General features: G+C 41.1%; 15 protein-coding genes across 33 annotated transcripts; 5 read left to right on the plus strand and 10 right to left on the minus strand.

The window, feature by feature from the left end:
* Positions 1 to 14,692: 14,692 nt before the first annotated feature.
* Positions 14,693 to 17,143, plus strand: LOC117607107 (uncharacterized). 2 transcript variants are annotated; one of them, XM_034330376.2, is made up of 2 exons: positions 14,693 to 15,147; positions 16,021 to 17,143. In XM_034330376.2, exons 1-2 carry the CDS (start codon positions 15,032 to 15,034, stop codon positions 16,706 to 16,708), a joined length of 804 nt encoding a protein of 267 aa, XP_034186267.1. In that variant the 5' UTR covers positions 14,693 to 15,031; the 3' UTR covers positions 16,709 to 17,143. The 2 variants fall into 2 exon arrangements, with proteins under 2 accessions (XP_034186267.1, XP_034186268.1); XM_034330377.2 differs by lacking the exon at positions 14,693 to 15,147 and adding an exon at positions 15,330 to 15,471.
* Positions 17,144 to 19,636: 2,493 nt separating this feature from the next.
* Positions 19,637 to 54,312, minus strand: Src64B (Tyrosine-protein kinase Src64B). Of its 2 annotated transcripts, none has more exons than XM_034330371.2 (7): positions 54,082 to 54,312; positions 24,486 to 24,712; positions 24,092 to 24,223; positions 23,325 to 23,535; positions 22,841 to 23,094; positions 22,037 to 22,747; positions 19,637 to 21,930 (listed from the first exon to the last, which is right to left on the minus strand). In XM_034330371.2, exons 2-7 carry the CDS (start codon positions 24,526 to 24,528, stop codon positions 21,716 to 21,718), a joined length of 1,566 nt encoding a protein of 521 aa, XP_034186262.1. In that variant the 5' UTR covers positions 24,529 to 24,712; positions 54,082 to 54,312; the 3' UTR covers positions 19,637 to 21,715. The 2 variants fall into 2 exon arrangements, with proteins under 2 accessions (XP_034186262.1, XP_034186261.1); XM_034330370.2 differs by having other exon boundaries at positions 24,032 to 24,223.
* Positions 54,313 to 54,745: 433 nt separating this feature from the next.
* On the plus strand, positions 54,746 to 56,216 carry Uev1A (Ubiquitin-conjugating enzyme variant 1A). The gene is made up of 4 exons (XM_034330378.2): positions 54,746 to 55,009; positions 55,439 to 55,581; positions 55,857 to 55,982; positions 56,049 to 56,216. Exons 1-4 carry the CDS (start codon positions 54,985 to 54,987, stop codon positions 56,187 to 56,189), a joined length of 435 nt encoding a protein of 144 aa, XP_034186269.1. The 5' UTR covers positions 54,746 to 54,984; the 3' UTR covers positions 56,190 to 56,216.
* A 1,616-nt stretch (positions 56,217 to 57,832) lies between these two features.
* Positions 57,833 to 60,474, minus strand: Cyt-c1 (Cytochrome c1). 3 transcript variants are annotated; one of them, XM_034330372.2, is made up of 9 exons: positions 60,338 to 60,474; positions 60,090 to 60,207; positions 59,456 to 59,506; positions 59,111 to 59,259; positions 58,912 to 59,044; positions 58,665 to 58,829; positions 58,450 to 58,563; positions 58,254 to 58,388; positions 57,833 to 58,169 (listed from the first exon to the last, which is right to left on the minus strand). In XM_034330372.2, the coding sequence occupies exons 2-9, from the start codon at positions 60,159 to 60,161 to the stop codon at positions 58,059 to 58,061; spliced, it is 930 nt and encodes a 309-aa protein (XP_034186263.1). In that variant the 5' UTR covers positions 60,162 to 60,207; positions 60,338 to 60,474; the 3' UTR covers positions 57,833 to 58,058. The 3 variants fall into 3 exon arrangements, with proteins under 3 accessions (XP_034186263.1, XP_034186264.1, XP_034186266.1); XM_034330373.2 differs by having other exon boundaries at positions 60,285 to 60,349; XM_034330375.2 differs by lacking the exons at positions 60,090 to 60,207; positions 60,338 to 60,474 and having other exon boundaries at positions 59,341 to 59,481.
* A 1,802-nt stretch (positions 60,475 to 62,276) lies between these two features.
* tral (LSM14 family protein trailer hitch) lies at positions 62,277 to 67,735 on the plus strand. Of its 2 annotated transcripts, none has more exons than XM_034330131.2 (7): positions 62,277 to 62,500; positions 63,461 to 63,615; positions 63,728 to 64,019; positions 64,858 to 65,059; positions 65,138 to 65,413; positions 65,654 to 65,833; positions 65,912 to 67,735. In XM_034330131.2, exons 1-7 carry the CDS (start codon positions 62,380 to 62,382, stop codon positions 66,216 to 66,218), a joined length of 1,533 nt encoding a protein of 510 aa, XP_034186022.1. In that variant the 5' UTR covers positions 62,277 to 62,379; the 3' UTR covers positions 66,219 to 67,735. The 2 variants fall into 2 exon arrangements, with proteins under 2 accessions (XP_034186022.1, XP_034186023.1); XM_034330132.2 differs by having other exon boundaries at positions 63,728 to 63,914.
* LOC117607060 (uncharacterized) lies at positions 67,551 to 81,819 on the minus strand. Its single transcript, XM_076690947.1, has 18 exons — positions 81,678 to 81,819; positions 81,451 to 81,577; positions 80,571 to 80,677; positions 80,317 to 80,490; positions 79,963 to 80,120; positions 79,404 to 79,550; positions 76,213 to 76,324; positions 76,018 to 76,144; positions 75,712 to 75,818; positions 75,463 to 75,636; positions 75,189 to 75,319; positions 74,962 to 75,122; positions 69,980 to 70,140; positions 69,772 to 69,895; positions 69,457 to 69,563; positions 69,214 to 69,387; positions 68,809 to 68,963; positions 67,551 to 68,729 (listed from the first exon to the last, which is right to left on the minus strand). Exons 1-18 carry the CDS (start codon positions 81,768 to 81,770, stop codon positions 68,495 to 68,497), a joined length of 2,574 nt encoding a protein of 857 aa, XP_076547062.1. The 5' UTR covers positions 81,771 to 81,819; the 3' UTR covers positions 67,551 to 68,494.
* Positions 77,035 to 78,996, minus strand: LOC117607001 (15-hydroxyprostaglandin dehydrogenase [NAD(+)]-like). Its single transcript, XM_034330137.2, has 7 exons — positions 78,837 to 78,996; positions 78,646 to 78,744; positions 78,461 to 78,587; positions 78,285 to 78,391; positions 77,983 to 78,156; positions 77,680 to 77,828; positions 77,035 to 77,574 (listed from the first exon to the last, which is right to left on the minus strand). The coding sequence occupies exons 2-7, from the start codon at positions 78,742 to 78,744 to the stop codon at positions 77,439 to 77,441; spliced, it is 792 nt and encodes a 263-aa protein (XP_034186028.1). The 5' UTR covers positions 78,837 to 78,996; the 3' UTR covers positions 77,035 to 77,438.
* A 384-nt stretch (positions 81,820 to 82,203) lies between the features above and the next one.
* Positions 82,204 to 84,290, minus strand: LOC117606999 (development-specific 25 kDa protein). 2 transcript variants are annotated; one of them, XM_034330134.2, is made up of 10 exons: positions 84,157 to 84,290; positions 83,941 to 83,997; positions 83,714 to 83,821; positions 83,532 to 83,646; positions 83,295 to 83,421; positions 83,111 to 83,217; positions 82,860 to 83,036; positions 82,637 to 82,782; positions 82,420 to 82,569; positions 82,204 to 82,348 (listed from the first exon to the last, which is right to left on the minus strand). In XM_034330134.2, the coding sequence occupies exons 1-10, from the start codon at positions 84,180 to 84,182 to the stop codon at positions 82,330 to 82,332; spliced, it is 1,032 nt and encodes a 343-aa protein (XP_034186025.2). In that variant the 5' UTR covers positions 84,183 to 84,290; the 3' UTR covers positions 82,204 to 82,329. The 2 variants fall into 2 exon arrangements, with proteins under 2 accessions (XP_034186025.2, XP_034186024.2); XM_034330133.2 differs by having other exon boundaries at positions 82,407 to 82,569.
* On the minus strand, positions 84,256 to 89,712 carry LOC117607002 (15-hydroxyprostaglandin dehydrogenase [NAD(+)]-like). 4 transcript variants are annotated; one of them, XM_034330140.2, is made up of 7 exons: positions 89,530 to 89,712; positions 87,268 to 87,388; positions 86,615 to 86,738; positions 86,442 to 86,548; positions 86,200 to 86,373; positions 85,957 to 86,111; positions 84,256 to 85,836 (listed from the first exon to the last, which is right to left on the minus strand). In XM_034330140.2, exons 2-7 carry the CDS (start codon positions 87,358 to 87,360, stop codon positions 85,722 to 85,724), a joined length of 768 nt encoding a protein of 255 aa, XP_034186031.1. In that variant the 5' UTR covers positions 87,361 to 87,388; positions 89,530 to 89,712; the 3' UTR covers positions 84,256 to 85,721. The 4 variants fall into 4 exon arrangements, with proteins under 4 accessions (XP_034186031.1, XP_034186032.1, XP_034186030.1 ...); XM_034330141.2 differs by lacking the exon at positions 89,530 to 89,712 and adding an exon at positions 89,330 to 89,348; XM_034330139.2 differs by lacking the exon at positions 89,530 to 89,712 and adding an exon at positions 87,546 to 87,915.
* Positions 89,713 to 90,218: 506 nt separating this feature from the next.
* LOC117606997 (kelch-like protein 10) lies at positions 90,219 to 94,526 on the plus strand. Its single transcript, XM_034330129.2, has 9 exons — positions 90,219 to 90,700; positions 90,883 to 91,220; positions 91,283 to 91,614; positions 91,707 to 91,891; positions 92,011 to 92,222; positions 92,467 to 92,802; positions 93,068 to 93,190; positions 93,300 to 93,467; positions 93,585 to 94,526. Exons 1-9 carry the CDS (start codon positions 90,519 to 90,521, stop codon positions 93,713 to 93,715), a joined length of 2,007 nt encoding a protein of 668 aa, XP_034186020.1. The 5' UTR covers positions 90,219 to 90,518; the 3' UTR covers positions 93,716 to 94,526.
* Positions 94,527 to 95,675: 1,149 nt separating this feature from the next.
* Positions 95,676 to 120,102, minus strand: LOC117606995 (protein FAM135A). 3 transcript variants are annotated; one of them, XM_034330123.2, is made up of 22 exons: positions 119,623 to 120,102; positions 119,053 to 119,259; positions 117,808 to 118,965; positions 106,523 to 106,584; positions 105,780 to 106,049; positions 105,639 to 105,700; positions 105,202 to 105,490; positions 105,050 to 105,126; positions 104,229 to 104,442; positions 103,751 to 103,885; positions 103,597 to 103,626; positions 103,265 to 103,346; positions 102,990 to 103,184; positions 102,790 to 102,924; positions 102,373 to 102,637; positions 101,638 to 102,300; positions 100,396 to 101,357; positions 99,543 to 100,342; positions 98,953 to 99,265; positions 98,635 to 98,884; positions 98,327 to 98,554; positions 95,676 to 98,061 (listed from the first exon to the last, which is right to left on the minus strand). In XM_034330123.2, the coding sequence occupies exons 7-22, from the start codon at positions 105,276 to 105,278 to the stop codon at positions 97,856 to 97,858; spliced, it is 4,632 nt and encodes a 1,543-aa protein (XP_034186014.2). In that variant the 5' UTR covers positions 105,279 to 105,490; positions 105,639 to 105,700; positions 105,780 to 106,049; positions 106,523 to 106,584; positions 117,808 to 118,965; positions 119,053 to 119,259; positions 119,623 to 120,102; the 3' UTR covers positions 95,676 to 97,855. The 3 variants fall into 3 exon arrangements, with proteins under 3 accessions (XP_034186014.2, XP_034186016.2, XP_034186010.2); XM_034330125.2 differs by lacking the exons at positions 105,639 to 105,700; positions 105,780 to 106,049; positions 106,523 to 106,584 and having other exon boundaries at positions 117,815 to 118,965; XM_034330119.2 differs by lacking the exons at positions 105,639 to 105,700; positions 105,780 to 106,049; positions 106,523 to 106,584.
* On the plus strand, positions 120,073 to 123,174 carry GlcAT-I (Glucuronyltransferase I). The gene is made up of 5 exons (XM_034330136.2): positions 120,073 to 120,143; positions 120,349 to 120,629; positions 121,033 to 121,553; positions 121,623 to 121,919; positions 121,996 to 123,174. The coding sequence occupies exons 2-5, from the start codon at positions 120,503 to 120,505 to the stop codon at positions 122,092 to 122,094; spliced, it is 1,044 nt and encodes a 347-aa protein (XP_034186027.1). The 5' UTR covers positions 120,073 to 120,143; positions 120,349 to 120,502; the 3' UTR covers positions 122,095 to 123,174.
* A 1,444-nt stretch (positions 123,175 to 124,618) lies between these two features.
* Positions 124,619 to 206,148, minus strand: Fas2 (neural cell adhesion molecule fasciclin 2). Of its 7 annotated transcripts, none has more exons than XM_034330208.2 (11): positions 205,846 to 206,148; positions 145,302 to 145,467; positions 144,188 to 144,211; positions 141,636 to 141,805; positions 141,221 to 141,486; positions 139,934 to 140,993; positions 139,301 to 139,747; positions 129,847 to 129,975; positions 129,196 to 129,265; positions 128,209 to 128,334; positions 124,619 to 127,124 (listed from the first exon to the last, which is right to left on the minus strand). In XM_034330208.2, the coding sequence occupies exons 1-11, from the start codon at positions 205,910 to 205,912 to the stop codon at positions 126,983 to 126,985; spliced, it is 2,667 nt and encodes an 888-aa protein (XP_034186099.1). In that variant the 5' UTR covers positions 205,913 to 206,148; the 3' UTR covers positions 124,619 to 126,982. The 7 variants fall into 7 exon arrangements, 6 of the variants coding, with proteins under 6 accessions (XP_034186099.1, XP_034186097.1, XP_034186098.1 ...); XM_034330206.2 differs by lacking the exon at positions 205,846 to 206,148 and adding an exon at positions 145,963 to 146,118; XM_034330207.2 differs by lacking the exons at positions 144,188 to 144,211; positions 205,846 to 206,148 and adding an exon at positions 145,963 to 146,117.
* Positions 206,149 to 249,481: 43,333 nt separating this feature from the next.
* Positions 249,482 to 251,244, minus strand: Prdm13 (PR/SET domain 13). The gene is made up of 4 exons (XM_034330274.2): positions 251,026 to 251,244; positions 250,684 to 250,933; positions 249,937 to 250,597; positions 249,482 to 249,815 (listed from the first exon to the last, which is right to left on the minus strand). The coding sequence occupies exons 1-4, from the start codon at positions 251,242 to 251,244 to the stop codon at positions 249,581 to 249,583; spliced, it is 1,365 nt and encodes a 454-aa protein (XP_034186165.1). The 3' UTR covers positions 249,482 to 249,580.
* Positions 251,245 to 257,191: 5,947 nt separating this feature from the next.
* Positions 257,192 to 261,574, minus strand: Rsph3 (Radial spoke head protein 3). 2 transcript variants are annotated; one of them, XM_034329946.2, is made up of 9 exons: positions 260,050 to 261,569; positions 259,672 to 259,753; positions 259,443 to 259,616; positions 259,253 to 259,381; positions 258,994 to 259,197; positions 258,771 to 258,933; positions 258,514 to 258,600; positions 257,875 to 258,054; positions 257,192 to 257,363 (listed from the first exon to the last, which is right to left on the minus strand). In XM_034329946.2, exons 1-8 carry the CDS (start codon positions 260,817 to 260,819, stop codon positions 257,885 to 257,887), a joined length of 1,779 nt encoding a protein of 592 aa, XP_034185837.1. In that variant the 5' UTR covers positions 260,820 to 261,569; the 3' UTR covers positions 257,192 to 257,363; positions 257,875 to 257,884. The 2 variants fall into 2 exon arrangements, 1 of the variants encoding a protein (XP_034185837.1); XR_004582096.2 differs by lacking the exon at positions 257,192 to 257,363 and having other exon boundaries at positions 258,014 to 258,054; positions 258,717 to 258,933; positions 260,050 to 261,574.
* Positions 261,575 to 268,487: the final 6,913 nt, after the last annotated feature.

Consider the following 268,487-nt stretch of genomic DNA (forward strand, 5'->3'; position numbering starts at 1 on the left):
AATTCGTAGAGAGTAACAGTTTAAATGTTACTTTACAAGATAAAGTCTATATTGAATGCTGTGATGAAAACAGGTAACGAAGGCACCAGGAAGTACGAAGGTGCTATTGATTTTCAACAGGGAAGATCGATCGATCGGAAGTCGTAAACGGGGACAAACGCGACCGAAGTTTGTTTTCTCGAGGCCGGCGTTCAGTTCGAATTTATGCATTCGTATAATTGGCCAGATGGCTGCGAGTTTTATTTCGGCGACACTAAAATATTACGGTATCCGCTTCCCCGTGTCATTCCACGTCTATTTTTGACCGGCAGAAGCTTCTAGGGGCGTTCGAATCCTTCTACATTCCATCCATTAAGAAATTCACTTTCTTCTTTATCGCAATTCACTACGGCTTATATCGTCTAAATTAATGATATTTCCTAACAAGAGACTGAGCGGCAAAACTTGCTCGCTTGTTATTAACCCACTTCCCTTATAATACGGTGTGACACGCTAGGAAAATTACAGGCAAACGTTCGTTTTTCAACCCCATTCGCTTGGACTGCGGAGTCGCACGAAGACGTTGAGATATGAAGTTAGCGAACCTTAGTATTTCGACTTCACGAAATTGCGGTTACATCTGATTAATTCCCACGTTTTCTGCAAGTCGTGAAATTCTGCACGACGAGCTGCTACGCCAGAACGTACTATTAATCAACGACGATACTTCTTGGCATCCTTCATTTTCTGCCGTACAAAAGTTTAGTATTGTTCCAATGGATTTGCTCGCGAACTACATTAAATTAAATTACAACTATCGGACAATAATTTTCAAACTTTAATTTATTTAATTTCACTAGTGTTATCATCCCCTAATTGAAAAACGAACGAATCTTTGACGCTAATTGAAACGCAGTTCGGTTCATTTTCTTTCGTGACAGGATCATAATTGTCGCGGTGCTTGCCTATTAATATCGCGGGATATATTTCTATTAATTGAAATAAATCGGTAACTCGAAGCAAGGACCGCGTTGCACGCGCGTATGTTTCTACATACATATGGCTGAAAGTGGGAGAAAGAGAAAAAAAGAATACCACCGTGGTGGGCGCTTGCGCGAAGGGCGTCGCGACGACCGCCGACGCCTTCTTGAATGAAAGCGTCGGCAGTCAGTTCGCATCAAGGCGTCCACCCTCGCTTCGACTTTCATGGATTTTGTAATCGACCACTGAACTCGACACGGCCAGTGACACGGTGATAAATCATTTAATCACGTTCTTTCCAATTCTCTCATTCTTATTTTTCCTTTTTCATCGACGAATAATCCAGGTATGATTTTGCATGTTTTCGTTCGCCATACGAAGCAATGGTTTGTTTTTGTTTTATCAACATTGTTGGCGCGTCGTTTCGCTTGAGATCTTACAATTAATTGCAATTTATTTCAATAGAACGTTAATTGGAGTGATGAATTTGTTTTCTAAAATACGTTTTAAGTAACACGGTAATTGGATACTTTTGTAATTCTTCGACTTTCATTTTCGTTGCTATGATTCAAACTTAAAAATATAACTCTTTCACTGCGTACGAGAATCGAGAACCCAAAGAGACACTGAAAATTTTCTTTGAGAATTTTAAAAATGAATTATTATTATTTTCTAATATCATTTATCAAGTCTGCGATTATTATTCAATAAAGGGTGCAGTGAAAGGGTTGAAGAGTAGAAGAAACACACACGATGACCTTTTGCTTTTCTGATTATAAAATAACCCCATGTGTACCTTCTAATGACATCCTAAATATCATTAATCCATTAACTGCCAAATTTTTATTTTTGATATTTTTATTTAACATTTTATTTAATATAATCCTATTGCAAGTGATAAAAAAATATATATACATATTCAAATCCCCATGGTAGCAAATGGGTTAAGTTGCATTGTAAAAAAAAAAGTTACAAATTCCTTTAATTTTCACTGCACGAGTGTTCTAATTCGTAAATCTAGAATGTGCGAATTTCAATGTGTTTGAAGAATATTTTCTAAGTGACGTTTGTAAATTAAAATTAAGATTGTTCCTTAATTTTCATACAAATGATGGTTAGAATTTATAGAAATATTCTAATGAAAAATCGTGGTGCCCGATAGATCCTCCGCCGCCGTCGCAACGATCTAATATCGGACTGATAGATGTAGCTCAATTTTTCAATTTTAATTTTACCAATGAAGTAATTAATATTTTCTAAGCAACTTCTAAAAGCTTGTTTCTTTGAAATATTTCATTTAACTTAATTTGTATGGTCGGTCACCAGTGATCACCGTGGTAGTCAACGTGCTTTAATGTTCTTTCAAGTTTTGAGATTTATATACGATCTTAAGAGAGCTAATTTGTCCGCTTAAGTGAGTTATGGATGGCAGTCATTTGAAATATTAAGCTTATTAGAGCAGACAAAAAGAGTGAAAGGAGTAGTAATAGTCTAGAGTCTAGATGGCTCAATTGGTTAGCACGTTAACTGTCGTTCTATGTTCAACAATTCTAATTCCTCTTGGCTACAAATATTTAGCTGTCAGACAAAATAGAAAAAAAAAATGATAAAGTCCCGTAGAAATTAATTATTTGATTACAAATATTTTTGAAATTCTTTATTTAATAATAACAAAAATCTTATATTAATATTTCTGTCTTAATTTTCAAAATTTCTGCTACGATGTTTAAAAAGAATACCAAAAAAAAGATTTTTATAGGAATGATTATTTGGTTAGCAGGATCATGATCTCTTTGATCAAAAATTACTTTGCCTACATAGCACCATGAAAATGTACGTAGCGCAAAGTCTGCCAATTCAATTTAAACGTGCAAACATCTGTTAAAACGAAAAGAAAAAATAATGATAGAAGATTGTATAAGCAACGAGATGCGTGGTATAGTTATTGCGTAAACTAATCGTTTAAACTCGTTTCATTTTCGTCGGTTATTATAAGAGCCACGTGTCAGTTTACACATTCTAACCGAACTACGAATCTTTCTGTATAAGTGATGTGTTAACATACAAAAAAATTCGTATCGAAATGAAACTTAATTTTAGAAAAGGAATTGAAAAAATCGACACAACTTCCAAACTAATGCCGAAGCTGTTTTCGATGAATTATTTCTTTCTTTTTTATTTTACTAAAAATTCGGGTTCCGAAAGATATCAGAGCGTCGAAGATCGTTAGGTTGGTGCCGTTTGGATATTTTCTTTCCGGACGATCGCGTGGCTGGTCGAATGTATTTGCGATTTCCGTGGCGCCAACTCAAACAAACCGTGGTAGCAAGGAGACGAGCAGACGGGAATCGGGAAAGAACAAACAATCCAGGGTTCGAGGAAAGCCAGAGAGTAGAATCCTTTGACCTCGCCAATTCCCCTACCAGTAGTGTATTTACCAAGAGAAAAAGAATAAAGAACCGTATCAGGATTTAAGGAAGATTCTTATCGTTTCAGATTCACTCTACTATCATCTTTCTCCAATCAACGAATTCTTTCGTTGAATTGCAAAATGACGAGTCTATTTCTTGCTTCTACTTCTACGTCCACTTGCATTTTCATCAGTGAAGCTTTCTAACGAGGACGGTCACGGAACGTTCTACACCCACGGGAACAATCGAATGATTAGATTAGATCGGATAGCTTGGTAACTCATGGTGTCACACTGGACGCGCAAATTAGCAGACTCTGTTCACTGCTAATTGGCCTGGACATTTGCTTGCCACCAAGAGAATAGTTGAGTTAAAATACGAGCCGCTCCCTGGAGCCATCTCGTATTAGACGACGATTACTTTCCTCTCGTTATCGCATCAAACCACTTTGCTTTCATCCATTAAGTTTTCCAAACTTCTCAGCTCGAGTATCTTTCAAATTTCCGCAGAATTCATTCATTAGAAAACTGTTTGATTAAAACAAATCTCATGTCTGACTATACACAAACGTTTCTACTGTGAGAGTGAAACTTGCAAAGGATATAATAAATTCAGATAATCACGTAAAATGAAATTTCCATTCGAACCAAATTTCATCTCTCTGCACCCTTTGCTAATTTCCAATGGAAAATCAACGCGTTAATCACGTTAACCCTATAAATGTTTCCTGGTCATTCTTCATACTTCCTGCTATTCCCTTTTCCCTATCCAATTGACGCGTAACCAAGAATGCATTACGGCGAAGCGTCCCGTTTTCACGGTGGAGATCAGCTGTCTCCCCCGCGACAGCTATCTTTGACAGGGCAACCGGAAGTCGGCCTCGCGATCCGTAGCCGGGTGGATCCGCTCGACAGGGGGTTTCTCGGAAAATCTAATTAAGCGACGTGGAACGGCCGTCGTCTTTAGTGGGCGAGCGTCGCGAACTACGCGGGCAGGAAGTCGCGAGCATATTAAAGGTTCATACAGATAGCCGCTCGGATATGACTGAACGTTATATAAGGCTGTCTTAATATAGCGGCAACGTTTCTCTGGATCTTAGCCATGTAGCTGGTAGAAAAGCGAGCGGGAGAAGAGAAAATCAAGGGACAGAGGGATAGTAGCGAGTATGAACGTTGCCGAGAATCGTATTAACCCTTTCAGAGGCTTACTTTGTACGAAATCTCTTCGTTATATTTAGTTCAACTCGACACTTTGATGGATAATCCCGTATTTCGTGGAAGCAATTCGGCTCTTGTAACTTCACGTCGAAACAGAGATCATTGAAATAATTGTATTCGCTAATTTTTATGTCGAGTCATTTTTCTCCCCTATTCGATTACTTTCAGAAGCAGCCATTTTCAGTACTAATCGAGCACAGTTTAAGTTATATCGGTAACACAAAGTTGCATTTAGGCCAAGTATTTAGCTGAAATTTTAAGCTTCCTATAAATCAGGCTTTGGCGAAATCGAGTTTCCAACTTTTGCCCCTAAATTCTTCGAGTCTTAATCACTGCCCGAAATACCACTTCGACATTGCGAGTAACTTCTTCGTTTATAATTGAGAATTTCGCAGCTAACATAATTGTATCGCGATACAAAAGCTCGACAAGAAGAATCTCGAGTGTTAAAGTAGGAGTAAAACTACGAAGAAAAATTATACCCCACCGTTATCGGCCATCGATAGAAGAAATCTCAAAGATAAACGATTCTTCAACTTTTTTATCCAACGGTGGAAAAACTTTCGAAAGAATCCGTCTTTCGAGCAGAGGCGAAGAAAAATCATCGTTCCTCGAGTTTTTCACTTGGAAAGCATAAAGAAAAGCTATCCCTCAAGCTACCCGTTTTGTTGACGCAAGAAATCATGAGTGAAAGCTGGTCTGCGTGTTCTCGACGTCTAATTCTCACGTGTCTTAAGGGGAGAAAAGTTGTTTCAACAGGGGAAGAAAGTCGGCGCGCTTTGGTAAACTCGATTTTCACGCAACATCACACGAGGCAAAGGGTTAACCGCATTTACCATACTCAAACACGTTAATCCACGGGTGTACCGGAGGGTTGACCCTTCGTGTAAACTCGCCTTGACACGATGGGAATGTAAATTTATCATCACAACCCTCTGAAAACGTTCTGATGGCCTTTCCATCTCGCACATTGTTGAATGGAAATTTTGATAAATGAAAATCGACGTCACCAAGGAAAAATCTATTTTACACAAACTCGAGGAAAATTGTTGGAAGAAAAAGATGAGCAACGGTGAAAATTTCGTTTGGTTTAATAAACAAACAGAGAGAAGAACGTCTCCACCGTGTATTTTAGACATAATGAATGTGCCAAGATTCCAAACACGATGCAAGGGTCTGTAAAGTCGTCGTCGTTGAATTGGTGCTCGATGTGGGAGGCAGTTAAAAGCAACAGGTATTCCATTTGCGCCGGCCGTCGAGACGCCACTGATTGTTTTAAGTGACCCCGCTTCGAGCGCAAATTTAAGTACCGTCCGCAAACTTAATGGCAATCTAAACGTTTCCATGGAGCTAAGAGCTTTAATTAAACATCTCCCATCAAATTCGGATCGTTTCAAACACTCCTCTCTGTTTATTAACAAATTATAACGAGCTTTAAATTTTCTCCTACGTTAATTGAAAGCTGATCGACATTCTTATTAATTAAAACAAACAGAAGGAGAAAATAGATTTTCCTCCAAACCCTCTTTCAAAACACAATTTCCATATGATTTCTTTCGAGGAAAAAAGGGGTGGCTATGGATCTAAATAAAGAAGCTAAATCAGAAATTCTGACCGAAGCCGAATGGATAAATATACAGGGCTGCAAAGAGCTTAACGCAGGAAGTATCCGAGGAACAAGTGAGAAAAATCATTCTCTTCGAGATTCACGGTGCTGCTTTTTTCCAAGAGGCGAACATCGTAAATGTTTGGAATTTAAATTTAGCAGCATTCGTTTCGACGGCCATGGGCCACGTCTGTTACGATTTTAGCGATGAAATCCAGCCTGGCCCTCGCTTGATCGCATCGTTTCGATTATAAATGTGCCTCGCGCGACGTACATCTCCTTAATTGCATCGAATAATTTGTACGTAATTAACCACCACCCTTAATTTACCAAGATCTACGGTCCAACTACAAGCTCTACAGATGAAATATATTCCTCGAGTACTTTTCCTTCGAAATAAGAAATATTATAAATTAAGAGGATTTATTTGAAAACAAGAATATTTTAACAATAACTCGTGAGACATAAAGATACGATGAAATATTACATTAGAACGTATAAATACGACACTGTAAAGGAATGTATTATTATTCAGAAGTTTCCTGTTAAACGTATAAACACGTCGACTGTCACAGTGAAAATAGACATCATAAGTCAGACGTGCACCAACGTTATACAGTATTTGTCTCCTGTTATTTTAATCATTTGAAAATTGAAATTTTCAGAGTTCCGCTGGTACATCCTATCATTATGTTTACCAACGGAGAGAAGAGAAGAGGAGAGAAATGATTTCCAGCAACGTAGAGTTGTTCGTTTTAGAGGAGGATAGTTCGACTGGCAGGAGTGTTGGCCGAGGGTGTGTCTTTTTCCGCTTTGCTGCCGCTAAGATGGAGTCCGCCAGCAAAGGGGAACAGGCCGACCCTCCCGCACCGAGTAAATAATATTCGACGACAGTGATTTATAGGGAACATCGTTGGCGAAACTGCTGCAATTTTCCATCCCCCGATAAATCTCGATCCGGTAAGTCGCTTTCAACTTTTCCTCCTCCAACTCTCCCTGCCAGCCGCATCATTGGTCAAACTAACGTTGTTTTTGTTAGAAAATTAACAAATTCACTTTAATCGATAATTAATCTTGAAATGATGGAATTATCGAGATAGGGTGAGAAAAGGGAAAATTGATAATCGCAGGTGTTCTTCAGGGATTCGATCTTATTTTCTATTGTAATTCATAACGATCGCGTATTTTTGTCGCAAAATCTGTTGTTAAGAATATTCTCGTCATGTTTAATTTAAAACAATGCTAACGCAATAGCGCGATGTTGAAACACGAGGGAAGCGTCGGATAGAAGGAAGAGAGGCATTAATATGCCAAATTATGAAAATTTATCAAGGTTGATGTATGGTTTCTTTTGGATCATTCCGAAGGTTTCGATGGTTAGATTATACTCGACTTTCCTCTTTTCGAAATTCCACGTCGCAACAGAAGCACGAAAGCTTGCAATATTTTTGCTCGCTTGTTTTTGACTTTTTTTTTTCACGCTTTTCCTTCTCGTAACCTACATCTAATTTCAGCATCTGCGTCCTGGTTGTTTATCATTCTATTAATAAACTCGCCTTCCTATATCGGTCCTTCGTCACGCTCGTTAAACCGACGAAAGATCGCGTGAAATCATTTCCATCGACGCGACGTTGTGTATTCAACTGCAAATTTCGTGCTTTTCTATGATATATTCAAAGTGGAAATTAGCCGGAAGTCGGGATAAAAAGAATAATAAGGTGGCTTCGATGGTGTTAAAGCAACGACACACTTCGAAGAAGCATAAAATCGGGATGGTATTGAAACAATTTTCGAAATCGTTCGAACACGTTTCTAAACGGTCGCTCGTAAGTCAGAAATTATGGGACACGTTTCCCGTTCATATGTTACGTACCTCGAAATATGACGTCCCCATGTTTGCCACCGCCTATCAGAAACGTTCGGGTACGTGAAATTTATGGAAACACTTGATCCAAATGACGACATGCAAATCTGTGATGGGCGTCGTTCACGCGTGTAAACGAGAACGATAAAGAGCCTCCTTCTTGTCGGTTTAGCGAAGAGATTAACGCGAACTGTCCGGTACTTTGAGATGTATTTTTGTCCACGCATCAAAAGGCAAGTAGCTCTTCCTCAACACGTGTTTACTCTTTCGCTGTCCGGTTATCGTATTCAAGAATTTTTCTTTTCATACACGACTCTTGATCGATCTGATGTTCGAGATAAGCTTTACAGAAGATTCCACTTACTTTCACTTAAATACTTTTAATTACTAATAGCTTTCGCTTCAATTCTTGTCCCTTTCATTTTTCAAGAAATTCAATCTAAATTAATAAAATTGAAATATTCCAACACGAAGCATCCATGGATAACATTTTTCAATGTTATATTTACTCTTTGTAGAGGCATTAAACGAACGTTTTATACACGGCGAACGCCTCGACAAGAATTTAATGGTCGCTCGTTTCGGGTTTGATGTCGTCCAATATACCACTTTGATTAATAATCCGAAAACAGAGTCTTTAATGTCCCGGAACCGCAAGGAATGTGTTCTATCGCGAGGCTGACAGGGAATGCTAGTTCACGAGCATCGAATCGCGAACCTGGCATAAAGATATTACAGGGCTAACATGTGTTTAGCTAAACAGATTGCAGATACCATTTGCCATTCGTTCGATTGCCTGGAAAGACGAAAACCATCACGGTTCGATTGATAAGAAAGAAAAGAAATTTCCTTAATTGCATTTCTTTAAAATCAAATCGTGTTTGAGGATTAAATTTTACCTCCGCAATCGAATGCTTCATTTTTCTAATTAATCTGTCAATCGGAAAATCATCGTTACAATACGCAAGTTTGCGAAGTTAAGGCTAGCCAAAGTTGTACGGTTATTTTCACCGGATGGTCAGCTCCGAAATTCGTATTTCAAATGAAACGACACGTAGAACGTGTGAATAATGAAGTTACTCATGGCTGTCTTCGTTACATTTGAACCTAGACAACGGCAGACTGATTTTCGACGACCAGTTGGGCGTAGTGACAAGTTAACCACTCGGTAAAACCGTCGACGTTTGATTGGCAAGGCAAACACGCTCGAACGACTCGCGTGAAAATGAACGGATTGAAATCTTCAATTTTCGTCGTGTAAAATCGAAAACCATCGCCCGATGCTTGGTACAATTGAAATTTTCTATAATTAAACATTAGAATTCAATTTTTCGCTTAGCACTCATCAACGCTTTATTAAAAATCCCCAATGTTTCTCATTGTTTACGTGTAAATCGAATGAACGTATTAAGGGCAGCCGCGTGTTTTCCTATCATTTTCCAGTCAATTTGGCTAGTTGCAGGAACGTTGTCGATTTAGTCACTGGATTCGTCGTTTTCTCGTCCATCTCGCGGACAGAGCGTGCTCGTTATCCGCGCGGAAAGCGATAGTCATACACCCTCGCTTGACAGAGAGCGATGTCGGTGCAAAGCGTTTTGCTTCTATCCGTTCTGCCTCTAGCTTTCACTTTCCTCGTGGTGTTTGCGACTGCTCGTAAATTACCAGATCCAGACCCGTTGACGGCTAGAAACATCGCCACCGTGAAACCATGAAAAATTCTATCGCGAACGCCATTAACCGTAACCCGATGTTTACGAGTGAACCGCGGAAAAATTTCCCCCTGGAAAAGTCCGCGCCGTTGCGGACGGGATCGTTAAAGCCACGTGTTTGGCACGAGGATCTGCTGGCGTGGAATCGCATATCGCCTGCAATTTACAATCACTAAAATTAGATATTTAATCCTGCTCCGGCTATAGATTCGAACCGCCAGTAATACTCTGCTTCCCGAGATTATCTGGTAATTTTAGTTCGATCCGTAATTCGATGGCGGATCCTTCGGTGATTGATCGAAAAATCGATCCCTATTGATGGTTCTTGCGATATCAAGATGTGAAATTTATAGCTAACACTCGATTACATTCACCGGATTCGTCATTGTCAATGGAATTTCAATCATTTATTATACCAACACGTATCCACCGAAGCAATAACTTCAGGATAGTTTAAGCCTCAGCTGTTAGTCAGCATCGCATAACTGCTGTCATATAATTCACCATACGAGACAGAAACAAAGAGAAAGGACACTTTGAGCGAAGAGAGTAACCTTTGTTACGTGTCTCCTCTTATCCACCTTCGCTTTTATTCCTTATGTTTCATCATTAGTACTTTTTGATAAATAAGAACAGCTGGGATCGTTCGTCTTCGAACGACGTTAATTCGAAATATCCGATTCCATTTAAAAAAAGAATAAGAATCACCTTCAGAAGTCCGATTTTAAACGTCGTTCACAATAAGAGGCCCTCGAAAGGATCAAGTACGGGTAGGAATTATCAATCACTCCGAGGGTGCAATTAGAGCCAGACGAGGCTCTCCTGCTCGGTTCTTTCTGCGTCTCGCACATGCTAGCAATTTACTTTGTCGCAAGTGCGAGGCATACATTGTTGGAAAGCACGCGTGTGAGCGTGCATCATTCCGCCCTCTTGTTCCTCTTTTCAACCCCTTCCACGTGTATGAGGTGCCGAACGAAATGGCGCGAATCGCGTCATTCTCGCCCGGTCTATTACAATGTCGTCGAGCAATGCGTTGCCAAGCGGACGCGTTGGAGAATTATTTCCGACTACGTTGCTCCATCGAGCACCGCGTTATTAACGAAACATGGCCGGCTCGCGAGCTGCTTCTACCTTGGCCACCTCTCGCTCGCAAGATTTACGAGCAACCAGCGACTGCTTCGAGAAGAAACTCTCGAGCGGAACAGGTGAACGCTGCCTCGCCTGCGAACAGCCTGTTTATCCCCCGCCCGGTTTCAGACTTGATTTGTGCCGGTTACTTGCGATTACTCAGTACCAAAGCCGTTTCGTGCTCTCAAGATCGTTCGTTTAATCCTAGAGTGCTCGAGCGGATGCTGTTAGTCATCCACCGTAGAAGATCCGTATTTCTTTATTTCTTATCTAGCAAGAAATCGCTTGCATATGCCCGCTACAACTATAACATTAATCAACCCTTTTATCAAGTTCAAGAAACAAATCGTCCAAGACGAGACGTTTACTACGATCGCGTATCGTCGAACGATTTTTAACACCTGTCTAGTAATTCGTGCGTTGATGCACCTACGCGACTGGTACTACTGATTTATGAACCTTAAACGTCGTTTATCCTTTGCTCTTCTAGACAGATATTACACCATTGTGCTTCGAGACGAATCGTTGTGTTATATCTTTTTCTTGACACCGCGTTGATTCATGTACCATCTCCTTTGCCCAATGCGCCCTAAGGAACAGTAGAAACGAATTTCTATTCCTACCGTTTCGTTCGATCTTCTCCGATTTTCAATCCCGGAGCATAGAATCGCGAAAATGATTCAACGAACCTTGATACGAGTTTTTATTTTTACCCTCCATCGACTTTCATGTAGCAAAGCGGTGATTTTGTAGGCGTCGCCTTCGAATAGAATCGTCCGATTCCAAATGAATCATTCTACTTGATCTAATTTTACGTGGACCGTTAGAGCGAGGAAAAATAAGGTGACGAAAAATAAAGCGCGTCTCTTAGGAAGAGGAAGGTTGAAATTTAAAGGTACAACGAGAGGGCGAAACATTTGATCTACAAAATGGGAAGGATCCTCTCGGCCTGCGCTCGGAACATGGTTGCAGCGGACCTATTTTTGTAGAACAAGATTCTGTGCTTAACACACCCGGCAGGAAATAGCCCGGGGGAATTGCTCAAACAAACGATTCGTTTGTCTGGGAACAAAACGGAGTTGCTTGAATCGAGGAAGCTAAGGGTTTCGTGTTTGGAACCCGGTTAAATTGAAATCGATGAATGGATTGAATCGATCTTCTGTTGAAACTTGATAAGGAAAGTATTCATTTTCATATTCTTAGAAAATATTTCATTGTTTCTTTTCTATTAAGAGCATATTGTTAACAGGAGATTACAAGCTGGAGTGCTACCAAGATGATCAAGAAAATGTCTGAGACTAATACAACCAAATGGAAAATTAATGTTGCTTTCAAAAGTGGAAAATACTCTTCAGCAATTCGTGGTAAACTGGTACACGAAATCGACTTTTCCAGTCGATATAACAGCATCGCGCGGTCATAAAGTAAGGTAATCAAAGAAGGGGCGATTTACGAGTGTCTAAAATTGTAAGTAACCATGTACCACTAGTCGTTAGAAACGTACGTTTGTATCGCCTAGATTCGAACAGAAGACGATGTGCCTTGCAAAACTTTTCGATTCCAAGAATTCCAGTTGCGTTAAACTATTGATCGGAAATTTATAGCTAAATTGTGCTACTTTCGGTTAATGGTAAGCGATGAGGTATGTTTTCTTTTTATCGATGCAGAATTTAGATAGCAGCCAAAGTGCGTACAGTTTATAACACGTTCCTATGGATTTGTGAATTTTAAGAGGTATTTTCGTGCCAAACCCGTGCCTCTTCTTCGAGATACGTTATATTCTCGTAAACGTTTACATTCGCACTGTGTAACAACCGTTGGTCTCGGCTCGGAAAATATACCACGCGCGAAGGATTTTTTTTTTTTTACGGATTTCGAAGAGAAACTTTCGCAAATATTCTAACAAACGTTGATTATTAAAATAAATCTCTATTCTTAAAATCTAGCAATAAGATGAAATTCTTTCAATCATCAGTGCCACGTTTTTAACTTATTTTCTTCCCTTCTTTTACAGTACAAATATAGTATTAAACTTAAGTCAAACAATTTAATGCTAGACAGAAATTGAAACGAAATTACGATCCTACCGTAAGAAAAAAGCAGGAGCGAAACATTTCAAAGGGTCCTCCAGCAAATTACGCGAAAGTAGTCGTGGAATGTGTCGAAAGTACGTGTCGCCCCAACGAGAAATCCTGTGCGCAGTTATTTCCGTCTAGGTGGCCCCGACTTTCCCGTCTAAACACCCTCGCTGTAAGTCGTGGCGACACGTTCTACCATAAGGGCCCTCATAAATATCATACGATGCGTTTGGCCACGGTTGTCAACGCTCCGCGCCAACCAGTCTCCTCGATTTTCTAGATGGAACCACAGTTACAGTGGACGAGCCATTAAGTTTGATTAGAGTGCCGGAAAATAAAACAGGGAAATGGTGGATAAATAGACAAAATAAAATTCAATTAAATCGCGCCCGAAGAATGTTAAGTTGCGCCGTGCTAATCGAACAGAAACGCGAAAATATCATCGAACTATGTTTCCCGTTGTTTCAGTCTAACGTGTTTCGAGGCTCCTGAGTGCCTTTCAGCACGAGGAATTCGTAAATATTTCGCTCACACGCTAAAATAAAGTTCATGGCAGACCGAGTCAGCTCCTGTAAGTTTTCTTGGCTGATTCATCGGTTCAGCACTCTGTTCGATGAAACAATGTTCCTCATATATTTTTTTTTTTTTTCATAATTCTCTTTAAAATTCACCCAAGATTTCGTAGAGATTTACAAACATCAGAGAATTTGTTACCTGAATTTGACATTATTACAATTTATCACCCTTACGAAATCTTTCACTGTTTATTTCGGTAAACCAGTTTACCGAGGAATGTTGGTATCGGTGTTGAAATATTTTAAGCAACATTTAACATTTCCATGATATATCCTAGAAGGAATGAAAACAAAGCGCGGCACGAGGCACGATAAGGAATATTTCCATAAATTACGACAATAAATTTGCTTCCCGTTCCGTTTTATCTTGGATTTTGCAAAGCGAGCCGCGCTTGCACGCGAACGTGCATGGTAAACGCAAGACGTGACTTTCTGGTCGTAGTAAGAAATCGTTTCACGATATTAATCGTGGTATAGATTGATCCCCGAGGACTCGGTTTCGAGGTTTGCGAAAATTACGGCACCGTTAATGACGTAAAGATACGTTTGATCAATATTATGCTCGTATATTCGTCCTATTTAAATCTTGGCAGCTTGTGTAGCGAGCAGATTTGTTAGGCGAGAATTGCACGCGATTCAGTTATATTACCTTTATTACTTTATAAAGTTATCTATACCTATTTGGTAGCATGCATCTTAAGAATTATATGGCCTATCATATCATAAGTCCAAAGGACTCAATTAAATTTATTCCTTGTTTATTTAAAATTTGTATCATTGTAAAAGTTATCATAAACCCATAAATAAACTCTTGTTAAACTAAGGCTAAGAATTAAATTAAGACTCGCGAAAAGGCCCAATGCGAAAGGAAACCGTCGCCATTTTAAAACTTAACCTGATCGACAGGCCCTTCCGCTTTTAGCTCATCCAGTTTATTTATCCCACTTTATTCTATCCGTGTAGTTCATTTACATAGAAAATATTTAGACTTATCCATACCTTGATCGAAGAGAAAAGTTTCGTAAGAAAGTAGGTTCGGTCTCGTGTTGCTAAATCCTCTTTGTACGTATGTGCGTCCACAAAAGTTTCGAAAGTTTAAATGGCGTCGGGCGCGAGATCGGGATACACTTGTAGCGCCATCTAGAGTTGTCGCTTCCGGTATTGAGCAGCAGTGGTATAGCAGTTGCGCGCAAAAGTCTGTTTATTTACGTGCTGTCGATGATTAATTGATCGCGAACCCGCGTCCACGAGCGATATTCGATGAGTGTGTGCCGTAATAACGTAATCGCGATGGTGCACGAGTGATACACAAGGAACAATTCGCCGAGGATACAAAACGAAACACAGTGAATGTCGTCGTCGAAGAATTCCGCCTGTCGTCATCGTCGTTCTAACCTATTTCTCGAAACGTTGTACTCTTCATTCTGGAATTTTCCGACACGCTGTCAATGGTTGTTTGCCAACATTGATTCAACATGATGCCATGTTCCCACAAACGTTGAACGGAGAACCGCGCAAAATTGTGAGCATGGCTGACGAAGTGTTGCCGGCGAGTTTGGAGAAACTCGAAATTGATCGTCTATCCTCGAGTTGTCCTCAGTAAGCATTTACCGCCCAAAAGCTCATTTAAAGCGCCTGCTCCTAACGCAACCGTACCCTTTCCATTCCCTCGAACATTCTCTATCCGCCGGTGTAGTCGTTCAATGTATCGTATCGTGGACGTTTTTGCGATTCAATCCCTTTTCACAAGCGGTCAAGGTCTTCGATTAACGTTACCTCATTTTCCAACCGTACGTGACGATCACTGTTTACATTGCACGTGTTTTTGATTTTATTAACGATGCAAGCCCTCGTGAACATGCATTTCAACGACCGTCATTTCTTATTCTCGACGGTGCGAAATAACATCGTTGACTGTCATGTGTAAGGAAATCTGTAATGTTTACAAGTTTATACAACGGCTTGCAAGAAATGTTATGATATCGTATTGCGATTCGTGAGACCGTTTCTTCGTGATTAGTTGCATCGAGGTGAATAACGCATCGATGATATCGTGAAACGACGATAAAATGCAAGTGTAGTGGAAAAATTGATGTTATTAGTTGCTGTGTATTAACGTGAATTCAGATTCTCTTTAAATATTCTGATGATTCTAATATCGGAATTGATACATATACCTTCAATAGGAGTTATATTTGTTCGCGTTCCGTTATCTCATGAACGGGAAAGAAATGTTTACCAATAGTTGATTCAAGGTTATGTGTTCAGAATGATGATTCATCATTGGATGACTTTAAATAATCGTTTGTTCCAAGTTTGAATAATATTACAACATATGTTTTCAATCCACATTCAAAAATAGTTCCATTCATAATGCTGCAATTCTTGAAATAATTTCTTTATACTTTTGATAATTACGTTTATTTAAAGTATTTAGATATTAATTGTCAACATTGCTTTCTACTGTTTCAGTATTACACCTACTGACAAAACGAAATCTCCAAACCCGTTTAGAACAGCAAGTAAAAGCATCGGTTCTGACTGCAGTTATTTATTTCAAAAAAGGTCAATGCCTGTTAGGCCAACGTTATCCACAATCAGCCCTAGAGGTGTAAAAAGCACAACGAACTTCAAACCATCAAAAAATGAAAGAGCACTTGATAAAAACAAGAAAAACTCAATAATCAAAGAGGCTGTTTTAAAATTAAATGATACTGGTACTAATTGTCTTAGTGATAATCTAGCAAGTACATTGCTTAAAGATACATGTAAATTTAGTATTTGTGGTAAGAACTCGAAGATTTTTGGCCACGGTTCGGTTGCTAAAGATTTTAAAGAACTGAATATTAGCCAAGAGTCTAGACAAGCTAAGGACGATACCAGCATTCAAGATAATTATCAAGCTAGTAGTTTTCAACGAGCACGTAGTAATACGATGCCGAGTTTAAAAAGAGGGCCTGGTCCAGGTGGAGGTAGTAATAGTCAATCAGAAACAAATGGTTCAACCGGTCAACCTTCGAGTTCAAACACATGCTCAGTACAAGCAAGAATATCTCCACCTTCATGCGATGTCACGATTGATGAGCTTGCCAGCTACTTCGAGGAGTTTGTTCATATTCCAAAGAAGATGTCACATATGGCAGAAATGATGTATATTTAACTATAATACGTTGAATTAAAATTGAAAGATTTCTGATACAGTTTTTCTAAGACTACCATGCGATGTTTGTGCATGATCTCAAGTCTAAAATGCTGTATGTTTGCTACGAATCTAATTTAATTTGGTACCTAAATTATACATAATATGTAATAAAAAGGAAAAAAACAAAAAAAAAAGAAATCTGCGTTTTTGTAGAGAAAAAAAAGTATTAGAAGTGACGAAATTTAAACGTCGCTTCAGTAACAAGGACTAAAAAAGGGTAAAAAGGAACATAATGATAAACGGAAAAAAAATGGAACCGCGTGATATTTGTTTTCAAAAATTGTTTGTGTTCAATGTCATTTAGTTTCGAATGGAAGAAGGAATACGTTTCTTTATAAAATTTTTGTATTGCAATGATGAAATATTGGTACTAGAATAAATTTCTTGGACTTACTTCTCTGTATTATTGAAATTCCTGATCTTCTGCTACACGCTATGACCGTTGAGAAAATGATAAATATTGCTCATAGAGTAGGAGTAGATCATATGAATATCGTTTAACACTTTTCTGTTAATATGATACATAATATATTTATCTGCATAGGCTTATGATACTTAATACAATGATACAAAGTAACTGTTAAATTACTTAATGATAATAAGCTTTGGTACGTAAACAATGACGATATATTGATCCATTTCTTTTGTTTCTTTTACTTTAGGTACGAGTGAACCATGTTGACGCGCGGTGTACTGTGAAAAACCTCGACGAAAGCCTAAATGCATTAAAAAATATCCATCTATTTGGTGTGCGCATCACGTGACGACTCTCGTTTTCATTTCTTTTCGACACCTACGAACGAACGGTTCGTTGAAGAAAAATTTTTGGGTACGATGATTTCGTAGTAGCCCCGCGCAATACTCAAACTCTGTATCAAAACATGAGGTCTGTCGCTATATCACAGATTTATTAAAAATTTTACATGAACGGAGCCACAACGAAAACGGAATTCCAAGACAGAGAAACGAAGCTTTTTCATTTTACTTCACAATTGGACACTATCAATCATACAGAAACAAATCATTTGTGTCATACTCGAAACTTGTGTCCAAGCCGAGAGACGCGGTACAAGAATAACTTATTCGACAGCACTGCAGCAGTTTTCGAATGAAAAAGAAATTGAGAAAACGCTAACGATAAGATTTACAAGTGCTAAAAATTGTCCATGCGACTTAATGAATTATGAAATTGATTAAAGTTGCAAAAACAATTGCTTCAGAAGAGTAGTAAAAATAGAATCGAAGTTATAAAGTACTACTCGATCGATAACTACGACGGCACACGTTTAATTTAATTTTAACGTTCTGCTATATAATTTGTTGATAGCACGGTCGAGAAATCTTAACGGAAAGAAATCGATAGCTGTTATATTGTCGGGTAAATCAGCCAGCACACGTTTAAGTGATGCTTCGCTTTGGACAACAGGACGTACGAAGAACGATAGTATTATTGCATTCGTGTATTCAATTCTTTTGAAAATTGGAACACCTATGAACACCTTGTACACGCGATAATCAATTCGGAACACGTAGCGTCTCCCGACCAGAATTTCATTTCGAACCTATCGCGAAACACGCCAATCAGAATTTTTCATTATTCTTATCTTGTAGAAAAACCCTTCTGTAGAATAATAATCGAAACAGTTTCGAACTGCCAAATTTTTCATCTTGTACTAACTTTGTAAGAAAATTTGTATTTTATGTTACGTACATAATGAATGAGACACGTAATTGGAACCAGTTTGATTTTAGCAACAATTGGTTCTAAATTTTCGCAAAGGTGAAAATTATCAAAATTTCATTTTAAGACTTCGATCGTTCTAAAATTTTGAATTTCGAATTTTTGATTGTCTTACATTTTTATGTAGTATTAGAAATATTTTTTGATCGCCCAGAACAGATGGTCATTTTTTCCTGAGGCTATCTAAACGATTTCAATTACCTGTCTCATCGGTCTAATTAATTTTGTCGAACACAGTCGTCATATATATTCGAATGTTAATCTGTTCTGTTCTTCGTCTAAACAATATCAGTCTCTAGGTCCAGTGGAAAGGCCACATGATGCCCTTTACCAGTATATTAACATTTAAATATACTACTCTCTTTCTTCTTGCTCGGATGAAATGATGTATGCGAACAGGTGACATTCAAACGTGGAGAAAATCAGGACACTGACAAATCGAATTCGTGCATGATCGTATCCATTTTCCCTTTTTACGTATCTTCTACGAAACTATGGCGACAACATGATCGCTAGCGAAACCCTTAAAAAGTGATCATTCCCCTTGAATAAACACAACAACGTCGTTTTGATCGGTATAAAACGCTCATAGAAAAGTTTACTTGGACGTAATACAGCTACCTTCTAAATCTCTACGTAAACATGATGCCTTTTTTTCCACGTGCATCGTCATTCTATATTAATAATAAATTAGTCAACTCACACAACGAACGTATGGTGTTTGCCTCGCTAATTATAGTAGAAAACATTATATTATCAGTATACTATGTATATATGTATAAAGGGGCAATAGAATGTCGGTGTTCCAATACATGCGTAAACCGTAAATTATTTCATTGAAATCGATGATTATGAAAATGATCGTTGATTAAGAAATACAGAAAATGGTGATTCAAAGTTCCTATAATATATTTCCTCGACGGAAATGTTGCATGATGTTATCATTTGACCTTTCCATACTCAAAGTTCATATTACAATCTATTATTGATTGCAAGTACTATAGTAGTATTGCTTTCATAGTTTTTGCTATAAATAGAAATCAATTTCCAATAGAGTGTCTCGAATATTTATCGCTAGTTACGGGGTGTAAGAAGAACACGACATTTTATTGCTCGTTTTTTAACATCACGGCAAGATGCGCGTGAAAAAAAGAAAATAGAATAATGAAATGATACCCCACAGACACAGGTGTGTAACAATTCACTACACTCACGCATAATCTCTCGTTTCATTCATTCCTCGTAATTCCATTCTGTCGTTCACTTACGCTCTTTATATTCTCTGTCTCTCGTTACTTTTTATTTCCCTTCTTATCGACTTAAACGTTTAATATCTAAAGTGTCATAATGGCTCATCGTGTTTATCGTGACATAGTTCGGTGTACACCTAGGGACTTAACGTCTAACGATACGTTCCGTGGAGGACGACCACGACGACGACAACGATAGATCCTCGGGATCGAAACCCTCTGATCCCCGTATTTATTCTTGTGTACAATGAAAAATTTACGAAAAGGAAAGAAATTCGCGTTTCGTCGTTTCACACCCCGAGGACACTTTACAATACCTACCCTCACGACCTACTGCCTAGAATCTACCCTAACTTGTCGTTTTTTTTGTTTTTGTATGTTTAGTAGAAAATTTACAATTTCTCAGACACTTTGTACGAGCAACATCGATGACTTAATCTTTACCTCAATTAATATTTCTAACTTCCTTTCTCTTCGATAGATCCCCAAGACGTGTCGCTTTTTTTAGCGACCTGCAATCGTATAACGTACGTTTTATTCGCCGTTACTAGTAACTCTTATTAATCATTATTTTTCACTTCGGTGAAATTAAAAAAAGAAAAAGATTATCGTAACGATGAGATTGCTTAATTACGTAACTATATTACCGACGCATCGTCGAACAGGTAGTTTTCTGTTTCCTTCTTTACAGAGTGCAATCACAGTAAAAAATAACAAGACGTGTATAGAAAAGAAAAAATTAAGGCGTGCTTTTGAACCCTTTTGTAGACTGTTGAAAGGGTTAAAATACACTGTTCATAGAACAAAAATTATACCCAAGAGGTATTCTTCCTTTTTTCACGTGTAAAGCGTATTAATCTCTTGTACAAAATATTGTCCTACTCGACGTATCGTTCGAAATCAAACGAAATCTCGTTTACCCCTATTTTGTCGTAGAATGTGATCGTGTTCTAATACATATCAAAAGATCATTAGACGCATAAACGATGCATCTAGATTTTTAAGAGTTGTATTAAAAAAAAAGAAAGAAGAATTTGGATCATAGGAAAGATCAGTTACGATCGTTTCGAGATCAATGAGAAGTGATCGCGCTAATTACACGTACAGCGCGAATGCTTCCCTTTCTGCACTGTAATCTGTACGTTGACGGACTAATATAATCGGTTACATCGTCTACCATTTAAAACTCTACAGTTTTTTAGCTTTCAACTGGTTCCGTTCCTATTTTCTAAACACTTTTCTTAGATAATCGATACCTTCGTCAGTTATTTTTAATATACTCTCCAAATTGTGAAAATTCCTATTAAATAGTTTCGAACGATGAACGATTCTCCTGTTTAAATTCTATAATAGATACTGGATACGTTAGCGGGCAGAGATATTTCTATACTCTTCTTTTTTTTTAAATCTTCAGTCGTAACGTTTGACTTGATATTTTAATCGGCAGTTATTCACGATTGGTCACAAAGATTCAAAGTCTTGTAAATACTTTTCAAAGTACAATACAATACTTGTTTCTTTTTTTTCTTTTTTTTTTCTAAAGTTCCATGGCACACAAGATCATTGTCCTTGAGATGCTTACTCGATGACGATGAAATGAAAGAAATGAAAAAAGTACACTTCTTCAATTTTGGCAGCATTTAACGATTGCTTTGAGATATTCGGTAACGTTTATAAAATTCTCGCCACCATAGTTTCTTTGTAAAATATCCGTTTGTTTCCTTCCTGTATGAATTTTCTCTTTCTTCTCCTTCTTTTCTCTCTGGAATACATTTCTTCGCGCAGAAATTCTGCGATGTGTGAACAAAGAAAGAAAAAAGAAAACAAAAAAAAAAGGGAACACGGTAACAGCTTCTCCAGATGTTCGCCAGAGATCTAGCAATAAATACCATAAAATTCCATGGCACAGTTGATGTGCGCTGGGTGAAAATGACCATGCGGTACCAGGTACTGACTCTGCATGTGAGCTGTGTATCAGTCTGTTGGCGGTTCGAGATACGGTATTTCGCTAGTGACGTTAAATGACTCGAAATAGTGATTAAGGAACTCGAACGTGGGTCGCTTCTCGGGGCTAGCATCCCAGCACTGCAACATTAATCGATAAATGCTGTCCGGCAGCGGGTGATTCAATGGCTTAGGCATTCGATAGCCTTTGTTAATCTGCTCGATTACTTCACGACTCTGCATACCTGGAAGATCAAAATGAATTTTTAAAACGACGATTTCACCCTCCAATGGTCTATAAATATTACCTATCAAAAATTCAAAAAATGGAAAAGCTATAAAAGAACATACCAGGATAAGGAACTTGGCCATAAGTAAAGAGCTCCATTAACAAGATACCATAAGACCAAACATCGCTTTTGATGCTGAATCTCCCATATACAATTGCCTCTGGCGCCGTCCACCTAACAGGGAACCTACTCCCCTGTTTCGGACAGTATTCGTCGTTCTCGATCGCCCTCGCCAAGCCGAAATCGCATATCTTCGCTTTATTCTTTTCACCGATAAGCACGTTCCTCGCCGCCAAATCTCTGTGTATCAGCTGTTTGCTCTCAAGGTGTTCCATGCCAGAGGCGACCTGTGCCGCGATGTAGATCAGGTCCTCGAACTGCATGTACTTGCCGTCCCCTGTTCTAAGGAAATCCAACAGACTTCCGTTACACATGTACTCCTGGACGATATAGATCGGTTCTTCTTTCGAGCAGATCGCGTACAACGCGACCAGGTGTCTATGCCGGAACTGTTTCATTATCGCAGCCTCTTGAAGGAATGCTTCGGTCGACATGGTCCCGGGTCGCAACGTCTTCACAGCCACCTCGATCTTGTTCCTCCATTTCCCGTAATACACCTCGCCGAAATTACCGTGACCTAATTTCCGTATCAACTGTATCTCGTTCCTGTTGATCTCCCATTTGTCACGCAATTCAGGCCCGAGATCCCACATGTCTGGCTGTGGTTTTGGACACGGCTTCGATAACACGTGACAGAGACCCAACGCGTTCTCTGCAACATCGAGTTGAATTGTCATGAAGGAATAGGATTTCAATGAAAATCTACAATGGTGAACAGAATCAGTCAGTTAAATTGGAGACTTACTGCTGTAAGCCATAACAAGGGCCGGCAGAGTGGGGAATGTCTGGTTGGTGGCGATAAAGAAGCCCCCATTGTCGAGCGGTTTAATTTTATAGTGTTTTACGTGATGACCCCTGCCTTCCTCCCAGTCCTTCACGGACAGACTGTATCCTCTGGGATTATGCTCGCTGGGTCTAACCAGGAACGTTCCACGTGGATTCTCGTCCACAAGGAGCAACTTACCCGCTTCTTTACGCGAGACGTTTTCGAAGAACCAACTGGAAGAGAACAACGTCGACGATGTACATAGAGCAGTTTTAAGGAAGCGAGGATTAATGGTAGAAAGATTAAGCCGTCGCGAACTAAAGAAGGAAAGAGGATCTTTATTCTACGAAGCATTATAATTAACAACAGAAACTATGATTATAAATCACGGAAATCCCTGTTTACTGACAACCAGTATATTCGCCTGTAATTACTTCTGAGGATTAAAGTAACTGGTACTCACTCTTCGCTCTCCACCGAACGTTCAACGGCGACAAAGTTCCAAGGAATAAGACCCTCTTGTAAAGTCGTCAAGTGTAAAACTTTCCACCAGTCAGGCTCCGAGTCGTCCAATACTTCCATTCGATCACCCTTCACGAAACTGACATCGGTACTCTCGCGGGCAGTGTAATTGTAGAGAGCTACCACGATCTTGTTCGATCTCTGTGAATGCGCTGTATCGGGAACAATAGAATTTACACGAAACGCCAAATGGAAGCTATTTAAGCAAGATGAATCGTAATTTTGTCGGACTCCGGTGTATCGGTTGCGATCGAACCGCAAACATTGATAGAATATCGGTCGAAACGTTGGAAGTAGCCACGACACAGTTGTTCACGGTACTTATTCAATTTACACGAGCGAAAATGGGAATATGCAACTGAATTAGTTACAGTTTTTAGTTACGGTTAAAATAAAAAACATAGAAGCTAATTGTAATTCATGGTCTTCGATATGTTAATGATAACATAAAAAAAAAAGGAACATATAAATTGATTTCTTCACAGCCATAAGTTTCATGGAAATTAATATTTCTTGCAAGCCTCGATTAAGCAACGAAATTAATTAAGAAAAAGAAATGAAATATTTCTTATAAATAAATTTAATTTGGTAAACTTAAGATACACTATGCTAGGAAATAAAATAAAAAATGTAACATAAAATACACACATGCAGGCTTAACGACAGGCGAGCTTGTTTTACGGGGTTGATGCGGAATCTGTAGCTTACAAGGTGTTGGCCTCGGTCGAATAATATCCGCTCTTGCTTGCACACCCCTTTGATTTGGGTCAGCGGTGTACCGGTCCAAGGAACCTCCATTGCTATGCTTTGAGCTTAGTCCTGTGTCTGCTTTCTTGTAACCTGGATAATGGAACCAACATTTGTTACCCGAAAGTGTGATGAATGTTCTTCCTTAGGTCACTGACTTTGGGTTTTGCCGGACGATTTAACCGATTTCAATCGTCCTCGTTTATGAACACTAAATTTCAGATGACTTTACGAATGAATGTAAATGACCGAACATTAATATTAGGACATTGTTTAGTTTAGAGAAAGATGATAAAAGATTGAAAGCAGAGAAGAGTAGTTGTAGAAGAGAATAATTGGGGTGCGTGTTACTCACCAAGGGGTTGCGGCTCTTGCCGTTTGCTGCAACACTTGCCCATTTTGGACCCCGTGCTCGATGTTCCCCTTTAGATCCAGAGATTCTAAGCGCCTTCTATTTCGATACGTGCCCCGAGGAAAGTCTCCATCTCCGATGGTGAACACGATTTCGAAAGACGGAGGCTTCCGTTTCGATTTTCAGCATCACTTTCTTCTCTCCATCGCGTGTTTATTAAACCCTCACACCTGAAATCAAATTAGTATATATCTATTTAAACAATAGCGTACTATTAATAAATCCCTGTTAAAAATTCATTTAAATTCCTATATTTAAAAAACCGCTAAAACATGTGGCGCCATCTACTTGATGCTAAAAATGAGCTTTTTTGTTTCGCTGATAGGGAGCGCAAAAAATACATCGATTCGTAGTTCTCCTTTTTCTCATTAGAGGGCGCTTTTAAAATATATTTTTTGCGCTCCCTATCGGTGGAACAAAAAAGCTTCTTTCTAGCACCAGACAGAAGATGACGCCACTTGTTTTAGCGGTCTTTTTAAAATATAAGAATTTTGATTCAGAAATGAAACCTCGCAGGAAGAAATATCACTCTATATTTCTGACTCATTTTTCCATTTAGATTCATTCTCCCTTCTGGTTAGACTATCAGATCAGAAATACCTTGTATAAACAAGAAAAGTTCTTTGTACATAGGTAGCTCCATACATAAAGTCTGATTAAGATTAAAGGCGGACAGGTTTTATTATCTCCATCCACGACGGCTACAATAAACGAGCAAAGTTTCTGGACACAGACCTAATATTTCGAACGATTTTATGAAACTGTTTTCACTAAACACTGAGACCCCTCCGTTTGGATCATCGATCACGTTGTATTTAAAGAAGACTTTAGGGCGTTCTCTCGTTTCCCTTTTTTTCTACCCCATGCATCTTCTTTACCGTGTTCCTTCCAGTGTTGCGAGACAAATCAGGCATGCAAGCAGCGTTTCCGAGTAACATGCTAAATTAGAATGAGCGTAACAGGGGGCAGCAATAGGAACGTTAACTAGGCGATTGTTCTCATTCGAAAACGCTTAATACCACCGAAAGAAAAGCATTTTTCTCTAATTAACACGGTCACGGAAAAATGTAAATTAGTTTCTATTATCCTTTGTTAGCATTTGAAGGAACAGAATTATGTAACTTTAAATCATTTTAAAGAGGTACACATAGACTCCAAGGAATATAAAATTTTTTTTTCTGAAAATAAGAAACCATCTCGGAAAATTGTGTTGGATCATATTCCTGATTTAAATTGGTTTTTCAAATAAACAGATGCGACGATTTTAATGTGTACACGAAACGATAATAAGAATAAATAAACTTAGACCGTGTCTAGAGACCTCGTTTAGTGGAATACGATGATGCTTTCTGTCGTCTATGACACACCATTACACTGTACGTAATTACGAACTGGAGAATTTCAAGTTTCCACAGGAGAGCTTGTTATTTCAGAAGCGACCGGTGGAAATATTTTCAACTTTTCGCGTTAACCGAGACAGTGGAATTCCTCGCGAAACGATCGTAATTTCTCTCGGTTTTAATTGTTCGCGATAAAACAATCGTTTTTCGATAGAAATAATTTTGTAGAAGTTGAAAAAAAAAAAACAGATAATTTTAAGCGAATTTATTAAGGACTTCTAGGAATGGAGAAAATCCTTAATGGATCTCGAAGGGATTCAAACAAAGGTTCTTATTCATAGAATCGAGTATGCAAATGGAGTTCGAAAGTGACATCAATGAATTTTGGATGAGATATTCGCGAACAGGGACACTTAATATAGACGCGACACTTAATCTTGCCACACGCTCGAGCGTGTAATTTCTCCGACTGTAATTCAGGATGCGGTTCTCTTCGATATTTCTCGTTAATAACGCGCGAGAGGGACCGTGGCAATTGCTTTCCGCCCTGAATCGAGCTGGATGGAGAGAAAAAATAAAAAAAAGGAGGCTCGAGTTGGCCGTGGTATTTATGTTTTCTCTCCTGGCCGGTGTATCAGTGTGGATTTAACTAAAACCGCGAAAGCAGCCTCGTGGCTGTGATTTATACGTGTGTTTAAATCGCGTTCAACCGATTCAAAGATAACTCAATTAATCAGCAATTCAGATTTTTCGTGGACGCTTTTAAATGGTCGCACGAATTCAATCCGGTGATATATTTGTACGTTCATTAAAGGAATTAATTATTCCGTCGTCGTGAAAACGTGAAACGTAATCAGACCTCGATGCGAACAAAAATGTCCAAAGCAACAACTGCTAAGCTTCCAATAAGTATCCGAGAAAGCACCACCATCATTTACTTCCCCTAAAGCAAGTCCATCGTGTTCAGCAACCCTCGGCAACGACCCCAAACGTTATCGATGCGATGGAAAATGCTTGCCAACAGTGTTTCCCTCGTGGACAAAGGAACCCGCAGAAACGTCCCTCGGACGAGCAGGAAAACTTGACGGGCCAAAAAATGTTTCCTTTAATCAAAATATGCCATATCGCAGTGGCACAAGTTTTTAATTAAACAGCCCGAAGGGTTGTCTTGGATATTCAACATAACACGATGGCCACTGCAAGGTTCCTCGATTTGGATATCGCAAGCTTAAAGCTCACCCTACGACGAACCCCATGGAGGACACCATGGCGCGAGTAAAGTAACGTTTTCATAGGACACCAGCATTGGGACGATATCCTTTCCTCTCTGTTGGCCCTGTCGTACACAGACACCATGGAAACACATGTACAGACCGAGTAGACGGTCGATATCCCACGATGGTGGTCCGTATATACTCGCTATCTGATGGGGCTTTTATGTGACGAACAATGGCGACGTTTCGTTGCACCATTGACAAAGACGAATTAAAACATCCTACTAACGCACTTTGCCGCTATTTTCAGGGGCACCGGAGGTCCTCCCGACAATACGCAAGGATTAAAACGAGGGAAAGTGCATCCAATGGGAGGGAACAGTGAAGTTTTTCATGGTGAAAAGAAAAGTGAACAATGCCGAGCGTTAAACGAGCCGCTTGCCAAAGCTCGGAACCTTTTGCTTAATCGGTGGATGGCTGGGTTACGATGTCACGGCTATGGTGTGCTGTCGCTGCATGATTAACAGCTTCGTATGGTGAGGCAATTCGCGTGTACGGAATGTTAAACAATATTCCTGGCTCGAACGGGTGATTCTTTACATATTGCATGGACATTTAACGTAAAAAATTTATTTTAACCCTATATTGCATGAATTTTTATGACGAGTTGAAAAAAAGATATATGACTGTTAGTCTACTTAAAAATGAGTGTGGTTATGAAATAAATAATGAAATTTTATTAGAAAATTGCGCAATGTTCCCACTTGGAACCAACTCAGAGTCTTCAGTATTGTCTACTTAATTTACTATAGAACATTTGAAATTTAAATTCCCAATTAGGAACAGAATGCAATACATAGAGGGTTAAAATCGGTCGAGTTACTTTAACTAACAACAATTTCAAAGATTTATTTCAATTTCCTGAAACATAATCTGAATCTTTCCCTCGCATCATTTTTCTCCCTAATATCATTCCTTCCTTCTGAAATATTACCCCCGTCCGAACAATCACCCCGTATTTCATCCCCGCGACGAATATCAAAACAAGAATCTAAATTGTTGAAAAAGAAAAGAAGGAACCACTTACGGAGTTCGCAAACAAGCCAAGAAAATGTGGAAACATTCCCGTTTGTTTTCTTTACCGAGGAATGTATACTTTTACCGAGAGTTTTCAATGCAATACACACACACCCCCGCAACGGACGGATAATCCGGCCAGTTTTATCGCGGGCACAACAGTTACGTAGACCGTTCGTTCGCGAGAGTCTAACAAACCCCCCGCAGATTTGTCGGGCTTATTTTCGAACCCTCGAATATCGTCTTCTCGAATGGATATATAGAAGCACGTGATTTCGGGACTACGCCCTTCCACCCTTCTACTCGGGGCTCTTGCAACCGCTCGCGCTCGTTTCAGGGGTGGCCGATCGGACGTTATTGCGTTGCAGGGGCGTACACCTAGACGAATCACCCTCTGTTCGATGCACAAATGAATTCTCTACATTCAGAACTCGTGCACGAAACACGATTACACGATGATGAATCGTACCGAGCAAATAATTTACTCGCGTGACCATTAGACCGACGTTCGTTAAAAGAAACCCAGTTACGATGGAATTGGTAACCCTTTTGATAATAACTGGATAATATTCAATTGTTAAAGACAAATAAAAACTCATTAAATTTCACGATGTTGACGCGATAAAAGTTTGAAGAACCGACGAGCACCGGAGGGTAATCGATCGTAAACGATACGAGTTTCCGATTCGATTCAATGGGTGCACCTTTAATAAATTCACCGATTTATCTCGCGCGAGACATAAATTCAGGTTAACATTTCACTTTACGACTCGAGCAGGGACTGCACTGTCTGCATTCAGGTTAAAGGGGTTTAAGGTAAGAGGGAAAACTAGTTCATCGATTCTTTTCCTTCGTTTCTCGTTTACATTAATCAAATTAAGTAAAGGATATCTCGATGAAACTCTGATTTAAAGTAATAAAATGTACAGAATGTCTGCACATATAATCCTTTACGAGGATGAATCATTCGACGAGGGAAGCAGCCGGATTTACATGAATTATCGATCAGCAAAAGAAACAGATACGTATTACCAGAAGAAGACGCATGATCGAAACACGCAGCCATTTCGATAACCAACGAGACGAAGTCAACGATACAGAAAGCAACGGGCCATCTACGAAGGCGTTGCAAATTACGTTTCTGTCCCCTTCTCGAAACCAAGTCAAGGGGAGAGACTGTCTTTCTTGCAACCCCTAATTTTCCTCGACGCTAGGGGTATCTCTGAATTCGATGCCGTTGGAAGCGACCCTTGTCGCTACTGTTCACGAGCTCTTTTACCTTTCAGCTTTAGCCGAGCGAAAAAATATGAAATTCTTTTCGCGAGGGTATCATTTTAACGGCGAATGAATAATAACCAGCGTTGTATTTTACAATGGAGAAAAATGTTGAAAAAAATATATGAGAGAATGTCGTATTTCGAGCGGAAGGGTTAATGAATCATCGTCCAGACGCTCGTTACTTTGCGTACGACGTGATTACAAGTAAAAGTAGAACACCAGAAGATGATCCGTCGACTGTCGGAAACGATGTCACAAGTTGATGAATAATAGCCGGTCTATTGGTCTGCAGACGTTGGCCAGTGATTCGTTAAGCGGGCAGAAACAAAAATACTCGGTTCCAAGCGATTGTACACTTCCTGTCGCGGATAATTAGTTACGCTGGTTCAAGCTGCACTGACTAAGGAGCGTGGTTTCGTGGAAATTTTCATGGTCTCTTTGCTAGACGGATAAAATTTGCCGGGTATAAAAATTCACCGCTTTTTCCTCGACCAACTTGTTTTCGAGTAAACCGTATTCACGCAGCATTCTACCGGTAAGCGTGGCAAGAAAGTTGCAGAAGGATTTTTCAAAGTTTCACTTATCCAGATTTATTCAGCTATATTTTTCGTTTAACTTCGCTCTACTTTTTCTTCGTTTCAACTGTGCTAATTAACGGTGGGGTTCGAAATGGAAATGAAATTACAAAATAAGTATCCCGGAACGAAGCGGAATGGAAAAAGAGTTTCATCGACGATTCGTGCATTATAAAAATGTTCACGTGAACTTGCACGATAAAGGTTAAACGTGATTCAAACGATCCAACAGAAACGTGTGGCACTCAAAGTGCTGAAAGAGGGTCGTGAAAGGAAAAAGGTCCGTTTGAATATTCCACCTTCGTCCAGGTAATTTACATTGCTCGACAAACGAGTCGAAATTCATCGCGCTCTCTTCCTTGAATGGGCCCTTGGACCTTCGAAACGAGCCCTGACGCAAATCCACCGGTGACGTCAACCTCGAACGGGGTCAAAGATCTTCGTAAGAAGATGCATCGCGTTCATCCACGTGCTTTTTCTGAATCCATCGCGAGATCTCTCGATCGATCGTTTCTCGTTTCGCGTGGAAACACAAGGAGATACGAGAGAGAGAAGGAAATTATTTTACGCTTCGTTCCGTAACGACTGTCGACGTCGCTCGACCGAATCCTCGACTCTCATCCGGGTCGAGAAGATATGCTACCATGTTCGATTTAACCCTTTGAATCGTGACATCCCCGGTAGACGTTTTGATATACATTTTTATTTTAAAAGAATTCGGAACGAGCTTAGACAGATTTCTAAAAATCGTCTTTTATATATAATAGTATCCTGGTGAGCCGATATTTCAGCCGAAGGTACACGTATCGTAGAATCCTGAATTTCAGCAGAAATTTACACGGCTCGTTTCTGGCACACTCGCATTCTGAATGAATAAGCATCGGAGGTGATTCACTCCCAAAGAGGAGCCCAGCTGAGCGAAGTCTCTTCCTTTGGGATTCTTTGTTCCGCATCGTTGAATAAAATCTATGTTTCTCTAAGTTTATCGGTCGTACAAAATCCATTGTATTTAAACTCTGATGAACTTCGATCATATTCAATTTCTCGATCCCTCTGCCCTAGAATTTGAGGAAGTTGAAAAATTACACTGCTCTCTAATTAGACACCAAATCATTATCTTCAATTTAATGTAATCCAGGAAGATTAATGAAGACACGTGTAAAAATTCACGGTTCGACGATTAGGATTTCAGGTGATTTCAACGCCTCCAACTATTTATCTGCGGAGTTTCCGAGTTGCAATTAATTTCAACACGCGGTGAAAAAGCGTGTTACGATCTTAGAGAACGAATTCATTAATTCCATCCGTAACTATACGGACAGATAAAAAACCGCCGTCGTCAATTAGTATTCGGCAGTTCGTCTAATGAAACTCAATGTCCACACCAGCTTTCTACTTCGCGTCAATCTAACGGCTCGGTAATTAATTCTGCATCGAACGAATAAATTTGTTATTTCGAAAATTGCTTCGTTACCGTGAAACTTTAAATATTGCGTTCATTAGAGAGGGAAATTCCAACGATTTCCTTCAATTTTTAATTCGACAAATTTCAGGACGAACCTTACTTTTGCGCGGCTAAGTAAATTGGAATTTTTCAGAGGCTCGCGGAAAGTATTCGAGAACGAATTTGCAAAAGAAGTTTGCGTTCTACTCGGAGGAAAGATCTAGGATAAATTTTAAATGATACAGGATTAAAGTATGACGAGGAGAAAATGCAAAAGTTTCTTTCTGAGAAATCAGTACTTTCAGGATTAATAAGAGTTGCATTATTTTGACATTTGAATAATTTAGATGATGATTGACAGACAGCTTTCACGGAAAGCAAAGCTTGTTCTCCTTTACTCTCTAATTGTTGCAAAGTTCGAGGATGAAATTTACAAGGGTACCGGGGTATGCAACTAACTTTGGGTTAATATTGTAAAAGCAACTCAATTATATCCTCAAAGCGGCTGATTAAGCCCGTTGGCGAATTTCCTAGCATAGATATCGACACGAGGCTTATAAATAGGAGAAAGCGTTAGGGCCTTTTTATCGATTATGAAATGGAAGGGCTTCCCTCGTGCTTGGAACACCTCTACCAACCATTCGTGGGAGTTATGCTCGTAAGGAAAAAGTCAATAGTAACTCGAGACTCCTAGTCGACTGTATAAAATCAATAAATCACTTTTTTACTTTCCTCCATGCTCGCCCATTTCCGACGAGCCAAGCTTTACGCGTTCTTTATGGAAATCATTTTCATATCGCGCGATATACGACGATTTGAAAATTTTATTTATTAAAAATAATAATGGATAATAGGACTGTGGATATGTTGGGTCATTCTATTTTTTTATCATGCTTAAAATAATGCGTTTTATGTTCCATTCAAAGTGTAATTTTTATTTTCTTTGTTTCGAAATACATCTTGTTCTTGATTAAGTTGAAATACATCGGGCTCAAATGAAAAATGAAATAATATACAATATAATTTTCGTCACCTGCTGTTGTAAAATTTTATAATATTCATTTATGTATCCCGGGACTTGTCTCGTCAATTAAAATAAAATAAAATAATTGCTATTACTGATATTTGACGTGCTGAAAACTGTCCCAGTTGGAAGAACGAAAGAATTCCAGCACCAAGATCAGCATCAAGCATCTCCTACAAATCAAACCTTCCTGTCCAGGCATCAAAGAATACTCGCAGCTCTCCTTATCCCGAAGATCTTTATCGCCGTTCAGCGGCCGATCCAAAGCGATTCACAAGAGACGCGACGAGCGTTACGTTCACCTAATGATAGACTACAGTGTACATTGTCGGTACGTTTCTCTAGGGGAGAGGGATTTACCATCTCGATTGTGCGGACTCGATCCATCGAGGCAGATAACGGATCAAGCCCGAGGTAGATCCGATCGCGACAGATCGATGGCCGATTTGTGTTTCCGAGGCGAACGTCGACCTCGTTCAGCATCGTAGCAGGTACCCAAAGCGTACCGTCGACTCTGTGACTAAGTCACGGAACATCCGTGAGTCACGAGAAACAGCCGGGTCAACGTGGCCATCGCTTCTCAGGGGCCGAAGAATAGGCGTCGTTAGCCGCGAGAACGGCTCGATCCGTGCCTCTGCCTTTAACCCTTTTCCCCATGCTAATGTTCCGTTCGAAAAAAAAAAAAGAGAGAGAGAGAGAAAGGTTCGCGCCATATGGGCGTAACCATAAGGCACGCTACCGAATAAATAAAGGATATTTGATTTTGTCGTCTATTTAAAAGTTTAAGTCGACGACGCATCTGGTGCGTCGTTGAAAGAGATTGATATTAGAAAAAGAAACGATGCATTATAAATGCATCAGGCATATAATCTCTATTAATTCCATTCAAGTAGTCGGCCATAAATCACAGTCTGGTGGAAAAATATATCGAGCCGGCCAAGAGGTCGGCTTCTCGCTCGAGACTCTCATCGTTCAGCCGTCGACACAACAAGTTCCCAATCGAATCGAGGAGACTTCTTTCGGCTTTCCTCTTTTCCACCAGTTTTCCTCGCGAACGTTTCCCGTCTTCTCTTCGGCCGAGAGATTTTCATCATAGAAAAATCGTGGCACGGACAAGCTGAGAAGTGGGACCGGTGTTTCGGACGCGGGAACTATGTTCCGCACTTTGGAGAGATTCGATACGACGATTTATTAGTCGCTATACAAGTCGATACACTTATTTCAAATAATATTAAAACAAGAATTACACCTGCCGAAGATGCACCACATGAACTTATGAAAATCTCCTTTGCGCCATGTACGACAAGCCGCGAGATAAGGGGTTAAATACCTCTAATCAGAGGATCCATCGAACACAAACTGTTCAGTAATAACAGTGCTCGAGGATCTCGTTGCAAACTGTAAGACACGAAATCTGAACGAGCACTCGAGGGTCACATTTCCTCGCCAACGATGTTCTCGCATCGTCCCATCGAGGAGCTAGAGATAAAGTTTAATTCCTTGTTTCCACGCAGCGATTTCATTCTCAACGCGACTAACTGAACTCTCTCTCTTTCTAGAAACGCAACGACTCCCGTTTTCCCACGGGACGCTCTATTAATCCCCAAAGAGCGGAAAGTTGGAAGCAGAATCGCGGAAAGCTCTTGACCCTGTTCCGCGGTTAAATGGCCCGCCCTTTTCGTCGTCTTTTTTCCCCTATTCTTTTCTTTCCCGTTTGCCAACCGACCGAGAGAAACGTCTACGGCTTGGAAAATCGTTCGTCTGAACGAGATCCCGATCCTGACCAACGAATCGGTGACCTATCCCGAAGGAGTTGACCGAAGGTCACCAACGATTTCTTAACGAGCAAGGAACCCTTTTAATCAGCTGCCTCGTAGCTTCGATTCCAATTTTTCGGCGTTCGAACAACGGGTGCAATGTACCGTTGAAAATTTATTGCGACGTCCTGTTGATGGAGATTCTATTTTCTTTTCTCTGCTTTGAGAGTGAGCAATTGAAACGTCCGAGGCAGATATTAAGAGCTATTCGTCGATTTAAGGGGATAGAGAATGGTACCGTAACGTGGTACGAAAGAAAATGTCACGTTGATTCGAATTTGATGAATTTTAGTAGATGGAAAATCTTCTAAAGAATCTATAAATTCTTCGATTTCATGATAAACAATTACCCTTTGAAAAGGGAGGTCGATAACTGAATTATTCTATTCTGGCCTGTGCCACGGTTTCCATCGCTTCGCTTCGTTCATCCTCCACAGAAGCCACAGGAAATCGACCGTTCCGCGATTACTTTTAATTTACCGCCTATTCCACCATTAAGTCGCGGCGATTACCGATCTCCTTTCCTCCCCGTGCTTCGCCTCTATCTCTATCGTTTCCTTCGACAACGTCCCGTTCGATTCGGGCGTTAAGAACGTCCGGTGCACGGAACTCACCCTCCAGCCGTTCCAAGAGTTATATCCTCCGAGGATTATAACCGATGGCGGGCACAGCCTCCCATAGGATATTAGGAGACCAGTAGCAAGCTTTGCTCTCGGTCGGTGCACGTGTGCCGAGGTGTCAAAGCTTTTCCTTTTTGCGGTATCGGGCCACGATGAAGAATACACACCCGGGAGAATTATCGGTTTTCCTTTCCGGAAACTCGATGCAACTGTGATTCGTTATTCCTCCTGTTTCCTTTATTTTTCCAAGTTCTTCTCTCTGGGCGTATGATCAGATTTTCTTTTGATATTCAGAACAAGACGAGTATCTCCGTAAAAATGATCGTTTGCTTTGAGTAACGATCAATCATTGTGTATTAAGAATATTGATGAAAACTTTATACAGTTATTTTTGTGAAATTCAAGCTTCAAATTGATGCGACACAAGTACCATTTTGCAAAACTTTTAAGTCATCATTCTTCAGTCAAAGATACGCACGTTTCCGTAGAGTTGATGACAAACAACGTTCCAACATCAATTTTTCTAACATTACGATTCAGCAGACAGGCATCGTGTTTTCAAGAAAAAAAAAATCCCCCGATCCTGGCTCACCTTACCGGTCACGAGCACCGCTTCTTGCCTATTCTTCTTCGTGTAGAACATCGGGTATGCGAGCCGCGTGCGTAAGGGACTTCCTTCGTGCGCTGACAATCATCGAGGACGTCGCAGTCATCGTCTGCGTTCGAAGACGTCCGAGTACGTGACGATTCACGTGAACACCGGAAGCTGCTTGAACGTGAGATCGAACCGAGAACGATATCGATCCTGAACGATGGAACGTATTGTTTCTCACGTATGTCACGAAAGTTTTTCGTCAAGCATGAATTTAACGATCTATCCTCCGGCTACGAAAAGATGTAACGATCGTCACGCGAGAATTTTTCACACTCGGACGATGGAAATTCTTCCGGAAAATAATATCCTCGAGAGACTCGAGAATTACGATCGTTTTGATAAAAACTCATTAAAGTTTCAAATTGGCCGAGGCAACTTCTTTGAGGTCCGCCGTAAGCGAAGTTTCCCGACCAGAGTCCAACTTCTCCTTGGAAATTCTGCGGTGCAACGAAAATGCCAGTCTAACGCTATAACTTCAGTTTCCTTCGAGTGTTTCGAACTTGAAATGCGACGACTGGTGTCTCAGTGAAATGCGATTATCAATATTCTCGGTTAAATTGAACGGAGTTACCGAGCACCATGACTGAAGGAAATTAAGAGGAAACTTCTTTAAGTTATAATTCGAAATGGGCTGTTAACGAAGTTCATACTGTGTTATGCAGTCACTAAATAGTCGCGCAATTAAGCTCTTATAATCAATAATTATTCTTATTTAACACATCGACTGTCGCGACACCTACGTCATTCTACTGATATTCTCAATTCCGTTTCCATTTATTACCCTGTCTAAAGTAGCTCTCCCTCAATTTAATTCATCCTCACGCAACACCGGAATCCTCTTTCACCCCTCGCTACGTAACAATTTAATTAAATTAATCTCCTAGCATCGGTTAGCGCTAACCAATAATCATTCCACTGGGGTTAACGCCACGATCTTACGGTTCGTCCCGAAGCAACCGGAAGCCATCGATATTTTTCTACTATCGCTTCCCAGTTTTTCCGCTTCTCCGATCGAGGGGGAGAAAAAAAGGTGTATCCGCCACGAGGATCGAACAATGCCCCGCACAGATAGTAATTTACCGGGTCGAGAAAAACAAAGGGCATATCTCAAACGGTTTTCTTCCGCCTATCGTAAGAAATATATATATATATATATATATCGTCGTCGACGACCACCCTGGAAGGCTTGGGGGAGGGTTGTAAGCGTTGGTCGCGTGGCTTCGCGTATACCTCGAAGAGGATCGATAGCCTCTCTCTTTCTCTATCCTGCACCGATAAGGGTAGAACGATTAACGTGGTAATGACGTAGCCGAGGAGTGCAAAGGCCCTCGAGGAAGACTCGATGGCGCCTGGAAAAGGGAAAGGTAGGATTCGAGCGGCTGCTCTTCGGGGGATGGAAACGTCGAGCCGTCTCTCTCCGTTCCATCGGGCCGTGCTAATTTCGAATCTGCTCGTTGTTCCGGCCAACGCGCCGACAAAGCTTTGATGCCTCGGTACAGTGCAAAAAACGAAGGTGAAAGACACAAAAAAATATCGACGAGGAAGAGCGAGAGAGAACTAGGAAGAAAGGGCAGAAGGAAATCGAAGCGGAGAACAGGAAAACAGGTGGAAGGACGCGGTGGCGGAGAAATGAAACTATCCGAGTAAAAAAATGATTCCTCGCTGTAAATCATTTAAGTTAATGGATCCTTATTTTTATATAAACTTCTCAATCGGCCGGTCATTTTAATTCGTGAATCTGAATTCAATCTCGACCCAGATACCCCCGGCTTCCGTGCCGTTGCATCATAAGGAAAGTTCGCGTCGAGCTAAGAAAATTGGCAATAAATTTTCGCACGCCTAGCTACCTCGCGGAGTTATTGTTATTAATTCGGTCGTTGTACCCGACGCTTTTGCTAACCGTTCGTCGATCGATCCGTTTTCGCGAGGAACGGTTGCGCGAATCGCGACGGACGCGACGAGCCTGCAAATTCGTTTCGTCCATTCGCGAATCGATCGAAATTACACGAAACCTCCCCTCGCGTTTCATCCCGTCTGCTCTTTCTGTTGCTATCTCTTTTTTCATCTCTTCGATAGAAGAATTCGTACATCTAAAATGCATTGGTTGCAATTTTAACGCGCTTTTCCGTTTTGCAAATTAAGTAGGAATTGGTAGCGGAAGTCGCGAAGAATTCTTATCGTCGCCGATTCGCTCGGCGAATTTTCTATTTTCCCGAAATAAATTTGCAAGGAAACGGTCGGACAGGCGATTTAACGATCAGTCGAGCGGAACGAGCAGAACGAGCGGATTTGATCGGGTAACAGATCGATTGCGAGATTTCGCTTGGGGATTCGAGGTTTTCGGAACAGTCGGCCAGCATTTGAAAGGTCACTCGTTCTGGTCCGTTCGCGGGAACGTGCTCGTAACGAAAATTCAACGACGTGTGTTGAAACACCTGGCGATTCGCAAACCGGCTCGCGAAAAGGTGCTCGAATCGAATTCTTCTCGGACGAATCGCGAGCCCGATCCGAATTTAATTCCGTCCCGTTCTCCTTTTGCCCCGCTGTAATTGCCGATTCGTTGCGCCGGAAACTCTGTTCGTAACGAACTGTTCGAAAGAGGATCGGTGAAGTGTAAAAAAGCTTTTTAATCGTTTCAAATCGAACGAATTTTCTAGTTAATTATTGGAAACAAATTACCAGTTTTTCAAATCAAAAACACTTGAAAAATCAAACGTTAGATAATTAAATCGCACAGAGTTCGATATACCCAATTAAACAGCTGTAATAAAACATTCATTGTACAATGTGTCTGAAGAATGAAAAAAGTCCTGGTCGAAACTATTGACGATAAAAGCAAGGTAACTCGTTCTCCCGTAAATAGAATCCGTCTGGGGATGCCTGATCGTAGGAGGGGAACGGAAAATTCGATCGAAAAATAATCCAGGGTGCAACGAATCCTCGCGGTCGAATTCGAGGTTTCTAGAGCACTCGGACACGGGTTTTAAAGTTCGACGACCTTCTGCACCCCGCTTGCTAGTGACGCAAGTTAACGCGAGTCCGCTCGATATCGCTAAAATGCTATTACGTCGTCTCTCGAAACGACTTCCTGGCGCTGGAGTTACTTCCAACTTCCTTGCCGTCTGGTCCACGAAAATTTACGTGACTTTCCACGGGACAAACTCGCGAAACACCTTTCGCGAAATAAAATATCCATTCGGAAGTTGAGCTAGGAACAGACACCCTCACCTTCCGTCGCACGCTTTGCACCGTTCCGTAGTTCCGCTCGATTTTACTTGACAAACGACGCCAACTTTCATCGACCGTAAATCTATGGATCGCAGGAGAAAAACGACTCGGGTCATATTTTCATAAAACACGCGTCGCGTGAATGCTCTTTTGGCTCGTTTTAAAACCTTCCCCCTGACCTTTCGCCGTTGTTCCAATAACGTCGCTACTTTATTTCCGTTCGACGCGTAAAATCGTGACACCGGGAAGCCTTCCGGTATGGTTGTTACCTCGATCTTTCCCAACGCTAAGCTGACAAAGAAACACGACTCGAGTAGAACGGTGTGCGTCCCTTTTGTCTGAACGTCGACATTATGCCTGACCCTACTACTTTTCCCTACGTCACTGTGTGTAAAAGGTTGGAGGGTAAAGCAGTAGGTACTTGAACGAACTATTGATAGCACTACCCAACCTGGCCTTTCAAAGATTCGTCTCGGCTCTTGCACGCTCACCGCTCGGACCCGCTTCGAGCCGCAACGCGTTACACGCGTGTCCACCGCGCACACTATCTTTACGCGAGTGTTATTTTCATTACCAGCCAGCCAGAGACAATCTACTATTAGGCTTTTATTTCATTCGATGGTTAGAATAATCATTGCCGAGGAATGTATCCAAGATTCTCTTGCTAATTGAAGGAGTATCGATTTATTTTTAGAAAGGATGTTACGGGTTGGGAAAAATTGATTACACGCTGATGAAAGATACAAGGAATACTTAAACGAGAGCACAAGCGTTATCGGATTCTTTCATAAATCTTTATGTTTTTTCTGCTCCCCGATAAATTTACTTTTATAGAACTGATATATGAAATCTTCTACGACGGATTTATTAGAAATTTTTAGATATTGCGTTCTCTAATGAATTCACCGAACAAAGAAACTCTCTTTATTTATTAAATATTTCGATAAAACAATTGATAAATATCGGCAACACGTTCCCATTCCCAGCCACGTATCAGTAATCAAGAAACGATCTTTCGTTTCTAATTACCCACTTGATTCACAAAGAAAGAATTACAGCCATTCATTAACCAGTTCACACTCGACCGTGCTTTTTACATGGTCGTTTATCAAACAATATATCCCTTCAAAGGTTATCGTTTCCCCTTCGAAAGTGTAACGATCACGGTACATTAAAAATTCGTTCTCCCAACGCTTTTCCAGCTGTAACCAACGTTCAACAGAAAAACACACAATTCCATTATATAAAAGATCGGTGAACAATCGTTTGCTGGGACGGTTCGATCGATTAAAATTGCATTTCAATGCCGATAGAAAGCGATATTAGTTAATTTCCAAAAGACGTAATTACGATTCGAGAGCAACATTCCGCGATCACGGTATTTAGAATATTTCCCAATGCAACAGCGATTGTTATTTCTATCGCGTGGAGAAAATGTGCGCGGGATACGAGCAGAGGTAACAAAACCACCAAGTTCGATAACGAATAACCTGCCATACGCAGAATGTTCGCACACGGTTCGTCGTAATTACGATTCGCGATATTGTTTTCGGTCGCATTATTAGTTCGAATTCCGGCGAAAACCGCCGACCATGGCGAGAACGATAAATCGATGCGATCCTGACGTTCTACGCTCCGGTTTGACGCACACTACCTCCGTATGCGATATGAATTCAAACATGAACACCGCGGGGAAAGTTGCATTTACAGCTTGCAACTTTTACGAGCGAAACGAAAATACACTCGATCTTATCGAATGGATTCTGAGCTACATTTACCCGAATTCGATCGAGGATGCACAAGTATATCGAACCCTGAAAATTTCGGGTGTGAAAGGCTATCGATCGTATTGAAACGCGAATTCGTTTAAAGATTTTTCGGTCATATTTGCATTCGTTTAAAGGATTTAGGAGTTGGATGATTACTTCGATTCTCTGTTACACAGAATGACTTGGAAATTCTAGGGATTGTATTTCCTTTTGTTCCATTCAATTGACACTGGAAATTATAGGAATCCTATTTCCTGATACCTGTTCGTTAAAAGATACAACAATTCTCCGGTGTCAAATAGAGAAAATGATAGCCCATCGCGAATACAAAGGGGCACAATCGCAATTTATCAACGATTTCAGCCCGTCAGTCAATGAAATCCGAATTGGTAGCATCGTTCCTCGTGAGGTACCGTGAATTCCCGACGGAAAAACGGGGATGAATTGTTCTAATGGAATGTACGGCCCTGGAAAATGATCATACCGCAAGAGCGACGGAATGAGAAAGGTGTTACCACGTTGCCGGTGTCTATTAATGTCGCGGGCCTATTTCCGGATATATCTTGTTGCCGTGCGAAAATTTACCTCCCTCTGGGGAATGGGTATCGATCGATCGTGTCCCACAGTCGAAAGCTGCGGGACAGACGAGGAACGACGTAGAGGAAGGCAACGAATCGAACAGAGAGAAAGAGGGTGAGAAAGGGGTGATTCTCGCTTTTACCCTGGAAACGAGACAGCAGGGGTAAGAAAAAGGAGGGGAACGAACGACTGGATGGCTCGTTTATTAAACTTTTCGAGCAGCAACCCTTTCGAACGGCAACCAGTTGAATACACGTTTTAAAAAAAAATGTTTAACACTGAAAAGCAACAAGGAGAAAGAAAATAAAGATAGACCGGATAATAAACGACGAAGACGGGGAAACTCGGTCGTCCAGGAGTTTTTCAACTTCGCCTTGTTCGGTATGCATCGCGAGAGAAATTCGGCCAGAAAATAGGCGAAGAATAGACGATGAGATAGGAAGGAACTATAGGAAAGTGTCTGGAAACTGGATCTTTCGCTCGAACACCCATCGTTCGCTCATGGTTCTGCTTGTTTACGAAAAACAACGGATCAACTTCGAGTGAAATTCGGCGATGAGAAAGTTCCTCTTCGAACAAGCAGAGAAGCTGCGTTAAAATATATATATATGTATATAATCCATGAACGCGAACAATTCGAGCTTCCGTTCCAGATTTTCAGCGTCGATGAATTTTCACGGACGATGGTTCGACGGTGAAACTTTGCTTTCGGAGAAATAAAAATGACTAGCAAAAAATTAAAATACATCGGTTCGTCGTAAAGTTTCCGTTTAATTTTCGCATTACGGCTGATCCTGGAGGAAATCCTTTAATTTATTTCCCTTTTTCTCGCCAGTCCCACGTAGCAGAACGAGAAAAGAAAAAGAAACGAATGGAGCGTATATTTTTAAGTGGTCGCAGCTGGAGTATGCTCCAAGATTAGATAACAACCGTTCTGTTTCATCTAAATCCTACGAATTCCCTCGTTTCTATCGCGCACCGTGATACTAGAGGAAAATAGCAACGCGAAGAACACGAAAATACGATTTCAATACATTGCGCGAAATTTTCTTCGGTCCTTTCGGTAATATAAAAAATTAAACAAACAACGAGAAAGAACCAATGTAATTCTCACAATTGGAAATATCTTTCCGACTTCCCAGATAAAAATCGAACTTTCGAAAATCCTATCGCTGGTTTTGCAATGGATTCTCTACTTTCGCGTATACGTTTCGCGAAGCAATAAGCAAGTTATATAATTTGCTACTGTTTTCTATTTCTGTTCTAGAAAACTATTGGTTTCAATTGTTGCGAGTAAATGTTAATGCGCTTTTTAGATCAGCGTTTCTGGTTTGATGAGCGTTCAATTTGGAGAATTATTAAAGGAAAAATTCTACCATGTAATCATTGAATCTGTAATTAAACCAGCTAATTATTTAACCCTGGAACAAGCAAACGTTTGTCGTTAAGCACATAATTCTAACAAATCTCTCGAGTGTAACGATTTCAACCCCGAAAATTCTTTCGACGATAGCGTTTCGCGAAAGAGAGGCACCCATGAGAGGAGTATTAGAAGGATCAGCGAATTCGAGGCACGTTTCGTGCAATGGCCCCGATAAACACGTGCTGGCCAGCTCGTCGATCAGAAAAGGAAGAAATCTGAACTACGTGGCACGATATGTACGCTCTGTCATTAACGAACTGCCCCGTTCAACCGAACGAGCACGTTGGCCAGGGGTAAGAGTCTTAAGCACGTGGTAGCCAGATGCGACCCGGTTGGTCCCAAGAATTATCGGACCCACTTTGTACGCTCCATTCCGCGCGTGAGGGCTCACTGTTTACTGTTCGCATGAATAATCCATTGGGCCACCCGGTGTACACCGGGGGCCGATCACCTTACAATAGAATCGAATCGTTCAGTCAGACTCGTAGCTAGTTCCTTAGAACCCTGTCATTTTGGTCGCAAACCAAGCTTCTTCTTCGTTGAAATAAGTTGGCCGCCGTTCGAACGGAACGTACATGCAAATCACGCGATTGCAAAACGGTTGAAAAATGAAGCAACGAGCGTATAACGATGCACGTAATAAAGTAACTCGGCGCAGATACTGCGGGAAATAATAATCTACGGTACAGGTAAATGTACGAGGGCGGTTTCGAAAGCGTGTCGCCGACACGTGTTGCACGATACGGGCTTACCTCGTAAAATTATCGGGCAACCCTGCGAAAACTCGTGAAAAACTCGTGGAAACGACCTCGACCGCGAACGATCGGCCTTTAAACGTCGAAAATGCGAGATGCTTATAGTCAACTACCATTGCACGTTCAACGTTTAATGGAAGCTTAAGAAGGACGCGATAAGAAACGTTTTAATTAAGAATTATAAAAGACGAGTTCGATTACTCTTGCAAAAAACTTTAATGAGAAATGTCGAATGATATCCATGCGAGAGATTATGCGAATTTTTGTAAAAGCGGATACCACGTGATTCTTGATGAAAAATTATAGAATTTATTTTTGAAAGAGGTACAATAACTTCTATAATCTCTATTACAAAATTCTGCTCTTCGTCTTTAAATACGCCTCTTAATTGGAAGTTTCGTGGTTTTTCATTCGGAGGCAATTCGAAACTTTTAATAGTTCCATTTAACGAGCAAGTACCATTAAGGAAGAAAGAAAAACATCTATCGCGAGAAAGAAAGCGGTAATGTACTGTGAAAAACAAAGAAAACTGGGTAAAAAGATTTAACGACCTCATGAAGTAGCAATTAACCGTATCGTTTACAATTCCTTTCGTTCTTCTCTTTTTCTTATCGAACGATGTACACTGTCACACGACGCGGAGTTCCCATCATTCTTACGCATTGGAAATATTAATTTCCTACAAATTTCTTCCATACCTCCAATAATTTCTCTGATTAAAATATTTCTCACAAACTATGCTATAAATTATCCTTTTCAATCGCCTGATTATACGAGGAAACCTCTCGAACAATGTCTCCCAACAGCATCGACATCAAATAACATTAACAATGACAAGAGGAGAATAGAAAGCAGCAATAAAACCGAGTGTTTTACATTTTCTTATCCTTCCAGCACGTTTTAATCCCGCTAAACAAGCTTCTTCCCGTACAAGTCAGCTAATAGCGTTTGTCCCTTCGAATATACTTCATGTTTTATTTATTTCCATCGTTCTTCCGGTGCTCACCCTCCACCGCTTTGTCTATTCCGGTCGTTTTTGATTGTCAGCACGGCGACGATATCATGAATATCAACGGTACAGCCGAAAGAAAACGGCGATCGTAGTTTCGACACTGACCGAGCGTACGAGATTTCTGCCACGGGTAATTAGGGCAAAAGGTTAATTAACTCGCACGATTCGCTGGCTATTCCCTTCGTCCTTTTGTCTCTTCTCCCGATTCGTTCGCGTTACGATTCCATTAAGAGATATTGCATCTACAAACACTGGCATTTCCCTTCGACCTTATTTCGTTTTTCCTTCATCTCTTTTACCCTTTCAATCTTTTGTCGGCACGCGAATCGAGCTGTTTTCCTCGTTCGTTTGCAACTAGGTCACAGCACGGTGGATAGATAATTATCGCGTTTAAGGAAATATGCAAAGTCAGGTCTGGCACGAGGTAAGCTATTAAAGTGCTCATGATTTTTCATCGAGCTTATCGTTTCGTTCACCTTTTAAACACCCAAGAGAAACGATAACAGCATACACGAAAATTTCCTTTGACCCGACTCCATTTAACGAATATCGAACAGCTCGATCGTTACCCCATCGATTCCTGATACTTCCTTTAAACGATAAAAGTATAGTTTTATAAGGTGATTTCATGGATAGAGTGCAAAGTAAATAGGAAACTTTGGAAACGCATCAAATGCTAGAAACTTCGATGTTCAACAGTGTAAAATGTTTACTGATTACTCAGTTTGCATAGCGTGAATAGCTTTCGAATAATTGGCTATCTCATTTCATTAGGTAATCCTCTAATTGCTTCGAAGCGTGCGTGTATTTACCAGAGGCTACTCCTCCGTTATCATAGTAACGAGCCTCGTTACAGCCTTTCAAATAATTGCGGTCTATGAGAATAAAAATATATAATTATCCTATGGCGTTGAAACAAACAGATTCTAATCGTTCCAATTTGTCGTCGATTCGCTCGACAAACTTTGATAACCTCTCCGGTATATAACACTTGCCAAATATTAGTAATCTCAATCGACTAGACGGATCACTCGAAGCACCGTACGGTCGATAGGTATCCGCGATAAATATTCAGGAGGCCATTATACGAAGCGGACGAGCGTAATTTCCGCGGGACCAGGCGGCGAGACGAGGCCAAACATCGGAACGTGCCAGCGACCTATCGAAAATCTCTCCTCGTCGTTCGAGTGTACGATCAGAAATCCTTCGTGTTCGCTCGTCAGTCAGCCGGTGCGCACCCAGGGAGCCAGCAGGACACGAGACAATGGCCGTATACTCGAGGCAACATGTGTTACCAGCCGTGTAAAGAGAGGGAGACCGGACTCTTGGTGCGTGGCCAGGGTGCACCAAGGTGTGCTAAACGAGCGGTAAAAACCATAGGGCCAGCTGGGCCTGTCCCTCTCCGCGTCACGCAGACCCATTGTTACGGGCCTCTATTACGATCGTCCATTGGCGTAATTAAGATTTTTCTTCGAAACTGATCCGCGTGTACCGTTTTCGATACATTTGTCAAAGATACGCGCAGCGTACTTTCAGTCGGAAGGTTGATAAAACGAAGCGTTGCCGCGTGTCAAAGAGAATCAGAGGTGTCATCAGCCTGGAAATGCTTCAAGCTTCGCGAGTTTCACCGTGGCTTGTTTTCTATGGAGTTTAACCGAGCGACGGTAGAGCGTTCCGAAGGGGAGAGACCGAGCTTTGAACGTGGAACAGCGAATGAAAAGTTCAACTGCGGAATGATGAAATTTTATGTAGAGCGAGATTGCGAGAGAAACGCGTTTTATTAACCCTTTGTGTTCTCCGATCACTCCAGACAAGAATACTTTTCGTTGAAATTCTTCGTTCGTCTCTCGCCTGATAATTACACATTTTTATAACTCTTGGAATCTTCATGATTGTAATTACGAAAGCTCCGGTAGGATAAATAAATCCGAGAGCAACGAGGAGGTATATAACTAGTTGAAATTGAGCAACGTTTACGTTCATAGCCTTAATAGAGAACGACCGGGCAACGTCGGCTTTAAAATTCTAATGAGTTGTTGTCCCCGCCTGTATTATACTTTAATCGCGTGTCGTTAACTCCGCGACTCGTACGTGCAACCACGAAAATCATCGCCGTACTGGCAAGAGAAATCGACACGATTCATTTTTCACGAATGCCTTTTTTATTTCAGTGAAATTTTTCTGCGACAAAGAGACGATCCGTAATGGTCGACGTTGACTAGCGGCTCGAGAACGGATCGAAGACGCCAGCTGACTCGCTTCTGAGCCGCATTGTCGACGAGATTATTGGCCGACCCGCCGATGAAATTGTACCGTTCGCTCGAGTTTGTCGAGCACCACTCGTAAAGCACAGGATCACGGTTCGACCCTCGCCCCTTTGAAGGTCTCCCTTTCCTGATATTTCTCGGTTGTTGCGAGCCTGATCGCAGAGTCGATCCACTTGTAAAAATGCATTTAGAAGAACGTCGAGCGAGACGCGCGAAGAAAGCAAAGACGTGTAGAGCGAACATCAAGTAAGATACGAAGAGTTGAGAAGCATGTTTTTTGAGACAAATTTTCGAGCAACAAAGTTTCGTAGGACGGATACGGAGATTCGAACGAGGGGAGAAAGCAAACTTTCTTCAAAATTTTAAGGGTAGTTTTATGCTTATTTCTTCCTCCCTTTGCAGTGGTTTAAATTTGGCTCAGTCGAGTGGGGGACATCTTGCACGGTACACGCGTGGCCCCTTTCAGAGAGCCCCAGAAACAGAGTAAGAGAGGAAAAAAAAATGATAGAGGCAGGTGAGAAATGCTTAACGTGCCATACGCCACACGTGGGCGACTCACTCGATTAATCTAACGCCGTGCTACACCTCCGTCCGTTATTACGGCTAAACTGCACTCTGGCTGGATGTAATACCATACAGTGGTGCAGGAGACTGGAAAGCGACAAGGGTGGTGGCGTCGTGTCCTCGTCTCGACAGCTCTGATACCAACGCACAGACTCGCTGTTTCAGCGTCAGACAGACGGTTTAATATTCGTCTCTAACAATTACACCTAATATTCGGTAGGATTTATTAATAGTTCACGAGTACTTAAACAAATTAAATGGCACCGTATAATAGTGCCGATCGAAACCTGGATTCCCAGGTATACATATTTGAACTTGATTCCATTCCTACGCTCGTGTCTTGAACGGGGGTGTAGTTTCAACGAATACCGCGACAGCTCTCAATCAATAATCGTAATTGGTATCGAAAATAGGGACGAAACGTTCGTTAATTTTCTGCGCGCGGTCGCCACTTGATCGGTCGACAATCTAATTGGAAGTATCGCGTCGTACCATTATGGAAACGGATCGAGTGCAAATGAAAGCCCCTGTGGATTATACTTGAATATGGGATCCGAAGAGAGAGAGAGTATGCTCGAATAAACGAGCCATTCGCATTGGATCGGATCGGTTCGGATCGACCGCCAACGACAAACGTTATCGTTCTCGCGGACGTTATCGTCGCCTCCCTTTATCGCCTCTGTTCTTCTTAACGCCCGTTCACGCTCTCGGCCCTCGCGAGGACAGCACAATGTGCCAGCAGGATCGTCCACGCGAGAGAGAGAAGAGAAAGCCTCCTCTCGATAATTCAACGGGACAGGGCGAAAAAAATCAATAGTACAACCACCCTGACGAGGGGGGGTCCCCTAACTCTAACCGTGCACACACGGACGAACCGACAGAGAACCACCAACCATTTTCTACCTCGTATACTTAATGAGCATGCCAACTTATTTTGCGTATGTACCTACGAGACTACGATTTAACGCTCGACGATACGAAACCGGAGGTCAAACGACCCTGTGCCTTGTTTTCAACACCCTTTTTCCCGTCCTGGCGGGGAGGAAGAATGAAATTTTTCAAGACGACTTCGAGTCTGGGAGATAGAACCATTAGGGGTAGATAAGAAATTTAATATTCTTTGGAAATTTTGAATAAGAATTAAATGAAGATATATCCAGTTACGAAAAATCTCAAGCACAATGTTTACGCTCGTTCGAAGGGAACGATAATAATTCCTTGAAAAGTGGTGAGAAACGTTCTCTCGTTTCCCGTCACAGTCAAAGGCTCCTCCGGCGAATTTTCCAAGTAAACACAGAAAGCGCGAGCTTTTACAGGAACACGGGAAATGAATATCGAGCGACAGGATCGACGTTCCTGGCTAAACTTCACGGCAACAGCCTGTCGCGTTTGCTTCGACGGGAAGCTCAAAGGAATTTCCCGTGCAAATTGTTCCCGTGGTGAAAAGCGAATCAGCGGTGTTCAACGAGTCGAAGGAGCATTATTTCTAACCAGGTGGAAGGAACAGAACGGAACACGAATATATGTACGTTCCGAAATTAGCCCGAACCCGGACCCTGTGACTCGCAAACATTCTCTCGGCTGCGTGGCGAGAGTATCGATTAGTGAAAGCGAGAGTAAAGTCGATGCCACGAGGTTTACATGGTACTTTTTTTTTTTTCCTTCTTCGAGAAGGAACCACGCGAACGCACTCTTCTTCGTCGACGAACGCGATGAATCTCGTTAACTATTTCGAGGGTGAGCGGGCCTAAAATAAGGACGGTCTCGAAGGACGCTTCAGAGGGTTCCGTACAACCCCTGGAGACAGGCTACGAGGGAGAAAAGAAGGGCTACGATCGATTTTTCCAGCAGGTTTTTCATCGGCAATCGTCCAGGACGCATTGTTCCACCCGGCTACCACCCTCGTTGCATCGGTGAAACGGTTTAATCTTCGAGCAGGCTACATCTGTCGCGCGATTCTGCGTTACGTGGATCGTTTAATAATGTAGAAAAAAAGGTTCGCGTTGATAGGGAATTACAAATTGGATATTACTTCGCGCGAAACGAATCGATTACGTTCGATCGATCCTGCGGTGATTAACCCTTTCGCTACGGTCGCCTCTGCTCGGTAACTGTAACGTTTTTTCCTATCAAATTACCTAACTCGATAAATTTCTTATCCTCTGAAACAGGTATACAAGGCGGGATTTTGAAACTTATCTTCTTAGATAGCTCAACTTCGTATAAAAGAACGAATCTATTCCTCTTTCAATTTCAGTTTTTCACCACTCACTTTATTACGCGAACATCTAGCACTTAATGGGAATGGAAATTAATTTTCCATTTCTGAAATGAAGGAAGAAACGAAGGAACGTAGATATGTACCACTGGTTCAGAAGGAGGACTCGTTTGAACCTTATTATTACTTTTCAAATCTTTGCAGAAGCAGAATCCTTTTACTTTGAACAAAATTCCGTAAAAGCAAATGAAATTTAAACGAGTTTAAATAAAAGATTTAATAAAAAATTCTAAAACAAATATTCCAATCGCAAAGTTAATTCGTTTTGAAATTCGAAAAATCAATGAAAGGGTAAATAACTCGTCCATTAGTTCTTCGAAATCAAAATAAATTGATGAAATATGTGGTTAGTTTTATTTCAACCATCGAAAGGTACCTTCACCTTTGAATATCCAGCCTCAATTTCCAAAATCAACAAGAATTTAGCAGCAAGTCGCAATAGAAAGATTCTAAATCAATACTCTGTGTAACTTTGCTTGAAAAATACCAGGGACGAGCATCGTGACCACGCGAAACACGTGAAATTGGCCGTTTCCGGGTCTCGAAAGTCGTGGCAACCGGGTCGACCAAGTCTCCCAAGGGCACAAAAGACCCTTAGACAGAAAGGAAAACTCGAGGCCGCGTCTCCGCCCTGTAAATCGCGGACTCTCGACGGATAACTGGCACGAATCCAACGGAAACGTTTCTACGATCCGCGATACCGATCCCGTCTACCGATGCAACAACCATAAATAAAGTTACGAAGCAACAAAAATTGTATTTATAACGGAGACTCAATGAAATACGAGCTCCATCGTACAATTTCTAGAACAGCAAGAAATTTTGGTTGATTTTGTACAACTTGTGATTCTTGTTAAATCTGTAACGCGCTTTCCACGAGATTAAAAGCGCTTCAATGTTTTATGAACGTTGGTAAATAACGACGAATATGTGTTTTTTAAAAGTGGTACGAGAAAAAAGATTTTATATTTAAAAAATAGTACAGAGTGGATCGTGAAAGTGGGTTTCGTCACAAAGTTGCACCGTTTGATGGCAAAATGCGTCGGTAAAAAATTCATTTAATAAAAATAAAATGATTGAAACGTGGAAAACGTGTAGGTAAAGTTTCTTTCAACTTCATTGTAACGAGTGTTTCCTCGAAATTCCGGGGAACAACGAAGCTGAAAGAGTAGTTAATTGGGAAAAGCGACGTCGCATAAATTTTTAATAGCGTACACCTCCGGCCAAGTAAGTAGCCCGCCTCGTTGTTACCTGTACGCTTTACGAGGTCAGTGATTACATTAATTAGGCGCGACGATGTATTTTCACGAGGAGAACGAGCCTCGAGCGGATTTGATGACGGTAAGGCTCTTTGAGATTGTTTTCGTGGGTACTTAAAAAGTTTTCTTACGCCTACCACCGCTGTCTCTTCGTCGGCCGCATTGTAAAGGGAACAAGACCGAAAGTTTTCTAGATAAAATGGAGCCGGCCAAGCCGGGAAGAATTTCTTTATTACGATTTCTCGAAATACCCTCTCCAGCTTTGCATTCTTTTCGAGCGTGTTTTAAATGCAAAACACTTCTCCCGGAAACGGAGTCTCGACGCCCGTTAACGGGGATTTTATGCTATCTCTCGCTGTCCCACGATTATGCTGACAATTTTCCAAAATTTATTTTGACGTTTCAATTTTTCAAACTCCAATCTAACATAAAATAATCAAACAAATTATATTCTTTTACAAATTCTAATAACACCAACTGCGATATTCCTTGTTCAAATTATCAGAAATAATGTAGAGTGATTCATAGATCTCTCTAAACGTATCAAGGCATTAAATTTGATTCAGTTTTGCTGGCAATTTTTTCCAACATCTGACTATGCAACGAAGAATTTCAAACGTTAGATGTCTAACACCGATATCGAGCTAGAAATTTTTTTTAAATTTGTTGAATAAATTAGAGGATATTTCTTGCAAATGGTTCATTGAAATCAATCGATACGATATCGTTTATACGTGTACGATCGCGTTACGACTAATAGACTCTGCTTCCAAAAGTGAAAGTATCATTGCATTTCACAATGCCTGACTGGTTTTGCTACTCCAAAAATAAAAAGTTTCTTTTGTAACGTTGCTGATACGTACTCAAGGATTTAACAATGTTATCCAAGATAATTAATCAATTTCATGCTTAATCAATACATGGAATTAGAAATGGCTACGGCTAGAGGATTAAGATTCGAAATTTGAAACAGATCCGCGTCACGGAATTCCATTAAAGCGTTATTTCATCTCTAAGCTGCTTCTAATGCCACGTTTGACGCAAGTCTATCCAGAACACAGACAGATCCAGTAGTATTTAAAGACACATTGACGCAGACGGTTTCGTATCTTTGAAACGACGTCGGTGGGCGGAGGATGCTAAGTGTCCGGAAGACAGAAAATGGTTTTCGGCACCTACTTTTAATACATTAACATTTCTTCCTTGTTCTTCGTAATTTTTTTTTTCTCTCCTTCTTACGCCCGTGTGAACACGTGAAATCGTACGTACGTGCATACAAACAGGCTCCTCTATCTTTCTTCCTTTTTTTCCCCGCTCATTTTCTAAAGCGTGTCGTTGTCTGTTTCACGAGACACAATACACAGACTGTTCCGTGAATCTCACAAAGATAAAACAACCTCTTGAACCACCGCTTATCGCGTCGCATCCAAAGACGCCTTAACACACGCGGTTACACGCGCCTGCTCGTTTCCTCGTTTTGTTTGATGAAACGATAAAAAAAAAAAAAAAAAGAGGAAGAAAGACGCCCCCGTTAAATTTCGAAGCTACGTGAATCCTTTATTGTCAGAAACACGCTGCGGTTTCAATGACCTTAATCGTGAACGGTAACGAAACAATGATTATGCCGAGATGGAAAACGCTGCGAGATTCCATTTTAATATTTCGATTAGCCTATTTTCTCACTTTTACACCGCGATATTTTAAAATTGAAAACTTGGAGTTGCTGCTTTCCTGCGATAAAAGGTCACCTGGTTTCGTACGACCCACCCTGTATTATTGAAACACCCTGTACAATCGCGAACTCGAATGTTCCCTGGCATTAAATGTTATCGAACGTGAACGATAACGGCCAATCCACGTTGCAAAGTGGGCGCGTGCGGTGAAAGCTCGCGAACGCAATGTCGCGCGCGCGTGCCGGGGTCACCACGCAACGAGAGATTTACAATTAAAGAAAGCCAGGACGATGGTACGCGTTATGGCGCGCCATCACTTTTCCCCTCTTTCCTGCCTCCTGCACGCCCAGACGATACGATACAATCGAATATTACCGATGTTAATCGCGCTCCTAAGTAACGGTATACACCTGAACCGAAGCTGCCGATTGTTCGGTGTAACTCGAACGAAAGGAATTCGTTTATTGTTCTTTTACTTTCCTCCTCATTGCCTGCCCTTCATTTTCCTGCTTTCTTACGAGATAACGCATGGTCACCAATATTTGATCATATAGATAAAAAGTAGACCCGATTAGTTATATTGATTCCGTGAAGAAGAGTAATTGGATTAATCGCCGGTTCATGAAATTTTCTAAGTATTTTTGTTTTTTACTAAAATGGTATTTAATACGTATTTATATTACAAAGATCTTTTAAATGACAGAAATATTGTCTAAGATAAAATATTACGTAAAATACAGCTTAAATTGATAAAAAGAAACTTGTTTCGTTTATCTGAAACATTCAAAATTAGCAGCGACGCGAGACTATCGAAACTCGATCGTAGTTGCATTGATAGCGATTATCGTTTCGTTCGATTCTCGCGGACGTTTACGACTGCCTTCATAATTTGACCAGTAGGACGTCCGTACTAACACGATAATAGTGTTCGTTTACGAATGATTTATTTAAAATGCGTGCTGTTAAACATGTTAAACATTTTCACATGTTTTTATCAACACGTAATGTACAGTGAACGATTCTGCTGTTTATTTTATGCTTTGATAAAAAGAAAGTTTGACAGCTGCTTTGGGTGCTTTAAAAGCGAATGTTTCAAGGCGCCACCTTTACGCATTTGCGATAAAAAGAAGATAGAAACAATTTTTATAATGCCGTTGTAATAAACTGTGATTTGAGAAAAAAGTATAAAATAATGATAGTGCGTACTTTATTTAGGAATCAATTTTATTATCATAAAATACCAGAAACTGATATACGTGCAATTAATCGTTGTAAACAAATACTATTCAATTGCACGATAGCATAGTGAAGCAATGAAACATTTAACTCTATGTGAAGTAAATATTTTTTTAACAAAAAACATTTATTTCCAGTTAAATTTACCGATACATTTTGTTTACTACTTTTTCCTCAACAATTTTTGAAGTGACACAAACTTCGTTTAAAACAAATAATTATATAAAATACGGCTCAAACTGACACAAAAAAGTTGATTTTATTTGTATAAAACATCATTTTTGCAACTATTTCGAAATTAGCAACAATGCGCAGCTAAAGGTCAATGGCGTTCGTTTGTTTATTATGGTGAGCACCCCGATAGGTGTATCTGTTCGCATGTCAAACAGTATGCACGGCTCTCAGGGCAGCCCCTTTATGTATGAAAAATACAAATTCTTTTTTTCACATACCTGTCTTGTAGCAGGATTCCCGGTGTTCTTCGAGTAATCCGCGTTCAGGGGAGTATTCAATTAATCGTACAGCACATTTTAACACACGCCGGAACACACTGTGCGCAGCAAGAGTCAACGAATGCACCACGAGCGAACTGACAGTTACCACGGGCTGTTCATTATTGGAAAATCAGTCTTGCGGGCTGCTCTTGCGCAGCCGGTCTGACACTACCAACTTCCTCCCTACTACTGTCCGCCGCCATTTGTACCAACTTTCCTTCGTTCTAATATTCGTGTTATTCATGAGAGCATCGAAAACATAAAGAACCCCATTCTAACATAAAAGATTCAATACATATTCAGTTGTAAATACCACAAATAAAATGAACCCACAATTAACATTATTGATTTACAGGATTCGATGTTTTAAAATAACATATTTATAATACTTGCGCGAATACCTTTTTTTTTTCAAAAATCTTATTTTTTTCACAACTTAATGTTGAAATCTATATTAAGATAATTGAAATTTATATAAAAGAATTCACAATTCTCATAGTTATAGTCGCGAATCTGATGGAAATGTAAAATATCAATTTATAGAGACTACAAGCTTATTTATCTAAAATTTTTAAAACAGCAGCTGGTAGCTACAAGATTAGAAACTCACGATGCAGTAAACCCGTCTAGAAAGCAAGTAGTTTGTGGAAACAGACAACCTCACGGAGGTTGGCTGAATTTTCGCAAAGTGAATTTCACTTGAATATTAGATATTATTTTCCGTCTCCCAGCTGTAGGTGATGAAAGTTTCGCGTTATAGTTAAGTCGCATATTCTGAAGTGGATTAGTTTGAGGTATATTATTTGGTGTTATTCGGTATTCTTTAGAAAAATATACAGCGTATCATAAAAATAAGATATCATGGCGGTACCCACTACCGGTGTAGGTAAGTATTTTATATCTGTTTTATGGATAAAAGATACGAACAACAAATAGACTTTCCAGAAATTAAAAAGTTTTACGGAACATTTAAAACGAATCGTATATAAAATTTCATGATAAAAATTATCTTCACAAAATTCCTGGTCGAAATGCAAGATGTATCCTATCATTTTCTAATAAGTTATCATACACAGTAAACGTATTTAAAACTGATGGTTAATTTGTCAACTTTTAAAATATATTATTGATATTTTGCTCTTATCTTGTAACTAATTAATATGAATCTAAGAGGAAATTATAAAAATAATAACGAATGGCAGGTTATACTTTACCCTAAAGTATATAGTCATAACCTGTACTCCCTATATCTTTTTGGTTAATCACATTTTATTTGCAGTTTTATAGATGGTAACTGTAATTTTATATTTTTTAGTTGTGCCTCGAAATTTTCGTTTATTAGAGGAATTAGAACAAGGTCAGAAAGGTGTAGGAGATGGTACAATCAGTTGGGGCTTGGAAAACGATGATGACATGACTCTTACACATTGGACTGGAATGATAATTGGACCACCTAGAGTAATTTTCTAATTTAATGTGCCAATTAGATTGTTTATAAATATTTTTGTATCATAATTACTGATATTTATATATTAATCTTTATATGATTTGATATTGTATAAATTTAAATAAAAGTAGAATGAGTTATAGTTATGTGTATGGAAATTGAAACAATATAAATAATATTTATAATCTTGGTCATTAACAGCAGGAACAGAATATTAAAATATTAGGTGCTTACAAATATTATTAGTAAGTAAACAAATTACTTGAACATTATATAATATTTTTAGACACCATATGAAAATAGGATGTACAGTTTGAAAATTGATTGTGGCCAGAGATATCCAGATGATGCACCAAATGTAAGATTTTTAAGCAGGATTAATATGAATTGTATCAATAGTACTACTGGAGCAGTAAGTATCTAGTTTCTTTTAAATTAATAATAAGGAAACAAACATTTTATGTATCAAACTCTGCAGGTTGATAACCGTAGTGTACCAGTACTTGCAAAGTGGCAACGAGAATACACAATTAAGACAGTTCTTCAAGAGCTACGTCGCTTGATGACATTGAAGGAAAATATGAAATTGTCTCAGCCTCCAGAGGGTAGTACCTTTTAGCCTAACCACATCTAAACACAACACCTCTTCCTTTTTGTGGTAGCATGGGGCGAGATCCAATGAAGGTACCAAACAATATTAAATGGGTGCCGAATAAAGACATATAATAAGAAATAACACCTGTGTAAAAAGAAAAGAAGGTGATGATGACTATGAAAGTTGAATCAGTGTTTTCAATTTACAGAAATATTTACTTACAAAATTCATAAAGTATATTATTATCTATCATTTTTTTATTTTAGAGCACATTTCATATATTATATATTATATATATATATAATTACTATATTAATTTTAATATCTTATTTAAAAATATGCACTCACATTTAATTAAGAAAATACTGTTTCAGCTTTTTAAGTTAATACAATCTAAAGCAAAAGTCATATTTTGATTCTTAAAACTGGAAACACAGACTGTGTAATAAAATTAATAATCAGTAAGAACAACTTATGCCTTCAAAGTTTTTTAAATGAAAAACAAAAAACGCCTGAATAAGTAAATTAGTAACATTTCAGTTTGTGCATAAGTGCCATTTCATAATCTGTGGAGGTGTCTCAGTAATTACTATTGTAGACCATTCTAAATTTTAATAATTTATATCTTTGTGTGCTCATTTTTATCAAGTCTTACTTTACATTATCTCTGTTAGTTGTTATTAAGATTTTAGCAAACAGGTTGTTGAGATCAATCTTTGATGTAATAATGTGCCTTTTTGTGCAAGTAGCATAAAAGTGAGCATGTATCGAGCGTGTTTGGTTGAGACATCATCCAAGAACGGCCTCTTATTCTATATATATATGAAAAAAAAGAATAGAGTTATGTTACAATTGAATCGTACCAAGTAGTAATTTGATTTATAATAACATATATGGTAAATGGTATAGTGTTGCATCAACGGGTACATCAATATATGAAGCATTAGATTACATCTTCAGTTCTCCATTCCACTATTTATGTACTAGAAATATATTTTAAGTTTATTTGGTCATTATAGTGCAGGTAATAGTACATATGTATTATTTACTCTTCAATTTAAGCTTCATAATTGATGTATTAATGAAGTCATACTTAATTTTTAATAAACATCCAAAGTACCATAAATAGCTTTGCAATCATTAGGGAATGAGGTCTGTTAGGCTAGTGCAATTCTTCCGTGAATTGCTACTAACTATACTTTTCTCATTAAGTTGTATACAGAGTGGAAACTTTTCACAATTATGTTACATTATAGAAAAAGAAATATAACCATAAATTATTTCAAACATAATATAATTTCTTGAAATTTTGTCATTCAAACTGTAGTGATATTTGTCCTTATTTTTAAAGTAAATCCAAACCAAAGTACGAGATTTTTAACACATTTTCACATTTATCATATAATATTATAAAATTCTCAACTACCTGAAATATTATACATACCTGTTCATCAGCTTAGCACTTCAGTATTACACTATAAATCATGTAATAGTGTAATCTAATTCATATTACTAAAAATATTAAATAATTATTATTCCATGTCGATGAAGTCAAGCTTGAAAAAATAAACAAATTTCTTTAGAAATTATCTTTATATTATTACTCGCTACTCCTTGTAATGTTAATATTTTGGGAAACTTTTTCTTCACAATGAATATACAATTAATTGAGTTTAACAATTTATTTAAACCAGACGACGATGTCATTGGTTGTAGTTATATGTACAAGGCGATTGATGTGTTTAGAGAATGTCTATCAGTTTGCGTGCAATTACGCTTTGAAAATGCCGCAACTTCCAAACAAAGTAAAAAACTACATTCCAATGTAAGAGCCTAACATCGTCAAATCACTTTCTTTGAGCTAATCGCTGAAGTAATTGTACGTAGAAAGGTTTACTGCTTTTTCGTTGGCGTGAAAAGTAGTTTGGTATGTTTTATAGTTGTCCACTTCTGTCTCTTCCAATAGTATGATAACATTGTTAGTGTCGAGAAGATAATTATAGCCTGTAAAAAAATAATAACGATATAAGATTAATTATAATTACATACATTTAAAAAAATATGTTTCTAACAATAATAAATAATTACCTTAATAGTTAATCGCTTTCTTTCATCAAATTCAGAATTTGATGTCCACATAAGGAATGTGGTGATATCTTTTGCTATTTGAGAAGCAGTTGCTGGAGTACCATCTTCAAATTCTAAGACTTCGTCGAAAATGACCTAGAATATTTATATAAATCAGAAATCAAATCAGAATATTTTATTAACTACATCAACTTACTTGTGCCATGCCAATAGCTCCACCAGGGAAATAAGGATTGAAGTATTGTCCTTCTCCTATTTGAACTCCGGCTGGTGCATCACAGTATCCAGTTAATAATGAAAATATGTAATTCTAAAATGTAAAATATATTTCAATTTAAAAAAAAAATTAGTTTCTTTAACTAATACTTTTTTTCTACGAAATATTAAATAACACATGATATTAGAATTTACCTCTCCATTGTGCCTTGCATTAAGAATGAAGGATAAATCCGGTGGGGAAGAACCATTATTGGCTGCCCTTGCAGCTTCCTCATTTGGATATGGGGATGGAATATAATCAGATAATTTGCCAGGGCGCATAAAATAAGCTCCTGTATCATCAGGACCATCTTGTACCTACATTCACATAATTTTTTTAAAACATTTTTTAAACATTTTATTTCGCGTTATTTGACCTTAATTTTTTGTAAATATTTACCTGAATTTCTTCTGCAATAGCTTTTGCTTGATCTTCGGTATGTGTAACACCAACAAGTTCTCTATAAGCTACATATTTCAAGCCATGACAGGCTGAGCATACATTTTTATATACTTCCCAACCTCGTCGCATACTAAATAATGAAACATAATACATGTATAATTATTTGTTATATCATTTCTATTATGCTTTTAATTACCTTTTATGATCTAATGAATTAAACAGTCCATAGAAGTCCCACTTAAAAGTAGGTGCATGAGCTATTAAATCTGAAGCTGTTACAGAACGATCCAAAGCATAGATTAATGCACTGATACCACCTGCAGTAACTCCCAGACATGTTAATAACTGTAATTGTTTAAATTATATAAAACTTTAGTCTTACAAATATCATATAGTAATATAATACTTAAAATAACTCAAACTTACAATTAATGTGCATATATATATATACATGTATTTAATGAGAAATAAGCTTTATTGGTTGCACATTAGGAATAGGATTGGGAAGGACATCTTCAATTCATTAGAAAAATACACATACCACTTTTCTACCCTTAGACCATTGGTTTGCGGTAGAAAAATTATGCACCTGCTAAATAAAAATTCAAATATTAGATAAAAAGAAATATAAAGCATCAGTTTATTTTAAATTGTATCAATAAAGTTGATTAAATCTAATACATTCACTACAATGACAGATGTAATTATTTTTTAGTGTTGAAATAACCAGTTTATTTGAAGGCATAAAGTATTAACAATTATTTTATATTAATTCTATCATTATCTTTAAAAATTATGAACACTCCCAGTTATAAATTTGGTATTTTACTTTTATCCACATAGATCTCATATTTGCTTGACCATGGCAGCATCACAATTTTCTGTCCTGATAACTATTACATAACATGAAATAAAATGTCTTCAAATTCTGATTTAATTTACTGTTTTGTTATATCATATATCTAATTTGATTAGAGACAATAACAGATAATATAAAACTAAACTATCTTTGGGAAAAAATGTCATAGCAGCCGACAAGTTCAGTAGTTCAGCAAGAACATTACATTAACTTTAAAACATCAATATTATGAATTTAAGATCTCGACAAAGAATACTATTTTTATAATAGACAATTTGATATATTTATAAATGAATTATATGTTTAAAGTACATACCTGATTGAATAATGTTCCATAATTTGATTTTAAAAGACCAGATTTACAAACTCGACCCAATGAAGCCGCCATGTTGGCCGAAGGTGTAATGTATAATGACTATTAGTCAGTTGCACGCCTATACAATAAATTTTTATCAAATAGTGAAACAATTACTATTTATATTAATTAAATTTTTCTATTTATTATATGTACATTTTTATGGCACAAGACCCTAAGGAGGTAAGACTAGGAGAACGAGTACTTACACAACTTTGAAGTCTCTAAGTCTACAGTGACTCCAGATCTAACAAGACCTTTGTTCTCGAGTGGTTATGATTTTAGGGGTTCCAGACATCCCAAGTCCAGTTAGATCTACAGGTACTGAACACACAGTCGGTATAACAATCTTGCATGTTTCACCAATCCCTCTTTTACCGCACCTCACACAGGCTACTGAAAAGACACTATTTTAACTCCCTCAGACCCTTATTTTATCCTTCTTTATGGGCCAAACCCACATTTCCTAATTATTTATTATTTTATTTCTCTCTACGGGCTTCGCGGGAACCGCCCTTCCCAGTTATTTATTATCCTTTTCCTCTTTATCGACCATGGCTTCCCTTCGCAGTTACATATCTTTCCATTCTTTACATCGGCCTCGCCGATATTACCCCTGTAGCACTTCATCCCTCACATCGTTGCCTCCCTCACATCTCTGTATCCCTTACATCACTGCAGCCCTCATATCACTGCAACCCTTATAATAAATATATTATAAATATAATAATACATTATAAAAACTGATTCGAGTAAGAGTAAATACAGGTAAGTAAAGGTAAGGAAAGAAAAGTAAAGGTAAGTAAAGTCTCGCGAGATCACAACATCGTTGCAAAACACGTAATCCCGATCTCGCGGGCGGCGTTTTTGTGCTTTGCAACATTATCGCCAACACCTAACCGCGGCCTCACGTTTTGCAACATTGTTGCGCGCGAAAGTTCAAGTGCTTCACAGAATTTTCGCATCTTGTGAGGCACTTGATCCTTCGAGAGCAACAATGTTGCAAAACGTGAGGTCGGGAGTGCGCGCCTGCAACATTCCTGCACTCTCGGCGGGGAGTTTTGGTGCTTTGCAACATTATCGCCAGCGCCTAATAGCGGCCTCACGTTTTGCAACATTGTTGCGGCCTCATGAGAGGCTCAAATTCTCTGGCTACTTACCTTTACTTACCTTTACTTACCTTTACTCGAATCAGTGGATGTAACTATGTTTTTTTTTTTAACTTGGGGAAATCTTGCATAAGACCCCCCACCGTCCACTGGGTGGAGTGGGCGGTGGGGGAGTGTCAGATTCCTACTGACTAAAACCCCACGGCGATCGACACTGGCACTAAAGGAGGGTTCCGGGACCTTATGTATAGTACTCCGGAGCCCTCCAAGCCTGGCACGCAGGGTTCCCATCTCGGGGGAGATCTAAATTGAGACCCTCCCCTGGTGCCTACTTTATGACCGACACCGGGGATCGCACCCGGTACCGGCCTCAGGCCCCGTACTAGGGTGCCCCTGTGACTATAGATCCTGCAAGACTGGACATGCTTTTTTTATTGAGATATGGTAACGCAGAACTCGAGACACTGAGTGATGAGTTATAGTGGTTGATATGGAAACAATCTGCTTATCGTCAACGTGCATTAGATTGGTTGCACTGCGATGTGTTTCACATTTTTGTTATACTAGATTATATTAGATGGCGCTTGTTTACGAGGCACGAATTCAACATCCCCGAAATAAAGGCATGGCCGTCTTGTTGAATATGTAGTTACTGAAGTCTACTTTGCCAATGATGCCAATGTTGTACGATTAAATTTTAAAAGGGTTGAATTTTATTCACATGTTATCCATACTGTACATGTTTTCGATCGCATAAATATTAATAAATCATCTGTAACTTTTATCCTGAGATAATAACATTATTTGGTTTATATTTATATATTATCTAAAATAGAAATTTCAAACTGATACGGTGTATAACATTTTGTTAAGAAAGATGTAATTCACAAAATTAGATGTTTTCTTTTTAGCATCTTGTTCCTATACATATTGAATACTGTTTTTATTTTTATTCTCAACTTTATTACATTGTAAATTTATATACTATTCTGAATATGTAGCGGGTGTGACGCATGCGCAACTTCTGTTGGTAGTCTTGGCAGTTTGCTGTCGACCATTGGTGTCAGCTGGTGGTTTCGTCAGATGATATCGTGAATCCTATAATATCACATCGATCACCGTGCAGAAGAAATAGATTCAAGATGAGCGGAGGAATGCCGGAGTTGGGTTCGAAGATTAGCTTAATATCGAAGGCGGATATTCGTTACGAAGGCCGACTTTTTACTGTTGATCCTCAAGAATGCACGATTGCTCTGGCTAATGGTGAGTCTCAAATCAAGATGGATACCGAAATCAGTTTTGCCGCTGCTCAGTTTCCCGGTTATTTTGTTGTAATAACCGCTACTTTTCATTATCGATTACCTTCTTGCATTTGTTTTGTATATCTGGTTCGTGCATTTTTTAAAAGCGAATTTGACAATTCCTTTATATTCTATTCAAAAATACTTTTGAAATAATCGGTACTTGGATTCGTCCGGTAAAGCTTCGATACAAAACAACGGGGGTCACCCGTCAGCTATAACGGATATATTATACATTATTCTTAATTTAAATCTGTTTCCGAAGTCTGTATTTAGATTTAACGTATTTTTAATTCCAATAAACTTATTAAATATATTATTTAGTATCTCTGTATTTATAACATTCTATATATGAATGTAAAAATTATGAAAACAGATGTATGCAAGTTAATATTTAATTAGACGATTTTATATTTTAATTTTACAGTTCTTATAATTACAGTAATAAACTGAATTCTATGTGATATAATAATTATTTTTTTAAATATTTTCTTTGTAACATAATATTATATTTAACTGCTTCAAACAATTTAGAACCAAAGTGAAACAAACAGAGTCTGAAGTATGAAAAACTTATGAAATTAAAATTTAAATATTTCCAGTGATAATGTAATCCATTGTTTGTGCAAAGTCAGGTTGTTTGAAAGCCAATGCTTATATCCACCATTGTGTCAAATGTTTGTGTATCATACTTATCATGTTTATATCCCTTGTCCTTTTTTTTTTTTTGAGACATATTATGAAACTGTTATAATAAATCGTTAAATTTGAATTTTATGTCATTGCATATTAACTTTATTTATGTTATTAAAGTTTTAATTTTATATTTTATTAATTATTTCATTAATTTATTTGATTATATTAAAATATAGGTACATTTGTTTCTAAAATATGTAGTAATCCATTTTTTCAAATAATGCAGTACGTTCTTTTGGAACTGAGGATCGAGAAACACAGCTTCCAGTGGCACCACAGAATCAAGTATACGAATATATTTTATTCCGTGGTTCAGATATTAAAGATATTCGAGTTGTCAACAATGTTAGTTCTATTCCAAATGATCCAGCTATTGTGCAGGTAATTATATATATATAATATTTGGTGAGAGCATTATGTAAAATATATAAATTATAAAAGTCATGTTTAAAAGCACAATTTAGTATCATCTACAATTGTTGATTATTTATAGATGACGGTGCAACCGTCTATGAGCCAGCAGTCATACCAGCCTCAACCTAGTTATGCTCATCCAATGATGGGTCCAATGGGTGGACAATATGGAACACCCTATGGCATGACAATGGGTACTATGGGACCTGTAATGGGGATGCCACCTTCTACTAGAGATCCTCGTGGACCAATCAATAAACAGCCAAGTGAGTTGAGCTTGGGCTCTGCTGAACCCAATGCCATCTCTATCCCAAACTCACTACCGATGGCCAATGTCGACCCATTACCAAAAGACCAATCTCTGGAAGATGGTAAACTGTTTTTGCTATGAACTATTCCTTGCCAATGGCATGCTTGCTGCTTCTTCTTTGGTAATGCTTGTTATCCTTACTCATATTATCCATTTTAGTTATTAATCGCAAATTATGCACTAACAAAGTGCATGAAAAGCTTGCTTTTTTGCTTTCTTCTAACTGCTTGTATACAACTATTTACATTAAGTTTCAGCTTTATAATAACAAACTTATATTAATTTCAATGCTACAGAAATGATTACTTTAAACTTATTGCTTCAATGTAATCTGCTTTGTTAATAAAATTTATTTTCATCAACTAATAATTTACGTATCTTCGTCGATTTTCGCTTATTCTGCATATTGATATCTTTTATTTAACATCAGTGATAATATATTGTTTGAGTTAAAATGTACATTTAATATCAGTTTTAAATTAATGTTGTAAGATAATTGTGAAATAACAGCAATCCCAACTTTTGAATGTTTAATTTATATTTTATGTGGTTTATACATGCACTACAATTATAATCATTTATTTTCAACATTTTCTTGTTTCAGTTTGTGCATGAAACCTTTTCTCATTCATTTTTGATTTAGTACTTTCGTTCTAAATATGCATCTGAATTTCATTTAAACAATATGAGAAGCATTATGCATTAGTAAGTAACATAATAGCAAGAACAGTTGAAATTTTATATAGAAATCATCTTTTAAGATTAGTTTTAGCCCTAGTACTCCGATAATTATTCATTTCGCGGTAAATATTTAAACACTTGTTGCGCGTTTGTCCTTGAAATTGCCATTAGTGCTTGATCAAAATACGAGATATGTGATTACTTACTTTATCTTGCAGGTGTATTAGATCTTATTAGCGGAGGTTCACGATCAACAACTCCAACTTCCTCTTTGTTAACACGCAAAAGTCCAACTATAGATCAAGGTATTCAAGTAGGTATTCAACAACAGCAACAAAAACAACAAGCCAGCAGTGTTGGTAAGCTTGGTGATAAAACGAATATGAGAACTATTCAACCTGCCCGACGCGATCATGAAGGGTATGTAGCAAATCAATGCAAAACATATTATAGAAGACAAGCGTTTTCTTAAATTGATGTATTTTGTTTCAACAATAGCGGCAATAAAGCAGGAGGTACAGTATCTCAATATAATGATGGAAAGCGTGATTCGATGAAGCAGGATGGTCAGTTACAAGGTCAGGGTACTCATAACCAAGGGGGTCGAGGGAATCGTGGTGGATGGATGAATCGTGGAAACATGCGAGGAAGAGGGAGAGGTCGCGGGGGCTTTAGAAATCAACCTGGCAATACTGGTGCTAAACCGAAGAATACATTGAAGTTCGATAATGACTACGATTTCGAGCAAGCTAATACTGAATTCGAGGAGCTAAGGTATGTACGGTTGTGTGTATTCCTTTTTTATTATGCATGGTTAGTGCCGGATTCATTTCAAGTACATTTGAAATGATAAACGTGGATACCATGCAAAATCAATGTTATGCGTTTTTAAAGTAATTCATGATCGTATCCTACATGTTTTACTTACGCAACGCATCGACAAACAATACCATAAACTTAAAGGATGTGTTTAAAATCAACGGAGGTGGCATTGATATTCGTTATAAAATCTAGATCTCAGTTGGCAAAAACGAAGATTGATACTGGTGCTGATAATGAGAAGAAAGATGACAGCGGTAATGAGACTGGAGCGGGCGAAGGTGAACCCGAAGAAGAACCTGAGATTGTTCATTACGATAAGTCGAAGTCTTTCTTTGATAACATTAGCTGCGAGGCTGTTGAGAGGAGTAAAGGGTAAGTTGTGAAACTGAAGTAAGATGTGTGATCGCAGAAAGTAAGTATATACAATATGATTTTTATAAAATATTACAGACGGTTCCAACGTACGGACTGGAGGACTGAACGTAAACTGAACTCTGAAACATTTGGTGTTGCGTCAACGAGACGTGGTAGTTTTCGCGGACGTGGTTACTATAATCGTGGAATGGGAGGCATGTATCGAGGTGGTGGTGGTGCAGGTGGTTCTGGTTTTCGAGGTGGTTATAGAGGTTCTAGAGGTGGTAACCGTAAACCCGCTAACCAACAGCAACAGAACAATCCTGGCAGTCAAAATCGCACGACCAACGAACAATCCACTACTCCATCGCAGCAGAACAGCCGCGTTGTATCATCCTTTTGAATGAACGACGCCCTACTATATAAATAAGTATTCACTTTAGGATTAAGATTTTTACAATACCTGCTCTGCCTTTACGGACTGATTTGAATTCGAGTGTAAAAAGGATTCACTTGGTTAAGGAGAAGAAGAAGAGGTAAAGGTAATAAAAAAAAAAAAAAAGAAGTGAAAAGTTCTTTGAGAGAACTTTATCGTGAGGTTTTTCTACTGCCACGCAGGAATAACGTAGAAAACTGATCATTGCTTTGCAAGTCCTGCGTTTAGAATTTCTCGACAAATAAATACGAATCTTATTGTTATAAATAGTTAAGTTTCAAGAAAAAAAAGCAACTTGATATTCAGAGCTATCACGTCCTACGAGTTAAGAAATTGTCGAATGCTTATGAGTGTAATAAGTATAATGGGTGTAATAAGTATAATGAGTGTAATAAGTAATACACGCCGGACGGTAGAATGTTTTCAAACAACATATACAAAGTAACAAGTTTTAAATTTTCAGTTACACTTGTTTAAACACTGTTAACTCGACAAGCATGCAATTATGAGAGTAAAAGAACAATAAGAATCTCAAGGAAAATTTTTGTAATGCAACGTAAACACATTGTCTATAAAAACAAATAAGAATAGTATGACATGATTTCGAAGAAAGATGGATAAAGATGAAAGCAAAGTGACGAATTAATTTTTCATGTTGCATGTGTTGTTACTCTAGTAAAACGAGACGCATGGAGCACTACTGTTGATTAAAGCTTTTCACGGGTGAATAAAACAAATTAGTAGGGGGTAACAAACGAGAAAAAAAGAAAAAGATAAAGTGGAACATGCGTACAATCGCAGATTAGAGTAGGACAATATATTATGATTATTTTGAACAGTCAACATTATTTATTTAAGATAATGACCGTGTATGCGAATTTTGGTGAAATAATTATTTTACTCGTGTATTTACTAGGGGGTTTTGATTTTCGAACAGGAACGTATAATTGTTCCTTATGGAGAAACAGAAAAAGAAGAAAATAAATAAAAAGATTGATTTTGTATATTTCATAGAAATACGCGTGTAAAGCTGAATCGTACATCAATACTGACCATTGATTTTTGTTTGCCCTTTTTTTTTCTTTAAAATATTAAACGTGAGTATGTTAATGAAAGAGAAAATGGAAGCGCAAATGCCTTCTTGTAATTCGACTGCGTTTGATAAGTTCGATTTTCAATTAAAAAGAAAATTCTGATAAATTTTTGATGTACGAGGACGCTATGCGTAGATTGCAGATAGCGTTACGAGAGTAAGACTCTAAAAGCATGATAATGTTCTTCAAAAATATAAGACGCAAAAAGGAAGGCATAGGTATATTATTTGCGACTGTTATTTTCTTATGGTTCGTATGGAATCCTAAACGTATACAGATATATACATTACATTAACATGAGATTTAGTTACGTGTAAGTCTTATAAAAGAAAAAGAAGAAAAACCTCCATAAGCTAACAGTAAAGTTGCAAAGCAAGGAAAAAAAAAAAATATAAAGCGTATAAAGATAAGTTAACTAGAAAGGAATATGGGGGAAAAAGAAGAAATATAACTTTTAAGTTTTATGCATAGCGCGTGGAAAGAAAGCACACGGTGTATGCGGTTTTCCGATAATAAATTTTTGTTTTGTACAACGGATATTGTGATTCCCATTACTGAATAATATTGAAATAATAAAATAACGTTTGTTGTATACTCCTTAAGCCCACCAATTGCTTTGCGAAAAAGAAAAAAAGAACAAGGAAGGAGAAAAAAGTATTCGAAAGTATTCGTCAATTATCAATAAAAATTGTTTTTGTAAATTGTCAATGCTCCAAGAAAAAGAGGGTTCGAACAAGTAATTAAAAAGAGACTTGATCGCATAAAAAAAAGTCATATCATTATTGTCGAATTAAATGCTAAGTAAACTTAAAAAGAAAAGAGAGAAAAAAAATAATATGGTGGCGTCGATTCATCTATGTACAAAAATGCGATGCGTTGCGTATACGCGTGTATAAATACTTAACATTGTATCAATGACTGAGAAGAAAAAAAATCAAGCAACGCGTAGCTTGAATCTTTTTCATTTCCTTCAACTTCTTTCAGATTTGATCGAACAAGTACAAATCTTACTCAACATCCCTCCGCAACATTTTCCAATTCCCTCGATCGTTCATCAAGGGAATTGGAACGCGCAGCTGGTACGAATCATTTCTGATGATTCCTGAAGAATACGGCAGATCACGGTCGAAGAGAAGCGACGTTCTCGTGTCAAGCGCAGCTCATCAGACCTGTCCTCGTGTTGTCGCAGACCTCTCTTATCGGACGACCTCTTGCCGTCACTTTGCTCTCGACAAGCGTGAAATTGTTCTTGTAAGTGCGGCGCAAAGTACGAGGATTCGGCACGTAAACTTCGTACGGACTTCGACCGTTTTCAACCACCCATATGCTACCGGACTCACCGATCCTCAATATCGACATCAAACCTTGAGCCACTACGTACGGTCTGGAACGAATCGATAAGAATTTTTATTATTTTCATCGTTCAACAACGGAGGTCTTCGTCGGGATGAAAATAAACTTACGTTTGTATGGATAATTGTTCGAGATTTTTTACGAAATCCGCCTTCATCACCCGAGAGAGCAACTTGTTTGGACTGTCCACTGTGAGCGCGGTCTCTGTTAAACCTGGGCACAACGTTATCACTCGGATACCGGTCTTCTCATATCGATAAGATTCCTAATAAATATTGAAATTTATTTTAGTTAAAAGTAGTCTTTCCTTAATGTTAAGTTGCATTTTCTAGAAGGTCTGTAATGTTTATTCGGAGGTAACGAACAAATACTTGATGTTAGTAGCACCGTTCATTGTGTTCTCAAATTTTGTAAGATCTATGTTCAAAGTGCCGATGCGTTGAGAATAAAAATTGAAAAATTTCACTGTCTTATTAATAATTATTCATAAGTATCATCACAAGAAATAATCTTACCGCGAGAGATTGCGAGAGACCGATGATGGCGTGCTTGGTAGCCGTGTAAACCGGAAGTTGAGCTGTGCATCGGATGTCTATGTGCTGGCTAACGTTCACCAGAGTTCCACCGTGTCCAAGTTCATTTCTGTTTAAATATTTAACAGCAAGGAAAGCGGTAGACACCATCCCTCCCTGAAACAGTGTAAAATAATTATATAAGTTTGAAAAATGAAAATAAAACGACGTTTTATCTTTACTTACAATGTTCACTGCAATTTCTCTTTCCCATCTTCGTTCATCCAAAATCCCAGCATTATTGATAACAATATCAATGTCGTTCATAAGTTTGGCTGCTTTCTCAAAAGCCTCTTCAAAAAAAAAAAAGAAATAAAAAATGAAAATAGGTAGACCCTCTTTTGTAAATTAATCAAAATATTTATGTTTTTCTTAGATCAAGGTTTATGAATTCATTCTATCATTATCAATTACATAAAAGACCACGATACTGATTTAAGAACCCATTAAAATTCTTATCAATGGTACCCAATTCAGTTTTTCATGATGTTTGACACTTACCAGCCGTTTGTTGGTAATCAGACACGTCCACATGTATAAAGTGCACCTTTTCTCCGTACGATTTTTTGACACTCAGTTCCACTTTTCTTCCAGCGTCTGCGTCGATGTCCAGTATAGTTATCTTCTAAAAATCAAAGAAAAAAGAACGAATTAAATGGGTGTGTACAATTTTGATGATCCCCAGAGTTTATCTCTGAAAAATACTCACGCTGGCACCGTGTTTCAAAAAGTGATTGAGGAAAGCACACCCTAATCCTGAGGCTCCACCAGTGATGAGGACGTTCTTTTCTGAAACCAGTCCATTTATCGCTTCTATCTCTTTTGCTTTCTCAGACGAAGAAGAACGTCTGCTTCTATTGTTATTATTCTCTGTAAGATTTTTACATTTTACACTCGTAACGTTCTTCTAATCGAAGCGTTCTTAACACACTCTGATAGAATATGAATTGTTTTCTTTTGAATAATATTTTCGTTGCTTTTACAAGATCAATCGTTTCGTTATCGAAGATGAAAAATTTACTATTAACCCTTTCACTGTAAACAACGCGTGGAATTGGTATCGAAGCACAATAAGACACAGATTTTTGTCTTCATCCCTCGAATGGTGCCTGAGTCAATGGCAACCCAGAATTCAAAAAAGGAAAGTAATATAAAATATAAAATTAAATCTAAATTGACTATTTTATTATTCATCAAATTTCAGAGGGTGCTTTCCAACTCTGCAGCGAAAGGGTTAATTGCAATCGGCGAGTATACGATTATATCTGTCAAAAGAGTTCAACCACGTGTGGAACATCTTCACGTAAAATCACGTGTATTATCTAAAGTAACAATTCTATAAAATCATAAAAAAAACAAAAATAGACGTTCTGAGCATACAAATTAAAAAAAAAGGAAACAAACACTCTAATCTCTGTAAAAATAGCTCACTGTCTGACTATTATAACACTATTTCACTTAATCAAGTGAAGTATACTGTTCATCGACCGGTGAATTTAATGAATAAATCCATCAGTTTATTTCGAATCGACAGAGCACGGTGTCGAACGTACCCATTTTTTCCGATAGTTGCGAGAAAAGTGCGTGGTTAAGGAAGCGTTAGAAAGGAAATCTCGAGACGTGAGATCACGAAAAGCGAGCAGCGTACTGAAGCTTGCTCGCTCTTCGACGATGGTATTTATACGCGTCTGAAGCGTCGTCGCGACGATTCCTGGTTACGACGATGCAGACACGAGGCGTCCCGTGGTTTATCGCGAGGCACAGCCTCGTGGAAGGTGGACGATGGACCAGGGTAGGAGTTGTTTCTCTCCACCCCTCTGTATTTCCAGGGTAGACGAATCTCGAACAGACGATAACGTCTCTAATTAATCCCTTCTCATCCAAACTAATTAATTCAATCGGTTTTGTATCACGTTCGCTCTGTCAGCGTTGATAAATTCCGATATACCGAAAGAAATTCAACCTATCGTCGCGAGTCTTTGCATTGACGTCTACTCTGTTCGTTCGATAAACTGTAATTAAACTGCTTTCGATAATTTCTGTCTGACGATAAATGTTCTAGTTATCTCTGTGCAGTTTAATTGGCCAGGTGATGAATCTCGGTCGAGAATAGAGAGATCAATTGTATTCTGAATTTTTAGTTTAACGATCGTTCGTTTTTAAATGAAAGCAACGATTGTTCGTAGAACGAAATGTTGCGCGTTTGTTAATTGTTTAAGGACGTTCTTGAAATGTGTACGATTTTCGGTATCTTGAAAGGTGAATGATTTATTTCTGACTCGAAACGAATTTAATAACTTCTGATCCTACGTTTCAACGGGCCAATAGACATTTTAATTTAGTGTTAATTGAAATTCTCAAGTTTTTAAAATCCTTCGACTAGTCACGAGTACGAATAATCAGCGAACTTGATCACACGAGCAATTTCCTGAAACTGAAAATAATCAAGGTCCCTCTGACGAGATAGGTCAACGTAACATGACGTGTTATCGATGCAAGATTAACTAACAAACGTTACGTAGCGTTTGTCCTGGAAGTGCAACGACCGTGCGATAAAAATGCAGTAACCAAAGCTACGTATGCTTTTTACTTTGGTAATCCCCTGGGTTACTGGGTCGAATGCAATGGATGATCAAACCATATGCATCTACATTTCTTGACTCATCTTTGCTGACTTTCAAATTCCAGGGAAGAAATGGTAGCAGAAAACATCCTCGTGTACATACTGATGAGTATTTTTTTAATTGAATAGAGATAATGGAACGTCATCCGATTTTTGTGCCATTGAATAACCCTGATTTATCAATTTCTATTAATTTATTAATATGCTATAATAATTTTCTAGTATTCCATGCTGAAATATTCCCTTAATAAGGAAACATTTCTGTAGCAGTATCTATAGTATTTTCTCTTATTAGAATACTCTTTTAACGAAGAAATATTTTTATCGCGATATGGGGTGCTCTTCAAACCGGACCGAACCCTTATCGTTGTTATTTCTTCTCCCTTTTTTACCGGAAAAATCTCGAGCCAATGGTTTCTCAGCCGCGTTCGCGAACAAATAGAACTGGAAAACATAATTTACACTGTGTCGTGTGGCGCACTGGGACGATAAAGAATCGACGTACGCGCAGCTCGTGCTCCGAGGTCTCTTATCAGAGAAAAAGTGCATTTAATGTGTCCGTCTTGGCGAGTTCGCGATAAATCCGCAACGAAATCACGCGTTTTAAAGGCGCTCCCTGAAAACCGGTAAGAATCGGTACGCGTTGAACTTTACTCCGACGAGCGATCGGCAAACTATGTAGGAGTAACGCGTGCACGATTCCCTGTTTTTCTTTTCTCCCCATTTTTCTGCTGATTTCGTCGTAGAAACGTGACGAGGTGCATTCGTGATCGTTATCGATCACTCGATTATGCAATCGATTGATAATTCGCTAGTTAACTGACTTCTAACCGATCGGTAATTTTTTATACAGAATTTTCTTCTTTGACAAGATAACACGGTAGCACGTATTAAAATTATTGAACATTTTCTGCAAAGCAACGAATTGATAGGTAATTTTTTTTCGAAAATAATGAAGAAATAAGAAAGCAGATAATGGGTTTATAATGTATTTAAGAATGATAAGTATTTATATAAAACGATGATACTTTTATTGAACACCAATTATAAGAATAAGCTGTCATTAAACAATTTGCTAACTGTAGCTGATTTTGATAATCCTTTTTACTTTTGGAACGGTAATCCGGGTTAGTTATTTGTACCAACTTTCCTCTTTAAAGTCAATCTTTATATTAAAAAGAAAAAAAAGATTATAGATAAATCATCGAATCCTTCATAATAAAAGGAAACTTGCTAATTATCGCAGGCGTAATCTATGAGGAAAACGAAAAGGAAAAAGGGGTATAATTAGAATAATTGTTCGAAGTGCCGTCAATTCATCTATCAATTGACTCTTGTTTTACACTTTGTAAATCGTTTTAACAACAAAGGCACCGTTGTTCGTCCATGAAACATTACTAATTATCATTTCCTATTTAGCATATCCATAATTAAGTAACATTCTCATTAGAAAATAAATTTTTTTTCCTTTCTTTATTCACAAAACTGCGCAACATTCAACTCGGATCATATGAAAATATGACGATTAGTAACGAAAGAAATTTCATACGAATCAGTCTGCTCTTTCGAACTCCCCATTCTATCTTTCGAAAGTAAAAAAGCAATCATGCACCCATAGATGCGCATTTCCACGCGATAAACGGATATTTTTTCCCTCCTCGTCATTCTCGATTCCCGTCGATTTCTCGGTAGATTGTGAACGGGATGTTACCGGGTTATCGTTAACTCGGCCTGATTACACGAAGCTTTGTGTATGTACCGCGTCGTTTTGCGACCATCTATCTTCGCTATAATTCGTTATTACCTCGCGCGAATATGCGAAAATTATCATTATCATTCGCGAATATCGTTTCTTTATTAATCGCGAAGGATATTTGAATTTTGCAAAGTATGCGAATACTTACGAATCTTGAATCCTGCTAATACAGATTTGACGTCTTTGTCTTTGTATACATGGTACACATCGTTTTTTATTATTCATCAATCTCCCGATAAGAGATAGGAATCAAAGTTCAAGCGACCCATGCTCGTTTCGTTTAGTCGAGTCTTCGGTGGTCCCTGATATGGTGGCGTCAAGGAATTTTAAAAACATTTTTTTGCCTCCACAAAGATCCACGCGGTGTTCCACGTAATCCACTGAGCGAGCTTTAATCGTGTAATCGAAAGTTTGCTGGAGATACAAAATAGAGTTACAAAATGTGAAACTGTTTCTCAGTGTCTGAATATGAAATTTTCAAGAAATTAATCAAATTAATTGCACCGTGTTAACTTCCATAGATTGAGTGGTAAAAGTGTGAAATTAAATTAAAATATTTATTTGAAAATATTCGCGACAGAAATATTAATAATTTATTTTCGAGCTGTTTTCCTTTTTTCAATTATTAATAATAATTCATGGATATAATTGAGGTCTGTGAGAGGTGACGAAGCATCTCAAAGATGAACAATGTTGTGTTTATCATTATTGTAGCTTTAAATAATTCTGGTTACTAATTAAGTATAATTCAAGATATGCATTGTTTATTGTGTTATTCGTACGTAGAGAGATATCAGTTTCCGGCGATAAGCGGGCATACATTTTGCAGTCATTTTTTCGACTGCGTATACTAGTTTATCTTCAATATGGTTACAATGTATTTGATAATTGGATTCAACGTGATTAGTTGCGTTTAACAAACGTTCTTTGAACTCGTTGAATAATAGCAAAAGGATCTTAAATCGGACATAGCGAAAAGTTCATTTCTAAATGATGAGATTCTTTATTTAAAACGAAAGTAGAAAGGAAATTTGTTTTAGTTTTTTTTTTTTTAATTTGTGTATTATTTACTTTAGCACTATCAAAAATAATATTTACAATATTTTACAGTCGTTCTTTATTTGTTGAAATTATTAGTACCATCGACCTACAAAATAATAATTTGCTTCATTAATTAAATATATAAACTCCTACATGTATAAATTTGATTGATTTTTAAAATAATGCTCGTTACACGAATATCAAAAGTATCATTTATCAAAAGTCACCGTAATAATACTAAAGCTGTATTTACAGACTTTCAGGATTTAGTTCATCTTAATCTCGTTTTCGTTCAAGGGATCGTCAGGTTTCTGTGGTAAACTGTCGGATAATTGGATTTCGTAAACCGGCTTTCCATCCTCGCTGATCCAAACGCTTCCGTTTTGTGCGCACCTAATCACGTAAATTACTCCATGCGCGATACTGTCCACTCTAATAAAAGGGTATAAGATATATCAATACCAAAAATTGATTAATACGAACAATTATCAAAAGTACCTTCCGCAATATCTTTGAATAATTTCTTCCTCTTGAAGATTGTTTGATAAATTTTCCATTGTTACAGGTTGAGTCAGTTCAGGACACATTACTATTATTCTTACTCCTGTCCTCTGATAATGATAAGGTTGCTGAAAAACAAGAAAATTGAAAAATAAATTTGGAAATATAATGCTCTACGTTTCTTCCTTAGGCAGATAAATTTTCATTTCGAAGGTCCTGCAAAATTTTCAATATATCTAGTACTTCTTCCTTTTCTATCAATAGTACTTACTGAAAAGGAACGGCTAAAGCTAACCACTGCATGTTTCGTGGCGGAATATACTGGAAATTGTGATAAAGAATGCAGACCAGCCACAGACGAAATGTTCACGATAACACCCCCTTTGCCTCCAGAATCTTTTTGCATTTGTTGTATTCCTAGAAGCGTTCCACGTATCACCGCGGTCTGTACAAATCGACCTCGATTAATTAAAACGTAATTGTAATTAATGTTTGTATTCGTAAAAGTGTTTTTGCTTACCACGTTTACGTCTATAGCTTTTGTGAAATCGGTCTCGTCGATCACGCCAGCATTGTTTACTAGAATCTCCAAGCCACCGAGCATATTGATGGCTTTCTTGAACGTATCTATCAGAAAAACGTGACGAAAGTCAGTTAATTAATTTGTCAGATTATTTAATTTGTAATTTGTAATTTGTAATTTCTAGCTATGAAAATCTATTTAATGTCTACTTTCTGTAAATGTATACTATGTATACACTCATGTATACTAAATAAATAAATAAATAATTGAATTAATTTAAAAGTGATATTTATTCATGATTACCATCGAATTCGAAATTGCTGGTTACGTCGCATCGAAAGAAAATCGCCCGATTGCGACCGAATTCCGCGTTCAGAGTTTCCATCGCTTGTTTCCCAGCGGATTCGCGAATATCTATCATCGCGATTGTCTGAAATCATTTGTATTTAAAGTATGTATAAAATACGAATTATGACTATCGAAGCGATGGTTATTTACAGAGGCACCATTCCGAAGAAGTTCTCTGCTGATTGTTAAACCCAAACCACTGGCAGCTCCTGTCACAATCGCTCTTTTATCCTTGATCTGCATTTTTCCAATAGTTAATCCTCTTCAACGAAGAACCACCTGGTTCTATAATATTTCTTCTACTCGAAACACTTCCGTAGAATTCGTCAAATGTCTAATCAAATTCGAATAGTTGTTAGAACATCAACAATTTTAATTTCATTCGATCAGCTTATTATATTGGCAACACTTACTGATGCGATAAGAGCGGAGAACAGTTTTCAAATTCTGTTGAAACGATTTTCTGCGATTTTCACTTCGATGTACTTGTCGTTTCGATCTTGTCATTTACGATGCGAGAGTATTGGACACTTGGAACAGATCGATCGAGTTTGAAACATGCAATTTTCACGATTTTAAAGTGTCGAATGACGAGGTCTTGATGGTAACTGGTTGCAGCTCTGCTTCTCGCGCTGATACGACAGAAACTTCTTACTTTTGTGTGATGATCTTCGACCTCCTCCGCGTCATGGTTCTTCGGGTACGTCAATCTTCTCGTATTTGTGTGAGTCGCTCGTTGCAATATGGTTCTACTTTTGATTGCTTCTTTCTCCTGTACGAAGAGATTCGATATTCCAAAAAATGTGCGTTATTGGTTAATTAGTAAATGGTGTAATAGTGGAATAGTTTCTTTGTACAGATTGGAAAATGAATAGCTTTGATGTTTTTGATGAAAAAGATAGAAATTATTGCAGAAGAAAATTTTGAATTTTTATTCGAAGGTATTCGAAGGTATTCAGCATCTTTCACTAAAAGAACCTCGCCCTTATAGGTCAAAGGGTAGTTGAATCGTGATTTACATAGCACAGGCGCCAACTGACGTTCAAGCACCAGTGCTGCGGTGGTTGCCGATTTCAGGCGCTTTCCTCTTATGGGTATCGAACACTCTATACATTGTATTTTATATCAATAGGAAGGTTTAAAATGGATTGTATTTAATTCAATTTATATAGAAATACATTTAATTTACACATTCGATGTTTAACATTTTGCGGGTGATGATCAGATAGTGTTAGGAATCGGAATTATCGGCCGATAATCGCGGTCTTTCCAACCTCAACTTTAAACAGATAGCATTTCCTAAATTCAAATGTAGAATTTTTAAAAAGTTTCATTTCATTGTAAAACAATTTTTCCTTTCTGTTTAATTTACATTTTTACACGTCAAGTTCAATTTTCCTGACATCGGGAAATTCAACAGCGTAAGGTTTCTGATTACACTCGCTGACCCAAATTTCTCCATTTTTACCTTTCTGGATAAGAAGTACCATAGCGTTTGCTACGTTTTCTGTTCTAAAATAAGGAAATGACACGAGTAAACTTCATGTAATGAAATTAACTGACAAAAATATGAGTTTGAATTGGCAAGTATAAAAAAGTAAATTAATCTTTACTTACGGTTGCATAGGAAGGCTGTTGATTAGTTTTTGAACCTCGTTTGGGTCAACGAAATCGCGTACCATCTTTCCGACAGTCGCGACCAAAGGAGTGTCAGTGAGACCAGGGCACATCGTCAGTACCCGCACTCCAGTTTTCTCATAGTAATTCTAAAAAGAAAAAAGATGAAGCCATAAACATTTGTAATTTTGCAGAACACCACGGCTCTTTTGCACAATTAAATTAACATTATTAGTGAAATTTTACATGTTACAAGCTTTTAGAAGTTACCAGTATTACATTAAAAATTCATTAAAAATTTACTTGTAAACAACGACTGAATGCCATCACATTGTGCTTGGAGGCACAATATACTTGAACAGCTGGGTAGGTAGTTAAAGCAACGACCGATGCAATGTTAACTATAGTACCACCCTTGCCACCCTTATGTTTTCCCATGTAATCGATAGCGAGAAACGATCCCTGGATCACACCACCCTAAAATTCCAATAATTATTTGGTATGAAATAATTTTGTTCAGTGCTGAAATTTAAGCTAATCTGATTACTATTAATAATTTCAAAAATGTGATAATGCTCTTGCAATATTAATGATAATATACTTACAACATTTAACTTGATAGTTAGTTGCCAGTCTTTGTCATTCAGTGTTCCAGCGTTGTTAATTACGATATCCAGCCCATTAAGTGTGTTCCAGACATTTTTAAACGTCTCTGTACGAATATTTACCAAAAATTATACAGATATACATAGTATAGAAACAGTAAAAAATGTTAAAGAACCTTCGAATTTTACAGTGTCCGTCACATCGCAAGGGAAGAACACTGCTTTGTCTTTTCCAAATTCTTTTCCCAAATTAGCCACCGAGGTTTGCCCGGGTGAAGTGCTCAGATCGAGTATAGCGACAACCTAAATTTTATAAAATAGAAAGAGAAATTAAAAGAAATAAAACTTGGTAAAAACTCACTTTTGCTCCATTCGCCAACAATTTTTTAGCATATTGAAAGCCGATTCCGGAGGCACCACCGGTGACCAAAACAGTTTTGTCCTTAATGTTCTCCATCATCTAACAAATTCGGTAAATTCGGTAAATTTATAGAAAGAATTTCTGTCATGTAATTTAGTTGAAAGAATAAATTAAAGTATCAGTTTACTCACTATTTGTTCTTTCAATTATCCTTACACTTTTTCGATGAAATGATATGAACAGGAACGCTTGCAATTTTCGAATGAACTTGCTGATTCTGGACGGGGGTAAATATAAATAGTATCGCGTATTTATGTAGTTGAACGCTCTAACAGCTCCGTGTTACTTACAGAAACATTGAAACATTCTAAATACAGATTACGTTATCAGTTCTGTTCTTTTTTAATTTGTTTGGAATTTTTAAAGAAAACAACTATAAACTAATTTAAGCGTCTCGTTTAATTTCTCCACTTGATATTTTTATTCTTTTGTTTCTTGTACATCATTTACTGCTAGTAATTATACGTATATAATTAATGCTTTAACGTTCAAGCGAGTATAGCAAGGTCTGGCATACGATTGACTATTGTTTTAAATTAAAATGGGATGAGACAAGATTGCAATGAACACTTTCAATAAACCATAAAGATCGTTGGTATTATTACGTTCTTACACAAGTATTATATTGATGAAGGTAAAATATTAAATTAATAATTAGCTGATTAAACAGCAGCTTCTGTTAGTGGAATATAGTCTAATTTGGCAATGATTCTATGGGGACTTTCAGAGTGGTATAACTAGGAAATTCAATGGCATAAGGGGGTAAATTGTTCTCGCTGACAAAAATTGCACCATTCTTTCCCTTCTCGATTAATTGGATGATGGCACTCGCTACGTGTTCCGGTCTGTTAACAAATAATCAAAATTTCTTTAAATGTATTGCATTGAATAAAGAAAAAAGTAAACCTTCTTTAATTTCAATAACATAAATTTAAAATTAAAATTTAGACTTTCAGAAACAAAAAAAAAGAAATTTTACATCAGATAACAGTTATCATATACATCCTCTGAATAATTCTTTCGCTTCGTATGTTATCACAGAATTAAACTTTAAGCCATATCACACCATATTTGCATTTTTAATTACGTAATTAGCACTCCATTTGCTACAAATATTTCTTCATTATATTTTGACCTCTTTTAAAATCATTTCTTTTTTTATTCTTGAATTAGTACCTCGATAAATGATTCAATTTCAAGATAATTTACCCGATCTTGTATTTAACGAAGAAAATAAAATCAAAATTTTATGCTTACGGTTGTTTCTGCATACTCTGCATCGCAATAGCCGCAGTTTCTTCGTCGAGAAGATCCATGGCATGCTCTTTCGTCGACATAAATCTTGCAGCCATAGCTGTGGTAGTGAGTCCAGGACATATTGTTAGCATACGAATGCCAGTTTTTTCGTAATAATGCTATCAAAAGGAACAGAAAAATTATTGAGTAAGTATGTATAACTTAAGGAGTAAGCATATAATTATACATATTTGACACCAGTTATCTGGTTGTATGGAAATTTACAATTTATGTCTGTTTTTTGTAAGTAGATAATGACAACATAATATTAAAAGAAAATTTATACACAATGGAAGGTTATAATTTTCTTTTTACCTTTAATGATTGGGTAAATCCAACAATCGCGTACTGGGTCCCACCATAAATGGGTGCAATGGGGATACCCTCGAGACCAGCCACAGATGACATATTTACTATGGTTCCGCCGTTTCCACCCTTGTACCTCCCCATGGTATGTAATCCCAAAATTGTACCATGAACCACACCTTTCTAATAGAATTTATTTCAATTCAAAATTAAAACTACGTTATGCAACATATACCGTAGAACGTAAATATTTAATTACTTACGTAATTAACATCAACCATAATCTCCCAATCAGCGTCATCCATAATTCCAGCAATATTTACGACAATATCTAAGTTTTCATAAGTGTCGATAACATTCTTGTATGATTCTACAAATATAAGCAGTAATTTACATTACATAATCAATGTTTATTAATATCATAGATTGGATCACAGACGCATCGTTGATCCGTGACTAGCGATTAAATATAGAGCAGCTCACAAGAAACCATATCGAACTGTCCGTCTCCGATTTCAATGGAACTCAGTGGATATATTAAGCAGGTGAAAATAAGAGACACATATTTTTTTATAGCGGCCCAATCGCAAGTTTAGGGGGTAAAATCACCCCTTGAAGTTTCAGCAGAAAAATGATATCTCGAAAACTATCACAGATATAAGAAAACTTTTTAAAGAAAAGATTCATGGTTTCTTGAGGTAAAACAAAAGGTGGTCACAGATTTTGTAAAAAGTGCTTTGTTTGTAACAAAAAATTTATTGTTACATTATTTTAAGAGATTAAAAATTTTCTGCTGAAACTTCAAGGGGTGATTTTACCCCCTAAACTTGCGATTGGGCCGCTATAAAAAAATAAGTGTCTCTTATTTTCACCTGCTTAATATATCTACTGACTTTCATTGAAATCGGAGATGGACAGTTCGGTATGGTTTCTTGTCAGATCATTCTGTTAATCGCTTTCGTTTTGAAAGTGAATTACGATAATCTCGACGAAGGGGAATTTTTGATGAAATTAAAACAGTCTTATCTTGGATGTAGAAAGTACAAGATTACTTTATCACAGTATTTATTCCGCTTCGGAATTACTCTACTTGTTACTCTACTTCGCGTGTACATTAGAAATATCGATGAAAATTGTAATTACCTTTCAATTGTTCGTTCTTCGAGACATCGCAGATCACGAAAATCGCGCGATCTTTTCCAAATTCGTTATTCAATTCGGCAGCTGCGCTTTCGCCACCGGAATCTCCCAAGTCTAACAGAGCCACCGCCTGAAATTAAAAGAAACGTCATGAAACAATAGTGGATGAAACGATCAACTATCCCATCGGTATCTTCAAACACGAATACCCAACCACGATTATCGATTACCTTCGCCCCATTTCGTAGGAGCTTCCTAGCGGTGCAGAACCCGATCCCGTTCGCTCCACCGGTGACAAGAGCGATCTTACCCTCGATGCTCATAATCGATCGTCAATCGATTTCAAAGGGAATCAGGATAATCGACGCGGATTTACAGAGGATATCGCGTACTGTCGCGCGAACCACGGTTTGCGAATATATTCCGCGATCAAGGTACACGAGCCGAGAGTCCGCGGTGGACGATGAAACTCGAGAAATCGAGAATCAATCGTAAGGTATTGAATGTCTCGCGGATATCGCGATGGGATAACGTGACCACGGTATCCGCTTGTAAACAAGGATCGAATTCATGCCGATCCTTTGGAAAAAATTCGGCACTAACGGTGGCCAAGCGTCCGCGATACACCGTTTTATTTCTGTCGATTTATTGAGTTACCGATCTGCGTTTCAGATCCTGACTACCTTCTCGGCTGGAAAATCGAACGAGTTAGCAATTAACGAGTGTGTCATCCTTGGTAAAATATGTTTTAGACGTTTCATTTCTTTTTCGATGCTTTCTTTCTTTTACAGCATTTAATCATCCTTGGAATACAGGGATTTTTTTGACACCATCTACTCTTCTTTGGATTACAGGCCTTGGAAGTATCGACACAATCTGACCTCAGTTTAATCGGACAGATCTGAAATTATGATACTTACACAATATACTTGTTTTCTGAAGAAATAAATTCATTTTACTTTTGTCTCGTACACCTTGGGATCGACTTTCTCGCCTTCTTTCGAAGGAAAATGAATTAATTTAGGGATTTTATGCACACTAATCGCCGGTTCCACTAGCCATATACTTCCGTTTTGTGCCCAGGATAGTACATAGCATAAAGCAGGTCCTATTTGATCCTTCCTAAACACGACCACCTTTGTTTTCGAGCTCTATTTAATTTTTGCCTGTAATTAAGTAAAATGCTTACGAGGATGGTATACAGGGTGGTAGGTTGTTCACTCTTTTATTCGGAATTGGTTCTGGAAAATTTGGTAGCCCTATTTCAGGGAATAATTTGTTTGTCGGACAAAGGGCTATTAAACGAACTCCAGTGTCTTCTATTTTATTCTCTTTCTTTGTTGTTAAAAGAATTCGTATTATTTGATAAATTCATAATATATTGGTAATTTGGAAATATTGATTTGAAATACCGCGAAATCCAGGGTGACTTCTATAGCTGGCTCTTTTCTACAATAAATGGGAAATGGATCCTGTGGCCAACCAAGGAATCCAAAGATACTTGCACAATTTATTATTGTCCCACCAGAACCACCATTATTCTTTCCTAATAGCATCATTCCCACACGAATCGTTCTGGCTGTATAATTCTATTGTGAATTAAAATCCCACTTTAGATTTGAAGTTACAGGAAAAAATGAATTTTTCTAAATTCAGTACACACCTCATTCTTTTTCGTATCTATACATTTCGTGGGCAATCTATCTTTGTCAAGATTATTGAATAGAATATGAACAATTTTAAGTTTATTAATCGCCAGTTTCAAACCAGCTACAGAAATGATTGAAAGAGTTAGATTTGAAGAGATCATCGAATTAGAAGAATGATTATTAATCTTTCTTATTAACCTTCGAATTGACAGAGGTTTCTTATGTCGCAATGAAGAAACTGGGCACGATCTTTCCCATAAGAATCGCATAACTTCTGCACTGCCATTAACCCTTCGTCGGTATCGTCATCCGCAATTATGACATTCTGTAATAAACGCAGGAGATAATATTTTCTGTCCCAATTAAAAACAAAATCTAGGAAAGATGGAAAGGAGATTTATTAAATAAATTATCTTATGAAAAATATAAACTAACACGAGCTCCCTTGAATAAAAAATGATCAGCTGCCGCGAAACCAAAACCTTCTGAACCTCCTATCACTATCGCATTTTTGCAACAAGTCTCGAGAGTCGGCTTAGTTAAATCATCGCTGAAATTTAGTGATTTTCAAAGTAGAGGCAAAATAGATATCAATATGTTGAAAAATATAGTTTCACCAATTTTCGGGTTTAATTATCTTCAAATCCTGTTCTTCATTCTTCTTTTTCTTTCGTCGCGCCACGTTCGTTACATGAAATTGACAGCGTTCGATTTTCCACGGGTTCCTATAGAGTATGGAGGAAAGAATTTCTTTTACGAATAATCGTCTACATAGATCAATGATTAATCGTCTACATAGTCTATGATCGTTTATACGAGAAGATATCACGTTCAAGCGGCTTACCTTGGATTTTTGCTAATAAGATCGATAAGAGACGAGGTTACGCGTCGTGACAGCATTCTAGAAATTAGAATATATCTCATTTCCAAGTGAATATAATACAAAGGAAATGAAAAAGAATTTCATTTGTATATTTAGAAACAAGAATTTAGATTATTCGACCGAAAATTTAATTTCAAATGAATTTTTTTTAATTATTATTATGTCTATTGAAATTACATGTTGATTTTCAATTTTTCTTCCATTATAGTGTGTCTTCAAGGAACGGATGTTGGATGAAACGTGTTTCTTTTTTCTTAGAAAAAGCTATGCGCTTTATTGGCTAGGCTTGCAACATACATTCCGAGCAAATCATAACAAAATCAACAATTTCCACTAGCTATCGACTGTACCGTCGATTAAGATTACGTAATGTTATATTCGAGTGTGTGATTGATCCTCGATATCGACCCCCTTGGATTCTCTCGTTCAAGAAGAATTCAATTCTTCAAAGTCCTAGAAAAATTGTTCAATTTCCTAATTAGAATTTCAGGAATCTCTAAAGTGTTGTCAAATTTAATATCAATGGAAAATGAATTCAATTGTTCCTTGATTTGTATTCTAAAGTGACTTCAATTTTGTTAATAGATGATAGAAATGAATTTTTAATTGAACATTAATTAGAACCAGAGGAAGGGTGTTCTATCGAAGAATGGACGATTAAAATGTATAATAATTGTGACTTGTGCATCGAAGACACCAAGTTTAGGCCTCGATTTCACGTGTCTAAACCGACGTTTATTCGTTTCGTTCGGTTGGTCGTTCTTTTGAAATATTTCTATAAAAAATTACAAACAAATTGCGAGACATCGATCGTTCAGAATTTTAGAATTTATATAAAATTTTAAAAACGATATCGATCAGTACATGGACGTTTTCGATATCTGTAAATATTTGTATCGCGTTCAAAAATTATACAAACGATTCACCTTTATGTCCACGTTTGGCCTTCCATTTCAAAATGTGTCACATCATCCTTATATAATATGGATTAAAAAAAGGACGTCGCACAATATGATTTTTTTAAAAATTGCTTCTCACTCTTTCACGTTTCGTTTCATTTAAATACTTACTATATATTTATTGCATTTAAGTGACCATTTAAAATTCAAAACAACCATCGTTCACGAACGATGGTGTATTGTTGCGAAGAAACGTTGTTCTCAAAGGCTGAAAAAAAGGTGTCAGAGATCCACGGTTGCACCTTCTTAAGGACTATCTAAGCAAGGCTCGTTGATTTTCTATATAATCAAAGAGATCCTTCGAAACTTCTCGTGAAAGTCGCACAATAAGAAAGTGTCGAGGAAATATGTTACAAAGTGTGGAGTTTCATGGGAGAAAACATGGCAGTGATTGAAAATTCCAAACATACACGCTATTCGTTAATGCAATCTTCAACTTTCCATAAAAAAAATTATTCAAGCTACGATTATTATGGCGTGGAAATTGATGAAGTAATTGATTTCTTCAAATCGGTCGACGAAAATTTAAAGTTACGATTTTCATTCAAACGAATCCGTAGAAAAGTGTTTCGATCCGATTACGAATTGTCATAAATCTGATGATGTTTGTCGATGAAAACGTGTTCTTGATCCCACGTGCAGTCTGAATTGATCATCGATCCTCCGGAACTCCTCAGCGATTCTGGACTATAATTTCGGTACATTCGCGATTATGGTACGGCACAGTTTACTTGTATTCAAGCGAGGAAGGATCCACGTGATACGTGGCAATGCTAGGACCTTTTAATTCTTCGGGAATGTGATCTCGCGAGGAGGTTGATCCTTCTCGACCAACCAGACGCTACCACTTTTGCCTGTGTTCAAAATGTGGATCAATGCCTTTGCCACGTGTTCTGCTCTGTAAAATTTTATTCTATGTTATTTCGAGTTGCTTTACACGTGTAGACCATGGACTTTCATTCGATAAATTATTTTGGACTGCGTAAATTAGATCTCCTAATCAAGGAATAATATTTACCTTTGAGGAACTGAACTGGCGACGTCGCGACGCCAGGCGTCCTCGTATCTAGCCCAAAGTAACTGTTTACTAACGTCTCCCAATAATTTACTATCTGTTGCGCTTGGACACAATGCCATCACCTTTACACCGGTTAAATCCACGTGGTATTGATGCTATATCAATTAATAATTGATGAAATTTATTTTTATTTGGAAAATTTAAAAATGATTAAATTTAGAAAATAAATATAAATTTGTTTACCCCAAATGCTCTGGTGAAGTTTACGATCGCCGCCTTTGTTGCAGAATAAATCGGTACACTGGCATAAGGGTTGATGCTGACGTTGCTTCCAATATTAACCACTATTCCACCCTGACCACCCCTGTCTGTCCCCATAAATCGCTGGGCAAGCAAAGTTCCTCGAATCACTCCGTTCTGTAATAGAATCTTCTCAAGAAGTTTTTCGAAAAAAGAAAGATCTTTTCGAGGAAGTAATTACTTACAACATTGATATCGACTTCGAGCTCCCAAAACCGATCGTTCATTATTCCAGCATTATTGATAACGATATCGATGTGACCAAACGTCGCGATCGTCGTTTGAAATGATTCTAAAAATTAAAATCATTCCACCATATGTAATTTATCTGATTAATCATTAATTTATTCAACGTTACCTTCGAATTGCGAGTAATCTGTAACGTCACACTGACAGAAGATCACTCGATCCTTTCCATATTCCGAGGACAATGTTTCGACCAATTTTTCACCTTCCTCTGCGTTGATATCGCATATAGACACCTGTAAACAAAATATTATCGATTAGTATGTAATCTAACGATTTTATAATTACAGAGAATTCGATCGAGGCTATTACTCGTTTAAAAATAATGATACACGATGAACTCGATCGGACAATCAATTACTGTTGTTAACACGCAATCATTATTTCTGAGAAGTCGGTCAGAAATGATGATAAAGCGTCCTCTTCGACGGGGAGAGATATCTAAATATAAGCCAGTTATTTTCAAGCACAACGCGTTGGAACATTCATGGAGCGATATACTAAGTCAAGGTTCTATCCTTAAAGAGCTTTCGCGAAATAAGAGTGCGAACTTTATTGGCTCTCCTTAGTTTTCTCTATTAATACCACGCTTTTATAGGCACTACGTGCCACGGGGTAAACTCGTGTCAACACCACTTTCCTTAACGATAATGGCACCGTAAAAATTCATCGCTCTATCAAGCTGTTTTCGTATGAATTTACAAATGATCATCGAAGATCAACACCTTAGGAAGAAGGATAATTATTCTGAAAAATTTTGCTTACCTTAGCACCTTCGTTTAACAATTCTATCGCACACGATTTGCCGATACCGGAAGCGGCGCCCGTCACCAGGGCAACTCGCCCTTTTACGTCCATCTTCGTTAGACCCTAATCAACTTCGCGTCTGCAAAAATAATTATTCACAAGTTTTCTTCGGGTCCACTTTTAATGAACAAAATATTGAAAGTAAAGTTGCCTGTAAAAATAATAAACACTTATGAATATTTAAAATGGAACGTCGACAGTACTCAAAGAAATCCACAAGTGTTACGAAAAATTACTTGGATTTTTTTAAAAAGAGATGAAACGATCCGATTTTGTTCCGAGTTCGCTAGGAACAACTGGTCGTATAAACGACTTCCGGTCTGCTGGGACGCGTGATCAGTCGCGTGGGTGAAATCGAATTTCACCGTCTCGTTATAACCATTTCGTAGCTGACTTCGAAGGGGATGCTCGTTCGGAAATAAAAGCGACGACACTCGACGCGGCGTCGTGACTCACTGAATCCGCTACGAAAGCGTCGTTTTACCACACGCTTTGACGCCAGACTCCCGCCGTACCTCTGTCTACTAGCTTGTCTTTCGCCGGGAACTCGGCTGCGTCACCGGAAACGAGCCTTCGTTTCAAAAACCAGCAACCTTTTCGTCAGACTTGAAATTTCACCCATATTACATGTTTTTAACGAGATAGACATTTCTGAAAGCTTTGATCACTAAAGTTTTATACACTTGCATTTGAAATTATTTATTCATACTGATGAATAATTAAATATTTAACTAATATTCTCTTTTTGTAGGTTCATATGAGTTTTCCTTCACGATAAGATTAACATACGTTTAGATTTGATAAGTGTGTTATCAATACTTTATCTTCTGATAAGAATAACATTTAGAAATTAATTTTCTAGATATTTTTAATACCTTTGTATATAAAAATACAATGATTGTACGTTTTCCTGTGAATCATGGTTTTTATCATGTGCACCTAATTTCCATAATGGAAATGCATTCAGTTAATTGGAGTATCTGTTAGATAAGAGCTAACGACTATGAAACACGGAAGCAGAATTAATTTTCATTCATGGTATAATTTGATTTTCATACTTCAATGTTTCCTGTCGAAAAATTGAAAACAAGAAATATGTAATAAAATTGAAAGCGCGTGGAAAGGGAGCAGCTTCCGCGGAGAGGATTTCGCACACACCCTGGGTGTCTGAATCACCCTCTGACGAGGAAACAGCATCACGCGGCTTCGTTTAATATTGCAGCCAGCGTGACATGCAGCGTGTCTGGCAGCCGTAGATAAACCAGCGAGCACGTTTCGCTGGGCGAACATAAAAAAAGGGTCGATCTAAAAAATTCACGATGCCTCGATCGCTCGATATCCGGCTGGAGAAGTTGCGAGCTGCCGGCTGCTCGCACGCACCTTTCCTCCACTTTCACCTACTCGCTCCTCGAAAACACTCGACCACCATTAAGCACCGTGTCCCCACCCCATTCTGGGAAAGTCGAGCAGTACTCTGAAAAATTCTCCGACGTGGAAAGCCACGTCTGCAGAGGAATTACAAAGAAGCCAGCCCACGGGCATCGAGTGTCCCTGAGAAAGTAGCTTTGAATATTCTTTCGCTCTTTCAATCTTTTTCAACGATACGACGTTAGAAATTCCTTAGGATTTTTGGAAGATATTTTATGTTTTCATTTGGAAGAATTTGGCAGTGAAGCATAATAACATAGGAGGATGGAAAACGATAAGAAATTAATATTTATTAATTAATATGTGAAAGGAATTCGAGAAACCAAACTCACGTAAAATTATCACAGAAAAGTTTCTTAATTCTCCAAAATTTCCACCCCTCTTCGAATGATCAACATGTCTATTCCAATTTAGAAAACATATTTTCCAAAATTCTCTGTGCGTGCAATTAGTATCACCCCCTGTATATTATACTTCCCTAATATTTTCAACCAACATTATAAAACCTCTGTAAATTTCCTCAACTTTTCAGAATTTGCAACCTGTCATAAAATCTTTCCACGTTGCGAAATTAGAAATAACAACCCCTTACCAAAAATCTAGTCACTCTTATTCAACCAGTTTCCGATTCATCCAACCAACACCACAGAATCACCGCAAACTTCTTCGATTCTTCGAAATTCCAACCCCTTGTTTCGACCGCTTCTCGTTACAATTCCCCCTTTTTCACGCGAACAAAAAAAAAAAAAAAAAAGAAACTCCACATACACACACCACTTTCCCCCGTCGTACCTTGCACTATCCTTCGATCCGCTGCTGAATCAGACTCCCCGCAACAGGCAGACCGCGTCGAAAGCGAAACGACGGGTCGAAAAGGGTTTCGGGGGGTGGGCGCGTTGTGGCCGCGCTGCAAGAGGGTGTGTTAACCGGTCGTAGCCCGACAAGGTGTGGTTGACGGCCGCGAACGCACTGGCTCGCTGTTCCCGTCGCCTTTCACTGCCTCCCGGTGAACGTGTACACCCCCACGGTGGCTCGTGATATTGATTGGCGTGGTTGCGTGCCACGTGACTTTTACGTGGACTGGCTCTTCCGTGTCTGCGTGTGTGCGCCCCTCGCCCTCGCTCTACCAGCCCTTAACCTTCCCGTCCGAGACCGTGGCTTTTCGTTTCGTGGCCCTGATACGATAACCCATGGCCATGCTTTCGATCGGCTACGGGTCCCTACGACCCCGCCCTGTCTCACCTTACTGATCCACGATTTAACCCTTCTGGACGTTCAGGGTTAAATTGATCCCCGATGGAAATTCGATATTTCATAATATCTCTAATTGATGTTTTCGATATTTTAGTAACCTTGTATTATCTACGTCAAAATGGATACACTAGAGATAAGATGCGAGATAAAATTCTAACGAGTATCGATTAATTCATTACCTACTTGTAATAGTACGTAACACGAAACCATTGATTTCACGTTTAGCTAAATAAAATTGAGAAGGAGATAGAGGATGTGTGTAGCAGCCTTTATCTTTCCTTTCGATTCGACAACGTCGATCTCGATCACGCTCTCGCCGGAAGCGTCAGTTGAAAGTCACGGCCTTCCTCTGTCATGGCCGCGAATCTCCGGTGTTCCGGAGCTCGCAACGATAACCATAGCGAATACGAGAGCGTGTATCCGACCGGCATCGAGGACGAGGAGGAAGCATTTTACGAAAGGCGGTGGTAACGTGAGGGCAGGTGGTGGCCAGCGACCGAAAGATCGCGTGGGTCATCCACGAGGCGATGGACGGCCGCCGCAGGATGAAGTTTAGGAAGCTCTTCCGTAGCCGAATGTCACGGGCCACCGTATCCGCCACGAAGCTGAAGCAATGCGTCAGGAAGCAGCCGACCAAAGTCCGGAAATGCATGTGCCTACCATCCAATTATGCCCTCGTTGAATTCCCCGTGGTCTGGTCCGAACTCAGGTCCGTAATCGTTCATCCAACATTCCCTATCCCTCTTTTTCTCCACTCTATTCTGCGATCGGATGTTTTAATCGTACGTCCCCTGCTGCTGGAACGATTCGTTGATTCTAGAAACAGAATTTAACGAACTTGATTTTATATACGAATCTGATTGAATTCAACATTTTCTCTCGATATTTCAGAGCGAATCAACAATTGTGCGATGGTGCGGTTAGATGCGCCAGGAACCAAGTATTCCCGGTGCATCGTGCCATTTTGTCAGCCGTCAGTCCGTACTTCAAGGCCCTTTTTACTAACAGTCTGAAAGGAGGAAAGACAGAGACCACGGAAGTCGCTATCGACTCAGTTGCCGGTGAAATTTTCAGTTTGATACTTGATTATGCCTACACCGGCACCTGCAACGTGAACGCCGACAACGTCGAGCAACTTTTACCTCTGGCCGATCAATTCGAGGTCCTCGGGGTCGTTCAGCTTTGCTGTCAGTTCCTGTTGCAGGAACTTCGACCGGAAAATTGCTTAGGTAAATTAAACGACGAACGAAATGGCGAATATTTTAATTTCGCGAATATTTTTCGTGCGCAGGTATCTTTAAATTCGCTCGCCACTATTTCTGCCGCGACCTAGAAAAGAAAGGCCGGAAATACATTCGGCATCACTTTAAGCGGATACTCCAAGACAGCCCGGAATTCAAAGAGCTGACGAGCGAAGAGCTCGAAGCGATTCTACGTGACGACGAGCTGAACGTTAAAAACGAGGAAATTGTTTTCGACGCCGTTAAAACCTGGACGGAGTATAACGTTGAGGAAAGAAAGACCTATTTACCGAGCCTCTTGAAATCCGTACGTTACGGTTTGATGAGCTACAACTTCTTCGTGAACAACGTTCTAGGCTGGAAGATCATCGAGGAGGATGAAGTGAGTATCTGATCGCACCCAGAAAATGAAAACCGATGCTTTCTGTCGAATAAGAAATACAGAAATTAATCAAATCATTATGTGCACTCAAGTTATGCCAGCAGGTTCTGATATCCGCAAATACATACCTGAGAGAGCAAGAGACGAAGCAAGGTGGTGGCGAGATCGATCCGAAGAATCCTCTAGCTAAACCACGAATTCCCTATGAGATCCTGTTCGCGATCGGTGGCTGGAGTGCCGGTTCCCCGACCAATTTCGTCGAGACCTACGACACCAGGTATCTTTCTAATTTCATTTATTTAGACCAGGAATCCTTACGCGATGCGTACGATGCACTTTCCATTTTGAAAGTCGCGAGATCAGGCCGAGACTCAGGTCCTGTAATGTGAACTTTAGAGCTGACAGATGGTTTCTATCAGTGAACACGGACGCGACACCGAGGGCTTACCACGGTCTATGCGCTCTGAACAATCTCATCTACATGATCGGCGGCTTCGACGGTAATCAACATTTCAACACGGTCAGATGTTACGATCCAGTGACGAAGGAGTGGCGAGAGAGAGCCTGCATGTATCACGCGAGGTGTTATGTCAGCGTTTGTACCCATGGTAAGATTTTTTCTCCTCCCTGCCAACGTATCTCGATAGCTACCAACGAGACAGCAAACATCCCCTTTTTTACCCTACCGCTATTTCCTCCTCGCCCCCAAATATACTCGTGTACGTTTGCTTCCATACGCACCCTCCTTTCCAAGAGGAACTCGACGCCTCCGAATTTCACCCCTCTAACTTTTCAATTTCCCTTTGTTCCCGTATCGAAATTTTGCGCCCCTCAATAAAAACACGCGATTAGGTGGGAAGATTTACGCGCTCGGGGGATACAATGGCCGTACCAGAATGAGCTCCGGCGAGAGATACGAGCCGCAAAGGAATCAATGGGAAATGATACCGCCGATGCACCGGCAAAGGTCGGATGCAAGCGCAGCTGCATTGCAGGACAAGATTTACATCGTTGGCGGTTTCAACGGCAGGGAAGTGTTGAACACCGCCGAGGTATTCGATGTGGAGACCAATCAATGGAGTTACATCCATTCGATGATCCATCCACGATCCGGGGTCTCTTTGGTCGCTTTTAGAGACAGTCTGTATGCTCTGGGTGGCTTCGATGGCTTCAGTAGACTCAGTTCCGGTAATTATTTTCAAATAAAATCAAACAACAAAATTTCTTCTATTTTATAAAATATCAAAATTTTTTTGAAATCTCTTCCAACGAATCTCTCGATCGCAAAATTCTCCAGCGCGTTAGAATGTTCCGTTGGCGCAAACGGTATTCGTACGTAGAAATGTCAGTGACCAAAAGCGTTTGGGGTGCGCCGTGACGCCCCATTGCGCAGAAATCCGACGCCACGTAGAAATTAATGTCTCGCTACGATATCGATCCTCTGATCTCGCAGGGGAACGTTACAATCCGAATCATTCGGAGGATTGGCACGCGGTTCCGGAGATGTTCAGCCCTCGCAGCAATTTCGCCACGGTCATTCTGGACGACATGATTTTCGTCGTTGGTGGCTTCAATGGTAACACCAGCAAGCTATCAGTAGCTACAACTTTCTTAAAAAACAACATTAATTATTTCTACCATTTCATTCTGATTTTGTTTCATTTTTCTTTATCACGAATGCGTAGGTTCAACGACCATCGCGTACGCGGAATGTTACGATGCAGATAGCAACGAATGGTACGATGCATCGCCGATGAATTTGAATCGAAGTGCTCTCAGTGCTTGCGTGATAGCGGGCCTCGCAAACGCGAGCGAATATTCTTATCAGAGTAAAGCGCGAGATTTGGGTCAAGGTAAGTCTGCTACTTCCAAGATAACCATTAATAATCAAATGAATTATACGATCGGATCGGTTAGGTTGATAATAATAAAATTATGAGAAAAAGGGGAAAACATGTTTTCCTTCTTAGGACAAGCATCGTCTGAGAATCGAGATAAAACTAATCAAGGGGGCGAAGGGGCTGTCGAAACAAATGCGACCATTTCCGTGGAAGAGGGCGAGTCCGTGAACATCGACGAACTCGTTCAAGAAGAAATCTAAACGAGACGTACAATACTGTCGGCAATCTTCTAGGATAGTTCGACAAGGAAATATTGCTCAGCGTGCGGAACAATGTATAATTTGAAAAGTACAAAAAAAAGATGGTTGACTCACGAATACTCGAGATCTACGTATCATCATTTTGAACGTACAAGAAAAGAGATATTTAATTAAATGATGATACGAGATATCGACGTATTCGTGACGAGAAAAGATTAAAAAGATACAAACAGATAAAAGAGAAAGAGAAAAAAAAAATGAAAGATAGACCAAGCGTCTGGGTTGAAAAAAGAAAGAAACACGGTAGGTATCAAGAATTTTGCAAGTTGATGTTTTTCTTTTATAGCGTCTTTTATGAACGGAAACAAAAATTATCGCGTAAGTTACGCGGGTTTTAACTACGATTAAATTATTCCCTTTTCTTCGTCATTTTTTTTAAATCGAAAATCGTCATTTTGTAAGGGGTATTATTTTTTCTGTTACTAAAATTATTTATTTTTTTTTTTTATACAGCGCATTCGCGGGAATTTTCGTGCGACGGAAAGCATCGTGGAATAGGTTTTCCAATTTTAACGATTCGCGTATTGGCGGGTGATTTTTGAATTTAAGAAAAGCGCGAAGGAATATTTTATGCGTCTTAGAGTAATTTTTCCTGATGTTCGGAAGGCTCTTTTTTTGAAAAGGGAAATCGATACGGAGGTACACCTGCACGGTTGTTTCACAAGGTGCACGAGAATTTTTCACTCTCTCTTTTTTTTTTAATTAATCAATTCGAAATTGTATTCCTTTTTTTTTTTATAAAGTTCGTCTCGTCCCTGCATGTGTATCTCAACGCGTACTATTTTGTGATCGAGATCCTGACGTGCCTTGGTCTGTTATTTTAATCGAATAAAAATATATGAACTGTTCGAGTGATGTTTCAATATTTTTCTACATTTTCTACATTCTTCTTTCAAAATAATCAGGAAGGGGTGAGATCATCAAGCGACACCAATGGTAACGGTAATAACACTAGACACCTCTCTTTTTTTTTATTAATCTATCTCATTTATGTATACGTAGATTTATTCGCTTTTTCATATGCATCCATATACTATGTATAGTGTATACATTGTTGTTACTTGCTCATCCACGTTGCTTTTGCAACTGCAAAACTTTCTCCTTCGACGGTATCCTCCGTATTATCGCTCGACATTTTTCCTTCTCTTTTTATTTTTTTTTAATTTAGTCGTCTCGTCGAGTCCTTTCCACTCCTTTTCTGTCTTATTCGCGGCAAAACTCTTTTTCTATCGATCGACAACAGGGGTGAAACGCGTATCCTCGCTCACGAGGCAACCCGTTTTCACGCGAAAATCGTGTCGCAAGCACGCTGAACGCTTGCTACTTTCATAATCGTATCGAAGACAGGACGACGTTCGAGATATATTACAAATACGCAAGTTAGAAAAGGGTGTACGCGCGAGTATTTCGATAAATCGGTTTAGAAATGAATGGGAACGAGCGAGAGGCTTAGAAGCGAAGATGAACCAAGTACAAAGTTTCAAACATCCTCGGATTAGAAATATTTCGAATTTAAAGAAATTTTATATAAATTATATAGAATATTTTATTACTGAAAATTAACCCTCCAATTAACCCTCTATTTTAAGCAGTAAGCTCTACTTTAAATATTTCCCAATACATGAAACTCTTTCGTTTAAAAAATTCATTGCCTAATTTTAGTCGAAGCACCTTTGTCTATCTTTCATAGATCTACCTTTCTGCGCCACCGTTCGAAGGGTTAATTCCATATTTATTTAAACATTCAATAAATTGTCACTCGAGGGGGACGAATGCAAATAAATTACGAAGAAGATTCTACCTGAAATGATTAAATATGTCATTAGCAGAATCTATCGTTTCCCCTCGATAGCTTGAATAAATAAGTTTCTTCGCTTCCGATCCACTCGATTATGCGACGATTAAAACAACGACAGAGGGTGAGGCACAAAATCAATGACAACGACGCGATCTTATAGCTGAACGAGAAAAGTTCCAAGGATTTTTGTGCTTTGCTGTTCACCGTGGGATACTTATCGTGTAATTTGAAATTCTGGGAAACGAAAGTTGTACTCGTGTTACAACAGTACGTGAAATTTTTCAGTATACGATGCACGGATAACGAATGTGCGCAATTCATTTTATATTGTAAAGGCGTACACGTACAAGTGCATAAGTAAACGTTTATACTGGGCGCAGAGGGTTAATGATATTAGAAAGAGAATCGTTGTACAACAGGCGCAATTTTCTTCACTGCAAAATAAAATAAAAATTAGTTAAAAAATGGAACAAAAAATATTTTATACTGTGTGGAAAGTAGCAAAAGGAAAATTATCACTCTTTGAGGCTCCTCAATATAACCCACGTTCAACAGGAAAATATTCCCAAAGGAATATTGGAAATTGAAAATATTTCTAATGGAAAATTGGAAATTAAAAATATTCCCAAATACTGCCACTTGAAATTGTTCTAATCGTACAGCGAATCTCGTCAATTCTTGCCCTCCTTTTTCTCTTCCTTCCATTCTACCGATGACATTCGCAATTAGCAATTAGCAGACGCGACGCCACGCGTCTTCGTTGCTTCGATTACGATTAGTGTATAACGTTTTTTTTTTTTTTTTACATAGATTGTTCTGAGCAATTGAGATCTAGTATTGGAGGGACTTCATATACCTGAAATGTTAGTCACTTGCCTCGTCGTTCCTCTTGTTTCAATTTTCTTCTTCTCTTTTCACCGTCACTTTCATCGCTCGAACGCAGACGTCTTCTTAATGATTCTTCCTCTCTCCATTTGTGTTGCCGTTCTTTTTTGTTAATTAATTTTTCTTTTAATTAGAATACCCTCTCTCTCACGCTCTCTCTCTCATTTGACACGTCTCATCCTCACTGCACGCACTCACACACTTATCTGAGAGTAACAATTGACATGCGTTTCGTAACTTTCCTAGCGTCTAGACAATGTGTCATTGCATTGTCTTAAATTTATTATACTTCGTTTCCATTTTTTTTTTCTTGCTTTCTTTTAATTACGATTTGTTCATCGACACCGGGCTGTAAAAAAGAGAGCCACGATGTGTTCGTCGTAGCGACAGGTCGCTGTTCTCTCGAATGTTTAAAAAAAAAGAGGGAAACAAAGGCGAGTTTTACGTTTTGTTTCTTTTTCTTTTCATTCTATATTCCCTCTTTTCACAGTGATGTTGAAACGAATTTTCTGAAGATAATGACGATGACGATGATGATGATCGACGCTCGAGGATCTTTCGACGAATCCTCGCGCGTTTGTGCCTCGTTTCCGATCGATTTTATTCTTTTGTCTACTTTCTGCTGTCGAGTGGTCTGATATTTTCTCGATAGCCTTAGATTTCGCGATAGGCCGAAAATTTCGATACTTTAAGTGGTCGAAGATAAATGCTTAGGGTAGTTTGACGATACCTGTGACACTGAATATGATAAAAATACAAAATCGAATTAATATCACTCTACGTGAAAATCAGAATATCTTTAAAAAACCTGAAAATAAGAAATAATTTTCATTTGAAGTGTACTGTAGCAATATTACCCTCGATTACTGTCGCATCAAACTACCCTTCACACTCGACGCATCCATTCTACCCCTATCACTAGCTGCCTCTATAGAAGACTGCTAATAGGCCCATTCTTCGCGCAGCATAAACATAGGTCCATTCGTTTCGATCGTTCGATGAATCGTCAATGATGATTCGATGGAATGACCCTTAGGAACCTAACGAGAGAATCTGATCGACGATTGATTTATTAAAACGTGTCCGAACGAGTTGGCCGCGTGCTGTGCCGTGTAAAAACGTTGAATTGCCCCGTTTCGGAGACGCGGGAAATTTCATCGAGTAATCCTAATGTGGTCGTGAGGGAATTAGGGGCGGGGGAGGAGAAACGAGGGGAATGGAAACGGGGCAATTGTCGACAGGACGCGCGAGTAATTAATCCTAATAAGATCGCAGACGTCACAGAGAGTTACGATGATCCGCTCCGAGTGCTTTTCTCCCTCCTTTTGTGCTTCGATCGAACGTAACCACGATTTTATTTCTTCCTTCGTTAAGTCGAAGCTAGATTACTCCGTTCCTTATCTGAAGTACTTGAGACCCGCCACTAGCAGGAACTTCTCGATAAAAAGCTCGGAATCGAGGACGGCGATGTGAGCGGCTCGGCCAATCAGGGCGTTCGCCGTCGCTGGTAACGCGTGGTGCACGTCGTACCTGACCAAACTCACCCCCGAGGAGGACATCACCGGGTACAAGATGTTGTGCACCATCTCTCGATACGCTGCACCTGAAAATAACAAGATGTAGTCAATTTTTATTTTACAAAAAAGAAAGAAAGTACATCGATAGAATGAATTTCTCCAATATTAAGTTGAGATGTACGTTCTCTTAGGTGGAGGAAATGGTAGTTCATTGATCTCAAAGACGGATAGAAGTCCATTTCCGTTGCTTACAGATGGAAGACACTTATTCACCCCGGGTTCGTTCAAGATCACTCGTTCGGCAAAGCTGTACCGCTAGGCATCAATGAAAAATAAATGACGTTCGATTACCTTGATCGGTCGAATCCCGTACGGCGGCTTTGCAGAGCTCTATACGAGCGGAATGAAGCGGAACGTATCGATCCTGCGCGCTGCCGCACAGAAGAACGTGTTTGAATTTCTCCAGATTGCTCTTCTGGCTCAACCGGAACATGAACGATCGTCTGACATCCGACGAGTCTTTCATCGCTAACTGCAGCAAGGAGCCGGATTTCTTCAGCTTCTGCATGAACCACATACCTGGACGAAGATGAAGAAAACACGATTAGATAAGAATTTTCCTGAATCAAAAATAAATCGAAATTTCAAATCGTTTTCACCTGCGTTAACCAATCCGCTGGTGTTGTAAAGTGTACCCAAGTGTGGACCGCTCAGACTGAGGAAGGTGTGTAAACGCGAAAGAAGCGGTCGTAATTGAGGCCGTGTCAGAGCGCTTCTTATGATGATGGTCCCTAAAGAATGTCCGATAAAGCTCACTTTCGTCGGGTTCAGTCCCGATGTCTCGATATGATGAAGTATTTCAGCTACCAGTCGATCGGTCATTGTATCGAAGTCCGAGAAAGTGTCACCCTTTTCGCAACAGATCAAACAATCGTTCGAAACATAATTTCCTAAAGAAAGTGAAAGGGAAGATTCACCTGATTTCTCTCCGACATCAAAAAGTCTAAATGCGCCCCAGGAAGACTCAATTCCAAGTACGTCTTGACCAGACGAAGATCGGCAGGATTTCCATCTAAACCGTGCACGCAGATGATCAGGTGAGCCCCTTCCGGTGAGAACAGCCGGTACTCGTTGCTGATGTGGAAGTACGGCATGGTGGATGCCAGGCTCGGATAATCGCTAAGAGGCACATTCGATCTTAGAGGTTTTACCGACGACGGGGTCAGAAGGTCACCGTATCCAAGGGAATGGGCACGTTTATGGAAACGCAACTGCGCTTCCTTGCGTTCTCTAGAGGGGATCAGGTAGACAAAAGAGAAACTTAACTATAAAACATAAAAACCCACGAGAACTGTGACCGCGAACTGAAAAATCGCTTTCGAACGAGCAGGAATGAACAACGAAAAGGATGAATAAAATAAACAAAATCACTATAGTTTTGAGAAAAAATGTAAAAGCAGCTAAGATTTCATTTCTACGATTAGGCGTTCAAACAGAGGAGCTACAGTTGGGACTAAAGATTATAAGATTACAATGGAATCCAGAAGGGCACCGAGTAAATACGTACCTGTAGATCTTCCCAGAGAAGCTCATCTGTCGTTTGAACTCCTCCTTGCACTTCTTGAAATTGATAGCATCGTCCTGAGTCGACTGAAGCAATTCTTTGCCCTCCTGATAACAATCCAAACAGATGTCCCTAACCCCGTAAGCAGCGTCCCTGTCCCTTTCTCTGTCCCTGTTTTTCTGCGGGCTGCACGGCGCGGTTTTCGTCTGTTTCGGACTTCTGACCGGCTTGACGGTCTCGTAAACGTGGTAGAGAGGATTATCGATGATCGCAGGTGGGTCGCGGAATTCCTCCGGGGGGGGAGGTTCATCTTGGAACATCTTCGGTGGTGGCAGTCGCACCTCCTCGTACGAGTGTTCCTCGACGCTCTCCTTGGTCGGCGTTGGCCTCTCCTTCCTCGGCACGATCTTGGACAATTTCTGACGCAGCTGTTCGCTGGACAGCTTCGCGTTACGACGTTGCTCCGAGCTGGACGTGTCACCGCTGCTGACCCAACCGGAACACTCGGACGTGAGGTTGCTGGAGCTGGAACTGGTAGTCGGGCTGCTGGGTCTGCTGGACGGCGGGCTAAGCGGATTTGGAATGACGGGAAGATTGTTGCTAAGGCTGTCCTTGCTGTCGCGGATCGGCATGCAAGGCAAAGACACCGCGCTACGTGGCACCACGACCTTGTTCTGCGCCACCGGCACGCTGGCGCATCTCAGTCTTTTCACGTTGGGCGGCGGTGCACCGGCGCTCGATGTGTCGGACGGCGTCGTGCCGTTGGTCGCAGCCGCTTCTACCGGCGACTTGACGGCTTCCACCTGTGAATTTTGTACGATAAGAATTTCGCGTTCAATTTGTCACAGATAATTACCTTCAGAATGATTTTATTATTATTCTCCACCTCCAGGACGCTCGTCGTGGGTGCCGGAGGGGGATATCGGTACTTGGGCATGGGCGCTACCGCAGGGTCCTGATATGCTGGGGGTGGTGGAGCCGGCTTCCTGTTCCTATGACTACACTTCCTGTTCTCCTCGTTCGGATGATCGATATCCAAAACAGGCGCGGAATGCGGCCTCCTCCCGTGCCTGTCCCTCCTCCTTTCTATCCTCTGTTCCTTCTTCGGCTCGGACATCGCGGTCATCACCTTGTAGAACATTTCATTGGTCACCTCCATCCTCTTCTCCTCGCTCTGCGGTCTCCTGCGTTTCTCGTCGCTGTAACAGGAGGCGACACCATTGCGAGGAGACTTGATAGCCGGTCTCTCCTCCCTTCTTCTCGGTCTCTCCCTTCGGATTTCGCAGTACTCGTTACGCTCGACTTCGTCCAGCAGCCTCTCGGTGCTCTTTGGTCTTCTTGGTCTCTCGGCGACACCGTGTGTACGTCCGCTGGTGCCATTGGTGCGATAAAAGAAGGAATCCGTGGTCGTCGACGAGTAGTTGGTCCTTTTGTACAGAGGATCTGCTATCATCGAGTGACTGTTCGGTAGTCCACCGCCGTTCATCGAGTCTTGAATCTCTCCCCGATTCCTCTGACTATGACTGGAACCAGTCTTCCCGATCGTATGATACCTACGGGACTCGAGTCCGTTCGACTGATTGTACTTGCCGCCAGGTTGATGGCTTTGCTTTCGAGAGTTAGCTCGATACGTCACCCTGTCCAGGGTGGCCGTGTGCAGAGGCTGTTGTTCCGGTATGAAACTTTCCCCGTTCACGTTCGTTTTGCTGGAAAGAAAGTTGTTCTGATCGTTGCTGACTGGTTGAAGAGGCTGTCGAGAGGCTATCCGATGACTTCGTGGTTCCAGACGAATTCTTCTAGTATCCAGGGAATGATAATCTGAAAATTTCGACAAGAATAACATATACGAGAGTAAATAGAGGGGTGGAGTGGTGGCTGAGAGTAGTTGCACAAGGGTGAGTTCTCTCTCAAGGGCGAACCGTGTGCAGAGAGGCTAGAGTTTTTAGTGGAAGTTCAAAGGGAGTGTTTCTAGAGGGAACATAGAAAACCTGAAGTATTCTAGAGAATGCATTACAAATAAAGAAAAGAAATATTTGTTACGTAAATGACTTATTCAAATTACAAATCAAATTTTCTATTTTCTATAAGAAATAAATACCTTCGATGACGTTAGTAGTCTTATTCTCGTTCCAACAATCCGTCTGCCCATGATCCATGGTCGTCACGAAGGTGGGTACCGTCAAGGTTTGCTCGCACGACTTGTTCGACGGTCTGTAACCAGGTAACTGTCCGGCTGGTGGCAATTCCGGAAACATAGCAGCCAAGAGCGAGGTGATGGAGGTGTTCTGCGGATCGACCTGTTGTCCGGGCAGCACCAACATCTGCGTGGATTTGGCGCGAGGCAAAGGGACCACCGGGGTGGATCCTAGGGATGGGTTGGGCGCCGAGTAGGCCTGCTGCCCCGAAGGAGGGAAGAGCGTGTTACTGGACGGCGCCGTCGACCTCTGTCTTCCTCTCGAAGGCACCGTTGCTGGAGGAGTCACGTTTCGCGTCCCTCCTCTCTGTCTCGGGAACAACTGCGTGGACACGGACCTAGGAAGCGTCTTCGGCGACGTTCTCGGCTGTACAGGAGTAATCTCAGGACCCAGTTGATCCAACGACTTGCTGTGCCTCGCGGGAAGCGTGGAAGGAGTGAGCGTCAGACGACCCTGGATAGATCCTATGTCCTGGGCTGCTCCTTCGCTCCTCGGCGACCAGATCCCCATCGATCTCGACTCCAGGATCGCGGCAATACCACAGCTACAGTCGTCCATACCGGGAACTGAAAGACGTCACGTTGTACCAGAGTGTCCTTAGGTTTTCAAATATCGATAGGTAAGTGCAAGAGTCTCACTTTTTTCGTCGTACTGATACTTGCCGCTGTTTCTGTGCCTCTGTTTCATGTCCACGTACTGGTCCTCGAAGATCAACGGGAGAGAATGAAGATCCCCGTCGAGCTCTGGACAGTGAACCGGAAGAGGAGGTAAAGTGGCCAGATACCGCGATCTTCGAGCTGCTTCGCTCACCGCTTGATACGATTGATAGTTCGCGTCGTAACAGCCCCAAGCCGATGTCCTCGGATTCTCGAGCACGAAGAAACCTTCCGCGAAACGCTTCACCTGATAAATACCACAGTTATTTATACAAACGTGTTGTTATTGTTTCATCTTCCGGTCCACCTGTGCACTGAGTTAGTTATCGATTTGGACGAATCTTTCAAGTCGACGTCGATTGATTTAGGTATCTTAGAATTCCTAATTATTTAACTCACCCTTAACTGATGATGAACCCTCGCGAGATGTTGATGAACAGCTTCCCGTCCGGAGAACGCTTCCAAAAAATGTTGCCAAAGAACAATGTTTTGTGCGCAGAGTTGAGCGATATCAGTTTCCTCCGTGTCCATCATCTGCAATCCCATAGATAATCTATTATATGGAAAATGTTACTTTAGGAAAATTGTCTGTATCAAACCTTGGTAATTTCTTTGTGCGTGTTCTGAGCGAGCTCGAGTGCTCTTTGTTGGCAAGAAGGTAGAAGCCGGGCTAGATCAGCTAAATCGTTGAGCAAAGATTCTCTGGCGGCCAAAAGTAACCTGATTACCTCTTGTTGAACCAGTTTCGCGTGTTGTATCCTCGTCGCTGAACCGACACACCTCGTCGTCGTCTCCTGTAACACGATTTCCACCGTCAGCGGAGACGGCTCAATTTTCGATCCACACCTCGAACACGGTTCCAACATCAACTCACGATATTTCCTAACCCGGCATTGTTGTCTCCGTTCGCAGGTGACTGTTTAAATTGCAGCCATGGTTTCCCTCCACGCGGCGCGCTACGGGCACATTACTCGGTTAATTATCCGCTCGCGATGTTAATTGAAACACAATCGACCCACGAGAGTGATAAATTTCCTTTTTTCCAACCGAACCGATTAAACGAACAAATAGGATTTCAAATGAAACTTAGTTACGCCGTTTCGTTTGGTATAAATGACCAAGTGAAAATTGAAAATTCCATGTTCATTGTTATTTAACGAAAATCGTGCAATCTACATTTTACTTCTACGATATACACAAACTCACCAACTTTGTACATAATGAAGTATGCTCTTCCTGTTGGCAACAGAAAAATGCAATCGAGTCATGGAAACACAAAAGGGAAATAATTTTCTTAATTAGTCCTGGCTTAATCACAAAACATTACTAATATCGAATAAAAATCGAAATTGATACTGACTTGATGTAAGGTTGATGAAGAGCCACGAGGCAAGCATGGATGGTCATGGACACCGCAGCTAGATGAAAATAATCGAAGAGAACGGGTAGATGATAGTGAAGCCCTTTAGTGGGTGCGAAGTTCAACTGCAACGCCCTGCAAGGTGAAAAAAAAGAGTAAAGCTCATCAAACCTTCAAGGTGAAACATGAAAGCGCACCCGGCCAAGGTTATCGATCTCTTCGTCTACCAAGTCCGTGGGAAAGTTCTGCTTCTTAAAGCGCGCTTTGGCTACGAGAAATCCTAGACCCAATGAATCAAGACGTGCAAGATTTCAACTGGTCGGATATCACTGGAGGAGCGAGAGAAGCAGAACTCTCTCACGGGTCTCGTGTGAGAATTCGTTCGTCTCGTAGCAATCTGTCGCGGTTCGAGAACCGCAATATTCACGACTAGTCTTACGCTCGGCCGATCTTCGGCCAGCTTCTAGAAGACGTTCACCTAGACGAGACGCAGGCCATGTTCCCAGGTTGCGTCGGCTCGCTGAACCATAACTCGACGCCGAGATTGAAGTGGGTGCGGGAGAGCACCTCCTCGATCTTATGACTGTGCACGAGCACGTGCGCACGGAATAGGACCGAAGTGCCGAGTGTCACCTCCTCGTTTCTGTAGAGGATCTGAAAGCGCTTGCTCGTCCCGGGCGCCTCCAACGAGTCTGCAACAATGAACAGATCGCGTCTTCTGGATATCTCGTTGCCTCGAGTGCGCCGGAAGTGGTGTACTCGCGTCTGATTCGAAGTCCGTAACGTGACTCAAGATTAAAGAATCCACCCTTCCACCTGTTTCTAATAACTTTTCTAATTCCATTGAAACGTCTTGGAATATTATAGGAGGATCTTTTTTAATCTTTTATAGAGTTCTTTGTAATGGTAACTTGCTCGAGAGTTTAATGTACGATGGTAGAAGGGGTTCGAGGTACAGCAACGTTCCTCGAAGTTTCTAATGCAATCGACGACCGAGTGTGCCTCGGTTTGAACTAGTTCCGCCATTGTCTAACTGGAAAGCAGTAAGTGAATTCGACGGAGTTTTCTGGCGGCAACGAGTGCAACGTACCCGAAACTTTCCTCCTTCTATAGAGGAACAACGAGAAAGTTTCTTGAATGGCTGGACACACGTCTGCTGCGAGGGAGAGCAAAGGGGGCACAATTGATGGAAAATCGATCACTTTTGATCGTTTCGCGCTATCGATGAATAGGTAAATTTTCGTTATATCGAAATGAATTTTCATCCCGAGGAAAAGATCCGTGAAAGAGGGTACTCACGATTGCGCAGCTGGTTGACTTCCACCTTGACAGGGAGTTTCGGCGACACTCTGAGGGCGGTGCGGATCTGGTAATACCTGTGAAATTGGAAATCGTCGATGAGCCAGGGCTGAGCCGTCGCAATTACGAGCGTCGAAAGCCGATCCGCTTACCCACGCTGGAACAGGTCGACATTGTAGAACTTGCAAAGCTCGAGGGAGAACTCGAGTGTGGCCTGTAGATCGCTCATCTCGATCCAGCCGGCGGATACCAAGAGCCCACCCCGTCGCCCCTTTTTCAGCCTCGAACCAAGGCTTCCCTTCTTTATCTTCTAATCGAACGAAGACCAGCTTCGTATCTCGCAACGATTTACCAGCGTCGCGCACTGTTCAAGGCATCGCCGACCATCCTGTCTCGATCCTGCCATCCTGGACGAACAACAGCTTCAGCGTCGATGCCAGCCTGGACAGATAGAATATTTCCACCCGTTCGAATCGATCGGCTACTCGAACGAAAACGCTTGAATCGCGTCCAAAAGGTGCTTCAGCTGACGCGATCGCACGAGTGGATAAAGATGTATTGTTAAACGAGGATAGCCTAGGGGATGTACCTCGACGTTTTCGCGTCCCTCTGGTGACGAACAAAGTACACTAAATCTGGCATTCCTGGTATCTGAACGATACAAATTTACACGAATTTTTCATTAGAGAAGCCAATTAGTTTTAATTCTTTAATTAGCGACGATGTTCACCAACGGTTAGCCGACTTTGCCCTCGATTTTCATCGAGTTTCAACATCGAGAAAAGGGTTTATTTAAGGCTCTCCTTTCATCGGTCTTTCTCGTCTATGAAGTCTGGGGCGGTGGTCGCGTGAAACGCCACAGGCTGTGCCCACGGTACGTGTCGGGCAGCCACGAGGAAAGCGGAAATCCACGCGCTTCGCCGCGCTCCAACACGCCACTGTCAAGGACGCCGAAGGCCGAGCCACCGCACTTTAGCTTCCTCGAGCGAAGATCAACGACCTGCCGTACGCAGAACCAGCGTCAGGGTGGTAGAAGAACGAGAGGGGGTGAAAAAGAAGTGGTAGAACTCGACGCGAGAGAGTGAAAACGTGTTTCTTTAGACTTTAGAAGAATGGTAAAAAAGAAAAGAAAAAAATGGACGACGTAGAAGAGACACATAAATTACGTGTCACCGAGCTTGGTGTTTTTATAAAAATGATACGTGAAATTTAGAAAATCTCCGCTATTCAATTTCAGATGAATACTAACAAATTTCTACGTAATTACAGGGGACTGAAATTGTATCCTCGTTGAAATATAAAGCGGAGAAGTTGAGTATTTTTATCTTACACGGGTAGCTCGCTTTTCACTTGATGGTAATCAAGACACGATGAAAGTTAAATGTATTTTTAACCAGACTAGAATATTCTGTTTCTTGGTAAGACGTTGAAAAAAAGTGATTCACAAGTTTGTTACGTAAATTGGTAACTTACCGGTGTTATTTTGTAATTTTCTTTCTCTAACAACCAACAACTGACGTTCGCTGAATTTTCATCTACGAACAAAGGGGAAAATTGAAACGAAAATCATAAGAGCAGGCGAAGGATATCGTGAAAATTCAGATCCGTTCTTGAAGCAACTTTTCTAAGGCGTATTGTCTGCTCCACTGTCCCAGAAGGGTTAAGGGTACAAGTCGGATGGCGGAAGTTTTAAAGAGAGTTTCAAGCTTTCAAACTGTTACCCGGATATGTCTTTTCTTATTCATTTTTCCCTGCTATACGCAATTCCAAGTTTCATGGAATAAACGCGCGACAGGAACGAGAAGAAACTTTTTCGCAATACCTTCCGAGTCTATTTTTACGGCAGCCTCTTTGTTTTCGAAGCTTTTCAATTCAATTGATTCGTAACTTACGTACTATATTCAGATCTAAGAAAATATTGATACATGAAATTTGTTATTGAACAGTGCTAGAGTTTCTGCAACATCGACTCAAGAGTTCGACTATTTTAATCATCGATATTTACAAAAGCTGATAACTTATCGTTATCTATTTTGTACAACTGTCAAACGTTTCATTTCACCACTTATTTTCGCATTTCTTTGAAATATCATTTAAATAACTTTCTTTGTTTTAACTTCTTTAATAATTATATAAGACGAAAATTGAACCCACGGTTTTTCAAACCACTTTTCAGTAATAATATAATAAAAATTTATCGAACGATCTATGGATGAAAATTACAACGAATCCCGGTATCATTGAAAGTTCGCAAACAACTGTTGTTAAGAACACATATTTCCTTCCGTCGGAAACACCGCTTTACTCTCTTATCACGTTGCTAAAATTATCTCTTGAATGGCTCGTAATCGTTGCTTGTTAAAACAGGGACACGAGATTACATCTCGCGAACCTTCGACATAAATTGAAGAACATCGTTGTGAAAACAGCGGTGTAAAATGAAGAAACGAGGCAGCTTTTTTACAAATTATTACATTTATAGTTTGCATGATAATGGTATCGCAGATAACTAAAATGCTTCAATTTATTAACGACATCGATTCAACCGGAATTCGTGGCGAAAACGGCAAATTCGCCAAGTAAAATAAACGTAACATTTTTCGGGAAATTCTTTAGAGGAAATTCTTGCCGTTTGATCGCGAGTTCGAAGCGTGCCTGGTTTCGAGCAGTTTTAATCGCGAATGCTTCTTCGTCATTTCGAACGACTAGCAATGGTATTTCTAGACCCGAGGCCGACGCACTGTGGCCCAGTTTAGCGGCACTCGTCGTTTCTGGCCTACATCGAGACCCGTGTATTTACGCGCGATACCATTCGAGGCCGTGAAAATGTTCCCCTGTTCGCGATTCGCGACAATGCGACAAACCTTCAATCCCTCCAACTACGCGGTTAACTCTTTCGTTTAGCGACAGCCTCGAATCCGTTCTAAAACCTTCGTGCATCATCCGTTTATTTCAATAACTACAGTGAAATATTCCTAACTTTTTAATTGAAATATAGGAAGTGGATATTTAGAACGATTTTCATATACGATTACCTAAAAAATGAAGAGAAAATATAGAAATATTAAACGGCAGATTATTGTAATTTTGAAGCTAAGCATAAAAGACTTGCGAAGGCTGAAAGATTGAAACGTTACATAGATAGAGTTAATTGTATTATGGCACGGAAGAATAATCTCATTTCGCGAGACAATTGTGCAAGCTTTATCGAGGTTGAGAAATTGGATTAGACTACGGAAGAATTGTCGCACTTTCTGAGTAAACTGTCAGAGCTTTACCGAAGCTGAGAAATTGAATTACGGGACGAAAGGTGTATCACATTTTCTAAGTCAACTGTAAGTTTTCTTCCAAGGTTTAGAAACTCGATTACGATAGAAAAGAAACTTCACAATTCCCGTTGTTCCTCTATCATCAAAGTTTTTATTTACAATTCTCCAGTTGCACGGTTGATCGATATCACAGGGGATAAAAAAATGATTTATCATTCCTATCCACAGTTTCCAAGGATTTTACTCGTGACGACCAACGGACGGGAAAAATAAACCATCGGAAAATCTCTAAAAAATCTGGAAACGGTTCGCAAATACGGGAGGGACAATCGAACGAAAGAGTAAATATTAACAGGGATAAAAATTGCTATCCCTCTGGATAAAAAAAAAACGCGACCGTGACGCAGTAGCAATCTTTTAATTCCAAAAAACGTGGCTCGCTAGTGTAGTAGCTTTTGAAACGTGTTCACCTATCGGCACAATGGCGCAGGGAAGAGGCCGGGAATAGAGGCGATAAAGGATTTCTACGATCTTTTTTATCGGATCGGACGTTTTCCCTGCGGCGTCAGGTCGGGTTAAATTAACTATGAACGGACATAAATAAACCTGTCACGGTATTTTTCGAAGCATCCGTGTTCTCGCGCTTCGTACCACACAGGATCGGCTTGTTTTATGCACGTGCTCTACGTTTTGTCTCGCGCCTTTCGAGATACGCGATAGTATACAAGCCGAGGTTCTTGGCCCCTCCGCGCAATGCGAATTCTCCGTAAAACTTTGATGAGACTTGTTTGCAAGTCCAAACACAACCGACAGGGAAATGTTACCGAACAAAAGTCGTCGATTTTACTGAAATTTCCCAGAGTTATTTCAATGTTTCAATGAACATTTTCTGCAACGTCATTTTTCAGACTTACTAAACATACGACACGGTAGAAAGGAGAATCTTGTTTTAGATTTTCATGCTGTATTGATGAAAGTGTATTATTACCTTAGGGAAATGCACGGTGCGTGCTTGGATATGAATGCAGCCTTCATTCGTTCTTTTGTCTGACCATATGCGGTACTATTCTACTTATTGACACACCTTTCACCGTTCCATATAAAATCCATATGTACTTTTAGAAATATTTTCTATTTTTAATTTTTATGTTAATTTTTACCATCCGAATACTCTTTCACAAATTCATTTTCCCTGACACTAAAAGAACCATGAAAGTCTCGGAGGAATCTGGAGAATGAAGAAGAATATCATAACCGATCGGCAACAAATCGTTCTGATAAAACGAGCTAGTACAGCGTCGGAGTTTATCTACGTCATAATCGACGCGTTTAGTGGCTGGTGGACGAAGTAGATGCGGGGGATGAGAAACGGAAACGAGGCGAATAGAAAGGGGGAAAACGTTCGTCGAGGAAGATTGAAATTTCGTATCGATTAGCCTCTCGTTTCAGCCCGAATTTTCGTGGCACGTAGATGGTCCTTTAGGGTCGTCAGCCGGACGGTCAACCTTCGTTTCTATTCGCGTTGCGATTGGTCCGCAAGAGTTCTTGAAATATTTGCGATTCCGTGTTTTCCCCGAGGTATGCCAGTCTCTTTTATTCGCCTCTCCGCCAGAGGAATTCGGGCTGATCAGCGGAAAAATCCTTTGTCCAAAGGAACGAGCCTTACCAAACGTCTTGCCATTTTCGTGGAAGGCTTGTTTACTCTTTGATCAAGGTTCCTTTCTATTGGCAAAATTAATCAGAACCCTTGACCTCTTTTTAATTGACGAACAACGTTTTATTAACGTCACACATTATCGAAAACGATGCTAGAGAGTGTAAAGAGGATTTCATTTAATCGTTATGGAAAAGATATTTGCAAACTACCCTCCAGAATATTTGTAAAAAAAACAAACGGAATGTTAATTTATTTTCGCGTACCCACTCGAGGAACACAAGCAACAGGCATTGATTAATTTAATACCATCGTCGTCGTCTGGCAACAACCACGTCCAACGTCGGGAAGGGTGAAAACGCGATAATGTATTTCCTATAATTTTACAATTTCACGTAGACGGCCAACGATAATGTCAACCACTCTCTCGACAGTTAATATAACGTGGAGAATATTTATGACCGTGCTCCAGGAACGTTGCTTCACCAGCTTTCGGAACGTTTTCTCATCTGCAATTCAACTTACGCGATTCTATTTAAACACCGTATCCGCTCGGATACCGTGCACCTTCGGTTCAATTCCTTCACGATTCGATTAATTGCCGATTCCGTTGAAACGGTTTGTCCTTTTTTTCTCTTCCATTTTCTTCATCCTTCGTTTGATACGTTTGATCTAACTCACCCTTTTGCGCATGATATAACAATGGTTTAATATTAATTTCGAGGACTACCTTTGTACCGGGTAAACAGGATCGCGAACATTTCATGAATGTTTCACGATTTTTCGTTCGACGAAAATTTGTACCTTTGTAATCGTAATTCGAGCTTTCGACCAACTCGTGCGCGACGATTTTATTAAAATTCCTTTCCGTCCTTTCGCGTTACCTGTTTGTTAATACCGTCACTTTTAACTCGTCGGGATTATCATTTCGTTTCAATATTAATTTCCTCAGAGAATAAGCGATTAACGAAACAACTTGAAAATTTAATGCGAACGATCAAGTAATAGAAGGGTTCTGAGTAACGGAGGGACAAAAATAAAAAGGGTTGAACGCGATATTGTAGCCGGGACACAATGAAGCAAGGGGACGTAAAATGAACGCATCACCTCCCTTATAAAGAAGCGAATACGTTCTACCTTCCTAGAGCTTAATAATAAAACAAAGGAGCGAAATAAATAATCCATATTATTCAGTTTCTCTTAGTAATTTAAAATTGTCACAATTGAAAGGTTCAGAGGAGAATGGTACATTATCTTCTTTAATTACTGTAAAGTGTATTTCTTAAAAAGACAATGTATCTCGTTCTCCTGTACTTTTCAATTAATTTGACGTCTGAAACACACGACGAGCGGATTTCAAAGCAAGGGAAAGGTTAACAGATTTTTTTTACAGAGCCTTTCATAAAAGTAAAATGTTAATCGTATCTGACACACGGGCTTGGAAAGCGCCGGTTGAAAAAGCCCGTTGTGGTTGCGTGATTCCATCTCGTTGAAGTTGAAAAGCAGTTTGTTGTAACACGAAAGGATCGCGCCCTTTCAAGCCCGTCGTTCTACAATGCCGCTCAATAGTTAACGTCTTTGACCCCCTCTCGGTCGTTTCCCCGAACTTTTAACCTCTGACCTTTGCCGGAAGGAAAACTCGTTCCGCCATTTAATCAGAGCGTGGCTTTCAAGAATTTTTGCGAAAAATAACTTCGAATCTCTTTGAAACCGCGATGTTTGGTGGTCGCGAAAAAATCAACCGTCTGAAATTACTTTTTAACTTCAACTTCTTGTCTTCTTACCGTATAACGATCCAGGAAACATAATCGTGTTAGTTTGCCAAAAGTTTCAACGAAGAAACTGTGAGAGAGGAAAGAAAAAATGAGGGAACGTTGCTCGGTCACGAAAGAATCTGTTCATCAAACTAGCCGGAATTATCTTTTAAGCGGCTCATCACTGTCCGCCTGGCTGCCGGTTTAGCTCCTCCTCTTGGCAGTGGAAGCACGCGTATTTGGTCAGACGTCTAGACACTTCTATCCGACGAAGGGCGGCGTGTCTATTCGAAAGACGTAGCGAAGGCAAAGTATTTCTTATCTCGTGCCGGAGCTTACGTCTTTGGCAGTGATATGACACGCCAGCTATGCGACTCTCGTTCATTCACTAAATACATTCCCGACGCGTTCATTGACGTCTGGTAAAAATAATTAATTTTATAACACTTCCCCGTATCCCCAAAAAATTGTACCCCATCATCATTTTATATTTACAAAATTATTAGGCCATCCTGTGAACCATCTCCGAGCTCGATTCTTGTACGCATCAAAAGCTTATCACCGGTGTATGACAAAGAAATAAATTTTCACGACAGGGAGAGCAGAGAAAATCCAGCAGGATCGTGATCCGACCCCCATGATCACACGTAACACCTATTCACCGGCCACGAAGGCAACGAACCTGTGTGTGGTGGTTCAACAGCCACGCGAGCATGCTCGAGACGTTTCAAGCGTAAGGCGATAAAGTGTAGTTTATTGCAACGCGTGTGCACACACACACACCACCTACGTGCTTCCACCTTTCTTGCCTCTCACCGACAACGTATCGGCTCTATTGATAGCGATAACCGCATATTGCACACACTGACAAATTTTTCCTTCTTTTCTTTTTTTAATTTCAACCGGTGAGACGATAACCGGATCGCCAGCTCAAACGTCGCGTTCCTTCTATCACCGTTCAGATTATCTTATAATTAATTATAGTAAACGAACCGCGACCGGCATCGGGTATAACTTTACGATGAGTTACTTAAGCGTCGTTCGAGCAAATTACGCGATACTTTTATTTCGAAGCTGCTGACGGAGGAGATTAACGCGTTCACGGTAAAGCTGCGATTAAAACGGGAAAGTGGAGAGATTTTGTTTTCAGATATCCTCCTTTGAATCGGCCGGTTACAACACGTGTAAACGGGGCGGAATCGGAACAAAGGAAATTATGAAACTGCGAAGGGAAAGTTTATCAAAGCCCTCTTTGTGCGATTTAACCTATCCGATCCGACATCGTTGGCGCTCTACCGACACACAAATTCTCCTGCGCTGTGGAAACTTTCGCTTATCAAAGCATATCGCCAAGTTTCAGAGTACTCGATTTCGTTAGACGTCAGCCACGCGTGTCGCGAGCTCGTTTTCAAAGAAGCACGTAAAGATCGGGGCAAATATTCGTGATATTCGTCGGCTAATCAGTCAAGAATCACGCCGGATCTCGGCTGACACGGTTATTTCCTGTCGCCGTTCGCCTTGGATTATTCATCGAGAGATTCATCGGGGACAACCCCTCGCCCTTCGATCAAAACCGAACACACGTCTCTATGTAAATAGGGGAAACTGGATATATACGTATTCGAATGTGCCCGTGTAAGAGCAGGTTCACTGACCACTCACTCGATCGAAGTGGAAAATGTCCGTAACCGTTCGGACTCGATACGCGCTAAGGTTTCAATTCGGATAAGAGGTGGGCGACGGACCGGTACGCGGAATTGCACGACCTGCTGCTCGACGAACACGAATGGACTGTTTCGTAAGACCAACTGGGTATAGACAATTGTTAGCACCTGACGACGAGAGAGAAAATCAAAGCTCAAGGCAATTGGTGTGTCAGTATCGACTCGTCTTTTGTCTCTCTTTAAAATAATAGAAGAAATATAAAGAAATTTTTCAACACTAATTAGTCTTCTACGTTTAGAACTTTAATTAGATATTTACAATGGCACGAGCAGACATTAGAATATCAGTGCAGATACGGACACACGACACTGTCTCCTATCTGCATACGGGACGAATGCTAGGGACAATGTGTGCAGAACGTCTATGGACAATGTCTGTAACTCTGAACAAGCCTTTACATGCGATCTGCAGCCACTGGCGGTCGCGGTAGAAAACGACGATGTTCTGTCAGACGACCTAATAACCGTGTTACACTTGTCACCTTCGTTTAGCACTATTATATGCTATTGGGAATTTGATGTGACTTTTTCTTATTTTTTTTATTATTTAGGATTCTTTATCATTATTTCAATTAGTGGAATGGGTTACCATGGGTTGCTAATGAATTACCAATTGAAAATTCACGACTACTTTAATACTACTTTAAATCCTTTGAATCCTTTGAATCCAAGTGTACACTCTATTTCCTTGTACCTTATGCTTTGTGGTGTTCCATGGCAGAACCATTGACACTTTGACTAGTGTGCGAGGTAGCTGGTACCAGAAATTCAGTCGTTTGTGCTCAAAGTGTCAATCCAATTGCACTTAAGAGCTTTGGGGTTCTGCTCGATACGTACACTTGGTATTAATAACATAGTAGTACTGAAGTAATAAGTATTTAATGATCTCAAGACGAAGGAGGATGAGAATTTAAATAGCATTAATGTTGCACTAATGGATAGATAGGTTTAAATTGGAAAGCTAAATAAGCGAATCCTTAGACGAGGTTCTCTTAGTAAATTGCTTTGCATATTATAAGTCTTCCCGTTTCAGCAGTTTCCCTGAGCTTCGATGCTCGTTTACGAAAGCAGCAACCTTTACACAAAGTGTATCGAGTTTCCGAGTTCGTGAACTTTCGAATTTGAAAGATCCAAGTTCCGGAGTTTCGGGTTTCTGCAAGTTGGACGAAAAATACCCTTCCCTCTCCGATTAATCTAAAGTAGTGTCCACGAATACCAAGATCTCGTTTGAAAATGTTTTTAGAAAACTAGAGATACTTATTAACATTTACATTAAACTTGAGAACTCTTTAGATCGTCATATACTACGCTAGCGTAGAACAAGTAGAATAGGACCCTATATGGTCAGACGTACCTTATCGAGCCACTTCAACTTACAAAAATAGATCAAAGAACAATTTCTCGAACAGTGCACTTTTCCTATGATTAAATTCTTCAAATAGAATTCTTCGAAGTGTACACTAAACTAGAAACCATAAAATAACAGGCAAAAGGAGTAATTTCACGAAACGATTGCGGCGATCGAGTCAGGAAACAATGGGAACCGATTGAATCTGTCAGTGTGACGAATTTTTCAACTCGAAATCCGCTCGATACGGATCGAATCGATCGAAATACCTTCCGGCCGGATGGACGTCTAATTAATTTCACAGAGCCAGCGAGTACGAGGCTTCCACGCTAATTCGATGAATCGAGTTTTCCATTCCGGCCCGTCGATTTCGCGCCCGTCAAACACTCCCGTCGGGGTGAAAATATTAAGGTAACCCTGCCGGCTGTTCCCGCGAGAACGCTCGATCTGTTCGCTCGAAAGTTGTTCCACATTCGGTGACCTTTCGCTGAAAATGTCAGGGTGGCTCGGCCTGCCAAGCAACGCCATTCTTTCTTTTCTTTTTTTTTTTTTCTTTCTTCCCCACCGGTTCTCCTGATGCAATTTCGACGATCAACGATCCCTTAATCCGTGCCCGTTGTTCGACCATTGAATCGCTTCGATTCTGTCTCTCTACCAGCCGGCCGGTGGGCGGGGAATCAGGGAGGGACTATTCATCTTTGGAAAAGGAGACGCTAATAAAGCATCATCGGGGAAAGAAATAAAGAGTCGCGGACAAATGGAGGAGATATTAAGCCCCGATAATGGATTCTTGTGCTCGTCCAAGCGTTCCCTGATATTTCCGTGATATTCATTTCGCCATATTGTCACGAGTGGCCGTGCTTTCGTCGCGAGACGACGCGAAGCGTTCCATTCCGCCGGGATAAGAACTTTCCATTCCTTAATGAGAAAACAGCCGGCGTCCGAACGGGGTAAGGGGTAGGAAAGAAACGAAGGGGGTTACATTAAACGTAACTTAACTCGGCATTCCGTGGGAAAAGAAAAAAGAGAAACGAGAAGGTAAAAAGAGAAAAAATAAACGCAATACCGTGGATTGTTGCCGTTGAAAAGGGGAAAGGAAATGTTTAGAGCCGTTGTTTGCATCGTTCTCCCTTTTGATCAACTTAATTTCGTCGAGACACGAGTGTCCCGATGATTTAATTATCCTTTGTTTGCTTTCGAAACGTTTTAACGGAGCACTCGTTAGAAATGAATTTCTTCGAGCAGTTTCATTCGTATGGCTGGCCTCGATGCAAGGAAAAGAAATTGCTCGGATATATTTAGGCAGAGTTGTACTACCTGTTCAATTATTCAACAATGCAACGTTCAATTGATCGATGCTTTAATGACATTTGATTATTCGCTGGTATGACGTACCATGTATCATAATTTCAACGAATCCCACTGATATCCTTAATCATCCCTATTGAAATTTACCATACCGTGTACTGTCGTTTCCAGTGTGACCGAAAATATATTAAAACCGATTTATCAATCATCGATGTTCGCCATTATAGGTACTCATACATCAAGCAGAAAGCACATGGTGCTTCAACGAGCACGCTCCGTGAAAGATAACTCATTTGAAAGCTGTATCCCCTATTCGATCACTCTCCTGGCTGATAACGAGACTCTCGTATCACGACAAACTGTCACGCGATCATCGACGTTTAATCTTATCGCGGGATCGTTAAAAAACAACGGCAGACAGCGTCGGCGACCAGCGAAACACGAAGGTGGACGGTTGGACGATACACGAACTGGCCGTAAGACGGAAACACGAGATCGATCATTCTTACGAAACGGTAGTAGCCGGTGATATCGGCAGTTCCCATAACCTTGCGACATTATTGAACGACATCGTGATCACGTAAGTTAGAGGCACGTTAGCTCGTGGAACGAGCTCGGGCACGATCGTTCCCTCGCGCAAATCGGAGGGCACGTTGCATCGGGAATTAAATCAACGCGGCCGGCTTCGTTGATGGAGATGAGGAGAGAACGGGATGGGAACGAAGAGAGAGATGGAACGAAAAAGCAGGAACAGGCGGAGTAAAAGGAAGGAAGACAAGAGGAAGAGGAGGCAGAGCAAGGAAGGGTGGGGGATCAATTTAGAAGCCGTGACTCACTCGACACGGTGACGTCGTTAGCGCACCCCTTTCGCCCTCCCTCTACGCCACCCCTAAAAAAAAAAAAAAAAGAATAATCCGGTCACAACTCTCTCTCTAAGCGAGAACTAATCGAGGCCAGTGCACACTGCCGGGGAGAAGAAGGAAGCGAGGAGGGATGCGTTCTCGACTCTCGGCCGGTCGACGAGCCTCGAGTATTATTTCTGGTATTCCTGTATACCCGGTGTTAACCCAACGACGAGGACCAAAGAGGTGGCACGCGAGCCGAGCGGAAAGGGCACCGAGTCATCGTTGCGCACGATAACACCACCGGTCCCTCGTTACATCAAAAAAAAAAAAAAAAAAAAAAAAAAAAAAAAAAAAAAAAAAAAGAAAAAACTCGTCCGTTGGAGTTTTTTACCTACACGCCCATCTATGTACATTTACGCGCCACTGACTCCTGTTTACAAAGAGAAAGAACGAAACGCGGACGAGAGGAGGAACAAGGAAAAATTGTTGGAAACTGCGAACGAGGAAGAGGATGCAGAAAAAAAAAGGGGGAAGTATCCAACGCATCTCTCCTCCGCGCCCACCGAGCCCAACGTCCCCTCGCCCCAATTACCGTGCCCATCGCACACCACCTCGTCCATGCTCGTAATTTGCATCCGACCTCTATTTCCTTCGCAGCCACGTCCAACGAAATCCTTCCTTATCAAACGTCCAAGACGAGCTAACAACCCCTGACGAACCATCCCTTCGACTCGTACCACTAGAAAGGATCATGACGATATCGTCGTTTCGGATTGAACGGTGTGCTCCAGTTGCAGGAAGCGACAGTCAAGTCAGGGTATAACGTATGTCCTGGGGAGGATTTTGCTTTACTCACGACGCACACGTTCGACGAGGATCAGGCTACTGTCGGTCGGAAGACGTCGACTCCTAGATCGACGACCGACGTACATCCTATTCCTCGAGTCCTGGCGCCGAGGAGCCGGATGATCCTCCCCGTTGTCACTCCGGCAACACCCACTTTCTCCGCTGGCCTCGTAACCTCGAGGGCCACTTTTCTTTCTCTCCCTCGCCGCCGTCGCCGTCGTCGAACCAGGCGCAGCACTACTCTGACAGCACCACCACTACCAGCGGACACCACCACGATAGGAAACCACCACCACCGCCGCCGCCACCACGGCCACCACTACCAATGCCGCCGCCACCACGAGCACCACCACCGCAGTTCGTCCTATCACTCTGGATACTGGCAAGCAGTCAGTGTCTACGGACCGATGCGTTACGCGGGATACGCGCCCTTCGTTTTATTTTATTTTTTTTCAACCCCCAACACCCTTAACTTGCTTCGCGTTTAAAACGTAACTTTGCCACAATGAGCAGTGAGCATCGACGAGCAACTGTCTGTACGCGAGCCACGCGAGGTGGCCGACCAGCATGGGACAATTCTCTCCGTAGCTCGCTGCGGGATATGCCACCGTGAGCTGGCCTATCTACGCGCCTGTCTGCTCACCCAAGCCTCGAACGACGCCCCCCTTGCGTCCCGGCGCGACGCCTTCTGGCCAGTCACCACACGAGTGTATGCGCGATCCTGGCACACGCGTGTCCGTGACACGTCCCAGCATGCGCTCTTCTACGCGCGCCTCGTATTGCACGCGCTCCACTAGGGTCGAATTTCCTCCAACCACCCCGATGTCGCTGCTCTCGACCTAGGGAGTTTCTCTTAGGGAAAGGACCGGGGAGGGAACTATGGCTTCCAAACCGTGGTGGGAATTTTTTTCCTCTGTTTTTCATGAGTTCAATGTCGAAGGAAGGCGCGCACTGAACTCTATAGGGTACGTGGAACGATCACCAAGTATTAGGGGTCGAGTTGGCTCGTTAGACAGAATAAAGTGTGCGAGATCTTCTTATTTCCCTCTGACGTGTGTACACCCTCGATCACCCTCGGCGTCCCTCTAGGGAAAATGGCGGTCTAAGCCAACGGAGGAGAAGGTGTCCTCACCACTGAGTATGATACTCCAGCCATTAGGCATCATTCCTAATTCACGGGAGACACATTTGTATTCGATAAAGAATAAAAGTTTCTCAAATAAACAGTTAGTCGCTAAAGCAAGTCGGTTCTTACCGATTTTATCCATAAGTCGGTAATTAGCTTCAGCTGCTTTCCAATAGGTAGCGGTGGTGTTCCGAAAATCGATCGATAACCTGTTGAGCAGTTTGAGCCATTTTTGTATAGATGGCATTATGCTCGAAAAGCAGAGTACACCCCCCTCTTTCTTCGACGTCCGAAGACAGACTGACGCGCTTCCGCTTCAGCTTCAGCGCCAAGCGACTAATTCATAGGTCGAATTTTAATTGTAGCGTTTCGTAATTATGGTGTAGAATACAAACATTATAATCTCAAAAAAGAATAAAATACTATTCGTATTGGCCTATAAGGAGGAATAAAATAATAAATAAAAGGGTTCCCCCTTATGAGCTTATTTAACAAGTTAAGAAAATAAATAAAATAAATTGAATAAACTATTAAAATAAATGAAAGGTATATGTATGTTTGACAGGTAGATCCACATCCCTTGGCGGTCACGATACGACCGACAAGGACTGAGGAGATCTCACCTCCCTCGAAGTCGAACGGGTGACAAACAATAGCTTTACTACCTTTGCTCGAAAGATCCAACAAAATTGAACATACCTTTATTTTCGAGGTGTCTTGAAGTTGTCTCCCTTGGCTCGACTCATCTAGGGTTTTCTGTACTCTGTTATCGTTCCAGGTATAGCATAGAATCTAGCGGAGGCGCGTCATTTTAGCACGCTATTCGATTAACCTTGGAACGCGGTTGAGCCAGGAAAGATGATGCTAAAAATTTCTGATTGAAATGCTATCTTTCGCTGCTGATTTCGTTCGACGTATCTCTTATCGATTTTCATGACTGTTTTTTATACGTTTCGATCTGTTGCTTCGAACTATTTAGGTTTTCATACGCATCTTAGATTTAATGATTATTTAAGGTGAAATCATTCGTTTTTAAATATGTTCAGGTTTCATATTAAACATATGTTAAGGAGATACATATTCTATTACAACTCTGCTTGTAATCTGGCGTTGAAAACTCGATGTGGCTCCATTCCGACGTACGATCTAGGGACTTTTGGTAAGAAACGACATGTTAACCTGTAAATACCGTCCAGCCACGCTCGTACTAATTCTGCGTTGTAAGATACTCTTTTCTCAAGTTTGCAGTAATAATAAATCTTGGGTTACGCTCAGATAATATTCCTGCGGTTGATGAATGTAATGTGTAATTCACATATACTTTAAAAAGGATTAGAATAGTTCGATTCTCGTATCTCGAGTGTTATTGAATTTTGTTGATAATGCAGTTGATGTTTGTACTTTTCTGATTTGTTCTGATTACAGTGCAATATCAAAGAATGACGCATAACGTGTCCCTCCACAAATGGCCTTGCTTAGAAGGTTAGATATCACAGTCGATTCTTATATGAAAGACCGTGGACCGTTACAACAGTGTACATACAGTCAGCATCTAGAATAGTGTCATGGTGTGACAACGATGACAGAAACTGTATTCCTCACTGACGAGTCCAGTACTAAAGTTAATATGTGGGGTGGCTTTCGTTGCAACAAGAGTTTCCTAATATTGTTCCTGATTCATGTGATCGCGTTTCAAAGTTTCATATGTAAGTGTTCATCTAACATTCTCTACTTCTCCAGTTTCTTTTATCTCCTCTACCAGAACCAGCGGTTCGCGCATGTAATGTCAGATGGAGCATGTAACCCTCTCTGCGCATGTTCTTCACCAAATTCAAACTGGTTATCCTAAAAAACATGCGTAGTATTAATTATATACGACTATAGTTACGAAAAAATGTTGGTATCTAGGAAAATTGATCTATTATATATTCCCTAATTTTATTTCAATAACTCAACGGTTTGCCTAAGTCGCGGCCTGCTAGGTAGCCTTATTGATAAGTCCACTAACAGACTTAGAATGAAATACTCTTTCCTCAAATCGAAATTTTGGCCATACTAAGTTAATTCTCTAAGATTGATGAACTAATATAATTCCTTTATCTTAAAAAGATTACCAGGAGCATCACAAATGGCAAGAGCTAAGAGATAAACTGGAATCGATGATCGTCGAGCAACGAGATGTATACGGTCTAACGTACAGTATAATGAAGAGATTGGAAGGGCATGGGGTACGTAATGGAATCAAGCAGGAGCCAGCCGACAGGCCTACGATTTACGCGATCACCCCAACGTTCACTAGGCCTGTGCAAAAGGCCGAATTGACCCGATTGTCACAAACATTTCTACACATACCAAACTTCCATTGGATCCTCGTCGAAGATTCCGAGAAAAAGACGAAATTAGTTACGCGGTTCTTAGAGAACAGCAGTTTAATTTATACTCATTTGGCAGCGTTTACACCGCCTAATTATAAGCTGGGTCGAAATGATCCGAATTGGAAGAAGCCACGTGGCGTTGAACAAAGAAACGCAGCGTTACGCTGGCTTCGAGAGAATACGAAATCAACCGACAAAGGGGTAGTGTATTTCGCTGACGATGACAATACGTATTCTATTAAATTGTTTCACGAGGTAAGAACATTAACCAGCCACTGCAAGTGGTCACGAAAGGGTTACGTAACGTACACTTGCTTGTTGCAGATGGAGAAGATACAAAAGGTCGGTGTGTGGCCGGTCGGCCTGGTAGGTGGTTTAATGGTGGAGAAACCGATATGTGATAACATTACTAATAAGGTAATCGGTTTCAACGCTGCCTGGAAGCCGGATCGTCCGTTTCCATTGGACATGGCGGGCTTTGCGATCAATCTACGGCTTTTATTAGAAAATAAAGATGCTCTCTTTTCCTATGATATCCAAGGTGGTTACCAAGAAAGCGAAATACTCAGACAAATTGTCACTAGGGACGAATTGGAACCATTAGCAGATTGTTGCACTAAGGTAAGTTTATAATTATTTACTTATTTTTTAATTACCTTATGAATAAAATAATTATCGTTCTATATGTTTCGTTTAGGTGTACGTGTGGCACACACGAACCGAACCACCGCAGTTAATCGTGGAACAATTATTAATAAAGAAAGGTAAACGATCGAACGTAGACATCGAAGTCTAATAACAATACCAAATTGTCATTTGCCACGCTTCGCGATCGTCGAACAAAATTTATGCCATAATGGAGTAACGTGAATCTTAAATTTTGCAATAATGAACTCGACGGAGCAACGATTTTTATATACGCTTTTCTGTCATTTGCAACATGGCTACGTAGTCAGTTGAATGAAAATAATAACGCAGTGCTATAACGCGTAGTAGCTTATATGTGCATACATGATAAGGACTTTTATTAAGGCGATATTGCTCGATTCATGGTTTAACGTGATTATCGATAGTATGCTTGATCAATATGGCTGAAATACTATAATTAACACGTGGATCTTTTTAGACCTGGAATGTTTTCAAATATTCCTTTTGAATATTCAATTTATTTAAATTTTATCTTCTCTTAACAAAATTTAAAAAATGGGATAATCATGCTTTGCAAGAAACAATTATTCAAGGTTACAATACAATGTAAATGTAATTATATAAATAAGATGTGGGTCTAAGAAGACCCAGTGTGACCGCCATGCGAGTGTTTAATATCGTTTTACCTGTTCGAATCAAAATTTGTTATTTTTTATATGCCTGTTAGTACAAGGCCCTTCTTTACACGATAAATCATGTTTTATTATCCTTTCAAAGGTTGTAATGAAAAATGTAACGTTTGAATAAAGGAAAGTTTTAAACAAAAACTGAGAACATGTGGTGTCCGTAGATCTTAAATTATTCGACCCTTGAAAAATGTTCTTTATCCTTTATTAAGTCGAGTACGTTTTTTTCGACGCGTACAGAAAAAGCATACATAAAAAATATGCCTTACACCTACGAACTTTTAATAATGCTGCTTTTTTTTCCCTTTTCGTTTTAAATTGGAAGATGCGCAGTAATACTTTTCATGGGAAGCTATTTGGATTACGGATTTTGGCAACGAATATAAAATAGCTAGATAAACGTGACCATTTCTCCTCTTCGACCGAGCCGCCAAATTCGGAATATCTCGGTGAAGCATTGAAATTTTGACGAACAATTCGCCATCTTTCTATTTTGTCTTTTCAATATATACAGGGTAATTAAAAATAAAGAAAAAAAAAAACACGGATCTAACAAGGGGAATTACCCAAGTGTTACACTCACTTATTAATGAAACTTTGCCAGCTTGTGGAGCTCGTCGAGCTGAACACGTCTATACCCCGTTTTGTGGGCAGACGGCTAATTGTTTAAAAGATATTAATAATTAAAGTTAGTTACTATTTACATTGAGAAGTATGACAGACTCATACATATAACTCGCAGTCTAGAGATCCACAGTTCAAATCCTTGGTTCCCAACATTTCTTTTTTTTTAATGATAATTTGTCTCTTTTTGAATAACTATTACATAAAAATTATCATTATAAAAAAAAAAAAAAAAAAAAAACGGGAACCCAGGATTTGAACCGAGGACCTTTAGATTAGGAGTCATGTGTTTAACAACGGAGCAGACCCATGATTTGCAATTTGAAGGTCCTCGGTTCAAATCCTTGGTTCCCAAAAAATTTTTTTTTTTTATGATAATTTTTATGTAATAGTTATTCAAAAAGAGACAAATTATCATTTAAAAAAAAAGAAAATGTTGGCAATCAAGGATTTGAACCGAGGATCTCTAGATTGCGAGTTGTATGTGTGAGTCTGTCATACTTCTCAATGTAAGTAGTAACTAACTTTAATTATTAATATCTTTTAAACAATTAGTCGTCTGCCCACAAAACGGGGTATAGGCGTGTTCAGCTCGACGAGCTCTACAAGCTGGCAAAGTTTCATTAATAAGTGAGTGTAACACTTGGGAAGTTCTCCTTGTAAGACTTACAATCCTCACCAAGCCGAATAAAAATTGTTTAATCGGCGTAAATCCTAAGATAAATCTTTTCGATGAAAATTACAATATTTTAAATAAATGAGAAGCTAAAATATATTTTTACAAAATACTTCAAGGAAAGTATCCCTCCAGATGAGTACTATAACTTTTAAGCCGCCACTTTTTTAATACCCTGTATATATTTTTCATGTATAATAATGTACTCGTTTGACTTACATGCTAATAAGTACTATATATTTGGCAAAACTCTGTTTACGGTACGTAAAAAAGCTACTCGGTGCAGAAAATGTGTGTTCGCGAACGGGGAAGCGTAAATTTTTCATTTTAATTTGATCTTGCTATAAGTAGGTACTCAAATAATCATTTAACAATAAATATAATGACGATCAGTTATTTCTTTTACCGGTTTATAATACTTTAATTCGTTAACTCGTTTTCTCGTCTGCGAACCCACTTTCCGTAGCCGCATACAACAGTCTAAACTTACCGAACTCTCCTAAACTTATCTTCGATACTCCTTAAAGATTAGGAAAAACGTTTACAAGCATTTACAAAAACTTATCACATTTTTAACTGTTTTTCTCGAAAAGCCATCTTACATGTTAGGACAAAACTGGTACTTTATATTATCGAATATTATATAATATATATATATATTTATATTTATATATGGCAGCTTTCGATTGTTCTCTGTTTTTGTTTCTTTTTTTTTTTTTTTTTTTTAATTTTTACGTACCTTAGAAATAAAACTTCAATCTCTTATTTAGTGTCTGCAAGAATTATAACTTACAGTTTATTTAAAGCGAAAAAGAGCCCATCGAAGATGTCACTGCTGATTACACTATACACATATCGTTTAGAGAGACTTGTAACTTGTTAAAAGATACATTTGGGACATAATATTGACACGTCGTATCACGATCGACGCATCGAATAAAATTTCTTTCAGTCCCTTCATAATTTTCGTATCTTACAGTGTTTTATTTTCTTTTTTTTTTTTTTTAAGTATACCGTTTCAGAGCTGTGTATCAATAATCCGATCGCTATAGAGGATCATAGATCGATCAGAAATTGATGATAGCAAAAGCTGCCCAATTCTCTTACTTACAAAGTAACCTACGTATTAGAGGATTATACAATAAAATGCTTAAGAACGAGAGAACGTAAAACGTCAAAAAGACACTTGGGCTGCTCTTGCACGCGACGTAATCTTTACATTGTATAAAATGTACATACACGATAAACTATCACGATAAATTATATCACGGATAAAAACAAAGAACGTGTCACGCGAGATGTGTCCACCTCAATGTAAGAAAAAAAAAGAAAGAACACGATTAACCGTGAATAAACGTAAGGGTTGGTGACCGATACGTCAGTCATGTTTGTCGGACAAGGGCAAGAGTCACGTTTAAAAAAAAAGCCGCGCAATAGAGATACTTTTTTTATATCAAATTTGTTCGTGGCTAAGGAATACGTATAGCAAATGAATTTTAAGTATGTTCGTTTGCAATTAGGCTTCTTTTAGTTAAGAGGAAAATTGTTTTCATGTTTTTCATTGTCCAAACGCAGGGGGTTGTAAGTTAGGCTCTCCCTAGATTTTCCCCAAATCAAACGGAAGTGGAGGGATGATCTTACAATTGCATTTAACCAAGAGACGACTACATTTCACTCACGTGTACAGAAGTACCGAACACGTTAAGCTTCTCTAAGGAAAATGGCACTGTAGAAGGATTATTTGACAAATTTTATTTAATATTTATCTTATAGGATAGGAAGGTCCACATTAGGTTTCTCCTAAATTTACCCCAAATCGAAAGCAAATAAAGACTCCTTTCTCTACCCTCACCCTTAACTAAAAGAAGCTCTCCTTGCACCCCGACTGTACACTACGTACGACGAGTCGAAATGATAAACCTTGAGTGACCTGAGTTGCTTGATCGTCAATGATAATTGGGATGCACGATTCATTTCCATCAAGTTTCACGCTTAAAGGAATCAGTCTTTGAAATAAAGTCGTGGAATCACGAGAAATTCGTCGTTTCATTAAAGTGGTGGTAAATTGTCATAGAAATAAATCAACCTGTGTCGTGGACGTATATAAAACACGTAATTAAGCATGTCGAAGGGGGATTCACAATCACCTTTCTCAAATGTTATATTTACACAGGAAACCTCTTTTCGTCGTGATAGAGAGGTTTCCCTATTCCGTTCGTTTTCTGCTTCTCGTAAAACGGTGCATCGTAAAAGTCTTCTTAGTTACAGAGTGTTCTCTTAATTAATCGTAGAAGAAAACGAGATGGAAAAAGGAAGGATTATTCCTTTTCCCGGTTTCGTGCTGTGCGAAGGATAACACAGTACTACCCAGCGTACTAGACTGCGATATTATCTAAGGGGTGCCTCGAAGCAAATGGCCACTAAATAACCGACTGACTTCTACCAATTTCGCCATTAATTTTGTACAGTTCTTTCTCTTCTGAGTGAAAGCGATCTATCTAAACTCCCCTCCTTGCAATATTCGCTAAATTACATTAACATCGATAGTTTCTTTGTTCCTAGAACGATCTTGGGACGCTAAAGTATCTTTTACTTGCTTTGATGAGGAACAGAGAGGGACAGAGAAAGGGGTTTAGTAATTCTACGAAGGACACGGGCTAAAATCATACGTACCTGTACCGAATAAATTTGTAAAGTGCAGAAGTTATAAACAACAGCTAACAGAGTTCCTGATGCGTGTCCTCGAGAAGCAAGGACGCGGATAAAGGGTGCACGCACGAAGCGTCGTTCGATCGCTTCAAGACGACGCGTGGGTGGCACTCGAAGGACATATTTCGCTCCCGCGCAAAATCTCGCTCTAATAACGAATCGTTTTGAAGTTCGAAAAAGGAGAAGACTATTTTGTTTTGTGAACCGCGGAAACTCTGTTCCCTTGCACGTTTCGGGATACCTGTTTCCTTGTATCTTTCTTGTCATTTTCGAGAACACTTTTGAACCGGAAACAGCGTTTCTACGGTGGTGATTTACAATCTAGTACGCCGGAAGAATATCTAGACGGCCGAATCCTTGCCGACGAATCCGGTCTTTGACACGGATCTCTTTCCGTCGAAGGTGATTGACGTTTCCCGTCGCAATCCCGAATCAATGATCGGCGTGATCTTCTTCTCTTCCTTCAACGGCTCCTTCTCGTCTCTAAAACGTTTGAACACAATAAAAGACACGGGTTATCAATTGAAGACGATGCGGATTCCGTGTGGTTCTTAAGGTTAATTCTAGTACTGGGCATAAAAAAGAGCATGTCCAGAGATGCGGCGCGTGGTGCAACATCGAATAATACGCATATAATGCATGCCATCACTCGTTAGTATCGTGTATTTGCAACAGGAATATCCTCCGTTTTTAATCGCGTGTTCGACCCATAAGGGGTGAAACCTTCGATAATTGAAAGAAGGTTGAAATTGATTGACACTTCCTCCCATCAAAATTTTCCAATCAACGTAGGGACGTTTGGGTTGTATGTACATTTTCTTTTTTCTTTTCTTAATAAAATGTGTCGTTAAATTCGCAGATATTTCAGAAACAGAATAATCCCGGATGCTGCGGTAACCTCGCTTTGTCATGGTCGAAACTGAATTACCTAAATCCATGATACACGGCTGAATGGTAGACAGGGTGAATTAGAGCGAATGTTAGTGAGTATTTGCTACGTGGTTAACGAGCAATTAATAACACTTCAGAGTGTTGATATTTCATGCAGCATAGCCAAAGCACGGGCGAATAATGGCGGTAGTATGCAGCGTGTGTCAAGAGTGATAGAAGGCTCAGAGAAATAGAGAAGAAAACAAAAACCATGGTGAATAATGTACATTGTTGTCTTACGGAAAGTGGTTGGCGGTAGAACAGATGCATTGAGAAAAAGAAAAAAGGAATTTGGTACTGGGAAGACAAACAAACCAGAGTTCTCTCATGCTGCGAATTTGTTTTATCGATGGACGGACGCTGGTCTGGTCCCATCCATCGAATCGCTTCAAAAATAGAGAAAAGAATCTGCTATTTTTAAAGCAATTTGAAAGGAGAGTATCCTTAAGTGTATCCAGGAAGCGTCGAGGAGTTTGAGGAGATAAATAAATGAAATATAGAAAGAGGGGTAAAGGATCGGAGAGGATTGAAGAAAAGGAAAAAACAAAAGAATATCATGCCAAGTAGAAAGCCGTGTCAGAGCCCCTTCGAGGAGGGGCCATGCTTCTTACTGATTTCACTTATGTATCTCTCTTACATGGCAGTGTGTTTGACCAATCTAATGGTATTTTTTCCACTACCCGAGTCTTGGATGGCCGTGACCCCGGCGACATTGGCCATTTTTTGGTCGCAATACGGCAACGGAAACCGCCAACCGTAAAGACTACCGGTAAAAAAAAAGAGAGAAAGATGCGAGAGGGTCAAAGTGTCTCCTAATGGCGGGCTATTTAACCATGGAATATTGTATTATTTTGCGGCTGGACAAATATATGGTTCCGATTCGAAGACGAGGGTTAAACGGACACGCGATGCCCGGTTCCGATTTCTCGAGTACTCGTTAATGAGTCGACGTTCATTAGAGTCACTGATGAATAATTGTATAAATCATGATATTTTTAAATAATTTTAAATAAAATTTAAGTTTATTAGAAATTCCATAGATTTTATTCAATTTGTAATATTTTTAAAATTTAATACCCAATTTTAATTCAGTTTTATTAAGAATATTCTTGAATAACCAAACAAATGAAAAGAATTCATTATCGATAAATACCACAAGATGAATGCAGTTCATTTATTCCGAAGAACTCGAATAACTTCAGTTCCCGACAAACCGGTACCGGATTTCCAAGGGTATTTGAAAAATCCATCGTTTCTCATCAGCTAATTTGCACGTTAGTCACGGCTTCCCGCGGGAATCTCGAATCGAATTCTTTCGACGAACGGAACGAAGACGAACGAAAGAGATCCGCGTCGGAAAGTCTGAACAAAGTTCGACAGAGGTTGGGAAAGAAAAAAGTTCGATGACACGGTAAATATAGCGCCAAAGACTTGCCAAAGCACAATGTAATAAAATATGTATGTATGTAATGTATAAAGGAAGTCGATTGAATTGATTGATCTATAATATCGAGAAAGGATGTCAAGTGTGTAGGTGTGGCATGTTTGACAAAAAAAAAAAAAAATAGAAAAAAATAGAAAAAAATATATAAGAAGAGAAGAATTTAATTGGAATGATCCTCACCTGCCTAATTTCGCATCATCTTCGTCCACTGGTTTCCGGCGAGATCGTTCGCACACGTAATATATAATTCCTGAAATAAAAATTATAAATACATATATGTATCCAAGAGTTTTAATTCGCGCACCTAATACTTCCTTTCCTTTTGCTTCGTTAAATCGAAACCTGGATATAAATTAGCCTGGAAAATTTCATGTAAACAGAGGAAATCGTAATTTCGTATAAATCCAGAATGCAATTTGAAACAAGTTTATGCCGGTGTTTCGAGTAAATTAGTGTTGTAATTCCGGATAAATCCGAGTCGCAATTTCAGCTAGATTCGCGGGTACCGCTACTTCGAATAAATTCACGTTGCACTAGAGAACGTAATGTCGCTCCGCGATTTTAACACTTTGATTTATGTTCACACGCGAACGAATTTACGTGGACATTTTGAGCGTGGTAAATTGAATTTTTAATGAAACCGCGGCACACTTTCGCGTAATCTTAAATCGTGCGGTTACGAACGATGCAATTTCGCAAATGCGTTATGATTCCATACGTATGCACCTAATCATCGAATCGTTAGAAAGTTATAATTTCAAACTAAATGCTACCCTATGGATTAAACGAATCAAAAGGAATCGAAGAAATGATGTAAAAAACTATTCTTACCTGTTTTATGCGCGCAACAGCAGATCACGTCGATTATGATGATGATAATGAACAGTACCGCGATCACGATACCAATTATGGCCGCGCTTGATATCAGAGGTGCTTCATGAATCTCCGGACGGTCTGGACCTTGAAGGATAAAAACAACACGTCAGAAAAGATTTCACCGGGTAAACATGAATTTATTGCAATCCGTTAGTGCAGAAGCATTACTTTAGCGTTGTTTGGTGATGACGAGGACAACATCACGGTTATTTTGCGAATTTATTATCGTCGTTACGAAACATAATTTTGAAAACATTAAGCGGCAAGAAGATGAGAAATGTTCAAGTACACACACCGATCCGATTGTTGCTCGTTCCAACAAATATTCGATTATCGAGAACACGATGATCATCACCAAACGCGCGTTAGAGATACGATTAATTTTAGTCTCCTGAAAAGAAACAAGATCGGCAGGGGGCGGGGGGCGCGTTCAGGGTAGGTGCCAAAAATCCGTCTTTATCGATACAAGCGTAGACACGATAATATACCAGAAACCAAAACGAATATAAAAACCAAAGGAAAAAAAAAAAAAAAATCACAGGCAACGCGTGATCGAACAAGCGACACAAAGAAGCGTGTTGTTAAAAAATAGAAGAAAATTGGTGCAGAAGACACGTAACAAGCACGAGAATACATACAAGAGCGAAGAAAAACACTGGCGATCAGAAGGGTGATGGTCTACCCTTCTGTCGCTGATAAAAGGGGTGCTGATAAAGCTCAAGGAAGGGGGAAGAAAGCTCATTCGCTACCTTTCTCTCCTGATTGTTAGTTCTTTTTTTTCTACGCGTCACTAATCTAAATGTGCTACCTCCACACAGAAAGCCTTTCCATTGAGTGCTTTTTTTTTTTACTCTCTCTCCCTTTCTCTCCCTCTCTCTCGCTCGCTTTTTGCCTTTAATGTCAACAGGGACTACTACGACATACACTACCGTTCGAAAGTGTTTCATCGTGAATTGACTAAAATATTTTTCAACTTCAAATGTGGTTATTCGATAAGAATAAATGATTGAATACTTTCGAGCGATAACGTAGATGTATTATACTTAGCAGATGTATGATACACGTTACACCGTCGTTCTCTTCTGTTGTACCTGAGAATATTTACCGTCTTTCTTTTCCAAGCATCCTCCCGTGTTTTATTAATCGTTTTTTGTTAAACAGGTAAGCGGAAAATGAACGAGACGGCCGGGAAAGAAACCATCTCAAATTGCTCTGCCCGCTCGCTCGAATTTTCTACTCTACCTTAACCCCTTAACGGAACGGTCATTATTTTCACCCTCGTCTATCCCGAAACACTCGTAAAACCTTCCTTTCTATTTCAACATCCTTAGAATCTAATCCATGATAAATAAATAAAATTGAAAAATTATCGTTGAGGGGTTAAGTCGCGTCGAAATGAACACGTATAATATAATTCTTCTTTGAATCATCTATCAAGAAAGCCACGCCTGATTAATTATAAATATTCTTGTATCAGCAGCTTCGATGCTTCTCACCCATCGGTAAAAGATATCTTCGATCCTCGCGGAAGCGGAAACAATTTGATGGTGGCTTCTTCGTTGGCTGATTCATTTGTATTGTATTTCTTAAACACTCACAATTACATATATTTCCGTACTGAATATATTTACAATAAATGTTTCACAAGGAAACCGCGCTTGTGTTATCCTCGTCATAAATACGAACGTGTATATATTACGGTATGTTAGGCACTAGGCTAGCACATTATTCTTGCACGCATTTAAACACCTTATCTCTCTGTCTATTCATATGTATATACGTTTCGTATACACACGCGTGTACATTGTAAAGGATTCACAAGTGTTGCTCGTTTACACGTTATTCATTCAAACACGTTGGAATTTGTAAATCTAAACGTTCAACCTACCACGTGCAACATTTATCCCTTTTTCTTTTTCTTCTCTTTATTGTAAACTTTTTATCTCTGTATATTTAAATTTCATAACTATATACGTTTCGTATATACACACGTGTACATTGTATACGTATCGCAAGTGTGTTCGTTTGAAAAAGAAGAAATTCAAAGTTTACTCTCTTTCGTTTCACGAACCGATGCCACCATTTCAACGGGTCATTAAAGTTTCTTATTCATCCTCGTTAGCTCGAGTCTGTCGGATACACATCGTTGTATACCGAGAAAATAAGGGATGCTCGAAGGGGTAGACGAGGTCGGTGATCATTTCGAGTCGTCATTAAAAGAAAAAAAAAAAAAAAGAAAGCGTAGCTATTCGAAGGCTGCGATTGACAGGGTCTTTCCTGGTCTGTTATTAGTACTCGCTGTTACGTGGCTAGGTACAGGTGCCATTTCAGAGAGAAATATCCGATACGAAACTGACGAGGAGGGTTGAAAACGTAACGTGGTCGATGAAACGAATAAAAAGAGGAGACAAAATTGAAAACTGCGAATAGCGAGGAATTTTATATTTTATAAAAATTCAAACGGATTATTCTGTTCGAATAGCGCGCTGAAGAACGAAATCAGGAAGATCGCGATGCAACGTGTTGACAGTGGAATAAGAATCTTCCAGGAAGACGGCACTCGAGCTACGATCGCGTTATCGCGAGTTCGCGACGGTTAGAATCTCTGGTACCATGTGCCACCCTCGAAAATAGATTCACGGTTCTCGACATTGCACCATGCACTTCATATTGCGAACTAGCGCGGATGCACTTCTCACAGATATCTGTCTCATCCCTCGCCGTGTTCCCTTTCGTTAGAACTGTCTATTTATAACGAAACTTCTGTTTCAAAACGAACATAGTTAGAGTTCCTCGAGCGGATTTATACTCGCAAGTATCATCGGTTTATTTTCAGGAAATCGATGACAGAAGTATTGAAAAAGCATTTTTGAGAAAAATTTGAATGGGAATTTGAAGGGAGATAAAGCGAAATAGACTTCGGTGTTTATCCTGCCTGAATCTCTGACATCGTCGAAGGAATAAACGCGACAGATAGAAAGCAGATTGCGAGATTAACCGGCATAACTGGGGATAATGGTTCGACTTTAACGCGATTAAAACTCTCCCGAGGCTAGAAACGTTTAAAACTTTCAATAGAGAGAAGAGTGTTGCGAGCTGCAACCTGTTTTACACTTCGATCTCTCGTCTCCCTCTTTCTCACCCCTATTCACGACGATGTAATTTTACGACTTAAAGCGCGCCACGCTGGGAAACTGTTTCGGTCGGAAGATCAGGAAGCTGGCGTCGAGCAGAGATAATTTCGAAGAGGATGCAAATGGGCTGCCTAAGAGAGGCGGCTTGTACTCTCTGACCCTCGCTTCCGAAGGCGCGAAGAAACGCGGCGCTGGATGAAAGCGTTCGATGCACAAAAGAGGTGTTTGTCGCGAAGAAATTCTCGAGAAATGCGAACGACGAATAATAGCCAAAAGAGAGCTCTTTCTCTTCCTTTTCTTAATCAGCTAATGTTGAAGATTCTCGTTTCGACCTGCTTCGTTAAGTATATTTAACCTTTCCCAGAGGTATTTTTAATCAACTCTGTGTAAATTATTTGATACAGGCTGGATTTGAATTTTGCTCCTCGTTTTCATTCAGTAATTTTCCAGCAAAATGTCCGGGAACGGGAGAAAAAGGGTGCGCGAGGGTGCCTCACGGTCCAAGCAATCTCGATGCCGGATTCTCTCTCGAAAAGCGATTTAACTTCGACAAAATTACATTAGAACACGCTCGAATCGATTCCCATTCTAATGGAGCTTGGCTGGACGGTCAGAGCTCTCTCTGCTACAAATTAAGAGGGCTCCTTCCCTCTCTTCTGTCTGTTGGCTCTCGTTCAACAAAGCTCGGCTAGATCGATTCGAAAAAAAAAAGAAAAAAAGAAAAAAAGAAAACTAAAGAGTTTCGTGAGCAGAGACGATTATTTCGTGTCGTCCCCTCGGTTTCCTTTCTCTCTTTTTCTCTCTCTTTCTCTCTCTGTTTCGTGTCTATTGTCGGCGAGAAACGATTCGCGCGTCGACGAGCACCGCTTTTCGGCGCGATCCACGCTCCGAAGAAAACGCTTCTCTCTCTCAGCTCGCTCGGTTCGGTTTGCCTCCCGCGACACGCCGTTCAACCGGAAGTTCGTGGCTCGACGACTCGTTTCAGAGTTCTTGCACGGCCGGAATTCGCGAACAGGATGCTCACGTGGTTCCGGGAAAGAAGAGGTTCGTTATCCCTTTCTTCACCAACTGGGTTTCTGAGAGATTGGCCACTTGTGACTTTCTTTACTTTCTTTTCAATTTAATGTACACTTCGTCGGTATTGTTTTAAGAATGAAAAAATTAAAATTACACAAAAGGGGGTAGTTAAATTTAGAACTGAGATGTAATAGAATTCATAACCCTTTGACGTGGATTTTTCTGTTATTCAAAATTGACCTAAGTTGTTTATTCGTAAAGGAATTCGATTGTTCGAGGTATGAAATTCGAAGGAAAATCGTCGATTTTCCACAAGGAATAATTTCAACTTTAATCGATTAATCTATCGGATACAATATAAAATAAAAAGTTTACCCGCTTCTACTCGGAACCACAGTATTCCTTTTTATCTTTCGATCTTGCTACCATGAGATTCCTCGTCTATCAATTAAGTATAATATAATACATAGAATGTACATTCGTCGTTCTAACACGCTCGAGATTTTAGGCCAGCCTGGGATTCATCGATCACTTAAAACGATCAAGCATACAGCACACGGTGTCTTTATCTTACGGTCGAGTCAGCATACGCGAAATATAACCCTTTACGGTTCGTTTACATGAACGTAAACGCGAAGCCACACGAACGGCCGGAGCACGCGACAGTTAAATTGTGAAATGCCATTCATTTTCGTAGAAAGCACGAGAGAGAGACTCTTGTAACAGCATTCTATTCATAGAAAGCCTGATGGATCGTGCCTACATGTTTCTTATGTAGACCTCTGTTATTACGTCCAATGCTCGTGTAACTGGTTATGATATTCTTTTACGAGGAAAAAAAGAAACAAAAAGAACTTACGTTGCTATCTTGAAACTGTAAAATTTCCAAAGTCTTTCGATAATTCTTCTTTGCAATGAAATTAAAATGTCTGCGCGTAGAAAAATCTATGTTTCCAAAAAGCTGTCCTTACAAATCCTATAAGAAAATTCAGTCCACTGTAAAAATAATCATTGTGCGTAAATTAATATAAATAATACTGGAACCGATGTAACTCTTACCAAAAGAAAATTCACCCTCGCTTTCCGAGCATTCGTGCAGCCTCCTCCTAACAAAAACCTCGTTACACCTAAAAGACACACTCACAGACTCGGTTTACATACAATCGCAAATTACATGGATTAATCCCTCAAGATACAAAGGTACGTGGTGTGGTGTGTGTTCGAATGATGGTGTGTAAAGTGTTTGTCGCCAAAGAAACGCAATCGCACGGCGCTTATAGCAGTCGAACGAAACGGAAGGAAACTGAAGAACGGGAATGTAAAAGAGAAAATTTAAAAATGAAAAAAAAAATAAACGAAAAGAACGAAGTGGCAACTGAAAATATAAGCGCATGCCATGCGATTAAAATGTCTAACATCTAAGAACCCAGGCAAGTGAGCTAAAACGCAAGGGATCGAAGTTCGACGACCCTGTCTGCCTACCACATTTATTATCGATTCTAGACAACTAATAAGAAAACTTTTCTCTTTCTGTTTAATTGGTAAATAAAAAAATTGTGTACTTATTAAAAGTTAAAAATCTTAGACGTCCACTTTTTTTTAGAATCCCAAAATATTGGGATGTAATCAATGGATTAAAAAATTAAAATTAATTAAATAAAAATAAGTAGAACCATTTGTATTTCACGTACACCTGCGACAGAGTCTTCGTTACTTCGAATTAATGTTCCTTCTGTAACGTAGCACCCGTTTTTCTGCCATTCGAACGAAAATTATCATAATATATATCAGCAACACATACAGTAATCGTGGCGACGTTTTTAACGACGACAATGGTGACAATGGTGACGATAATACTAACGGTAATTATGGTAATACGTGTATACAATAGGGCGATACATCAGTAATTAATTTAATACGATTTTAATATCATAATGTGACGACGACGGCGACGATGGATAATAATAATAATAATATTGTAGTAATTAAAGTAAATTAAAGTAGCAGCTTTGTGACGCCTTGATGATACAGTAATAATGGTAAATAACGCTAATAGCAACGGTCAAAGTAAAGATAATCAATAATTATAATAATAATAATAATCGTAATCATAACACACATCATGCGCACTAAAACACGTATGGTCCAAGAGCTAATCAAGCAATACTAAATCTGATGATTTGATAACACTTTTCCCAAAGATGAATTTAAAAAAAAAAAGAACAATAAAAAAAAAATGTAGGCAAGAAATGAACATATACAAATTACACAAGAGGAGAGAAAAAATCGTATGCAATCGGCTGAAATGAACCCAACTAAGAAACTAATATATAGCCGCAATCTAAGGTGTTTAATTATTAAAAAATAATTATTTTCGGCGTGCTCCCGTTTCGTGCTGATGCTCTCAGGTCTCGTTTTTCATTTTCTTTTGCTCGCGAATCATTCGTGTACTCGATGATCGTAATCTGTCCTCGCGAGTGGGGGTGTGTGGGATTAGTTTCACGTTAAGGGGTTAAAATCTACTCCGAACGACTCATTTTGAAGTGCCCATGGTGGTTTTTCCTCCTCGAAAAATTCACCAAGCGTGATTTAAGTATCTGCAAGTTCTTTGGCTCTAAAACGTAGGCGTGTTCGAATTGTCAGTTAACTCGAGAAAATAAAAAAAATAAAATAAACACGAAACTCGATCGACGCGCACAGCTCGGGACGAAAACGAATTTTTCTGCGGACAAGTTCCGCCACTTGGAACGGATATTCGTCTGATTCGACTCCTCCTCGGAAAATCAGATCATAGTAATCGCGAAAAAATTTCCTCTCGAAAAATATTTGTACTCTACGAAGTGGCGCGAAACAAGAAACCTCTTTCCCCTTTTTGGAAATAAAGAGAAATCGCACCTCGAAATGTAGAAATCCTTAATTAATCGATTACACTGTCCAACGACTAATTTCTATCTTCATACCAATTGATGCATTTTTTTTCGACTACGAATCTGTAAATCTTTATATTTTATTACAGAAAAATGAGTTTGAATTTTCTGTTCAAAATGAAATTTCTCAAAAACCGAAGGGGATGAAAAACAGAAGTTTGCAGATTCGCAACCAGGGCACAAATTTCTATAAAATATACAAAGTGGATATCGTGATACATGAAAAGGAATCTGAAATTTGTTGGACCGTGTTATCCGAGCACTCCCTCCCTCTGCTATCAGTACCTCGCGTTCTAACACTAGGCATTTGGCAATTTAAGGCAGTAAATCTTAGGCCAATAAAGCCTCTCGCTAACGCAGATCCACGTTATTCGTACAGATACCGTTCGAGTGCATCGCTGACGATGCAATCGCAAAGTTACACCCATCGATCAGAAACTTCGAACTAGAAGCACTCGAACCATCTCAGCCTGATTCTCCTTTAGTCTATACGATTGAGCGTGTAAAAAGTGTTACCTGCACCGGGTCTTCCCATCGCGATCGTCATCGTCATCGTATCGATCGTATCTGACGTCAGATGAACCGCGAATCCTCGAAAGAACCACCAAAGCGTGTTAACCTTAGCGTAATGGCAGAAACGTATCGGCACGTTCGGTAACTGGCGAACATTTAACACTTTAAGGGCCACTGAGATTCAAGAAATTTACAAGCTCTCTAATTTCAAGTGTCGTTTCAATATTCGAAGGTACCATTAACCCTCGATCGATCGATCATTGAAACAGGGACCATTTCTTTGACCTTCCATTAACCCTCGATCCATGGATCATTGAAACAGGGACCATTTCCTTGATTCTCCAAAATTCATCGTTCGAGGGTTAACGTACCCCTACAAATAATTTCCAAACTGCCACCTACAATTTTCACGAGATTCTTACACGATAAAAGTATCAAAGTCGCGCGACACGGGCCATCAAAGTGTTAATTACCATGATAATTAAACGCTTCGCACCGCGTCTTTTTTTCACTCTCTCTCTCTGTCCAGCAAAAAAAAAAAAAAAAAAAAAACAAAAAAAATGTTTCTCACTGCTATCGCAAACTTTGTCAACGAACCCACTTATATCCGCTAATATAACCCATATTATCTCACGGAATGTTGTGCACCGGTTTATTCGACTCACTTTTACAACACTGCTCGTGCGTGCGAACACAACCGCGTGTTCCGGATAATTGACGAGCTGTTTTCCACGCGTTCGATCGCGAGAAGAAAAGATGGACAAAAGAACACGGACGAACGTACACGCGAGAAGTGTTTCGTCTCCTGTCCATAGTGTATGTTATTTTTTTTTCCTTGGTGTATGACCGACAGGATATACGGTACGAGTATTCGCATTAGCACCTCTAACGTGTACCACTAAACGAATTTCATTAGAGCAGTGAACAGAGTGTGACCGTTCCTCACGACGATCTTTTTATATTTTTTTTTGTTATATTCTTGTATCTTTTTTTTTGTTTTTTGTTTCTGTTTCTTTTTTTTCTGTTTTTTTAAATGGCTAGGATTAGGATCGTTATTGCTGTGGCAATGGCGGTCACGTCGAGCTTGCGAGTACCTCCAGCGGAAGTATCTATATTGTAGTCCACATTGAGGCCCGGAGATTCTGAATGATAAAAAGTGACTTGTAGAAGGATCGTCTGGCTGTGTCTTGAACATGTTTTGTTAAAAGGGAGGGGTAATATCTGACGAGGAATCTCAAGCAAACGATACGCGTTGATTTTCATATCGTTTTGGTACGAAAATAAGCGAGTATCATTTGCATAATATTCCTTGCAAATACGCCTATGCTCACCGGACAGTTTCTCTAAAATCGCTTTGGTTCTACAAGGGTCAAGGGGACTGAGGATTATCTCGTTTCGATCTTTAGACTCGAAACGAAGTATCCTTGCGATAAGTGAGCGTTCTACGTAAAACGTGTCTCGAATCAGTATCTAATTATCGAAAAATACCTCAATGACCCTTTTCCCTCCTCCTTGAGTGAACATAAAACAGAGGCGAATCAATTGTAAACGGTCTTTTCTCGTAGAATTTAAAAAAAAAAAATGAGAAAAAAAAATATAGGAGAACAACATATCAATCGGTGCAATAGCCTCGTGCACATATAATGAAAACGTTTCAAAGAGGAAAAAATATACGACTTGATAAGGGCACTAATATCGTCGTGAGGTGTTTAAACCACGACCAACGAATGAAATAAAAAATAAAAAAAAAGTGAAGATAACAATGTGTTTCGCGTTTAAGTAGTTTTCTATGGGATGCGAAGAACGAGAGAAACTTACCCCTTGCAGTTTTGAACTTCGCCGAGCCAGGTTGACTAAAACCTATCGCGTTGTGCGCCTTCAATTCCACCGTGTAAAATGTGTCCGATTGAAGATTCTTCAACCAGTAGCTGAGCGTGTTTCTGATTACTTGAGTTTCGCAGGTGTCTTCCAACACTTCCCACCCACCGGAGATGCGTTTCACCCGACAGTACTTGATCTGGTACATGTCGATGGGTTCGCCGTTGTCGGCGGGTTTCGTCCATCTCAATTGGTATTGATTGTTGTACGTGGACAAATCGTACTCGGCACCGGCTGTTATGATCTTCGGCTCGTTCGGTGAATTTCTAACGGGTGTAGTTTCCTGATGATAACCACCCCAATTGCCTACGCCCACCTCGTTCCTAGCTGCGAAACGGAACTCGTAGGGGGTCTGCGGTTTCAGGTCTTCCAGCACGTACAAGGAGCCTGAAACAAATGAACCAGGGGACAGTTATTACCGGGTTATTAAACGTCAGTAGTTTAATCCTTTCTGTAGGAGAAACCTTGTCTTCTCCGTGGGGTTGAAATTGGTTGAGCTATCGTTTGATCAAGTTTCTGTCATTGTACTATTATGCGTAGAGCTGGTAATAATTGAAATTTTATTCTACTCACCGACGGACCACGTTTTGTTCTTAGCCTCCATCCAGGTCTGGCCGTCCTTCTTGTATTGTACGACGATGGTTCGGACGGGTAATTCAGGTTGCGTGGCGGGCGGTACCAGGTCGAACTTGATCGTGGTCGCGGTGATCTCGGCCATCTTCACCTGTAGTACTTCGCCAGGTCTCGTGGCTTCCCTCAGCTCGATGTTATGCTCCCGCGTTCCATGCGTGTTCGAGGCGATACACTTGTAAGTGGTGTAATACCGTCTGTCGAGCGGTACGATCATCAACGTCGAGAGCGGTCCGTTCCCTAACTGCTTGATCATGTTATCATTGTCGATCTTGCGATCTCCGTTTATGGTCCAGCGTATCGTAGCGTTCGGTATGCTATCAGCGATGCAGCTTATGTTCACCGGCCTCTGTTCCCACGACCAGACAGTCTTATTCGACATGGACGCGAACGAGGGTGGAAATTCGACGGTAAGGTGTCCGTTTCTGTGCGCCTCACCCCCGGCATTCTGAGCGATACACTCGTAAAGGCCGTCGTTTGATCTGAAAACCTCGTGGATCGTCAAAGTACCGACCGTTTCACCGGTGGTGACGTCGGCCTGATTCGTCAGGATAATCCTGTCGTCGTCGGGTTGAGCTCCATTCACGTAAGGCTTCTCCGATGTGTGCTTTCTGAACGTGACTTGGGGAGGTGGACGGCCAAAGGCTTTGCAGACGAGATTCGCTTCTTTGTCCTGCACCACGGTGCTGTTCACGAACTCCATGATCTTTGGTTTCACTATCACGTTCACCTTGATGTTCGTGCTAGCCGTACCGGCCGCGTTCGTCGCCGTGCATTGATACTCCCCCGCGTCCTCCCTGTTCACGTTGGTGATCGTCAACACACCCGTGTCCGCGTCCACACCGAACCGATCGGCGTTCGACAGATTCTGCTGGGTCAACGATTTCACCCAGGTGAATTTTGGTGGCGGTTTGCCGCGAGCCTTGCACCGTATGTCCGCGTTTTCCCCTTCGATTATGTTCACCGGACTGGACAGCTCCTCCACGGTGGGTCGCACGTGAACCTGTTGGGGATGGAAATGCAAACCAGGATCTTGATACCTGTGGTAAACGGTACGTCTGCCGCATGGAATAATTAGCGTACATATTTGGAGGTCGGATTCGGGGGTAATGCGGGATAGAACACGTTCATTGGTTGGCAAACAGGGAAAGGATAATGAAATTGGCCAATTTTCGAAATGATTGCAGAATAAATACTGAAACGAAGGGGAATATATCGCGTGAAACCTACCTCGACACGGATAGGTCGTTCTTTCAACTCGCCGGTAGTCAATACCGAAGCACGACAAGTGTAGATACCGTCGTCAGATTCTTGAACGTTCTTGATCTTCAGGGCGTACGTGTCTATAATGTAGTGGTCGTTCGTCTTAATTAATTCCCCGTTGTACAGCCAGTCAACCGATGGCGAAGGCCTTGCCCGTACTTTGCACTGAATAGCGAAGTCCTCTCCCAGAATGGGATATTGATTGGAGGGTGCATTGTCCCAGGTGATCGCAACTACGAAACGGTAATTATTCTTCGTGTATTTTCACCTCTCTACGTATCATCGTTATTTTCTTACACCACCGTCGTCTTCTTTTTTAATCGAACATTATTTAACATTAATTCTGAAACTTTTCAACATAGCTGTATTATTTTTTTCTCACCTATGGTATCGATCGTCACCGACTTCTCCAGGAGAATGGAATTCGCGTAAGTTCCTTTGCACATGTATTTACCAGCCTGTTCCTCTTGCAACGAATTGAAGAACAAAGACAAGCTGTTATCTTGGTGCAATTCGGTGTACATCAGTGGTTTCGTATGCCCAGGGAACGTGCTACACGGGATAATCGAAAGAAATTATTCCACTACCATCCATCTTTCACTCATAGCCATACAACAACGACGATAATAACGGCGATGAATGAAACGTTCGGATAGAGTGTTGGAAATTGAACATAAATTGGCTCGGTGTTTCGCGAAAATCGATAGAAATACGTTTCTCACGATTCCTTTCGCTCGAAGGAACAAAATTAAATCGTTAAAGCGGCTAGTAATTCGAATTTCATCCCCTTGGCGGTTCCGAAAATGACCACGGAACGCTCGATCGCGATAATATTCCAATCGACACGCTAGAACAATACTGATTAACGGGCAACGATAAACGATATTTCTCCAAATATTTTCCAATCGAGCGTGTTGAATTTTCGCCCCGACGAAATCTGTAAATCGTCCTCGATAACTAATCCGTATTCTAACGCGAAACAGCGAGCCGATATCGGGGTGAAATATCACTATGTCGCTAGAAAGAGGGGTGGGGGGTGGTGTGTGAGAGATGGTATACACGCGGTGAACACGATGGTGGGTGCATCGAAATCGAATCGATGGCGTGGGATCGAGAGTGCGGCGTAATCGATCGACCTTAATTCGCGACGTAAGGGCCGGATCGAACACGAAGAACACACCTCGTTGATTCTCTCTGGTTGGATCCCACGCCAGCAACGAGGACCAGCAATTTCAGTCGCTGGTGTTCAGGCAACGATGAAAGAGCGAGAGCTAGATGAGAGGGCGGGGCAGGAGATAAACTGGTACAAACGAGACGCATTCACATGAATTCACACAATTTAACAACACTGCATGACAGAGTACGGTTGCGGAGATAAGGTCCAGGCGGATGCTGAATCGAGTCGTAATGAATAGTTTCGATGCGATTTCGAACGGGTCCCCGTCAGCAACGATACGCTCTAATGAACCCTTTCGATTAGGAAACGCGACCTCCGTAGAGCTGCTGATCTAAGAAAAAGAAAAATAGGGAGTGGCGTTGACTGTGGTTAAATCGTGGTTGATTTCAGGCGCAATTAGTCCTGTGATTGCGATCTAACCAATTGCTCCTTTCCTCTGAAATAATACCGTACCTGCGGTTACAGGCAAGGCTTTCTCAAATTTTTCTCACTGATATTTTATTAAGATCTTAGTTCAGAATATATTACACCTGAAACCATTGTAACCGCACAAACGCCAACTAAGGAAAGAAACGATGCAACATTTTTGTGTCGTTCATACACGATGATAATGGCAATGAGAAATGGTAGCAGTGTTAGTCCGACGATTATGCAATAGCACCCTTTCTTCTATCCTAATCGGGAACACGATCCGTAAGTAGGATTAATGAAACGATTCTCGAGCCGGTACACGCGTCCGTCGTTGAATTTATCGGCCATTACTCGCCACGACGAGCGGACATAATTATGCAAATCTCTCGGGGTACGCGTAATCGGGCAAACACGCGATCCGACGAATCAGTTACCGACGAGGTTAACGCTCGTTTGCGTTGTTTGATCGTGCGGTTCAATATTTGCAAGACGCTGCCCGCGATACTGTACATTATTTAGCCGAAGGATCGATCGTGATCGCGCAGACTAACACGCGGCTACAAGAGAAGACAATGTTCTCTGGATAAACATATAGACAGATGATGGTGATGATGGTTAGTTGGTTTAACCCTTTCAGCTTCAAATACCTTCGTGGATAGTTCACTGTGGATATAGAATAGATAGAACACCCAGTTATCGTTTACAGAATAGTAACACCTGTTCAAACATGTTCAGGCTAGAAAACTGACGTCCATAAACAAAGGTCACAGTTTCATGGTTCACGGTCCACAGTGAATATTTCATTCGAAGCCGTGTATGGAAGTTGGTAGAGCTAAAAGGGTAAGTGAAACAGTGCGATAATAGAGCCACTTAATTGCTCGGTTTGCCTGTTGTTGTCGTTCAACAGCACGCATCCTTTAACGTCTGTTTTAGCCAACGGGGTTTTCTTGCCCCGCCAGCAAGTTCTACACGCGGTGGGCCAGGGATTGTTCAAATAGAACGGGAAGTCAGTTTGGCCACGGAAGGCGGAAAACTTTCTCGAACAGCTTAATGAGCAACGCTTAGCTAGCAGAACAATCGGGCGGACCTGCAGCAATTAAGAGCCTCCACTGTACAGAGGTTGTTGTAGACGTAAATCAGCCGCGGGGTGACTACTGGTCTAAGATGGGGCACCGAAGAAAGACACCGTCTTCTCGGTTGGATGAGTTTCAGGGGGAGGAAAGTCTAAAGTGTGACTATAAAAACGGCTGCGGGGGTGGTACGATCGCAGAACAATGAGAAAACAGATGGACTTACACTACGGTTGCGTGTTTAAAAAAGTCTTGAATTGAGTTTTGTATACTCGCCTTTCGATCGGCAAAACGACGAGTCTGTGTGCAAAACAAGTGACAGAAATTTGTTTAATTAGTGCTGTTGCGTGGTGGTGATCGTGGTCCTAGCTCGGGTGTAATATAAAAAATTTTGTAGAAAAAAAAGAGCCGCGTGGCTGCAAGTACGTATGCACTTATACGATGGAAATGTAATTCGAGGTATAATAATTTATATTTCTGAAAATGATAAATCGAGATCGAGGAAATTTAAAATTCTTTTTATATAAATACCAAGTTTCAAGTTTCAAATGTATGTCATTTTAAAAATAAAGCTCCCTGTAAAACATCCCCGTTGCAAATTTTCAATTTTCTCTCGTAGACTAAACTTTTATACCACGAGCCACACATCACCATTTGCGCATCTCTCGTTTCAATTATCCGCTAAAAGTGGCTCTGTTATTGTAAAAATAAGCTCAATAGCATGAACGTCCCTTGCTCGTATATTCTCGTTTACCCTGACAAACGTTGTTTGAGCTGTCGCGAATTTTTTTCCCGCTCCCTGCTTCTGGCTCTTAACATCGTCGTTTGAGTTATACGTATATCTCGCTGCACACGTTTCGACAAATCAGTGAAATTTCATAAATCAACGGATCTTCGTAGCTTTCGACGAATGTTTACTAGTCTCAATATCGCTGCGACTACTCGTGGCGCGACATTGAAACGAATTTCATTCTTTTGTCACGTGACGTCGAGAAATAGAGTGGTTTTAATCAATTTTATCCAATTTGAGAATACACGGGGCAATTTCTGATTTAAGGTGAAAAAAAAAGAAATAGAATAAACGTGTTCCGAGCTTTGAAATGAAAATTATTTTTAAAAATAAATTAATTACTGTTAGTGCGATGAATTCTGTCAACGTTATATTAAGGGGATAAGTAAAATAAATCGACTAATTCAATTTATCGCCCTTTCTAAACGAGAAACCGTATTCACAGTTCGATTAAATAGCCAAATCAAAACTTGTGCGAACCACCTTAGATCAGAATCGAACCGTGCAAACGAGAATACACCGCAGCAAGTATGTAACGAGAAACGTGAAGCAGGAATCGTAGTTAACAATCTGCGGAATCTATCGAACGGATCTACTCACTTCAGCGACTCGATCACACGATTCTGTGGATCGACCCATTGCATGTCCCTGATGAGCTTCGTGTCCTCGACCTTCGGTTTGCACGTCAGGATGATGCTGGAACCGATTGGCTTCGTCTGCGTATCCCCGCTTGGCAGGATCTCCAAGGAAGCCTGGTTCGCGTAAGCTGCAAGCAAAATCGAGACGTGACCGGTCGTTAGGTTGACAACGAAAACAGATCGTTAGCGCGTCGAACGGATAGGGATACAGGATTTTCTTGCCGGGCACGGTGCGCGTTCGCTTTAATCGGCCCACGGTAATTGCACGTAATTTCGTAATAACGACGCGATTGCATCGCGTCCCTGGAAATCCGTGTTGGAAGATTTTTACAGACACCTCGAAAACATCGAACACGCTCGACGTGTACGGACTACTTTATCGCGCGATGCTGTGGCTCGTTGAGACTTAATCCCTTGATAGCGTAGACAATTTATTATAGGGAGGACATTTTTATTTTTAATCAAATAAATTCTTACGTTTATTGTACGGTATTTTTTTCTTCATCTTATCTTAGGATCAAATCTCTCATACTCTTTTTGCGAAACACCAGCGTCAATCCCCAACGTGGAATCATCCGTATCAGGATATATCGATAGATTGGAGCTCGATGTAAGCTTCTTACCCGGACGATTTGCGTCGCGAGGTGACGGCGCAGCCCTGAACAGATAAACGCACAGCACGGAAATGCAGATCGACGTCTCGGCGGCGCTCATTGTCGAGACGTGGCAGATGCCACGGCTGCTTTTACGAGCACTAGCAACATACGTGCGTCAACTATGATGCCGGAATGCAGCCGGGTTATGCCGTCGTGACACGCAACGAGCCCCGGGTGCCCCGCCGGTACGCACAACAGGAAGCCAGAATTAAGCTAATTAATCGTGACGAGCGAAAGTACGGAATTGGACTAACTAGGAAACGTTCCGACAGCCATGAGCCCATTGTTAATCTTCTCTTTACTCAGGAATCGTAAATGTTTACCTAGATATACGTATCGCGCGTCTGAAATTTCCACTACGCTATTTACAAATATATTCTGGAGCAATTGGATTTTTCTGTACATACCCGGGCGTTCGTCGATAAAACTATATACGAACGTTCATCCGGTTGATTCACGTGTGCCGTTGACGTAATCGGGCATGTTACGAAAATTGAAACTGTGTCAAATGAAACGACGTGACAAAAAAGCTGTTCTCGGTTTACACTCGTGTGTATTTACCGTCGTGGGACCAGGCTGTAAATATTCGTCGGTGAAATTGTAATTAATTCAATGCAACGACAGAAAGATACGATGACTATGAATGAAATGATACGGAACACACGTACGTCGCAAAATGTGAAATAAATTCACTTCCTGAATCTTCGAATCTGCATTTATGATCTTCATCTGTCTATCACACTTCCCGACGGTATATCAAACAGATAACTCTATCAGTGTAGAATTGTAGATAGGGAAGTTAACGAGTGAAGCAGACGTTACGTAATTCGAAGGACGTCTCGGAGAGCCGGGTAGAAGATGATTCAAACGGAAAGTCCAATTTTCGGTACCGTGGTCTGCTCGTTTCGCGATAAGAAGTTCAGCAATCGAGCAAGAGCACTTCCTCCAGCTGGGATTACGACCCCCCGAGAAATATCTTGGCCCGGGACAGCTTATTTCCACTCGTTCGGGAAACAACGGGCCGACGTAGTAGCGATAAGCCTCGCGAATTCATCATTTCCGGATCGTTTAGTGAAAGGGGAGAATAAGAACGTATGACAAGGGTGAATTACAGGTTTCCCTATAGTCATCCAGAAGGCTACGACTCGAGAATCGCTAATAAGCCTCACGTACGATTATATAAATGAGATACACATGGTAAATACACTCTCCTTTATAGAGGACCATCAAGAATGGCCATTATCTTGTAACTCGACGAAATTTCCGGTTGAAATTCTGACGTCCGATGAGCTCGCCGCTTTAAACGCTATCAATTATCGTTAAACTCTTATTGTATCTACCGAAGAAGAATAGTGTAGTTATTTTATTGTTAAAATACCATTAAACATATTATTGTCTAATTGATAATTAGACGATTCAAATTTATTTCTAAATTATTAAATCTAAAACACTCACCATTACTTCATCATTCTAAGGATATCATCCTCTATGCAACAATACACGTCATCAACCCTCGAGAAAAAAAAGCGCATCGTAATCCACGATCCCCAAAACCCGCCACCTAATTACACCCTAACATCAGAGCCTCCGCAAAATCCAGAAAGCTGCTTTCTCACCCTCGATCATTACGTTATACGAAACTCGTTCGTGAACCAGCTAAAAGAACACCGCAAATCCATGGGGTTGTACCATCACGAGGATCCACTCGAACGTATTCTATAATCGTTTTACAAATTCGACCGATTCATCGCGGACCGTTGACCACCCTTTACAAAGACCATCATCATCGTGCAACCCCCCGAATTCGCGAATTCATCGTTCCTCTGCGTTGCGCGGATTCACCGGAAAACATTCCACTCGGTGAATTTTCACGAAGAAATCCTTGGTAATTGACCGAGGGCTTCGTCATTGCGTTCCTCTTCAGGGGGGTAGGAAGATGACCCGAAGAATCAGAAAAAGGAATAGGGTGACGAGAAATAAAGTACGGAGTGAGGGAGAAAGAAAGAAACAAAGGAGCGTGTAGATGCAGAGAGCCACCCTTCCAGGACATCTTATTTACGTTAGTTAGGGTTTGTTGGCACAGCCACCCGAGGGGCCATTCAATGGAACCACCACCCCCATTTCTATTCCCCGATGTCTACGTATACATTCAGAGCTCCTCCTAGAAACCCTGCTATTACCCTTATCCACCTATATGTATATGGGACATCACCTACCCCCTTACACAGGGTGTCGTTCTGTTACTTACGCACCACCCGATGTATACCCGTGTGGCAAGGGGCTTGGAAGCGGGTAAACTCGGCGACATGTCACTCGAGCTGGAAGAATTCGATCTGGGAGGGTGCTGGAAACAGAGGGTGGTTCGCGAGGAGGGATACAGAGAGGATTTGATCAAATTCCGATATCGAATTGGCCGGGTAAGGGTGAAAAACGAGAAACGGAGGGGTTTACGAAATTTTCCGATGTAGCTACTTGACAAACTTCCATTCGTATCACTCAAGGTTCTTCTCTGCTACCGACTTACGCGCGGATTTTCGACGAATGTTTGGTTTTCATCTGGACGAGCGAGCTCGGTTTTGATATCGCGAAGAGCTCCAGAAGAGGGGCAGCGAAATTCGAGACGGAAGAAACGCGAGAACGTTGAAATCCAAAATTGAACTCGTGATTGGAAATTCAGCACCCTCGGTCGCACGAAACGAATATGTACGCGCAACTGATGTTACGGACCTCAATCGCACGTTCTGAATCGAATATCGATGATTTCGATATGTTGCTAATAAATCCTGATTTCTATTACAGATATTCAGTTGGGGAAAACTTGTTAGTTAAATAGAAACTGAAATTGTAAATCTTCGAAATAATATTCGTTAGTTAGAATAAATATTATCACGTTAATAGTAATTAATAATAAGGGTTTCATTCTCTTGCTAAGGGTGTGGAAACGAGAATGTATATTTCCCGTCGATTTATTCCATTTCGACAATCCTAGAGAAGGAGAAAACAAATTGGGACACAGAACGGTGAAATAAAATACGGTTCAATATTCTTTTATCTCTTTTTTCGGTTTTTTTCATGTAACGAAACATACAACAGCAGAGGCTATCGGAATTAATTGAACGATTGTGAAATTATTCGATAAAACAATCTTTGTGTTGGCAAATTGTTTTACGATACTCTTTTTCTGGGAATTTTAATACAAACACCATGAAAATGTTCATTCTATACAAAATGAAATCTGAGGAAATAATATTGAAATAACAGGAACATAATAGTCAGTGTTTTTAATTAATACTGCAAGTGATATTAGTTGCATGGTAATTTCCTGGAACGAGTTAATCGACTCTGTAATGATAACAGACAAGTGGGGAGTAGTAGCTAAGATATCGACAAACTGTCTTCCGGTAATCAAGTAATCACGTTACCTTAATACACACCAGTCGAAAACAAGGAGCTAATTGATGCTATAATCGACAAACTTTCTTCGAAACCATTTCAACGTGTCACGAAGCTGTTCATTAAATTATCTCAAAAACACCTTCAATTCTACCCTAATTTGCATTTTAATTTTCCAAATCGTAGACTGCTCTAAAACGTCACTATTTCGCTTAAAATTCGTACTACTTATTTTCACTCAAAGCATCGTTTCTTGGATCTAGGTCACAATGCACCCACTAAAGAAGTCCAAAGGAATCATCCCCTTAATCGAGTATCCGTATTCAAATCGTTTCACTGTGGAGAGGAAGAAGTATCAAAGGACACAGTGAACGGCCTTTTTCAAGGGACAAAGGAATCCTGGAAACTTGATCCATAGTATCGACAGGAAAAGACGCCGAGGGGTGGACTAGTGGACCACCCCCCTTTTCGTCCGATATCCCGAAAGTTTCCCGATTAAGTCGCCGGGGGGATCGTTTCGTTGTAATCTTGTCGACAAACTCTCGCGATTAAGTAGCTCGATATATACATATACAGAGACGGTGTAATGAAGTGGTCGAAGGGGCTCCGGCATCTCGGTGGCGGCCGTTTCGTAAACCGAAATTACACTCGCTAATAAAGGGGTGCAAAATGGTCGTCTGGCCAGAAACTTGCAGCATACGCGCCCGTCGGATTAGCCGAGTATGTACACGGTTGGCCGATCAGAGAAAGGTGTTCTGTTATTAATAGCAATTAAGCAAATGGTCCTTTACGAAATTTCATTAGATCGGCTTGGTAGGGTAGAAGTGCGCGATGCAAAGGATCTGCATTAATATCTCGTACGCGTTCAACGGGAACAATCAACTTCCGTTTGATGAGAGGATGAAGTAAAAGCTTTCCCGGGAAAATTGTGCGTTTCAATGGGTTCATGGGATTTTGAATGTTAAACGTGCGGTATGAATTGGAGATGGGATTCAAGCATACTGGGAGCAGATCCGAATCTGCTTTATTAGTGGATTTAAACTGATGGTTCGAGCTTCCGGCATTTTGGCCAAGTATTGAGGAAGCCATGACGTGAAAGGGCGAGCGGAAGCGAGTTCCGTGCGAACAGTTAGCACGTGGCTCGCCGAGGTGGCCAGAAACCAACAATTTCACCGCAAGGCTTCCGCTTCAAATCGGCTTTCCAAGCACAATTTCAACCCACACATTCTCCTTCGTGCAGAAATTTTTATCCCGGCTTCTTTTAATGTTCGACACTTGGTTTAGAGTACTCCGGTGCAAAAACAGTCGCGAGAAGAAGCGGAAAAGGAATCTACGGAGGGCTTCAGGCGGCATTTAATTAGAATGCGGCTTATCTCCGACCGTGAGTGTTCCGTCTACGGCGTTGGCAAAAGTTTTTATCGGTATCTCTTTCACCGACTGCCTTTCAAGCACTACCGTGTACTCGTATTTAGAAGGCTTCCTTGTTGCCTTTGTGTAGAAACGCGAGCTTTGATCGGCTGACACGGTAGAGGAGGAGCGTTTTGATTAACACGGGCTTCGCGCCATTGTCAGAATTTAATCGTCATTCGAATATATAAACTGGCTTCGGTAATCCTCGTTAACAGGACGATTCTAAATTTAACTCGATATTTTTACAACATTTTTTTATTTTTATTAAACCTTCACTGGGTTACTCAGGCAAGATTTGGTTGCAAATTAAAAGGAACGGTGGACGAAGAGGTTTCTTGGAATATCCGACAGGAAATCCAGTGTACCACGAAGGGACGGTGGGTTCATCGTTTGAGGAATGCGATAACAGGGTGTTCATGACTCTACATAGATGTTTCCGTCGGGTTAAATTGAGAATTCCATTGAGCAGCAGCTCAATGCAAACAAGCGTATCAAAATACACGGTGCACGTATCTCGACGAGCGCATTCGTAAGATACTGTACAGGGGGAAAGAGAGATTCGATCTTGTTATTAAAACGCTGCCCGCAAATATTATGAAGTTCGGACGAGAGAGTAACTGCGAAGGGAGTGTGTAATTATTTCCATGGTGAAACGCTTGAAACTCAAGGGTGCACAGATTGCTGGTAAACGACTGAAAGTTTCCATTCAAATTGGTTACGTCTCAGCTCATCTAGAAATATTAATACACGTTACTTATTTTAGAAATTTTTATTAACCTTCTACCTTTATCAGAGATATTTATTAATACGTTAACACAAAATTGAAATTAATTGGACAATTAAAAATAATTTTAAATATAAGTGTGAATATTTGACAGGGTCATTTCCATTGTAACAATTGACTAATTTTTCCTTGACTGTAAACAAAGTCATCACTTGTACCACTTACGTCATTCATTTTGCCAAATTAATTTTTATAATGCATTTATTACGCGTTGTATTTATATGTTACGATAAATAATGATTTATCTTTCGATTTGTTATTCCACGCCATTAGAATTTCCCTCCTGTAATTATTTAGTTACAGAAAATTGAGGTTGTCGATCAGTGATAATCACCATGGTAACGCGTTAATAACGTTGCTGGAATGAATGAAAAGCTGATTGATCGACCGATGCAGATTCGCGAGAAATCCGTGTCACCGATGCTGAAAACGTTATCAATAGCCTATCATAAAATCAACACGATTGCTTGGACAATCGTTCACGTTCGAATACGTTTCGATGCCGGTGCAATCGGGTTCGTGTAAATATATAGCAAACTAATTGCAACGTTTTGTACGATTGAACAATGGAAACATTTAAACACCGTTTCCCAGCACCAAGTTTCCCGACAACGGATGAAATTCCAAACTGTCTTCTGTAAGCCACACTTCCGTTTGAATATGATCCGTGTTCCCGGTGTTCTCCGGCGTTTCATCGAAACCACCGGATATCGATTAAGCTACATTTCCATAGTTTCACGACTAATTTTACCCGTTCCTGTCGCACCGATTGTTTCATGCGGATTCCCGGCTACATCTTGTTAAGCGTTTCGCTTCGAATTGTCATATTGTTTCCCTTACTATTGCTACAATACTGCAATCGCTATGAAAAGAATAATAAATGAAACAAACGTTACAATTGTACCCCGTTTGTAAAACCACCCCCTTCGTATCATACAGATCGCGTACGTTTTTACATGGCTACATATTATTTCATCGGCGCCATTTCGCGTATTCAAGCCGATGGCCAATTTCGTCGGACATATTTTTCCCCGCTATACGTTTCGCTTATCACCCCTCTGAACGCGTTTCTCGCGGGAGAGATCCATTATAAACCGGCGAGAGAGAGAGAAAAAAAAAGAACCGCGTACCGCGTTAAATATAATACCACCGCTGGTCCGGCGAGACGCGTCGTCAAAAACAAATCCGAAAATGGACCTATCCGATCCCGGCGCGCGTCGTTTTCCACCCCCAACGTCCGCGAGGAGAAAACAACCAAGCGAACATTTGTCCGCGCGAAATTCCAGCGAGCCGAAGAGAAACACATCGCGATACAAACCTGATGTCCAAGTTTTTTATCCAACGCAACAGAGCAAGTTCATTTCGTGCCCGGGGATCGATAGAAAACTGCGGGGTAACAGCCACGCTTTTCTGCTACATGGGAACAGAACGCAACGAAGGGATGAAGGGATTTCTTGCGCGAATAAAACCGGGGATTAAATTTTCTATACTCTAATCTCTTTGTTTTTGAAGAAAAGAGTTGTTCAGGGTGAAGTATAGATATGTTAATTAAATTTCAATTAACGTAACTTCAACTCGAATGCGTAGGCGTTAACACGTTTCCGTGAAGTAAGATCCGAGGAAAGAAGCCACGATAACGCAGCCCTGTTCCTCCTTAAGCACTACACGCAATTACGCGGAGAGCGAGAGATATCCTCGAGTAGGAAAAAAACTCCCTCGTAGCGTTAAGATCAACCCCCCGCTACCCTCGTGACGAATCGATGCAAGAGGCTGCCGTTTGTACTCGCTTCCCTAAAAGGCGGCGCCCTCAAAGCGGCAAGGCTCGTTAAAGGCGAATCGTTCTCTTTTTCCTGCCACGGTGTGTGCCACTCGTTACATGCTTCGCACGTGCTCGAGGCTCGCGCGAACGCAGGGGCGCATTCAATGGGTTCGAGACGGTGCAGGCAGGGAAGAAATCATTAAGCGGTGATTTGTGGGAAGACGAGACGACTACCAGAGAGGATATTATTGAAATTATACGAGGGTTGTAATTAGGTCTTGTTGTGGATCGCAATCAAGATTAATTGTTAAGGGGTGATTAAAAAGAAAACACGATACCGGTGTTGGCTGAAGAGAATTTTCTACCTACCGGGCGATTGTTAGATGTAGTTATCGGAAAATACGATGGAGGTGATTGTTGAAAATTGCATGATTCTAGGAAATCGATAGGGGTTGTTAGAGAGAAGGGTTGTTTTCGAGATTGGTTGTTGGAAACTGCAATTAGCGGCAATCATTAAGAGTAGTTAAAGGAGAAAATTTTATAGTAGGTTACCGATTATTATTGTACATAGCATTATTGTTCTGAAGAAGAAAATTTAATTGCTTCTACTTCCTAACTAGAATCCATAATTTTATGATTAAAGACAGATCTAATTAGAGAGAGTCCCACTTAAACTTCAATAACCTTAAAATTTTAATGAACCAAGATTCCTCATACTTTCTATTCATCTGAATTTTATACCTTCTATTCTTGAAAGAATATGTACTCACGCGTTACACGCTCATTGTATGCGTTCGGCAGATAATTTAAAAGCAAACATCTTATCTCTTATCTGACACACTTGCTTCGATATCAAACATTGTATTTTACATAAATCAGAATCACCTGGTTCATGGCTTAAATACTTTACTTAACAGCTCCATCTTATTCCTTGCCTCGTTACGGGAATGTATTTCACCCGTAAATGAATTAACAGAAACGACGCCCGACGTCGGACGTCGATCCGTCCCTGGACACCATGGCGTCTCAGTTCTCTGCAAGCAGAGCGAGACGCTCTGACGCAAGTCTTGGGAACTAAAGCCACCGACTCAAAGACGCCGAGGGTCCGGATAACGTCTTCAAACAGAGAAATCCCCGACAGACAATAAATCCCCATAGCGGAGCTACGAGCCAACACATCCCGGAGTATGCGAAAGAAAGATAGAAGAAGAAAGGAGCGAGAAGCATTATCGACGCGCTGGAAAATTGCACCTAAAGCGTGGTGATAAAGCGACGCGATAAAACCAGTCGGTAGCATAAGACGTGGCAAAAGTTGGACGCATAATCGTCGCTATTCGCCACGTGTCCCATAGGATTTCATTCGGAGTAGCCGCAGATAAGGCTTCCCCGGACGTATCTTTATGGTATCCCATTGATCCGGATCCGATTTAACGTGTACCTCTCGTTTGCTACGAAAGTTTTACTGCTTCCACGAGGGTGGACTGTTAATTTTTGGCACAGCTTGTACCGGTCTTTTTAATTGTTTAACACTATCTGGCAGTACTGCTAATCGTTTTACAGCGATCTTGATAACTTAAGCGATTTCTTTGCGGTGTAATCAGCTCCGCAACAGGTACTTCCATTCTTGAACAAGTTTTTACTGCTCTTTTTCTTTCCAGGTGATTTGAGGCCAATTCAAGTTTACCCGCGAGACGTTTCGGAATGTTATACGATCATTCCTTCTCGATTATCCCATGCTTACCGCAGTTCGAAAATTATGGCTCCCTTGACGTTTGAAAAAGATGTAAAAGGACCATCATCGGTTACTTGACAAATAGTTTCTTGAATAAAATGGAACAGAGAACCGTAGTAAGTGTAAATTGAATGTTCGAAAGGAAGATAGCAATATCTGTTGCCTTTATTGGACAACGAGGTCAGTTCTATAAGTATGGAGTTGAATCTCACTCGAAACTACTACTATTCCAGCAATTGTGTTAAGCGTTTTAAAGGTACTGTGCTTATGGTGCGGTTTGACCGCAGATGGTGACCAGTTTCTTGCGACACTCTTTTTCGTAATTAAATAAAACGCTTTGGAAGAACCTTGCGCAATTCGCTCGGGAAAATGGTAAACCAAGACACCCTTGGCTTCGTTTCGCCAAATAGTATAATGAGAAAATTCGTAAAAACCTCTGATGCATTTATAATTAATCCAATCAACTGGAGTTTATTAAATTTTCGTTATGCAAATATTGCATTTCGTTTACAGTGGATTTATAAGGAAAACCTTCCACGATCTTTCTCGATAAGAGCAGTGAAAAACGACGCTGGGCGTCTGAGAATCTGCGAATATTTTCCTGGAAATGCGAATCGGAATAAGAATGCTGAACATTCCCGTCGTTGCTCTACCATTCTACTCGTCAGACTCGCTACAAGTTTACGAATTAAATACTTTTATGCTCAAGGGTTTGAGAGGGATGTTATAAAGCCGGACGCGTACCGCCATATCTTCTCCGCGATGGAATCCGTTAATTGCTTAAAAAGACGAGCAAGCTTTCCAATACCTGGAAATTTTCGTGTACGCGTGTACCAGCCAACAGCTTGCGATAATATCGTGCCGCTGCAAGACAGACGATCCCTGCGCGCTACGCTCGTCAGACCGTGTTCTTGCAAATTTACTGAAAATTCCCGTTGCTAGGCTTCCGTTCGCGGCTACGTTCCACAATGTAACGCGAAATGGAACGAACCCGTGGCCAGAGCATCAATCATCCGGCTCTTTCCCTTGTTCCCTTTTCACTTGGAAACACGTCGCGGATAACGCGAGAGCTTTGAAGATCTCTGAACCACGTCCACCCAATATGAGAACAAAGAAAAAAAGAACGAAGAGTATGACAAGCCTTCGAACACGGCCCGATATCAGCTACCTTTGCTTCTCAATGTTATCTCGAAACGTTGCTCGAGCACGTCGGTGAACTCGAAAACGGGACAATGGAACCGAGATACACTGATTTTCATCGGAATTTTTCTGACCAGTCGAAAGAGAAAATGTATTTTCAAGCGTACTTCGAACAAGTTCCCTTGGAATTTTTCAATAAAAGTTCCGACATCCTACTTTGCAATGCTCCGATAAGTTAAATCGCATATAAAGCAATTTAAACACTTTATCATCCATTAGTTACTTTACATCATTATCACTGGTTTATCTCAGCGACTGTTCTATTCACCCTATTCAACTTCATTATTGAAGATACGAAAGGCAGAAGAAGGGTGGAACGAACGAACAGCATACCCGAAGCTTGCACGCTCCAAAGTTTTCGCTTTTACTATAGTTTACTTTGCCTGATCCGATCAAACTATCGTGAAAAGAGTCATGGAAAACAGCGACCTTATATATTTGCATAAAACTACATCCGTTCACCGTGAAAGCGTACTTCCATCGAAAGGAGATTTAATAAAAGATATTTAAATGAGAAGAGGTGTTTTCCATGGGAACCCTTCGTCCATATTATTAGGAATTCATTATGGATTCGGTAAGTAATCCTAGGAATCCGGTACACAAAAAGATCAATCCGGTATACGTTTTTCTCGTTTTGTTCGAACGGTATCGATTGTGGACGAACGGTTTGCGGCTTCAGCCTGAAACTGTTTGCGGTCGAACGAATCAACGCGATATCCCACTGCACTTTGCGGAATTGGTCATTGCCTTGCGGTCACCGAGATTTTCCGCGCATCTCGTCCCGTCCGTTCAAGACTTACGATCTCTCCAAAGCCAAGATTATTGCTTTCAGAATATCCCACAAATTTCCTTGTCAACTACTTTTGCAAATAAGATATTCATCTTTGAAATATCTAACAAAAGAAAATTTCAATTTTATCCAAAGAATTTTTCAAAAGAATTCTCCGATCTCTCCAAAGCCAAGATTATTGCTTTTAGAATATCCCATAAATTTCCTTGTCAACTAATTTCATAAACACGATATTCATCTTTGAAATATCTAACAAAAGAAAATTTCAATTTTATCCAAAGGATTCTTTGAAAGAATCCTCCGAAAAGTTGCAAGTTCAGTGGCCACCATCTGGCCGCAAGACAGCGTAGGGTAGGCGGGGCGATAAAGCGATTTTCTCGCAAAAATTTCACGGAGACGTAGTCTGGTACACCTGGTTACCAAAGGGCCAGGGCCAGGTTCAGCTTCAGCCGGTGGTAGCGCGCAGTTAGCAGCCAAGAGGAGGGCGATATCCGGCAATTTCGGTAAAAGGGTTCCTCCTATATAGAGGGTGCACCTGGTGACGCCAGCGTGCCACGACTAAAAGCTATTTTCCCGTAATTCAGCAGCCCGTCTCTCCGACGCGACGACTGTACACGCAGCCAGGTTGCTACTTCCATCAATTTTCCGGACGAGGCTTGGACCCGGTAGTTTCGCGGCAATAAGTCGTAACTCGGCCGACTTCACGGGACCTGGGTGTATGCATAGGGTCCTCGAGGGCCACCCTAGGGTCTGCGTGTTTACGACGTCCCGTCTGGACGAACATTTCGCCGGCGACTAAGTTTTGCCACTCGATACACAGCTCGCTGAAACTGTAATCTAGAAGAGAAATGTTGGAGTTCTGGGAAATTCGTGGTACACTCTGCGGTATGTTTTGCTGGTAATTTGTTCAACGTGGACGGATGGATAATTGTTTGATAATTTAGACGGTCGATCGTTTGGGTATTTTGAACTGGTAATGTTTTTTCACAGATGGTACGTAAGGTGTTAATACTTTGAACGGAGAATAGGGTTAGCGAACTTTATTAGTGCGGATGCGACACGAAACGAGGGTCCGCAATGACTTCCTGGTTCTCAATGATCGCTCTACTCCTACTCTCCCCATGCGACACGGTTTTCGCATGTACCTCGAATGTTTCAATAAAATCAATTTTGATAATTAATATTATCCACGCCTCGACAAGAGAGGAAATTTGCTGCGTTATTTCAAATCTTTTGGTACGATCGTTAAATCAAAGCTACGGCGAAACGTATTAATCCCCGTAAATCAACCATAGCACACCTGCTCACCGCCTCCACCCTCCGTTTATCATCGCTTAAAACGCGTTAATGCAAAGCAGATACTCTCATCAGCGACGTATTAGGGCTCGCCCGTTCCGCGATCTAATCGTTGAACAAAGGAGGGCTAACCGGCCGTTTCGCAGCCTATTGTCATCGGCTAAAGCGAGGAGCAGAAGGAGCAGTAATTATCGCGAATGGCTCTGTAATAAAACATTTCGAACCAACCTGACACTTGTAGGTACGATATGTACTTCAAAATTTCATGGAATATAGAATTCTTGAAAAATTCTTAATTTTCAAATTGTAATTAGGATCTGATAAATTTTGATAAGAGTAAGGAGCAACGACGTGAAAAGTTAAGCATTTTAATCTCGAATACGTGACAGTCAGCATCGAAGTGTTAATTCCCCGCAAAATCCATTAGCAGCGTTAGTTATTATCACAGATACACGCTGTTCAAAGTCTGGCTCTGGCTTTCGTGATAACAGGGGTGGTAAAATGGGATGCGGTTGAATGTGGATTGAATTGGTAGGCTTATTTAACCCTTTCCCTGTAAATGACGTATATTTACGTCCTACGAAACTGTATGCGTGCGGTTAATGAGGGAGCTACTAAATTAGTATCAGGTTTTAGTTGAATAAAATTTTAATTAATCGATTTGCTATCATTTTTTCGTTGAATATTTTTATCAGATCGTGACATAAGTGAAGAGAAAAAAAAGAACGGGCTATTCGATAATGTATGTATTAAATTTTCTCTACAATTTCGACAGGCACGCAATTTATACGTCAAACGTCGAGCGAGTAAACATTTAATGGAACGAAACAGCGATCCAGACCGCTGCAATTTTGTTTCGATGGGCCAATGATGAAAAATACTACCCCTATATCCTGCTGGGGGTACTTTCCATCGTTGTTTACGCAGACCAACCGGTAATTGTTAATAACAGAAATGTCGTCGATGCATTAAATTGATTGCCAAATAAATGAATTATTTGACACAATGCTAATACGTCTATGGTGTCGAAGAAGAAACGAAAAGAGGAGATTGGTTATTTAATTATTGAAATTGTTGTGACATTGCCTTTTCATTTAAAAATATTCATGATATAGAAGATCCGTTTTTATTTGTTAAAATAATAAGTATTTGTAATTTTCGTTACGAAAGAAAAATAAAAGGTAATCAAACCACTGGTAAATTTTTAACGAGAGACAAATATTTTCTCTGGTTTTAATTAACAAATTGTTTAAAACAACGGTTTTAACCAAAGCTCGTTGACAAAGCACGTCAACCTCAGAAAAAGAATGTTTCAATGTTAACAAAAAAATAAAAGCTTTTTCAAATATTGAAACACTAAAAACAAGAAACAACGTTGATGAAAACTATTCGACAAACCATTAACGAGAACGACTCAATTGCACGCTGTTTACCATTATCGACGTTTCACCCAGCTTTCCAGAGAATTGCAAACTTAATTACGAACGCATTAAATTAATTATCGAATAAACATAGTCGAACCGACAACGCGTGGGTGAAAAATCGTTCTCCAAACATTTCCAATTTTTTTTCTCTCGATTTCTTATCGACCAACCGCAATTTTTTCTACAAAAAAAGCTAACAATTAACCTTTGAAGAACGTGACGTTCTTTTTTTTTAAATAAAAAGGCTACAATTTTTCTGGCTAGATCGCAAAGCTTTGCTCGTGCACTAAAGTGAACGTCAAGCGAGATTTTTTCAAACGTCGACTCTCGGTTTTGTCTGCCTTCAATCTACATCGATTCGTCGAGATTTTGTTTCAATAGAGTCGACAGTGGAAACGTTTGTAACCCATTTTCCGTCGTCGAGTATTCTGGAAAGGGAAAGAGGGGCTACTGTTTCTAAATTGTTAATTACAAAGCGGTTCGAGGACGCTTCAACTAAGTGCCGAGTAAATGTTTCCAGTTGAGTTTAGTTACAATCGTGCTCCGGCCTGTTTGAATGGTAATTTTCTTTAGCGAAAATCGGTAATTGAATTATAATCGTTGCAACCGGTAATTTAATTAATACAGAAAGATATACACTCAAGTGAAAATATGAATGCATCAAGCCTGTTTCACTGGATTTCGTTATATCCAACAATTTATTAGCCGCGATATCTAATTATCCGTCAACCACTCCGTTATCGGATTGTTAATTACCTAGCGCAGTTCAAAGTCGACAGAATCGTCGGACTGATTTGATCCTTTTTCCACCCTCTCGCGAGTTAACGAGAGCCACGCTTCATTTCGATTTCTCTTTGCGGGCGATCCTCGAAACGCGATTTACCTCGACGAGAGGGGGCGAGGGTGGTGTGTAGGCCAATTAAAAACGTTTCCACAGGGTCGTAGGTCTTCGAGAAAGGCGGACGAAAAACAGGCTTGCCTCTTCGTTCGGGGATGAAATTAAATTTCCTTCGTTTCCATGTTGCTGCGAACGAGGAACGGGGGTGGGGGTTGGCACGGTTAAGACGGGCCACGACTTAAATAATTTAGTCGCGAACCGCTTCTCCCGGACAACTTTCTTCAACCCCCTTAACCGGTGTCTTTCTCCGATTCCTCCGAGCTGCCTTTTCGTATTCTCCTTCTTGCAACCCCCAAAGGAAAGGATCCCCGGGGGTGGAATTCAGATAAGAAATCCTCCGCATTTTCCACGGGGGATGCGAGCGATATTTTCACGCGCGCACGTGCTGTCGATGGAAAACGAACGGAAATATCAAATTCGATCCTCGCAGACAGATGAACGAAGGGGGTTGGCCAATCCCCGTCACGGCTTGCTGCCTTTTCATCTCTTTTTTTATCTGTTATATTACCACTTAGACGAGGAGCCGTTATTGATTATCGATAACTTATCGATACCTTATTGATATTTAATGACGAATCGATATCGTTAAGGCTGAGGTGGAATATTTATCAGTATTTATCAATAACGCGACCGATAGCAGCTCCTTCATTAACCCTTGCTCTATCTCTTTGTGCAGAATCATTAATACGAAGGAACGAACGTGATGAAAATTTCAATGCATCAGAGGAGTCGACGCGAGTCGAGTCGATTTTGGGACAAAGACTAGGGTGTAGGTTCGTCGAAACGAAGAACATCATTTTCCTATGAATACGAATAATACCCTGCCACCTTTGAGCGGACGTAGCTCTCGCCTGGTAAATTGCTATTGAAGTGGGCTGGTGGAGGCGGGGAGTAGTTGCGAACAGTACGAACCAAGAGAGATTTGACTCTGTCGGCTGTTTTCAGGGGTTGAGGGATGATATTTGCTCAGGGGGAACGCTTTGATTAGCAAATGAAGTACACTGGATAGGCGAGATTGATACCGATTCGATTTCTCATATTACACGTGTCTAAAAAGATGAAATAATTCATGGTATTTATTTTTTACTTTCAAAAATATCGATACGAATATTTTAAAAGCATCGCGTTAACTATAGTGACACTTCCGGCAATTTCGCGCGGCAGCAAAACCGTTAAACAATTCACACGTTGAGCCAAGATCGATCGTGACTTCAATTGAAATTCCGCCAACTTTTTGGCCAATTTCAGCGATCATTTCCTTCCCAAAGGATCTAACCAAGAATCTCTTTCGTGGCCGAGCAATGGCGATACCGATATTCGAGTCGAGTCTTGTTTAAATTAATACCGAATGCTTGTCCCGTCCACGTCGCTCGCCAACGGCACAATGGACCTCGTTTCCGCCAACATTGTGTACACGCTCGATAAAGACGACGGGGATGGACCCGAACGCGCGAATGTGATCGCAATGATACTCGCACACGCGGGTCTACGCAAGCTGAACAAAGAGGGCGGGATTTCGCGAAATGAAAATTGCATTCGGCGAAATTTCTCCGTCCTCTGCAATTGCGATGCACCGGTATTGATAATTCAAGCGGCAACGAGATAACATCGTTGCTGTCACGTTTCTCGCGGCTGTATTGCATGGAGAGCGTATTTTAGGGCTGGGAAATAGGGGTTGTTCGGAAACGAGCTGTTATTTGCTAAACTAATTTAGGTAAACTAATTTATACACCAAAATCAATTTAAAAAGAATCGATGATTTATCATTCAATATTTTTCGTCGATTGAAATTAGATCAAGGTAAAAATACACGATTCGAGGAACGTGTGCCACGCGCACGCGAGTGGCACGATTCCATTAACAGCGCGAAAATGGGGTAAGAAGGCGTATAGGAAACGAGGCAAATTGAGCGCCACGGCAAACTCGATTCACCCGGTAATCCGGCCCTTCCGTTTCTAAAGGGTGGTTCACAACCAGCCATCCCAGCGACCGGACTTACGCTCCGTTGACGCGGCCATTGCCGTTGCCGGGATTAAAGCGTCCCGTGGCGCGCGAACAATTTTCCTCGCCGCCATGGGGACCGGAAGATTAATAATTCCTTTCGCAGCTGCTAAACCGGCTTTAACCCATTAGGCACTCGATACTTTTTAACACCATTTCGAAACAAATCGATGATGTTTAAATCCAAGCTTTGCATCGGGTCCATTTTCTTCCTTTCCTGTTTCAGAATTATTCCGAGAAGCACTTAAAACACGGAACGCTTATGGCAAGAAGTGGGTTAACGTTTGATGACCAAAGAATGGAGCCAGAGTTCCTCGAATAGTCGTTCGTTATGGTTCGTCGATCGTCTTTGGATCCTCGTTTGTTTTGAGTTATGACCTGGTTACGATTTGAAATAGTGCTTTCAATGGAAATTGAAACTCGAGGACAGGATGGACCGATTGTTTCCGCGCTGATAATTCGATTCTAATGATGGTAATTATTGGTTCTCGTTCAGGATATGTAATTAGACTGTTCTGAGAAGTTGCTTATCCGTTTGAAGGTTCGTTTCATATTAATATTATTCTATCAGACACTCAAATTAGAATACTCGACATCATATACTAGGCAACAAGTTATTCTATCCGCACAGTTTCACGTTCACCCTTATCAAAGCACCTGGCCTCGATCAGACGCTCCCGTCGGGACGCGACAGGGGTAGCAGACTCGGTGGTGGAAATCCGAATGAAAGCGAATCCCGAAAACGGCTGAATTCACCGAACACGAAAATCATCCTCGACGCGGAAGGCTTCCGTTTCGCGGATCTAATAGGAAATACCGCGCATTCTCAGCAGGCAAGTAGCGCACAACACCCTACGATCCCTCCTACACGTGGTTGGCTTTCCACTCGAGCGGAAGGTCAATCCCGACGCTTCGAAATTTCGGACCGCCCCTACTACGACGAAATTAACTGTCAATCTCAATTCCGTCCCCCTCCCTCCTGAACGCGGGCGTACACGATATAGAAGAGATCCCCTTTGACGCGGTGCTCCCACAACAGGGTGCTGGTTGCCTAGGATCTCTGAACACGGTCCCGTGTACCCCTGCCGGACCCCTTTCGGCCAGTGTCAATTATAAAGCAGCAGGCTGGTGTCTGGCAGAAATGTCAGCCGACCGTCACACGCCTCTCCTTTTTCCGTCAAGCTTGATTTAATCGAAAAATCTGACCAACGATCGGCCCCGTAACGGCCGAGAGGTCACGCCTCGTCCGCTTTTCCACGAACTGGACCAACATCGGGGGATACAAGCTCGACGTATTTGGGAGACCGTGTCGTCGACCGGTAACACGATTTATTCGGAACCGCGATTGCTGCCTGATTGACCCGGAGAATTTGATGGAATTGGGATTATAGGTGTTTCGAGGGATGCTCTGATCCGATATCGGTCCAGGTACAGGGGTCGATGCTTTTGTCTTTATACCGCTCGTTGGTATAATATTTCGTTGCAAATATATAATAGCTTATTTCTGAAACGGTAAAGACTGGTACAGACACTTTCGATCAAGTTCGTGCGAAACTTCGGTGAAAATTTTGCCTCAGGGTAGATCCCGAGTTTCAAGACCCGTTAGCAGGCAGAATTTTTCAATTAACCTCTCGTTCAAGCATCTTCATTTCCAAGTTTAATTGGATCTGAAATCCTTATCAGTTCGACTTAATTCGTTTACGAGTCTCCTCGGAGTCTCTTCAATCGAATGTCGTTGCTTTCACGTTCAATTAAGTCAAGAGTCATTTACTTTCGAATTAAATTGAAGCAAAAGTCGCGTCGTATCTTAAAAATCATTTTGGCGTGTGAATAAAATTTATCGTTACTTAACGTGCAACGTAATCATCAACAGCTGATGCGTATGATAAAGGAGAAAAAATAAAAAAATATTTCTCCCTGTTATGTCACTCTAATGGACCTCCGATTTCAGTAGACGCTTTTCATTTCTATTTAAAACCATTTGGTTAGAACATGACAGCGTCGATTGCCGAACCGTGTGGTTTTTATCTCCTCTAAACTTATTGACAGCTTACAAATAAAATCATACGAATTTTCGAAACCGTGAAACTCGAGCTTTTTTGTGCGAAGCTTGTGTTTGAACTAGTGATGCTTTTTTATACGGTCAGTTTGGTCCCGTGATTTCTAGTTATTTAAAAGTCCATGTTTTTTTGTATACCTTTTAGGAGGCTCAAAAATCCTGACTTTGATCTCGCTCGCTTGGACAAAAATATCTGTGACCATCGTAAACAAAAATTTAACCCCTGAACCTGGATCAATCGCAACAAAGTTTATTTTTTATTCGAATAACTTCTGAAATTCCTTCCTTTTGATAGTCTCGATAGTTGCAAGTTCAGCAAATTGTAGTCGAATGAGCAAGTCGAACGACGAAACAGCGAGGCGGTCGAACGAAATGGCAATCAAAGCTGAACGAACAATGAAGAAGGGGTCTGGTGGTGCCTTCAAAGGATGTATCGAGTTAATGACAATGGTGCCATTTGCATCTCGGTCCACGAGGAAGCGGATAAGTGCATCTCGCAGATGAGAACGTGGGCGGGGATCGTTGTGCCAACCAATAATTGAGACGAACCACCGTCCTTAGGCTTCCAGCTGAGAGAATGTCCGAGAATGTAACGCGATAACTGATGGCTCGCGAACCCTTAATGACGGTGTCATTTCTTCCTTGTCTAGGCTACACGACAGGTAATTGCGACGCCGTGGGTGGAGAACCGGTCGTAAACGATCTATCCCCGTCGTGAGAGGCTTTGAAGAACGATTTCGATGATACCAGAAGGTCGAGAGACGTCTGTCTATACCTTCTAGGCATCATTTTCATTGAATTTAACAATAAAACCGTCAAAGTGAACCGATCGTATAATTTCTTTGAAAATTGCTTATAACGGTGTATTATCTTTTTTTAAGTACTGCTACCATATCGCATAAATTATATGATTAAACTGTAAAATTGAGAAAATTGTAATTTCTTTATTCCTCCAGGAATTACCACCAGAATAATAACTTTCCTTTAAACACTAGCTATTCTACCCAGTATGCTACTATAAACATTCATTTTCCTCCACGTTCATTCATTCTTCCTGCCTCCATTTTTCAGTCCTTTCATTCTGTAATTACACTCGCCGGCAAGTTTCTTTTCACCTTTGTAAACAATAGACTTCATAATTAAATACTGAAATAATGCACGTTTAGATCCTGTGCATTTTAAACGCGTCAAATCAAATCGTTACAATGAATCCTACGATCAAGTGAAATCGTTAAAAGACGATTAAACTTCGCGTGCACCCTACTGAATGAAATTTTATTATTAAGAATATCGAGGAATTGAATCGGAAACAATTAATATCCTACGAAACGCGTATCGCAACGTCGGATTCATCCATGACAGACGATCCGAATTAATCATGCTCAACATTAATCCATTTTATCCCAATCAACTCGTCACGAGCATGTCTGCCGAATCAACGCATCCCCTTTCTACGGAGTATCTATTCGTAAGGGCGGCGAGGATGCACCCCCGCCCAAGCCAGTTCGAGCTGAAACGAAATTTATCGTAGAATCGTAGCAACAGCGCCGATTTATCGGAGCACACGGAATAGGCTGTTGACGTCGATCCGCATTAGACGAGGGGTCGAATCGACCCGCCGCGTCGGAAGGGTCAGAGGGCGCGAAATATGAAAAATCGAGCAGTCAGTCGGTAGATCGTCCGTGAGGGGATGCGAAGGGAGGGATCGAGGGCTCTTCCCTGCAAATCTTGATGAATTGACCGATCTGCTGCTGTTGTTGGGGAAAAAAATGGACGCGTCACTTCGCTTTGAAGCATATATTTCCACGGTGGCAACGAAAGAAAGGGAAGAGGATGATCAGAAACCGGATATCCGTTACGCTTTTGGACTATCGCAAATGATGCTGCAAGGATGAAACTAATATTCTAGGTGATGAACTTTCCAATCTTCTAGGAATGTTTTGCGAGAACGGAAAGTGGAGGTTCAAACTTTTCGGATAATACGAATCCCATCATAAGAATTGGTGACGAATCGAGAAGCTGATCGATCCGACTCGATTATCCGATAAGTGTGGAAAATTGCAATTCAAAGGGAGAAGGGAATATTCCCCGGTGAATCGTCGCGGATTAATGGACGTGACTCGTCATAAATTTCTTCGCTACCCTCTAGCCTCGGTCTAATATTTACGGGGTAGGAAGAAGGAAAAGTTGGCAGGAAGTTCGCTGGCGACGATACAAATCGTTCGAACGAGAATCGCATCCTCTTGCACAACTTCCTTGAAACTATAGAATGCAAAGGTAGTTTCGCTAAAGCGAACGTTTGCTCGCGAACTTTCCTCTTCCCCGCAGTTGGATCGCTTTTGTTCCTTCCGCGGGTATGTTTCACTCGGGATGACGTGGGAATTGTAATGAGTTTTTCTAATGGGACACCTGCCGGTGCCGATGAAATATAGCTAAAGGGAGAGAATTGTTCGAGCCGAGGAAGAACGTTTTAGCCCCGTGAATAATTTACCAACCGAATCGTTCGAATGCCGAACAATTACACGCTGCAAGAAGCGTTTAATTATCAACTCGAGGCATAATGTACCTTGTAGAACGTGTAAAGACGAAGTTTCAAACTTCTTCGCGATTTTTCTTTTTCTATTTTCTGTTTCAAACATTTTCCACCGGCAATTTCTTGAAACATCAAAATATGGAAATAATAAAGCTGGAAACTGGGCAACTCTCAGATATAATCTCGACTACATTAAATATAAACCTTTCATTGTGTTCACCTGGAACCCCCTACTCTCTTAAACCTACTTTATCACGAAGCACATTTCACGGTACCTTTTTCCCTCCATATTTCACGGAGAAGCATTTCGCCATGGAGCTCGCAGAAAATGCAGTGGAAGTCTATGCATCAAAGAAATTCATAGAGAATACAATTTCAGCATGACCCCCTGAACCGTTCGGTAACCCCGAACCGTTTCTCCGTCAATGGAAAACGCATCGATTCCGTAGCCGCTTACAGTCGATTTCCGGTCTGGTATTATCTCGAGAGTCCGGCGGCCCGGGCAATATTATCGGGAAAACTGGTTCCCTCTCGTTCGATAAAAACGAGACGACGGGGGTGGAGCAGCCCTCATTCGATATATCAAAATTACTCGTAGCTCCTAGCGAGGGGTGGCTCTGTCTGTCGGACATTAAATCCGTACCCGGGAATTAGCTGGAAGGCCGGTGTCGCCGGAATTAACGCGCTCAGCCATAGAGAAATCTGTTTGCCGTGGAATGGAGCCCACGAAGAAATGAACCCTGGAATTTTCCGGGGATCCTTTCTCGGTTACCTCTCTTCGTGCCGTGGCTCGAACCGAGTCACTCGTTCCGGTGTTTCTTAATGGGGTAGAAATATGCCCGTCGCGTGTCACGGAACTACGGGGGGTGAAGCGAATGAATCGATGCTCTCTTGTAGGGTCACCGAATTTCCTGTTGCTTTTAGATGATGTATATTAGAATTCGTGTACCAGTCTCTTAATTATACGAATTTTGTTAGACGGATAAAATTATTTAAATAACTTGAATTTTTTATTTTGAAGAACTCCCATATAGAGGGTTTCAAAATTTTGTCTCTAATTAAATAATGAACATCCATGAATTTCATACTCTGATAAAATAAAGAGAGGAATTTTCCAACAACTAACCAACGAATTTCCACAAAATTGTATATTCCAGTGGGAAAAAAGCGGAAACTCTGCGTGAAACAGAATTTTATCTCGTTAACATTTACTTCGATCAACTCGTGCGATAGGGCAGGTATTCAAAGCGTTATCGACGCAGCCTGGTATCGCGTTTACAACAAAATCTCTGTTCCCCATTTTCGCCCATGTAATTTGAAACTACCCTCTCCCAGTTTGGAAACGCGGTAAACAAAATCTTCTCGCGAAAGAGAGCATCGGATCCGTTCGTCGTGTTTCACAAATAAATACATTGCCGTCGAATGCGTTTCCACTGCACCGTCGAATATCATTAGTGTCATTTGACGTATGTACTCTGTTTGTTCCGTACCGTTGACGTCACCGAGTGGACGGTAATAGTATCCCTCTCAAATAACTCGTCAGGATCGACGTGCAAACAGATGACCGTTAATCAAGAGGGAGGAAAGAAATCAGTACTGTTATAAAAATTCACACGATTTATCGATTGAAATACAGAGAAAAATAGAGCAAAGAAAACTTGATCTTCTCTGATGATGAGGGAAGAGAAAAATCTCAGGCGGAAGGGCGATTCGCTCATCGGTTCTCGCAATAACGTCAGCCAATTAACCGCCCCCCTTCGAAGATATCGCGCTATAGAAACAAAATATCGCCCATGACGTCATTGTTTGACAAAGAAGCATGGTTGTGTGACTCGCATGCCACCCTAAAGCCAGCTACACCGAACCGAGGGATCGATTGCGTTGCGTCCTTTCTGTTTGCTCCGACGATCAAATGTCGTTCCGACGAATTGTCCCGCAGCGTTCGATGCGATATGAATTTTCTCCTGATATCGCGACTCTCTTTCTCGCGTATTTTCATCGTTATCCCTCTTTCTTTGTCTCTTTTTTCGGTCACAGTACACAGAGGGAACACGCATGGAACAGGACAGAGTGGAAATTTCACGGTCTATTTTTCTCTTTTTCATTTTTGTTCATAACAGCGACACGAGTGTTGTACGGATGAAATTCCAAGCGACACAGAGGGAGGATCGTTAATAAACTTTTAACGAGATACACGCCGGCGCAGTTTCGACGACCGATCGGAAATTATTGGCAAACACTCGTTCATGAACGCAGCGGAAAACCGACCCATTTTTCTCCCTTTCCGCGCGATCGGAGAGCGGTTTGATTCACCTGGCGATTTCAATGACTGGTTAGCCTGACAACTGATCTATATTCGACGCAACGACACGAAACCTAATCGCGAATAATTACGAGAAAGGTAACACAGACCGTAATCGGTTACGTTTATATGTCAGTCAAGCCCGGTTGTTTCCGCGAATTCGAAGAAGAGATGGATTTTCCCGTGTGCAACGTGGCTCGGTTAATTCGAGCTTTGTTATTATCTCGAGCGCACTCGGGACTTTTATATTGCACCACTTTCGAGCACGCGAAACGTTCCGACCGAAAAAATGTTGGGTATTAATCCTTTGTTGGCGTTTCCCGCGATACCTACAGCTTCCACACCGTTCTCGATTTTATTTTAGTCGCTACGTTTCCGGGAGGGGTGAATTTTTTAATTCTCTAATGGAACGTTAAAATTAACGGAGAAAAGGAAAACGGCGAAATGTTGAACGAAAATCAACTGGTATTTAAATATTCAACGTTATTTCTTCTTATTTTTAATTAAACTTTCATCCTGATGCATTATCAACCCTCTGCTTATTTCTTCGCTCCAATATTTTCATTATCAATTTTTCGATTAAAAATTTCAATTTACCGTAGAAATTCTGACGCAGAAAACTCTGAGGTATAATTTAACCCGGTGGCCAGGTTTCAAACAATGGTGATCAACGGAGGAGAAACGCACCGGTTCCGTTCCGTGACGTTACCGCGAAATCGTCTCAGCTTTGACGTCATCGTTCTCGAACGACAGCTTGAATTTCAAATCGAGCAGATACGGTGTCTGAAGCGTTTCTCAGACACGAGTGTTACCTCACGCCAAGCGTCTTCGTTAAGATACCACCACCGGGAATATTATATCGAATGTCGCCCGTGCGAACGTCTTGCCTCCACTTCCGGTACCCGGGCGACGAGACTCTATACGCTCAGTTTCTGCATAAAATTTCATGTGCCATATCTGAACTCGGCTTGGTTTCACTGTATCATCCATAGGGAACAACACCCTGGAATCATTTTCCAAGGAACTCGGGGAATAAGGACGTTACAGTTCCGTGTTGCATAAGAAATTTCATATTACCAGCTGGATATTCTCGAATATCATTCTTTACACAAAATTGAAATTATTTGCAAAAGAAAAAATGTTTCTTCGAAAATATTATTCGCTTATCCGATTTCAACAAATTTACCAGTTTTCCTCGTAGCTTCCGCGAAATTAAACTTCCGAAGCTGAGTAAGTCGAAGGAAAGTTTCCGCTACGTTTGCGAAAGAAACTCGTGTTCCTATCGCGATGCAGAAAAGTCGCGAAACAAATGGAAAAAGGGGAGCGTACTCGAGCGACGACGAGTAGTCTGATAAACAGACAGCTTGAAAGAAGAGTAGGTAGAATGGTCCAGGAAACGATCGTTTTTCTCAAGAAGAAAGGCAATTTTATTATCTCCGAATCGCTGTTCGATTGAATTTCGACAATTTTATAGGATTCAAAATAAAGAAGAACATCGTTCAGGGGATTTATTAGAGATCGAAGCTGAATCGATGCTTGAAAGGTTTCGTTATTAAGAGATAAAGAGCTTTTATCGATTTCCTCATTGTCTCAATACTTCAGTTTTATCTTCGTTTGGTTTGAAAGTTTCTTCTTGTCATTTATAATACAAACCTCGATGTTCGAACTCGCCGTTTGCTTAACTTCTCCATCGCTTTATTCGATTTCTTAACGTCAGACTACTTTTTCTCTCGGCTTATTTCCGACTTTCCATGATTTGTTAAGATCAATCTTAAACTGTCTTCGTTTGCTTGATTTTCCTCATCCACTTCTACGTTTCTTCGGCTCAACTTTAGCAGTGTGTCTTCCGATCCCGTGCTTTTTCTCCATCTCACGTCTTGGTTCTGAATTGTTCTAACTTCTTCTTTCCCTTTCGATTCCCCTTCGAGTTTCTTCAACGTTTCATCCATCAATGTCAGCTATCTGCATAATTTCGATCCCTCACGTCCCCAACTATTTGCCCCCCCCCTTTAAGTTTTCTTTCCCGTTTAACTTCCTTCTGAGTTTCGCTCTGTTTTACAAGCTCTCCTAAGCTCTACCTTTTATTTCCCACTAATTACTACACGTTTCTTGCCTCCAGTTCTAATTTCACGCTGAAGTTTCTTTCTCTACAGTTTGCCCTGATTTTCTTGTTTTCCTTTTTAGTATCATACCTACATTTACCAACTTGACTCGTTCAACTTTCATCCTAAATCCTTCTCTTACCCTCTTCTACCTTATCTTTGCTTCTTCATTTCCTTGGACCTCACATTGGATTCTTATCCTGGCAAGAAACTGTATCTCCCTTCTAAACCTTTATCCTCTTTTATCTACTTTATCATTCGATTCCCTATTTCCTTCTATCTTTCCAAAATTCCTCACCTTTGCATCCTGGTTTCATGCCTCAGCTTCTCGCGGTTCATCTTCCCTCGATTTCCCTTTTTTCTTTCATCATCTTGCCATGCGCAGCTCATTCATCTTTTTCACTTCGGTCAAGTCTCTCGGCGACCAGTTGCATCGCAATCACTATCAGTCATCGTTAGCTCGCATCCTGACGATTGAAACGGCGGTGGCGGATCCTCTCAAAGGGACACGCGCGACCACGCTCCAACTGATTGCGTCCTCGCTGACCATTACGCCGGATCTGCCAATCTTCGGAGCAATATAAAGCCACGGCTTTATTTATACGTACGCCGACGCCGTCCACCGTGTGTACACTGTTCTCTTTCGACGCAGAGTCGAGTCGCAAACCACGCCCTTACATAAACAGAATAATTGCGGGGGCGTTTGTGCGAGCGAAGCAGGGGGATGCTCGCCCTAACTTTTATCGCTGCTACGAGACAAGCCGGCAAAGAAAGGGCGATACCACCCTATTTCGTTCCGATTCGATTCGCCACTTTCCTCCTTACTAGTCGAGGACACTGGTACCAAGACCTTGCGACAATTTTCCAATTTTTCCGAATAACAAGTGGATAGTATGGAAATCAAGGAAGAGCTCTGCTCTTTTCATTCTGCTCCTTTTATTCATTCCTCTGGCAAGAGCGTTTAAATAATCCTAACAGAAGTTGAACGTGTTGGGAATATCCAACATCTTCATCTTTTAAAATCTCTATTTTATGAATCTACAGGTTGTAACCTTGTTCTTCTTGTTCGATTAACGTTACTCAGGCTGGAGCGTGGTCGGACTGAAATATCCACCCTCGTCCTTTCAGCGTTAACAGTTTTACGCTCGGCACGTATTTATTCCGTCGAACTTTCCCGGGATTTTTTTTTACTTTTTTTCTTTTTATTCTCGCGGGAAAGACCGTTTTATCGCCGCTTCTTTCCTTGGAATTATTTATACGAGCTTCGTAAGAAGAACGTAAAAAAGCAAGTTTTTGATCGTAGAAACTGTAGTAGACGATGCGTTTCTCTTTACGAGAAACCTTGGACGATTGTTTCCTTCCCTTTGCTGGTTCCTGCTGTTTAGGAGTTTCCTAAGAGGCTTTTCCTGGCTGAAGGAACGGTTGAAAGCTTCCGATTCCGAAGCTTTTTATAAACGCTTAATAACGATGATTTAACGATTCTTTGACACCTTTCTGCGCTCTATTATAAGTCAAATGAGTTTGAAAGTGGAATATTTTAAATTTTCTAATTTTCGTAACGATCAAAGCAAAAAAAAAATGATTCTCTTTCGCTGATGATAAGAGTTCATTTAAATTATGCATCTAGTATAAATTTTTTTTCTTCTCCACGAAATGCTTCTTTATGGCTAACCAGATAACCGCGTTACTAAAACAGGATGGGCTTGTTAATTTTGCATACTCCGGCTGCCTAAGTAATCAACAACTTTAATCGCGAATTACGGCATTACACAATGCGCAGTTACTCCTTTTATCTTTTAACGAGAAATCGTAACGCTTCCACGATGCCGCTTCTTCCGTTATTTAATTTCATAATTCCGCTTGCCTCGCGATTAAAAAGCGCACTTCCTGCATCCAGCTTGAATTCACTTCTCTCGATTAAAAATTTCTAATTCCATACGTTTGTTATTCATATTTATTTCACAATTCTTTTGGAAATTTAAGAAAATTCAACGTCCACTGTTCGCGGTATTCGCGAAACTCTCGCCCCTCTAATTAATAAATCATACCTGTGAGCGAAAAAATTGCCAATATAAAAGTAATCTACCTCTCTTGGAACGTTTCGAATCCCAAAGTAACAATGCAACATCTCGCCCGACAAAACTTTCCATTCCCTCGATCCGGCCGTGTATCATCAATAAAACGGGACAATGTTAACCCGCCACGAGATCCGACCATCACTCGAAGCGTCTGAATTTTTTTCCATGGGTATACTCGGTTCTGCTGGTACACACATGGGGATTAATAAATCCGCTTGCCTCCGCTACGCGCATTGTTTCCATTTCGCGGTAATCGTGATTCATGCGTGCGCGACAAATCCGATCGAGACACTCCCGGAAGTGTACCTCGATTCGGCCGTTCGCCATTTCTTTCTTTCTCCAGCTGCACCCGTCTTCTCGCATGCGCGATGCATTCGCGGAAAATGCAAATTGAAAAGAAGATGAAATTCGCGTGGCGAGAATGCAAGTTGGTTTCCGGACGGCTCGGACGACTCCTTCGCCGGAAACAAGGCGCGAGTTAGCGGTAATTAAGGACAGTTAGCTGAAGAGACGAGTTTAACGAGGGTCGCCAGGGCGACGGGGTTCGACGGATTCTACGGGGCAAGGTAAACTCTGACCGGTTAATTTCAACCGACTCGAGAGTGCATAAGCGGCTTCGGTTATCGAGCCCGACCACCGAGGCAAACCTTTCGTTGAACGGTTGATCGAACGACCCCCATCTCTTCCGAGCACGGAATGGGACAGCTTGACGTTTACAAGTTTGATCTATGGCTGGTCGTTGCTGCTTCACAAACTTTCAGAGTTGATCGTGCTATTTTTAAAGCCACTTCCCTGCTCGATTTTCCCGAAAACTACCTATTTTGCTACATTGATCTATGTACCGGAATAAACGTTGATTTTCGTCCTCAAAGTTTAATCATTAACGAGGCGAATAATTAATTTGAAAAATTTGTAACTTAAATCTGGCTCCCTAAATCACGAACGTCCTCTTTAGTAAACGTAACACAGTGATGCGCCATTAATTTTCTGCCTCGTGCCGTTTCAGTTCTCTTTTCAAAGCCCCAAACGCTTCGAAATGAAGTTCGTTTTCACAACGTCAAAAAAGTGTTTCCTCGAAACGAACGTCGCGTTGCTACGCATTTTATCCCGTTCTCCAACAGATTTCGTTTGAAAAATTAAAAATGTTTTTGACCTAGTGATTAAAAACCCGGCAGAATGCTGGTATGGATTCCACGCGAGGCTTTATAACCAGTACGTTTGATCTCAATATTGAAAACATTTCATTTTTCGTATTAAAATATTTGCGTGCTAGGTATAATATACAAAGGTAGTATCATTTTGAAAAGTTCTGGATCCAGTTTTTTAAATTAAAAACGAATAATAAAAATAACGGAGGCTGTTATTTTATTCAGATACGTTTCACTTGTTAGCCTCGGAATATGAAATTCTGCTTTATTATATTTTCAAACGCACACATCAATTTCAAACAAGCTGAAACGATGTTTCACCTGAAAGTTTCACCTGGAAACCTGCAAACGATAGCCATACAGCTTCACCTTTTGAGATGGATAAAACGATACCGGGTTTGAAAGAGACCAGAAAGCTCAGACATCCCCTTTTAATTTCAATCAGGAAAAAGTTCAACTGGAAGAGATACAGAGGAACGGGATCGAATTGAACTCTGACCAAGCAGCGAGCCTTAATTTCCTGTTCGACTTCTTAATTGCATGCTAGCTTGGCGAAACGTGCACTTAGAGCTGGGCATCGTGTCTGGGGGGACATGTTCTAATTTAAAAGGAAATTCTATACGCGAATCCAGATCAAAGGACACGCATCTGTTCACCAGCGAAAAACTACCCTCTCTGCTTGCTTCCTGGATATCAAACGAATCGATCTCACCAATATTTCCTGCCCACTTGCCTGGCTATTTGATTAGAAGCCTCGATGGAGAAATATTAGAGCCTGATCGTCAAGTCAGTGGGTTGTTAGCAGCAATTCATGCGAGTTAATTTGATTCGATCACCTTTGAAAACTTTCGCTCATCTTTCAAAGGGATAATGATATTTTAGGGGAAACAGAAACTTATTTTTAAAAATGTATCCTTGATCCGTCTTTCTAACTCTCATTAACGTCAATTCTAATTTTATTTTTCCAAATCATCCCAATTACCTTCACTTTTTCTAAATTAAACCAACTACTCAATTTACACGCGATCCATAGTCAAGTTTAAATAAGCGTGCGAAATTCCTGAGGAAACAAATGAATCAGCTGAAAAAGCAGCGTCCGACAACAAGAAAAAGCCGCGAGAATTAATTGAAAGCAGGTAAATCTGGTGGTACACGTCAAAGACGTTTCGATGTCGAAGATCAAAGTACCGCAAGAAATTACTCGTCTCCGTGAAACGACGTAGGGTTTAATTAAAAAATTAGCTTCACCTTCGCGCGTCACGGGAGTTACAGGGGAAGGGATAAAAAGTAAAAGACAGACGACGTATCGTCCCGTGGAGATCGGCGTAAACGACGGCCAAGGGCACTTTCATTTAAAACGAACTGTATCCAGAGGCCGGGGCCAGTATGGGACGCGGCGCTAATCCAATTTGTGACCAGCCGTTCCTTTAATCCTTCGGCACACACAGCTTCCGGCGTAACCAAGTTTTTAAATTAAATTTTCCAGGCTGCCGCAAATCCTCGCTCGACACCGTTTCATCCTCGATTTTCTACTTTCCCTTCCCCCGGAAGACGAGTTCGATGGTTTACTCCTATCAGGATATCAAAAGTTGATCGAGTGTCGAAGTAAATTTCTTGCAACTTACGTTTCGAAAACTTTTCCAGTTTACATCCTGTTCATTTTTTTTTTTATCGCATGATTCGAAGATAAATTTTAACCGTAATTTACTTTCCTATTCGCCGGGACTTTAGCCTCGTGTGAATAGGATTCACCCCCATTGACCGACGAGTATCAGTCACGCTGAGACACGACACAATTAAGCCCGGTTTGCATGTACATACTGGCCGAAGCCAGCGGAACTGTTCCGTGAACTGGCTTGTAATTACAGACTCCTAATAGTCTTGCTGCTAACTGCAACAAGGTAGCATTATAGCAGCCTGCTGTTAGGTTAGTAACCGGTACTCGTACCATAAACTGTCTCTTCGATGGACTAAACTATCTCTGAATTTCGGAGACGGGTTGAAACTCGATTCAGTACTCCGTAAACAAAATTTTCCGGGGATAGTAACGCGTTACGAGCAATTACGTGAAAATAAAATTTTCCTATATCGATAACCGAGGTAGCTTTAAATTGATTTCTAAGTTTTTCCTGACTCAGCATCGATAGAGTATCTATATCTTGTTCCATAAGTAAGGTCGTAACCCTCGAGTCGCCTTAGATCAAACAGAATGTTCAAAGAACGAGGCAAGGAGACCCCAAAGGATCTCCAAGTTGCGTTAACTGCTCGAATACGTTTCTAAGTAAAAGCTCACCGTGGCGTATAAGACAACCGTGTCCGACCACCGATTCTCGATTCCCTTTCGCGACGCCAATTATTCATTCTCTACTTGGAAAGTTCGATAACTTCCTTCGGTATATTTATCGTTGATCAAACTTTACCTTCTCAATTTCTTATGAAATAATTATTATTTCGTTACTATGTATAATATAGGAAAATTAAAGTTGTCTGAAAAAGTGATGGCTGTGTTTGAACGATGTCTTCAAAACGAAGTAAAACCGGATAGTAACTGAAAGTGGCATCGTTGTAATAAAACGACTTGTTGCGAAGCATAGAAGTCTGAGGAAAACTTGTTGAAAGTAGTTGAAGAATACTTGTACCGAAACCATGAAAAACACCAGCAGTTTTGTACCTCGGAGTTTGCTTTGACATTTTCACGACAAAGACGGCCGGGAGGGAAGAAAGTTTAACTTCGGAACGTTTGCAATTTCCATTCAACGTTGCTGAACAATTTGTAACTTTTATTTTTTATAATTTCCTATTTTCCCTGTCTCATCGATCGTTTCGTTTCCTTCTTTCTCCAAAGGCGAACACCACGAGACTTCGGAAAGCCATCGACCTAAGATCAATCGAGACCCACCACTGCCTCTCGGCCAGGAAAATTCGATAATCCTCCCCGAGGTACAAATACACCGGGAAAAATCAATCCACCCTTCACGAGGACCGTCGCAAAAACACGTATCAGTCAGTCTGATCCGGCTAATTGGTAACGCGATCTTTGGTCCCCGAAAAATCCGGGCTGAAATCAGCGTTCGCAGAACCCTGGCAACAGTTGTCCTCCCTCTATCCCCGGAAGAAGGGTGAAAGGAAAGCCCTTTCACCGTCGACGGGGATAGGAAAGACAGGCAGCGAAGAGTAGGCGCGTGTAACGCGACCGCTGGCGCCTAGACCCTGAGGAGACACTAGAAAAAAAAAGTACAAGTGGAAACGTAATATAGCGGCTTTGTGTCTGCGCCACTCAGACTGTCGCTCGGAATTCTCTTCTCTTTCTCGTGGACTCTCATTTTCCCCGCTTCGTCCAATCGATCTATCTCTCTCAGTTTTCACCCCCGCGCTCCCTTTCCGTTCCAACAACAATGACACTATAGAAAACCACGACGGATAATACGACCGGCACGCAAGACCCTAGACAAAATCGATTTCACCCCTGGCCATGCCCATAGACACAAGGCCTCACCACCGCCCGTCACCGTCTCTTTACACCCCCCCCCCCGCCCCCTTCTTTCTCTCTTTCTCTTGACGCATCACCTTTGATTCAGCGAAATTCGAGACGTCTTTCCACGCCACTCTGCCATTGTTTCACGTGGGAAGAGAAGAGAGGGGAAGAATTTATCGAGAAATTCGAAACGACGATCCTCCGCTACGCGCAACCCCTCGATATTCTTTTCTTTCAACCATGCATCCACCCCCCACGTTCTATTCTCTTCCATGCTGTGTTCCGACGCGCTTTCCTCTCACGTCACGCGTTACCTTTCTATGTGTCCTTTTTTTCTCCCTTCTTCGTTACGGTTGGTCCTTTCTGACCGATGATGAGGGGAACTAGGTCGAATATATCGAGATCGAGTTTCTATGGGTTCGAAATTATTTCTCTTCTTTCATTTTATGATATTCGTAGAAGAGATTCGAACGGGATTTTCTTTGTGGTTTACGTTCCCTGGTGTCTCGGGAGACACAGGGAAACCAGTCACCGAGGAAATTCTTTCCCGGCATTTTTCCTTTTTCCAGGAGACACATGTCGAGATCGAAAGACGATTTAGCGAACCGTGCATCGATAAGCAACAGCTATCGCTCAGGATATTCCAGACTTCGTGTAACCTCCCTTCAGGGAATTCAATGGTTTCGGTGTTATTTGATTTGTTCGCGACTACTTTCTTCGCCACGTGTCTTTGCTTTGTAAGTTTTCATATCCGAATAAATTTTTATTCCATCCCGTCATACAAGATAAAGGCACAATGTTTCAGTTTATCCAAGAATTCCTTCTTGGTTTTATACTGCTTTGAATTTGTATTATTTTGTTAATGGTATGGGAATATTGAAGATAAAGTGAAATTTTCTGCTCAAGCTTCCGATGCTTTTAACTTCACCAAAAGAACGTAAACTGTACATTGTTTGGAAAGATTAAGACGTGGTAAACTAAAGCGATTCTTATACAAGTTACCGAGGGTATTTAATAAAAGACTGAGTTGGCTGAACTATTTACATCGGAAGGATTGCCTGCTTCCAGTTTACAGGCAGAACGCTACTTTAATCGCTTCTATTATAAACTTCCATAATAAAACGTTCACACGAGAACAATTATCACAGGAAAATGTGAAATTATTTCATTTAAGATCTGTTTTACATTTTTAACCAACTTCGAAAAAGGAGAAGGTTATTCAATTCAATCGGTATATATATATATATTTTTCTTTATTTCCCAAGTCCTGAATTACCTTTTGTCGTTTCGGAAAACTAAAAACAGCCTCTGGAAAAGACGATAGCGTATCCCGATAAGAAACCTTCGATGCAGCCACTTTTCTTCCTGCACGACTTCCGATAGAGGCAAGAAAAGTCTCTTCTTGTTCGATCGAGACGATGTTCCACGATAAACTGAGAGCTTCTCACACGTCGATGGCTTAAGCTTCGTCGGAGGTCATTACCTCGCGATGGAATTCAGTGTCGCACGGTGTGTATGTTTAGGTACACGCGAATGGATGGGCTGGGATGCGTGCTGTTCGCGGGAAATTCACAACGGGCCAGCGAGAATAGCATTTGCGTAAGAGAGGCTTGTTGTACTCGTCGGAAGTAGACGTATTACGCGGACAGTCGAGTTTCCAGCGTGAATATTGGAAATGATGTAAGTTTCGAGTACGTGAAGGCATTTTCACGATTAATAGGTTCGCGCGTTAATTGCTTGGTTAAATTGAGGGAAAATTTCACTTTTAATTCCAGAGATTCGAATGATTTTAATAATTCGAACTAGGAAAATTTCTTGATCTTGATAAGCGAGAGAAATTGCAGAGGTATTCGAGCATAAAATTACGCTGTCGACGAAGCCCGTAATGCACACCTTGAAGAATCACGAAATTATCGAAATAAATTGTCCAATCTCGGGGACAGAAAACTTGGGATGCATAAAATGTAATAGCCCGAGGAAATATTGCTGTTACGACACCGGGAGCATTCATTTTGTATGTGTATTCAGGGAAATTGAGTGCTTCGTTTCATGCCGCCAGATTTTTCTTCGTTATACATATTTTATGGCAGTGAACAAATTTAAAATATTTCAGGCATAAAATATGAAATATTCTCGTACAACAATTTTCACTACTGCAGTTAATGTATCAAAAGCAACAGAATACGTCGCGTCAATTAAAAAAAACAATGGACAATATTGAAGTCACACCAGTGCTTCATAAACCATAAACGAAACGAAATTAAAAAGTCTCCTAAATTATAGCGCCAAAAAAAGCTGCATCAACTATCCCCTATAACATCAACAACTCTCTCTCTCGACAAAACATTCGCTATCTAAAAAAAAAAACCAAATAGCATGGAATCCAATCACTTCCGCGTTTCCAAATAAAAGCATCCAGCACACCTGCCGTTTCAAAACTAACGCAATTACTTTCCACGAGCATCGATCCCAATAGAAAGCACACCCCTTGATCCACGGGAATTCCCTGGACGTCAAAGGGGAAGCCTAATGGAGGAAAAGGTCCTCGTCAAAGGATTCGGTAAAGAGGCCACGCGTCGTCGGAAGGTCCTGCGCGAAAGAAGAAGAAAAAAAAGGCAACCTTTCCTTTCCGACGTCACCCAAGAAACCCACCGCACAACCATCCCCTTTCTCGTCCTTTTACGACTAGGGTGTTGCCAGCTACCGGCAAGTGTCCTTGGCGAAGACGAACGAAGGAAGGAAGGAAGGCAAGGAAACGAGCGAACGACCAACCAAAGGACCACGGCCCAGGATATCGTTTCGCCAGCTTCTTCCAGCGACAACGGTATTGATCCTGTTTGCCACGTGGCCTTTAGTATTCGGCGCGCAAACTTTCGCGAAAACGTGTTCCGCATGTCTGCGGCGCCCCATAATTGTAGATTCAAAGGATATAATTCGAAAGAGAGGAAGAGGATGGCTGATCCGGGCGGGGGAGTGAGAACGCGCTTGGATCCCGATGGGATTTGCCGCAGAAAAAAGAGAGAGTGTGTATGTACCAAGGGGCAAGAACACCCTTAGCCTTCTAACGAACTGAAAATTGCCCGTAATTTTTACCCCCTTGGACGTCCGATTTGATTTTACCACCTTCGAACCCTACCTATCGACTTTCCTTTCTTTTTCGCTAATAAGAACACGATCGAAGAGCACGTTTTCTTTCCGATCCATCAAGAGAAAACGACGCGTTTTCCGACGGCCAGCAGGGTGTAATTCTTAATTCGTCGTCAAGGATACCAGCTAGGGCTTCGCGGAGCCCTCCTCTTTGGCCATCGTGTTCGGAAAAGTGGGATTATTGGGCCGTAATTAACGCTCAAACTCTCTCCGGCTCGTTTCGCGTTCGGACAGGGGAATCGAGCGTGGACTTATTGGCTTATACTCTGATAATATACGAGGGAGAACCGATTCTCGATTAGATACCCAACCAAGCTGGCCCAGGAAAGCCTCTGGCGGCCAGCAGAACCGGATTTCCTGCTGAAATTCGGTAAAAATTCCGGAACGAAGCGCCGATGAACGTGCTCTACCGTACAAATCCCAGGGTAAACGTTTGGGCGTCCAGGTTAAATATTTTCATGGGTACCATTCGTGACAATGAGAGTCTGTGACGTAATGGTAGATCGTTTGGGAACGCTATCACTGTGTTTGTGGGAATTTCTCGTGGGCTTGATAGGACCTTGCTTCTTCCGGCTGATAAAACCTGCCCCCTTTTGTCCGGGGTTCCTACATATAGGCATTAAAACGTGAAAAGATGAAGAGATAGAAGGTGGTCTGCGAAACAGGTGACAGGAAGGTGCTGGGAAACGGATGTGCATTGTTCCGTGGAAAGTAAGGGGATGAGGGTGGAATTTTTTTGGGGAGCTTGCCCTGACGCTTCAGGAACCGGAGGAGGATTAACGAGGATGATGCATGTTCTCGTATTTTTGGAATTTTTTTCAAAAATAATTTTTAAGGTATCGTTAGTTATTTTTCATTTTAAACTTTAATGAAGTTAGAAGCTATCTTTGGTAGCCAACTTTGAAATTGTAGGGCATTATGATATACGTCAATTTAGTATATTAGACTATAATTAATTGCCTCGAATAAATGACTGCTTCCCAGATAGAGATCGTATCTTTATGCATGACTAAGCACCGCGCCATAAGGCCAAGAGCGCCACCAAGTTTTTGGCTAATCAGCATATGCCAACTTTGCCCTGGCAAGTAATAGCCCTGATACGAACCCCATTGAAAACTTATGGACGATGGAAAGGGTCAAGCAATTCACATTATAATTAATCGATAAATTCATATTTGATTTAATTCTAAAAAATATGTTATTCAGTGGTCTCAAATTGATAGATATCTAATGTATGGTACCATAATGATATGTGCCTATTAAACTATCCCGTATATATATGTAATCCCTAATTACCACATACCAAACATACCACAGGCAATTAAGCCGCGTCTACCGTTTCCCTTCAACCGTACACCCGTTTCAAAGCTAAAATATGTATAAACGCGGATAACCATTCAGATATTCCTAAGTTAGTTTCTATTTATGAAACGCGAGAAGTCTGTAAATTCTGCTTAATCAAACCAGGGGAGATTCGATTTCCTCGGAGCACCCTGAGCAAAATTTACTAAACTTTTGGCGAAGTAATGCAACGGGATACGGAGTCCGTTGCGCGATGGTGTACTTTGTTTTCACAAGTCTCGTAGTTTTCCAAATAATATCCTCCCCTGTTAGTTTGCTGTTGTACCGAGAAACCGAGAAGGGAATTTCTCATTAGTTACCTATATATATCGTCCCTTAACGATGGCAGAAAGTTTCCTGAATTTTCATCCCTGCTTTCTTAACGACTCTCTTGATTGCTGTGTAATAATTATTTATTAAAACTGACTAATGATTATTAATGGCAAATGAAAATCCTTCAAGAGAACTTAATTTTAATTTTTTAATTATTTTAATCCTTGAGAAATGATCGCGTTAAAAGCCAAAATTTCCTTTATCCTTTCTCTTGCTGGGAAAAATCTCTGAACTCGACGAACGTGTACCAAACGAACGAACATTTTTTCCCCTCGATTTTCCCACAGAATCGACAAGGTAACGAGCAATTAAAGCTTGCTTTCGCGGATCGACATTGACGAACGACCACGCCTCTACTCGGACAGAAAGCAATTAAAGATCGCGTTCAGATTTACAGCTGCACCGTCTATCGTTCTCATAAAACATCAGCGTCGACTTCGAACATCGATTCCCGTCGATTTGCGATCGTGAAACGTACACAGAATCCGGGTTCAGCAAACGAGACGTTTGAACGTGTCTCAAAGAGTGGTGAAAATCGTCGGTACCGGTAAGCGGACTCGAGCTTTCATCCTCGCTCGAACGAGCTGATAGCTCGAATCAACGTGAATCTGGCTATCAACCGACGGAGAAAGCTTCCTTGATTCGACTTGCTAATTTCGACAGGTGGACGTCCGACGGAGGGCAGGTAAACATTGACTCTGGAAGGGAGGCAAACAACGTGTTCTCTTTAGAAAGTTCCGCTGGAAGATTGATAAAGCGGATCGGCAAACCGGAAGAAACGTGACAAGCTCGACTAACTATCGCTAGCTTGATATTTCTTTAGATTATTCATTTTTAAAAGACCGTTAAGAAACAGAATTCTAAGTTGACAGAGCTTTCAGCGAAGTATACCTCAGAGGTGTTAAATCAAACGTAGAGACACTTGAAACTTTTCAAACACCTTTCCTCGTTCAGAGGAATTTCAGAAAAAGCATAAGGCGGTAATTAACTGAAAAGACGCGGAACAAGGGGAACGTCGCTTATAATTCCTCCAATTACCGCGTTCCTTACGCTTCTTTTCAGAGAGCTCGACGAAAGAAGCCGGGAAAGCAAAGAAAAATTTCATTTCTTCTGACGTTAGAGAATCCTTGCCGCTGCTTTCCTTCTTCGTAAAAGGATAAACACCGAGGAAAGCTTTCGAGAGAAAGAGAGAACTTTTAACGCGAAACGCGACGTTTCGCGCGTTCCTCTTTGAGGAAACTTCTTTTCACCTTTTCGCAGCTCTCCCGTTACGCTTCCGGTCTCTGTTTCCCGGCCAGATAGGAAGTCCTTTAAGGAGACACGATTCAACATGAGTTTTCCGACTGATAGGAACAATTCGGTTGGATCGAAGCTACCAGTAAAGTGTAAATCGGCTTCGAGGGTTTAAGATTCAGCAGAAAAGGAAATCCTATTTCGCGTCAAGTTTCCGAGGGTGGAACGAGAGGAATAAAGTGGAAGGGATGAAAAATTTCAATTTTTCCCCTATCTAAGAACGGCTCCGCGTTTCTGGTGTCAGGGGCTCGAACAAGGTGATTTAGACCACGGAAAAAGAGAGAGAAGAGAAAGGTGTAACGTTCATGGAATTGCGAGATTTCCTGGTGCTCGAGTTACAAACGCTTTGTCCCGTTTTAAATCCGACTGGTTAGTGTCGTGTTATGGAAGCAACGCACCGTGGGTCAATTGTGATCTCGATGCGCGCAGCTGCGCCTACGCCTTTTACTTTCCACTTCTTGCCGAAAGAACCGACTCTACCCGATATGGAACAACCTTGTTTCCTCATACCATCGCGATTTTACCACCTGCGGAACCGTTCGCCGCTCTGAACAATACCTGGCCGTCCATTAGAGGGAACGATCATTAATCCCGGCGAATTAGTGGCAAAGAGGTAAAAGTCGATTGTTCGTGCCGCTGCCTCCGCCAACGAAAGTTGCAACGATTAGGTAACTGTTTTTTTTATTTTTATTGTTTCCATTGAGAGAGCTGCCGATGGAATTTAAAGGGTGAAATTCAATTTTTTTGAAGGTGAAACTTTTAAGAGCTAAAAATAGGTTCTCTTGATTAAAAATTTAATTAATCTTCAACGAGTAATTGAAATTTATCGATGTCTTTCTATTTTCACATTTCATTATTTTACTGTAGGTGTAAATTTTGCGTTCTCCATTACTACCTATTTGACAAACTGTAAATCTCGGTGGGCACGAAGAGGAAACAAAAGTGCTTAAGTTCCGTAAGCCGAAAGTTTCCAGGCTTTTAGGTACAGCTAGAATGACGTGTACTCATCAACGTTCTCTGCAACACTGGTTGTGTAACACCGGGGCACAAGACACCCCTATGAAGGTAACGTTGATTTGTGTAGGGTGCTTGCAGTATGCACACGTCCTAGAAAGCATGAACAAGGGTTGTTACGAGCTCGAGTTACTTTCTGCATCTGCACACTGCAAGCACTTTAACACTCTAGAATAGAGACGAAAAGGAAGGATTAACACTTTGAAGCTAGAGAAATGTGGCTGTTACAGAAGGGTAGAAAATTTCTTCTAAATATAAAAATAAATCGTGAGAAATAATCAATGTAAATTATACTACATTTAAAAAAAAAAACCAGGTAAAATCAAACTTTTCGGTGAAAAATTGAACGAGTTAACGCGAGAATAGAGTCGAATGCAAATTCATCGCGTTCCTCCGTAGAAATTTATTTTCTTCGCCCGGCTTGTTCGACGATCCACGATATCACTTACAGCACCATCAGCCATTTCCATAGGCAAAGCTGACGACATTTTTATTACGCGAGATATGTAAAAACTGTCACGTCTCATGGCCGCGAACCTCGATATCCCATAACGTCACTTTCGTCCATTAAAGGAACGGAACTTATCGATTCTCGATAACGTATTCCCGTTCGGGTAATTTGTTATTCATATCCATCGCGAGATGAGAAGCCGCTGCCTAGCCTCGGAGTGATCGTAATTTAATACATCGTACCCGTTGAAAAAGAGAAGTGCTCGTGGAAAATTCTTCCGCGTTACCGCGGGACGAGGTGGCTGTCAGCCCAGAATCCACGGAATCCCCATAAATACTCTTGAATTCTTTTAAGCCCCATCGGGGGATGTTTTAGTCCACCGTCAGTCTGTTCGGTGGGTAATGTTACAAAATTTCCCTCAAAGCAACACATTTGTTTTCCATCAGAACGCGGTCGCAAAATTTTCTGTTATTCGATTTTCAACTTTTACCCGGACAACCTTTCATTCATCCTCCGTCGTCGACGCGTTTCCATAGGTTCCTTAAAAATTCACTTTGAAGCGGGGCGTAGGCGAGGCGCTAAAAACGCCTTTATTCAGAGGCATCGTGGCCACGCGTTTCCCGGTATTAATTATTCATCGCGCGTTTCGTAAATACCGGTTACCTAGGGGGCCGCGTAATTTAAAGACGACGAGCAGAACACGGCTTTGGCTACCTGACCATCGCTTTTTCCGTCGCTCGCTCGTGGAAATTGCGAAAAGCCTGGAACGACGCGTTGCCGACGCTCGTTGCGTCGCGTCGCGACGCCAACCTCGTCCGGAATTACGCAACATGAATATTAAACGCGCAACATCCACTGTATGAGTCTCGTTATCCGTAATGTTGTTGCCTTCTTTTCTCGTGATTTCGCCACCAGGAAAAACGTACGAGATAACTTCTAGTGTCCGATATAGAAATTTTTTCATCAATCCTTGTTTTTCAATGTTTTATAATTGCTATATCATTTGTTGATAATTAGTGAAATACTGGCATGATTAATGGAAGCAGATTATTCATTTATTTCGTTTTCAAATTAACAAAATCACTTGGCTGACGATTGATAATTACCAACAAGTTGATACATATTAATATACGATATTTAATATTCAGTTAAGTGGGAACGTAATCCCGGGGGAAAAATGGCTCATTACCAAATAACCATTTATCTGTGTAAATAAGTAACCGTGTCATTTATTATTTCCAATAATCGGTTTACTTCAATTTCGTTCATCTGTTCAACATTATCCATGGATTATTATAACGAAGCGAACAAATAAACAAACAAAGCTGAAAACTACATTCTACGAAAAGATGAAAAAAAAAGCCCTGTTAATCTCAAACACCGAGTGTTTTCCAAATATTTTTCCGGCTAGCAACTCGATCAAACAGCTCGCTACGTTGAAAAATCCGGCAGCTAACAAAATCAAAGACAAATCCGTTCGAAAAATAAGCGAGCCGGTCTGAAACGGGGGCGGAACAGGGTAGCGGAGCAACGTGCGAAAAACAACGAAACGCACGCGGGGTGATAATTGAACGAGGACAAAAGCGACATTCGAAGCGGCGCGGCGGCTGGAATTTTATCGCGAAAATATTTAACGCGGCGGAAAATGTTGGCCGTGTACCCGATTATTTCGTTCGTTGTTCCGCGCGCAATCACTGTCCGTTCGTTGCATAATAATAACGCTTGCCCAGTGTTTAATCGAGGGTGCTGTCCCGATGCAAGAACCAGCGTCGACACAAAGGCGCGTAACAACGAGCAAAACAACCGGTTGAATTATCCGACGGGCTGTTTTTCCAAGCGCCGAAGACTTACAAGGGATGAAGGAGGGGAAGAGAGTGGAGAGGCCGTTCGGGGGATGAACACGCGAGAGAAGCCTCACAAATTAATTGAGAAAGCGAGACGACTCGAGAGACGCCGTCACGGAAACAACCCTTCAATCTAAATTCAATTATTTGCCACCCTAACCATCCACGGCTATCGCCGCTTGAAAATCCTATGCAAGAATCCGGTGCACATCGAAGGAACGATACTCGCCTTTCATTCGCGAATTTAACGATTTGCTCGTTAACAATCTGGACTGTAAGTGATTTTTATCAATTGTTCAGGTGTGACTTGTTGTGTCAACTTATTGATTTATGATTTAGAGGGTGGTCCTAATTTTGTAATTCTTAAGAATACTAATTCTTCAATATAAGTTTCCTATCATTTTCTCGTATTATCTAGGCGCGTATAAAATGTGGCTCGTTAGCGTCGGGACGCATAACGGTGACAGCCGTTGCCGCTTCTAGAACACGTGTTCCACACGGTGGGTAACGTAGCCCAGGCATAAATATACATGGATATGGTAAACAGTAACATGTGACGTTCTAATCTGCGTTCTAAGGTTTCCCACCCCCGCCGCGTTTGTGTACAAGCCAAGTTGGCTCGACGAGCATCGAAAATGGTAAAGGAAAGTTTTTTAATCAAGAAAGGAAACACGAGTGTCGGAAAGCCGCTGGAATTTACGATCGCTCCTAATTCGAGCCATTACTCTCGCGAGATAGTGCTACGAACGACTATGACCTGAAAGCGACTCGAGATTGAAGTAAGTTTCAAATGGTTCGCGGGCTCTGTCGATTACTGAAATTGTTCCTGCCTCCTACGGATGGTAACCACCCCCTCGGAGGAGTTCAACATCCACCGGCTTCCAAAGGTGAGATGAAAATCTTTAACCTATATCGTTCTCTCGCGTTGCCTTACTTATTCTCGAGTCTGCTGTCTCGAAACGAGAACCGCGAATGTGGAACGAGTTGATGGAAATGAATTTGAATCGAAGAGAAGGAAAAAGATTTTTGCAAAATGAAAAAATAAATGAACGTTCCTTTATATTATTCTGGTGGACCACGTTTTCGAGATTCTGGAGTGTTTGCAGCGTCGTCTCAAAGAAACTAGAACTACTAAAAGATTCACTAGGACAACGTTACGCTAAGACGATGAATCTTTAATCCCTGATGTTCTCCTGCATCCTGTTTCTCCATTATCCTAGTTCTTGGAACGCTGCGGTAGCACGAATTAAAAAACATGAATCGTGAATGGAATTTCTTGCACGATATTTCTCTGTCAAGATTTTCTAATTTTTCTAACAATATTTGAAAAGAAATATTGCTCACCAACGTTTCTCGAGGAAAAATGAACAAAAATCGAAGTATTATTCTGGAATTTTAGATGACAAAATGTCTGCTATTGTTCCGAAGGATTCATTTCATATTTGAGGTTGAAATTCAAAAATCAAAATTGAATCCATGGGAAACCGGCAAGATTTAATTTGCCCTCTTCAGCCCTCTACTTTTCCGTTATTCACCGCAGTAAATACACAGGTAACAGTTACAATGCAGTTTTCCACTACTATGGGACTTCAAACCTTTCGCTTTGTGAAATTAATTGCCGGAAGCTAGCAAACAACAGTGCAGCCAGTCCAAGTCAAAAGCAGCTTCGCAATAATTTCAAAAGCGAACGTTCCAGTAAATGAGCAAACGAGATTAATGTTAACCCATAATCAAACAAAGGACGCGCGATTTCGTGGCGTGATAAACCGCGCGAAAGAATGATCTTTAACCCTTTGGCCTTATAACGAATCGATAGAAACGCGTGAACAAATTTTGATTGGGGTTCGGGAGAAGATACTTTTTAATTGAAAAATTACTAGGTTAACAGGTTATAAAGTAGGCGTATTATCGATCCGGTATTCTAATTTCCAGGAGCAGTGAATTGTATCATTACGCGGGACATGCACCCTGCCGAGGGGTTCAAGACCTCCCGCTAACTTTATAACAGCGAATAGGGTAGAAATTACGTATTCGTAGACTCTGCCACCGCATGGAAATTCAGCGAGCTTCCAGAAAATGTAATTACTAAACTAACTTCTAAAGATAATTATATAATTAAACTGAACTTTCCATGCGAGTCCAACACCCCTACGTTTGATAGAACTTTCCTATAGATAGCGCGTTCCAAGATTTTGCTCGTTCAAATTGAAAACTGTCATCATTGTCGGAGAATGCGTATATAAATCGTACTAAAAATTTTCACAGCCAGTGGAAAGGTTCTATCCTGTTGTCGTTTAGTCGAATAATTCGAAGAGCAGTGTAGTCATTAAATCGATACATCAAAACGACACCGAGGACTAACGAAAAATCAAGAAAGGCAAATATAAAAGGCTGAGTGCGTTTCTCTGTCCTGGATGACAGCCACGACAAGCGTGTAGGCGATCGGCTCCCACGGGAAGGTGGCTAGAGAATATTCGACGAAATTCCACCAGCTAACACGAGGTAATCCATCAAAATCAACCCTTGCCGGTCCAGCCCAACCACCGTCACCACCACCACCACCACCCTCGCCGCCACCCCTTTTGTCTATTTCTGTCGTTGGCTGACAAGATGACAGGGTGTCGCGCGTCGCGAGAGACCGGGAATTAAGCTCTATTCAGAAGAAACGCGTGTGGCCCTCGTTCAAATTACGATCCCATTCACGAATCGTGACTGCTGCCTTTTCGATCGTTCCTCCCTGGCTGCTATTAATTGTAATAAGCCGTTCTTTCGCTCTACCGTCACTCTTTCCTTCGAGCCTCGGTTTTACCTCTCGGAAACCCCTTCTTCACGAGCCCTTCCCTTTCGTAAATATTTGTCAAGACCAAGTACAAATAAATCGTCCCTTTTCACGGCCGCGAGTGTTTGGTTTTAAAACTGGCCCGTTTGGATCCTGGCTCGGGGGTGTCCCGGTACATAGTACACCGTCGATTCCTTAAATTCCAAGGGTTGGATCTTGAAATCGACAAGATCGCTGGGAGCAGATGTTCCCTGGGAATTGGAACGACTTTTGCGAACAATTCGCGAAATTTACGGGGTAATAGATTGTAAATATTGAGAATTCGGATGAATTATACATAACCATTCCGAGGATACATTAAAGGAAATATTTCTGTCTGTTCGATTAAATTTCTTCAAAGAATACTTTCTTAATTAGAAATTGCGACGCGACTAATTAGATTAAACTAAAAGCTCGAGATACTTTGCACAACTTTAGAGGGTTAAATATGATTCATTCCAGCACAATTAGCGAAATTTATATTGTCAATGTTTCCTCTGTGAAGTTTCTGAGCAACTAACTTCCTGCCACGAAATTCCTTCCCCTTATTAATTAGAGGTGATTTACTTTGTACGTAAATTATATTCGCTAGAAACTGTACGAGAACGTTCTTCAGCTTTTTATTTTGACCTATAAAAGACCGGAATTTTGTATGATACGACTAAATATTTGAAAATAATTATCGTGAAAGAAGAGCTATCATTAATTAGACACAATGTACTCTGTCTGCCCTAAAAGCGTTTATAAAGTGCGAACACATCGATAAAGGTTCGACCAATTTACCAAGTGAAACAAAATGAAACATTTAAACCATCCGATTGTCCTTTTCGCGTTTAAATTAGCGATTTAATCGCGACTGCTGGAAATGATGTTATTAACACTCAGCGTTGAATTCGACGATTAATAAATTCAAGCTCGCATTGCAAACTTTGACCACTGAATGAACTTGCGCTGACACAGTTGCAGAGAGGTTCAACGCGAAAAGCAACAGGAGCTAAAACGCTTTTGTAGTGGAACAAAGGCGTTTAATTGAACGTTACATCGCTTACCAATTAAGCACGATCTGCTTAACAATATGAATTAATAAAGAACATACTCGGATAAATACTCGATTATCGTTACAATTTCTCTTTGTATCTCGATATAAATATTTTCCTTGCGAGTTTTTCAATTCTTTAAATTGAAGATATAAATATAAAAATTAAATGAATTTACATCTTCAGATTGAAGTTCAAAGAATCTTCTTCAAATCGAGCTTTCATCTAAAAAAAAATCACAAAGAACCCCTTTCAAATCGAAGTTCCATTTTCAAAGGGAAACACCAAAGGCTTTCTTTTAATCCTTCCGCCATTATAACGCAACACTCGACGAGAATATAAGCCCGTTCTCGTTCGACTACAGCTTTTTCCCGATACCGTCAAGAATAATCCGATTCATTAATTCGAGGGCTCGAATCGCGATCCCCGCCACGAGGCGTGCATTGTTCATTAAGCGAAATTTAATCCCTTTCGCGGTGCAGCGATGCAATTAATGTGATAAGCGTCGAAAAATACCCAGGCAAAATTAACCGACCCGTTCAAGAGAGAACGAGAAAAGACTGAAGGGGTGAAAAAGAAAAAGGGCTACGAGAGAACGCGTGCAGATCCCAGATAAACGTTTAACGGACACGGCTTTTCTTTTTTCTTTCTCCCGTTAATTTTTTCTTTTAAAGCAAGAACAGAGAAGAACAAGGGATGCGTTCCAGCTACGAGGAAGAACAGACAAGTTTCAGTGTAGCAAAAAGAAGCACCCCTTTTTCTTTCCTCTGTATGCTCGATAGACTCGAACGGAGCGAGAAGATTCGAAGAACCCTCGAAATGAAACTGCTTTACATTCGTTGATTATTTATGAAGAAAAACGATGATAGAAAGCGCGGGACAGCTTGGTGATAGGATTGGATCGAGCGAGGGTTTATTTGGAAAATGCGCGCGTACGTTGGGGGATGCGATGTGACAGGAATGCTTGCAACCCTATATGACCCTGGGGATATTAATGACATTTGGAAGGGGGTGGCACGAAGCTCTGTAAAATACTTTTGATGCGCACTTGTTCCATACGAACAATGAACAACATTTTTGAATTTCAATACATATTGTTAAGAGACGGCTGAATAAAAGGGAATGAGCTTCGAATCAAAATGATTTTCAGTCTCTTTTTATTTATCTTTACAAAGAGAACAAATACGATAAGGATTCAATTTGGATTAATTAATTTTCACTGATTTTAGCATATAGAGTATGCATTGAAATTTGCCAGACATCTTGCGGGATCTCTGCGCCGGTACCATTTCTCTCGTTCACGTCGATCGGATCGATTCTCGGTCGATTAATCGAGCAGCTCGTTTGCGAAAAGAGACGTCTCGAATGGAACGACTGTTTTGCTCCGTCGAAAGCGGGACACGGTTAACGACACGTGAAGCACGAACCGGCAACGATACTTTGCCGAGCCAAATCGGCTGGTCAGAAGCAAACTAGACGTGTCCAAGCAAATTGCTCGACAAAATAGAGTCTTTTAACTATTCTTCGAAAATATTTCTTAACAATTTCCCGAGGAATGTAGCTCTATCGCTGCAAATGTTTTGCTTTGAAAATGATTTTACACGAAATATTTGAAATATTTCGTTCGATATTCTAAATTTCATTCCTGATTCTCCGAAAATTCTCTTCCACTTGTTGCACTCGCATTGGAAACACCCAAGCAAAATTCAGCGAATGATCAAGCTGGAATTTGTTAGCTCTCTCGTATAATTTGTTCCGAATGAAAATGATGAAAAAATAAATTCATCGGTGTTGTTTTTCGCATCGAGCATTGTCAAAAGCTGCTTTCAACGATGGATTTTCGCTAATTGCAAAACTCGTTCGGGCGTCGCGTCGGCGTTAATTTATTAATCGCATCGACGAGCAACGGTCAATCGCGAGATCGGTGCGATACGCACGGAATACAAGCTGCGGTTTCACCTACGCAGATATTAAACGAAATTAGCGTGGGGAGGAACACGCCGACCAGCATCCTATAGACCGATTCGAATTCCATTTCGCTGTTTCGACCGATCGCTAATCGAATTTTTTCGCGCACAATGGCGCGGAAGGGATTTTAACGATATTACCTCACGGCCGAGTATTTCACGGGAGAAACGAACCGTTGTTGAAAACGAAGGGCCGAGTAAGGATCGCTTAAATTTCCATGCTGCTTCGAGCCACTCGAATATTGAATTTTCCATAATATACATAATTTACAGAGACCGGTATGGATACGTACATACCGCTAGAACGTCATTATTCAAATGAAATTGTACAATTTATCGATGAGAAGGAAATCTTACACCAGGATTCTCCCTGTTGAGTAATCATTCGATTCTGCTTTACATAATTAAATACACCCTTTCGGTCATTTTAAATTCACCCTGTTTCTTCCTAAATGAAATTCATACACCTTCGATAAATATTGAAAATTAGTACAAAGCTTCTTTCAACAACGTTACAGACTATCAGCAAACAAACACACCCTGTAAAAAATAAACCCTTCACTAAAATCCCGAACCGTTTAGATAACAATAATCCGGCATGTCCATTGAAATAGTCTACTATTCTCGCCACCCCTGCGCATACGAAAAATCCTGCAAATCCTCGCGATGTAACGTTTCATAAAGATATTCACGAACGAAGTGCATCCATGACAAGCCGATATCACGCGGAGAGACAAGGGGTGTGTGTAGCATCCGAAACATAGGGTCGAGGGTGTCCGCCACGTGCGACAGAGCGAACGTCGCAATTTTCGATCGATTCGCGCGCGAAAAGCCCTGTTTTATGCAAATCTCGATGGCCGGGGTAGCAGTGATAAATTATTCGCTTGGCCGGCTCCGTTTATAGGTACATAGGTTCATACAGCGACGAGACAACCATCCCCCTCTTGCTATTATTTGTCGCTGTTGGCGGCGTAAATGCGACCAAATATTTGCCGGTAATAGCCCCGGGCGAAGGATAAATATTTATCGGACGTCACGAATTCTCCGTTGCAACTCGATTCGCTCGATATCGTTGCGAAGGAACAAAAAAAATATACACCGAGAGGAAAAATGCACGTTTCGCGGCATAAAAAGGAATCGGGTCCGGCCCCCGTTGTTATTTGTCCACGTTTTCACGATACAACGGCATAATCGCTTTCGTCTTTGTTACCGGTCGAATTGAACGGGAATCCGCGAGCTTTTCCAACGATGCTTCGAGCGATTTCTTTGTAATTTCAACTAGGAAGAGACCATCGTTCTTTGACAACGAAACTTTGTGGTATTTCGTTCATATAACGAGTTTTCGAGAATTTTTATACATTTTTCTCTTTCACTTCAATAACGAAGTACATATCGTGAAATTTTTATTTCGTAGAAGTATCTAGTTGTTCTAAAATAATCGTACGAACCGATACTTGTCCAAATTTCGTTCATTATCTTTCGTTAATGAACAGATATAATTGGCGCTCGACAAACCCTTGAAATCTCAAAACAAAACTAATTATTCAGATTAATTACCGCGACAAATCCCATTCTCCCATCGGCATCAAAACACCATTGTACACCGTATTTACGAGCAATTTATATTGACGTTGCCTGTTAACAAGGGCAGAAAAATAGCGATTCTCACAAATAAATTGCATCGAGAAATAACCGCAGGCAACCATTAAAGCGAAGATAAAAAATGAAACCGCAGAGAAGGGTTGCAGTGAAAAAGAGGTCGATCAATGAAAAAGAAAAAAAAGGGTTGTTACATCGAGGAATCTGCATCGGCGCCACGTTGAATCGATCAACGCCGGAAATTCCGTGGATCCGTTCGCGTGTGACCGATCCCTCTAAGAATTCTGCATGAATGAAGACACGTCACTACGATTACGATCGTCGTGCTTGTCCCTGAACAACAATACGGGACCAGTGACATTTACCAGCTCGTGTCTCGAGTGCTAGCCGTGTACTTTAATTATCCCGACTAAATGTATCGAACACGCTCTCTCTATCTCTCACTCTCTCTCTCTCTGGCTGATCCAATAAAGCAGCCAGCAAGCCTCGAGGCTTCGGTACGCTCGAATCGGTCGCGAACAAAGAAAAGACCGAGAGAATACAACGATTCTTCTTCCGGTCGAAACGAGAAAAATCCCCGTGTTTCTGGAGCTTTTCGCTGGATAACCGTTTATTACCCCCCACGGCCCGTTAATAAAGGATCGTCGTTTAAAAGTCTTTACCCGTACCCTTATCTCGCGTGCCTGGGGTAGATTTTCGTCCTTTCCAGTCGTCTCACAGATTCTACTCGGAATTTAAATAGATCTTAAGATCCGGATAAGCTGAGAAACGGGTGCTCCATTATTCGGAATTTATCTCTTTGGATACAATTTCGCGGGCAATCGGTCGCCTCGATACTCGTTTCCGTTTCATTTTATCAAATTTTTTCGCGTTTCGAGTGCATATCCTCGACCACGATCCTCGGGGCAAGGATTTCACGGGGCGACAAGCAGTTTTAACGATCCTAGACCTCGAGCTGACCAAGGAGGAGAGTTGAACGTCGGACTGGTCGTTATCTCCGCTAAGCGATCCGCTCGCTGATCCTTTTCTTCGGCCCCGTTATTCCGATTCCCACGGACTTGGAGCACGCCGCGCGAGCAACCGCCCTGGCAGGCCAGGCCAAGTTCGTTCTAATCCAGTTCACGCGAAAACGAAGTGGAAGGAAAGGTAACGGAAGCGCGCAGACGGGAACGCGAAGCTTGGGGTGTCACGGCTGACCTGCCACTTTAACGACCAGCCTCTGCGTCAAGTCCCATTAGTCGTTCGGGATGGCAAGGTGGATCGAACCATGGTTAGACCTCCACGCAAATATAGACGTCTTATAACCGTTCGACATTATCGGACGACCCGTCGACGAGTTTGTCTATCGCGAGGGGAGAGACAAGGTCGAGGGAAGAAATTGATGAGCTAAAAAGATCTACCTATCCTACGAACGGAGCTTTCCGATGATCCGGCTGACGCTGATGGGATCGTAATCGTGTTAAATAGTTTGCTTTATTTCTGCTTATTTTTCCTCTTCTCGTCGCCACCTATCTTTTCATTTTACAATCCGGTCAGATATAAATAGATGACAGTACTCCCACAGGCATTCGAACGTAACTCACGTGTTTTTCAAAGTATTTTTACAGATAAACCATCGTTCGAATGTGAAATGAAGAACGTTCTGGCAACGATTGAAAGAAAATTCTCGTAAATTGTGCATCAGTTTATTGATGTTATTCTCGGCGAAGAGAAAGGAACGTTGATTTTTCCAGTGCAAAATAAACGTTTTTCCAGGGATTGAAAAATCAGAAAAATACACTTGTGCAAACGAGAAATTGAAAACGAAATGAAACGGAACGGTGTATCTATTATTATAACCGTCTGTGAAAAACGAAATGATTTCATCCTGGCTGGCTATTTTTTAATAGACAGAAACTCGGTTGTGGAGCACGCGTTTCGATGAAATCAAATTCAATTTCTTGCAAGAAAATAATGTACTCTGGTTGGATCGCGGTACCCTTTTCAATTGAAAGGATTACGAATCCGTCGATTAGCGTTCCTATTAATGCTCCAAGCCTTCGAAATCGATTTCTACGTTTCACCAGTTAGCTTCATCACAATAGGATTACACAAAGTGGCACTACGTTTATCTACGCCCCATTTGTTCGAAAGAATCTTCGCTTGGATTCTTGTTATCCTATTTGCTATTATGAACAATGAAAACGTTTGGATAATTTATATTTTTCAGTCCGACGTTAGACTGAATTATTGGAAGGGTACGTGACGCGAATGGACGTTCCATACCGTGAATATATTTTCCAGCGAGGAAAAGAAAAGCCACCCCCGTCGCGGACCATTTCACCAAATAAATCTTCCTCTATTATTCCTACCAATGAAACGGTCGAAATTTTCTTCCTTGTCCGACAACTTCGGCTAGATTCTGTATACCCTGCAGAAATTCCATCGGCAGAAAAACAAGGTCGTCCGGTCCATTTAGTAAATGAAAATCCCCTCTTGAATAACAATGACATGACAATTCAATCGATCCAGCTTTTTGTCTGCTGTATACAAGAAGAACAGAAGCTTCAAGGAGATAGACGGGCAGAAAGAAGCATCAGAGTATCTGAATGTAAAGCTTAATCCTTAAGAACATTCCAAATTTGCCATTTCTAACTATTAAACAATATATTCCAGTAAATGGAACAATTTACAAGAAATGTGTACTCAACGTCTTCTCTGTCTCCCAGAAAATAGAGACACACAAAGAAAGTTAAATGAAACTCTGCTTCAAACTGTACACATTTCATTTGAATGCAAATAAACATCTATGTTTATGTCTTTTAGGAAACCCCTTTTCATTTAACACCTGCTGCTTTCGTCATTGTACAAGTACAGTCTAAAAATACTCGAGGCTCTTATTTTCAATGTGAAAAGATTCACGAGCTCGCTGCAGTTTTTATGATACGAGCAAAGGTCAAAACAATATTTAATCATTAATTATTTCCTACGATAGATTGACGAAGTTGTCGAACAACCGGGACACCCTGTACACGTAACGGTAGTCCTCGGACGGATCTATTTCGAAGGGAAAGGGCCTAAGGTGGTCGTTGAAAAGCGGACAAGGGTCCTTGCTCAAAACTCCCTTTGTCCTTACAGGTGCACACGGCAGGTTGCTGGCAGAAACCCAGAACAGGTTTTCACAAAACCCAGCCAGGTCTCCTTTCCTTTTTATCTATCCCCTATCTCTCCTCTCCACCTTCTCTCTTCCTTATACACCCATCTACTCGATATTCCCTCGACCATCCTCATCCTCGTAAGCTCTTTCTCTCTTATTTGCCATTTTTCGTCCCGATTGTGCGTCGTCCGACGATTCTGCAGCAGACCAACCAGTCCCGTCACTTTGACGAGCATTCAAATTAACCGGTCCCGAATCTCGCACACGCGGTCCGCCACACGATTAAGGGGATAATTAATTTTACATTCGTTTGCGAGAGCCGTCCACGCTCGGAAGGGGTGTAACCGAATTGAATTTCAAGCTTCTCGCTAGCGAAACGCTGATTTTCCTCTTTTTCCATTTCAAACCGTTGCCGGATCGATGATAGTTTTTATTCATTTTCACTTTTAACACTCTGAGCGAGATGCGTCAGTCATGCCTGACTGACGCATGAATTTTCACGCGAATTCGTCTGTCTTATAGTGACTCAGAGATTTCATTTATTCGAATAATCAACAAATACGTCGAATTGATCGATAACGGAAATAGATCGTAAATATCGTATCGTGAATTCTTCGAGAGATAACATTGTAAATATAATTCACAATAGTCTCAGGAATTTTATCAATCTACTAATGATCTCAACTATCGTACATACAGTCAATGATAAAATTTATTTCTGAAGAAATATGTAATTATCGAGAAAATGATGCTAAATTAACTAACTCGTTTTTCATTTTCATTTACAATTCATGTATTGAATAATAATTGAAAGAAAAAATTATCGCCACGATGAGAAACGAAGATGTACAAGCAAGCCACTCGAACGATGTCCTCAATTCGAGTTAATCAACCTCCCCCAGACGACTTAATTTCCCAAGGAAATATTCACGAGAGATTTCTCGAACGCTCGTTATTCGTAATATTCATCAAACTTAATAACAACTATTCTCATCTGACCGAACGGCATGCAGAATGAGAATCAACAATATCCTCGGCATCGAAATTCCTCCAGAAAAATGTAATATCGTCCTCTCGAGCGGCCAGCAGGTTCAACGACTTCCTCTTCTCCGGTTAGTAATTCGTTCGAACAAACGTCGAAGGCGGCGCGAGAAGGAAACGTCATCTGGTCGGAATATTTTAATTACAGCCTATTTCTACGATAACGATTTTTCCGTGAACGGAGGGTAATGCTCGAAGTCGAGTGGGCTCTCCTGGCGCTATCGCGAAAAAAGAATCATCGAATCGAATGGCTTAGAAATGTATCCGCGGATAAACGTAATTTGTTTGGACCGTGAAAGTAACGATCGTAAAACAAGCCGCGTAATTTCAATCCTGACAGAGAACGCAACGTTTATTCGATGCACGATCAAATCGTCCGTTTTTACGACAATGTAAAACACGGATACCTTAATCAACGATCTCGATCGTAAAAATTACGACGCCGGTTAGGCGCCGATAAAACCTCGATCGCGAAAAATACTAATTATCTTAGACGTGGATTATTGGAATTAAATGATTCGCGGAGATAAAAACGGTGAATTCCTGGACGATTCTTTAAGCCTTTCGTTACTATCCGCATCAAAGTGAAAAGAATTGAAATAAAACAGTTCGAATTCTTTTTAATACTTAACCACTACCAGCGCATCCTCAATCCTCTAATGAATCTATAAAATGTTTGCCAGAAGGATGGCAAAATTTTTCTTCTGGACACAGCGGATTATGTCCGGAAAACCTCAAACAGTATCAACCTGAAGCGTAACAAACGAGGCCCGTGAAAGCTTGAAAAGTCTCAAAGGAACACTTTGTTCCATGGTGGATGGTCCATATGCACGTGATTAAATAACAGCCGGCTGTTATTTTAGTAAGTTACTCCGGTCGGTAGCTCATCCATCCCGAGATTCGTGGGTGGGCGTCAGTTAAATTCCCGTCAAGTATTTAGCTAGTTAATCCTACGGGCAGTCTAGTGACGTCATCGAATCCTTGGTTCGAGTCGAGTTAAGAAGTCTGACCAGCAAACGGGATTTGTACGGAGCGGTCACAAAACGCTTGCAACCGATTCCAACGCGGATGCAACGTTATCCGACCCGACTGACTGACTTTCCATTCATTCACCGGACACGGAGTCATCGTACTTTCTCGTTCGCTCGTTGTTGAATAACTCCTTCTATGCAGAGAGAAAGAGGTGCGAGGCCGTATTCAACTTTCGTTTGGAAACTTAATAGTTCGAAACGCAAGAGGCTAAGTGGAGACGCGTGCTACTGTACAAAGCGACCCGACGCTACATTGTTAACTGACAATGATGCAACGTTCGGAAACGGACACCTTTGTGCTCGAAAAGTGACGCCAGAGAACGCGAAGAGGACTTTCATTGATGTTGCTTTTCACTCGCGAGCTCTCTGTGTATTTCGTTTCGAAAACACTCCAACTCCGGCAGGGAAGGAGAAAAATTAACTATACGGTTTTTCACAAATTTCAGCCTGCAAAATCACTCGAAACGCGTGCAAACGCTAGTGAATGCAGTTAACAGCCGTTGAACATTTTCAAATGTCAACAATAACGTTGTACGCGACCGCGGAAATACCACTCGATATAGCCTGCCATTAATAACGTCACGGAACCCGAACGATATTCGCCAAGCCAAATGCGAAATTTCCCATTGGGTCAACGATTTCACCGGGTCATTCGAACGCAAACTGCCCGCGATATCGTTGCTTGAAAAATAATACAGTAGAGTTGGATCGCGTCGAGATTACGCGGCAACGCGATCCAAGAATCTCCATCAGCGGGAAATGCAAGAAAGAGGAGGTCGTTTCGAGATAAAACGTTTAGTATCGTGGGATTAACCCGTTCGTGAACTTCTGCATTGCCATTACCATTCTCCGTTTTATTCGATGATCAATAGTTATAGATGTATTCTTGAAAAATGGAGTGAATTATCAGGTGCATCTACCTCTTTCTTCCTCGAATTCGACAAAGTACCTATCGAACGGTTTTCAGTTTCATCAGTTGTTCGATTGTCAGTAGAACAACAGCAGGTGAAAATTATTTCTGTTCGACGATTTTGAATGAACCGCGGTTCCCTCCACCCCTCCACCATCCCTTATCCTCGTCGGTTGATTAATGTTTGGTACGCGCGAATTGAACATTCCTCCGACTATGTTTCGCCGCCCCTTTCGGCGAAATATCGTACAGGAATATCAGAAACGATAATTAAAAACGTGTCTCCGTCAATCGGTCGACTTCTCGTTAAGTGGTCCGCGCCTAATGATACGGAAATTATCGTGGTGCTCTTTATTAAAATGGAAAAGGAATTCCGTGTTCCAAGGTGCATCGATTTCTGCTCCTTTTGTCCCCAGTCCCCTTTTATTAAGCAATTTGTACGACGTTTCACGTTGAAATATAATTGAACACGGCTCCGTTCGAGCATTCGATAAATTGTTCTCGTTAATGCCGGTAATTAAGATCGATAGGCAGGCTCGTTGGGAATTACTGTTTCCTGATTTTAATATAATGCCCCAAGTTCATAGTATCCAGTGCCTTTGAAACGTTCATCAGTTTCAGAGTCTGTTGCTTATGCGTATTAGTAATTTGTGGAACTTTCAAATCATTAGAAAGTACGATACCTTAAAGAGAATACGATACTATATTTTGTAATTATAACACGATAACTATGGGAAGTACATTGTTTAACAAAGTAGTAAATGAAGTTTCTTATTCCGGAAACTATTAATTATTATATTGAATGAGCTCAACATTAAAACCCATCTATTCTTATCCTCGAATAGAATATAAAATTTGCATAAAAAAATAGATCTTAAAATTAAAATTTCATTAAACTAAAAAGCGAAGCAAATACCATTTACTGAAAAAATGCATTTCTAATGTTGCATTGATCAATTTGAATGTTAAACTACATAAGTGTACCCTAAGAAAATCACATATTTTCTAATGATACGTTTTCCAGTACCCACGTAGTACCACCACCTTTGTAATCTCAGAAAAACACCGACGCCAAAGTTTTACTATCTTATTAGGCATTGCATCACTCGACACCACGACGCCAATAAACGTTCTACTTATAAAATGCCATGTCAACGCGATCCACGGAAAGAAATAACAAAAATTCCAACAAAATCCCTTTCGAAATTGTCTGAACGCTCGATTCGAAAACACAGCAGAATCGCGCGCTTTGTAAACGACTGAGGAACGTACGACGGAACGTAACTAAGGTTCAATGAAAACAGGAACGACGCCTAAGGATTATGCAATAATTCCTGTACCATCTACGAAACGTTTAAATATACCGTGGAATTAATTGATCACCGACGATAGCAAATGAGGATAAATAACATCAATTTCTGACGAAGCTTAAATTTAACTGAAATACAAAAGTTATTCTAGGCGAAACGGATCTGAAACGATCGTTTTTATTTCATCTAGGGGGGCGGCGAGGCTCCCTCAATTTCCCGGTTATTTCAGCGAAGAGCACTGTTGAAACGAGCCCCGAGAGCTTTGTTTGTTTTTCATTTCCTGCCGAAAAATCGCTAATTATCGAACGTGGAAACGCAAAGCGAGCGTACCAAGTATTTTTCTCCTCGTTTATTCACCACTTGAGCTCCCTGGCTCTTTCCGTCCGTTTCTGTCTTTCCACCGGAAAAGCAGCTTCTTTTTTACGACGACGTTGAACATATTAGTTAAAAAAAAAAAAAGAGGGAGAGAGAGAGAGTGAACCCTGTTACGACTCGTTAAACGGCGCCACAGCAGTTCCTCGGTTTCCGACGAGTATTTTATCCCCGGTCCACGTAATAACCATAATCAAGGGTTTCTCGCGACTATCCGCGCTTCTGCTCAACCGTTCTCCCCTCAGCTTTTATTGTTACCACTTTATTTGATCGCTAGTTTTTCCTTCCGTGGCTTTTCTGGGCGTAACCGGACGAAAAAATTTTCTAACGCTCTCTAAGTCCCGTTTCGGTTCAGCTCGTTAGCGGGGGACACCGAGTTTTATCGATGTAACCGAGCAACGTTTTACAAGGTAGCTGCAATAGAGAGTTCGAGAGCACGGGAAAAAAAAGGTCTAAAAAGGTGTAACGGTTGCTTCGTTATATTTATGCGACACGATAATGGTAAACCGGAGAAAGGAACTTTAATGGCCCCGGAATCCATGGGTCCATAGGAACGGGTCATCGCGTAACAATGCAACGAGAAAAAAAAAAAAAGAGGATCGATGACCCTTCGCGTGTGGGTTCATGCACCGGGTGACGAGGCTTGGGTGGAGAAAAAAAAAAAATAAATAAATAAAAAACGCCAGAAGGTACCCGGGGCACGCGTTTCTGCATCCCATTTACAACAGAGAAACGAGGAAAAAGGTCAACCACGATGCTGTCTATTCTCTCCTGAGAAATATCTGCACGTATATTTTGATTCAAGCGTCATTCCAAAGAACACGATTTCATGAATTCATGGAAAATGAATTCGGAAGATTATCCACGACTCATCTAATATTTTTTTTCTTCGACCCCGGACAAGTTTTCGACTCGACAAGCGTATAATCGTAGAGAATCTCGCGACGTCCGTCTATTCACGGTCTCGAACGTGCACCATTGTCGTTGCGACACTTTCTCCCCGAGATCGGCTTTGTGTTCGCCAGCAGAAAGGTCCCAAAAAGAATACGGATGCATATTCCGGTATGCGTAAGTCATAGTCGGGCTCGAACAATGACAAATAAATTTCAGGAGAAAGAAGTTACACGGCTAACGCCTTTCTTGGAAGTTTAGAGCACTATGTACACTCTCGCGCAACTTCGACCTCAATTGGTAGAGGGTGGAGTCTCCCCCACCATTTATTTTCTCCAGGAAAAGTGAATAATACAAACTGGCAAGCTATAAGATTAAATTTGAAAATAATGCGTTATGGGAAGCGTAAGTTGCACGAGAATGTACACGCCGAAAGTGAAACGGGGTCTGCCGAAACGGTACCGCGTGTTCCCGTCTCTCTGGCGATGGCCATTTATAAATTACAACCGGTGAGCGAGCAGAGGCACGTTCATAGGGACAACGAGACAAAAAGAGGAGAAAAGACGCGTCCCAGCGCGATTCCGAGGCGACTCGACGAAACCGGACTGAAGCGACCCGAGAAACGGAGACCGGGGGGAACATCGAAGAATAAGAAGAGTCCGTGGTGGTGGGCTTCATAAATGGACGATCGAAAACGAAAGGGAGAACGAACTCGTGTAGCCTTCCTACCAAAGGCAATTTGCACCGGCCATTCGGACAGGTATATTCGACTGTGTACCGAGGCCGTCGCTGCAATTTCACGGAATACGCACGAACAACACAAAGGCGATGCAACAGAGCCTGACTTTCAGGTTACGTTTCCCTGATTCCCTTGGGAGCAACCAGGGGGCCCCCGCGTCCCCTTGGAGGTCAGGTTATTGTTAGCGGAAAGCCGAGTCCCGTGCAAGGTGCACCTACTTAGGCGCCCGTACAGGTGCAACACGATCGTTTGTTCAGGTGTCGGGAGACTTTGCTTAGGCAGGCATTTATCCAACGGAACTCCATCTTTCTCAGGTACCAGCGAGGATATCGAGATTACAAGAAGGAATATTATCCTCGACCGACTCGAGAACTTTACTAATTGGTATTTATGCTTCTTCTACGATTTGGTACCGAGTCGTTCGAAAATGTCGTATGATGAATTGGAGCAGTACTAAAGACGATATTATCTACTGCTAACGATAGATTAAATGGGAGAAACGATTATAGAGAAATATCGTTACTGGAAAAGTATAAGTTTGCGGTTAATAAACCGCGTAATCGAATCTGACTTTTCCTCTTTACTGTACATGATTGTACGCGTCGAACAGTGACTCATCGTCGATAGATTACACGCTGATACTATCGCTTTCATTGACGCTATCGAGCGTCGCATTTTGACATCGCTGCTGACGCCAAGTTGATGAACTCCATTATCCGGTGTGCGCACATCTGTGGCCACTTGTAAGCGTCGCACAGGTGCTACCGAAAACGTTAACCACCGCCGGACACGTAGTCACGCAACAGTAAAAACACGCCTAGTCGAGTCGCATAAAGGCGGATTTACGTGTCACATCGGTTACGCCGACTGCGACGCCTAGCGAGCATTTGAATTCGTACGAGTTTGGCGCGCACCGCCAACGCGAGAAAGAACTAGCCAAGTTCAAGCGGGTTGGATTTTTAACGGACTCGATCGAATCGAAATTCCAGCGTCCCTATCGCGTCGGACATTTCAGTTGAATTCCACGGTACTGCGCGTTGGTTAACCACCTGCTGAACGATCGCGTGCCAGTGAGAATACCGCGGTGACGCTGCCTCTCGGGGAAAGCGCAAAAACTTTGTGGGAACGTGCACGTGTCTGTACGGTAGCTCGCATTTCGTGCAAGTTTTGTGATAGATTGTCAAACACTCACCCATTAACGGCAATATTACAAGGACAGCGAGTGTAGCAGCAGCCCGATGATGCTCGTGAGCTGCCATCGTGACAGTGAATTCCTCTTCTTGCACTGGACGGTAAGTCTCTCTGAATTGTTCTTGTTTCTTTAACCACAAAATCCGTGTTCACTGACACTGGCACACGTAGCTCCCGAGATCGTACAATTATATTGACCTACCGATCAAGTTAAAACGTTATAAGACATCGGTTCTGAACGACTGTTGCCCGCACGTCGTATCGTCACGCTAGCCGATTTCAGACTGTAGCGGGGAGCAGCTCGTACGCGCTCGGCTCGGCCTTCGGTCCTACTCGGCCGTCTTCGGGCGCCACCGGTACGCTACCCGACACGCAGGTACGAACGAGGTAGCGAGTGGGAAAGCCACGATCTCGCGGTTCTCCGCGAAATCAACCGATTCTTCCTCTCGTCCGTTACTTTTTTTTTCTTCCCTTTTTCACTGTTTTACGCGCATCCTTGCATTTTTATACACCTCTTAGAGAATGCGCCGGCCTTGCGCATACTTACTCCTTTTTCTCGTTGAATATTCAACAGGGAATGTTTCCGACTTTTTTCAAGACATTAGGAGACGTCCCTTGCATTAGAGGACGTTGTCACGCGAATGATACTTAGCTTGGCGCCACTGATATTAATCGCTTTTTTAATTCTCGCTAAACGAATCCTTTAATTATTTTAATCATTTACTACGTTTGTAGTGAATTACATATTAACTTTCAAATCGACCTACTGACAACAGAACATTTTTGCTCTGTTGCATAATTCCGCAAAATTAAATTATTCAATTAACTTTAATTCGATTTGTACCGTCGCTACGTTATCGTGAAATCGTGTTTATTCGTGCAACAGTGCAACGTTGTTAATTTTACAATCCAACCAACTCTTCAACGACCAAAACAAGCGACTAGGTGTACTCGAGACTCGTGGAAAACACGTTTAATCAAATTCGTGTCGCGCATTATCAAGCAAACAGAAGAACATTAGATAAGGGATTTACATTTCCAACGGAATCGGCCCGTGAGAGCTGGGGAGAACTAGACAACCTTGTCCTCTTCAGTGACAATTATCGTTCTTATCTCGTCACAACCAAAGAATTAATAATTTAAACGATCTTCTCGGGGAAAACGCGTCAGTTTTCACTCCTTTATCACGTACGACTACATCACCGTTTTCCCCCTTAAAGGGGTCCGACGAATGCACTTTATGGTACTTGACATTCGAGCGGTACACTTTCAGCAGGCGACGACGTTTCCTGAGTATCGCCAAGATTTATTACTTATTTGCCAGTTGTGTCGACACTTTTGAAAAAATGTGCATACACTGATTCAGTGATTCAATCACTCGCTGATTTCAATTTCACAATCAGTGATCTAGTGATTCACTGCATGCACGCGAGGATCAAAATTCAGATTAAAGTTTCAAACTGTTCTTTCTTCTCATTTCAAAAATTGACTAAGGGTATAATTTCACCTTTAAATCCTTGGAAAGTCGACGCGAGCACCGAGTAACGGAGCGTTTAGCCCTGGAAAACCTTCGTAACTTTTCTTAACTTTTTCTAACTAGATGCAGCGGTGGACGCGAAAGTAGGTTTTAGATGCAGGGAAATTCAGAACTTGCATGAAAAAATCCTCGATTTTGCCAGAGAGCAAAGTGCTATCCAAATGACGATATTATGCAAGAAGAATATCCGTACCCAATTAACACTCGGTTCTCGAGGACGAACGTACACGTAATTCATAGGGAAAGGGTTAATGGCGCAGATGCGCGTACCGAAGCCATGCAAATATAGCTGTCAGGGATAGTTCTGGCTTAATGAAATGCGCGATAATGCAACGTGTACATGCAACCGTTGCACCTGACGAAGCACCGCTATTCTCCGCGTGAAAATCCGTAGCTTGCGTCGGAGATTCCGCCGCTTTCCCGTGAAAAATCGTCCGAGACGATCGCGTCGACGAAACGAAAGGTTCGACGAACGCGTTGAAAACATGGTCTCGTCGAAACGTCACTGGTCCCTCTCGAGTGGTTCTCTTTTATTTAGAAAAACACACCACCCCTTCCCATCGTAGTATCGCTGTTCAAATAAACCCAGCGACCCTTTCGTGGTTTACCTCCTCGCTCTCTTCGCGTCTCTCGTGTGGACGGAAAACGCGTTGTGCTACACCGTTGACCCGTTGCCTCGAGAAAGGAACGAGAACGGTTCGTGCACGCTCTTGTCGTTTGTCATTGGCCTGTTTACAACTCGAATGAATTACATCGGTGCTGGAATTTTCTCGCGCCTGCCTCGAAAGAATTTGTTTTCGTTCGACCGAGCAATGGGACTCGTCAGTCACGAACGTCAAACAGATTCAGCAGTGGTAAACAGGCAGGATCGTTCGTTCTCTTAATTAAGCTTAGCCGACGAAGCGAAACGTTTCGTCGTGAAAGAAACCGCGTGAAAGGTTTACCGGGGATGTTAATCTTACCCTTTAGCTATTCATCGGACGACACTCGCGTCCGCGAACTTTCTCGGCTAGCTTGTCCCTTGATACGCTTCAAAGGAGGTTCCACGACCCACGGCTTTTCTCGCTCTTCGAGACTAAAGCAAACACCAAAAGTGGATCTCGGTTTTGCCAAAGTGTCGGACGTTCTTCATCGAGGTATCAGCGAGTTTCAGATCTCGTCGAGGAGAAAGAGGAAACGGAGCTTCTGGCGAGAAAACAGCGAGTTTCGCATCCCCGACGGGGACGTTCCTCGGGAAGAAAAATATTTCAGATGATTTTATTCTTTTCTATCTCTCCGCTCTCTTTCTTTTCTACATTCATTTCCCATAGCAACGCGTCGTAACGACAGCCACGATTAATAATCGTCGTAGCCTGGAAATTCGTCGATTTACGAAGATGCCGAGGAAGTGGTAAAAAAGGAAAATATCGAAGTGAAGAGGAGGAAATAGAAGAGCTTCAAGACGGAAAGCTGAACGATGCTCGTGATGCTTGTATCGTCTCTCGACGAGGGTGGCCGTTATTAAACACTTAAATCTTCGTGGATGGATGAGACGAAAGGGAGAGAAAGAAACGAGGCGAACAGCTAGCGAGGTGAATAAACAAAAATGAAGGGTGGAGAAACTCGCGAAGGGATAAGTAAATTTATGAGAGGACAAACGATGCGCTGTTCCACGCTTCCTCGGGGCTCTTATCGAATGAACCGTTTCGTTTCACGAAATCGGGGTCACACTGGATAGGATATACACGTGTTAAAGAATTTGCTTTCCAGCAGGAGCACGAAATCCTGGACGGAAGTTCTCCAATATTCGCATCGAGACCGAACGGAAACAACGAGGAGTAAAAAGCATCTGGAGGAAAACAGATGGCGACGGGAGCGAGATAAATCATTTCTAAGATCAATCTTGAATGAACAGTTGGCGGGAATACGTCTTGTGCAGCCGAGAAGCCGCTGTTTTCGAGGCTACCGCGAAACTCTTGACTGAAATTCCACGAAACGTTCGAAACGGTCTTGAGTCAAGTGAGCCCAGCCGTCTGTACAGCGATTTAATTAAAGCTCGATACACAGACGGCTCGAGCATCCGCCTTAATACGAGTTAATTCGCTTAATGAAACGTAAGAAGAAAATTCGAGCACGAATACATGAAGAAAATTAGGTATCAGCAGGAAAATGTTGCGACACTTGACCCATAATTTTCCTTGTATCTAAAATAAGAAGCAAAAGTCGATTCTAATAAAATTCTTAACGCGTAAACGCACGACACGAATCGGTGATAAAATTGAAAATAAACGAGATAAAGTGAAAGCAATTGAATCTATATTTAATTATTAATTTCGGGCCAAAATGTTATTCACAATGGAATGCAATGGGAATTTAATGAAACAAAGCGAATGTATATTTTCAACGGTTAAAAATAACGTTGAAAATAAAACACAGGAAGATGAAGATGGAAAACCGAGATAGAAAGATCGTTTGGAGGTTGAAAGTTTAATTAAGACACGACAGAAAATATTCACGACGATAAAGTGTTTTACATCGAACAAAGCAATTTGTGAGATTAAAAAATTCCTCCATTATCGCAACAGTGTACGGTTCTCCGTTTCTTTTTCTTCTATTTAAGGATACAATTATCGGATAGTCTGTTTTCTAGCACGAAAGAGTTACTTTTAGAAACGACAAACGCAGGAGGTAAAAGAAATACAGAACCACCGTTTCATATTTTATCCAAGGAACTGGTTATCAAAAAGTTTGGACAAAAGAAACGATTAAAAATGATCCCCCAACGATTCTATGTTCGTGAATCCTAAAAATGCTAATTCAGAAGACCGAGTACATTCGATTAAACAGCTCGATCCTCCTGAGAGTAGATGGTCACCTAAGGAAGGAAAAACTGCAAGAAGAAGCTGAAGAACGTGGAAAAGGAGAGGTCGCACCGAGCTGGAAAATGAATGATGAACTCTGTGTTCGTCTGTCCTCCGACTCGGTGTCCCTGTACGCGTATTGGAGCAGGTTTGCTGGCGCCTGTAAGGCAGGCAGCCAGGCGGGCGCCACCGTTCAAAAGGGTTTCGCATAGCTGGAACAAGGACGACGTCGGTCGTCGCCGATGATACGAGAGAAAGAGGCGGTGGAAAGTAGGGAAAGCAAGAAAAGGAGGAGGATAGATGGGGTAGGAACGGAGACAACACGACACGCAGGCGCATCCATAGGAATTGAGAAGAAAAAGCAACTGATACAAACATTTCTATGCCAGTAATTGTTATTTTCCAAATCTACTTGATGAGATCTGCTTTTTTATTCTAACCCTTTGAATCCTTCATTTTTGAAATTTTCACCTTTGAGGGCTAAAGTAATTTTTGGTAAAACTTTCATCGATTCACCTACCCTTCATCGTGCGATTTTGAAAAATAGAAAATGCTGACTAGTAATTTAAAAATAAGTGACAGGAATGCATTTGCAAATTAATGATTTAGGCAGCCTTAAGCAATTTATAATTTAGTATCATATTTCACGTTCCGCCATCAACGAAATCATATTAATCATCTTTAGGTACAGTTGGAACGTTTGATGCAGTTTTGGGGGTGGAAGTGTGTAATAGTATATTCGACCGGGTTTTCTGTGAATTATGGGGATAATAATGTTGAGCTCATTGCGCTATGATTGATGATATTGTAGGGAATGTAAATCGAGGTGTATAGAAAAGAGAATCTAAAAACTGGCTGTGACGATATATTAGTATTATAAGATAAATATACTGAAATACATTTTAAAGCTTTTATTAACTTCAGGTGTTAAAAGAAAAAAAAAAAGTTCATTGATTATTATCGTTAATAGCAGGTTCTCTAATAATGGCATTGAAAGCTCTAAGATTAGTGTACTCAATCAGTTGCCAATAAACAATCGATTTAGCTTCTGTAATCAATCAAATGCGACGCGTTGAAAGGACAGGGTGGATTATGGGGTGACTACCCTACCAGTTGCTCAAAGTGTGCCAAAAAAAGGGTCGTATTTCGTTGATGAAATGGGATATTAGCTTATGAAGTGTTCAATCTTCAGAAAAGCCATTAATTTCATAGGAAAATCGAATGATAATTTTTAATTAAAATTTGTTCTTCTGTTAAAAATACCCCTCGTACATTCAAACAAGAAACGCGATGATTTGAGTGCGTTAAGAAACGATAGATTGTTGTATGAAGAGCGAAATAATGATTGTTTGTGGTACAAAGGTAAACGTCGTTGGAGAAGAGGGAGGTGAGATTGAAGAGGTGAACAGGATAAAGAGAAAAGAGAAAAGAAAGGTATGAGGGCGGAACAAAGTTAGGAGAGAGAGAGAGAGTAATTAGGAAGAAGTGCGATTGTGAACGAGTGAGTGATTTAAGAGAATGAAATACGGATCCTTAATTACTCCAGCATTGTATACGACAATTTGCGAATCGCTTTGCGTTTACAGAAAGTACTTGCATAATGTAGCGCGAATAATAACGATGAAATACTATAAAGCAATGATGAAGTGTAATTATGTCGGAATCGGACTTCACAATTTTCTTCTTAATCAGTGTTCATCGCAACAAACGACTCTTTGTTGCAAATTCATTATTTTTCTTCAACTCAAAATTCAAATTCATAAAATTATTCCTAAAATAATTAACTTGTTAAAAAATCTATGAATACAGTGACGAAATATGTGATTCAACCCTGTTCTTGAAAACGTCCACCCTAAAACACTACGCTTGTTCAATAACGTTGCGTCACTTCCTTCTTATCCACCCTGTGTTCTCGATTGCTCTTCAGTTCACGCTCCATTCTTCCTTACTCTTCCACCTCCGGTCTCGAGCACACTCTTCGTCTGCTCTCGTGTTCGCTTCAGTGTCCAGCGTGTCTCATTTTCCCAGACGATACCGGGGCACGACGCGAGGCGACGGCACGCGAAAATTTCATCGAAACGCATTCGCGTCGTGGCGGGCAGACGCGATCGATGAGCGAGCGTGGCCGGAATACGGTGGATACTTGAAAAACCGAAGCGTCTTCATTGCAGCGAACCCGTGGGGTACCGAAATAATACGCGGTACGAATCGATAGGTCGGTGGTTGGAAATCGGTCGAAGAGGGTGGCACTCGTCGCGGAGATATTGCCGGGTCCGAGTTCTCGGGCGGATCGCAGCATCCGAATAGGAGGATGCCGGTCCGAGAGGAAGGCGTGTAGGCGAGGCACACAGAGGCGGATACATTTATTTGGTCTGCCGAGCGTCGGGAAGGTGATATTTTTCTAAAGGGGAAAAGTTTCAAACGCAGACAGTAACTGCTTTTTACCGTAAAAGGGCTCCATTGTCTGTGGCGTGGTAAACTCTTTTTTCTTCTTTCCCCTGTTCGCTTCTCTTCCTCGCGATGCTTCCCTAACGTTTTTCTCTGCTCGCCTCGTTTCTCCGCGTTCTCGAAGGCATAAACACTCGGCGACGACCGGAAGTCAGAAGTTTGGCCCGAGGAGGGCAACCGGTAACGGGGTAGCAGGAGATTTATTTCTCGTCCGTTTCGTACGCTGATAAGCCACGGGGGAGACCTTGCAAACTCGACACGTCCCTCGTAACTTACTGATTGACGAATCGCCTGCTGATTCTGACTAGGGATGGTATAAGTACTTACATACTAACATCGAGATAGTATTGGTGCACGAGAACCTTAGTGTTTGTAGTTTATTTCGGTGAACAATTAAATCTAATCGAGTCCTTTGATCACAGTGGCACTTTGAATAAAATTAACAATTAGACGTTTTTGTTAGGTGGTGCATTGCAATATCTAATTCACCCAACGACACTTGTATTTTTTTCAAAGGCAATGTTCTCAGATTGAAAATACACAAGTTCCGACAGAGTTTGTCACGGTAAAAGCACAGAAGGATCAATGGTAGGGCGGTACGTTTGCACGATGCGTCGGAATGGGGTGAACACTTTGTTTTCGCGCAATCGGGGTAACACCTGTCGCACCAGGCTCGCAGAAATGGAAAGTGAGCGAACCGCGAGAGAAGGCCACCAGTGTGAGCACATTGCTCCGTTGGTGGAGTCGATCGATTGTGTACTCGAGTTAACCTTCGTAGTCTGAGTCCTTTTGTAGCGGGGCGAGTTTGAAAACCAACCCCTAGCTTGTTTGTATCTGTGCACACTAAATCGGAAGTATAGAACCACGATGCACCATAGATTTTCTTTTACGATATCCAAACAAATAGTAAGAAAATTATCTAAATGTCATTTCATCCCTTACTTTGGAAAAACTACCCTTCGATTCGAAGCAGCATTCGATTCGCCTATCAGAAACCAATCCTAATCCCTTGTTTAACAAGATCTCGAGAACTATTCGCATAGAAACAGCATTGTACTCCCTCGTGCAGCCTGTACTTTATCTGAACTCCATATAAATTTTCTTGGCCGGGACGGGAAACTTATCTTGTTCGCGAAACAACCGTATTGAAAGTTCGCTGCAGATAGGATCGTTGGATCGTTTCGGGGAGCGTGTTTGCGACGGGGTAGATAGAGGCTGCACGCAGCCAGAATAACCAAACCCATGGCTGGAAATTCGAGGACACCGGTAATTCCGCGATACGAGGGTAACGAGCTTCCTGGCAGATTATCTGCAGGCTGGCCGAATGGCGAATGGGAACCAGGGGTGGTTGGCAACGCGTGTGCCCGTCCTGCGTCCGGACGGTCGCATCGCGGAAAATATCGATTTTCCTTCGACACGGACGGCGTTTAACAAGCGCGTTACGTTAGTCCCCTCTCGAAAGATCGCACTTCTGACTTCAATGGGCCGTGTAATCGGATTAGGATCGGCACGATGCTCCTGCCGAGTGTGTAACGTTCCGCGCCGATTCCATCTGCAGTATCCACCGGTACAGGATATGCACCCTCCGCATATGTCCTCGTACGATTTACCCATCGGTCGTTCATCCTCTCGAAAGAACACGTCCTTCCGACAACTCTTTGACAAATTTTTACACCTGTTAATCGTCACGGCACCGCTCAACGCTTACAAAGTAGTGATCAATTTATCTGTTACCTATTTCTGGTGGCTATGATCTAAAGATAAAAACGGTATAAATAGGTATGTCGACTCGGTCGATATACGTCGATCGGTCGCGAATGGAAGAACACGCCGGGGGTGCACTTAAATAAAGGGCCACCCTGTTGTTCGTGGACGTCTAAATAGATGGGCAATGGGTTCCTGAATTATGACCGAGCGTACACAACCCGGCTAGCGTAATGTAATTATTGCTCTCCGAGTGTATTGCCTCCATTTCTGTATTAAAATCGACTGCGTTCACCATCCTTCGCACCGTTTCGATTAAATGGACTTTAATTCGCGTAAGAGGCGGACCGTGGAAAAGACTCTGCGATCCGGGTTTCCCTTTTCTGTTCCCCTTTCTCTCGTGTGTAAATTATACCGTAAATCATGTGATCGAAGTTGCGTAAACTTCACCCTATAACGCGATACGTAAGAAAATTTCACGATAATTTCAAGTAATTTTTGGATGAGATGATTATTATAGCGATTATTATAGCGAAACGTTTAGCGAAAATGTGAAGAATTCTCGTCAGGAAATCCGACCACGTAAATCGCGTTTAGCCGAGTTTACAAAACGAGCACACCGGAAGCCAGTGAAAGACTAGACACTGTTGGCCCAGACAAGTTTACCCCGTATTCAAGGGGTTTATCCAACAGACGTAGTCGTCGTCTGGGCTCGATTCACGAGAGGATACGGCGATTCAGAGGTCGAGTCGCGTCAACGTTGTATCCAACACGGGGCGAGAAAATCGTCGTTGATCCCCTTTACGAGAGACATCGGCCGGCCAGAAAGCTCGTTCCAGGGGTGGCGACAAAAAGCTGCTCGTCTATTTTCCATGGCGATGCCGTAGTCCGGCTCCAGGTCTCCTGGCAACCACGGCCCAAATGGCTGGACCAATTCCAAGGACGACGATCTGGGTTAACGTCGCGAAATTGTGCCGTCTTCGCAGCTCTCCATGAATCGGCTTTACGGTTTACCCGCTGATCGATAACGCGATATCCAAGTATACGTCGGGAGGGAATCTCTTTTTCGTCGCACGGATATACTATTTGGTTAAAATTATTTCATAATACACAATTTTTTTCCATAAACTTGATAATTCATCATTTTTCTCCAACCAGTAGATATATCAAGCTTTCGGCAGTAAGAAGAATAAAATAAAATCAACTGCTTGAATATAAATCATCGCCATTACGCTCGGACCGATTTAAGGGCATAAAATAAATCACGGCTGTCAAACCCTACCGCGAAGGGCAGTAAAATTCTGTTCTTGAGCATACATTTCTCACTATATTCTTCATCCCAGTCTGTTCTTCTATGAAAAATCATAATTTCGTGTAAGTTCGTCGATTTTCAATAGACGTAGTTCCTCTTGTTTATTTAAAAGAAGATAAAAGTACGATTGTTTATCAGCCAGATGATTCTTTTAACGGGAACACTTCCTCATTCCAGGAATAAATCACCAGCGAACGAGAACGATGATTCTATAAACCGTGCAAACAAATGCCACATGTGCGTGACGGGGAATAGCGATAACGTAGATATCGCGAATTAATTTGTTGACAAAGCGTCACAGGGATCGTGATATGCAGTACTGCATATCAACGTGGCAGATTCCACCGGTGAATTATAGATCAATTTCAACGGTACAATGCACCGTTTCGTTTGTTCGCGCCGTTATCACGGCTAATTAGGACGTTAAGGTATGCGAGAGCAGCTCTTGAACGTCTCTCGCCTTATCGTCGGGGTCCTAATGAAACGATCACCTCGCCAATTACACTTACGAATCGTTTGCCTCGGTATACGTTAATTGACGCGACATACAGCCGTTCAAATAGTCTGCAATTATTGCGTCGACCAAACGAATGGAATTCTATTTGGAATTTCCTTCTGAGAATCTTTAACGTTCCTCTGAAATAAATTGAATAAAATTTACAGTAAAAAGATCGAATTTCAAACTACTCAGTTTACGAAAAAAGGCATTTAATCGCAAGTACCAGCAATCTATCTAAACGAAAGCATCACCCTAGCGAAAAAGTATGCATCATCATCGTTTTTGTATCAGCACTTTGTTCCGACGAGCACACCATTGCCCTTCGCTCATTTGTTACATTTGTTCTAAAGTTGATGCGCTTAAATCGTTGTAGCATAATAATTCACGATACCGGGCCAATACGGTTCCGCATTGTTTGGCCCGAGCTGGGGGAAAGGGGTAGTCGAGGGTAGGTTTCAGCAAGTGGAATTACACCGCATTCTGTTCGCGGAAGGGTAAATTTGACAGACGCAACAGTGATATCGATTACGAGGAGCTTGCCTATTACCAACGCTGCTATCGATCAGTAATATTACCAAATGAAATTGTTTAACCCTTTCCTCGAAATAGTATTCGTTAAAGTGAAAAATTAGAGCAACGTTGAGAAGGATGACTTACCATCTGAAGAAATAGAACTTTGTCACCTGAGATCGATCAATTTCGACTCATCCAGGTTTTTCTCGTCACGATAACAAAATACCAGTGACCTTTTTTCCAAACGATTTCAACATCGAAGAAAATCGACAGACGAATTTAGAAAACATCCGGAGGGTTGTTTGCCCTGTATCCTTCCCGTCACGCGGATCGCACCTCTTTTCATCGTTTATCGATATGCGAGTCCGCGAGCGTACACAGGCTTGCGGAAGGTTTTCACCACGAAATAGGGGAACCAACATGGATGCTGTATAGACGTGAGCTCTCGAATTCGACGGTTTTTCGCGATCCACTTTCCGGGGCGGGTTGTTTGTGCAACGGAACGCTCGACACGTCGACGGAGCGTCACGACGGCGAGGCACGTAAGAACGGAAGCGATGAAAAGCTGGCAGGAAGATGGGATTACACCTCGAAACGAGCCGTCTCGAGCCATCTCGAAGCTTTCTTCGTCATCGTTGCAGGGAATGCGATGTAAAACTGGAGGCAACGCGTTCCTCCGTCTCTAATTTACAGCCTGTCAAAGCTACATGCCACCCCATCAGTCAGCCACTCATATCGTGGAAAATATGCATAATTCATGGAGCCAAACGCGGCCGTATATAATATTCCGTCGGGGTCGGTGAACGTCGCAGCCCGGCATTGCGATCGACCGCTTCAAATTTTATTATGTCCTTACATGTGTGCACGCGTGTCGGTATTTTGCTCGATTTTTTTTCCGTGAAACATCGTGAAAATATGAAGTCGTTTAGGGGGATTATACGAGTACATAAAATTCGGGGTGAAATGAAAGGTGATAGGACCTCCTGAAAAACGAATCAGCCAATTAGTACCCTTTGCAATAACTTTGGCAAATTTTAATTCCCTTATTTAATTCATGCTTCGATATTAGGAAGGGGTCTTCGGAAATGGTGAAAGGTATCTTGAAACGAAATTTGTATCCACGTTCCTGGAATAAGGAAAAAACGAAAAGGAATGGGAAACACCTTCTGCTCCATTCCCTTAGGAGAGCAACCCCTACATAAGATAAAGAATTTTAACCCCTCGAAGAAACCAGCTGGCAACACCTTACACGGGACACCCTCTACAATCGAATTATTTAAAATGTTCGAAAACTCGAGTCGAACGTGTAACCCAGCACATTTTCGATGCTCGCTCGAATAACTTTAACCTGGAAATATATTCGATCGAATCGAATGGAACGGTGAATTATTTAAAAAGGAATATTTTTCAAAAAGAAATATATATAAAAAACATATATAGGATCAGATAGAATTATATTTGGTACACCAGCGTAAAGTGAAACCAGTGACCGCGAAACAGGACGAACATGAATAAATATCCAGCTCGGTTTCAACAAACAGACGTTTGTTTCCTAGCAGTGTGCAAGAGAACACGATATGCCTTGTAAATATCGAACTGGCTCACCAGCACGTGCGAGAGACATTGTTGCTTTACAGCTTCGCCCAGCTGTTGTTTTTTACGACAAACAACTATTATTTTATTTACCATACTCGTTGGAGCAATCTGGGTGAAGACTGTACAAAGTAGAGCAGTGAAACACTCTGAATCCCAAGATCCGCAAAAAATTATGATTCTAATTACAAAATGTGAAGCATACATTTTCTTCACGACAACGAACGTGTTAATGAAGCCGTGGTACAAATCCCGGGTGTAAATAAATTTAGCATTACCATCCTTCACACCACACGTTTTATTTTCACGGCTCCTGTACGAGAAGCACGAACCCCGGCCAGACTGGAGATCGCATAAAAGAGGATGCCAAGCCGGACAACAAGCACGGCCAGTCGACGTCGCGGTTATTACGCCAAGGGTCAACGAATTTCCCGGGAACGCCACGTCGCCCCCCGTGAAATCCACGGGGAAATGCGACGGAGCAGTCTTTGCACACAGACCGTTCGATACGCGGCCATCATGGTGTCTCTCGAACTGCGTTATCCTGCCTCACGCGTTATCTTGCCTTCCTTCTTCCTTCGGCCGCCTACATCTTCGTAAACAACGTGTCACCAAAGAACCCTCTTCATCGTCGACGGAATTGACGACGCGACGAGAATCCAGTCACGTTTGCTCGCCTTTAAAGCCTCTGGCAGTGTTCGTCGATTCGGCTGTGACCCAGTAGGCAAGCTAGGATCAACCCCTCTGGCTTTGCTGAATTTTTAATCACGTTATCCCGTATGCACGCGTGTCGCTCACCTTCTATGAATATGTTACCCGAACGAAACCAGGAAGCTTGGCGATTTAATTAACCCTTTCGCTGTGGGTTAGCTGAAACGGATGTTACGATACGGCTTGAAAATTTCGATATTCTTCGATCTCGCTTCTATTCTGTATAACGGCTTGCTTCCTATACGGTGTAAATTCTAATAGAGCTTTCTACGGTTTACCTGGACAGGAACGTAGCTAACATGCTAGGCTACCTTAACGGAAGGTGTTTCATAAATGATGGCTTTTAATTAAGCTGCCTTTGTCTTTTCCATGAAAAGATAATACAACTCGGAACTATGGTTCTTATTTGCTGAAATTTGAAATTCACCGACGAGTTGGCACACAGCAATCGTGAGAACCATGATAAATTTGATACGAGATCATTCGTTATGTTTAATTTCGACATACGATCCTGTATCATCCAACTAACTCTACTAAATAGTATTTCCAAATTAACCGCACTGTTGTGTGTATTGAATTTCATAGGAAACATGATCGTTCAATTAATTTCATGCAACTCGATTTAACCTGCTATCAATATCTCTGTGTTATATGGAAATTTTTCAATGGAAGTAATAAGATTCTGTGTATGGTAATTATACAGATTTAGTGGTGAATTAACCACCTCTCAAATATGAGCGTTTATCTCAATTCACATGGAACACCGTAGGACATTGAATGGAAATTAGACTTTATAATGGATACTACAGAAGGGAGGTTGCATCTAGGTTGCTTTGCCGGAAGATAAACGATTCAAGGAGAGGAACGAAGGAAATATTTGGCCACCGTCCTCCTCGGGCCAGATTCAAGGGGGTACGAAAATTGAATAATGGAAAGACGGGATAAAGTTTCCTGCCGCTTTCAACCGAACGAATTTTTCAGATCGTTTACTCGCAACACCATAGATATCGACTTCTCGATTACTATCCTTATCGCGTGGCAATCACGATCCTTTCAATTATTTCTTTGAAATGTAAATCAAAGTATCAATCAACCTGTTAAACACGAGGTCCATTACTTTTGCATCGGCCTAATAAAATGGAGCGTGGAACGCGTGATCGATCAGGAGGGCAACCGGGCAACCGCAAAGGTGGAATAAAATTCATCGACTCCCATGAGCCTAGGAGTACATCAAAGCCAACGAGAGGGAGGATAGTCGCGAGGACACAGGCTGCCAAGGGTTGCTCGACTAAATGTACCGTATAATTTAGACAGCAGCTGCGACCCGCGACAAATATAATTCGACGCATCAATCTGTGGCTTTAGGGTCGAACTTCCGGCGAACCAAGCGTTACCCGGTTGGTTCGAAGCTCGGCGAAAGAAACGCTCGTTCCGGTACTTGACGGCCGTGAAAATTAGCGAGAAACACTCTTGCGACATAGTATCGGTGATAAACAAGAAATTAAATATCGATCCATGGTAGGCAAGAGCTGGAAGACGGTTCCAGGGGCGCAAATTTATAGGGAAAGTTTCGGTGCCACGTTTTCGCGGCGAAAAATCGTGAAAAGAGGGGAAAAAGTACAGCCTTTCCATCAGGAGAAAGTAAATCGAAGTTGCGGGAATAAATTCGCGTCTGGGGCTGTTTTTGCAGGGGTGAGATGCTCATTTGCGTGACGAAAGAATTAGATTCGTCGGTTCTCGTTTCATGTTTTTACAGAAACTTTGCCGTGCTTGTTATTCTTTCAATGAAACGATTGAAACGTTTGCGAGCTCCGAAGAAAACAATCTGTAAATGCGTGACGTAAATCCGGTTAGGGAGGCAATTTTTTGGAGATGCGTGCTCGAGTATTTAATCAACCGAGAGTGACCTTAACCTTTAGCTATTAATAAAAGAGCCATTGGGTGTGGCGTGCATTGATTTTAATACAGTTTTATAGGTGAATAGCTAATCGGAATATACTTGACCCGCATTCTGTCACCTACGTAGGTGTTCAAGTGTTCATCACAGTTGGCTGTGTTTTCCACGTTAGCGATTATTTTTTTTTTTTTTTTTTTTTAATAACTTGGAAATGAATATCGTTGATTACGATGGTCACGTAAGGTCTGTCTCGATCACGAATTCCTTCGGAACACGTACTCTAATTAGAGTTTAGCTTTCGTATCACGGTTCGTTTGTTTCTCAGAAGGAACCTCGTCTGCTGGTCGCGTTTCATAGTTGAACAGGGTCGATTTATTGGTTGAACAGGCTTGAAAGGGGATAGGCCGGGCGTCGAGGAGCTTCGTACTTGGCGCAATATTCGTGCGAGGAGAAAAGTTTATCGAAAGGACGATAAGCAGCGGGGTCTCGAGGTTGGCGGATGGCGTCATCGGTTTTACCATAGACGGGGATCGATGCTGAAGTGCTGCGTGAGTGGTTCTTGCCGGTTGTTTAGACTTCGAAAGACGAGGCTGGTCACGTTCCCGATATCAGAGGCGTAGCTGCGTTTTGTACACACTCGCACCCTCCTTTCAACGACAGAAAAATTATTAGCGTAACGAACCGGACGACTCGACGTCCGCTTTCGTTTCATTTTTATTTCTTTTCTCTCACAATGACCACCTTGTTTCGTGTTTCTTCTTTCGTTGACACGTTTCGACAGACTTAAAGTTTGCTTGCGTTTATTACGACAACATTCGTACAGTTCAATTTTATTTCCTCTCACAGACGTGATTATGATTGTAATTTTATCTCGAGCATTAATACCGTATAAATTACAACGGTATTCTTCGAACCGAAATAACATTTATTAATATAGGAAGATACAATAAAAGGAAGGGGAGTGAAAAATAAAAGAACATCCCTTCTGCAGTTGAAGCACCTCGAAGAATTTCGTTTATCCTCGTATATTGAAATTTTTGCCACGCGTCGGGGATCAAGAACAGCACAGGGCTATTCGTACACGCGTATAGCGAGTAACGTGCTCTTTATTATAGAACGAAAAAGTCGTATAATGGACGGAGAAGGCATTTTCCTTTTATGGGGTGCGTGCAACTACGAATAAGTAGAATATACATGAGAGAAAGAGGGAGAGACGAGCGAACCGAAGGGTGCAGCCACGTATAGACAACGTGTGTCTTGCGTCGATGATACACGCTTATATGTACGTCGAACAGAGGCCATCCAAAGAGTATCTTCGTCGAGTATATGCGCCTCGAGAGACCCTACGGTCCCCTTTATCGGACCGCCCTAGACGACCCTTAATTTCCTACTAACGCTTTTCCTACTTTGTTCGACCGACTTCTATCTGTCACGCGTGTCTCACGGGAACTTTGAAAGGAAACGCGATCGTCCTCGTAAATACCAACAGCATCAGCAGCACCATAGGTTTCGTTAAATAAGCCTAAAAGTCCGTCGCGACGACTGACAGTTTAATTTCGACGACCTCGACTGACCATTTTCGTCGCTTCCTCTCGAGTTTCGCGGCCTATGGGACACTGCTATAGCGACGTGTTCAACGAGTTTCATGTTTACCATGAGACGGTATTTCTGCAGTGTTTGAGGTTGTTCGTGCTTGAACAGAAGCGAAGCTAGGACCGAGAGTTCTTTTGCTTTCCGTTTGACGTTAGTTCTGATCCTTTTGTTTGCCTCTCAGTCTCTGTTGCGAGTAGTAAATTCCTGAATCTAGAGACGTTCTAGCTGGTAGTTATTCGAATTTTTAATCAATCCTCGCGATGTTTTACACCTCTCGAGTGCTGTGCCGAGCACTTGAAAATGTAGTTAAAAGAAGAAAATAGAGAATTGTATAAACACGAGAAACCGTCTAACTCAGGCATCCCGGATAAGAATTGTGTACGCGTGTTCGCATAAATGCTTCCATTTACAACTTTGAAAAGGCTCGAAACGCGCATTCAACGGCGAGCAATGCGACATATTTTCGACACACGCGTTCCACTTAAACCGTGCGTTTGTGAAAAAACGTTTTGTCGCGGTCCTAGAAACGCACCATAAAGAGCTCCTCATGAATACTTAATGCGACCGTTCACCGTGTACCTCGAACGCTTTTTACGCCCTTAACTGATTCATTTAGCATTGTATTGTGAGCGTAGATCTTCCATCTTCGTTACACGCCTTTTTCCGCACGCTATTATTAGGCGTGACGGAAACAATAAACAGTAAATAGCGCGTTTAAGGCGTAAATTTTCGGCTCGATTTTCAACTAACAACGTTAATTCAAGGAGCCTACCTAAAGGAAAGCGATGGAAAATACTTAACTCGATAAATTCGAGACCGTTTTAATTGCCAATCGAAGAGCAATTGTAAATGACTAGTTAATTACAGTTTGGAAGCTTGAAAAATTTTTACCCTCACCGCGGCAATATAACAAGAGTCTACTGTAATGTTAATATTATCTGTGATTTTGGAGAGCGAACGACTTCCAGTGTAATGGTAAATGTAAAAATTGTAAAGTCGTAATACCATTAGCCGGTGGGTAAACAAATTGAATAAAGTTCGACAGGAAGCAACCGCGTTGAAATAGAGCGACGTTCGTGTTTAACGAACACTCGAGATTGGTCCTTTCATAAAATTACATCGTTGTTTTTCCCTCGTCGCCAAAGTTTTCCCTATCGCGCGAGCCATCGTCCATCGGCGTCGCGTCTGGCTCGTTTTAGCTTCGAACCGATGGAGTTCCCGGGCAATTAGCTTCGTTAAGGAAGCTAAAAAAAACGGACCAATCTCCTTTGTTCCACGAATCATAGCGGATGGAGGGAAAAAGATACGAGCTACAAGACGTAACGAGTCATTAATTATAATAATTACCTCTTCACGATATCAAAATTCAATTTTGAATCATTTATATTCCAATATATTTTTCTTTAGGTAAATAATTCAAGGAATATCGTCTGTAAGTTTCTTTTAGCTGCCTGCAACCAAGTATCTACGATAACGTAAAAAGGGGCATTTTCTGCAGAAGCTCGTTGCAAACAACAAATTCAATTTACGGAACAGTCCCTTTGTTCCCAGCCAGTATATACATAATCGATACAGCTAATAATTTAAGACACGCTTTCAGTAAACAATGCTAAAAGCAAAAAAAAAAAGAACGATCAACCAGGACTCGGCAACGAATAGCTTAATTCCCTTAATTAAAATCCCTCGAAGCAAGTGCAGAAGACTCGGTTCGATCGCGCCCTCCGGAATTATTCAGCACGGCCAGTTCTGTTTCCTGTCCCGTCCAGACCGACAATACCAGCAGGAACAACGGGGCTGCACTTTCCGCCTTCGGCTTGTGATTATTGCGAACGCAAACTCGGGGGATACGCACGATTCGTCGTACACCTTGACCGTCGAACAGCCCCCTCTTTTTTCACAAGCAATTATGCGTAAGCCAGAGAAAGAGTGACACTCGATGGCCAGGGCATGGAAGATGAAAGAGGGTGGCAAACAGAGATCGGGAACGACATAGACGAGGTGCGACGATGATTATTACAGAGTTAATGAGAGAGCAGTAATTGGTTGCGGCAAGCTAGCCACGAGGCTGACCAACCACCGATCGTTCGCCACACTCACCGAGCCAAAGCAATGATCGTTGAATATTACATAGCACCCGCGTCTGCGTGCACCTACACACGCTTGTCAACGTGCATGTGCCAGGAGGTAATTGTCGGAAAATACGGTGGTTTAGCGACACCTCGGGCAGGTCAGGGACGCGTGTCAGGATCCCCGATTGCAGATAACCACTTTGTTTAATGGAACGCGTTCTTGTCGATCGATCCAATTTTTTCGGGGTGTCGTGTTTCAATGCGATTTTGATAACGTTTCGTTCGAAGAGAATCCGGGGTGGTATCGTACATACATTTGATAAAATATTCGTGATAAGTTCACAGCACTTAGGGGCACTTGAAAGGTTCCGCCTTTTTGAGTCTCAAAATTATCTTAATCCCATCGTGTATCTGATAATTTTTTTTTTCTTCACGGAATATCATGGCAAACGAGGAGCGAAATGGTCGCGTGTCACGTCAGGTGATTGCATTAAACCGTTCGACTGGCTCCCGAAGCGGCAAACGGCCTGTACGCGACGAAATTAAAATCCGTGACGCGTGTCGCAAGGCTATAACAGACTTTTCGTGTGATCCTCAATTAACCGGATTAATGAGGGAACGGTAATTGGCTGCGGCGAGAACTGGTCCGCCAGCCACTCGCCACGCTCTTCAACCCTGGACCGCACCCTTACAGAGCTGAATACGCGTGTTCTCTCTCACATTCTCACCCGCCATCTCTCTACGTGACGGACGACACCGCACTATTAATTTATTATCACCAATTACGTGACTTACACGATCTGTAACTCGATTCTCCACGCCTTTCGTTGCGTCATTGTTCGTGCGCGGTCCTGCGACGATATTTCAAAACGGACAGCTGGTTGTTTAAACGAGAGGAAAAATTAATTTTTCAAGTATCGCGGTTAGAATGATTTTCCGAAGCGTGACGGGTCGGAAAATAGTGCAAAATTATTCGGGTCAGACCGCCGCCGCGGCTGGCCGCAAAAACCCTTTGCGGATAACTCGCGCGTCAAAACACCGAGCAATTAACCCTCGAGGGGATTTAAAAGCAGGGGGGGCATCGGTCCGTTCCCGCTTATGTATCCCAGGGGGGTTTGCCAAGGGTTCCCGGGTCCGTGGGTTTCTCTACGACCACAAGGGAATTACTAAGGATTACATGAAAATTCTATTATCGTCTTAGCGTTGTGCCTCATATCCCACCCCCGAGAAATCGGGCTAATGTCGCGAATCAATCCTGGTTTCCTGCCCTCTTAGAAATTTCTATGACCCATACACGCCGCGCTTGCCAACTTTGCCAGACTTTAAATGGCTCGAAGAAGTTTAAAGGCTTTCCTAAGAAAGGGTTATTTATGCCCGTTGAAATATGGCAATGGGTAGACCCGCGATGTAAATCATTTTGTTAGTAGGATGTTTGGTGATTTTCTTAAATAAGAGTTTTGGTGAGATAAAAATAGTAGGAAGCATCAATAATCCAGCTGATCGACACTGTAAACGCGAGAGTGAGAAAAATGTGTCAAGAATCGACCCGGAAACGTTGAAATGTATGGCACACGTGTAGTACAGTTGCGTCAGATGCTCGTTCCCACAAGCAAAGCTGCTTTCCGTTCTTTCAGCTGGCTCCATTGTCGAAATCTAGTTTAATCTATTATGTCACCGGATAGAACGGTGACAAGCGTGCAACGGCGTTAATAGACGAGCGATCGCGATTCGATGGTCGAATTATAGCCCGTGCCTGTAGAGATTGACTGAACAGCGCGCAGCGGTAACGCGTATCGACCAATTATTTGTCGAATTATTGTTTCGTAACGGGGCCGCGTAAGCTGCTTTCTCGATTACACGCATCCGTCATTTGTGTCGATTTTACCCCTCGTCAGTCACGAAATTATTATTCGCGACACTAATTTGACAGGTGACGAGCGTTTGCTCTATTTAAAATATTCTTCCATCCCTTGCTGTTCTATTCATTTTCAATTAAGCGTACCCATTGAGACCATTCTGGGCATATTTTACATACTTCAGCTTTCATTTAACAAATTCAAAATAAATCCTGGTAGAAGAATCGTGTTTCTTGAACATCTGATTCAAGCAGCTGAATCATCTCGAGCATCAAATCAATCCTCCCTCTCTCTATTGTCTCCTAGATGACTCAAACGTCACACATCCTCGATTTATCATTACACCGTAACACGAACGAGCGTTTGCTTAAACTCTACTCGATGCCCACCCCCGCGCAAACACCTAAATAGTGTACAATGATACCAGATCAATAGAAAACTCACCCTTACTCGTCGTTTCTTCTCCGATTCCAAAAACAAGCTAAATTTCCCCATCGATGTGCTATAATAAACAAAATATATCCCAGCTAAGAGCATCTCTTACAAGATGCCTGTTTTCCCCGTTTCCAAGTTCCATGGGGTGTGAATCTCGCGTGATTTCTGATAGAAGGCGAGCCACTTTTCTCACCCGCTTAGCCCGCCAATCCGTACACGCTATTTTTCATGGGATACTATTCTCCAGGAGAAAAACATAGCCAGTAGTTTAGGAGGAAGGGTGAGCATGGAAGCGAACCAGGAGTGCAGACACGAGGATGCAAGCGGCACGAGGTAACCACGACGTGGTTCTCTCGTTCTTCTAATGTTTTTCCAGAGTAAATGGGCTTTCCAACGGACGCGGTGCCGTCGGTGGCGTAGCTTCTATGGGGTTTCGTAGCCATGGCAACCCCGTAACGCCATTAAGCGGGCACAGGGTGTTCTCCTGGCGAGGGTTTTCCACGGGGAAACGGCTGCGCCGAGAGCTTTCCTCTCTTTCGCTCGTTCGCGACGCGACTGCTGGGGTCGGCACCGAATCCTCGAGGACTTTCACCGTTCCAGGGAAGAAAGCGTACACGGTACGAGGCCGGAACGAGAGAAACCCCATAAAAATAAATAACTCGCGATCCTACCAACGTAAAGGTGATACGCACCGAAACAACCCCTGTTCCTTTTCTCGACTGTCCTGCCGACACCGGGTCAACCCCGCTGATACTCGCGTCAATCCGCTTTAAGGGCGCGATAGCGAACCTTATTCGCGGAAAGAACGTATAAAATGAGAACACCATCCCGGTGTACGGGGTTGAACCGACCATCGAGCCACGAACGGTCGGGATACCGAAACCGAACCGTGTTTCAACGCGGAAATCCACCTATCGATCCGCTTATTTTTTATTGCGAATACCAGACTCGTAGAATCGTCGACGAATGGGTAAATGTATTTTACGTATTCATCGGCGAGTGGTCGAAGGGTAATTAGAAATCTCGTAAAAAACCGCCACGAAAATACGATCGCACCGTGGCGAGGGAGATTGTAAAAGAAAGGGGGTTGAGGGTGTCTTGTGACTCTTGTTTTATAGCTACGAAATTAAATCGTTCGGGTTGAATTAACCTGGATGGAAATGAAAATTCGTCTTCCGTTTTAGTTGAATATTTTAATTGTTATTCGCATCTCTACACGTTCATTTGATCAAACACACTTGTAAAAAGATTAAATCGACACTTTTGTTATCGCAGAACGAAAAAATGAGAACAGTCATAACGTTGTAATATTAAACCCTGATACGCGAAGTTTAATCAACCACTGAATCAACGGATCGAAACTGTTTAGTATGCGAAACCGTGTTTACAGAACAGTCAGCAAGATCGCGCGTCAGATACTGAACGTTATTCATAAGCAATTGAATGGATCCGATGATGTTGATTCGATTACCCGCAATTGTTCTTTACAACTGGTTAAATGAAATCAAATACTCTGTCAGTTCATATAATGAACGTTAAATTTTAATTTGATTCTTATCAGGTGTTAACTTGGATTAACCTTATCGTCAATTGTATGGAAACAGAATTAATGAATTTACAGAGTAATTAAGAGACATTAATTTTTGCAACGACCGTGTATGTACGAGGAAATAAAATCGCTTGATACGTTTCTAGTGTTCAAAGAATTAAGTTCGTTGAAAGTATACTCTATTGAGAACGGATCAACCGATAATTTAGCGAAGAACAGGAAACTTTTGTAATTGTTCTATCGATTTTCTTCGAGGACTCCGCTCACCCTACTCAAGAATGGCCCCGGAAATAAATGTTCCCGCGGCAGATAGACGATCGAGCGCACGCAGCTTCCCGAAATTAAACGGTTAGGCGTGCCGGAGTGCTTCTCTTCGTTCCCATTTAAGGGAGCAACAATAGGCCGTGCTCGAGGAGCATTTTCTCTTTTTTTTTTTTCGAAATAATTATACGGCTTCTGAAGTAGGCGAGACAACCGGAAAGGGGAAGTATGGATTGTTATCCTTGACGGTGTAATTTCAACAGGGTACCAGGGAATGACGGTCGTTTTATGAAGGCAAAGGTTCGGAATTGCCGCCACTGCGAATGAAATTTCGAAAAAGAGATCTTCCCGGCTAATTTGCATGAGGGGATGTTTAATTGTTGTATAAGGGGTTGGAATAAAGAAGGTGCGAAATGGTTATGAAGCACCACTCTATATCCAAGAAAGTTCTGCTGTCTAAACATTTTCTCTATTTATTCTCTCAAAATCGTTCCGTTCCGATGAAAGTTCTCTTTCGAGATTTAACAGTGACGTGATTTGCAATGCAATCGCCGTAGTTTTGTTGATGGAACGGCGCCCGAAAGGCATCCCCTTGCTGCAACAGTTAAGTAGGTCGATGGCTGATAAATTTGATGTTGGTCTCCATACGGAAGCCCGCCCCAAAATTCCGCCTGTTATCTGGTCCTTTATCTCTCAGATAATCTCGCCAGGGCATAAATCGCGCGGTCCATTCTCGGCTAATGGCCTAGCAGAATGCTCCCCGGGCAAACAAATTAAACAGCGTTTCGCGTGCACCCTGTTTTCCTTTCGCCTTCCAACCCCGTCTTTCTTATTATTCGTCATCGTACGATATGACGCATCCGGTTACCAGCGATGAAACGAGCCGCGAACTGATCGAACCTGTCACTAGTATAATGGGACTTTTCTGTTGCAGTTTTCTCGGGTTACTTTTAACCCTCCAACTTTTCGAGCCGATTCGTCGTACGGCCGAGCGCAATGTGCGTTCAACGACCGGTATCGAAACGATTGTATCAGGAAAACGCGGTGCAATACCCTCTGGAAATATTGACCTCCTTAACCCTTTCGCTGCAGATGGCGTATATGTATAGACGATAGGGGTGTGTGGTTTACTATTACAAGAACGTTCAGATTTAATGATAATCGTATGGCTTTTAATTTCACGTGACCACCAGTTTTCTTTTCTTTTTTTTTTTTCAATTAAAAGTCGACATAGGGAAAAACGATAAATTTCTTCGTTTTATGAGACATTAAGTAGTCGACTACTTTGTCCACTAAACCACAGGTTTGCTACTATAAGAAACAGACGTAGGTTCGAAAAGAGTTGCTTGCGTTTCGCTATATTTCCCGTCTGATAAACGAGTTTGACCCCGTCGATAAATTTCACCCGGTTCCAGGTGTGCTCGAACACCGTCGCGACTTGTCGCAGCAATTCGCGAACGAAACGTACGAGGGCAAGTTTCACCTCCATCGAGTAACCGTCTTATGTTTTCTCGAGGAAACAGGTGGAAAAACACTTTTCTCCCGTCGCGTTCAAACGTATGATCCTCACCCGCGTTACGTTATATCAAATAAAGAGTGATTTATGCTACTTGTTTAAACATAAAGTGTTTTGGAAGGCAGAAACGGCACGTAAAAGAATGACTATCGTGAAAAATACAAAGTTACGAATTTAAAAACTACTGCTGTAGATTTGTACAGTAAGATATGAAAATTGTTCGTCTCAAAATATGAATCACAAAGGGTGTTTACGAATTAATGACCCGTTCTTTCATCCGATATAAAGGCACTCGAATTCATACGATATGACAATGGTATGTTTTCGTCCTCGGGCAGGCTCGCTATTTGAAGCCGACGATCCGCGAAATTTTGCCAGGCTAATCGTCTGGATAGCGAGTTGCCTCTCGCTTTGATACCGAATCGTTGCCGCATGGAATGTCGGATCCCTCGACGATTTCACCCTAAAAGTAGGCTTCGACAGGAAAGGAGGTCGACCGCGAGCTCTTCGAGATATTATCGAGACCACCCCTTCCGAATATCTCGTGTCACATACGTTTCACCTCGAATCTATTGCTCGATGCATAAATGAGGAGCAAACTCTGATATTATGGACCCTTATGCTGTGATCTTACAATATTTGTTATCTTAAAGTCTATATAAATACCTAAATTTAATCTTCCCATTTGCATACAAAGTATTTTTATACAAGCCATTATATCAACCCCTTCATCGTCCCTCCTTAGCAAGATCCACTTCAGCAGGTCAAACTAACTGGAAATTAGATCAAAATCTCCTCCATTAAATCCCTCTTACATCATCCCCCGACGTCGGGAAGAAAAATCAATAGAAGTTGGCACCAGCGATTCCTTTGCCGCGAAATCCTTTGACCTCGTTTTCGCCACGAGCAAAGACAGGATTTTCCCACCGCCACGAAGTCTCGGTGGAGATCCGACTTGAAACGACTCGGTAGCTGGATCCTGGAAAAGTGCAATTACACGGGACACGGTGGGCTCGGTGTCGTAAATTCCTTGGCCAAACACCTGTTTGATCGATGAGCGGCGGGGACAGAGGTGAGGTAAGGTAAACGAGAGCGGTTCGATCAACTCCTTGCTCGATAAGGTGTACAAAGTTAGCTCAGGATCAGCTGGCTTAACCTTCCATTAGCGGGCTCGAGCTCGACAAGCCGCGCACGTTGAACCACGGATTAAACTGTGCTACCCTTCACGCCACCCTCTCTTACCCCCTTTCCTGTCTCTCTGTACTTGTATCGAGTGCACGTGTTCCAGACGTCCCGCCACCAAACTACGCCGACCACCATGACTAATTTAGATACGGTATTTTCTTGCTAAACTCTCGCCATCAGACTCCTTCATAACAGGGTTTTATGCAAAACAAGAACCAAACAAGCCGATTTTCACGACGATAGCCAAGATGTTGACTCGAGTTACATCGGATCCTATTTATCTGGATTTCCTACCAAATTTTCTTTCTTTCGGTACTGCAATCTCTTTTATTTTTAAAGGATACACACGCGATCCGAGGAACAAGGACGATCGTAATACCGTATTCGTTCCGCTAAGGTGGATACCAGCTACCGGCAGAAGTGGAATTTTACAGGAAATCCGATTCTGTCTCCGTTTTATGATACCTTCTTCGTGACAAGGCGGACAGATGTTGTGCTTTCGTCCGATTTCTCCGCTCAGGGATGCTGCCCGGAAGGATAAATGTGATGCCGCAATGTTTGAATCGGGTTTAAAGAGAAACCTCTTGCTTTTAAATCGTAGCGTTTCGAACAATGGCTGGAGCTTAGAATATAGGGAGAGAAATGGGATTTTTGTTTAAAATTTCGTGGAAATGTGAGATCTGATATTGTATAAAATTATCTCTACGATAATTTATGAAAATTGCATAAAAATCTGTGTAATTTGTATCTTGATTCGGAAGAAGATAACGGAATAAAATATCAAGAGAAACACAGCGAATTACGTTTCCGAGTAAAAGAACATCGACGAGCTGGTTTCGGGGTACCGTGAAACATGCAAAATCAGCGAAAATACTTAACAAATGCAACGAGCTAAGCTGAAACAGCGGGAATCTCAAAAGAAATAACAAATCAAACGGATGCAAATCACGAGGCAGCTTCGCTTCAGATTACAAGCGATGGGTAGCTGCAACGGATTACAGGAGCTAGCTAACTCTCCTAGAAAATAATTCTTGCTCGTTAATATGCGTCTCGAGGATCTGCTTCGTGTAATTCCGGCGTCTAGACTCTTCCTCGAGAATCCGTCTTTCGCCGGAATTATTCAACGATCCGGCCTTTCCGGGGTCAGAGCAAGGAAAAAAGAAAAGAGTCTGCCGAAAGTTGGACACGCTGAATGGCTTGATTAAAATGAAATTAGGCGACCTGTCCTCCTGAATCGATTCGCAGATAGAGGCAGACCAATTACCTAATTATCCCTACCGTGCCGCCCCTTCCGTTCACGCTTCCTTTGCGGCCTGATCTAATTATTGTTCCACAAACCACCCCCTATAGAGTGGAACAACTCTTGCAGCCCTTGCTGCCGCTGTCGTCTTTGTGCCATGTTCCCCTCTTCGTAAAAACAAACGTTCGTCAACGAATGTCGGCCATGGCTATGTTTCTGCCTTGAATCCTACCCGTGTTATTCAGAAACGTGTGCATACACCGTTTATTAAATAGCTGAGCAAACTTTAGTAACGTGTTGTATTTCCTAATTGAATCGTATAATTGATTCTTCAACTACTTACAATTTTACTCGGAATAAGTTTTCATATTCGAGACGCGTTTATTTCGAAGTCCAATTACCGGCACGACTGCACAGTATCGTTTCTGCAAACTAAATAATAGAATGTAAAGCACGCTACTTCGAGGAACGAGCAATTAACCCTTTTCCAACTAAGGGTGACTGTAACTCGATGCGAAGTGTTCATGTTTCGAAGCAGCAATCATATATCAGAGAAACTTGTGGATTATAATTAAGCAAAAGTACCTACGATACCTTAGCTTCCCACCATTCGAATCGATTCTCCAAGAAAGGAATTAACAAAGCAAGCTGTCGACCATGAGGTGTCGATCCTCTTTCGAAGTAAATCCCTAGGGAGGCTTTGAGCATCCTTCGAAGGGAGCAAAAAAGAATCAATATCGGTGTTTCATTATCGACGACGCTAAGTGCTGAAAATTAACCGATCTTCGTTAACTTACTCCTACGAGTTCCCTTGAATTGCAGTTACGTCTGATTTCCCAGTGATATAGGTCAACGAATGCTGCGGCTGACCCGATGCCGTTCAATTTCGACAGTAAATTATAAATGAATCATAATTACTGTAGCCTCTGGATACTTCTGCATTCATAACATAACGACATATGTAAATGATATGCAAAGCATGTGCCACGTATGGGGGAACAGAATAGAATGGACAAAATATGCAAAACGAGGAAAATGTACGATGCGCGGTATATTTTTGTTCAAGTCGAGAGAGATGATATTTCATGCAAATATACGTATCTGCATACATATAAGCGATTATAGATACATCGACAATTGCATTTAGCACATCTTCATTTATTGTCTTCGCAAATTTTTCAAATCACTTTTTGTTTTTACTTTATCTATTCAACCCCTTGTTTTAAATTGTTGTTAACGTAATAAGACAGATTGCTTCCGAGCAGAGAATAATTCACGGTTTTCAGTCGACGTGTACAGGGCTGGTTTCGATCCTTTCGGTTTGATTCCAGCCACGTACGGGTAATTTATGCCCTCGCGAGCTTCAATATTGACTCTCGCGAGCGAACTGGAGGTCCACGCGAATAGAGAACCGTTTTCCTCCTGTCGGCTATGAAATTAAAGAGGAAAACGAAGGTCACGTGCACGATCTGACCACTTGCTTTTCCTAGTCTACTCAATACTAATACTCGTATACGTGTGTACGTGAACTCGCGTCGGTTTTGCGGCTGATTTTATGGCTGTCCCGACGAACTTTACGAGCTGACCCCTGATCCTAAAACATACCGAATTACACCGCGGCCACGGCTCGTGTTCGTTGCTTCCCTCGTCGGGTACAGACTGGTCCCTGGAAAGAGAGGAAAATTGAGAGCGGCTATCGATCCCCTTGGTTCCTTTGGACGGCTACCAACAAAGAGCAGCACCGCTTCAAACGTACCAACGACACTACGCCACGGGAATCTTAACGATTTTCATTCGCTTCAACCTGCTGCCAACTCCTCCCAATTCAACGCTATTTTGTTTTCCTTCCTTTTCTTTCTTTCGTTACTCGTCGATACGATTTGAAAAAGTTTTTCGTGAAAATTTTCTTCTCCAAATCCAAGATGCTATAAATTGGTGAAATATTTCTCCATCCTAATAATAGTAATAATTTTTACTTTACGATTTACATGTTACGATAAATTAAAGGATTGCGTGCAGGATGGTGACAGTATTCCGTGAAATATTTAGGTGTTACAATGGAATTGGGATAATTTATAGATTCTATAAATCCTCTCTCTTGCTACTACAAAAATAATATCTAATATGATAAATTTCTATGATTAATTTTTCCATGCGTGAAAACTTTTCGTACTTGAAAAAATTTGCAATTTCGAAACAATTTAAACGACACCCATGCACCCGGAAGTTCCATTTTTTTCCCCGCTGAAAGAAGTTAATCGTCTCGCTGGAAGAACCGGCAAGTACATCGAACGTAGCTCCACGGGGTACCGATAATTTCTCGAAGGAGTTGGGGCAATGCAGCGGGGGATTAGACGTCGAAGAGGATCAACGGGGATAGGGTGTATCCTGAAACGAATCGGGCTCGAATTAGGCTACCGTCGCGTGAATTGATTTTGAATGAGGCCAGAGATATCCAACGTAATCCGGCGACAGCTTACTTACAGACGTAGACAGATATGTAGGAGCAACAATCTAATTACCAACAGACATATTTCATGCCGGACACGTTTCTCATAAGGGAGGGACTGCTCGGCAAGTCTGCTGATTACGGGACACCAGTCGCGAGAACGTCAAGTATTACTGGGGTCCTGGAAGTTTCGACACTTCGCGATTCAATTATTTATTGTTATCCGCAGTAACGCAAGATTGAAATATAGAAAATTATTTGGAAATATTAGATAGCTCAAAAGAGGATAGAATGTATCATCTGATATTATATTTTTCAATTTATCCATCGACTTGGCGACCAGCTAGGAAATTCTTCCGGATTACGATGGAATCTCGAACTTCCGCTTTTTCCATGGTCGACAGATTTGTATTATCAGGAAATAAGGGAACAGTTCTCGCGGGTTGGTCACGGTTCATCAGGAAGTTAGAAATAACGTTATACCTCCAGAGGATTTAGCGGGAGAGATCAAGAAAGTTTGATCGAATTTCTCGCGGGGAAACTATGGAACGAGTTTCCAGCGCGATCGTTCTCTACGAAAAGCATAACTGTTCTAGGTCAGTTGTTTGGCTATGGGACAACCACGGGCGACCACCTGATAGAACGGAACCGAAATCTATCCCGATATCGGATAAAAGATGCTTTGACCGGGCCAACACAAGGTATTGATCCTTTTTACCGGAACGTCGAACGGTATGGTCGCGTTCTCGCGAAGAAATCTTTTGAGAAAAAGTACTGGAAGAAAAGAGACGGTTGATTTTGCTCAGGATTGATTTTTTAATTTATTCAAAAAATATTTTCCATCGTTATCATTTTCTAATTGCCACGCAATATTCCCACCTCGTTCAAAGAACCATCGGATATCTCGAGAATCGGCGCGTCGTATTAAAATCAGCAATAGAGAGAAAAAAGAAGGGCCGATAAGTGCCTTTGACGGGCAAATGGAATCTCCGATAAACGAATACGTGCAAGTGCCGGCTTAAAGTCTAATCCTCGAGCGAAGGCACGGACCTGGGCAAAATTCAATCGTTCCATCCCGCTCATTGCGCTCGCCAGCAAACGTTCGTACGTGCGGCTGCTCTTGTACGAGCAGGCTCTCAAGGGAAGAGGATGGTTCGTGCGAGTCGTCCCGCTGAAAAAGGCCACCCTCTCGATACACAAGATCAGGGAAAATCCGTACGTGCGGCGCCTTCCGCAATCTGCATTACATATCTCTGCCAGGAATCAATAAACCGAGACACGATGCTCGACGTTGCAATGAAATAAATGGGAAAAAAGGGGGAGCTGGAAAAATGAAAACGATGATACGCTAGAGAACCAACCAGGCTAATCAATGTAAACGAGATACATGTTTCATTTTTTATTTCCAATACGAGTCTAAAGAAATAAAAAAAAAAAAGGAATAAAAATGTAGTGTCTAAATATTCATTTGTATAAGCTACTTTATTTTGTATATGGAGAGAATTAATCAAGTTACGAGTAAGGAAACATATATCGCACCAGTGTGATGGAGAGTTGGAAAATACCGAAGATAGTTCGGTTGAACGCGAAGCCGAAAACGAGCCACGGCTAATTCGCGGTACGCGTGCTGGGATATTGAATTAATAACGCGTATCGGCTCGAACGTTTCGGCGCGGCGCGTCGTTAAAAGCGGCGCTGAACAGAGCCGGTCTCCGGCAGGGTGGCGGGATCGCAAGCGATGAAACTTTCATTTGCGATTAACGTCGCCACCGAATTCGCCCAGGGTTCGCCATTATACATCAGCCGCGTTGCAGGTGCTCGTCGTACGCGACGGCACGTAAAACGTCGCGTGTTATCGAGTTAAGCTAGACATTCTCCCCCTCGGTGTTAGAGGTGTGCTCATCTCTTTGCTCGTTACCTCTACGACGGAGAAGAGAGCTGCTTGTAAGTAGCTTTGCAGCGACGCGACTCGAGCGTAGATCAAAGATCCCAGCTGCGAGCAACCTTACAAACGCCTTTAATGATTAAAACAGTCCGCTACCCGTGTTCGTTGGAAGCTGAAGAGAAGGCCGGTCGGTGTAGGCCTTCTTCGGTTATCCAAGGAGAGGGAAACAGGGTGGCTGGCTCGCCTCCTGCGACCTCCTCCTCGAGTCCGGCACCCTCCCGATACGGGAGATCAGAGGAAGCCCAACCGTGCGGCATCGTCCGTAATCTGTATCGCGTCTTTCTCATTCCGACCAGCATCGGCCTCTTCGTCTTTCCAAAATCGATTTCGGTCGGTACGGCACGGGACCGCGCCCACCTCGACATACCGAGAGTTCGACTGGAACAGAGAGGGGCAGGGAGGGACAAAACGAGGGAAACAGAGAGAGAGAGAGGAGGCAGGGAACAGGGAACGCGTAGAGAGGGAGCACCGAGAGGGTGAGTTAGCCTCATTTAACCGAGAAGACCCCTTGCTACCTCGTGCGTACGCGATACCACCACCCACACATCCACCCTACTCCTTCGCCTTTTCCCGCTTACTCTTCCTTCATCCTTGCGGACCAAGCTGCCAGCTCCTCGCGCGGCAAACCTAGCATCGATATAGGGGACCTACTTACCACCCGAAAGATCACTCGCGAACTTAAGGGTTGAAATTCTTGCCTTTCAGTTGGAATATTCAAGGATATCCTGGTATTATCTTACGTGGTTTTAGGTAGCCACTTTGTCTTTCTAATTAGACTAATGTTAATCACTTCAATTTTTAAATATGCGACAAAGAAGCGTTGGATATCCCTTCCGCAACTTGTCGTTTTTGCGGGAAGCGAGAAATTGTATTTTTCATTTAAGCCAATTTCATTTGAAACGGAAGTTGGTAAAGCAACGAGAAGGACGTTTTACAAGGTTGTCGAGTCTTTTCTAATTTTTTTTAATTAAACTTGGTAACGAACCGGCGAATGTCTCCTTTCCGAGGTAGACATATTTCGAAGTTGAAGCACGTTTAATTAAGGGATCCTTGTTTGACATGATCTATAGGATTAATTTTTTAAAACGACCCCGAAACTTCTTATAATTTACTACGTTTTTAATTGAGAATCAGACGTTTCCTTTGCTTCCGCCCGCTGAAAATGCGAGAACCAAGGCAAGCTGTTGCAAACAGATTTCCATATGAAAGCTTATGAAAGTTTTCGGGGAATGAAATCTCATTTCATAAACAGTTAAAAATGAAATGTGCATTTAACGTGCTGATTACTTGCTCATGTTTGAATAAAAACTTCAAATATCAAGAGGGGAAAAAAATGAATATCATTTAAAAACCTAGGTAAAACTTGTCAGAAACTTACGCAAAGATCTGAAAGATCTTCTTAATTCCTGGAACAAAATCTTCTCTGCGACTAATTACTTCTCTTAAACAGCTGTGTAAAAAGAACAGCAAATTTTAATGAGTACCGATAAGAACGATCAGGGAACTGGGAAAGATTAAACGATACAGGAGTTCTACGATTCCGTAGCTAGGTGATCTATCGATCGTCGAAACACGTGCTCGCGAGGAATTCCGGAACGACGGGTGTCCAGGATTCCGCGAAGGGTGGTTTGCGACGAAACGGAGTAAAAAAAGCCGTGGAAAACGCTCGATTTCACAGTCATTGGGTCGGGAAAATGCGAGCACGGTTCAGTCATGTGCGTTCGAACGTGCACGTGGCAGAGGCAGAGCCAGAGAAGTGTGCATCGTCGTCGAATGCGGATGCACTCGGCGAATTCCGAGCCGTGGTTTTCTCTGCACACAAACCTGGTCACCTACGTTTGCCGTAACTGCCGCTCTTCTTTTAAACTTCGCTACTTACCGAAAGTCTCTTCGAGCATGATTTTTAAACAGACACTTTGAGGCGAGAATTCGCAACACCTGTTCCACCCCCTGTTCTACTTTACGAATTTTTAACTCGCTCCCTTCCTTTCAAAGAAATCTCGTACTTTTTTTATTCAACATTTATTCTTCTGGAATATTTTATAAAATATAAGAATAACTTTAATTTGTTACTGGTAAATTGAGATGCGTATGATCATCACTTAACAGACACCAGAGTGGAAGGGTTAATATTTGGTGTACGATAAAATCACAGTCTAGAGTGAATTAAATTGAATACCGTAGAATCTGCAATGCAGATTCATTAAAGGAGCGAAAACGCACCTCTACACGTGTACCTATGCTTTACTGTCAACTATTAAGGATGCATACTACACGTGTCTCTCCCGTGTATCGTTCAATCAACAACCGTGTTCAGTGTGACAGGTGCATCAAATTGGATTGCATACAATTAACTGTAGTAGAATGTCGAAGGATCGTGAGATGCAGGGTGATGTTTAACAAAATTATAATTAAATTATACGTCCGGATGTAACTGTCTAGAAATGTTACTTAATAATTAATACTTTCCTATGTCATCATTATTATTAATCCTTCGTTAGTAAAAGAGTCGACGAGCTAGACACGTAGTTATCACGAATTAATCAATCGATGAGTTGCAATTGTTTTCTCACGTGGAAGCGAAAGGTATCGGAGATGGAAATACACCGGGGACCGGTTAGTAATTCATCGTGGGCCAATATCGGCTCGATTTCGATAAATAATGAAACGCGAAAGGTAAGATTCCTCTTTGTGACCGTGTTTTTTTGCTTCGGTTTCGTCGACAGGACAAATATTTACCGAAACTGTCGCCGATCCTTTATTAATAGAGACGAAGGAAACGGAGACACTGGGGTAGAAATGAGAAGTACAGGAGACGGCAAAGGATGTCTGTGAAATATAAAAGCACAAGATGCGGAGCGCGAAACGCTGAGAAGAAAAGAAATACGATTTCTCAGGCTGCCTCGTGGATGCGTTCCACAGCCATTGGAATCCTGTACACGAACTCGAAGGCGAAGGAACATCGGGGAATTTAAAGTGCGCCGCCCTCCTGTTCGGGGTTATATTTTCGAGCTCGCTGAGGATCGTAACCGATTTCGCGATACACACGCTCTGGGAGCTTTCCTTCTAAAATATAGCTCGCTATCGAATCCCTTGGAACGTCTTGTACCGAATATCTCTCCAGAGGAACGATTAGAATATTGATTCTCCGGGTTATATCGAATGAACAGTTGTAAAATTAATTAAAATTAGATATATTTTACTCGCTAATACCTTGAGTGTCACTTGAATGCCGAAAATTATCGATCTCTGTCAATGCGAATAATATATCACCGCGGAAGGAAGTCATTTCCATGAAAGGGCAATATCCGTTCGAGAATCAGACATCTATGAATTTCCAAACGTTCTTGCTGAACTTAGTTACAAATGGAGAACGTGTTTCATTCAAGAAGAAATTTTTATCCACCATATTTCTCCATTAATACTGTTTCATAAATTAGAAAGCTCGAAAACGGTATTATCAGCTTGTCTGAAAGACGTCGACATGCTCTCATAAAAGAGGAACACTCTCATTAACGTCGCTTCCGTTCAATCAACTAATTTTCACGGCGCCAGAAATACGCTGCAACAGCCACGCTAAATAATCCAATCGATAATCGACTAATAATAAATTTGTACGAGGCACGGCCAACGAGACGCCACGATGCTTCCTTTAAATTATGCACTATGCAAGAGGACCGCTGACGTGTTAGAATGAAACACACGTGAAATACCGTCAATAATTTTCATTACTCGTGCCGTGGGACGGGGGATGCGATAACGTACTGGGTGTTAATAAAATAGGAATATTAAAATATACATGCACCAGTTGTCGCGTTCGTATTTTGCAAATGTCGATTCAATTATTTCATTTTCATCAGAAGATACAATGTTGGATTTCAAAGAGAAAACAATAAACATTCGAAAGATAGCTAAATTAGAATTGACTGTACTAATTTTAGACAAATCCTCTAATTACAAAATGGTACCTAATGTCTATCCCCAATGGCAAAGGATGCTATTAGCAGAAACACGATTTGCATATTTCAAAAATGGATCACCCTTTGCTGTCTCTGACTGCGGCGAATCTCAGTGATGTTCGTAGCAAAGCTTTTCCATCTCATTCAACGAATGTTAATTCATCACCACCCTGTGTAGAAACGTCGCGTTAGCTGGCGCGGCGGAGCATCGAGGGCCGTCGATCGTCCGTTTTCCATCTCGCCAGTAATTCGGTCCTTTGTAAGCTGGTCATCAGATTATTAACTATCATCCGAAGGTAAATGTAGCGTGGACGTGGAGCAGAGGATCGATAATTCATGCGCGACGAAGTTGCTCGCGCTCGAAAAGGATTAATTCGGGCATACGGGTGATAGCTGGCCGGCCATCGTCGACCTCCTCCGGGCGTCCATTGTCGTCTTTTTAACAACCCTCCCGTCAACCCTGTAAGCGTCAAACTCCGGCGTATTTATAAAGTTTCCGACGTTTCGGACGGAGACAGGCAGGGTTGAGTGGCCGCGTCTCGGAAGATTCGAGGAAGACTATTGAAAGGCACGATGAAAACTTCTTAATTCCAGCACGAGCCTGGTCTAGTTTTCTCAAGCTTCGTGGACGAGTTGGTTCTTTCACGAGAAACGCTTGTATATACAGGGGCCGAGTTATTACCGGAAGAAGAAAAGAACTTCTGCTTTATACTGAACCGGCTATTAACCCTTTCATCTCGGAAATATTTTCACGGCGCCACTTTATAGCGGACCGACGAGAATCATATCGATGCTACTTATCTAAGATTTCAATATCCCACGGAAAGATTTTTACAAGTTTATTTTACTACCCTTACGAGAAAATACGATTCGTTGTCCTTTCATTTTCTTGTTAAATAAAGCAAGAAGGCTATATAAAAGAAGCTGGTAATCAAGATCTTTTTTCTCCTTCAAGATTTCATATACATTCGTTAATCTTAACAGCTATACCTCGTTGGTTCACATCCGTAGAAGTTTCCCTCTGTAAAAGTTATCGTTTTCATAACTCATCCAGTGCAAAGAGGGTGCTTTCTGCCAGGGGTTGACCGACCAATGAAAATATGTCCCTGTTACGAAAGGATTAGCGAGGATTAACTGGGAGATTTAGAATGGTCTCGTGCTCGGTGCTCGCTAAACGTCTAATCCGAATATATGATCGTCTTTCTTCAGGGTCCCCGACGTCTTCGTATCAAAGGAAGCAGATACTAAAGAATCAATACTGATCATAAATGTTAACAAGCATATTGTAAATTCTATAGATATAATGGAATACATCAATTTATTATCTGTTTATCAACTGTACGTTGCAGAATCGCTGATTTATTATAAATGATCAATGATTATTCGAAAATTCAAATAGAGGGAAATACTATGAAAGATAGGTTTCCACTACATAGCTTTACCATTAGTTTATGGTCCCCATGGGTGTACGAAGGGTTGCCATGACGCTTATAAGGGACAGTAACGAGGAGTTGGATAATGTCGCGTTCTATGCAGGGCCTCCAAGTTATAATTGTTATATGTTAACCGAGGAAGACAGGTAGGAAAATGAGCATCTCCGAACTTAATGTTTTTGTTACCTTTCACTGGCGGAGCATGCTGCAATATATTGGCCATTACTAGCATCTTGTATTAAAAAGTTTGACTTTTACGAGGGAACTGCATGAGATACTATGAAGTTATTTGAACGAAACTTCGTAGACAGGAAAAATTTGACATGCGTGAGTATAGAAAGTCGATGTGGTAATTAATAATATCATTTTTTGAGCCTCCCTCGAATCAATTCACCCCTCCAATTTTCGCTTCCTCGACCTTTTTCAATCAATTACATATATATTATTCTTAAACAAGTATTGTTTTAAGATTTGAAAAATGAAACTATATACCATAGTATGATCAAAGGGTTACACAATCTTTACCGTTGATGATAAAGCAAATCTCTGTTATACCTATAACAAGCAATGCAGTTTACAACACCCTGGTATCTCAATGTTGGATGCAAGTGTTTTTTTAAAAAAGTAGAATTTTGCTCGGTTTGTTCCCGTAGTATGGTACATTACTATTTCCCATATAAAAGTACCATGTCCCATCCTGCTATACCAACTACGTTTGATATTCTAAAATTGAAGCGTAAACTGTAAAAGTCGTAACTTTTATTACTGCATGTATTGCATTCAATAACTGTTTCATCTTTAATAAATTACATAAATAATATACATAAAAATCGAACTCATATTATATCGTATAAAAGATGAATAATTAATACAAGTATTTACGTATGAATGTTATGAAAATAATAAATTTCAATATTATTACAAATTATTACAAAATTATATCGGTTTTCAAAGACAGCGAGTTCTCAAAATACGTCGTCATTTCTAAACAAAATGCAAAAAAAATTTGAGTCACGTGTTCAGTAGGCTTTAAAGAATATTATTCTGGTCCTTATATTATCCAAATCGTCAAAAAGTTATAAAATATTGAAATTGCTGTCTGTCAACGGTCAAGAAAATGGCGGATCTGACTCACCTACATCGATTTATTCGTAATATAAACATTTCTGCCAATAATTTGTCCAAATAGGCACCAGACTAATATTCTTTGGGTCGGATAGAATAAAACGAGCACCCAAGGGATGATGTACAAGTCTCCAGGAAGAAGTATTTTGAGAACTACGATTTCGTTGATTGTTCACACGCGAAAGACGTCAACAAGGTAAAACAGACCAGAAATTTAGTTTCTCGTTCATTCTGTAGTAATAAACAATTGTAAAATTAAAAATAATAATTAAATAATTTTTAATAGAATAATTAAACAAAATTTTGCAATATACCCACGCGGAAATGTAAAGAAATAAACAATTTAAATAGATATAACAATAATTTGATTAATAAACAATTGTAAAATATAAAATAATAATTAAACAAATATTAACAAATATCAGATAGAAATAGTTAAATCTGCGGAACCGGTGAAGCGGAACGTCACGCTTGATTGCGCGCGCCGCGCGCCGGTTCGCGCGCAACCTGTAGAGAGGTCAAATCTAATCAGTCTTATCGCGACCGCCGAAGAATACGGATGGAGCTGCCAAACATATACCGGTACGGGTTGACACTATGGATATTCGTGCATGGATTTATCAGTGTGTTACCACAAGTATTTCTATGTGTGCCTATGGTGTTTCCTATAGTGTTTCCCTTGTGTTTTGGAATATTTATACGGATATATTAGTGCGTCTTATGGTGTGGTCACCCATGTGTTCTGACATTTTTATACAAGTACATTAGTGTGCTGTGTGGTGTGGTACCCCATGTACCTGCATGTGCTTTATTGTGTTTTATGGTGTGGTTTCCTTTGTGCTTTGGCATATATTTACGGATTTATTAGTGGGTTTTATGGAATGGTACCCTATGTGTTTTGGCATATTTATACGGATTTATTAGTGGGTTTTATGGAGTAGTACCCTTTGTGTTTTGGCATATTTATACGGATTTATTAGTAGGTTTTATGGAGTAGTACCCTTTGTGTTTTACTATACTTTTGCAAATATTTTATAGTGTTCTATGCTTTTCATCTTCGAGTGTTTTGGGATGTATTTACATGTGTTTTACCGTGTTTTATAGTGTAGTTATTCCCATATAGTTTTGCATGCATATTTTTGAATTATCCTATGTATTAGCATATTAACTACAACAAATTGAGAGAAAACATATATCGTTCAAGAATCGTGATTTTTATGCTTTCAGATGAGTGCTTTGGCCAGTGGGGATACCGTTTCTTTGACGAGCCAACAGACGAGCTATGGGTCAATCGAACAATAAGATGCGTGGCGAGTGCAGTGGTGCAAGTCAACGATCGGTGAGTCGCATGCTTTAAAGTTCCTCCGGTTCCCATCATGTCGTAGGACGAATGGTCCGTAGCGACACGGGAATTGGTTGTAATTTCTATTTTTTGAGCGAGCATAGTGACCCACGAATATCACTGTATCATTTTATACAATGATAATCGTGCAAATTGCTTTTTTATGTATTTTATGCCTTAGCTCAGGATAGGGTTTTCTTGTACATATTTACGTATACAGATTTCGAGTTTAAAAATGTAGAGAAGTCGGATGACCCTCCGACTTCACAATACACTTACTTTCTTATATGTACAAGAATTTACTTCGCGATGAGCGGATTTCAATATCAAAGTAATAAGCATGAATACTATTAATTATTACAACTACTTACTTTGATAACGAAATCGCTCTTGAAATTGAAACGTTTTTCCGATTTTACTCGTGAAATTGGCATCAGTTTAGTATATGGGCTGGCCCCCAGGGGGGTCGGTATTTGCTCTTCAAGCATTGTATAAAGTTCACCTTTCGTAATTGAAATTCATTCTGTCACATTCATGATTCTCGATCTTAAACACTCATCATTCACACTTCAGCCTCACGAACTCTATCACATAATCATTTATCCACCCGCATACGCTTGTGTAGTGAAATATTACCCCGTTAGGATTTTCAAGTTAAAGTAGTGTTGCGAAAAATTTTCAACGCGAGAATAAATATTACCCCGTTAGGATTTTCACGTTTAAGTAGTGTTGCGAAAAATTTTAAACGCGAGAGTAAATATTACCCCGTTAGAATTTTCAAGTTTAAGTAGTGTTGCGAAAAATTTCCGGCGCGAGAGTAAATATGACTATACACTGACTAGTATTCGGTGGGAATCCTTTTGGTTTTTATTTGATAAAATTAGTTACAAGGATTCCGCGGCATAAGACCGTGAAACACCATCTCATGGGAGATAAACCCATGCATTACTAGGCCTTTGCAGGCGCAGCTTTAGAATACGGAACATATGAAAATATGTTACCATATTTTAAACTGTAGTCCTTTTGTCTATACTATGGGCGTCCGTCAATCTGACACCGTTGGATGCAACGTGTTGGACGGGCGGGTAGCGCTCTTAGCGAAGGGGTGCATCCTGTCCTGGCGTTACGACGTCCAGGCGGGGTGGGTGGTATGTAGCGTCGGGCGCAAGTCCAGGGGGCCTAAGAACCTCCGTTGCCAACTGATATTAGCAGTGCACCATGTTTTATGTCATAGTTGCTCAATTTTGCTTTTCTGTATTTGCTGTCCAAGCTTTATATTTGCAAAGTCGAGTCACTTTTATTAAAAATAAAGCCCCCTGGGGGGGCCAGCCCATATACTGAATCGGAGCCGTGAAATTTCGCCGATATTCTTACTTTTAATAAAGTGAGAATATCATCTTTAGTTTTTGCTAATCATACGTTTTAGCTCAGGCATTTCAGCACACATGAAGAAAACTGGTAGGTGAAAATACCTTTGGCCTTGTTCATTTTTACGCCCAAAGCTCATTCGGGTACTTAGATGTACTCGCGTGGGTGGAGGGCGGTGGACAAGGTTTAGTTTTAAGTGTAATACATTTTGGCGACTGACAAAAGTAGTGAACCAATCGTGAACCACGATAGAAGTTCCACATGTGTGTGTGTGGTTAGGATGTGGGATTTGTATCGTTTATTAACAATCTTAACTTGCTATAACATTACAAAATACTTATCAAGAATAAATTGAAAAATTTTTACATTAGATAATTCAATCGAATACGAAAATGAAATGTATTACTTTAGCATAATGTTCACTATTATTTGTCAGTCGATTTCAGCAAAAAGGTATGATTTTATTAGAGTGTGAAAGTTGAATTGAACTCGGGTGTCGGAGGCGTCCCGGGACGTTCTCCCTAGGTGTAGGCATTTTTGCACCCGGGTGGTTGTATGAGAACCGTGGAGTGAATTTTTGTGAGAATGAGTTTTGCCCTTTTTTAAATATAGCGATAGGCAGGCAGGTAGTTTACTTCTGGTGTGATTGAGTTTAGTTTATAAGTAGGCAGGGCCAGAGCAAGCTTTCATGTTTCTCTTCGTATTCTCCTCTAATACGTGAGAAGCTTGTATCTGGGGTTGGAAATTAAAAAATCGAGAGGAAAAATGAAAATGCAAATTAATTAGTTGATTAATTAATTAATTTAGCATTCTCTCTTGATTTTTTCAAGGCCAAGCCTTATTAGTTTGTAAGTCGTAGTCGTGGTACTAGACCCGATTACAAAAATGAAGTATTAAAGTGAAAGTGCAGTGAAGTGAAGTGAAGTGAAGTGAAATTAAAAAGTGTTTTGTGCTTGGACATTTGCAAAAATTGTGCAGGTATGCGAGTAGCGATTCAAGGGATCGTTGCTCGTTTACGTGTTACGTTTTTACAAATGTCTGAGCAAACGTAAAATTTTCGCGAGTGATTTTTGTGAGGCTATTGCCGAAGAAAGAAGAGGCTATATGCTGAAGCGCCCCGGCAAAATTTGCCCAGAAGAGGGGAACTACTAATGGCTCTCCATCTTCGGATGGACAGTCATTCTGTCACTATGCTCGCTAATTTGTTTTTTCATTTTTTGTGTTTTTCCTTGAACGGTATGAATAATACCGTCCAGGACGTATTGAACTCGACATTTTACGAGTTCAATACCCAGCTCGTTGAATGGTCAACTCGCGATTTTATTTCCCCTATTTCTTTTTCGTTTATTGCTTTATTGAAATAAATTATTCTTTTCCTATTGATTTGCACATCAATTATATTTCATGTTCTTATTTTAATTATGTTCTATTTATTTAAAACCTACCTTGAGATTGTAATGGTAATTATATTTTCTGTTGTCGGCATTTTTCAGTTCAATTGTAGTCGAAATTATGATGTTAATTATATTTTCTATTTCAGCATTTTATTATTGAATTATTTTTTAATTATTACTGAAATTATGACGTTAATTACATTTTCTATTTCAGCATTTTATTTTTTAATTGTTATTTTGTTAATTGTTACAGAAATTATGTTCAAATTATGTTAATTATATTTTCTATTTCAGCATTTTATTGTTGAAATATTATTTTCTCAATTGTTTCTGATATTAGGATGTTAATTTTATTTTCTATTTCAAGATTGTATTGTTTAAATTTTTATTTTATGTAGTCTGTTTTGAATGGTTTCACGTTATTGTATATCTAATCCTAATAATTATGTTTTGCCGTTACAGCATTTTATTGTTAAATTATTATTATTTTTTCAATTGTTTCTGATATTAGGATGCTAATTTTATTTTCTGTTTCAAGATTGTATTGCTTAAATTTTTATTTTATGTTGTCTGTTTTGAATGGTGTCACGTTCTTATGATTTTAGGGTGGGTCACTAATGTAGCCACCTCCACGTGGTGTGATCTGGTAATTGATATCGTTTTCTAAAGATAACTTTTAGAAAGCGATATCAAGCTAAGAGCTACTATAAAAAGATTTATATATTTTTTAATTGGGAAACAGTAGTTTAAATTCAGAAAAATATTTTCGGAACTGCAATATTACTGCATAAAAATTGAAACTAAAGCTATCTTTAAATGAGAAAAGAAACTTATTCTATTTCCGACTAATTTTAATTGCAAATGTTATTAAAAATTAAATATTTTTAAAATTCGATTTTTCGCGCCATCTATACAAAAATGGCTCAAACTACTCAATGACTTACCGATCGATTTCCCTACTGGAAAGCAGCGGAAGCTTTTTACCGACTTATCGTCTTACCTGTTAGCAGTCGTAAGTTACCAGCATCATTTACTAAAAAAATGATAAAAGTTTCATGTCCAAATGTCTTTGCAAACTAAATTGATATATCGTGAAATCAGTAACTCGATGGAAAAATAGCATTTCATATTTTTGTCAATATCTGGTGCTGGTAACTTAACGACTACCGAAAGGGCAGTCGATAAGTCGATGAATAGTTTCCGCCGTCTTTGTGTAGATGGCGCAGTTGTCGAATTTTTAAATATTTTTGCGGGGAATTCAATTTTGCATTTAAATTGTAATTAATATTTAAAGCGAATAATTACATTCTATTAAGCTGCTATTATATTCATGTTATTTCTCGTATTTTGCATTGCTTATAGAAAAATTAGAAGGTTCGAAATAAGTAGTCAATGGATATAGAATAACAATTTTATTTCAATATTTTAATTACGTACTAAGATAACAATAACTTTGATTCTAGCATTCAGAAGCGTATAATTGTACATTTTCTAAGTGGCATTTGTACTATAATAAATGGTTATTAAATCGATGGTCAGTACAGCTACAGCCCGGCTGTAATTTACTTGGTTTTTTCCTTAATCACATTATCTAATATCAGTAAGCCCTTTTCTGTCCATATCTGATAAATACAGTAAGAAAACTGGGTGCTGTGGCTTCGAACAAGAAAGTTTCACATTATGTGCTTTCAATATTGCGAGCTGACCATCGAAATCATTAAAATTACTTACACTAATCTAATATTTACAATTTTTCTACGAATATTAATTACAAAAATAATTATAAATTTCAATTATTAAAGCGCGCGCAAGATAGGATACAAATTTACATTATTACAAACGACGTTCATTCTTACTAACGTCGCTAATATAATTTCTCACCGATGCAAATCAAACATACGAGTCTTTGTTTCACTAAACAAGCTCGTTTTACATTCAACTCGCACCTTTATTTCCACTTTTATTAAACATCGATTCCGTCCGACGATGTGTCCGAAGTTTGCTCCACGTTTTCTTGATGCCTTGATCTAACGTGCCTCTCCAGGTCCCTCCTTCTGACCAACACTTTCCCGCACAATTCGCACCTGTAAGGTGTTTCCCCGTCTGCATGCAATCGTACGTGTTTGTTTAAATTGCTCGGATCGCCAAATGGTCGTAGACAGTACTTGCATTTCAATGGTTTGTAACCAGTGTGGGTTCTGTAATTAAAAAAAAATACTAATGATAATATATCCTGAAAGATCGGATCGAAGGGGTTAATACCAAGATAAGCATAAGCGTGCTTTGGGATTCCCCGTGTAAGACGATATTTTTACAAACCTGATGTGAATTTTCAATCCATATTTCCTCGAGTAGACTTTTCCGCAATAGATGCACAGATGTCCTTGCTTCGATTTTCCGAGATTGCTGACTATCGTTTCCATCTGTGCAGCGTGTACCTCGGTGGGGATCGGTGCGGCGGTCGTTTGCACGTTGTACGTCGTTAAAACGGATTCGTCTCTGCTCAATGGACAAACCGTGGTGAACAGATTGCTCTGATTAGTGTACGGTTTGAAAGCCGAATGCCGGAAGCCCAAGTCTTTCCTCACGGGAGAGACTTGAGTGGAGGAGCTTGGGGAGATCTGCGTGGTCGAAGAATTCGGCGAGGGTTGATTCGAAGACGAAGGCGATGGTTGATTCGACGAATTCGGAGAATTGTTGTTCGTCAGAGATGCGCTAGAGTCCATGGTTTCTACCAAGATCGGCGATATCCTGGTAGACGATGCTCGCGCCAGATTCGACTTGGTCAATTCGAATCTGAAAGTCGGCGGGAACAGACTGAGAGACAGGGTGGACCTCGGCGACAAACTGAACTCTTTCGCCAGCACGGACCAAAGATGATTAGTCTCCAGTCGATTGCACTTTAGGGCTAGGTGGATCTTCAAAGGATTTGGGTACTCGAACAGGTTGTCGCACATGTGGCAGATGTAACGATTCTGACCTGTAATCAATATAAATCTCATTTAGTTCACACGATTCCAAAGGATCGCTCATATCGATATACAAAAATCTAATATCGAACTTTACCTTGAATATTGGACGGTGTCAGGAAGGGCATGTTCATCATTGCCAAAATGTTCTCGGTGAACCACATCAGCAAAGGTTCGCCCGGCGTGATGCTCTTTATCGTCTTCAACATCACTCCTTTATCAGTGGTCATCAGAATTACATTGCAGCTTTGACAATCCTTTGCAAACGCGACGACTTTCAACCAACAGGATGTACTCACTAGTCCATCCACGCAGTACAGTCGACCTCCTTCATCGGCAACTTCAACCTGTGATTAATTAACGAAATTTCGTTAGTTTATTAATATTCTCTTAACAAGTTAATAGTCATTGGAAAAAGAACAATATTATTTGCACGTACATAACGAACCACCGATGTACTCTTTTGACACAATTTGTTCACGTCGATGACCTCTGTAGTGCAGTCTCTTGGTAGCACACCGGCAGCTCTGACGATCGGGGGCATATCCAAGAATCCCTGGGGAAGAGACGTCCTCTCGAGCGCCTCGATGCTCATCATCAGCGCGTTCTCCGTCACGAGTGGATACATAAACGCGTTTGTCGATTCCATGTTCGCCATTTTAAATCTTTTCGTTCATACCATACGCGTCGCGAACACTATTTACAATCGTCCTTGCGTTTTTACTCGAAATTTCAGAAACTTTTTTAATAATAATGAATCTTAAACACGTTTGCAATTCTGTCTAATGTCTGTTGATTTTCACTGTATCACTGAGACTCACGATAATTTCTCTTCGTCGAGAATTCGGATCTCTCTCCTGATGATGATGATGATACGATGTTAAGGTGTCAACTGAGTACGACCTGCATTCCGCACGTGGCTTAAATATATTCCGAGGGCTCGTGCCCCGAATTGACTGCTATGGGGTTTACTTCCCCTTCTCCTCTGATGCTTGCACCCCGACTCTTTCCGTAGCCAGTGTACGCGTAATTGTATTTAAAGAGACGGGCCAGGGGGTGACTCGGCCCCGTGCTAGCGATCCTCGAATCCTGATGCTCTACCATCACCCACGGTGGGGACATTGTGGTCGGTCGAGAAGGGTTTACAGGAGGTTTCTGATGTGAATCTAGCGCAAGGTGCATCGATCACAATGTTATTTTTTATTTAATATTATAACTTGGCGATATTTTTATTCCACTAACTGGATTAAATAATTTTAATAAAATTGCGAGTTGAATTGATTATTTTTTTTGAAATGCGATTAAGGGATATTCTACCATGAATTTTTATGTTAAAAATTCGAAGAAGTTGATGGTACCGTTCGGAAATTTCTTATGGTACCATTTTTCTTTCATACAATCCGCCTTCCTTCCGTTTGCCGAAATGCTATTGGTCCTGCCTCTCGAATAATTATGGCGGAAACGCCCTTCCATATATAATCGACCACACTAAAGACAGGGAGCTACCGTAAAAATTAATGTACTAATTTCTCTTCATTAGAAATTTAAAAAATATTCTTTAGTGTACTATATTTTTCAAAAAGTATTCTACTAAATCATCTACGTTTTGGTATCGTTTATTCTATTCTAAATTAGAATAGAAAATTCAGGGGAATGTACCAATGCACTATACAGATTATGAAATTATTAAAAAATAATTTGCTTCTGGTTAAAATAATTATTTATCGATATCTAGTAAATTTCTCAAGCTTGGAGTACATTGTTAAAGTCACGTATCCACCAGTTTACAGTTAACTTATTAACGCGTTCAGTTTCATTGTCAGGTTAAGAAACACAAAGCTCGTGCTCAACGGAGTATGACGATTTTCCTAGTAACTAATCAATAGGATAGCTGGACTGTTTGATTCGAAATACCACGAATTCGGTTAAAAATCAGTCACCCAGAACGTCGTTGCGCATGAATTGCTTTACTACCCACGGCGGTACGACGATCTTGAAAACAAAACCGCTCTTCAGGATCGCCGAAGAAGGTGCTCGCTAATATACCTAAGACCGTCGCAGGTACGAGTCCCAGCGTCACGGATGCACGAGCAAGGGATGAATCAGGTAAAGTGCCATTGATACAGCAACATTGAAATTGTTCTTTCTCTGGCGCCGGATTGTCTGGCCCATTTTAACCAGTTTCTGTCTGAACTTGCGTTTTCATTCAGAAGTGTTCAAGCGTAACTCGGTACAACGAAAGATACCGGTACCTCGCGACCAATGCACCCTTAATACATTGATTCCTTTTGTAATATTAATGTCATTCGATTGTTTCCACGCTGTACAATTCCTTTGCAATTCTATCCAACAGGTTGCAGGTTATTCTACGATAAATTAACAGCAATTGTCTAAAATTTTTCTAAGAACTGGCAAATTTTATTTTCTAAAGAATTCTGCAAAGGGTTAATTGTTTTTTTTTTTTTGTTAAAAATACTTTGTCTCTCGTATTCGTGTCCCGTATTTTCAAATGGTACCATTCACTGGAAAAAGGTCCTGAATAGGTAAGAACCCTTTCTTAACGCGTCAGGGTACGTTCTAGTTGGTTGCTTCTGTTATTACCCCTCTTATTAGCAAGATTTTACCTTCTACTTGGTTTCTTCGACTTCGAACGCTTTCGGAAATCATAGAAACTCATCGTGGTGTGTACCTTCTCGTCGAAGGTTTTCATCATCGTGTCTCGTGTGGAGCCGTCACCAGGAGTGGCTACGGTGGCTGGATGTGTGCTTGATGGGGCTATAAAAGCCTCATGTGAAAGGACATTGTTTGGCTCAGCTGCAAACCAATGCGTGTCCTGTCGAGGACGAGGGATCCTGGCGAAAGGTGCATCTGAATCAACGCTTGATTAGGAAATTAAGTGGCTCATTCTTCTCGCAAGCGTGCGTAGATCGTGATCGCGCGATATCCTGCATGGATTTGCCTAATCGTACGTCGATCTCAATCTTCTCCCTCGATCTCGATTGATCTCGACGGACCGCAGTACCTTTTTTCCATTTCTTTCGATAGAAATTATCTACAGTGGCTTGCATTAACCTCTGAAGGTAAAAAGATATATAATTAGGATAGGAGATCTTGAAATAGCCTAAAAAGTCTGGAACTCTATTTCTTTAATTAATTGCCTAAATTTTAAGATGAGCGTACGTGATGAAACGCACGATCCCAATTTCCTGGTACCGTCCTCCTTTTTGCCCGACGATTCTTCCCTGCAACCTTTTCTTCATTGTGTTGCACCTTGACCGAAAAACCTCCCCTAATGACTCGGCTAATACTTTGCTCCTTAGCATTCACAATTACGCATTTACAGGTAACCTACACTAATTGCTAGTACCAACTGCCTGTTCCTTAACGTTACTCGAACTTCTTAATACGCTGATCTTTATCTAATTCTGGTTTAAAGACTTTTACGTCATTCTAGCGATTTAGTTTAGTATTAGAGATCGAGCATTAGCTGAGATAAAGTTTAATGATCTCTCTGCGACGCACTTAACGTGGCCGTTTCAAGTGTTAGAAAATGCTTTCAAATATGGAAAAGATTATAGAGATTAGGAGATATTTGCAAGCTCGAAGGAAAACCAGAAGAAGGGTATGGTTCTTCTTGGTGGATCCTGTACGGGTGACGTGATTCATCCGGGGGGTGAATGGTGCCGGACCAGGGAATGACACGAGTGTTCACAAGCTGCACCATCCCCTGTACCAACCCCTCTCCAGGTCCCTCGAAATTCGACCACGAGTGTTTCGCCATTCTTCGTTGCCCTATCAAAGCAAGCTACGGCAAGTGTTCCAAGCCCTTTGCACGCTTCGCCGGTGGTAAACAAGAGCTGGAAAATTTTATTCTTCCTAATTTGTTAACCACGTTCCGTCCGTCTATCATGAATCTAAGACATTACTTATAGAAAATTGTTCAATTCCAAAATTAAAATTAAAATTGAAATTAAAATTATCATGGGTGGTTGAAAATGTAATAGAAATTTTATTGTCACACTGGGTACGTTTTTCGACATAAACAAAATAGGAAATACCTATCTGGCCACAACTCTCGGATAAAATTCTGTTTTTGCCCGCATCTCGGCTTGGGGTTCCACCCTCTGGTTGTCTCTTTCTAAAATCGGGGTGCATTGAAAGAACCGCGGGCCTGCTAGCGAGCAAGTGTTCCGCCGTGACCAATGGGCCCTTGCACGCATGTGCGCGCTTCCCAATGCGATATTAATATCGCGATTATCATCTACGTATTATCGCTCCTCCCTCCTGCGTTGCTCAAAATAAGCCTGCAAGAACCACCCCCTTTTGGCTTGTCCGCCTATGCAGTTTGGGTCAACCTTCCTTATCAATTATACTATTCTTTGTGAAAGAAACCCTGCATTGAAATTGTTTGCCAAATTTCTAAATCGCTATCGATCAAGCGATATCGAGTGAACGGCAATGATTTCTCTTTGAAATCAGCGTATTGTTTAATCATTAGACGACGAGTATTTATGTTCGATAGAAAAGCCGAGTCTTCCGGTTTTCGATTTTAAGCAGACACCGACCCCTTCGACGCGCAGCGACGTAACAAATCTTATTGTTTGGTGCCCTTTTACGAGATTCTATATAACACGTAACCACCCTGGATACTGCGGGGTAGAAGTCTGAATTATGGTCGCCTTTGCGGAGAGCTGACTATAAAGGTGATTCGTCTCGGTTCTGCAAGTGTCAAAAGTTTACCCCTAATGGCTCTTCCAACGAGACACTGTCTTATGTATTATTAATATTTGTCAATGCTCGTCGCTAGTATACTGATCCTAATTTTTATCTAATTTTTAATAAATGGACGTAACTTTGTTTTATAAAAGAAACTTTAAGGGAGTATGTACATTTAGAAATTTTCTCTTTAATGCGAATTCCAGAAAGGATTCAATAAATTTCTTAAAACAGCTTAAATTTAATCGACGATAATTGAATAGGAATGGGGTGCTTAATGTAATCTTTCCGCAGTCAAAAATTTAGTCTCGATCACGTGCCGTCGACATATTGCCGCGTCTCTCGAAACCGAGAGCCGTGTAACGCGACACGTGCCACTCGAATACACCATAACACCATTGCAGAGAATCGTGCACCCCGTACTCGGATTCCTGTTTAACCATTAGCCACTGTTTGCTTGATTTTAACAGTCAATTCTAAGAGTTACTACGAGCACACCGCATGGTCCATAGAATAAGCTATTGCCTCGATCTTAACACTGTTCGTTACCATTAGCCTAGCATTAATTGAATATATATTTTTTTTAAATAAAAGGAAATAAATTTTGTGCGGATTATAAATTTACAAGACTATTTTCTAATCTAATTTCCAATATTGGCAGAGTAAATCACGCATAGACGCAGGTGACACCGGTCACATGATAAAATAACGCAGACACCCCACTGTTAGAACAGCACCCACCTCTGTACCCCTTCTTTAGCCTCCCCGAAAAACACGACTCACTTGGCACACAAGTTTTCTGCATATAATACGTACGGTATCTCGGGATGAACCTCCCGCTTAATTTAATCCAATACAATATGGCTCCCCTCACCTTGTCGTTCACCGCTGGAAAGGGTGCGTTTAAGAGGGTGGGTGGCTTTTTAAAACTGTACCGATCTCAATTCACCGTGAAACCTTATCCTATTATGATCGATCTAATCCTGATTTGGCTGGACAGGTTTTTTACTTTCGCGGTGTACCGACCAATCTTATCTACATTTCAGGGAGGAGGTTGATTGAATTTCTTTATTCCTTCCTACATTCATTTTAGTTCCATGTACTGTTTAGTTTCTGTAGTCCGATACGATGAATGGTTCGTCCATTGTAAAATTTTCGTGGAAAATCGAGGTTTCATTTTCGGTATTATCTGTACGCAGCGGACTGTGACGTCTTCCTTCGGTAATAGGCACCTTTTTTGATTAGATCTTGAGCCCTCGGTGAGACAGGTACGTACAGGTCTGAAGCAATCTAATAAATACTAAGGCAAGCGGTAGAACGCAGGTGCCGAAGGCGCCAGACTTTACCGTACCTCAGACCTCTCGTCGGCGAACTTCTTGACCGGAAGCTATGATTCAGAAGCTTCGATGCCTTTTATTTGCACTCGCGCTACGTGCAATCTTTATTAGATCTCTGTAATTACTTTACCTTTTTACCTTTTGACGAGCTTCTATTAGGGTAACGCTAAGGGAACACGCGTACCTAGAAATTTTCAAATTTTCCATTTTCCACTTTCGAGTTTTAACATTTCATTCGAGATACATCTTACAAATTTTTGCTGGTTCGAATTCTGCTCGAGTCGCGTGCTCCTTTTTCCCGAACCACGGATTCTTCTAAACCGAAATAACAGACACTGGTGGGAGAAGTAAAACAAAGTTCGACGATTTTAGGAACCGATTCGTATTTTCGATCTCGCCAGTGTCACTTCAGCTGCTCTTCCGTGTACGATACCTCCAAAAGATAAACCAACGAAGACAAGTAACCCGCCATCCGAGCACAAATACCTTAATTCCTTCTATAATAACTAACATCGACACGCTCATTTTTTCCCAAATCGTGTAATTTTTAGCCAAGGAAAATATACACAGGAGTGAAAGAAAAAAGGACATAGGAAAATAATATTAAACAATTTCATTTATTTTGGATTACTTTAAATGTTTGCGTCGAATCACTATTGGTCTTCTCTTAATTTGAATCGCTCCTTTTAATTCCATTTCATCTTCTCCTTGATTCGTGACGAATCTGTAAGTAATTAACAAACTTGTGTTAATTAATTCGGATATATTCGAAAACAGCTTGTCATTTAAAATTTTTAGGGGATTTTATTCTAATTCAGATTGAAAGAAAATGGATAATTAATTTCTGATGGATTTTTGTCTGGGACGCGGTGGCATGGTGGTGGTGGTTGGTGTTTGCCATGGGGATCGCAAACGCGGTGACCTGTCACGGGGGCGCGACTGGAGGAGATGGATTTGTTTCGCAGCTGTGTACACTGCTTAATGTAGAAACCAGTGGGACCGGGGATTGCTCCTCTGGTGAAGGTGTTCTTAAATCCGAAAGCTAACTATGATACGCTCGTTTCTACTTTCGAAGATCAACGAGCGTTAAAACCTTGGCAAACGAATTCTCTAATGTGAATAAAAAAAGAAAATGAAACGATGACAATGAGACGACGATTATTAGAATTATTTGCTAACTTGTTAACCGAGGAGGATCAATTATTTTCGTCTAAAATTATTATAATAATACTTACAAAGAGTATTTTAAACGGCGTCTGTGTTTTCTATAACTGGGGGTTGATAATTCACGAAATTTGGATCGCTGCCACCACCTTCTACATGCTCCGTCGACGGTTTCATCCTCGACGCATCGTACTCCTCGCCAAGTTTTCTGTAAGTCTCCGCACGACTCTCCAGAATCTCTCTGACGATTTCTGAAACGTTACATGAAAATTTAAATACACAGCCAGCCCGTGTATTAACAATTTTTTAATTATAATTGAAAGTAGCGCTTGAAAAATTGTTGGAAGGAACGATTGAAATTTCGCGACAGAGTGGCACCAGATCGTGGTCATCGAGGGGGTACCTGGGACCTTACGGCTATTCGTTTCGCCATTCATGGCCTTCTGTTTCGAAAGGAATAATAATGAAACGGTAATACAGCTCTTTCTCCTTTTACGACGTGACAAAGCCTTCCACGATAAAACTGTTAACAGCACGACAGGATTAACGCACAAAGGGACGTTTTCCTTCGGTGTAACCGACACCTCTATAAATCCTCTGTCGAAATGATAGCTAGCGTAAATCACATCGCGTGGCAGATTCTTGCAAAGTTTATAACAAATTCTCGAGTAAACCTGCAAAATGACACGAAGAAGAAAATTCGTACTAACCCATCAGTAGTTCTCTGCTTTCGATCATGTTGCCCATCTCCTTCTTCACCTCTTTCATCAACCATGGTACGAAACCTTCCTCGACATCTGTATAAAAATAATGAATTTCAAATTTCTATGAATTTCTTCGAGATACGTTCGATACCGTAAACCCAGTAGCAACGAAGGTAGAAATGATATAAAACAAAGAATAATTGATAAACCTTTCTGACTAACTAATTCACAAAAAGTAGCAGTGTTCTTGCGAGTTCACGAACCAGCCTTGATCTCGTCCAATATGAATCCAGACATTTTCAACCCTTCTAGAACAGCCGGAAGAAGTTCGGCAATGTATCCTGTTAAAAGAGTCGCCGCCGCGATTCGTTCTTCCGTTTCCTTCTGAGCCACCATCGCTTTCTCGTGTTGCCTTAATCGTTGATCCTGTAGATCATTTAATAAATTAGAGAATCATCGTAGGATTAAATGAAAAAGTATGCAAACCTTTTCTTCTCTGATTCTTCTTTCCTGTTCTTCCAATCTTCGGGCTTCTGCATTCTCTGCAGCGCGTAACTCTCGGAATTTCCTTTGCTGCTCTCTTAGAGCAGCGATTTCCTCTTCTTCGAGGACCTCTATCAACGCCTGCTCCATCGTCTTCCCAACGAGTACCTCGAGGATCGGTTGCACTTCGAAGTCGAAGTCGAACAGCTGTAGGTTTTATAAATTTTGTTAATGAATCGACTGGAGATTATTTTACACTTACATCACCGGGTTCGATTTGCGTGCAAACATCTTCGCCAACCTTCGGCGGACAGTATTCGGGGGTCGGAGGCCTGTCTAAGAAGTAATCGGTCTGCGTTCCGACTTCCGATTCCTCTGGTTTCTCCGATAGCTATCGAATATGATTTCGTAATTTTAATTATTGAAAAAAGATATGATCGTATCGTAATTACCTCCTCGAGAAAGAGGTCCGTTTGCACTGGCTCGTGTTTGCGACCCGGAACCGGAGGCGGTGAACCTTTTCGAAGGACGAGCGCTTTTGACGCTTGAGCTTGCGCTCTTTTTCTCGCCAGGTTTCTTCGCCTAGCTTCCGCTTGCCTGGCTGCTAACGATTGATCTCCGTCGACCTACGAATCAGACTTTCTTTCTTCGGTTTCGAGTGACTTTTCGTTCGTTACTTACGAGAATAGGGGCAGTCGCGCAGGTACTTCCGCGAACGACCCGACGATCAAACATGATATTCCCGAAAGGAATCGGTTGATCGCTGTAAGAAAATCGTACGAGAATAATTTGTAACTGAAAAATTTTTGAACGAGCGTCGAAAAATCATTTCACGCTCTAACATCCTCATTTATAATGTTACGTGTTTAAGCGTAGCTAGAATCTGGCCGCACGAAATTGCATCTGATAATCTTCTCTCTCGTGCACGCAATAAAACGATTTACGCTTTCTTCTAACATACTTGTCTTTTTAGACCTTCGTAAGGTATTATCGTGGAAAATATTTGCCCTGTTCCCTCGCTTCGTTTTGTCAGATTTACCGTCGAGCCTCGTAACTTACGTCGAGTCGTTTCTCTTGATCGTTTTCACCCTGTCGTCCAAGGTCGATGCAGCGATGGTGGTCGCGTTCATCATTCCGAGGGTGTAGTCGACGGTGGCCTTGAGCGCGGCCGGACACCTGGCATTGTGGCTGCTGTGACGTACTTCCGGCCTCCTGGCCAGCGACACGAGGGATTTGAATCTCGACCGCAAAGGGCAAACGTCGATTTCGTTGCTGCCGTTCGCGGGTGGTGCGATGCCAAGTAAGGCCGCCACTTCCGGCGGCGGCATCAGGAATTCTCCGGTTTTCACGGTGCTGATGAACGGTTTCCTACCGAGGTTCTCGTTCTTCCTCCCGCACCTACGTTGTTCCTGCCTCTCCTGTTCCTGTAGTTTCTTCAATTTCGCGTTCAAAACCTCGTTGAAGTTCTCAGTCGACAAAGTGATGCTCGGTTTAATGGCCGGAATTTTCTCCGACGAACGCGCGCTGTCTTGACTTCGGCTTCTCGGCTTCTTCTTCAACGGATTCGTTTGATTGTATTGAAGCGCGGCTTGAAGCAGATGGTCGTTCGATCTGCTGATACATTTCCGATCAAACAGGTTGTTCCCGACGCTCTCGAGTCCGTGGACTTCCGATCCGTTCGAAACGTCGTCGCCGTTCACGTGCAGAAGAGGCAGACTCGTGTCCAGACCGTCCTTCTGAAGGATCGTGAACGCTGGATGATCCTTTCGTTCGAGGTTGAAATGATCTACGTTGGTAGCTGGTGGCAAGGCGGTAATTCCAGCAGGCATGTTCCCTTCCTCTTCAGCAAATTTTCAAAGAAACCCCCTCGTCGTGCATTTTAATACACCGAAATCCCTTTGGCTGTGAAAACCGTCGAGCCGGAAAGATTAAGTGGAAAGGATCACCATCCTGGAACGGTTGAACTCCTTCAAGTAGAAACGGTCCGTCTAATATCAGACGACTGTGTATCACCAACGTTGATGTAATTATTTTTTGAATTATTCCAGGAGAAAACTTGTGACAAATCTTTTTATTTCATACCTCCAACGTGTTTTTCACACCTTTCAAACACGTTTTCTTAAATTTTCACCGATTTATTATAACATTGTACTTGAAGATATCCGAGAACGAACACTTAGAGCATTGTCTCGCGATTTGTATGTAATGATTCGCAGTGAATATTTGGGAAATGATTCGACGGTGAGGAAAACGATCGCGAAGGAAAGCGACGAGGAGGGTTGCGCGATGTCCACGGCATTACTAACCGGCTCGCAACGCCGCCCGCGAGTTCACAGACTGGACAATGTCCTTAGAATCGACCGACATAGACGGTAGACGGGCTACACGTATATTTTTACCCAGCGGCCACTCAATAACGTTGACCAGCGTGAACTTTGCGCATGCCTAAGTGATGCAAAAGGGTTCGAAATCGGTGGTAGCTATGACCACGTATGTCCGTTCGTGTATCGTTGAACGGCGTACAGGGAAACTTGTTCCGGAGCACGCGGTTGACCCCCTCCGTGTCGAAGTTCTTCAAGGTGAAACGTTTCACCGATCGTTTCGCCTCTGCTAGCTTTTGCCACCCTCTCTTCTTTCGCCACCCGAGAGCATAATACGTTCTAATTGCGTGATTTCGTCTAATCGCGTGCTTACATCTTGGCCACTGCTTCCTGTACGGATCGATTGTCAATGATATTCCTTGACACTGTTTTCGCGAAACGCTAGAAATATTTCGCTGTCCAATCGTTGGTTGCTGAGTGTAAAGTATTTGTCGCTATTTCCAATTATACTGCAGGTTGGCCTTGAAGGAAGGGAGGTATAGATTTTTATACTTCACACGTAAAACGTGTGAAAAGGATTAGTCGAGTGTTAACGTACACCCATTAGCATCGATGGTTTCCCTTGGTAAGGGGAATTGTAGGGGAAGTGACCATCTTCTGGTCAATGTATTTGCAGCAGAAATGACATTGACCAGAGATTGATTTGCGTAATGTACGAATGGTTGAATTATCAAGGTCTATTTGTCTTGAGCAATAAACCACTGTGTAAAGATCACTTGCACCCATACATGAAAGGCAATGAAAATTGCATGAACGTGGAGTATGAAGCAATAAGTATGGTTTCAGACCATTCATTTGACAGGGTGACACCTTATCGTACGTAAAGTTACAGTAGTTTTCGTGTCGTAAGTAATCTCATGATGTGATAAAACTTTTTCTTACGAGGAACAGACTGTTGCATGATTCGTCGACGCTTACCCCTAATTTTTCAGCGATTTCATAACTGATTTTGTTATTTCTATTGTATAAAGAATAGTAATTTTAAGAGAACTTACGTGGGCGGGTTCCGATATTTTTTCTGGATATGCAAAATTGCTCTTGGACTTTTGACGAAGGTGTACGTTTCCCTTTTCTTTGGCTCCTCCGATGGTATTTTGTAGGAGTGAGGGCCACGGTTGCACAACCGGCATATATCCGTTCTGGTAGCCATGTTTCTTGTATTAAATTTTAGCTCAAACACTTCTTTGTACAGGATTAATAAAAAATTCCGGATAATAATTGTGATTCGCGTGTAGCGTTCCGTTTCTCTGCGTTCGTTAGCGTTGATTAAACACCTAACCCACGAAACTGGGGTGGTTTCGGGGATAACTGACTCGTACCAGTGTCGTCAGGGTAACGTAAACAAAAAGTAGTTTGTTGCATCGATATAACTTGATGATGTCAAGCAACGATCATTTATTGATCATCTAGAAAACATATCGAATAGGATCTCTATTTTCAGCGTATTAAATTATACAGGACGAGTGGCTAATTAATTATTTAATATTCGTGCATAAAGACTGCAGACCGCAGGTATAGGACTCAATAATGTGGTACCAAATTACCATGAGTAATAAAATATATACTTTTACAATTTGGTTCTAAGGATTGCATTCACTTGTGCGCTTAATTATTGAAAATTATTCCTTATCACCGAAGTTTAAAATACGCAAGAAATTTATTCATATTTCCTATAATTAGGAATTAGGACGAGTATAATTGATGGATACTAAAATAAAACTTCCCCTTTTTAAAAAGCTTGTTCTTTCTTGAAATCTGCACGCAGTGACTACAAATCTAACAAAAATATAAAAAATTTGTGGTCGTATCTATCGCTATCCTAACTTCCCTGTTTCACGATTTGTTCGTTTTTAGGTCTTATATTTTGCTATTCGTTTTTATATTTCACTTATCGGTATTACCTACCGTCGGTATAATCGTCGCGTACTTTATCAGCGTCAACAATTGCTGATCCAATCGCGTAATTTTTCCGCAATAGTCACAGTTTCATTAATTAATGTATAAAGAACACTAATTTAATGGGTGAAACTTCCCTAGATTATATAGTGACTCACCTCGCAACCGATGTGTCTATAGAAAGTTTATGGGTCGCACATTTTAGCTTCGGGGTCCCTGATACCCCAGACGATATCAGGTTGATATGGAGAGAGAGTCAACGGTGCTTCGGGGTCCCAGACACCCCAAGATGGAGTCAGGTCGGTATGCACAGAGCGCCATCTGTGCTTCGGGGTCCCTGACACCCCAGGATGAAATCAGGCCCGTATGTAGAGGGCACAACCAGTATAATAATCATCTAATTTCTTTCTAAAAATTAGAATAAAAGGGGTAGTCGGCCAAAGCCCAGAAGACGGATAAAATCATAAATTTAATTTCTCTTTGATGAACTTATTTAATAAGCGAAAAAATAAATAAAGTAAATTAAATAAACTGCGAAAGGAAGTTAGAAGTATATGTATGTTTGATAAGTTGGTCCGCACTCCTTGGCTCGCAATTCGCGTGGTAAATTAAATAATAACACAGTTGCTTTTTTAACATGATTTATTTACCAAGGTGCATGAAGTGAATACAAGTTTGTCAAACAATTATAATAATAATTGTTCAGTCTTGTGCTGCTTTTGACTAATTTATAAATAAAAAAAAAATGCCATGTATAAAAAAGGGGTTGAAACTACTCGACAACTTACCGATCGATTTTCTAAAACACCGGAACACTAACTTTTCTCTATCGAATAATAACGAAAACTACGGAGCAACTTTACGATTCCCGGGGAATGATCGATAAGTTGGCAAATTACCGATCAGTCTATAAGTCGGTAATAATTTCAGACATATTCCGATAGATCGCGCAAGTGTTTCGGAAAATCGATTGTTAAGTCATCAGTAGTTTGAGCCGTTTCTGAATAGATGGCAATAGGGTCGAATTTCAAAAATGTTTAGTTTATGGCGGTCTTTTTAAGCTACAACTTTGTTCGTCAAATAATTATCTTAATAAGTTTTTGATTTTAACTAATTTCGCAAAAAAATGAAACGAAATCATGCTTAACAATGTTGCAAAAAGAAAAACCGGGTTTCCGGACTACGTTACAAAGTTGCAAAATGAAAAATCGCAATTGCCTCATCTGAGGGTGTTTGGAATCCCCAGAATCATGACCCTTCGAGAACAAAGACATGTCCGGTCTATCTGTATCTGTAGTCACCGGTTTGCATTAATTAATAAGGAGCGTGGGCGCAAAAGGGCGTTTTGGGTTGGGTCGATCGAAGGGTGGGTCAGGAATGCTTATTCTTCCTGATTCGAACGAAAGGAGGAAGAAGAACGTTTCGAGTTCGAATTGATTTAAAAAAATAGAAAACAGCAGGGGGAAGGAGGAGGCGAGTGGGAGGAGAAGAGGGAGATAGAAGTAAAAGCAGAGGGCGTAGGAGGTGGTTCAACGAGGAAGGAGGGACGAGGAAGAGGGCAAAGATTTTGGCACCCTGCTGAGTCTCCTAATTGCCTCGCCATCCTTCCCTCGAAACGTCCAGCACGCCCTTGAACCCTCTCCTCGGTCCACCTAACGTCCTAAAAGCCTACCGAGATCCAAACTTCTCCGTTCTTCTCCTATTCCTCTTGCTCTTCGCCATCTTTCTTCTTGCTCCTCTCGTCTACCACTCGTTTCTCTTCATCCAGGACGCTGAATAAGCAACATCATCTATCACACTGCGCGAAACAATATATTTGTTTTCGCCGGACCTCTTTAATTATTTACATCCAGCCCCCGAGTGGAACCCTCTAGTTTGCTTAGCCCCTCCCGATACCTTTCGCCTCGATGATCCCTTGTCGTTCGTCTCGGTACCATTCGATTCTTTTTTTTCACCTTTCTTTTTCCTGAAGAAAATCTCCAAACTAAGCTCTCGTCTCTCCTTTATAACTCCTTTTGAAATTTCTCATCTTCAATAATCCAGGGTCACCACAAAATGCCACTGACAATGAGTAAAAATAATGTCTTCCATATATCTCATGGTATGCCTAGTAAAAAAAATGACTAGAAATTCATTAAGATGCGTGTTTGTTTGATCCTGGTAGGCAGACGTGCCCCCCTTAATGACAGAAGTAGACCGATTGCTCGCAAGAGGATCCGTCGAAAGGAAGACCGATTATCAGGCCGTGGAATGCCCGTTCTGGAATCCACGATGAAATTCGATCTCGCTATTGGAACCACCAGATAATGACTAGGAAGTCCGTGGGCGTGGTAATGAGGGCCGGGCCCGAGCAACTTGCTCGATTCTTCTCTCGGCTCGCGTCTTTCCTCTCTTTATTTCGCTGTTTAGTTGCCTGTAAACGTTGGCGCTGGGGCCCGGTGCCCCCGTCCTCGGCGACTATCCTACCCGTTTCTGCTCGCTCCTAGCACGGTGATAAATTACACTCGAGATATCGGCACCTCCTCCTGTCCATTTGCCAGGGGTACGTTCGCGTTGCTCCGTTAAAAAGACACCCTTCGCGCTCGGCTACGGGGCCCCCCCTCCAACCACCAAGACCACTTCGTCTTCTTTGGCAGTTTCATCTGAACCTACTGGCCATAACGCATCAATCTTGACCGCAAATCGGGACCGTCCTGCACCTTCGAGCTCTCCTCGAGTTTCGACTCTCTAACTCTACTTCGTAAACGTCCTGCATTCGCATCGAAATTCGATTATTTCCTTTATAGAGTAACAAATTAATCAAATAAACAATCGTTCAAATTATTCAACTTCTTTAAGTTTAGAAATATTTTTCTGATGATTGGAAAATTTTTAGCAATTCACGCTCGGTTAGTAAAACGCATCGCGTAAGGATAGTTGAAAAATCGGAATTTATTTAAACGGTTTAAAAGTCCGTGAAACGATCGGGAGGAGCGATTCTCCGTGAATAGAGTTGCAGTCTGAAGAAAGAAACAAGGGCTGCAGGATTCGAGAGGCAGGAGAGGAGAGAAAAGAGAAAAAGGGGGCCAGAGCCAGAAGAGACCCGAGAGACTCAGGTAGATGCTAATGGGAGCCCATTGTTTTTTCTCCTCTGTTTTCCTCGTACTGCATTGTTCTTGCAACGGGTCCAGGTTCGCTCATCAGTTAACATTGTCCGCGGCATTAGATCGGCCTTGTTCCAAATTCGAGCTGCGGTCGCGGGATACGACACCGACCTGCTATCTCCGAAGAATGCAACGTTTCGACCCTGTACAAACCGTATGTATACAACACGCCCCGTTTCGGCGAAACGAGAAGAAACGTAAAAAGGGAGAAATGGAAAGGATAGAGAGGAAGGATCTCCGAAAGGGGGAGACAAAAGGCGAGAAGCTGCTGGCGACTGGTGTAAACGAGCCTCTCCATGTTGGCGAACGAGTCCTTTTACCAGCCACCAGATACACTTCCTTGTTTAGCCTCTGTTTGGTCGACCGAACAATCGACCTACGCGTAAAACAAACAAGGGATCCTTCGTTTTCACCCCGAAACGAAGGATCGCCGCGTAAAATGTAAAATATTCGAACGCGACCGAAACGCTTTCCAACCATCTTTCCGATCCTCCAACAATTGTCCTCTTCTTGGAACTCTTACCGTCACCTCTGCTCGATATTTCCATGTTTTTTATCTCTCGAATGTAGCACTCGAACAACGTTGAGAAAAACTAATTTTCTCTTCGATCGGTCGACTCGGAGGAAAAGCGAGCCGGAATGAAAATACTTGGCAAAGAGAATAGAAATACTTCGAGGAGCGATGGATTCTCCTCGGACAGGCGGCTCCAAGGAATTCCACGATCGTTCGCTCTCGTTCGACTCAATTTCCTTCGACGATCTCCCTTCCGTCTTCCATTCCCGTCTCTCTTCAATTTCCCTCAGCCAAGCTTTCCGTTCCTCCAATTATTCCTTCGATCCGAGTGTTTACCGCGACGAAACAACCTTTGACATCGAAAAAAGCCCACGCGTCGAGGAAGGTGCAACATTCAGCGCGAGTGTTTACACCTGTGCGATCGTTTTTCTCTCGCCGGGGTGCAAGTCAAACGATTTTCCTGTCTGAAGGGTGGCGCGATGACGCTGCTGTTCTTTCCGGTAACTCATCTCGATGCATCAACCGCGACGCCCTTCGTTTCCACCACTCGAAAATTTATTCAACCTTCCTCTGGTACCTTTCAACGAGCTGTTGCCCCAGGTGACTCGAGGACAACTTTCGAGAATCAAAGACGCGACACTGGTAACCATATTTCAAACCACGATCGAGAATTTATAGTCACGGTTATCTGTCCGAGGGATGGTGCACGATTCCCTTGATCCCTAATCCTGAAGGATCCGTAAAGACAAAAGACGTAACGGGACGAGAGAAAAACCGCAAGCATCGTGGAGGAGGGAGGTTCGATCGATTAAGAAAGCTCGTTAACTTGTTGAACAACGGATCGCGTGGTAAACATTTATTCGTGGCGTTACCTTGCGTTCCCAAGGGGGGTGAGAGACAGAAGGCTGCTTAGTTGGAAGGATGTTCGGGGACAGGACCGAGTTTTTCGGGGCCAACGTCGAGTAAGTATCCTCGATGGTCGCGAGATAAGGGGAGTAGCGCGTAGATCATGTAGCAGGTTCGCGATCGTGAGCAGATAGGCAACGTCGCGTTTTGTTCTTTCGGCGATGAGAGCAAGGATCAGATAATCTCGTGGAAGGGCAACAGTCTTACCGGTGGCGAAGGAACGGCAGGGAAAAACATCCTGACTGGTCGTTCCGCACCAGTTCCTGGTACCGGAAAGCAGCAACGGGCTAGTCACCGGTCAACCTGTCGGTTCCTACGATTCGCTCAGCATCAGGTAAAACCGAGTCACCCTCTTTGCTTTTTCCTCCGTGCGTCTGCGGTCACGAACGCGAAACAGTTACAAGAAGAGGAACGTCTTCGGTTCGCGTCGATCGATAATCCTTATCTGGTCGAGTCGTGGCGGACAATTTGTCCAGGGTGTTTTCGAACGTGTAGGAACGAGCGTCCTCGTGGAGGGATTTCAAAGAGAACCAAAGGAAAATAAACGTGTCCCTTATATTCCTTCCGTTATTTCGTTTTTTCTTTCAACCAAAGATTTTCAGACGTTCGCTGCGGTCACTCGGGACGATCACGAGGTTACGTGGAGCTACGACGAAG

Source organism: Osmia lignaria, chromosome 2 (genome assembly GCF_051020975.1).
Source record: "Osmia lignaria lignaria isolate PbOS001 chromosome 2, iyOsmLign1, whole genome shotgun sequence".
Lineage (NCBI taxonomy): Eukaryota > Metazoa > Arthropoda > Insecta > Hymenoptera > Megachilidae > Osmia > Osmia lignaria.

Bases quoted from the DNA above. Each gene is read 5' to 3' on its own strand.
- LOC117607107 (XM_034330376.2), top strand. From the start codon at position 15,032: ATGTTCCCACAAACGTTGAACGGAGAACCGCGCAAAATTGTGAGCATG. The intron at 15,148-16,020 runs GTAAGCATTTAC...CTACTGTTTCAG, and splicing joins CTATCCTCGAGTTGTCCTCA to TATTACACCTACTGACAAAA.
- Src64B (XM_034330370.2), bottom strand. From the start codon at position 24,528: ATGGGCAAGTGTTGCAGCAAACGGCAAGAGCCGCAACCCCTTG. The intron at 23,536-24,031 runs GTGTGTATTTTA...TTCCCGATACAG, and splicing joins GCCTGTCGTTAAGCCTGCAT to CGCATTCACAGAGATCGAAC. The intron at 23,095-23,324 runs GTGAGTACCAGT...GTTCTCTTCCAG, and splicing joins CGTTCGGTGGAGAGCGAAGA to TTGGTTCTTCGAAAACGTCT.
- Uev1A (XM_034330378.2), top strand. From the start codon at position 54,985: ATGGCGGTACCCACTACCGGTGTAG. The intron at 55,582-55,856 runs GTAATTTTCTAA...TAATATTTTTAG, and splicing joins TGATAATTGGACCACCTAGA to ACACCATATGAAAATAGGAT. The intron at 55,983-56,048 runs GTAAGTATCTAG...CAAACTCTGCAG, and splicing joins TCAATAGTACTACTGGAGCA to GTTGATAACCGTAGTGTACC.
- Cyt-c1 (XM_034330372.2), bottom strand. From the start codon at position 60,161: ATGGCGGCTTCATTGGGTCGAGTTTGTAAATCTGGTCTTTTAAAATCA. The intron at 59,507-60,089 runs GTATGTACTTTA...ATTTTTATTTAG, and splicing joins ATGGAACATTATTCAATCAG to CAGGTGCATAATTTTTCTAC. The intron at 59,045-59,110 runs GTAATTAAAAGC...TTCATTATTTAG, and splicing joins AATTCATTAGATCATAAAAG to TATGCGACGAGGTTGGGAAG.
- tral (XM_034330131.2), top strand. From the start codon at position 62,380: ATGAGCGGAGGAATGCCGGAGTTGGGTTCGAAGATTAGCTTAATATCG. The intron at 63,616-63,727 runs GTAATTATATAT...GATTATTTATAG, and splicing joins ATGATCCAGCTATTGTGCAG to ATGACGGTGCAACCGTCTAT. The intron at 65,834-65,911 runs GTAAGTTGTGAA...AAAATATTACAG, and splicing joins GCTGTTGAGAGGAGTAAAGG to ACGGTTCCAACGTACGGACT.
- LOC117607001 (XM_034330137.2), bottom strand. From the start codon at position 78,744: ATGATGGAGAACATTAAGGACAAAACTGTTTTGGTCACCGGTGGTGCC. The intron at 78,588-78,645 runs GTGAGTTTTTAC...TATAAAATTTAG, and splicing joins TGTTGGCGAATGGAGCAAAA to GTTGTCGCTATACTCGATCT. The intron at 78,157-78,284 runs GTAAGTATATTA...TTGGAATTTTAG, and splicing joins TAACTATCAAGTTAAATGTT to GGTGGTGTGATCCAGGGATC.
- LOC117607060 (XM_076690947.1), bottom strand. From the start codon at position 81,770: ATGAGCATCGAGGGTAAGATCGCTCTTGTCACCGGTGGAGCGAACGGG. The intron at 69,896-69,979 runs GTGAGTATTTTT...TTTGATTTTTAG, and splicing joins TTTTGAAACACGGTGCCAGC to AAGATAACTATACTGGACAT. The intron at 69,388-69,456 runs GTAAGTAAAGAT...ACACTGTTTCAG, and splicing joins GAGAAATTGCAGTGAACATT to GGAGGGATGGTGTCTACCGC.
- LOC117606999 (XM_034330133.2), bottom strand. From the start codon at position 84,182: ATGGAAGAAAAATTGAAAATCAACAT. The intron at 83,822-83,940 runs GTAAGCCGCTTG...CATACTCTATAG, and splicing joins CTTATTAGCAAAAATCCAAG to GAACCCGTGGAAAATCGAAC. The intron at 83,218-83,294 runs GTTAATAAGAAA...TCATTTCTGTAG, and splicing joins AAACCTCTGTCAATTCGAAG to CTGGTTTGAAACTGGCGATT.
- LOC117607002 (XM_034330140.2), bottom strand. From the start codon at position 87,360: ATGGACGTAAAAGGGCGAGTTGCCCTGGTGACGGGCGCCGCTTCCGGT. The intron at 86,549-86,614 runs GTAACGTTGAAT...TTTAATTTTTAG, and splicing joins AGATTACTCGCAATTCGAAG to AATCATTTCAAACGACGATC. The intron at 86,374-86,441 runs GTAAGTAATTAC...ATTCTATTACAG, and splicing joins TCGAAGTCGATATCAATGTT to AACGGAGTGATTCGAGGAAC.
- LOC117606997 (XM_034330129.2), top strand. From the start codon at position 90,519: ATGGACGGCCGCCGCAGGATGAAGTTTAGGAAGCTCTTCCGTAGCCGA. The intron at 91,615-91,706 runs GTGAGTATCTGA...TGTGCACTCAAG, and splicing joins AGATCATCGAGGAGGATGAA to TTATGCCAGCAGGTTCTGAT. The intron at 92,803-93,067 runs GTAATTATTTTC...CTGATCTCGCAG, and splicing joins CTTCAGTAGACTCAGTTCCG to GGGAACGTTACAATCCGAAT.
- LOC117606995 (XM_034330125.2), bottom strand. From the start codon at position 105,278: ATGAGCGATCTACAGGCCACACTCGAGTTCTCCCTCGAGCTTTGCAAG. The intron at 103,185-103,264 runs GTGAGTTGATGT...ATCGTGTTACAG, and splicing joins ATGCCGGGTTAGGAAATATC to GAGACGACGACGAGGTGTGT. The intron at 101,358-101,637 runs GTATTTATTTCT...CGAAATTTTCAG, and splicing joins GACTACTAACGTCATCGAAG to ATTATCATTCCCTGGATACT.
- GlcAT-I (XM_034330136.2), top strand. From the start codon at position 120,503: ATGACAGAAACTGTATTCCTCACTGACGAGTCCAGTACTAAAGTTAAT. The intron at 121,554-121,622 runs GTAAGAACATTA...TGCTTGTTGCAG, and splicing joins CTATTAAATTGTTTCACGAG to ATGGAGAAGATACAAAAGGT. The intron at 121,920-121,995 runs GTAAGTTTATAA...TGTTTCGTTTAG, and splicing joins TAGCAGATTGTTGCACTAAG to GTGTACGTGTGGCACACACG.
- Fas2 (XM_034330206.2), bottom strand. From the start codon at position 146,053: ATGAGCGCCGCCGAGACGTCGATCTGCATTTCCGTGCTGTGCGTTTAT. The intron at 141,806-144,187 runs GCGAGTATACAA...TATCCCGTGTAG, and splicing joins GTCGTTTTGCCGATCGAAAG to CACGTTCCCTGGGCATACGA. The intron at 129,266-129,846 runs GTAAGAATAGTT...TTTTTATTTCAG, and splicing joins CTGTTGCGCGCATAAAACAG to GAATTATATATTACGTGTGC.
- Prdm13 (XM_034330274.2), bottom strand. From the start codon at position 251,244: ATGGCGAACATGGAATCGACAAACGCGTTTATGTATCCACTCGTGACG. The intron at 250,934-251,025 runs GTACGTGCAAAT...AATTAATCACAG, and splicing joins GTACATCGGTGGTTCGTTAT to GTTGAAGTTGCCGATGAAGG. The intron at 249,816-249,936 runs GTTTGTAAAAAT...TTTTAATTACAG, and splicing joins GGATTGAAAATTCACATCAG to AACCCACACTGGTTACAAAC.
- Rsph3 (XM_034329946.2), bottom strand. From the start codon at position 260,819: ATGCCTGCTGGAATTACCGCCTTGCCACCAGCTACCAACGTAGATCAT. The intron at 259,617-259,671 runs GTAAGTAACGAA...TCTGATTCGTAG, and splicing joins GCGCGACTGCCCCTATTCTC to GTCGACGGAGATCAATCGTT. The intron at 258,601-258,770 runs GTTCGTGAACTC...ATTTTTATACAG, and splicing joins ATTGGACGAGATCAAGGCTG to ATGTCGAGGAAGGTTTCGTA.